The 232,182-nt window shown below is 44.0% G+C and overlaps 2 protein-coding genes across 6 annotated transcripts; one reads left to right on the top strand and one right to left on the bottom strand.

Annotated features, from left to right (window-relative positions):
- Positions 1–18,885: 18,885 nt before the first annotated feature.
- INTS9 (integrator complex subunit 9) lies at positions 18,886–93,162 on the bottom strand. The gene is made up of 17 exons (XM_054979003.1): positions 93,099–93,162; positions 87,199–87,326; positions 73,207–73,267; positions 68,479–68,541; positions 64,350–64,489; positions 62,848–62,934; positions 58,070–58,190; positions 57,452–57,586; positions 53,128–53,239; positions 47,673–47,853; positions 46,352–46,412; positions 41,356–41,527; positions 39,280–39,404; positions 37,962–38,129; positions 26,476–26,574; positions 24,076–24,213; positions 18,886–19,844 (listed from the first exon to the last, which is right to left on the bottom strand). Exons 1-17 carry the CDS (start codon positions 93,105–93,107, stop codon positions 19,668–19,670), a joined length of 1,977 nt encoding a protein of 658 aa, XP_054834978.1. The 5' UTR covers positions 93,108–93,162; the 3' UTR covers positions 18,886–19,667.
- A 287-nt stretch (positions 93,163–93,449) lies between these two features.
- On the top strand, positions 93,450–215,336 carry HMBOX1 (homeobox containing 1). 5 transcript variants are annotated; one of them, XM_054988346.1, is made up of 11 exons: positions 93,450–93,738; positions 151,253–151,336; positions 169,622–170,107; positions 172,633–172,718; positions 181,601–181,711; positions 189,105–189,258; positions 195,752–195,834; positions 198,094–198,189; positions 201,949–202,040; positions 202,276–202,377; positions 207,750–215,336. In XM_054988346.1, exons 2-11 carry the CDS (start codon positions 151,314–151,316, stop codon positions 207,885–207,887), a joined length of 1,371 nt encoding a protein of 456 aa, XP_054844321.1. In that variant the 5' UTR covers positions 93,450–93,738; positions 151,253–151,313; the 3' UTR covers positions 207,888–215,336. The 5 variants fall into 5 exon arrangements, with proteins under 5 accessions (XP_054844321.1, XP_054844295.1, XP_054844286.1 ...); XM_054988320.1 differs by lacking the exon at positions 202,276–202,377 and having other exon boundaries at positions 201,952–202,040; XM_054988311.1 differs by lacking the exon at positions 202,276–202,377.
- Positions 215,337–232,182: the final 16,846 nt, after the last annotated feature.

Below are 232,182 nucleotides of genomic sequence, written 5' to 3'. Positions count from 1 at the left end.
GCTGCTTGGTGATCTGCCAAGCCACCCCACCTGCAACAAAGCATGAAGAACAGAGTGGAGCCCAGTGTGGTGAATCTGTTCTCCCTTCTTTATTTGTGGGGGAAGAAAGGCAGAGTGACCCAGGCAGTGGCAGCAGGGCCAGGGCTGCTGCTTGAGGCTACTGCCTTCCCCAGAAAAATATCGGTGCCAGGGCTGCCAGGTCCCCTTACCCTCTCAGCAGGAGGGGGGAACCTGGCATTCACCATTCTAACATTCCAGTGTGGTGTGATGATGTCACTTCTGAGAGTTATGTCATTGCTCAGGCTGCAGGTGTTCTCCCGCACTTGGCTCCAGGCTGATTCTTAAAGAATCATTCCATTTTGGGGCTCGAATCGGACCAGTGCAAAGCTTGGGAGTGCTCTCGCGGCTACCGTGATGATGTCACTCCCGAAAGAGATGTCACTCCCAGGACTGACATCGTGCAGTGTCAGGAGGATGCCCCGGGAGGCCCATTCCCCCACCTTCCCCTCTGCCAGCCAGGGGACCAGCAACCTATTTGGTGCCCATAGCACCCTATTTTCCTCTAGTACTGTAGTACAGGGGTGCACAACCTTTTTCAGTTTAGAGACCCAGTTTGGTGTAGTGGTTAAGAGCGCGGGACTCAAATCTGGAGAACCAGGTTTGATTCCCCACTCCTCCATTTGAAGCCAGCTCGGTGACCTTGGGTCAGTCACAGCTTCTAGGAGCTTCTCAGCCCCACCCACCTCACAGGGTGTTTTGTTGTGGGGATAATAATGACACACTTTGTAAACTGCTCTGAGTGGGTGTTAAGTCGTCCTGAAGAGAGGTCTATAAATCAAATATTATGTTGTTATTATTTATTAAAAAAACTTGGCAGGTGCCAGGGAAGGTGGTGAAGGGCACTGTAGTGAGCTAGAGCATAGGCTTCACATTGGGGACCCCTGCTCTAGTCAATTGCCTAGACCCACTTAAGAGTGGGCCGCCCTTGAGTAAAAGGACCGCTGATTGACCTTCTTTGATCTTATGACTGCAGCAGAGTGTAAGCTGCTTCCTCCCTTCACTGCAACTTTCTGATTTAACGATTTCTGAAAGGTTTGCTTAAGTCTTGTGTTGTCTTGCTGCAAGATAGGGATCTCCATGGAGTGTATCTGATTGTTCTCTAGATGGATGGCAGGGTTTTTTAAGCCACGAGCCACATGCTGGATAAAGCATTTAAGTCTGAAAACAGTATTTTTAAGAGCTGTAAAGGAAGGTCAGTGAGTTAGTGGTCTTACGCTGTGACCCTCATCTAGTTTTCTGCAAGATAAGGTTTCCTTGCAATCTTCTTAGAAATTTCCTCTAGAAGTGGTATCTTTTTAAAAACATGAATCTGTATCACACTGCCAGTTTTCTTTATAGATTAAACAAAAATAAGAATGTAAACCAAGCCAGACCAAGGGCTTGAATGATACATTCCTAGAGCAGATTATAAAACTTTCCCAAAGAACGGATGGTAGTGGTAGGCTTGCCATACCCCCTCCCATCTACCACCCCCCAGTCTTGCTCATCTGGGTGGGGGCAAGACATGGTAGGGGTGGGGGAAGAATCACATACATGCACTCCTCCAGTACACTGGTGAAGGAAGAGCTGCTGGGCACCCGGAAGCTGAGCTCGGTAGTAGAGGTGGGCACGGACTGGGGAAAACCCACAGACCATTGGTCCATCAATTTTCACAGACCACGGACCACTCATGGACCCGCCCTGGTTCACGGACCGGTACATCAGTCCATGGTCTGTCACTTCTTGGGACCATGGGACCACCCCTTTCGCACTCACAGATGCCAAACTTGTAGCGAGTCTTCAGCAGGCTCTCCTCCAGCTACCCTCCAAGTTTGGCCAGGATTGCAGTTCAGACTTCTGAGTTACAGACCCCCAAAAGTGGCCACCCCAGTACATAGACTAGGAGCTACAAACACCAATTGACTTGCATTGGCTTGCAGCAATTGGCAGAGCCCTAGGCTAGCCCAACACCCCATAATCAAATAAGAATTGAAAGGGGGGGGGAAATGAGACAGAAGTGTGAGCCCTCAAGGAGACCAATAAGCTTGCACCCAGAGCCTGACTGCAGCTTTGAGACTGGGTTGGGGCACAGCCCTAGGCTATCCCACTGTCCCACAAGCAAATAAGGATTGAAAGGAAAAAAGGGAGAAACAAGAGTGAACCCTCAGCCGAGGAAACTCAATAAACTTGTACCCAGAGCCTGACTGCAGATATGAGATTGGGTTGTGGCACAGCCCTAGGCTAGCCCACTGTCCCACAAGCAAACCGCTCTGAGTGGGCATTAAGTTGTTTTGAAGGGTGGTATATAAATCGAATGTTGTTGTTGTTGTTGTTGTTGTTGTTATCAAGCCCCAAGCCTCCCTCTCGTGATGCACAATGCAAAAATAACTCATGCAGCAAGCAGTTCCTCACTTGGTAACTGCAGGCTGGAAAGTGAAACCACAGCTCCACGCTGCATCTTATATACTAAACACTCACATAGAGAATAACAGGAGCTCTCTAGTTGGCACCCAAAGCTGCCTATCAAGGTTTTCAGGGCTAAGATTGGTGCATTTTGAGGGCAGCAGATGGTCTGCAGGCAGCTCCTATGTTGCCTAGGGCATTGATTGCTTGGCACTAAGATGTCTGGTTTCATGGACCAACGGACCAACAGACTGGCCAAAGTTCATCACATCCGTGAAAAAAGGTGCATCCCACAACCCACTAGCTCGCAAATGCCGAACCGGGCCGGGTCTGTGCAAAATTTTGGTCCGTTTTCCAGTCCATGCCCACCTCTACTCAGTAGAAATCTCCCATTTGGAAGATGATTTCTTCTGAGCTTGGTTGCAGCACACTCCATGGCTCCTCCATCATGCTTATTTTCCAATGGGAAGGGGGAGTCATGGAGTGCTCTGAAGCCAATATTAGCAGAAAACATCTTTGAACGGGATTTCTACTGAGCTTGGCTTCAGTGCACCCAACTGATCCTCATTTTCTGGTGCAATAGGGGAGCATGTGTGCTCATGGGGAAGGTAAGTATCCCACTGTCTCCCCTGCTCTCCAGCCTCCTGCATCCCTGCTTTGGCTGCTGGGACCCCTGGCAACCCTACAGAGGGGTCATAGGAAATTTCAGCAACATTTGAATATAGTGGCACCTTAGAGACCCACAAGATTTTCACAGTATAAGCTTTTGAGAAGCAAAGCTCCCTTCAGAAAATCTGAAGAAGGGAGCTTTGACTCTTGAAAGCTGTACCTTGCAAATCTTGTTAGTTAAGGTGCCACTAGGCTCAAATCCTGCTGAAATCTTGTTGGTCTCTAAGGTATCGTTGGACTAAAATCCTGCTGTTCTTCTGCAGACCAACATAGCCACCCACCCAAAACTATCTTCATGGGAAATTTCAGTTACCTTCATATCTGTTAGAAGTCAAATTCTGCTAAAAACTAAAGGTCTAATGAATTCCTGACTTGTGTTCTGGACAATTTCATCTTACAGAAAGTGAAGGAGGAAACTAGGTGGTCTGCCATCTTGGCTTTGATTCTCACCAATGGGGAAGAACTGGTTGACAAGGTGAAGTTAGTGGGAACCGATGTATTGTCGAAGGCTTTCACGGCCGGAGAACGATGGTTGTTGGGGGTTTTCCGGGCTGTATTGCCGTGGTCTTGGCATTGTAGTTCCTGACGTTTCGCCAGCAGCTGTAGCTGGCATCTTCAGAGGTGTAGCACCAAAAGACAGAGATCTCTCAGTGTCACAGTGTGGAAAAGATGTAGGTCATTTGTATCTACTCAGGAGGGGTGGGGTTGAGCTGAGTCATTCTGTAAGAGTTTCCCAGGGTGTGGAATGCTAATGGCGGGAGGCTTCACTGTATCCTGAGGAGGTTCTTTTGCATATGGATTGGTGTTTGATGTGCTAATCTTCTCTGCAGGGCTATTGTCGGGTGTGGAGTGTTTTGTTGGCCTGGTGTTTTTCAGAACTGGAGCCCATGCTCTGTTCATTCTTAAGGTTTCTTCTTTCCTGTTGAAGTTTTGCTTATGCTTGTGAATTTCAATGGCTTCCCTGTGCAGTCTGACAAAGTAGTTGGAAGTGTTGTCCAGTATTTTGGTGTCCTGGAATAAGATACTGTGCCCTGTTTGAGTTAGGCTATGTTCAGCCACTGCTGATTTTTCAGGCTGTCCAAGTCTGCAGTGTCTTTCATGTTCTTTTATTCTTGTCTGGATGCTACGCTTTGTGGTCCCGATGTAAACTTGTCCACAGCTGCAGGGTATACGGTATACTCCTGCAGAGGTGAGGGGGTCTCTGCTGTCTTTTGCTGATCGTAGCATCTGTTGTATTTTTCGGGTGGGTCTGAATACTGCTTGAAGGTTATGCTTTTTCATAAGCTTTCCCATCTGATCAGTAATTCCTTTGATATATGGCAAAAACACTTTTCCTGTAGGTGACTGTTTTTCCTTGGTTGTTTGATTCATCCTGGGTTTGATTGCTCTTCGGATTTCATTTCTGGAGTAGCCATTTGCCTGAAGTGCGTGGTTTAGATGATTAATTTCCTCATTGAGAAAGCGCGGCTCACATATCCGTCTTGCACGATCCACTAATGTTTTCATTATGCCTCTTTTCTGTCGGGGGTGGTGATTGGAGTTTTTGTGTAACGTTTCGCCAGCCAGCTGCTGGCGAAACGTCAGGAACTACAATGCCAAGACCACGGCAATACAGCCCGGAAAACCCCCAACAACCATCGTTCTCTGGCCGTGAAAGCCTTCGACAATACATCGAACACCTCTACGGGGAGGAAACATTCCAACAGACCCGAAGATTGGAAACACTTCGGAACAAGAAAGCACATCTACTCTGTTCTTTGACCTTTCTTCTACGCTGCAGGGACACAAGAACCATTCCATCTTTTCTCACAACTAAAAGAATCTTCAAAACCACACAGGCGAACCGCATTTATGACCGTCTAGAACAGGCCCTCTTACGTGAGAGAATCCACACTACCCGCAGAGAACTTGCTGCCACAGACAAGGAGCTATTTTGCTTGCATATCAACACCAGCCATAAAATGAGAAGTCAGGATTGGGACAAGGTCGATAATCTCACCTACAGGAAGATGGAACAAGTGTTTACCAACCACACATCCAGACAGAAGCAGAAGTTTAACAAACTACAGGAAAAAAGACAGACAAGCCCAATGCTCGACAATGCACGCATTGTCATCAATCTGACAGACCGTCAACTCTCACCAGAAGAAACCTCCATCTTGGCAAAGGGAGGAAACTTTGCAGTCACCCCCACCAGAATTCCTGTGGAAGACATCATTGCAAATGTAGAAGCTGCCATCCGTCATCTACCTGAAGAGGAAGCTGAGGAAATAAGAGGAGAGACAGCCAGGATTCTACGAAAGGCAAAGCTTCCCACCAGCAATATAACACGCAAGGAGAGAAATGCCATCAAGACCCTCAATGCAGATCCAGACATCATCATTCTACCAGCTGATAAAGGCAATGCTACAGTGATCATGAAAACGGAGGAATACAAAAAGAAGATTAAGGAACTCCTGGACCCCTCCACCTACAAAAAACTAAAACGAGATCCCACTTGCAAAATCACCAGGCTAACAAATGTGCTGATCAAGAATTCCTCACTACATCCCGACACGCACAGCAAACTATGCAAGACTGAAGCACAGCCACCTAGACTATATGGACTCCCCAAAATACATAAAGATTCAGTCCCACTCCGACCCATTGTGAGTGCCATTGGTTCACCGACATATGAATTAGCTAGACATTTGGCAGATCTCCTGCAGGACCACATCGGGAAAACCTCGTCTTACATCAAAGATTCAGCAGATTTCATCAACAAAATCAGTTCTCTGAAACTCAATCCACAAGACATACTTGTCAGTTTTGATGTTGTATCCCTGTTTACCAAGGTTCCAGTAAAAGACACTATTGCACTGATTAATCAGATTTTCCCAGAGGATGTAACAGCCTTATTCCATCATTGTCTGACAACCAGTTACTTCCAATGGGACAACGAATTCTATGAACAGATGGACGGGGTGGCCATGGGGAGCCCACTCAGCCCAGTTATAGCAAACTTCTACATGGAACATTTTGAAAAAACAGCTCTAGAATCAGCACCCCACAAACCCAGTGTATGGTTCCGGTTTGTGGATGATACATTCATCATTTGGAGCCATGGGGAGGAAGAATTGATGGAGTTTTTGAATCATCTCAACAACATCCACCTGAACATACAATTCACAATGGAGAAAGAAAGTGAGGGAAAACTCTCATTCCTGGATACCTTGGTCATCCGCAAAGCAAACTTTCAGTTAGGTCACAAGGTCTACAGGAAACCAACTCACACTGATCGGACAGAAAAGAGGCATAATGAAAACATTAGTGGATCGTGCAAGACGGATATGTGAGCCGCGCTTTCTCAATGAGGAAATTAATCATCTAAACCACGCACTTCAGGCAAATGGCTACTCCAGAAATGAAATCCGAAGAGCAATCAAACCCAGGATGAATCAAACAACCAAGGAAAAACAGTCACCTACAGGAAAAGTGTTTTTGCCATATATCAAAGGAATTACTGATCAGATGGGAAAGCTTATGAAAAAGCATAACCTTCAAGCAGTATTCAGACCCACCCGAAAAATACAACAGATGCTACGATCAGCAAAAGACAGCAGAGACCCCCTCACCTCTGCAGGAGTATACCGTATACCCTGCAGCTGTGGACAAGTTTACATCGGGACCACAAAGCGTAGCATCCAGACAAGAATAAAAGAACATGAAAGACACTGCAGACTTGGACAGCCTGAAAAATCAGCAGTGGCTGAACATAGCCTAACTCAAACAGGGCACAGTATCTTATTCCAGGACACCAAAATACTGGACAACACTTCCAACTACTTTGTCAGACTGCACAGGGAAGCCATTGAAATTCACAAGCATAAGCAAAACTTCAACAGGAAAGAAGAAACCTTAAGAATGAACAGAGCATGGGCTCCAGTTCTGAAAAACACCAGGCCAACAAAACACTCCACACCCGACAATAGCCCTGCAGAGAAGATTAGCACATCAAACACCAATCCATATGCAAAAGAACCTCCTCAGGATACAGTGAAGCCTCCCGCCATTAGCATTCCACACCCTGGGAAACTCTTACAGAATGACTCAGCTCAACCCCACCCCTCCTGAGTAGATACAAATGACCTACATCTTTTCCACACTGTGACACTGAGAGATCTCTGTCTTTTGGTGCTACACCTCTGAAGATGCCAGCCACAGCTGCTGGCGAAACGTCAGGAACTACAATGCCAAGACCACGGCAATACAGCCCGGAAAACCCCCAACAACCATTAGTGGGAACCCTTTGGAATTTAAGACCTTGGGGGAAAGGGAAGCTGAACATAGTCAGACATATAGGCTGGACTTGTGAAAAGCTGCTTTCAGCAAGTTCGAAGTTATGATGGGTCGAATTCCATAGTTAGAAATACTCAAGCAGAAGGGAGTTCAAGATGGGTGGGAATGTCTTAAAAATGAGATATTGAAGATACAATTGCAAACAATACCAACAAGAAGGAAAAATGGAAGGTACTTAAAGAGGCTTGGGTGGCTCCAAAAACAGCTTTCTAATGAGCTGACTGAGAATTAAAAAGTACACATTTAGGAAATGGAAGGAAGGTCATATGATCAAGGATGACTATAAACAACTTGCCTGTGTTTGTAAACAGAGTGTCAGAAAGGCTAACAGTATGAGCTTAGGCTAGCGAGAGAGGCTAATGGCAACCAAAAAGGGTTATTTGGTTATGTTTGGAGCAAGAAAAGAAACAAGGAAATGAGGCCCACTGCAAGGAGAGGAAAGTGGAAATTTAACAGGTGATAGAGAAAGGGCAGGACTGCTCATTCATATTGTCCTCATCTTAAAGAAGAGGGGAAAGGGGGATCCAGGTAACTACCAACCTGTCAGCTCAAAGTCCATACTTGGAAAGGTGCTAGAAGAAATCATCAAGGCATCAGTCCTTGAGCATTTAGAAAAGAAGGCTGAGACTATTAAGAGCCAGCATGGATTCCTCAAGAACAAGTCGTGGCAGACTAACTTTATCTCCTTTTTTGATAGAGTTACTACTTGGTTGGGTCAGAGGAATGCTGTACACATAGTTCATCTTGATTTCAGTAAAACTTTTGATAAGGTTCTGCACGATATTCTTGTTGACAAGTTGGTAAAATGTGGTTTGGATGCTGCTACTGTTAGGTGGACTTGTACTTGGTTAGCACATCACACCCCAAAAGTGCTTGGAAATGGTTCCTCATCCTCTTGGAAAGGAGTGGCAAGTGGAGTACCTCAGGGATCTGTCCTGGGCCCTGTGCTGTTCAACATCTTTTTAAATTATTTCGATGAAGGAATGGAGGAGATGCTTATTAAATTTGCAGACAATTCTAAATTGAGAGGAGTGGCAAATACAGTAGAAGACAGAATCAAGATTCAGAATGAGACCTTGACAGGCTGGAAAACTGGGCTAAAACCAACAAAATGAATTTCAACAGAGATAAATTTAAAGTTCTGCATATAGACAGAAAAAAATCAAATGCATAGTTATAGGATGAGTGATACGTGTCTTGGCAGTAGTACATGTAAAAAGGATCTAGGAGCCATCATAGACCATACATTGAACGTGAGTCAGCAGTGTGATGCTGTAGCTAAAAAGGCAAATGCAATTTTGGGCTGCATCAATGGAAGTACTGTGTCCAGATCATGGGAAGTAATGGTTTCACTTTACTCTGTTCTGGTTAGATCCAATTTGGAGTACTGTGTTCAGTTTTGGGCACTGCAGTTTAAGAATGTGTCCAAAAGAGGACAACAAAGATGGTGAGGGGCCTGTAGACCAAATCTTATTAAAGGAGTTGGGTAAGTTTAGCTTGGAGAGGAGATAACTGAGAGGTGATATGAACTTCCTTATACTTAAGGGAGGTTTGTCAATGGAACAGACTTCCTCAGGAGGCGGTGAGTGTTGTTTCCTTGGAGGTTTTTAAGCAGAGGCTAGATGGCCACCTGTCAGCAATGCAGATTCTATGACTCAGTATGAACTTGGGCATATTGTGAGAGGGAGGGCAGGAAGGAATGAGTCAGTGCTCACCTCTTGTAGTCCTTTCTTATATGCCCAGGGCAATGCAACTTGGAGGTTAGGAAGGAATTTTCCTCCAGGCCAGATTGGCCAGGGATCCTGGAGATTTTTGGCTCTCCTCTGGTCATTGAGCAGGGGGTGTCACTGGGGGAGGGGATTCTGTGAATGTCCTGTATTGTGCAAGATATTAGACTAGATGACCCTTGGGATTCCTTCCAGCTCTATGTTTCTAATTGAACTTTGTGTTAAGTGGCTTGCACCCAGAGAAGTATGAGCACCCAGAGAAGTATGGGGGGGCGGGTTGCACCCAGAGAAGTATGGGGGGTACCTCTGCCCATTTTATCCTACTTCTGCCCCTTGCACCTTCTGAAAAGATAACAGGACCTCCTTGGAACAGCATATGATGTGGTGTTAGAGGGTGCTACGGGGGGAGGAGATTGGTGGAAGTGGGAAAGTCCCTCATTGCCTGAGCAGAAGTGCCTTCCGTTGGTTCTCAGAAGCTAGAATTGCCAACTGTAGCTTGGGAAATTCCTGGAGATGTGGCAGAGGTTCTTGGGAAGGGTGGAGTTTGAGAATGCCCTGCTCTTCGAAGCTGCCATTTCCTTCAGGGGAACTGAGTTCTGTAGTTTGGAAATTGGTTGTAATTCTGAGGGAACTCTAGGCCCTCTCTAGACGTTGGCAAAGCTATCAGGGGCTCTCTGTCAGGTTGGGCCTGGACTTCTCCCAGAATTACAACTTGTCTTTATACTACCAAGATCAGTTCCCCTGAAGGAAATGGCAGCTTCAGGGAGCAGACTCTATGGTACCACCTGCCCACTGAACTCCCTTCTTTCTACCCTCTCCATGCACTGCATTCAAATCTCCAGGAATTTCCCAAGCTGAAGGGAACCCTTAGCTCAATGGATCTAATTCATGAGGTGTAAAACGAGCACTACCTTGCGGTAAAAGTAGGACATGGGATAGATGTTCTGTTCTAGTTATTCAAAGGTGATGCCACACTTGATCACTGTTGAATGATCAAAACACTCCACATACGTTGTATTACAACAACTTGAAAGGTAGGTCAATGCTGCTGTCCTTACATTGTAGAGGTGTAGATTAGGGGAGTGGCTGGCTGGTTAGGTTGCCTGAAACTGTGAAAGGCAAAACTAAAAACAAGGTTTTCCTCATCTATAAGTTTCCCTGTTACAGGGCAATCTTATGTAGAGTTGCTCCAGTTTAATTTAATTTAAATAGTACGTTTATCCATCAGTATCAAAGGCAGGGGCTAACATCCAGACGAGTTAGCCATGTTAGTCTGTAGTAGGATTGCCAGGTCCCCTGGAGCCCAAACTGGGGGTATGCCAGATCCCTTTACTTCCCTGGTGGGAGACTGGGAGCCTGGCACTCACCTTGCTGCTCAGGGGATTTTCTTTTCTGCAAGCACGCGTGCATGCGTGCGCATAGCACGTGCGTGTGCTCCTGGCTTTGTGCGATGATGTCACTTCCAGAAGTGGTGTCATCGCACGGGGGTCAAAGGCTGGCTGGAAGAGCTCTCGCACTCACCAAGGGTCGCATTGGGCCTTGCGGGGCACGATTCTCTCCAAAACAGGCCTGCTGAGGGTGCAGGAGCGCATGGCACAGCTCGGTGGGACGCGCCACCACTCGGGGTGTGTGTCTGGGGAGCACGCCCCATGCCAGCCAAGTAAGTGGGCATGGGGGCAGGAGGGGATCCCCTGCCCCTGGCAGGGGAATGGTAACCCTAGTCTGTAGTTGAAAAATAGTAGAGTCCAGTAGCACCTTTAAGACTAACCAACTTTGTTGTAGCATAAGCTTTCAAGAACCACAGCTCTCTTCGTCAGATGCATGGAGGGTATGAAGAAACTGGCCAGAGATATATAGGTAGTGAGAGGAGGGGGGAGAGGGTACAGGGCCATGTAAATGTAAATCAGTTGCAAAGGGGCAGGGGCTGGGGTTCACTCGTAGAACATCTGCTGAGCATGCAGAATGTTTTAGCCTCCACCCCAGTATGAACACTTACAAGGCTCAGGTAGGAGAATTATATTGTTTTCTTTTAATATATTAAAAAAGAAGGAAGGGGATGTGAAAGATCTCTTACTGAAACCATGGAGCTCCACTGCCATAGTGGGCAGCATTAGCACTGGTAGACCAAGGGATTTGGTATCTCAGCTTCATATGTGTGTGTGTGTGTGTGTGCGCCTGCGAGCTGGATACATTCCCCTGCGAATTGGTATGTCTTCACACAGGGCCCACACTGAAGAATTCATTACATTTCTTCCTACTAGTTCTCCAACAGTGGTATATGTGGTTCTGCCTTCGCTCCACTTTATCTTCACAGCAACCCTATGAGGGAGGGTAGGCCAAGAGAATGACTGGCCCAAGGGCACTTCATGGTAGAAGAAAGATTTGAACGGAGACTTCCCAGCTCTGCTCTGATACTCTACCTGCTCCACGGCTTACTTTCTGGCATTCTTCTAGGAGTCTGTCGTGTGCAAGGCCAGAGTGGCCATTTAAATTACAGAGAAAATTCGTGGTGGGCTGCTGCTTGTGGGGAGGTACTGGGAGCCAGAGGCAAGCAGGGCCAAGCCCCAGAAGTTCTCCAGGAACTGCGTAGTTCAGGCCCTTCCACAGCAAACAACCAGTGTCAGCTGACCAGTTCCCTCCTTGTGTTACTATACAATGCTACGGGTGGGGGTGGGGAGGGGGATCACTCAGCTTGGCTTACTCTTGAGCCATTTTAACTTCCCAGGCTACTCCGCTTAGGCCCTGCTGTCATACAATCCACCATCTTCTGCCCTGGCTGCAAAAGAAACCCTAGGAGGTTTAGGTTTGAACCTGTTTTAATTTAAAAGCTGGTACAAAATTACATTTATAGAACAAAGCAGGAGTTTTTAATCCACAAGCTAATATTATCAGTTAACTTACTATTTGACAAACAGTGGGTATTTTACAATAAAAATAAATCCAGATGAGCAAAGCAGGCTGAGATTTTTGCTATGAGTTTTGCTATAGTGTTTAAGTAAAGAATTTTCTATGAATAGTTTTTGTTCTCACAAAGACCAGCTGATTCTAAATAAAGCTGACTTTGCCTCTATATTGGACAAGGAATGAATTGCCAGGGCCCCTTTCCCTAGAGTGACAATTAAATGGCAGGGGTGCTGTCCTGGTAGCAGGGGCCAAGTCTTCTGAGCTGAGCTTGCTGGAAGGTTCTGAGTTCAGCATCATACACATTCCCATTCCCCATGAGTGCATGTTCAATAGACCACTGGAAGAAAAGGTGTTGCAAGCACTGCCCTGTCTTGTGTGCAGCATTCGGCCCCAGATGGCTGAATCAGCCATTCTTCTTGAAATAGTAGCGTCCAGTTGAGATTATGAATGTGCACATCCAATTTAAAGGTAAAGGTAGTCCCCTGTGCAAGCACCGAGTCATTACTGACCCATGGGGGGATGTCACATCACAACATTTTCTTGGCAGACTTTTGTTATGGGGTGGTTTGCCATTGCCTTCCCCTGTCATCTACACTTTGCCCCCAGGAAACTGGGTGCTTATTTTACCGACCTCGGAAAGATGGAAGGCTGAGTCAACCTTGAGCCTGGCTACCTGAACCCGGCTTCCGCCAGGATCGAACTCAGGTCGTGAGCAGAGCTTGGGCTGCAATACTGCCGCTTACCACTCTGCACCACGGGGCATCCAATTTATTTAGATATTTATCTGTCACCTTTCTCCTCAGTGGGGATCCAAAGCAGCTTACATCGTTCTCCTCTCCCCCATTTTATCCTCACCACCACCTTGGGAGACAGGTTACATTGGGAGTGTGTGACTAGCTGAAGGTCTCCCAGGAAGCTTCCATGGCAGAACAAGGATATGAACCTGGTTCTCCCAGATCTCCCGAACCATGGTGACGGTTTAAATCCTCCAAGCTTATAATAGCATCTACTAAAAGGACTGGTAACTGTAGCTTAGAGAAGTCGGCGGGTTTTCCAACTTAATGCTCACAGCACCGTGAGCAGGAATCGCCAACTTCAGTATCCCTCACTCTGCTCATTATTTATTTTTTTAAAAAAACTTTTATTGAACTGTAATATAACACAAACTTGATTTTTTTAAAGATTAGTACAAATACAACAGTAATCCAGAAACAAGAATATAACAAGTACGTAAATATTGAGCATATGGAACAACTTAATAGACTACACTTTTCCATATTAAACCAAGAAAGTGGGAGGTGAGTAGAGCAGAAGTTTAGTAATATAATAGTATTTCATGAAGAATGTGGTTGTTATAGTACTTTGATTCAATTATATTAGACTAGAAAGAACGCCCATTGTGTGGGAAACGTATAATGGGCTTTAGAAAACTGATTCAGCGGGCCCCCTCCCAGTGGGAAGCGGGTGCTTCACAGCGGCCTCAAGGCCAGAGTTGTTGGCAGTGCACCTGCGTGAGGATAAAAAGTGAGTTGTTGTCAATATGGCTTGCCTTTTACATAGTAGGATGACATTTTCTCTATTAGAGACCACTTTTCAAAGAAATTTATGATTTTCTGTGTCTGTCAAGGTATCTGAGATTTTTTCCAGTGCCAGATATTCCCATAGGTTGTTGTACCATTTCGTTAGAGATGGTGATTTAGGTTTTTTCTCTCTCTGCTTATTAGATAGTGTGCTGGGACAGAGGAAGTAAAATTTTTGGTGCATAGCTCAACTCCCTCCTGAGACGTCTTGCTTTATAATGAAAGCTGGCTCCATCTAGCTTCACAGTTGAAGAAATACATGTGTGCAGGCATAGCATTACTTACAAAGTTGTAACGTTCTTTAAAACCTGCACATATCCCATGAGACAGCTTAAAATGACAATGATGGATAAGACATCCTTCATTAAGTCCCACAATGAACTGCGGAAAACCTGCAAGAACTCTTGCTATTGCAGATACAGGTTCCCTGCCCTTTCCCATGGACTCAGTGGCAGCCTTGTGGAACTCAGCCTCAGCTCTTCCTCTGCAAAATGGGTATAAAACCTCAAAGAGTTGTGAAAAAGATAAAATATTGTTGGCATTTTTGTCTGACCATGCCTCTATGGGAAGCCTATTTTGTAAATTATGTGATACCTACTCCCAAGGAAATATAAAAGCAAGAGTAATTTAACCTAACTTTTAAAAAATAATGACATAAAACACAACATTGTCTTAACAGTTATTCATTTTATTAATGCATCTTGGCCAGTTTGGCGTAGTGGTTAAGAGCGTCAGGATTCTAATCTGGAGAACCAGGTTTGACTCACCACACTTCTCCGCTTGAAGCCAGCTGGGTGACCTTGGGTCAGTCACAGCTCTCCCAGAGCTCTCTCAGCCCCATCATCTCACAGGGTGATTGTTGTGGGGATAATAACAACATACTTTGTAAACCACTCCGAGTAGGTGTTAAGTTGTCCTGAAGGGTGGTATATAAATTGAATGTTATTATTATAAATTACCTTAGTTGGTTCCTGTCCAAAGATGAGAAAATAAGTACCATTTAATAATAATAACTGCACTTATATATCTTCTAGACAGATTAGTGCCCCGGTCAGAGTGGAGAACTAAGTCAGTGCTATTATTATCCCCACAATACAGCTGGGGAGCTGAGGCCGAGAGGAGTGAATTACCCATGGCCGCCTACTGAGCTCCTGGCAGTAATGAGATTCAAACTGACAGAGTGCGGATTTTCAACCCAACCACTTAACCACTATGCTACAGCAGTTAAATTTCATATAGAGTGCTGCCAACCTCCAGGTGAGGCCTGGAAGTCTCCCAAAATATCATTTCCGGAGTACAGAGATCAGTTCCCCAGGAGAAAACAGCTGCTTTGGAGGGTGGACTTTATGGCATTATACTCTGCTGAGGTCTCTCCCCTGCCCAAACCCTGCCTCCCCCTGGCTCCCCCCCCTAATCTCCAGGAATTTCCCAACCTGCTATTGGCAAGCCTTCCACCTTGATGAACCATCACAGTAAGCAAAAAAATGAACACAGCCCCAGAATGAGATTTTTGAGCAGAATGTGAAAAAAAAAGTTAAGTGACTGGGGCTAGAAGATTAAGGCATTGTGGACGGATGCCTCTCCACTCCCTCCTGCTGCACTTCGGTTGTTCTGCATCACGCTTGCAAACATATTGATGCCACTTGCTGTGGGCCCCAGTGGGAAATTCATGCCTTATCTTAGACATCACTTTTTGTGTGTTGCTTCTCTGCAGGAAAGAGCTCTCACCCCTTGCTGTTCCAATTTGCTTGCATCTGTGTTATTTCAATGTAGCATAAATGTGACGGACAAGTAACCCCACTCGACAACTGTTACAAGGAATAATAGCCTTTCCTTCTTCCCTGCTGTAAAGCAATTGCCACCCCTGGGCTTCAGCCATTCAAACCTCTCTGTATTGTAAGGCGGTCTAATTGGGCCTGGACTGGCTGTTAGACTTTGGGTGATACTCCTCCAGATCTCTTGTGCCAATGGAACAGATAAGCAACTGGCATCCAAAGGGCCCAATCAAGCACATAGGACTTTCACTTTCTGGAGTCAGTACACCCCCCTTTGTAAGCCCTCTAATCCCTTTCTCCCAAGCTGAGACATGGGCAAAAGGCTGTGGAACTGGCAACAGAGACTTGAATTGAACAGAGGCCCTTATCCAAAATGAGCCCATTGGTCGCTCTAATATGGGAGTGGCCGTGGCTCAGTGGTAGACCATCTACTTTCAGTTCAGAAGGCCCAGGTGCAATCCTCAGCAACTTCAGGTAGTAGTAGGTGATATGAAAGACCACTTCCTGAGATCCTGGAGGGATGCTGCCGGTCAGAGCAGACGAGAACTGACTTTGATAGGCTAATGTTCTAATTCAGTATCTGGCAGCCTTACGTGTCTATGTAACTGTCGCAGGCTATGGTTGGAGGGTGCATGACACAGAAATCTTGCTAAAGCTGAGTCAGTCTGGGTTTAGGCTTGGAGGGAGAACTCTGGGGAATCCAGTGTGAACTGGCTTGAGGTGTTCAACTGAAGAAAGGCAGCAGTACACACACACGCAGACACACACGAAGTAATTTCCATGCAAAAGATTTGAAAGTTCAGTCTGTGGCATCTCCCATTAAAGGATTTCCGGCCACTAGTGTCGGGAAAGATTTTTTTCTGCCTGAGACTTCGAAGAGCCACTGCTGGTCAGAGTAGACACTATTGAACTAGACTGATCAGTGATCTGATTCCATATAAGAATGGAACAGACTGAATAGTAGCTCCTAGGCTATGACCTTTACATCCAGTGGATGGAGTTTTAACAGAAAATCTGGGGTGGTGGTTCTTCCTGGGAGGCCCTCAGAAAATTATATTCCGAATAGAGTAGCAAGATCAAGACATTCCCTTACTTCAGACAAAAGCCACTTTCGACACAGTTACTTGGCTGCTCCCTTGTTTGTCACACTAACAGGGAAAACAGAGCTGCACTTTCTCGCTCTGACATAACTCCTAGCATCTACAAGACTGAACTCTGCTGAATCAGACCAAAAGTCCACCAAGTTCAGAATCTTGTTTCCAGCTATGTGCAGATGTTTCTAGAACCTCATCTGCATGAAAGGATGCCAACAGCCCTCTCCCTGCTGTCTGGTCACCAGTATTTGGAAGTACAATGCCTCTGACCATAACTAATCACTTTTGATAAAGCAGTTCTCTATGAACTTCCTCAATCTTCTTTTTAAAGCCATCTAAGACAGTGGATAAAACTACAGTCCGGCCTTTGAGGCTTGTCGTCAAGATCCCATGACACACATGAAAGTCCTTTGAACACTCTAGAAGTGCTACATTAAAAAGCAAGGGGTTGTGCGGAGACGGTTTCAAGTGGGCTGTATACTATAGAAGTCTGTCACTGGCCTCCTCCACAGGAGATGTGGTGGCCCTCAGTAATCCTCTCGGCTTTGTAACAAGGTGAAATCTTGAAACCATATATTTTCTGTCTCTCTCTGCCTCATTTTTTTGCCCTACTGTTAGTAATGAATGGCATCTAGGAAGGAAAGAGGATATTGAAAAATGAAGCAATCAATTACTGATGGAGCCAAACTTCTGCAGCCTCCTCTCCACTGAGGGATTGCCGCAGCCTTGACAGCAACTGTTATAAATTATAGCCTAGAAATTGTAAGTATTAAAAGCAGGGAAAGGAAAACGAGTGGTTATTAGCCAAGCAATTAATAAAAGACATGTACACATGTCACTGCTGCATCTGCAAAACACCTTGGGAGAGGAAAGCTTGATGGATAAGAGCTTAAAGGAAGGATTCTCTTAGAGCCGTTCAGGCGCAGTTCATTTCGGTTTGATTTCTCATTTTCTGTCTTAACTCTTTTTTTTCCCCCCTAGAGAGCTGTACATTTTCAGCAACATGAGCACCTATTAGGGCCAAATATGTTAAGTGAGAGATGGACAAAAAAATCAAACTAATTTCTTTGTGAGTAGGACCAGGAATTTGCTGCTTCATGTAATTTACTCATGGCCAGACTGACGGGGGAAGTTGAGTGCATCTCTGCCACAAATGCATTTACGCACAGGCAGGCCCTCCTGCTTGCCATCTCAAATGTCAAGCTAAAAGAGAACAACGTTCCATGCAATATCTGTCCAGACGTTGAAAGGAGGAGGCATTCCCTTTACTATAAAGTGGTATGAGGTATATTTAATTTACATCTAGGGGTTCTGATCCCAAAGTGTGTTACGGATGCTTGTTTCCATCAGCTTAGCAGGATTGAAGCAACACAGTCATTATTAGCTATCTATAGTAAGAAAAACGACAACATTCGATTTATATACCGCTCTTCAAGACATATTAAAGCCCACTCAGAGCAGTTTACAAACTGTGTTATTAATATCCTCACGACAATCACCCTGTGAAGTGGGTGGGCCTAAGAGAGAGCTCTGAGAGAGCTGTGACTGACACAAATCACCCAGCTGGCTTTAAGAGGAGGAGTGGGGAATCAAACCCAGTTCTCCAGATTAGAGTCCTGCCACTCTTAACCTCTACACTAAATGGATTGAGTAGCCATCATTCATACATAGAAACAAACATATGGGCTTGATTGGAACTACAATAGCAGTTCTTCCCATAGTGGAGTGGCAGAAAACTATAGACGCTTCAGACTTTTTGGTAGAAGGGCAGACTAGAAACATGAAAGATAGAATCTAACTCTCATGCTAGGCGTGTCTTGACTACATTGCTAGCTAACTTCAACTCAAAATGAGACTGGGAATGGGCTGGGTAGGTGGGAAAGAGCTCAGGACTGGCTCCAGGTTTTTGTGGGCCCTGGGCAACAGAGTATAACGCCCCCGCCCATTCTTTGTCATCTCTTCTGTTTCCTACATTGGTTCTTGCCCTTTGGCTCTACCTTACCCCCTTTGACCACACCCCTTGCAGTCCAGGAGAAATGGAGCAGGCAGTCTGCTTTCCCCCTGACGTCTGTGTTCGTGGCGGCAGCAGTGTCCCCCCCCCCCACAGGCAACCCTTGAGCCCCACAAATTGCCTCACAAATTGCCCTGCCTCACTGACTGCCGTTGCCCGTCATGCTTTCTTTTCTGATAGCACAGCAATTCATTTTAAAAGCTGAAGTACTAAAATAGGGATTTTCATTCTGTCTGTAATACCCTCTCTGTACCGAGTGCTTCGAATCTGCAAAGCATCTTTCACAACCTCTGACTAATCCTTATTCCCTGAAGCTAAGCATAACATTCACACCGTGACATCATCTATTAAAATAGGTTATTTTATTTGATCAACTCTGAGCAGGCCTCCAGGTTTTTGTTTTTAAAAAGAAAAACAATGACCATTTAAAGGTTGAAAATGCAGAGGAAATGAAAAGAGAAACACAGCATGAATTAAAGCAAGATGCCTCTTTAAAAACATTATTGGCTATTCCCTGAGCGCAAGAGAAGAAAATGCCTTAAAATCTCTCCAGAAAGATAAAACAGGGAATGCAATTGATAGGTATTTCTTCTCACCACAGATTTTCCATCATGTCCCAACCAACTCAAGGATGACTCCTATGCTTTGTCTGAAAGATCTGGGGAGCATTCTGAAAATGTGTGCATGTTGCATTGGATGCACCTAAGAGAAGATGCTTTCGGAACAACATTTGAGAAGCTGCTTGTGAGCTGTGGGTCTTCTCTCCAGGCTGCAGCCATAAATGACAGCTTGGGGCCTGTGTTCTCCTCCTATTTTAACAGAGGCAAGGCTCCTGAGAAGGAGGAACCAAATTTTCCCAATCAAACTTCATTCACCTTTTATAGGAGGACAGTACAAAATCCAACTGGTGCAGCTTTTTCTGTCACTGTAGCTTCCTGATGGGGAAAGCAGCACTGGGCTGAATTATTCCTGGCTTAGAGGCAATTTCTTGCAAAAGAAGATGAACAACTGTACACGGTCTTTCCATGGCAGCTGCTGCTCTGCTTTCCCCACCTAGGCTAGGACCATTTCCATTCCTGCTGTTTCTTTTCCCTCTTTCAAGAGAAGAAACTCTGCAACAGAGAGACTCAGAATTTCTGCAGAAATTTGAGGACCAAGTCCTGCAGCTTAACCCTCAGCGCCTCATCGCTTTCACACATGATGTGCGTCGAATCCTCCTCGATCCGAATGAGCGTTTCCACATCTTGAAACAGCACGATGTGTCCTTTGGGGGTGTCTTCTACCTTTACGTCACTAAAGCCATGCTGTGGGAGCAGGAGAATGGGAAGGTTACTGGCATACAGGAGACCAAGTTAACTGGATACCCTAAATTGCTAAGCATAGAGTGAAGGAACAGACTCACAAGCCCTCTCAGTTCCTTCTGGTTAGTCCCCAGGAGACTGGAAAGCTTGGACTCTTGAAAGCTTATACTCTGAAAATCTTGTTGGTCTCTGAGGTGCTACTGGTGATGCGATGTTCCCCCATGGGTCAGTAATGACTCGGGGCTTGCACAAGGGACTACTTTTACCTTTACCTACTGGACTCAAAATCCAGCCACCCCAAATCTCTGCTTAGCAGGGCTGCCCCTTTCCTTTGCTCCGGGTAGCTTCCACTGCCATTAACAACTCTAAAAAGGATCTCCTGCTAAATGAAGTCATATATATGTCTGGCACTTCCTTACCTGTGTTGCCATTTGGAGGATCAACCTAGTTGCCACGCCTCCCAATTCACTCCTACCAGCTAGTACAGGGGAGATTTATTGCAACTTCACCCTTTTGAGCTATCATGCTCCATGGATGGTGAGTTTACCCACTGTCCTTCCCCAATGCCACACTTCAGATAGCAAGGCTGAATAGGTGTGGTATGGTTCCAGAGATCAAGCTTAGAGCATGCAAAATATAAGGAGGTTTAATAAATAAATAAATAAATAAACAATACACATAGTCTGTTCAAACATTCAAGCTGAGCAAGGGTAGAAAGAAAGGTGGAAACATGCATTTAAATATGTCCCTATAGGACAGGCTAGCTTTAGGTTGCTGTAGTTTAATATTCACCATTACCTAGGTCCTCTGGGTTGGGTCTTCTCCCCATTGTCCATAGTTAGGTGGACAAAACGGAGTCCCTAAGAAAAGTTTAGTCCTCCCTGGCTTGTACTCCCAAGTCAAGATGTAAGGGAGCCTCTTCTCTGCGTTCAGAGAATTTATAATCTACCCTGGGAAGAGTCTGTCCCACCTTGAGATCATTCGGATCTTCTCATCGGGCAAGGATAAGAATACATTCTAGCAATCTGTCTGTTTCCCTCTCTGTCCCTGGGTCACTCATCACCTTCCAGCAGAGTGTGGAGTGGTAAACTATAGTCCTGCCTGGCTTGAATTCTCCAAAAGCTTGAGTGTTCTATGCTTGGAGCTTGATGGCTCCTTCTGACAGCTTCCTTATTGACAGCTACACGTTTGAAGCTGGCTTCCGGAGGACAGAGTATAGTGACAGTCACTGAAATACTGGGGTGAATTCTTGGGTGGAAGGCATTTCTCCACACATTGGATACTTTTACATGATCCCAGAGGGATCACGTATGTGTGCGTACTTGTGTGCTTCCCTAAGCAGAGTTTCACCCTTCTAAATGAAGCCAATAGCCTTAGAAAGGTGTAACTTTGCTTGTGGTGGCACTGTGAGTGTTTTTCTGCAGGGTTGCAATGGTTACTTAATCAGCTGATTTTAAAAGGTGCTCTGGAGTGATCTAGCAGCAGTTTAAATATATATTTAAACAGGGCTTTTTTTCTGGGAAAAGAGGTGGTGGAACTCAGTGGGTTGCCCTCGGAGAAAATGGTCACATGGCTGGTGGCCCCGCCCCCTGATTTCCAGACAGAGGGGAGTTGAGATTGCCCTCCGCGGAGGGCAATCTCAACTCCGCTCTGTCTGGAGATCAGGGGGCGGGGCCGCCAGCCATGTGACCATTTTCAAGAGGTTCCGGAACTCCGTTCCACCGCGTTCCTGCTGAAAAAAAGCCCTGTATTTAAAGTTTATGTGCTGAGAAATCTTCTTGGTTTAGAGGAAACATTCCTCAAACAGTCGTACACACATAAGAATATAGTTTTTCTCTCAGTTACAATCCAGGAATTTGTACTACGGATTTCTCCTCCTCCTCCCCCTCCTGATTGCTCACTTTTTCTCTGTACTGTTATCCCTCTTCTATAGTAGTTTAAAATAGCTTCCTGATTTATTGTATAGTCTCTGTTGTGCTGTCCTAATCCTTGTTGATTTACAGTGCTTGTTATATACACTTTAAAAACCTTATAAATAAAAGGGGCTTAAAGAAAAAGAAGCAGGGCCATTCCTCCTCCTCTCTCACGTGGGAAAGGAGGCCACTTCTGCGTTGGTTCCTGCTGGTACACAGGCATGCATCATATATACGCAAAGGGAGAATGCTGCCCGTATTTGCACGCAAACGTAGGCATACTTTCTTGATAAGCCAATTGGTTGTTCAAAATGCTTGCTTTTGAACTAGAATTTCTTTAATGCCAATTCCTAACATTTTCAGCATCCTCTTCCTCACCCAAGAGCTTCATCATGCCAAGAAACAGATACCAGGGTATAGCTATAAAGATCAAAAGGAGGAGGGAGATGGAGATGGTTTAATCCACAGTGGCTCCCCTTAAGTTTTGTATGGCAAAGCAAATAGGCTGCATTTGAGAAAGGGTCACTGGGTGTATGTGTGCGGGGGAGGGGAGGGATTTGTGAATGTCCTGCACTGTGTAGGGGGTGGACTAGATGACCCTGGAGGTCCCTTCCGATTCTATGAAAGGACTTCCTCACACCAGATACTTGGACTTCCAGGGTCAGATTTAGCCCTACCCTAAATGTTGTCTGAGTTAATGGCTCTGTGTGTGTGTTTGTGTGTGTATGTACAGTTGCAATCAACTTATGGCAACCCCACAGGGTTTTCAAAGCAAGGGATTAACAGATGTAGTTTGCTATTGCCTGCCTCTTCATAGAGACCCTGGACTTCCCTGGTGGTTTCCCATCCAAATATTAACCAGGGTTGACCCTGCTTAGCTTCTGAGATCTGACAAGACCAGGTTAGTCTGGCCCATCCAGGTCAGGGCGAATGGTTGTACTTTTTCTTCTACAGATGAATGGATTCCATGCACCCCTGTGGGAAAAAAGAGAGGGCTGCATGTTGGGCCAGAACCTGTTACCCACTGCCTGGACTACATTGATAGGAATGCTGGGAAGGGGGCTGAGGAACAGCCCTTTTCCCCAGAAGTTTTGTACATGCACACACACACAATCTGAAGTTAGATCAAGATGGGTAGCAGTGTTAGTCTGTCTTTAGAAGACTTTGCTCTCTCATAGCAGAGAGTTGGCAGACTGTTGCCAACTTTGCTCTCATATAGATCCAAGCAACACCATCAGTGGACCCAACAACATCAGGCATACCATCCTGGGTTCACACTCCTGCTCATCTTTCAATGTGATTTATGCCACCATGTGTCAGCAATGCCCCTCCACCCTCTACATTGGACAAACTGGCCATTCCCTTCAACAAAGAATTAATGGACAGAAGTCCAACATCAGAAACCAAAACATTCAGAAACCAGTGGGGGAACATTTTATCCTTCCAGGACATTCAGTTGCTGACCTAAAAGTAGCAGTTCTCCTGCAGAGGAATTTCAAAGGGAGATTAGAAAGGGAGACTGCTGAATTGCAACTGATAACGAAGCTCAAGACAATGCATCTGCCTGGACTGAATCAAGACATTGGCTTCCTGTCTCATTACCAATGTTGATTTCTCCACATCCACCACCCCTCTGCATACCCCACCCTATTCAATCATGCCCGCCATTGTCATTCACTGGCTATTATCATTTGGCTTCTGCAAGCATTCCACTTTCCAAGATATAAGGACAGATGGGCTCCCATTCTAGATGTATCTGAAGAAGTGAGCTGTGGCTCATGAAAGGTCATACCCTACCACTAGTTTTGTTAGTCTTATAGGTGCTATGAGACTCTTGCTCTTTCCTACAATCTGAAATGTCTGCAATAGACAGTATCTCCCTGTGTGCGCGCACCCTACTGCTGACTGCCTGATAGCAGGCACCTTGTTATTTTTTTAATTTTGGGAACCACAATACAGAAAAAGGCCTCCTCCCAGTCTGGGTAGCAGTCCTGTTTCTGCTAAGAGCATGCTTAGAATCCCTGGCTAGTTCTACATCAATGTAATCAGAAAGCGCTGCATATTGTTTTACCAGCAGATGTGGAGAAGCCACTGTACTTTATTTTGCAATATGATTGTTTTTCTGTTCCGATATGGTACTTTTTGTCCCCTTTCCAATTTAAAGAAAGCTGCCAAGAACCCCAGATCTTCCAACCAGTGACCCATTGCTTGCCCAGCAAATGGAAATATGCATAGGTTCCTCCCTCCCCAGCCTCCTTGCGGAATCTGTAAAAGGAGCCATTGGGGAAGCGGACATGAGTGGTGATTAAGTGCTCTGTTACCTTCTCCAGAGTCTGCACCAACTGGTCCACAGGAACGGAGCCGCTAAGCAGAGGCTTGATGGCTCTCAGTTCCGGCACATCATCCGTCACCCTCTTTCGCTTCTTGCCCGGCTGGGGCTGTGGTGGCTTTGGAGGGAGCTGCCAGGCAACGTGGAATGGGAAGAGAGAAAGAAAGGAAGGGCTGTAGTTAGAAGATATTGGGACCTCTGTTATGGTTTGAAGGCACATCATACAGAAGCTGTGCAAGCCTGGATTAGGTCAGTGCCTAGAGGGGAGGCGGCCTGAAATCCCACATCTGCATCCTTAAGATTTCTCTCTCATGGTAGAATACCCTACCTGAGGAGGTAAAAAAGGCTTCCGCACTTCTATCGTTTTGCAGAATGTGTACAATCCAGCTGTTCAGAAGGGCCTTTTCATAAAGAGAACAGGGAAGTGACAGGGTGGAATTTAGGTAATAAGGTTTTGATTTAATTGCCTGTGAAATGTTAGGCAGCTTTCCTTCTCCTTTTATAATGCATTGTTTACTGGTATTACACTGTCTGCACTTCAGCATTCTCTAATGGTAGAATCTAGTTTTTAGCTCACTGTTCTCTACTTGTGCAGTGTGCAGATTATGCGACTGTATCATACTGTTGCTATTCCATTGTTCTTTAATTTGTGCAATTCAGCACTGTTATTCAGTTTTATTGCATTTTAACTGTATGAATCATATAGCCTTTGCAGTGTCTTTTATAACTCTGTCATCCTCCTCGAGTCTTGATGAAACAGATGAGAAAAGAAGTCAATAAATAAAAAACCCAAGTTCCATGGTGGAAGGAAATGTGATAGATCCTGAAACGGTCCCCAGGGTCTGCTACGCTTATTCACCTCTTGGGATGATCTGGCACAGGGGTGGCCTACCTTTTCATGGCTCACTCCATTCCATTCTGCTGCTACTAACCCAGGTCCTAGGGATGGCTAATAAAGTGATCGTCACAGACAGAAGGTATGCAAGTCATGGACTAGGGCGCTCTGGAAGGAGTGTGCTGCTTAGATAAATGATAAATCTCCTTCAATGGCAGATTGGCAGCAGCCTCAGAAACAAGTAATCTGGCCCATCTAGTCCAGTATCATCCGTTCTGACTTGAAGCAGCCTGCTGGGGTCTTCCCAAGCCCTGCTACTGGATAACCTTTCAAGCTGGATATTGACCCTGAAAACTTCTAGGTGCAGACCTTGTGCTCTGCCCACTGCCCTCAGTGCACAAGAGAACACTACTATTAAGAAATGTATCTAAATGACTTGGAACCGCATTCTTTTCCCATTCATCTCCTAGTGAAAATGGTGATATTTTTTTCCTTGTTTTAATCAAGTCTTGATTAAAATTTCAGAGGGCCACTCAGGACAGGGTTGCGTGGGGGGGGGGGGGCAGACCAAACTGGTTCAGGCAACAGTTCCTGCTTCCCGGTCAGTTATCTCTCACTTCCATGTCCTTTATGTGGGGATGTCTGTGAAAAGTTCTGAGGCTGCAGCTGTGCAGAATGCCACCACTCACCTCCTACACTCAGGAACTGTAGGGTGCTGCACTGGCTGCCATTTTGCTTATGGCCTCATGGGCGAAAGCCCCACCCACTTTCTAAAAACACTTGATAGGTACAAGGAAATGTGTCAGTGGGCACTATGTTGGCGACCCCTGAAAAGTTGTTCCTCCAGTTTAAATCACCCCTTAAGCTATTATTTGCCCTGTAAAGGAACAAAAAGTACCTGTATCTCCATCCCCACCCCAGTGAAGCAAAAAAGAACTTCAAATTGGACAAATAAAATAAAACATGGTGCAAGGGAAAAAATTAACTGTACACTTCGCCAACCCTCAAATTAGATTCTGGTCCTGCTGATCCTAAGGAAAGATCTCCTCCACTGCATCCTCAGGGTTCTTTGATTTTGTCAAATGCTTAAGTTTTAAGTTATTGGACAAATCTGGCTATTTAATGATGCTGGTTTTTACCTAAGTTATGGATTAATTTTCCATTTTTATTCATCTGTTTGAAAGCCAGGGTAGATTTTATGCATTTGGGAGGTTTGCTGGGCTCTTTTTCGGTGAACTTCTATCTTTGCTTAGTGCTTCGTTTGCTTTTCCTTTGTTCGTAAAAAAAAGCTGCCTAATAAACAAATTAGAACAACAGCCAGGCCTATAACCCAGTGAGAGAGCCTTAGGAATTTATCAGCAGCCTGCCAGTCACTGGAAGAGCCCCTGCCCGTCCCCCCATCTGAAGATCCTGCCCCCAAAAAGGACTGTAAACGGCATTTCACTGGAGTTCAGGGAGAAAGCTTGACAGCTCATCGGGAAACCACCGAGATCCATGAATGTCACCCCACCCCCAAACCCCACATCAGAACTTCACCCCTGAAAAACTGCATCCTACCTGCAGAACATGCTTGTTGTCTTTAGTATGCAAAACAGCAGTAACGGTTGCTAGGGAAATGCCTGGCTTCATCTCTGTGGGCACCAGCGAATCCGCAAGCTAAGACAAAACAGATGGTATAACTTTAAAAAAAAAACCAATAAGCAAATTTAGCAACTTTGTTGGGTTTCTGTCAGGAGGTTTTCAGAAAGACTGGTATAATGCACAATAACATATGCAATTGCGAAGCAACGTGCCCTTAAAGAGAACGGCACCAAAGAGCTTATTTGTACAAACTTAAGACTCAGAAGTTACTGTGCACAGTTAGCATATCAGCATTAGAAAAGAGCAAGAGTCCAGTAGCATCTATAAGACTAACACAATTTGTGGTAGGGTTGGTATAAGCTTTCGTGAGTCACAGCTCACTTCTTCAGAGGCGAACTCATGAAAGCTCATACCCTACCACAAATTTTGTTAGCCTTATAGGTGCTACTGGATTCTTGCTCTTTTCTACTGCTACAGACAGACTAACACAGCTACCCATCTTGATCCGTCACAGCATTGTTACCTGGGACACCCCCTCCCCCCCAACATACACACGTCCTTAACAAAGAACTCCATTTGTCAATATTGGGTTGTCCTTTAAAAAAAATATAAACCTGAGAATTTTATCCACTGGCAATAACATCCCTGCTGTTCAAAACAACAGAAGAGCCTTGTGGCATCTTAAAAACTAACAGATTTATTGCGCCCTTGGCCGCTGGAGACTACAGCACGCTTTGTCAATTACACGGGAGTAATATCCTCTGTTGACACATGTATAGTATATGAAATTCTAAACAGCAGCATCATATGTAGGAGGCTGTTGCTCTACAGAACTCCAAATACATATAAGGAAGAGAACGGAGACTCATCTGCAGCAGCGGTCACTGTTCTCCTGCACGCCCTGAGCTTACATCTAGAGAGCAACCCCAACACTATCCGGCAGCTCTAGGCTGCAGGAAAAGATTATTTTGTTTTTAGGCTGCCATTCCTCCAAGGAGCTGCGAACAGTATACTTGGCCTCTCCCCCTCATGTTAACCTAACAATAACCACGCACAGTGGGTTAGATTGGCCCATGGACACCCAGTAAACTTCGTGAAGGATTGGATTTGAACATGGGAATTGAACCTGAAACACCTCCTTCCCAGTCATTCTATTCGCTACATCACACTGACTCTCTTATTCATTCTGGGCAAGCAACTTTGCCAGTGATTCGTGGCTGCCATGTCTAACCTTTTCCCTGAGGACTACCCCAATAAGCTTCTACAAGCTCTCAAATTACCCTGGAACAGAGCTGGAAACTGGATTACACGGAGAACCAGTTGGGTGTAGTGATTAAGAGCGGCGGGACTCTAAATCTGGAGAACTGGGTTTGATTCCCCACTCCTGTTCTTAAAGCCAGCTGGGGGACCGTGGGTCAATCACAGCTTCTAGGAGCTCTCTCAATCCCACCCATCTCACATGGTGATTGTTGTGGGTGATTGTTGTACATACTTTGTAAACCTCTCTGAGCGAGTGTTAAGTTGTCCTGAAGGGCGGTATATAAATTGAATGTTGTTGTTGTTCTATAGCCCTACAAACGCTAAGAATTTTCTGCAGCTAACCTAAAGGCCTTTCCCAACTACAAGACTCTTGTGGCAATACTATGTTCTGGGCAGCCAAATCTAAATTCAGTTGGCATAGCAAGAAATCAACACCAGCTTCCTGGCACAGCGATAAAGAAAGAAGCCACTGAGGAATGGATGTGATGAGCGCCGTCAATAAAAAATGAGGTGCACCTCAAGGCCTCGCACATGCTTGCAGCCCTATAAATAAATCTATTAACAGCCAAGAAGGCTCTTCCCCAAGCAAGAGAGTAAAGCACATTTGGCTTTCTGGTATATTTCATTTCTGCGGAGGAGGAGATTTACTTAGGCCTTGTAACTCTCGGCTTGTTTCTCTCTCCTGCGCTGTTTTTTTTTTTAAAAAGAGAACTGGCAGCTCTGCTGATTGACTCATCCAAGATGTGTCACAGTGAACTGCCAAAGGGGGGGAAAGCGACGGAAAGCTTGGCCACAGATCTGTACCACCAAGGTCAAGACGTAACTGGCGTTTCTAATAGGCTCTGCACAGCTCCTTCAGGACTCCGCTTCCAGCAAACTCCTCCCCCAAACTCTGTACATTTAGCCTTGCAAGGGACAAAACCTTGTGAACATCGGAACTCTATGCCTGGACCAGACCACGGTCTACTTAGTCCAGCACACTGGTTCCCAACAGCAATTGGCCAGTTGCCTTTGGGAAGCCTGCAGGTAGGGCAGGAAGGTGATGGTCTCTCCGTTTTCTATCCCCAGTTACCACTGTTCAAAGAGCTAGTGTGGTGGATTAAGTTTTAGTGCTGGACTAGGACTTTGGAGATGCAGGCTCAAATCACCACTCAGCCACTGGGTGGTTGTGAGAATAGGATTGGAGAGGAAAGAAGCATGGATGCTACCCTTGGAAGGAGGAGATGATAAAAAGGGATTCAGGAAGACAAAGAGTGCTTCTGAGGATACGAAGTTCTACATCATCATCAGGGCTAACAACCATAAAGCCCTACTCTCCAGGAACTTGCCTCCCCCCCCAAGCCAGTATGGCATAGGGCAGAAGTCCCCAACTATGCTGAGCCCACGGGCATTCTTTTGCTCACGGTTAGTGAGAGATCACAAAATGGCTTCCATGGGGGTTGGAACCAGACACAAAATATTGGAAGGTTCCAAGCCACATTTCACTCTATGATGGAGGCACCTCTTTCTGAATGGGTGCTCCCTGCGATCACAAAGGATACTTCCTGGACTGCTTTAAGGCTACTCTCATGCCCCCGTGAGATGAAGGAAAGCTGGGATTACCTCTTTGCTTTGGAGAAGAAAGAAATGGTCATCAGGAACACACTGGGGGTGTCATGGTACCTATGGTAGCACAGTGACTAGTGTCGGACTAGGATGCTGGGGTGTGAATCCCCACTTTTGCCATGGAAACTTTCTGGGTGACCTTGGGCCTGTCACAAAACTCTCAGCCTGGCCCACCTCCCAAGGTTGTTGTTGTGGAAAAGTGGAGAAGGGCAGAACAACAATTCTAAGATGTTTCAAATTCCCAACTGAAGGGGAAAACATGATATAAATAAATAAATGCAAATGCATGGTACTCTCTGGTACCACACTGGATAGATTATTGTACACAGAGTATGGATTAGCTCTCTGTTGTTGCGAAGATTAAATGATGGTGGTGGTGTGGAGAACCTATATGACTAAGGAGTAGTACCAAGCTCATTAGACAATGAAAAGGATACTAATGTGATAAATGACAGATAATCTTGTGGCACCTAACAAAATTAACAGAATTATCATGGCAGAACTTTTGTTAGCAAGGTCTTTTTATCAGGTACATGAAGTACTACTCTGACCTAGATGGCCCTGGCTAGCCCAAACTCATCAGATTTTCAAAGCTAAGCAGGGTTGACCCTCGTTAGTACTTGGGTTGGAGACCACCAAGAAGTCCAGGGTTTCTCTGCAGAGGTAAGCAATGGCAAACCATTTCTGTTCATCTCTTGCCTTGAAAATATCGATGGGGTCGCTGTAAGTTGCCTGCGACTTAACAGCATTTTACACACATGAAATTTTACCCTGAATTAGCAAATGTACATATGTATGTGCGCGCATACACATTGGTGGAGGGATATTGTTACAAAATGCTGCCAGAAAGTCAAATATTCCAAGAGATCTGTGTAGAGAGGAAATGGCAAAGCAAAACAAAGACAACTTTTTCCTGCAGTGAACCAGTCCCTAGTCACAAGGCCAAGTCTAATACTGTCAAACCTGCATACAAATTCCATAAGAAAAAATAAATGCTAGTAGTGTACATATTCCGTTCAATTGTATCATTCGTCCTTGCATGTTGTCCTACCACTGTTGGAACAAAATGACTTCTTCAACAATATTGTTTCTGTATGTCTGAAATTGCTCCTACAGAAGGCACACAAGTGAACAGCCTTTCCCCCCTCAAACAAGGGACCCTTTTTAAAAATATCTGAGGCATGAAATTTTCAGACAACAGATTAGCAGAACAAAGTTGACCCCCCACCCCCGACACCCTTCCTCAACACTCTAAAGGCCTAACTCTGGGATACCAGAGATATAAGGCTCTTCTTTCATAGCAAAGAGATGCATTAACATCAGAGGAATGAAGAGACTTCCGGAGGCCGAATTAGACCTTTGGGCAAAGCCAAAGAAGTGTTACTGATTTCAATGGGTTTACCCCAGCGCACAGAATGGCAGAATCTGGCCTGCAGGAGATTAGCAAGGATAACTTCTTTCCTCCCCCCTTGAGGGAGGGGGTGGGAGTGTGGAGATTTTTTTATTATTAAAAAGCCTTTCATCACAGACATCATTAAAGTTATTTTGCTGCTACATGGAACATAATGAGTCTCAAGGGTTTCTTAAAAACGTTTATGGAATAAAGCGGCAAACCGCCTTCGCCTGTTTGTGGAGTTTTGATAAACCCATGAAAGTTAATTTCCCAAGGACACAGTGAACAGAACTGCTGTACGTGCGAGATGACAACAGGACAGATTGCCCAGTAACGAGGGCCAAGTTAGGAGGAGTTGAATGACCAGCAGCTGCTGAAGCGTGTGTGTTGGATTTTAGTCCTTGGGTAGATTCTGGGCTCCCTCGCCTTTGGCCTCTTCCCTCTCTCCACCCTAAGGATCCTCACTTGCGGGAAATGCTAGCATCCCAGACACAACCTGACACTGCTGTGCATGTCAACATGGGCACAGCATGCAAAATGGTGCCCAAAGGGATCTACTGGTTTTAGTCTTCGGTTTATTTTTTACATGGAGTAGCTACAGCCTCTGCCCCTTTTCTCTTCCTACAGGCCATTGACCCTCTTTCTGTTGATATGCTTTTGTATATCATAGCCCCTAGGTAAAATCCCGGACTCCACCAGTTATAAAGATTTCAGGAAGATTGTGCTTGGAGAGCCACAGCTAGCCAGGGAGCAAATGCAGTGTAGTGGTTAGCCTGTCAGACTTGGACCTGGGAGATTCAGGTCCAAATCTCCACTCAACCACAGAACTCACCCAGTGACACTCACACCCTGTCAGTCTACCCTAGGCTCTGATGGGGAGCCAGGAGATTTGTGGAGGGAGGGCGAGATCAGAATATATAGACAGACTAGTACTAAGCTGAACGAACCAATGGGCTGACTCGGTATCAAAGAGATCAGCCAATCGCTTCTAGAGGCTTCACCACGACTGCTACAAAATTCCTTCGCATATTACCAGACAGAGCTGCACTAAGGAACTTTCAGTGGGAATACTGGCTATTTCTCCAGATCTTAAGGTAGAAAGGAAGTTTCTGAGAAGAAATACATACACAAACAAGGGCTGTACTATTTTCTGGACCTAATTTTGTGGGCAAACTGAAATTCTTCCACTGGGAAATTAACAACTTGGGTTCAACCAACACCTAAGCGGCACCTATAAACCTGATGGGATCAATTCACAAGGAGGCAATTTGCCCTCTTCGATGTGCTGAACGCAAGAACACCACTGTTTGGCTTAACGGAACCTCATAAATACGTACATTTTAAGAACAATTAAGTACACAGGACCCAGCAAAGCTGTTCCAACAGAGAAATTCTTTTTCCAATTAAAAATGCACTCCTGGACTCCAGCTAGAAATCAGGCAAATGGGCTCTTTGGATGCAAATCGGAGCTTGATCCCAAAATGAATGGGGGAGATTCAGCGGCAGGGGCAGCCAGCCTTCATTAGGGAATGCTGGTTAATTGTACACAGGCTCCATGTTATAACTTTACATCCTGTATTAAATGAGACCCCTTCAAGCTTTTCTGCTATTAAACAGGCAGTTTCAGCTACCAAATTCTTTCCAAAGTGCTTCTGAAGGTTTTTTTTTTTTTTTTTTTGCAATAAAAGACTTTTGAGTGGGGGTTGCATTCAATTCCAGCTTATTCTTTGGAGATCCCCTAATGTATTGTTTGGCTGTGTGTGGAAAAGCATGCTATTTGCAGGCATATACACCTTACAAAGATTGTTGCACCTTACCAACATTGTCGTGGTTATGCTCTGCAAAGCAGAGAAATGGCTCTTCTTTAGGATTTGATGTGGGTCACTGAGGGGAGACAACAGCCAATGACAAGCACTTGAATGTTCCAAAGGTCTGGAATTCCAGTCACCACCTACCAGCTGAGATGGCAGCTGAAACCAATGAGGCGAGTAGAAATAAGCACCAGAAGAGCAAACTTGGGATGTGGACTCCGACAAACTATCCTGATGTCGTTGTGAATCTAGTATGAAGCATGTGCTCACCCGTGTTCCCCTGGGATATTTGCTTAATCCATGCATGGGTAAGATCAGCAACTGCCCATCCTCTGTGGCTGGCTCCTGCCCTGTGGAATGGCCTGCCCGAGGGGGTTGGGAAGGCCCCACGCTTAGTCATTTCACACCAGGTGCAAATCGGAAATGTCCAGGAGGTCACTTTTATAAGGGAATAGGATTGCAGTCTCTGTTACGATCTCTCTGCATTTTGGTGTGTCACATATTATGCCTTAGGCAGGTTTTTTCCCAGGTCTGTAATCCTAGCCCTACTGCATTTTTATTGAAGGTCTTTGCTGTTTGAATTATTATTATTATTATTATTATTATTATTACTACTACTACTACTACTACTACTACTACTACTACAACAACAATAATGACAACATTCGATTTATATACCGCCCTTCAGGGCAACTTAACACCCACTCAGAGTGGTTTACAAATTGTGTTATTATCTTCACAACAATCACCCTGTGAGGTGGGCTGGGCTGAGAGAGCTCTGGAAGAGCTGTGATGGGCCCAAGATCACTCAGCTAGCTTCAAGTGGAGGAGTGGGGAATCAAACCTGGTTCCCCAGATTAACGTCCCACCGCTCTTAACCACTACACCAAACTGGCTCTCTGTAAGTTTTATATTTTGTAATCTGCCTTTAGTCTCTGTGAGAAATAATAATTTATTGTTTATTTATGTTATTTATAGTCCACCTTTCTCGCTGAGACTCAGTGTGAGTCAACATGATCAATGGTTTGGACATTCAATAACAATGCAATAGGTTATGGACTGAAGAAATCTGGATACAAACAAAAATCCAAATACAGAGCTGAAACAATCGATGTTGACAAGCTGGAACATGCCAGAGGACAGCAACAGAGATGGTGAGGGGTCTGGAGAGGAAGTCCTATGAGGAGCTGTTTGGCCTGGAGACGAGAGGACTGAGTAGTGATAGGATAGCCATCTTCAAGGATCTGAAGCACTGTCACACAGAGGATGGAGTTGTTTTCAGTTGCTCCAGAGGGTCAGACAAGAAGCAATGGGTTACTAAACCAAAAGAGCTTTTGGATAAACATTAGGAAGAATTTCCTGACAGAGCAGTTCCTCAGTGGAACAGGCTTCCTCGGGAGGTGGTGGGCTCTCCTTCTTTGGAGGTTTTTAAAAAGAGGCAAGATGGTTGTCTGACAGCAGGGATGATTCTATGACTCAGTATGAATTTAGGCAGATTGTGAGAGGGAGGGCAGGAAAGGATGAGCTGGTGCGAGGCTCTCGCGGCCTTTTTTTATATGCCCAGGGCAATGCAGACTGCCACTCTGGAGTCAGGATGGAATTTTCCTCCAAGTCATATTGGCTAGGGATCCTGGAGGGTTTTTTTTGCCTTCCTCTGGGCATAGAGCAGGGGTCACTGGGGGAGGTGAGGGGGTAAGATAGCTATGAATTTCCTGCATTGTGCAGGGAGTTGGACTAGATGATTTTGGGATCTCTTCCAGTTCCATGTTTCTTAAGCACCTGCAATTAGATATGGCATCATTAAATGATGCAGAAGCGATCTAGTAGGCACAGTAGTAGAATCCCTAACGAAGGCATCTCTCTGTACTACCTTACAAGACAGCCTTCTTACCTGTGTGAAAAGCCCTCATGAATAATTCAGTTTTACAGAGTTTGTGGAGAGCCACCAAAGTGGGACCTTTCCTGATCTCTTCTGGCAGGAAGAGGTGGGCGTCAGGTGGGTACCACGACAGAGAATGCACATGTACGAGCAGTTGATGATTTTGCCCAAGTACAGGGTGGCACCTACAAAAGGCCCTGTTCAGATAAGAAATGCTACTGTGGCAGAGCATAGGGGGCGAGGTGGTGCTATAGATATGAAGGTCCGAGACCTTGAAGGGCTTTCTATGTAATAGCCCAAACTTTGAACTGAGCCTGATAACTGATGGGTAGCAAACGGAGTGACTAGAGAATGGGAATAATTGCCAGATTGGCCATCTCAAGGTAGAGGGGCCATTTTCCAGGCAAGACTGAGTTGGAAGAAAGCATTTTTTGCAGCTGCATTAACTTGCTTCTCTAACTGCAATGCTGGACACACTATAACTCCAAGGGTACATCACTGAATTTGCAAGGTTCAACTGTACCCTAGTGAAAGTGGGGAGCACAATGTCCTTCAATACTTCTGCTTCCCAACCTGCATCACTTTCATCTTGTCTGGGTTCAGTTTCATGTTTGCTTCCAACCATTTAAACACAGCTGTCAGGCAGCGACTCAAGACCTCTACTGCATCACCAGATTTGGATAAAGAAATAATAACTATACATTTGTAAATAGAGAGATTATTACAAAGGTAACATCCTGTATTCGTACTCTGTATCCTCCAGTGGAAACTAATGAAGGCTACACTGAACTTCCCAACACATGAGGGAACTGGGAAACAAGGCCCTGCTGACTGAACACGTCCTTGAAAATGCATCACCAATAATGTGGGTATTTTTTGTTTCTTTTTAAGTGGGTGAGCCTTACCATGATTTTAAATGGAACTGCATGCGACTCATGTCTGGTAGAGCCTATAACCCATTATGGAAAACTGGCTGACACATGCCAGCCCTTGCTACCCGCTGGCTGGACTGCTGTGAACTCATGGAATGCTCATGAACATTCCAGGGAAAGGTATCCAACTTCCGTAGCAGGAAGACTTCAGATAAAGCTTGGCTTGTCAGTGCTCCTCTACTTAAAAACAAATAAATAAAATTGGGGTCTGGCAACAGATATTGCACACCTTTAAGATAAGGCTGTTTGGAAGAATAAGAGCAGAACACACTTGCTTTATTTATTTGAGTGCATTGTTCCAAGGGCAGGTAGCAATCTTGTATTTCATTGCACTTATAGTGATAAAAAGTACTGAAAAGAGAGGCAGCAAATGCATCAGGGAAGAGAACAGGTGAGCAGGAATCAGTAACTGGTAATCTATCAAATATATTTTTATCCCTATGTTCTTCCAAGGAGCTTATGGGGGGGAATATGTGATCTCCCTTCCCCTTTTCATGCTCACAGCAACCTTGTAAGGTAGTTTATGCTGCGAATGTGTGACTGGACCAAAGTCATCTAACAAGGTTTAAGTGCAGTGCAGCAATTTGAACCCGGCTCCCCCAGATCCTAGTCTACATTACACCTCACTAGCAGGAATCGGTAAGTTTATGGGAGACGGAAGGGATGGGGTGGAAGGTGTTTTTTTTAGTGGCAATGGGACTGTCGTAACAGAAATAGAGAAAAGGGAAGAGCAAGAATCATGTGTGTGTAAGAGAGGCTACTGCCATCATGAAGGAAAAAGTCCCAAGTATGATGGGAGGGTGTGAAACCCTGACTTCAGATCTCTGGTATGCTAACTATTACATCCTTTTATTTTATTTTTCATTTATACCCTCATTTCCCCTCAATGTGAGCCTAAAGTGGCTTACAACGTTCTTCCCTTCCGCACTTTATCCTCACAACAACCCTGTGAGGTAGGTTAAGCTGAGATTGTGTGACTGGTCCAGGGTCACCCAGCAAGCTTCCATGGCAGATGGCGGTTTGAACCCAGATCCCGGACCATCACTCTAACCACTACACCACACCGGCTCTCATCTTTGAAGCAGGGGTTTAGGCTCCTGTGAGCAGAAGAGGGGAGGAAGAGAGCCAAAAATCTTCTAATTACAGACCTGCTGGTCTTTCTTCCCTTTACTATCAATAATTGTGCGGCACTCACAATTATGGTGGCAAAAGACTAAATGCTCCCCCCCCTTTCCTTAAAAAAAAAAACACTCTCAGCAATGCATACCAAGGGATGAACTTAGGTAGTCTCATCTCTGTACACAATTGTGTTCAGAAATGTCAACTGTTTCAAAATGTAGCCGCTAAGGTCTTCGCAGGCGCCTGCTGATTGTATTGCAACTCAACAGGGATCAAAGATCATCACAGGTTATCAGCACAAGTCCTACCTTCAAAGCCCTAGCTAGCCCAGGACTGGGGGCTGGTTACCTAAAAGATCTTCTGTTTCCATAGGCAACTGCCATGCCTTAAAATCTTCCACGGACGAGACGACCTGCTCAGTGTGCTCCCGCTTTCAGAAGTGAGGTGGGTGGCTGAGAACAGGGCTTTTATGGTTGCACCCAGACAGTGGAATATCCTCACTTTACTCTCCTTCAAATGACTAAAAATGCCATTATTCCTATAAGCCTTTGGGCAGCATCTACTGTTATTTAGATCTGTTTTAAAGGCGGAGACATCCAGTCTTCGGTGTAATAGGTTGCTTTGAATTATTTTTAATTGTAGTTGTAAAGCTGTCTTGGAAGCCAGGATTGGCTGGAACGATGTGAGGTAACAAACGTTACCTCACAAACAAACATTTATAAGGCTGCCTTTCTCCCAGATAACTAGGACCCCAAATGAAAAGGGTAATCAAGGATGCCAGGGTTTATGCTGGATTAATGCTGGATATCAACGTGCAGCTATTTGTTGGTAACTCAAGAGACCGAGAAGGGGGAAAGATGGGGAGAAACAGATGAGATTGGGGAAAGTGACAGTGACGTGGGCGACTCTGGGATGGAGAAAGGGGAAGCTGTCTTTAGCAGGGCTTTTTTTCTGGGAAAAGAGGTGGTGGAGCTCAGTGGGTTGCCTTCGGAGAAAATGGTCACATGGCTGGTGGCCCCGCCCCCTGATCTCCAGACAGAGGGGAGTTTAGATTGCCCTCCGTGCCGCTCCAGCAGCGTGGAGGGCAGTCTAAACTCCCCTCTGTCTGGAGATCAGGGGGCGGGGCCACCAGCCATGTGACCATTTTCAAGAGGTGCTGGAACTCCGTTCCACCGCGTTCCTGCTGAAAAAAAGCCCTGGTCTTTAGTTAATTTTTGGTTGTATCTTTAGGTTTGCTATTTTTTAACTTTTAGCTACCATTTAGTTAAAAAGGTGAGCTATATGCATATTTAAATAAAAATGTGAAATTAAAAACAAAAATGGGGATGTAGCTAGCCTTGCATGCACAAGTCATCAAGGAGAACCTGGAGGGTGCTCTGTTTGCCCACTGGGGCCACCTTCAAATGCTGAAACGGGATCTGCTAGATTCCACCTGGCTGCCTTGCCGATCTCTGGTCACTCACCTCTGGTGTAATTTCAATTTTCTCATAGCGGCGTTTGAATGGAAGGGTCAGGACCTCAGCTCGGCGGTAGGACATGGGTGGGGGCAGGCAATCAACCATCAAGTCTGTGCGATGGGACTGGGTTGGTGGAGGCTGGGTGTACTGCTCTGGGCAAACCACATGGAGAGGCTGCAAAAGGAAGTGGGAAAACGCACTCATTCAGATGCTGACCCAGAAGCTATCTAGAGGCAATAAAATAATATACAGCGCATGTCAATGGCTCGATGTGCTGCATCTCAGGCCTGGTCTACATATGCAGCATCAGGAGCAAGCTGAATTCCTACTGCAATGAAGGCATGTCGCTTTTTAGTACTCCCTCAACTCCTTAACAGTCTATGTAGTCCAAGTGAGTCCGATCTCGTCAGAGCTCAGAAAATAAGCAAGGTTGGCCGTGGTTAGCACTCAGATGGAAGACCACCAAGGAAGAATGGAGTTGCTTCATGGTGGAAGGCAATTACAAACCACCTTGCTCGTCTCTTGCACTGAAAACCCCTCCATGGGGTTGCATTGTTTGGTTGTAACTAGACAGCACTCCCCCTCCGACTTCTTGCAATTTAAAAAAAACAAAAATACCCTCATCCATCTGGGAGGAGATTTCTTGTCTAAACATCTTCCTGAGGTGCTCATTTTCTAGTTGCTTGGCTTTTAAAAACATATTGTATATGTGATCCCCAAGGTGCAGAATCAACTCAACTACCATTCAGATCTATTACAATTCTGTCTTACTGCTTTCCCAAGGAGCAGGGGACAGTGCACATGGCTCTCCCCTCCTCCCATTTTATCCTCACTACAAGGGAAGGTCCATTATACTGCAAAGTAGCGACTAGCTCAATGCCAAGTGAGTTTCCTGACTGTGGAGATCAAGCCCAAGTCCTATTCTGACATTCTAACCACTGCACCACACTAGCTCTCTGCCACCTCATTATCACTTCTCATCCTGCCATACGAGAAGACCAACCCTTAGTAGTCCTTCCAACAGTTGTGTACAGTAGGCTCATATTACTCCGAATGAATGACAGCACCACTCGTTCTTTACAACAATCTCATAACACTTAGTAAAACTTATCCTGTGTCGTGATGTATTTTCTAGACTCAGCTAGCCACAGATTGGAGCAGTGATGGGAAAACACACAACCACCGTGGAAGAAGCTATCATCTACGAGAGGTGATGGAGGCAGAGAAGGTATATGGCTGCCATTTTTTGAGTAACAGTCATACATTTATGCCCAGTTTGGTCCCATGTTAAGGACGGTATGAGAAAGACGCTTCCTCCGATTACCTGTACTTCCTTCAGTAACTTGGACACCTGAATGAAATTCAATCTGGTGTCTATGGGACAGTAAACACATTTCATAGCCAATGGCTGATAAGGTCCTAGAGCATCCAGGTAGGAGAAGTCAGGCTCTGCAGAGAGAAGGGAGGACAGGGAGAAAAAAGTCAAGTGGCATTTAAAAAAAAGTTTCATGCATGCATTTGGCTGTTGGATGACAAAGAAGAACCTCCTTTAGAACGTAAGGAGCCCCTCAAGTCCAGTATCTCCTTTCACACAGTGGCCAACTCGATGCTGCTGGATGAACTGCAAGCAGGCCAGAGTGTCCCCATTGTTGCCCCTGAGCTCTAGAATTCAGGAAGATTCTGCTGCTGAACGTGGAGATTCTATTTAGTCATTGCAGCTAATAGACACTGATGGCCCTTTGGTGCAAGCAGTGCCCTTAAGCAAGATTAAGACACAGATAACAAAACTTGGAATGAACCTTTTTTGTTCTCTTTTTAAAACCCTCTAGTTATTTTCAACGTGATGAAAATTGCACCCACAATTAAGTTTCATTACAATCAAGAGTGTGTGTGTGTGTGTGTGTGTGTGTGTGTGTGTGTGTGAGAGAGAGAGAGAGAGAGAGAGAGAGAGAGAGGGGGGGGGGGAGCGGCAATCCATTGGGTAAGATTTGTGCCCGATTTCTTTTTCCTATTGCAAATTTAATCAAGAGAGAGGGGGCAAAAATCCATTTCTTGTTTTTAATCAAATGCTTTATTCATTTTTTTAAAAAAATTATGGGATTATAAGCAGCCCAAATACGACCTAAAGCGAGAATCAGGTTTGGGATGCTTCATTTTGAAGGAGTAAAATTAAATTTTGACAAGCTAATAGACTTCAAATACATTTTTCTTTTAAAAGGGGGTTGGTATAAAGAGAGGGCATTTTTTTTTAAAAGGCTCAAAACAGATGAGGAAGCATAAGGTTTGGGTATAACAACAACAACAACAACAACTGCGCTTATATACTGCTCTTCTAGACAGATTCGTGCCTCATCCAGAGCACCTGGTGGGGTTTTCATGGCAAGAGACTAAAAAAGGTGGTTTGCCATTGCCTGCCTCTGCAACCCTGGTCTCCACTGGAGGTCTCCCATCCAATGACTAACCAAAGCTGACCCTGCTTAGCTTCTGAGATCTGAAGACATCAAGCTCACTTGGGCTACCCAGGTCAGGGCTGCTTCTCTATTACCGTTCTTTAAATCCCATCCTTCCTCTCAGCAGATCATGATGGCAAAGCTCCTCTCTTCCCAGCTGGCCCTTCACAAGATCTTGCTAAGCCGTTTAGGCTGAAAGGAAGCAACCTTCCCAAGATCACTTTCAAAGCAATCCTAAGCAGGTTTATCCAGAATCTTGTTCCAGTCAGAGGAGTTTACCCCGAGTGAAGTGTTCTTAGGATGGCAGTGAGAGTGAGTTTCATGGCTGAATGGGGGAGTTGAATCCTGGTTTACCCACTCCTAGCCCAACACTCTGACCACTACACCACACTAACTGCTTGTTGTTGGAAACAGGGGGGTACTGAAGTTGATATCCACTTGGTCATAGAAGTAATCAAGGGTAGAGGGGAACTGTGGTGGGTGACCAGGTGCCCAGCCCATGTATTGACAGAAAACTTCACTGTTGCAGACTCAGTGATAACCTCTTCAGTGTTTACCCAGATAATACACACAAAGCATAAACGGTGAGCAGGAAGCAACCGTTCATTTATTACATTTGGAAGTCAATCCCTTGGTCATAAATCAGGCAAATGAGAGGCAACGGCTTTTGGCATCCTCTCAAATATTGTGCAACTTCACAGTCCAAATACAGGTTTGTGGATGGTGAGTAGGCAAGAGAATTGTGACAGAGAGGTGAAAATAATACGGTCTGTAAACCTCGCCCCCTCCCCCCAGTCAAATTGATCTACACTTCTGTTGCCTCCACAGTTGTTTTCTTGAGAAACATTGTCTGAAACAGCAGATTAATTTCCCTTGGGAGCAAAAACCTAGGAAGCCCTCTGATCAGGAGTTCAATCTTTCTTCTCCATCCATTGCACAGAAACCCTTACCTGTAAATATAACCGTGTTGAGGCTGGATTTCCCCCACAGTTCCATGAAGTGCACCACATCCCCAAACCGAAGGGAAGGGTGGCCGGTGAATACCACGCAGGGCTGCTTGAAGTCATTGCTGAAGTCTCCATGGATGCTCGGGTAATGCTTCAACTTGTTTGTCTGAATAAGCTGGATAAAAGGAGGGCCGCTATCAATCTTTTCTTTAAGAAGCATTCCAAAGAGACTTACTTTAATGAGTATTCCAAAGATACCCCTTGTCCCACTACTGAAGCTGTACAATGCAGGACATGCTAACACCGATACATAAACGTGCATTCAAAAAACATATCCCCGATAAGCTTTCTGGATTTCTGTGCTATCCATAGCACAAATTTTGGTAATGCACAAAAAGACAATTTCCCCTAAAAACCAGTCATTTAGAAAACCTTCTGATTATTTATTAACTAGCCCAATGCCCATCATTATGACAAGGGGGCAGGGTGTGGGCTTGTATATTGAAAGGATGTGACGGGGGGAGACAGTTCCTCATTGTGTCACCATCTGGAGGTGCCTAGCAGTAGAGTACAGGAGTGTGTTTGTTTCCCTCTGCTTTACTTTTCCCCTGTAAGTGAAAAGGAGCAATTTATTTGTATGAGGAACAGTAGACTCCATTGCTGGAACAGAGGCAATACCCATTCCCTCTACTTCTACTCCTGGTGATCCCCTCAGGCCTATGGCAATACTTTGCTCCCTCTCTTCTGCATCCTTCTGCACCCTGCTTAGTTCATCTCACAGTACTGAATGGGCATCTGAGAGATCTAAGCCAGGCCCTTTGCATAGCTCACATCCTGTATTTACGCACACCAACCCTGGAGGGAGGTTTAGCTGTTATCTCTGTCTTTCTATGGCATTTCTAGAGCAGTAAACTCCTCTCTCATCCTGAGGATAACACTATGACATAGGCTACCAATATCCCCATTTTAAAGACAGGAGACTGAGGTTGTTAGTCTGACGATCAGCCAGAAATTTCAGCTCTCCACCTGCCTAATCCAGTTCAGATAGTTCTATCTATTGTACGTTGTGCTGTTAATCTTAACAATCACACCTGGGGCTCAGCTACTAGAAATCAGTAAGAAAGGCCACCATGCCTTCCCCTTTCTATAAGATAGTTTCTGTTGTGTAGCCATGTTAGACTGCAGTGGAACAACAGGATTTGAGTCCAGTGGCACCTTAGAGACCAACAAGATTTTCAGAGTGTAAGATTTTGAGAGTCAAAGCTGCCTTCTTCAGATACAGCTGTTCATAACCCTGACTCTAATTTCTAGTGCGGAATCTAAATATGCTCTGCAAGTTAATAAGCACCCACCCAGTCTTCCAAATTCTCCCATGATTCATCCTGGTAAAGATCTTTGATTGGAGCAACTGGAGAGCAGCTCTCATCATTTACGCATTACTTCCAGCAGCAACAGCTGGCTGTTTGGCAGGCAACACAACAGACAAATATTATTCTGCAAAATGGGAAATCCAGCCTCCAGAGGTGGAAGGTGAAGAGATGGAAATCAAAAGTGTTTGTAGGTCTTACCCAAATGAAGCGGAAGTGGCAGGACCTGTTCCCGTGGACTTTGATATAGCAAACAGGCTTTTTATAAGATGGAAGGATGCCAATGTAATTCATTGGCAAAGTAGTATGAAGTGAATGGCATTGCTGCAACTGGCTTTTATAACTACTCTCCCACCAAAGGATAGCGTTCCTGAGTTCTCCGAGTCTCTATCTAATTGTGTATATCAAAGGCAACGGTCCTGCTATTAGATTTGCCACTGGCTCAATTTCCATTCAATTCAAAGTTGACACACTTGGGATGCTTGAAACCAAGCTTGTGTGATGCAGCTGTAAGATCCCGGAACGTACCCAGACAGGCACACAGAGATGCCTCTGTGTAGCACTTGCCAATATTCACAAACTAGGGGGGGGGGGGGATTGTCTAAATCCACCTCATGTGTCAATTTTTAGAGAGCACACCACTCAAAGTCAGCTGTGGATCTGGTGTTGTGGACAGCTATAGCCGAAGGTCCCTAAGATCAATTTCTACAGCTAGAAGACGGAGTATGAAGTGTAGCAGACTGAGCATGCAAGATCCTAGAAACTACTTCAAACCTAAATTGCAGTGTGAAAACAAAAGACGGCCTTCCAACGGATTCCTCTCTCTTTAAAAAAAGACAAAATGAGACTTCGAAGGTCAATAAATCTATGCAGCCTTTTGTTCAGCGAGGCCAGAATAAACCACAATCTATTCTGAGTGGGACTGTGCATCCTCAATTTCTAAGCCAGCTATGCTTCAGTTTGTCAATCAATACGGAAGGCAGGTGCGGCATGGCTGGCCCTCCCCACCTTCGCCCGCTCAGCCTGCCATAAGCCAAACAAGCATCTCACTTTGGAATATGCTGTTCCGCCAACTCACATGAGTCTGTCTACTTATTGCTTTAGATATACTAGGCAGGAGGCAGTGCGTGATGGCAGGGGGCAGAGCTGAAGGGGGCTGGCTTTCATCACTTCAGCTGCTAAGGCTGCATTTCAGACAGCTTAAGAAGCTCCAATTAATCTGAGATAAGCACGAGTATGGCTTGTTGCTACACTTCCAAATGCTCTTCACACCTATCTCCTTGTGTGGAGCACTAAGACTTATAGTTGACAACAAACTTCAGTTCCCCACACCATACGACTGCAGGCACCCAGGGATCCTTCAGTACAATACAGCCAACTGGACAGGAATAAGGTGCGAACCCAGCAACAAGCGGTGTGTGAAGCGTGGCTGAAATAGGAGGTTGCTGTGGACGTAGCCCTGAAGATCTCCTGTCTCAGTGATTCAGAGCTGGTGAAAACAACAACTCAGTAATGAAATTTTAGTTGTTTCCCTCAGCATCTTGCTGGAAACTGCTTGGAGAAGGTTCAGTTTGGGCCCAGGAAGTTATAAAAACAACAACACAACCCCTTTAAATAATACAATGTGGTTGTGAACAATGGCTGAATATATTCTGCAATTAAGTGTAAATGTAAAATGAATGGGTTACTGGGTCCAGAATTCAGAACCTTGAGAGTCTCAGGTTCCCTTTAAAAGGAGGCAAAGAAAAAAATCTACTCCTCAAGGTTGCAAACAAAGGTGGAATTCAAGCTTTATGGATAATTCAGGACAACAGAGAGAAGCCGAAGATATTTTACTGTTGCTTTTGATCATTCTTGTGCAAGTTCAATAATTTTCCATTTGCCCTCCTCTGCTTATATGTCATCATTGTCAGTCAAGCAAGCCTTTATTGGCATATATAAAATATAAAATTTTAAATACAGAGACTCCATACAAAATGAGATTAAAATACAGATAGGAGCAGGGCAACAGTGCAGCAAAACCAGTACAGAATATTACTTGTCAGGGCGTATAGCCATGGCACTGTAGAGAAACTTAGCTACTATTTCAGTTATTTCCCCATCTGGGTTGTCAAGCAGGAACTGAACCTTAAAATCATCAGAAAACTCTGAAAGTTGGGCTAATATAGGATGTAGAAGTTCCCGGTGTGGCGCCAGATAAAAAGGGCACTGGAGAAGAACATGGGAAACAGTTTCAACACAGTCCATCAAACAAGGACAACACCTGCTATAATAAGGAATCCCATGTAATCTGCCAGATAAAATGGCTGAAGGAAGAACATTAAATCTGGCCAGAAAAAAGGCTCTACGTTAGATTAGTTAGATATGTCATTATTAAGACAGTGCTCAGAAGTTTAGCATATCCCCCTGTGCTTTCTATTGCTTTGAAGGTGTTCTCGTAGGCATGGTAAGGTGATGTCTTTTCCCATATGAGACCCCCATCTGCCACTCCAGCTAGAAAGCTTATCAGCTCCAACTGCTCTCTTGAGAAACTAGTGTGGAATAGCAGATAGAGTTCTGGGCTAAGATTTGGGAGACCCAGGTTCAAAGCCTCGCTCTATAGGGAAACTTGTTGGGTGACTTCGGTTAGTTATACTCTTTTAGCCTAATCTACCTCAGATGATAAAGTGAGGAAGGAAGAACACTGTATGCTACCCTGAACTGCTTAGAGGAAGGGTAAAAATGTAATAGGAATATTTATCAAAAATTATAATTATTACTTATGTAATCCCATCAATACACATGCTTTACAGAGTAACATAAGCAAGAAGGGGGATTGGAAGGTGGCATGGTATACCCTGATCTCATCCAATCTTGGAAGCTAAGCAGGGTCTACCTTGGTCAGTACTTGGATGGGAGACCACCAAGGAAGTCCAGAGTTGCTATGCAGAGGCAGGCAATAGCATACCACATCTGCACCTCACTTGCCATGAAAACCCCTTGACAGGGTCAACGTAAGTTGGCTGCAACTTTGTGGCACTCACATGCATATATAAAGCAAGAAGAGAAGTCCCTTCCCTAAAGAGATTACAGTCTAGACTTGGAAGAACGGGAAATAAAACACAAGAAGGGTGGGGTCATGAATGTGAGTACAAGTAGTTACATGTACTTAGCCTTTATTTTGTACAGGGTAGGAAGAAAAGCTGGTAGGGGGCATGGAGTAGCACATTCCCTGTGGTGGCAGCCGCATTCTGCATGTTCCTCTCATAGAAGACCCAAAACCTTGCTTATAGATGCCTAGGTTAGATGATATAGTTTAATTTTACAGTGCCTTTTAGGCTGCTGACGTCACTAAACTAGGCTAAATGGATTTGCTCTTGCTGTTGACTACTCTAGTTGTTATATCTGTATTTTAAATTTGTGTTTTAAAAAACCCTTGAGACAGTAGTTTTGTGGTAATCATTTGAATCTTTTGTGAGCTGCATTGAGGGTTCCATTTGAGACAGAGGTGGGTAGTTACGTAAATAAACAACACTGCTGTCTAAAACCTCAATTCTTTCTGGCAATGCCTTGACTGAAGCGGGTTTAGGTTTTTCTGTTCCGTGGGGCAAATAATGAGACAACAAATCAGGCATTTGGTAGCATTCTCTTACCTCAGCATGTGGAAATGGCGGTTCGGGCAGGTATACTTTTGTCTGCTTATTATGACACAGCCTTATACAAAAATTTTGGTGGAGTGGGAGAAGGGAAGAGAAAGAAAGCACAAAACAAACTTCAGTTACAAAACAAACTTGAATCACAAATAACAACACTGCAGTTCATTGCTGCCACCTAATGTTCAGATTTCTCATCCAAGCTGAGAAATTCTGTCAGTGGAGATAAAAAAACCATTATAGCCGATGCTGGGGCCTTACTTAAGGTCTAGGGCTCAAGTTGACCGGGACCCCCTGCAGAGGCCTTTTTTCTTGTGCCTTGTGCTGGAACCAGCTCCCTCCAAGTTCCCCCTCTGTCCAGCCCCTTCAGTATTTCACAGGTGCTCAAAGATATCCCTGGCTGTTAAAGGGATTTGATGTTTATTGTTCTTCTAGGGCAAAAAGTAGAAGTGATGCTTAAAAACAGAATTGCTTCTACTGTATACTGTTTTATCTGTTTTTAACTGTATTTATGTAATTTGAAATGTTGTACTCTGCCCTGAGCCCGCCTGGCGGGGAAAGAGGACCAAAAATTTAATATAATAAATAAATAATAAATAAATAAAAAATGACAACTAAGTTTTGAGTGGTCCCTCCCCCTAGTATGTAGGAGACTGACTCAATTGACAACATCAGAGGCTTCCTTGACCCATCTCAAGGGCAGGAAAACATGGTAAGCCCTACTAAATATTACAGAGAGAGAACATGACAGGGAGCGGCTATTTTCAAAAGCAGCCCTGCACTGAACATCATATCCAACAAATTTGTTTTGATATTCTCATATTTTCTTCATTATTCTACTAAAGATCTGGCAGATTGAGAAGGACAAACTTTTTTTATATATAAACAAAATAGTTATTGATGTTTCAGGAAAAAATTAAAAGAGATAAGAAGAAGGGAGAGGGAGCCAGAGACTCCTATCAACTGCACGCTGTGCTATTAATTTTAACAATTACGCCTGGCTTCCTCCATGAAGTTATCAAAAGCCACAGAAGCATCTTTATTCATAGTGGAGTAATACATCCCATAGTTTAGGCTTTGACTGAAGGAAAATGCTTCCATTTCTGCCAACCAGTTTGTGAGGATAATCAAGTGTTTTCTTTGTACTCACTATCTCCAGATACTCATTATAAACGTGTAACATACCAATGATCATTTCTAGCATTTATTTAGCAGTTTAACAGTGCAAAGCATTTCACATACATTATTTCGTTGCAATCTTATAAGAGCAGTTTAAGTTAGGTCAGTATTATTATCCTCATATTGTACTGGAGAGACCTACCATTCAGCAAAGATCTGGGAAAATTCAAGTGAGCTGTTGGCAACAGGAGAGATGAAGTAGAAAGGGACGTTGGAGAGGCCTGCAGAGTCGATATACTGGTACAGACATTCCAAAAGGTCATAAATCACTCCGGAAGGGTAGCAGGGAACCAGCACATTTCCCCCATTCCGAACGGTCATAGCTTAACGAAGATAAAAGGAGAAGGGAACTCAATAAGGGTATAGCAATGACTAGCAGTGCACAGACAAAGACACATGCAGGCCCCCAGTCCTTCCCTAATAGTGACCAACAAGATGCTCCCAGAAAGCTCTCAAGCAGGACACAATGGATGCAGCCAGTTCCTGTGCTTTGTCCCCACAGGTATATTGCCTCTGAACTTGGAAGTTCCAATTTCATATTTCATCACCCAGTGATGTGATCAGTAATTCTCATGTTACATTCAATGCATGTACAGCTGGATGCATAATTTAAGCCCCACATTTATCCACGTACTAGTTCCTTCCCAGCTTCATTTGTAAAATGAATGCACAGTTGCTCTTTTGTACAAATAGGTGTGCCTTCACTATAACATGTGAACAGGGCTACATACTCTTCTTTTTGCACCCCTCTCTCTGTTAACCTGTCTTCCTCCTCTCTCTCCACTCGCAAATGAACTTGTACTTGTAAATCTATTGCCAGTCAACTTAAGTGGATGTCCTCAAATGCTAAGATCAGGATTGAGAGAAAGTTGGCATCTGAACCAGGACAAGAACTCAATCAAGGGGCTGGAAAATCACCGATGACACAGAGCACAAATTTTCACAGCTGTGTTCTCCATCTTTAAACATCTGATCTGGGTTGCCATCTGACCAGCTGATTGCCCCCCCCCCCCCGCAACTTTCAGCTGGTCAGATGGCAACCCACTCATGCATACATCACAATCTGCAGAGAGTAAAGAAGAACAAGAGATATGGGGACGCCAGCCTGTTTGGTACCGTCTGCGTATCGTTCCGCCTAATCCCAGATGTCTATAGATTGACAGCAATCAACTCAGCTGTGTGGGGAATGCACTCCATTTCATGCAGGTAGGATTGTCACATGAGAAAATCTGCATACAGTTTACATGTAGGTTTCTTGTGCGTGCCTACATCTCGACAAGGTTTATTTCAATGTAGTTACGTCCTGATCCTGAAGAGGGCGGCACAGCTCCAGGACTTGAAAAAAAAATGGACTGGGAGAGGCAGACAGCAGCCATTGCTCTTCGAAGAGAAAAACACTTAAAAGGAGTGAAAGTGAGAAGATTATGGAAGCTTCTACATGTCAGCTTCCCTGCAAAAACCGTGCCAAACTTTGGAGTGATTCAGGAAGCATCTCATAGTGCTGGAAGTTTGCCACTCTCAAAATATAAAACTCGGGTATTTGGCCAGGGTCCAGATGATGAGGTCGTTGGGTCACAAGGAAGAGCATACAGAAGATGCTGTTTGAGCTCCTGCATGTGCTTACAAGTCCTCTGCCTGCAAGCCATACCCATCTACACATGGTCTTGAGCCACTACATAGCATCCATGCTATAAGCCTACCACATCAGAAAGTGGGAAACAGTTTAAGAGTAAAACAGATAACTCAATAAAGGAAGCCAAGCCACCAATTGCACTCAAACGCACCCAGGCATGATAAGGTCAAAGAATTAGGAAATGCCCCGTCTGGGACTGAGTTCCCCTGCCAGTCCAGGTTTGGATCAGTTCCTTCTCTGCCACTCTTTACTGAGATGATACCAAAGGGGTTCGTGCCTTTGCTGTATCCCCACAACCTTAACCCATTGTGTTCTGTTTTTGTTAATTGGTGGTGGGATATTTTTTGCATCTTTGTGTAGGAATGTTTAGGGATATGGCTGGTTGGTTATGGGAGAGAGAGCTCCTAGGTTGTGGCCTGTTCACCATCCATCCGTGAGATGTTTTTGAATTCCATCCCAAAGACAAGCCCAACACCACTGAATTAGTGCGCAGGTTTGGGAAGTATGACGGCAAGAGAGGTGTGGCTTTTGGGAGACGAGATGCTGTTTACCAATTATCCATTCGTGATCCTCATCTTAGGAAAAGCAGTGAAGAGCTCTCTGGTTCCCCACACTGACCATGAGATTGTCCAGCACAGAATCAGTTGGGAATACAATGCCCTTATAAGTGATTTGGTGGTAGTTGAAAAGCTTGGATCTGGCTTGCAGGCTTAAAACCTGGCCAGATGAAGCTGTAGTAGTTTGGCTGCAAATTACCAGAGAAGAGCCTGCAGTCCTCCATCAGTCCTAAACTAGGGGATGAGAAATGGGATCAGTGGGTCCTATGATTCTCCAAGACTGTGTCTCATTTTGCAGATTCCTGATGCAAACAATTACCAGTCTGGATTCTACGTACCTCATGCTGGGTGCCTAGGGCAGTCTGGGACCCTACCTTGGTCACTGACAGGTACCCTGACTGAATTTGCAAAGGTAGTCTCTGGCCTGATGTTGTTGACAGATTGTGCTTGAGCATGTCAACATGTACAGATATACAAGCAGAACGAGTGGAACGCAAGTAGGCACACCTCTAGAGGAAGTGTTATTTGTACAGCTACAGCATTCCTGCACATGTAACACCAAATCCTTACTGCCACCACCCACAAGGAGACTCTGAGCTAGCAAGCTACAGAATTTCAATCCGTTTCTCCTCTGGCTAAAAATTCAAGGCTTCTATTTTTTCTCCTCCTCAGATCTACGAACAAATCTGGCTTTCAGCTCACACTCAGGCATGTGGGTGTGACAATCCCCTCAGGCAGCCCTTTGATACCCCACAAAAGCCCTGCTTGGATGGCGCATCAGAGACCCGAGCGAACCAGATCCGTCTGCGGCGTAAGCATCAGGCGCCACATTTCAAACAGGCTGGGAAATGATGTCGTTCACACCCACTGCATCGCACAGCCAGACAATTATCAGCTTTTCCAACAGTGAAAATTAATTTGCTAGTTAATTCTAAATTTGTAATAGCAGCTGCTGCTGCTGCTCCCACCTACCTAGATTAAGAACATCGGAGCTAAATAAAATACACAAATTTTGTTGCCGTATTTCTAGGGAACTGTAACCCAGTTTATAATCTTAGCCAAAGGCTACAGCAATTAGCAGAGAATACAATTACTATACCCAAATAGAAGTGTCCAAAACACAGATTCAACAATGACCGTAAAAATCTTCCATAAGGCCATTGGAAAAATTTTTAAAAATTAAACATCTTGTACAGTATCAGCCAGACAAATTAGGCCACGATCCAATGAAAACTCGCACATGTTCAAGGCCCTTGAAAATCAATAGGCTTAAACTCTTCCTCTGTTTCCATCTCCGATTCCCTCCACCTGAGGCATCCTCATGTCAAATTTTAGATTTGCAAACTCCTCAGGATAGGGATCTATCATTTTGTGCTCAATTCTGCACTGGATTGTTTACAAAAGAAAAAGGTTATTAAATCAAGGCCACAGACGGTTGGATACCTCTACCATTCAAATCTCTTGTGAGGGGACAAACAACATTTTCTTGAACATTTACCCCCTCACAATGTCTGGATTTGAAATCTAGCATGGCATCTCTGCTGCTCCTGCCACCGAGCCTGACCTCTGCTAAAAGGTCGACAAACTCAGTCATTCCAGCAACCACCTCATCCCCTCTGGTGAGCGGCCATTCTCCAACTTCACGCTGTGATTCAGAAGCACTTCGTGGTGCAAAGTCAGGTAAGGGAAGAGCTTGTCTGACTTGTAGGTTTAGCAAAATGTAGGGTCTGTCTCCGATTTCATGGTGTCCCTTTGGAGGCATTCTGTAGTGCAACGTCAAAGATGAGACCCTTTAGCTCCTCTCTGAAGTCTAGACGGCCTGGGGGAGGGAAGGCGGAATGGTCTAGTGTGATCTTGTGAGATCTCAGGAGCTAAGCAGTGTTGGGCCTGGTCAGTACTTCAATGGGACACCACCGAGGAAGATGGCGGTTGCTCTGCAGAGGAAGGCAATGGCAAACCACGTCTGCTTTTCACTTTCCTTGAAAGCTCCTTGCAGAGGTTGCTGTAAGTAGGTCGCGACTTGATGGAACGGCCAGTTGTGATAACAAATAAGAGAGCAGGCAGGGCAGAAGCCAGAAGAATAAGAAGTGATTGGAGAAGTCACTTGTTCAGACCCATTTTAATAACAACAACATCTGATTGATATACCTCCTTTCAGGACAACTTAATGCCACACGCAAAGCAGTTTATGAAGTGTGTTATTATTATCCTCACAACAATCACCCTGTGAAGTGGTTGGGGCTGAGAGAGCTCTGAGAGAGCTCTGACTGCCATAAATCACCCAGCTGGCTTCAAGCAGAGGAGTGGGGAATCGAACCTGGTTCACTAGATTAGAGTCCTGCCACTCTTTTAACCACTACACCAAGCTGGTTCTCACCACAATTCACCAGGCTGCCTTAGGGAAACAGTTCTGAGCCTACCTTACAATGTTGTGAGGTTTACTGCAATGTTATACATGAAGCACTTTAAACATTGTACTATTTTATCCACCCGCCTTCATAATTTATTATTTTATTGCTGCTCTAAATTTGCTTTTGACTTGTTTCATTGTATTAAATGGAAATTGCCTCAAAAGCCAATTTGACTGAGAGATTCGTCATATAATTTTTTAAAAAATATACAAAAGGCTAAAAGTGAGGGTACATAGAAATCAAAGTGTTGAACTAGTATTTAGGGAGACCTGGGTTCAAATACAGCCAAGAAGCTTACGGGGTGATCTTGGGCCAGTCACTATCTCTCAGCTTATTTTACCTCATAAGTTTGTTGTAGGGATAAAATGGAGGAGCAGACAATAATGCATGCCACACTGAGCTTGTTGGAGGAAGGGGAAAATAAAAATTTGATTAGCTGAAATAGTATCTGATCGCTAAGACCGCTGCATCAGCCAGCTCCGGACCGTCCTCAGGTTGTTGGGTATAGAAAGACAGGTCAACAGCTCTTGCATCTCAGGAGGGAAAGGAAGAGGTTTTAACAAAGCATGCAGGAAGATTTTAAACTGGCTAAGAGACATGGACCGAATATGGCACCACTAACAAATGGGGATTACGCTCAGAGCCTTGTCAAAACACAACTTGCTGGCAGTGAAGTCGTTCACTTAGTGAATGAATGAACAGGAGCAGACGATTCAAAATTATGCCGGTTCCCTTCCAAAACTAATTTTTTTCCCCCCAAAAGGTACCACTCGCATCTTTCAAAAGCACTTACTGTATTAACGAGAGAGGCAAAGGCACATCGTAAAAAATCTCAACTGCTAGTTTTATGCCAGAAAGAGAGAGCGAGAGTCAAGCAGTTACTTCGGTTCCAGGAATCTCAGAAGCATTTCCCACACGGGGTTATGAGTCAGATTATAAAGCAAGGAAGAGCAAACGCCTCCCCCTCCTCATGCCTCCTTTGCCCTGGCTACTTACCAAGGTTACTGCAGAACTCCCCCACCATGCCATCCGGATTGGCTGTGGGAATCTGGGTTAGCCCAGTCAGGATGAGAACATCACTGTTTTTAAGAGAAGCTTGGTCCATGGGCTGAAAAACAAGGGTTGGAAAAACAAGGTCAGTTAGATTAACCATTCAGGCCCACCACTGTTAAGAGATCACAGACTCTCCTATGTTTCTTCACTACAGCCGCTTAAATGTACCTAGAATGGCTTTGGATGGTAACACCAGCATGTGTGGCTTCCCTCTCACAGAACAATCTCAGTGCCATTGTGGACACTAGTTAAGGTAGCGAGAGGCCAGGAAAACAGTGTGGTGTAGGAGTTAGAATGCAGAGAAGGAACTAAGAGACCTGGGTTCAAAGTCCTGCTGTGCTGTGATGCTCAAGACAGGCATTGTGTCCCAGCCTAGACCACATTGTTGATGTGAGGACAAAACGGGAGGAAGGGCAGAACCATGTACAGTGCTCCGAGATTCCTGGAGTAAGGCTGGGGTAAAAATCCAAAAGCCCCACATGAACCTGCCTTATACCAAGTCAGTCCATCGGTCTATCGAGGTCAGTATTGTCTACTCTGACTGGCAGCAGCCACCCAGAGTTGCAGGAAAAGGTCCTCCACATCACCTGATCCTGATCCTTTTAACTGAAGATGGAAAGACTGGGCCAGGGACCTTCTACATGTCATGCAGATGCTCTACCACTGAGCCACCACCCACCTGTGGAACTAGGTATTTGCACTAGAGCAATCCGAATCATAAAGTCATACTGAGTCAAATCATTAGTCTATCAAAAACAGAACTGTCTGTTCTGACTGGCAGCATCTCTCCAGGGTGTCAGGCAGAGGTCTTTCACAACACCTACTCCCATATCCTTTTTAATGGGGGATGCCACGGATTGAACCTCAGACCTTCTGCATGCAAAGGAGATGCCTTATCACTTAGCTACGGCCGTACTCCAACATATACTGTCTCTGTACACAGAGATTTACTTTGCCATCCTCGCTAGCAGCTGTTGATTGAGTATCCTTGATCACTTAAAATAATTCCATCTCAACAAGCGGCCATTGTCAAAGAGCTCTGCATCATTCTTTGCCTCTATCCCAGCAGCAAGCTTTTAACACACAGAGGACACAGAGGACAGAAACGGGCCCTTTAAATAAGGTTTTCACACTTGCCAAAAAAGAAAGAAAAAGAAATGTTTCTCACATGAAAATGCCAATAAAGTAGTAAAAGTAGTGCCGAATCTGCCTGTGAAAAATCTATGTAATGATTATGCACTATTTGATAGCCGTAATTTCATCTTTCACGGAGCTGAGAGGGTGAGCATTGATTCTAAGGGTTGCTGTACAGAAGATACTTTGAAAGACTTTTTGATGAACCCCTTAAAATTTCCCCCCTGCCCCTCCTGCAATGGTCCATTCACATTCCTGCCTTCTCTGCCAAGGGTCAATTGTTATAAGTTACAGGTGCTGCAGGGCAATGGGGTAAAGTATCTTTGTAGAAACTATTACGGGAACTTCCTATTCGACATCATAAAAAAGCTTCAGCTTCTTTCTGAACACAACATAAGAAGAGTCCTTCAGGATCAGGCTACATGTGCATCTGAGGAAGCATCCCACCTCTAACGGGGCCAGCCAAATGCTTCAGAAAGGCCACAAATAAGGCATGCAGGCAACAGTTCTCTTCTGCTATTTGTCCAGCTAAAATAGTCATAGGTATGCTGCCTCTGATCATGGAGGTTCTATTCAGCTATCATAGCTGAATAGGTTGATAAACCTATTCTCCACAAATTCATCGAATCAATATTTAAAGCTGTCTAAGCCAATGGCTAACACATCCCACAGCACATCTAGGGATGCTCATGGAACCCAACCCTGCCATTTTAAGAAGCAGGTTGGTGTAGTGGCCAAGATGGGCTTCTAACATATGCACCTGGTTCACCAACTCTGGCTACAGTGATCCACGTTTTTGTAACTCTGTGATTAGACTACTGTAATAGGCTTTTTCTTGGGCTGCCCTTGAAGACAACTCAGACTGCAGCTAGTTCAGAATGTGGCAGACCAATTAATGTCAGGGGATGGCTGATGGGAACATATTTCACCCATCTTAAAACAACCACATTGGCTTCCAGTTTGTTTTTGAGTCAAATTCAAGATGCTGGTTGTGACTTTTAAAGCCCTTCATGTCCTAGGACCGTCTCCTTCCATATTTCCCCACGTGCGATTAATGGTCCTCTGCCTGCCACCTACTGCCCCGCATTAAGGAAGCCCTTCTGGCATCAACCAGAACTCATGCCTTTATCACTGTAGCTCTCATTTTGTACCATTGGGTTCCTGCAGCATTGAGGGTACATCACCATTAGAAATCTTCAGGAGGTACAGCAAGGCCATTCTAAGGCCAAGGCTCTGATCAGGATATAGGCTGTAGGCGTCTTTTGTGGGGGAGGGCATATCTGGGGTTCTATTCTATTGGTTTTAAAATGTAATGTTTCAGCTATGACCCTTAAGCCATCTTGAGCCATGAGGAGGGGTGGGGGGAATATAAATATTTTAATTCATTGCAAGCTGCGTGAAAAAGTCCCTCCTCTGTCTGCTTGAAATCAGTTTCATTGGGGAACCCTCCACACAATGTTCCATAGAGAAAGAAAAATTCCTCTGTGTATTTTCTCTGCCTATGAAGACAGGAGAGAAATGAAAGCAGCGGAAAGTCCTTTCCCAGGCGCTCCTCCGTGGGGAGCTGGATGCCCTCTGCACTGGCAGATCTGTCACTGCTCAAAAGCCTATCCAGGACCACTCCAATGTTTCCTGCCCTCATTCAAATTTGGCTCAGTGACATCAAGACAGAGACAGATATGATTGGCTTTGTGATGCTATCACATTGGCTACACGATTCCTGATTGGCTGGGATTGCCTCTGGAAGATGCCTTTAAAAAAAAAACAGGTGTCAAAGCTGCAGTGGAAAATGAAGCATCTGCAAACAGGCAAAGAACAACATGCGAGAACAGCATGTAAAGAAGGCTGATGTGGGGAGGGGGGGGGTCACAAAACTCCTTCCCCCCCCCCGTCTCATCCTGCAAATATTCATGGGTGAAAATCTGGTGCATCCTCATTCAAACTACCAAGTGTCTGGATTGTAGCATACAAGTCTGCAGTGAATGGCAATGTTGTCTAGCTAGCCAATCAGCCCTCCAGATCTACAGCCACCTTTCTACAGAAAAAAAAATTATGGATCTTGTGAGAATTAATTTACTGGAAATTACATCTCTAGCACTACGAAGACTTTGCCCTTAGACGAGCAGGGTGGACGAGTTGGCAGCCAGTTAAACCATCATTCCTTCCAGGGAAGATAATTCAAAAGGGTGATATAGATGCTGTCTGGAAACGGTCTTCAAGGATTATATAGTGAAATATGCTGCATTTAATTTTTCAAAATGATAGGGGGAAAGGCAGAAAAATCTCTGGGGCTTCAAAACCCGTCAGCAGGAAACCTTATCCTTAGCATTTATTAATGATCATATTGAGCATCTATTTTGCAAACTGTGGTCAAGGCCTGTATTTTTTTTTTTTACCCTTTATCAAGTTTTTTGAAAGACTGCATAAGTAGCATAAAGTATAGCTCTTGAGAGAGTTCGTGATTATTATTTCGGGACTCCTTACAACCATCCTACGAGGAAGAGCAGTATTATTCTTCCTCTATTGTATTTGGGAAAGGCCAAGAAAGTGTGGCTTGACTAAGACCGCTTTGTATATTCATGGCCAAGGCAAGATTCCAAGGGGGGGGGGGGATTGTGCTTGTGGTCACTCTGCTAGGCAATTTCTAGGGACCCAAGAGCGGGCCTGCGGATCTGGACAGAACAGATGTAAGAAGCTCTTGGGCATTAGCTGATAAGACAGGAAGGCTGGAATGCTTAAGATGAATGAAGCTGCTTTGAGTGGCAGTGGTTCTCCAGGGTTTCAGGCAGAGTTCTGGGATTGAACCTTTTGCATGCCAGATGCTCTATCGCTGCCATTCCCAACTGCCCTTGGATGATCTGGTAGATGTCAGACACCCTATAGAGAGAAGGACTATCCCACCCAAAATGCCCACTGACGGGGAAGGCGCTAGAGGAGCCAGAAGGGTTGTAAAACTCAACTCTCCCTATGATTTCTGGAGTCAAGACAATTGCAAGCACATGCAGGTCGGGTTCCCCATTGCGTGCTTGAAACATTACCCCATGAATGAAAGAGAATCGGGCACAGCAGCTTGTGTAGAGCTTAAAATTGCTTTTGGGAAAGAATTTCATACACAGCTTCTAGATTCTGGTACCTGCGGATGCGTTGTGAGCAGTGAAGATCCCGAGACATAGGACACCTTCTCATAATGTGACTGGATGATCCAATTGGAACTGCCTAGCGCATATCCGGAACTGAGTGGAGACACCTGCACAGCACCAAAAAGTTCCTAGAAAAGGGATTAGAAGAAAAAGAAAAGTCTATGAACAGAAAACACTGATTTACCTCCAGTGAATTATTCTAACACTGGTATTACCTTTTGAGAGCTAAATGGAACTTCCATGTTCCAAGGCAGTATAGCAGTGAGTAGCAGATGCCAGAGACAAACTATAGGGAAGTGCTGTTGCTTTCGTGTTCTGCTTGTCAGAGTCCCCAAAACATCCCAAGGGTGAGGGATGGAAACAGAATACTGGGCAAGAGGGATTTTTGATAGGAGCCAACAAGGCAAGTTCTGCTTTATGCTTACAATTCTATTGAAAACTGCATCCTACATCCTATATCTAACTCATCCAGATTTTAAAACAGCCTCAAATAATATAGAAAATACCTATGACACCTCAAAAATAAGAGAAGAAAAGCCTGCTCTAGATTTCTCCTAGAAGACTCTAGGGTTTTTTTTTAAAAAAAGAACTCTTTTATTTGGGACACTCACTATTTTCTGGGAGTAACCAACCAGCTGGATTTTGCTGAGTGCAGAGTTCACTTCCTGCATGCTGTAGCACCTCCTCCATGTTGCCACTTCAACGGCATCCTTTAAAGGGGCAGGCAGCAGCCTGGAGAGAGCAGATTGGATTATGGTTATCCGCAGATCGAAATTATGAATGTACCAAATTTCGGACAATGTAGATGATGAAGGAGAAAGAATGGAGGCATGGCATTGAAAACAAGCTGATGATCTCTTGGGCTCAACTCATGGGTAAGGGCAGGAGTGTGAGAGTGGCATTCTTGTGGCTCTTTTCCAGCAATAGCCTGGAGAAGACGCAGCACAGTAGCTAAAGGACTTGGGTCCTGAGCAACGCAGATGGAGTAGAACTAGAGGAAGACAGCTTCCCCTCTGGATCCCCTTCCCTCCCTCCGCAGCCTCCTGTGCCCTCAGGAATTGTGCACTTGTGGATGGGTGCACTCCTAGGAAGAGTGTCAGGGGAAAAGCCAGGGTCTGCAGTGGCGGGAGATCTGCAGGAAGAAACTCCCCATCTCTGCAGCAGAAATGCTGTTCCATTGGCAGAACCATTTTTATACCAATGAAATAGGATCCAAGCCTAAGCTGTGATGTGGGAGACTGCCAGTCCAAATGCCAACTCATCTGCAGGTGGCTTTAGGCAAGACAAGCCATTTCTGCTCCCCCCATCCCCAGCCATATGGAGGTGGAAAGTGCCATCAAGTTGCAGCTGACTTATGGCGACTCTGTAAGGTTTAAGTCGCGACCTGATAGCGCATTATTATTCTTATCCCAGCTATACAAGGATAAGAACAATGGCCGTTACTGTGATATGTGTGGGTGTGGTGTTTTGAACACTGACAGCATGATAATGCTAAATATTATCATCATCTAGATCATTAATTCCCAAACTGTGCCAAAGGCACACATTGCAAAAGAGAACCAAGGAACTGATTAAAAGCTCCCCATAGCACCCAGCAGGAGAGGAGGAGAGGAGGATACCCACTGAACCTCTGCATGAGTTACTGCTCTGCCTTCATTCCTTCCAATTAGCCTCTGCTGGGGGTGGGATGAGACAGCAATTCCTCTGCCACTGTCCCATTGCTCTGCTAGCATAGGGGAAAAAACATGGAGATGCAGCTTCTGTGCTAAGCTGATAATGGTTAAATCTCAGTTGTGGGGGGGGGGGGTCAAACCGTGGCTACGTGGTATAGTGGTTAAGAGTATCTGATAGGACACTGGAGACCCATTTGGGAATTGCTGATCTTTATAATATTTAGCATTTGTAGCATGCTCTCACAGTGTACAACACTTATAGTCTCTTGGGTCCTAGTTAGGCATTCTAATCACTACACCACACTAGTTTGCTACACTGATTGAGTTGTAAAGTATTTTTGAGAATCTTTGAGAAGAGCGTAAAGACTTTTTTCGTAACTTCAATCGCCCATTGCATTTGACATGCTGCAGATTTTTTTCTAAATAAAGGAAGTCAGAAAGGGAGGTCTGAGAAACTGTGAATGGCAGTGTCACGGCACATAAAAAGAATGGTCGTCATCTCCTGCGAAATAAATCTCCATCAGTGCTGTGAATCCAGGCAGGAAAGCACGGTGAACTGCCAAAAAGTGTAAGAAGAATAGGACTGGGGGGGGGGGGGGAAATATATTAAACAGATGTTAAATCAAAAGCTAATTCCAATCCATTTCCAATGATTTATAGAAATCAGTCAAGTTTCGCTGATTGGTTTGTTTTTTTAAAAAAATCTTAATTTATTGGTCTCTCTGTTGGGTCAGTGAACCTCCCCCCATAATTTAAGACACTGAAGAAAGCATGAAGGAAGCCTTCTGCCAAGACTGCCCTGTGTACCTGGCGCACGGAAATGCCATTCCAACACATTCTGATGTAAAGCAAGCTATAATTCGTCCTCTTTCAGGAAAGAGAGGAAATCCTGTGGGAGCTCAAGGATAAAGATCTATTGCCTGCCTTCTTGTTGCCCATTCTCCCAATTGGAAGGGATGCTTTTGGAGCACTTCCTTGGGATTTCGTCACACTTTGGCATTGTCTGCCAATTGAACTGCCTTACAGATTGTTCCTGTCTCCGATCTATTTATAAACTGCTACATACATTAAGTTACTCAGTAAAGATCTTGCAGGACCCCGCTATTTACTTCCTCCATTACGAAAAGCAGCCTTGGCTTTCCTTTCCTTAATCGGTTACCAAACCATAAGAGGCCCTGACAATACCCTCATGTGACAGGCAAGACTGTATCTCCGACGTCATGGTGACAGGGCAACTGGTGCCCACTGTGGCACCTCTCCTCACTTTGTAGCCCTCCTCCAGCCTCGCCTTCAGGGTGATCCCCTTATACAAAACACCATTCTCAAGGAGTCCTTACAGACACTTCTCTAAACAGGAGACATTTGACTTTTACAGCCTCCATCCTGAAAACCGCATTGTTTAGAGGGAAGGAGGGAGTAGAAGGGAGGGGGGAAACAAAACAAACTATCAAGGCTCTATTTGATTAAAAAAACCCCTCAAAACCAACTGAGTTAGAAGCTGCTCAGCAATTAGCTCAGATTGCATGAAGTAATGGGAGGGGGGAAAAAACAACAGCTCTTAAGTTGCTCCGGTGCACTTAGTACATTCCCTGCAAACCATTTGGTTTAAAACGCTCCAGTGCTTTATATAATAAAGATAACAACTCTGTTGCACGCAACCTATTCTGATGAGAAGGAAAATGAGAGTGCGGTAGAGCAATCCTTCAGGCTGCCTTACGAAAGAGAGAGAGATCGTGAGAGCACAGTCAGTGGGCCGACGCAACGGCCGGCATTAACTAAAAATAAAAAGGCACAGCCAACGTCGCTTCAGTCTTCAGGCATGAGGATCTCCTTTTGGCATCAGACTTGCCTTTTAAAAATACCCCTCTCCAAAGAACACAAGGAGCAGCTTCCCACAATCATGAAACCAGCATAGTTCTGTCCATCACATTTTTATCCTGCCCTTCCTCTAAAGAGCTCAAGGTGCTGTACCTAGTCCTCCTCATTTCCACAACAACCTTGTGCGGAAGGTGAGGCTGAGTGGGAAACAGTGGGCGACTGGCCCCCATGGCAGAGTGAGGATTTGAACCTAGGTTTTCTGTTTCCACTTTGGCTCTCGGTTGAGGCTCAAAGGTCCTTTTTTGGTAACAATCAAAGAGAGTTAGCTTCACAGGAGGGTTCTTATGGTTGCCTATGGCACCACTGTTGCTAGCTGTGTCATACTCCCAAGCCACTGGTGCTACACATGGAGATAGGCAAAACCTGCTCTCAGAACCACACTGGAAGTCAACACAAGAGAGGCTCCATGAGCGACACTGGCCTGCGCACCGTTGTTTTCATGTGTGACAACAGCAACTAGAAGTCACCAGGGAAGAGTTGAGAATTGACCTTCATCCAGAGAACAGAACACCCTATTGCAGGGAATCATAGGAATGCGGAATGCACAGGCAAGACAGTTTAGCTGGCATCAGTCTTCTCCTGGTCTACCATGAGGGACCAGAAGCGGGATGGGAAGCGCTGGGAAATCAGCATAGCTAACTTTTGGCACAGGCAGCAGGGAGCGCTTCACTATTTCTCAAGGGGGAAAAAGGCACACCAGGAATGTGGTGAATCAGGAACATGCAAGAAGGTGGCAATTGGATAGACTCTGGACTGATTTCTCACGAGCGTTGCAAACAAATCTGCTATGGCACTCTTCACCCACTAATGGCTACAGAACCCAACTTCCATTCTTTTGTATATTTTTAATGTAAGCAAGTTTCTGGTCCTTAATATAAACTTGGAAGTGTGCCAGCAAATGCCTGTTAAAACTGCAGAAGATAGGGGAGAGGTGTTCGGCAGTTTTTCCAGTGGGAAGAAGCAGGGTTTCAGTGGCCTGCATGACTCTACCCTTGATTATTTATTTACTTTTATTTACTTCATGTATACCCCACCTTTCTCTCTAACGGAGACCCATTGTTTTCCTCCATTTTATTCTCACAACAACCCTACAAGGTAGGTTAGGCTGAGAGTTTTAGGGGGATAGCCATGTAGATCTGCAGTAGAACAGCAGGACTGGAGTCCAATGGCACCTCGGAGACTAACAGGATTATCAGGGAGTAAGCTTTCGAGAGTCAGAGCTCCCTTCTGAAGACTGGACTCAAATGAGGCTGAGGGTGTGTCACTGGCCCACGGTCGCCCAGCAAGATTCCATCACAGAGTTGGAATTTGAATCCCCATCTCCCAGATCCTCATCTGACACTCTAACCACTGCACCACATTTGCTGGCAAAAAGATAATGATAAGGAACAAACACATCCCAAAGGCATTCACTTCATGTACAAATGTACTCAGGTGCACGAATTCTGTTTTCTGGCACAGATTTTGGGCCTTCCTTTCATAATCACCCAGTTGATAATCTTCATCCCCCAAAGCATTGACAGGGTGATGTCTAGAGAAAAGGAATCAGAGACTCACAGGAGGCCACTACCTATTCTGCATTGCTCTTCAATTCCTGCTGCGGACACTTGCTCCACATCCATGCTTAGGATAGATGTAAAAAGTGAGCCATTCAAAGAGATGTGGAAGGCAGAGGTGGTGCAGTATGGGGAACATCAGTAAAATATATAGTAATATGGAGATCAGAGCACCTCCCATTTTTCTGGAGCAGAAATTCCCCCACGTTGAGAAACCATGCAGTGGCTATTGGCCTTTTGCAAAATGTCCCCAAGAGAAAATTACCTGGGCAAGGTTCTTACCTTTGCACTTCCTTATTCTTCCACAAGGAGGCAGACTGAGCCTTCGGCACCCGTTCGATAAAATTCACCAGCTCCTCCATAAGAAGTCTGAAAATAGAAATAGAAAATAGAAACAACATCAACAACCCCCCCCACACACACACACAACATCTTAAGGACAAAAGACAGGTGACTGCAATGTCACACCAGAATAAGCTTTAGAGACACAGTTTATACATTCCGTGAAATCAAGGGGCAAAACTGTTATTGGATTCTACAGTTTCTGGCTGCAGGTTTCTGGGGAGAGGATGTTTTCATTGTTGAATGTCTCCTCTTTATAAGAGACTCCTTGCATACAGAAAATTAGCATGTCAAGGGTTTACCCCCTCTTCTGTCATCATCTAATACTTGGCCATCCGGACCCATGGATTGCTGTTTGGGTTGTGCAATATGTGCGCTGCTGTCTTTTAGAATTTAATATATTTATTGATGTTTTTATCTGGTTTTAAAGTAATATGTTTATGCATTTTATATATGTTGTATTTTCCTCTAAGCCCATTCGTGGGGAGAGCGGATTAGAAATATAAATAATAATAATAAAGCTAGACCAAACCCTTCTTCTCCTAACATGATCGCTTTTTGAGTAAGGATCTTTTTCTTTCCTCCCCAGGGGTGAGAATTCATCCCCCTCCCCCCACAACTAATGTAGTATATCTCACAGTAGACCAAAATGAGCCATTCCCCACTTAATCCAGGAACTTTTACATCTACTAGCTCATGTCAGTGAGGTAGCATCAAAGAAGGGTTCCTTTGTGTGCCTTTCTTGTGGATATTCACACAGCCTTTTATGAGCATCCTCCTCTCACAAAAACCACACCGTTCAAGTAGATAGTTTCAGCCAGGGCTTTTCTTCTGGGGAAACAGGTGGTGGAACTCAGTGGGTTGCCCTCAGAGAAAATGGTCACATGGCTGGTGGCCCCGCCCCCTGATCTCCAGACAGAGGGGAGTTTAGATTGCCCTCTGCGCCGGCGCGGTGGGCAATCTAAACTCCCCTCTGTCTGGAGATCAGGGGGCGGGACCACCAGCCATGTGACCATTTTCAAGAGGTTCCGGAACTCCGTTCCCCTGCGTTCCCCCTAAAAAAAAGCCCTGGTTTCAGCTGGCTAGCCCATGTTGGTTTGTAGTAGAAGAGCAAGATTCAGGTTCAGTAGCACCTTAGAGACCAACTAGATTTCCAGGGTACGAGCTTTTGAGAGTTAAAGCTCCCTTCGTCAGATACAGTTCAAATACTCGCACCAATGTGCAAGATCGGGGCGCTCATAACATTCGGGAAACATAGTGTTAAACACACACTTAGAACTGCTCCAACTTGCTTGGCTGGCATTCAACTTCTCCTTAAAAGCCTTGCCAGAACATTAGAAGCGACGTGTCTCTTCCTGTGTCGTGCTTTATATCTTTTCCTTCTTCCTTTGGCAACGGATGGAAGGTGATGAGATCAATGACACTAAGTGGATTTTCCTTACCTGCCAATTTGAACAGTCGGCTCCGTGGCATACACCGTTCCAGTGAATCCAGTATGTTCTGTGATGTAGGGCAAAGCCATCATGCAATGGTAGTTGGAGATTAGGATCACGTCCACGGTAGACAGATCTATTAGTTCCATCTGAAAACAAGTGTGAAGATGCTCAAGCACAGTTCTTGAAAAACAGACTCTTAAAGGACTTGGACCTTTCTACTCCTGCACTACAAAACCTGGATTGACTATAACAGATGGATGTCACCCCATACTGCTGGCAATTAGCACTAGGCGGTTTACCTGAAAACTTGCCACTTTTTCTTGCTTATTAGCTTTGTACAATCAATGCATGTGGTGCTTTATAGGAGAGATTGCCAGACCACCGTCCATGCCAAGAAGAAGTTACAAAAATATTTCAGCGCAGGAGGAGGCAGCAGAGTTTAAGAGACTGCACAGTACATTTGGGGTGGGGAAGGTATTTCTTTATTACATATATTGATTCAGACCACTGGTCTGTCAAGATCAGTATTGTCTACTTTTGACTGGCAATGACTCTGTCTGCAGAGTTTCAGGCTTTCACGGGATCCTTTAAACTGGAGATGCCAGGGTATTCGGCCTGGGAACTTCTGCATGCAAAGCCAACTGAGTCATGCTCCCCCCTCCCCGCCCACTAGCAAACGTTTGCCTTGTAAGGAAGATACGCCAGCCAAACAGGGTTCCCAAGTAGCCAGAATTTTACTAACTTGATCACTAAAAGTGTGACCCATCCCAACATATGAGGTTCTGCCAATGCTTGATTCTATTCTGACCACAAACACGTCACGATTCCTCCAAGTTGTACCTCCCAGCTTGAGTGGCACCCGGAGGGGCTAGAACAGATATCCCAACAACCGTCTCTTGCCCAACCGTCTCTTGCTTATACTGGCCAAATTCAGACTCTGCTTGGATTGAAACTGCAACTACATTCAGAACCATTGCACCACTGGCAGTAAGATCCTATGACTTCAGTTTAACCTGTGGATTACAATGGACTTAGACTAGAGTACCTCTGCATAGGATTGCCTTGTAGGACAAACACTAGTTCTCTGCTGCTCCAAAGGGCAAGATGAGATCTAACGGGTTTATGTTCAGGTGAGTATTAGAAAGAATTTCCTAAGGGAAGAGCCATTTGAAAAGGGCACTGATTACTGAAGAAGGGGCAGGGGACTTTCCCTTGCTGGAAGTCTCCCAGCAGAGGTTGGACAGTCATCTGTTGGGAATGCACCAGTTTGGATTTCCCACACCGAACGGGCTGGGTTGGACAGGATGGCCTAGAAGATCCCCTTCCAACTCCACGGTTCTCTGGGCTGGGGCAAAGATAGAGGCAAGATGCACCAGGCTGCCTATGGCTTTTGCATCCCATTATAGGAACTGTAATTAGAAATATTTACTGGTAAGCCGTAAGACTGGTGATGTCAATCTGGATAACTTACCAGAAATTTAACCTCTAACTCACTTATAACGGAGCAGCTAATGGGATTCAATAATCATCAAGCAGGAAAATTATCTGCTGACGAGGCTTAGCCCATCGATTCAAAGGTAATGGCACAGAAACAGGTCAACTTGGTTGCTCAAAAGCTTAATGCTCCCAGTGACTGTATAGACCGAGGATGCTGAAGCCAGAGCACTGGTCCATCTCACCCAGTGCCCTCTACTCTGGCTGGCAATGGCTCTCTAAGGCAAAACAAGATCTGACCTGGCACCTGATACGAGATAATTTTTAATTGGAGATGAACTCGGGACCTCCTGCAGGCAAAGCACGTGCACCACCAATGGTCAAACTAACTTCTGACCTTAGGGTCTCCTTAGATTTTGGGGGGCCTTCCAAACCAGTCAATGCTGGATTTTGCAAGAAAAACGTTACTTTGAGACAGAAATACAGAACACCACAATACCCCTCAAAAGAGCTCCCTGCAAAGACGTACTTTTGTGCTTCCTTTAACTAATTAAGAAACGTACTACCACAGCACGTACAAACAGCCCATGGCATAGACAGCTCGATGCAAGTAAAATTCACAGACTACCCAAATTTGTGGAAAGAACTATTTCATCTGCTGTCAATGAATGGAACCTCCATGTGCAGGACCAGTGCACAAGAAGTTGGAGGGGAAAGCTACACGCCCTGCTTGGGAGCTCCCCGACGTATCCGGCTGGGCCAGATCTGGCAGTTCTGCTAACCGTGACAACGTTAAGTGAACAGCTATAGCTGGCATAAGGTGTACTTACTGTTGCTGTTTATAGCCCGCCTTTCTCACTGAGACCCAAGGCAGATTACATACTGCAATGTAATGTCATGGCTGCAATTCCACAGAAATACTGCTGGGCCTGGGAGTTCAAGAGGGAATACTGGGCTTGAAATCAAATGGGCAGCATCCTTAACCTCAACACATTCCCCTGAACCAGAGAAGGGTAATTCCACCTGGAGAACATAGATCGAATACATATGGACGTGTCTGGAGACATAGGGGTGCACCTGGATGGTCAAATACGTCCAGCATTCAGAGGCAAGCACGGATGCTCTTCAAGGGCTTGGCATCAATTAAAGGGTCTGATGCACGCTGCGGTGTATATGGACCACATTAAGAACTGATCTGCATGTGTAATGGAACTGCACAATACAGCCTTTTCTTGGATCAGGCCACACCAGATGGGGGTGGGGAGAAGAAAAGAGTGACGGGAGGAATGAAAAAAATGTCAGGTAGCAGATTAGGTGGACAACAGAAAAAGATACATTGGGGTCAAAAAGCGGAAGGGGTCTATAGGTTAGGAACCTCGCAGAGATCCTCCTGAGTATCACTGGACTTGGGTTGTCTTCATAGCTGGTGTTTTGTAGGAGATGAAAACATTTAACTGTGAGCCAGGACTGTCTGTTCAAGACTCACCACAGCTGCCAATTTCCTGGGTATTCTTGTGAGTCATTCTCTTTTTCAATTCCATATCAGGAGCATAAAAAGCCTAAGCTACCTTACAGGGTTGTACTGAAGATAAAATGGAGGAAAGGGGAAACATGTGTGCTACTCTGGGGAGAAAGCCAGGGTATAAATGAAGTAAATAAATAAATGCTGCTGTAAGGACTACCTAGACAACATGCTAGAAGGATCTATTATGGAAAACTGAAAGGCACAGGGCATTCTCCACTGTGTTGCCTCCATCATGGAATGCCCTTTGCCTGGGACTGAACCTAATTACTTTTTGACACCCAGTTGAGACCTTTATTTATCCAGGAAACTGGGGACTGTTAATTGTCTCACTTGGTATGGTTGAATTGCTGCATTACTTCATGCAACTACTTCTGCTTTCTCTGTTTGTTCTGCTCTATTACTGCTGCTAATTAAATTTATTTTAGATAAGCTTCAATTATTTATTATTGCTGCTAGTTTTTAATTTTTAGTTCAGTGTCAGTGTTGTACTAAATTTGATTTTATCATTAATTTTAATGGGAAGGAGTCTACTAAGCCATTCCTGATTGTGGAGCCTCTCACCGGTGCAAGGAGACTTCCTCCAGAGGAACACAAAGGCTCCTTGCTCCGGTGGCTGTCAGCAGTGGAGATTCATAGCATCCATAACTTTGCCTCCTGTAATTGTTGATGCTGGAAACCACCTTGGAAATATTTTTATTAAGATCATGGTATGCAAATATAAAAATCAAATAAATAAATAAAAAGTTATGTAAATGCCAAGTAGTGTTATTTCCTGGCATAATCTTATCCATAAGCTGCCATTTCTCTCTTATGAGGCTTGAAATGAAATAAATGGTTTAAAAACACTTGATGTTTGCAGTTCTGCTTTCCCTTAAATTGAAATGGGAACCGTAAGTGGTTTGAGAAATGGATCGGAAAGTCTTCTAACAACAGTATTATTTCAATAAGTACCATAGTATCCTCCTGTGAAACGTTAATTTTCTCTCAAGCGAGACAGATAGTCCAGGACTCCTGCAACTGGAAGACCCTTTGAAAAGAAAGCGGGGCTTACAACCAGTGGGGATACACCCCTCAGATATCCTATTATAGCTCCCTCCAAACACCAACAGTTCTACCGATTGCTAATCAAAGGCACTGTTATGAACATTCTGTATTACGGCTCCCAGAAAAACTCACCTCTGGCAAACAAAACTCAGGGACAGAATCCACAAATACATGACCTGAACAGTCCTTCAGCTCCTGAGGAGGGGAGGGGGAAGATGGAGAGAGAGAAAAAATCCAATGGTAACTAGATAGACAAGGAAAAGCAAACTGACATATAAGGCTATCTGAAAAGGAGGACAACACACCTTGCATTTTAACACCACAACCAAGACTGTGTGATAAGACAAAATTGTGGATTCGTTCTTAAATTGGATGGGGCCCACACCAGCTAGAGCGCTCCCATAAATCATCACATTGACCGTTTTTCTTCATTTAACCCCTTTCCTTAGTGCCTGAGGAGTTGGTTGCTGAGCATGCAAATAGACCCAAGAGGAGAGCAGGGACTGGAGCAGTGGCCACTGATATCATACAGGCTTTAATGCTTTCCTAAAGCAGGGGAGAATGCTGGGCTTTTCTGAACATGGTTCCCAGGGGAAAGGAGCCACGAAAGAGGGTTCTCTCCAAAGTTCTCCAGCTACAGTGTGGGCTCCCCCCTCCCTCTCGGCTGTACCCAGTAGAAGCCTGACATAGGGGTGAATCCAATCATCCATTAATTCTAGTAAATTTGCCAAGTTGTAAGAAATGAGCAATTACATCTAATGGCAAAAGGCTCTTAACCTCATCAAAAGAAGTTAAAAGGTGAATTACGGGTGAGCAGGGTGAATTTCAATGTCTCCCTTGGACTTAAAACAAGTGTAGCCAAAGTCGGCAGGCACGCAGGACAGTTTTCCTTACATGACAAAGCATCCACCTTTGACCCTAGACCTAGTCTTTGTGCAGCAATAGCCTACTCATTTGTCATTCTAAGCAGGTACAGCAGTCAATGTGGGGCCTAGATAGAGTGCATCTGGATTCATAATTAAATCTGGCTAGAACAGGCAGCCAGTAAAGAGAGGCTTTAGATGTTATCGACAAGCATGCAGCCACACCCACATTTCGTTGGCTACAGTTCTGCTCCTTCTTCTAATGTTCAAAGATTAACACACAGAGACAGTATCCAATGTCTGCAGCCTGCACATTTCCTTCGCACAAATCACCCTTCAAACTTTACACAGGGAGTGAAGCCAGTTGAATACAAGGGTCACGTCTGTATTCTCGCTGGAGGGTGCTTCAGAGAGAATATGAAAGATGCTTTTAGTTGTTGTTGTTGTTGTTGTTGTTGTTGTTATTATTATTAGATTTATAAACTGCCCATCCTCAGGGCTCTGGGCGGTGAACAAGTTAAAATCAATAAAAACAAGAAAACAATAATTCTAAAATCAACATACAATAAACAATAATAAAATAAATTAACCAAATACATTAAAGGTGCAATGGAGGGGAGAACCCCCACCCCACCCCAAAGGTGGGAGGCCGACATGGCACCGCCCCCTTCAACCACTGAACGCCTGGCGGAACAGCTCTATCTTACAGGCCCGGTAGAACGATAATATGTCCTGCTGGGCCCGGGTCTCCATTGACAGAGCGTTCCACCAGGCTGGGGCCAGGACGGAAAATGCCCTGGCCCTGGTTGAAGCAAGGCGGGCCTCCTTAGGGCCGGGGACCACCAGTAAACATTTATTCGTTGATCGAAGAGGTCTCCGGGGAACATACAGGGAGAGGCAGTCCCAAAGATATGCTCAGGGCTTTAAAGGTAAGAACCAACACCTTGAACCTGATTCGGAATAAGAAGGGGGCTCACAATCTTATGAACTGCTCATATCAAAAGTTAAAGAAACCCACTATTTCAGCTATGCTAGGAGTAGTTTCACACATTGCACAGAGGGGTGGGGGGAAAGGATCTGACAGCAAGTAAATATTCAACAGAGAGCTGTCAATAGTTCCGGGTATCTGTACAACAAATGGTCTTCTGTCAATAGGTATCTCTTACTTTCCAAAAGGCGTACATTAAGTGTATGCACACAGCCTCATAGCCTTGGCTAGTGATGTCCACTACCACCAATCAGCTGCTTGGCAGGGAGATGGAGGGAGGACATGTCTGCAGCTGGCCTTGCTGTTAGTCCAGTTGTTTCAGCTGGAGCTGAGCATGGAAGATTCCCCAACGCATTGATAAGGCGCTGCTTGGACAAATACCTTTGTAATGGATAAAGATACCAGAGGCAAGAAAAATCAGGGGTTTCGGGTAAAACTGCCGAAGCTGGGTACCAAAGAAGTCAAATGTTGCTTTGTAAACATTTCCAAAGGACCACTTTCTCTCATTGTGTCCCTCCACTGCCTTTGCTGGCCACTAGAGATGTCCATGTGCCACGTCAGATTATCAAGGATGAATGAGGTGTTGGAGCTTTGATATACTCCATATAGACAGCGCAAACCATCTTTGCTGCGATGGGCTTTTAGGAGCCAGCACTGAAGGGACAGAAATTATGATACTTCTATTTCAGATATGCAGATGACACCACATTACAGGCAGAAAGTAGTAAAGACTTGAAATAACTACTGATGCAAGTTAAAGGAGAAAGTGCCAAAGCAGGATTACAACTGAACATCAAGAAAACAAAACTAATGACTATGGAGGAAGTACATAGTTTTAAGGGTGATGATGCAAAAACTGATATTGTTAAAGATTTTCTTTTCTCAATCATCAACCAAAAGGGAGACTGCAACCAAGAAATCAGAAGGAGATTGAGCAACGGCAGCCATGAAGGAACTAAGAAAGATCCTTAAGTGTAAAAAAGTGTGCTGGAGACCAAGATCAAAATAATTCATACCCTGTTACTATGTATGGATGTGAAAGTTGGACAATGAAGAAAGCTGACAGGAAGAAAACTGATTCATTTGAAATATGATGTTGGAGGAGAGTTTTAGATACCACGGACCACCCTCCCCCCCCAAAAAACACCAAGAAAGTGGGTTCTAGATCAAATCAAGCCTGAATTCTCCTTAGAAGCTAAAAAGATGAAACTGAGGCTATTGTACTTTGGTCACATCATGAAGAGACAAGATTAACTGAAAAAGACAATAATGCTAGGAAAAGTTGAAGACAGTAGGAAAAGAGGAAGACCCAAAATGAGATGGATTAACTCAACAGAGGGAGCCACGGCCTTTAGCTTGCAAGGCCTGAGCAAGGCTGTCAATTATAGGACATTTTGGAGGACATTAATTCATATAGTCGCCATAGGCTGAAAACAACTTTTTGGCATGAAACACACAGAGATTTTGTGCAAATTGGGTTTCATAAGACTGGATCCTAGAAAGCCATGAACAGAGGGTTTTGTTTTTTCACTGTCTCCCCTTCTCACTGCAGCTGTGAAACCTCTGAAAAAGTCACTCCTGAGGGCTGAAAAATCCTAGTGAATGTGGGATGCAGTATGGTGAGCTGAAGCTTAAAGGAGGAATTGTCAGTAATTCCTAGGGGTGCCATTCCCCCAGCCAGGGTGGAGGATTCCCTGGTCCCACCCACAGGCGGCAGATCCAGCCCCTTGGTGAGTGCAGGAGTGCTCCCAGGCCGCCCTTTGACCTGCACGATGACATCACTTCCTCAAAGTGACATCATCGTGCAAGCCAGGAACATTTGTGCGCTGTGTGTGTGTGTGACACAAGGACCCAGAGCCACAACAGCTCTTTCTTTCTTGGATATTTCCATCTTGGGTTTCATTTCGTAGTATCATTCTCAACAGAACTCTGAGGACTGGGGTATGAGCGTGCATAAACCAGGGTTCTATCGTTTGACAGACAGACATCACCACAGCCACACAGAAAAAACCATGTGTGAAGAAATGGAAGCTGCAGTGCAGACTATCTCATGGCATTTCTTTGCCAAAAATTCTGTTTTGCCAAGGTGACTGAGCTTGAGAGTACATGAAGAATTGTGAGCAACTTTATCAGTGTATGCAAATCTTCACAAGAGTTATCTGTTGACATATTTGGCAGCCTTTATGTTGGTTTTTTGATACCACACACTAAATTCACTGCTCCTATTGTAACAAATCCATGATACAACAGTGGACTGCACTGGCCCTAGTGGTCCAGAGGTATCGAAGGGTTCCTTTTTAGAGACTTACCAGGAAAGAAGGCACCTCTGATCAGTGATAGATTAATGTGGGACATACTGCTAGAGGAAGAGAACTGACTAGATGATGCACTGGCCTTTTTTCTGTTCTGAGAAGGGGCTCTAAGGCAACATAATGCACATGTGACACTGCAGGCCATCCCGACACGCAGCTGTGCTTCTGGCTTAGGTTTCTCCATTGATGCTGTCATTATCCAACATCACTGCTGTTGCATATCCAACACATCCCACTTCTGGGCACAGATCACAAACAAGGGCATGGGGCAGGGGCACAGTGGACAGAAGTGGATATTGATGTGTACAGTTATGAAAAATACTATATAATACAAGTGATTCTATTTAGGATATACCAAATCAACAATTCAGTTTGTATGATAGCAAAAAGCAGTCTATTCTGCTGCCTGTCACTAGAGATTTATAACATCAGAAGTTTTGCAAACACACAGGCTATTACAAAAAGTTGCATCAAGGTTCATTGAAAAAGCACCAATTTGTTCAAGAAGCCATTTCATACTTCTCTCTCTCTCTCTCTCTCTTCTTTTGATATCCACAATTCAAGCATCTTAACCTGAAAATTCAGTGAATTTTTTAATGGGTGCCTCATTTATTTCTCTAGTTAAATAACGTTGGACTCCATTTGGCTGGCTAATTGGCTAGGTTCCTTTAGAGAGCCGATCACATCTGTACATTACCTTGTCTAGAAAAGTGCTTCCATCTTTTAAGACCCAGCCTGGGAGTTTGGATAGCCTGGGGCTGCATGAAAGAAAACAAACAAGATTAATGTACAGAATGACAGAATCAGCATCCCTTCTAAGAGAACTGTGTTTACATGTATTTCAAATACAGTGTGCCTGAACTAGGTAAAACCCTATTCCACTGGAGGCCTGTAGCCAAAGATTTGCTCAGTCAATTCCAACAGTTGTGATATTCTTTTTAAACCTTAACAGTCATACTGGCTAATGGCTACCATGGCATATGCCACACAGCCCCTCAGTTCCATGTGGGACTCCAGACTCCCTCCCCCAACAAAGCCCCTAGAGGCGCACCTCTGATTTTCACTGTTACATGATTTGACCCTACTCTTCTTCCCTCAGAAATTAGAATGTCTGTGAACATCGCATGATATCACAGAAGAAATCAATGGCTAAAGAAGACTCGCAGGCAACAAGGGGCAACATTGTTTAGGCAAAGTCTCCCTAATATGGAAACTTGAACAGTACTTATTGAGATTATTGCTGAAAGGAGTTTCAGTATCTCTGTCAACAGATATGAAGAGGAAATGATTACCTTAACCTTGCCCTTATGTTCAACATGAGGAATGCTGGACTACGCCAACCCTACAGTACTTGTCTGGGAACCTAAACTATTCAGGAAAAGATTCTGATGAATGTATTAATTCTGGTACATGGAAAAGGAAAGGAGAAAAGTTTTCTAAACACCCACCTTATCTCTGCAGTCCACCAAACAGGCTTATTACAGAAAATCTTAAAATTTCTTTAAAGTTAGGAACAGGCAACCAGCCAAGCCATTAGAAAGCAGAGATGGTGTCCCCATTTCTGGATCACCCCACAAGGCTTCAACCTCATTACTCAATATCATTAAATATATTCATGCAGTGTTCCAGGACCTTTCCTATAACACATTAAAGTCCGGCGCTAGACAATTGATGGGATGCTGCAAGTGACCTCTTATAAAACTTACCCAGCTCATTTTTATCAGTTTGCAGAAGGGCTGATGAAAATTAATTACAATAAAATATACCAATTTTTTTTTAAGTTTCTTAAATAGAATACAGGAGAACGAGGGAGAATACCAAGTAAAAAAGGAATCTGCAATGGATTCAGGTGACGGTTATAGTAAGAGAACCACTTATACAGTAAGAAGCCCAATTATCTATTAAAATGCAATACTGAGATCCGAAATGCTGGATTTGGAGGCTATACTACGAGATCAAAGCACAGTAGTTTGCTGTAACTGTGTCTTCCAATTAAGATAAGTATGATAAGCTTTATATCATGTTTATATTTTTATAGAGGCTTTATGCACTGTTTCTAGGAGAGCAGCTACTGCTTTACTGATTTTATGCTGTGAACTTTAAAAGAATTATGCTGCTTTTTCAGTCCTCACTGTTTTTTAAAAAAAACATGCTGCCTTTATATTAGTTTGTCTCATTAATGGGTTTTTACATTTTTATTTTTTTTTAAAAAAAATTTTTTATTGGGTTAGAACATTAATATTTTTACATTACATTCAATTTTCCCCTAATTTTTCGTTTCTAACCCCCTCCCTTTCCCCCCCTTTTGTTGACTTCCAACAGCTTTCCCCCCCTCTGTCCCTTTTCCCTTACTTCTATTAACTTCCTCTACCTAAAACAAATATATATTCTCCATTATATTAAGCAGTACATCTTTAACTCTTTTACTTATTATACATCCAAACTATACTTCTTTAGATAAACAATTTATCCCATTTTCCAGTTTTGAATATTTCTATATATCATAAACCATAAAAATTTCCCACATTTAAATCAAACAATTTGATTTGTTCTCTATATATTACTCATTTCTTCTTTTTATGGTATTTCTATATAACTCATCACATAATCAGTCGATTTAACTCTTCTATACATTCAGTTTGGTGCATATAAATCTTATCAAAGAAAGAAAATATTGTTAATTACTCAATCCTCATGTTTAAACCATTAATTATTCTCTATCAATATTCTATCAATTAACCTTTGCATATCTATATATATCTCAATCAATTAATCTAACTGCTTATAAATTCACATTTCTCTTCCTCCCCCGGTAAAGTCACCCCTCTCTTTTATACTTTTATTGTACTTCAGTAGTTCTCAAACTGCCACAGTTTTCCTCCCACCTCCCACTTCTTCTCCAGATATTGTTTCAGCTTCTCCCAGTCTGTGTTAAACTGCCCTGAGTCCAGATCTCTCAGTTTTCTTGTCATCTTGTCCATTTCAGCCATATACAGCAATTTGTAGATCCAATCTTCAATAGTTGGCACTTCTTGTACTTTCCATTTCTGCGCATACAAAAGTCTAGCTGCTGCAGTCATATAAAATATCAACGTCCTATGATGGGCTGAAATTCCCTCCATTCCCAAGTTTAGCAGCAGGAGTTCTGGGTTCTTATTTATTTGAAACTGTAAAATTTCACTCATTTCTCTTATTATTTCCCCCCAGAACTGCCTAGCTACCTCACACGACCACCACATATGATAGAGGGAGCCCTCATGCTTCCTACATTTCCAACATTTATTAGAAGTGTTCAAGTTCCCTAGCGCAATCTTCTTTGGTGTCATGTACCAACGATAGATCATTTTGTAAATGTTCTCTTTAATATTAATACATGTCGTTGTCTTCATTGTAGTTTTCCACAAGTATTCCCATGCCTCCATTGTTATTTCTTTATTGAAATTTATAGCCCATTTCACCATCTGTGTTTTAACTATCTCATCCTCTGTATACCATTTCAACAGTACTTGGTATACCTTGGATATTCTTTTCCTGTCTTCTTTGAGAAGGGTCTGCTCTAGTTCCGAGTTCTCTGTTCGTATGCCCCCTTTTGCAGAGTCCGAGTTATATAAGTCTCTAATCTGTCTATACTGGAACCAATCATAATTAGGTGATAGTTCCTCTTGCGTCTTTATTCTAAGTTTAGATACTTCAATTTTAGTTATATCTTTGTATGTTAAACATTGTTGTTCATTATCAACAGCTCTCGGATCTATCACCTCGTATGGAACTACCCACAAGGGGGATCCTTCTTGTAGGTAAATTCTATACTTCTTCCAGATTGTATATAAACTTCTCCTTACAAAGTGATGCAGGAACATCGAGTTGACCTTTACTTTTTCATGCCATAGGTATGCGTGCCATCCAAAATTTTTTTTATATCCCTCTAGGGCTAATAGTTTCTTATTCTTTAATGTCATCCACTCTTTTAACCAAACTAGGCAGATTGCATCATGATAAAGTCTCAGGTTGGGCAGTTGCATTCCGCCTCTTTCCTTTGCATCTTGTAGAACTTTTACTTTCACTCGAGGCTTCTTGCCTGCCCAAACAAAATCTGATATTTTCCTCTGCCATTTTTCAAATTGTTTAGAGTCTCTGATGATTGGTATTGTCTGTAGCAAAAACATTACTCTTGGTAACACATTCATCTTAACTGCTGCAATCCTGCCCAACCATGACAAGTTCAATCTATTCCATTTGATCAAGTCTCTCTCTATCTGAGTCCATAATTTTTCATAATTATTCTTGAACAAATCTATGTTTTTTGCAGTCAGCTCAACTCCCAAGTATTTCACCTTACTAGTTACCTCACAATCCGTTGTTTCCATTAACAATTGTTGTTTCTGCTTAGTCATGTTTTTGCATAATATCTTTGACTTCTTTTTGTTAATGAAGAAACCTGCCAAGTCACCAAACTCCTTGATCTTATCTATCACTTTTGGCATGTTCTCCGATGGATCTTCTACAATTAACATTATGTCATCTGCAAATGCTCTAACCTTATATGAATAGTCCTTTATTTTTATTCCTCGTATTTCCTCATCTTGTCGTATTTGTATCATCAGAATCTCCAATACTAAAATGAACAACAATGGAGATAACGGGCAACCTTGTCTTGTTCCTTTACTAATCGTCAATTTCTTGGTCAGTTCATCATTCACTACAATTGCTGCAGTCTGGTCTCTATAAATTTCTTTAATTGCTCTGATGAATCTTTCTCCCAGTTGTAGCTTTTCCATAGTGGCAAACAAAAAATCCCAGTTTAAATTGTCAAACGCTTTTTCAGCGTCTACAAAGAAGAAACCAACCTCTTTATCACAACGCTTGTCATAGTATTCGATAGCATTGATCACTGTCCTTAAATTGTCTCTTATTTGTCTGTCTGGCAAAAAGCCTGCTTGTTCTTCCTCTATGACTTCTGAGAGCCACCCCTTCAGTCTCTCCGCCAATATCTTCGCAAAAATTTTATAATCATTGTTAAGTAATGATATAGGCCTGTAATTTTTCACGTTAGTTAGATCTTGGCCCTCTTTTGGGATCAATGATATATTCGCTTCGCTCCAAGTGTCTGGAATCCTTTGATCCCTAAAAACTCCGTTCATCACCTCTTTTAGGAATGGTGCCAGTTCATTGGCCATTGTCTTATAAAATTTAGCCGTAAGTCCATCTGGCCCTGGCGCCTTTCCTAGATTTGCGGATTGTATTGCCTTACTTATTTCCTCATCAGTTACTTCACTGTTCAACTTATTTCTCCAAGCTTCCGAGATCTCTGGAAGTTTGGTTTTCTCCAAATATGATGCTATTGATTCTTTGTTTACTTCTTTTTTATTATACAGCTTAGCATAGAGTTTATAAAAGGCTCTACTAATGGTAGTCTGCTCCAGGTACGTTTTATTTTCTTCACAGATTTTATTTATTATTTTCTTTTCCCTTTTCTTCTTCAATTGCCATGCCAAATATTTCCCAGGTTTATTAGCACCCTCAAACGCTTTTTGATTCAGTCTTTTAAGGTTCCATTCCAATTCTTTGTTACTCATTGCTGTTAGCTGTTCTTGAAGAATTTTGATTTCCTGATGTATTTTCTTTTTCCCTGGTCTCTTTTTTAACTGTGCTTCTTTGGCCTTTATTTTCTCCTCAATCTCTTGTCTTTTCTCCTCTTTCTTTTTCCTTGCTCTACCATTTAAGTCCATTAGTATGCCCCTTACAACCGCCTTGTACGCGTCCCAAACTTTACTGGTTGGTACTTCTTTATTCACGTTGTATTGTATAAAAAACTTTGTCTCTCTTCTCAATATTTCCATATTCTCACTTTCCTGTAACAAGTCCTCATTTATTCTCCAGGCTTTCCTTTTTCTCCTTTTTCCAAATTTCCACATAATTGGGTTGTGATCTGAGCCTACCATCGGCATTATTTCTACCTCCTTAGTCCATAACGCTAAGTCCTTTGAGGCCCAGATCATATCAATTCTTGATAATGTAAAATGCCTTGCAGAATAAAAAGTAAACTGTCTGGTTTTAGGATGTTCTCTCCTCCATACGTCTTCGAGAGTCTCTTGTTGAATCAACTCAAAAAAAAGCTTTGGCAATAGTCCTCTTTTCTTTTGTGCTGTTGTAGTCTTTTTATCTAGTTCCAAATCTGTCACTCCATTGAAATCTCCAGCAAGAATTATCTGGTCATATACAAGATCGTCTAAATGCTTCCTTAAATCCTCAAAGAAGCTTTCCTTTGCACCGTTAGGTGCATAAAGTCCGACTACCAACACTCTCTTTAAATTCCAATTACATTCCACTGCTACAAATCTAGCTTCCACATCTCTCATAACAAATTTTGGCTGCAGCTCCTCTTTTATGTACAACACCACTCCTCTTTTTTTCTTGTTGGAAGCCGCTACAAATTCTTTGCCCAATTTTCCAGATTTTAAATATTTTACATCCTGTTTTCTAATATGGGTCTCCTGCAAACAAACAATATCACATTTTTGTTTTAGTAGCCAATGAAAAATATTTTTCCTCTTATTCGGTGAGTTTAGTCCATTTACATTCCAAGATAATACTTTACACTCCATATTCAAGGTTTTGTTGGTAAGTCTTTTTCATTGTCCTTAATAAATCTCTCCATCTCCCGCTCAGATCTGATGCGTTTTTTTGCCCCTCCAAACTCAAAGGACACTCCTTCCGGTAACTCCCATCTGTACCTGATATTCATGTCCTTCAAAGTCTGAATTAGCACTCTATATTTTTTCCTGTCCAGTAACACTGATCTGGGCAGTTCCTTCATTATGATAATCGTCTTGCCATCAATCTCCAATGGATCTTGAAATTGTTTTGTCACAATCCTCTCTTTCATGTTTCTAGTTGTAAACTGCACAATCACATCCCTTGGTAGTTTCCTCTGGGTTGCAATTCTCGAGTTCACACGGTACGCCACATCTAGGATAGCCACAATTTCCTCCTCCTCCTTCCCCAGGTATTCAGCCAACACCTCAGTCATCTGTTCTTGCGCTGACTTCCCTTCCACTTCTGGCAGACCACGAAAACGAAGCTGCTTCTCCATATGTTTAGTTTCTGCAACTGACATCCTCCCCTTCACCAGTCTCATCTCTGTTTGTTGCGTGTCTATTAAATTCTCCATCGCGTCTTCTACTGTTTTAACTCTCTGCTGCGTTCCTTGTAATTCACTACTAATCGTTTCCACGCCTTTTTTCACTTCTGACAGCTCCGACTTTACTGTCTGTGTAACTTCTTTGACCTCTTTAATAAGCTCCAATTTCGTGTCCTTAAGTTCTTTCATCATGTCTATAAGTTTTTTATCCAAATTTTCTATTGCCGATTGCCACTCTTTTTTCGACATCGTGGGGCTTGCTTTAGCTCGCTCCCACGAATCTGCTCTCTTCCTTAGCTCCGTGGCGTATAATTAAACGTTTTCCTTTTTTTTCAAATGTCCCAATCTTTGCCAAAATTAATTTTTTTGTATCCAAAATGTCAGGCGTCTTTTCTCTATGGTTTCTCTATGTTATTGTAATCCAAGATGGCCTACTTCCTCTTCCGCTGAAGCCGCGACCCTTCCCCTTTCAAAAATGGCGATTCCCTACTTCCTGTCCGTCGGCAAGGGCCGCTTCCCTCCAGCCACTCTATTGTTATTACGCACTTCCTGTCTCCCGTCTTCCCACAGCAGGTCTCGCGATGGTGTCTTTTTCCCACAGCTCCGAAACCACAGGTATTCAAAACAATAGTCCGATTTTGTAATAACTTCTTTAAACTTAGTCTCTTTTAAAATACAACTCCTGCCGAGTCTTCACCTCCTTTTCACTAGTCTGTTGCAGTTTAAAAATCTACTTTCTTTCCTCTCTGTTTTTATCAATCTGTCCCGTTTCAAGAGATAGCGATCTTTACCTTCTCTTCAACTTTCTCGGGTTGTAATCGCTGTTTCGATCTTAAATTCTCCTCTCGACTTCCCTCCCCGATCGAAGCTTGGGTATGTAGGTCTTATGCCAGCCGAATTGGCCCCAAAACTGCCGCAGAGATTATAGCCGACCCGTCGCAAGGTGGGACCTCAAGGATCGGGGGGGAGACTCCTTGAGTAGAGCCCCCCCTCGTCCGAGATCTAGCTCACCCTAGGGTCTTGAGCGTTCTTTGCCTGCTCCCCGCCTGAGAGCAGTCGGCCGCGGGTTATTTTCACCCCTCCGGCCGGTTAAAACGGCAGTCCGGTCAGCTCCACAAATGGAGCTGCGTTAGACCTCCATGAATCCCAAACCGGAAGTTTTTACATTTTTAAACTGCTAGCTGATCAGTCTTTAGTTACTGACAGTTTTCACTTCGTTGGCTGGAATCCTGCAATAAATTTCCACTAACAGCAAGGGGAGGGTGATTTGCATTCACTTTTGCCATCTTCTGAGTATGGAGCAAGGGTCACTGGGGGTGCGGGAGGTAGTTGTGAATTTCCGGCATTGTGCAGGGGGTTGGACTAGATGACCCTAGAGTTCCCTTCCAACCCTACGATTCTATGATTCTACAAACTCCCTCCTTCCGCTGCAGATTTACTCCACATGCTGTTCCTGTCCCTGGTAGTAGGGTTGCCAAGTGGTGGCTAAAGGTCGCCAGAATTACAACTGATCTCCAGGCCAAAGAGATCCATTCCCTAGAGAAAATGCTTGTTTTGGAGGGTGGACTCTATGGTATTATACCCTGCTTAGGTCCCTCCCCTCCCCAAACCCTGCCCTCTCGAGGATCCACCCCCAAAATCTCCAGGAATTTTCTAACCTGGACCTGGCAACCCTGCCCAGTAGCAGCATTTCCGAGAGAATTTCCAAGAGAATTCTGGGCTGCAGCAGAGGCGAGGGAGTCCCATTCCACTGCTGGAAACAATTTCTGTTAGTGCTAATTTAGCCTGATTTAGCCTGGGATCCAAGCAATCCCTGCAAGTTGTTTTAATATCCAAGCATTTTATGTAGCGGCTTCCAATACATGGACTGGCCAGCCTGAGGTCAGGATGGCTCCCACACTTCTACCATTCCACGGAGGTGGATAATGGAATTGTTCAGAAAGGCATTTCTATAAGGGGAATGGGACTGTAATTGCTCAGGAGAATGCTTCTGCAAAGGGACAAGGGCAGTAATTTATGGCACTGTTTATGGTAAGCATTCTCTTGTTCTTACTGCATTTTTCTTCTGGTCTCTGTAATCCTGTTTTCCATTGCATATGTATGGCATGTCTAACACTGTTTTTATTGCACCGTTTTCTAATTTTGTGATACAATCTCAATGCATTGTTTCTTGCACATCTTAAACCGTTCCTATCACACTGTTTTTAAATTCTGTAATCTGCCTTGAGTCTCAGTGAAAAGGTAGACTATAAATAAAGGAAATAAATAAGTTCCCTTTTATTCCATGGGGCTTACTCCCAAGAAAGTGTTCTTGGGATTACAGTGACAATCTCCTAAAAGTACCAAGGGGAGAAAAAAAATTGACATTATTAGAGGCCTTCTAAAGGTGAGAATGGAAGAACAATTACAGCTATCTGGAGCACAGTGGGTTGGATCTAGACATTTTTCCACTAACAGAAGGAGTGGGCTAATTCCCCACCAATTCCCCCTTCCAGTTTGGTGTAGTGGTTAAGAGTGGCAGGAGTCTAATCGGGAGAACCAGGTTTGATTCCCCACACCTCCACTTGAAGCTAGCTGGGTGACCTTGGGTCGGTCACAGCTTCTAGGAGCTCTCTCAGCCCCACCCACCTCATAGGGTGATTATTGTTGTGGGGATAATAATCAGCAAGCAACAAGAAAGCAGCTTTGTGTTTGGTGGGGATAATAATGACATACTTTGTAAACCAGGGGTCATTTTGTAGAAAAAGAGCTGGAGGAACTCATTAGCATAACTCATCAGCATATGCTACACCCCTTGCCATCACCGGAAGTGTAACATTAGCACAACTGATTTGCATATGCCACACCCCCTGACATCACCTATCCTGGCTGTTTTGGACCCAATCCTGGTCATTCAGGGCTGAAATTGGGCCCAAAATGGCACAGAGGGGCTGAAAATGGCTGAAAAGGGGCCCAAAATGGTCAGGATCAGGCCGCTGCTGAGTGGGAGAGTGATCCACCACCTGTCAGAGGCCCGATCCAGGCCATTTTGGCCCCAATCCAGGCTGAAAGGGGACCAAAATGGCCGAGAGTCAGGTGGGCGGGACCACCTGGCATGTGACCTCTTTGGGGAACTGCCGGAACTCCGTTCCTGCGCGTTCCCCCTTGAAATGAGCCCTGTTGTAAACCACTCTGAGTGGGTCTTAAGTTGTCCTGAAGGGTGGTATATAAATCAAATATTATTAGTAATAAATACTACGGTGGATCCCTGATTTGCCTCTCAAGCTGTCCTAAGGATCCTCTGTCTCCTCACCCCGGAGAGCAGCATTTCAAGGAGATAAGTGGGCTACAGCAAGGGGGAAGAGGCAGGAACGTTCTGTTCCACTGACAGAAATGTTGCATGAATGGAAAATTTGGAATGGATCCAACCCAGTAGTTCAGCACAGACAGGGTTCCAGGCCCAAACCTGTCATACTCAGTGTCTATACTAATGAAGGCAAAATTTGAAACCCTGTGGAAGACAATGACAATACTGCCATGACTGGTAGCAGTACAAGGGAGAAGGCCCACATCAAGCACCTCATATAAAAGGAGAATTAATTGGAACGAAAGTTTCAGATGCTATGAGGCAAGTGGGAGCAGACAGAGCCTGCCTTTTCTGACTTATACGTGCAAGAAGCCAAGAAAAGGCAGCATGAGGCATCTCACAATAGCCACAATTCTCTCCGTGTGAAGTAGGTACACTATTATCCTCTGGTGGTACAAGTTAGTGTAACACCGTAATGGACTTGGCTTTGAAGCCCCTCTAACCCTCTATGATCTGAGGAAATATACTCTGAATTACCACTGCTGAAGAGACAGACGGGGGGTGGGGGGGCTGTCAGCTTCATTTGCTGCCTGTAGATGTCTTGGAGGCCTCTGGCTGGTTTTTGCTGGAAACTGGATGATAGGCCAGCAAAGCTCTTGATATTTATTTTATTTAAAACATTTCTATGCTGCTTTCTCACCTAAATGGAGTTCCCAAGGCAGCGAACATCAAAACATTAAACCAAGGACATGACTTTGGGCCGTTCTCCCTGCGGCTATTCTACAAAAATCAGATTAGTCTTCCAGGTGCCTCAGGACTACTTGTTCCTGGCCAGTCATTGTCCCTCAACCTAACCTACCTTACAGGGATGTTTTGAGGTGCAGGAAGAATGTCACTGTGAATACCTTGTGAGAAAGGCTGTGAAGCAACGGAATTATAAAAATATAATTTAAGGGAGGATGGTTGAGCTGCTTGTCTATGAACTTAATTCACTGAGTGAAGAAGGACAAGATGTTCCGTTTGGAAGATGCAAATGAAGGAAGAACAGCGGGAGGGGAAGACGCTTCCCCCCCTCAATTTTCAGACTCTTTACCAGAAATCACCCAAATAAAACAATTCTCTCTGATGGGCTTCTGACACCGTAATGAAGTGATTGATTAATTCTAAATAGTTCAAACCGACACATAAATAAAACAAGTGGACGTGTCGCTCCTCCAGACAAGAAAGGTTAACAGCCTCCTTGTGACTTCATTTTAGCCGTTTTGCATTCGGCTTCATTACAGGCGAGGAAGTGCCAATTGATCAACCTGTTCCCCCAGGACATTCGGGCCTCTACGAAGGTGCAGTTGCACTCTTTGGAGAAGAGCAATCACCCTCCACAGTCTCTGGGCTGGCGTATCCACACATTCTTCCCTCCCCTCTAAGAGCAGTAGTTTAACTGGATGCAAAAGTAGCTTAACTTTACTCTGGTCTGCATATCCCCAAATCAGGGTTCTATTTCCCGAGAACTACTTTAGAGCCCACTCCTCCTCCTGATCAAGAGAAAAATAAGAGATAACAGATTAATATTTTTGGTGCAGAAAACAAATTCAGTTTCATCTCATTTGGGGCCCTAGATAACTGCACAGTTGCCTGCATGGTCACGCCAGCCCTATTGGGGGGGCAGAAACAGAGATCTATGTGGAGCAAGTGTTACCAGCCCCCCCTGGTAGTGGCAAAGAATCCCCTGCTCCCAGCCTCTGCCTCCACCACCTCTCCTGGCTGATGGAGGGGAGCTTGGGGGTGGACCTAGGGACCCCACAGTCCTCTTGTTAGCCCCCTCACCAGTAGAGGGGTGCTTGGAAGGCTGAAGGGGGTACTCTGGGCCCTCCTTGGTAGAATTTCCAGAACAGGGTGGAGGCTGGCAGACAGGCCTTCCCTACTTCACGGTTGAAGGGGGCAGGAGGGAAAGGAGTGTTTGTGGGGCTAGAGGGCTTCCGGGAGGGGATGCCTTTATTAGACAGAAAGCCCCCCTGACCCGTGACAACTAGACAGAGATGCTGTGTGTTCAGTGATCGTAGCCAGAATTCACCAAATCTCTCATGCCAGCTCAATCTCCACACTCATTTGGTGCCGATGTGTTCGTTGTGTGTGTGTGTGCATGTGTGTGTGTCCCTCAGCATAACGAATACTTTTTACTGAGGGGCTGCTAAAGATCTGTCATCCTTTTACTTGGGAAAAGGCTGTGCCTTACGTGGTTGAACACAGCGAAAGGATCTCAGCAGAAGAGAGGGTGGCTCAGAGGCCTACTTTGCACGCTGAAGGTCCCAGGTTGTCCCCAACAGCTCCAGATAAAAGGATCAGGAGGTGATACGAAAGACCCCCACCAGAGACCCTGCGGAGTTGCAGCCCGTCATAGCCCCATGGTCCTCACTCCACAGCTCAGGCAGAGCCACATTCGTATTCACCATCCACCAAAAGAGCCACATGAGTACTCCATGCCCTGTATTCCATCCCACTGAACAAATACCCACGCAGAGAACAACACGTTATAAACTACTAGTATTAAATATAAAACCATAACGATAACCTTTTTAATTACCAGATTCGCTCTGAGCATGTAGGGCTGATTTCCCCTACCATTGCTGAACCTTTCTACCATTTATTTTTCCCTTACTGTCCTCTCACTCCATCCCAGCTTGAGGCACAGCAGCTCAGGTCAGAAAGAGAGAGACTGCTAAGGAGCCTGGAAGAGGGCAAGCTGGAGAAAGGGGAATAAAATCGCCAGCTACCCCACAATGTGGCCAGTCTGCCCTTTTCCTGGGTGGCTGCCATAGTGGTAGTGATAGTACTGTTAATTTTCTGTGGCCAGCTTGCTTTTCTCCCAGAAGCTGCCCATGTGACAGAGAGGAGAGCACAGAGGCTTCAGAGATGGGTGGGGGAGGTTGCTGGAGAGAGCAGGCCTTTTATTTCCATCCTTGGCAAAAGGCCCACACCTCGGGGAGGTTCACAGCTTACCTATCCTCCAGTGGTGGCGGTTTCAATTTGGGAACCACCTGACAACCACCAGCCCCACCAGCCAAGGGCCTTGCATGCTTTCCTGAAACATGGAATTGTGCCATATTGGGAACAGTGCTCAAAAGAGCCACAGGTGGCATATCAAGGAGCCACACACGGCTCCTGAGCCACTGAGACAGTTTCACTGGAGTAAACAATACTGATCTTGATAGACCAATAATCTGAGTGCAAGGCTGCCTCATATATGTATATGTACTTTTGTACATGCCGTCAAGTCACAATTTGCAGCTGCAAATCCCACCAATTAATTATGCTGTGTGGGAAGAAGTACTTCCTTTTGCCCGTCCTGAATTTACTGGCAATCAATTTCATTAGGCGACCCCTTCGAGCTCCAATATTACGAGAGAAGGAGAATTCCTCTGTTTATTATCTCTGATACATTCATACTTCTAACATGTCCCCCCTTAGTCACCTTTTGTTGTACACGAAAAGGCCACGAACACTTTAGCCTTTCCTCATGCGGAAAGCTCTGCCACATACTGCTCGTTCCCAGTGTCCCTTGCTGCCCCTCTCCCAGCTCTACAAAATCATTTTTGAGATGGAGAGACCAGAACTGCATAGAGTATTCCAAGCGCAGCTGCACGACGGAATGCACAGTGGCCTCTGTGTGCGCGCACACACAGAGCAGCCTGTTATATACAGACCCTCCCCCCAGCCCACAGCCCATTTAAATGATGGACATTTCAATTGTTTTGCATAAACAGGAGCAAATCTTACCCAGTGCATATTTAACGTGCCTTGTTTCTGACTAGGTAGAAAGCCAGCCCCAGAGGTGGTTAACTTGGGGTGGGGGTGGATGACTGGCATGCCTGCACTTTAGAACTGCCTCCCATTTATCTCCCCTTGCGTGAAGAAGCCAGAAAGATGACAGATCCGTGACCTCACTTGCGCTAGGCTGCTGCTGTGATACTTTACTGAAGCTTAGAATAAATTATCTGGAAAACCAAATCGATAAATCCATAAAATGTTTTCCGTCTACTGAGCCAAAGGACGTTATTTTGATAAAGGGAATTTTTAAGTGGACTCAGTCTATTTATGCTATCGGATGATACTCCTGCCTCTCCTGTAACCCACCCCCAACTTCCAGCCCTAGCCCTCTAACATCACCCATCATTTTATGCCACTCTAAATTTCTCTCCCCGAATACAGCTCTTGAAGCAGGAAGCGAAAACAGCGAGAAGTGCTTATTAAGTGCTGAGGCATACCTCTGGACCAGTGGCAGGGGGAGAAAGTTGAGTGTGGACGTCATGTCCAGCCCACAGTCTAGCATGATGGTGGTAGATTTGAACTTGAGCACGTTGCATGGTAAAGTCGGATGCCCGGACAAGCAGTACTGAAAGAATGAGATCAGATTTAATGAACAACCAAACTGTGTGTCAGGAAAGGATGGGAGCAGAGCCAGACTCCTGTGCAACAACCTGCACTCGGGTTTTTTTTTTTATCATCTTTGAACTCGATGACCTCCTACCCTTTCCCAGTACAAACACATTAAAATAATCTTAATGTTGCTCCAGACATTTCAAGCTTGCACTACACTGCTTGCTACTAAACTCTGTTTAGCATCCATCTGCAGTTTTTCCTGAGCAATTACCACCTCATCGCAGGGTGGTCTGCACTACAGTTAATGGAAATGCAATATGGGGCACCAGGGGTCATTTCGTAGAAAAAGAGCTGGAGGAACTCATCAGCATAACTGATTTGCACATGCCACACCCCCTGACTTCACCAGAAGTGTGTCATTAGCATAACTGATTTGCACATGCCACACCCCCTGACTTCACCAGAAGTGTGTCATTAGCATAACTGATTTGCACATGCCACACCCCCTGACTTCACCAGAAGTGTGTCATTAGCATAACTGATTTGCACATGCCACACCCCCTGACTTCACCAGAAGTGTGTCATTAGCATAACTGATTTGCACATGCCACACCCCGACTTCACCAGAAGTGTGTCATTAGCATAACTGATTTGCACATGCCACACCCCCTGACTTCACCAGAAGTGTGTCATTAGCATAACTGATTTGCACATGCCACACCCCCTGACTTCACCAGAAGTGTCATTAGCATAACTGATTTGCATATGCCACACCCCCTGACATCACCTATCCTGGCTGTTTTGGACCCATTCCTGGCCATTCAGGGCTGAAATTGGGCCCAAAATGGCAAAAGGGGCTGAAAATGGCTCCAAAGGGGCCCAAAATAGTCAGAATTGGGCCACTGTTGAGCGGGAGAGTGATCCACCACCCGTCAGAGGCCCAATCCGGGCTGTTTCAGCCCCAATCCAGGCCAAAACGGGCCGAAAATGGCTGAGAGTCAGGTGGGCGGCACCAGCTGTCATGTGACCTCTTTGGGGAACTGCCGGAACTGTGTTCCTGCGCGTTCCTCCTCAAAATGAGCCCTGTGGGGCACTGAGGTACATCGGTCAGCAAAATGCGTCACATGTCAAACTGTTACTGTAGCTCTTGTTTACACATTACAATGAATGCATGTGCAATCTGCACATAGGTGTGTATAACTGTTTGTAAGGAAGAACCCACACAGGTTCACTTTACAAATGAAACCTGGATAAACATGGGATTTAAATCACACATTCAGCCATGTGTGTTGAATGTAACATAAGAATCACTCAACACACACATAAATAAAAATCAAATATATGTTGTACATTCATTTTGTGTGCGGTCACTGTAACTTTATTTTACTTTGTTTATAACCCACCTTTCTCCCCAATGGGGAACCAAAACAGCTTACATCTTTCTTCTCACCTCCTCGCATTTTTTCCTCACAAAAAACCCTGTAAAGTAGGTCAGGCTACAAGTGTATGACTGGCCCAAGGTCACCCAATGAGCTTCTGTGCCTGTGTGGAGAACTGAACCGGGGACACCCAGATCCTAGTCCATCACTCTAGTTACTACACAATGCTGGCTTTTAATCATGGCATTGCAAGTCTCAAGCCTGGATGCCATTAATGGGTCAGCCTAAAATGGCATTTGGGGGAGAGGGAGAAGTCAAAATTAATAACAAAAGGAATAGTAATGTTCCTTAAGGACTATAGGTCTCATCAATGGGCTTTAACAGCTCTGTCCTAGTACCCCTCAGCCGAGGGGAGAGCGTGGACCATGTCCATCCATATATGAAGAAAAAGATTCTGGAAAAGACTGAGACACAAGTGAGTTGGTGGTGTGAATCGGCCTGACTTGTGTTACAGGATCTCTGTCAAAGGATCTGATGTGGGGTAGATCAACTGCCATGCGGGAGAGCCTCTTTGCCTCCATCTGTAGATTTGTAAATAAAGTAAATGCTACAAAACCCTCAAGTCTCCAGTGTTCTGTCTTCCAAAGGTAACCAGGGAAAGTCTATCCCCAGAACTTCTTGCTGCTTGAAAAAGTGGGGAATGAGAAACAACAAATTACACAGGTGTATCTATTCAGGGTTGGGTCACCTTGACCTGGCAGGGGTATCACAAATGTTGAAGTACTTCCATGTAAGATAGAAAGTCAAAATTTTGTACATGCAAAATCCAAAACACCCAGATGACTAAAGAAAAAGAAAAGGCAGGCATTTTCACACCTATTACATAAAACTCATACTTTTAGAACACACCCTGCTGCATTTACTATTTATCTTGAATTGTACTTTTGGTGGTGAAGCTACCAACACTGACTGAATGAAGTGGCGGGATGGCTCAGAATATTCAGTCGCTCAGGTATAACTACATTGGAGTTTCCTCTGGTCCTCATCATTAAGCATAATCTGTGAGTTCCATAATCCCAGGCACACACCACCCTCATTCAGATCTTGACCACAGTGTATGAGGATAAGTGGCTTAAGCCTTCCCCGTGTCATTTTACCACCTTGAAAACACTGCAAGGGTGGGTGTTCTACTCGCCCATTCAGAAAAACAAATGTGGTACATCAGAACATGTGGAGTCCTCTACAGAACAACACCGCCCCCCCCCCTTGAGCCATTCAGGTTAGAAAAACGGCATAGAAGGAAGACTGAATATCCCTCTCCCTGTAGTTCTGATCCAAATCAGGCCTTCATATCCCTCGGATTAAGCTCCTAGCAGAGAAGCTGCAATGCACGTTTTCGTGGATCCAGGGGAAAACCTAACATGTTAATTAGGTATGCAGGGATTGAAGAGGTTTGCAATCCAACTTCCGTGACGGAAGGAAAATGTGTCAGTTTGGCTCATACTGAAGCCTCACAAAGAGGAAAGTGGAAGATTTCTTGGAAAAGATTTCTTGTGATAAAGGAAAGTTAAGGGGCAGGTAAGCCAGGAGGTAGTGTGCAGAAGAAAGGGTGCAGAATAGGTAATAGGCTAAGAAAGAGTAGCTTAAAGGAAGAGTGGGTGGAGAATGAGGCTTGGAGAAATAAAGGGTAGAGAAGAAATGAAAGAGGGTATTAAGCAGAGGACTTTGAAGCAACTTCACAGCAATCACAAAGAAGAGTACAGTACAGGGGCAGGAGACAAGGGCCAGAGAGATTTTATTTACAGGATAGCTACCAAAAAGTATGACAAAGAAGCCACTGGCCCCAAAAGCAAGAACCTATGGAAACAAATTAGTGGCAAAGAATGTGAAGTTGAGGAAGAGGCAGGGAGAAATCAGGACTCTGGCAAAATCATACAGAGGGCCTGTTGACACAAGGGTTGCTCCCTACTGGCACAGAGAAGACGTGGGGTTGCTAGATCTGGATTCTAGACTTCAAGAAGGGGATTCTGCCAGTTACAGCAGCATTATAAGCTGGCAGCTCCAAAGGGGCTCTGAAGACCATTAAGCAGTGGGTGATGTAGCATGGCTGAATTTCACATAGTATTTAAAGCTATCCAAGTTTCAAGTATTTATGTATATATTTGGAAGGGTGCGGGGGAGAAGAATCTTTTTGGAGTAGAGCTGTCCACTGTCATGGCAGAAACGGCTGGGTCTCAAGAGGCGCCATGCTGGAAGAGAAACAGGAGGCAGAGCAATTGTTCACTTCCAGCTTTGGCCCAGTTCCAGTTTGGATTCCATTATTCACTTCCGGTTTCAGTCAGATGCTTGGGGACACCCTTAAGAAGGAGTTCATGCAGCCACCTGTGAGTTACTGATGCAGGTATGTTGACATGCTAAAGGTTAAGACCATAATCTGTCTTCCAACTGGCAAGAGAAGGAATCTAACGTCAAAGTGAGCAAATCTGATATACCCCATTCTTTTTACAGAGATTTCCGCCATGTCAACATATTAAATTGTAATCAATAGATGTGAATGGGTGTGTGCAAGATACAAACTGAAAGGCAAATGAGCTGAGAATAAAGATAAAGCCGTGGCCTATGCCAGAGTTTAGTTAGATCAAGATTTAACACAAGGGTAAAGCTACACAGCTTAGCATCTAGATTTAAATCAACTCTCCTCCTCTTCCTATAAAAGCACATACAAATGTGGCACAAATAATAGGAGAGATTCAACAGTGCTTTTTAATGTCACGTGTGAAATCAAAGGGACAGCTTAACTATAATGTACAGTTGACTTTAAAATAGCTTTCTTCCGCTTATTCTCCTCCATTAGCATTAATATAAGAACATAAAAAGAGCTGTGCGGGATGGATCAGACCAAGGTAATAGAATCATAGAGTTGGAAGGGACCTCCTCTAGTCCAACTCCCTGCACAATGCAGGAAATTTACAACTACCTCCCCTTTGCCCCTCCCACACCCAGTGACCCCTGCTCTATGCCCAGAAGATGGTAAAACACTGTCAGGATCCCTAGCTGAACTGACTTGGGGAAAATTGCTACTTGACCCCAAGGTGCCAATTGGCATTATCCTGGGCATGTTACAAGGGGCCACAAGAACTAAGCACTTAGGTCAAGCTAAGACAATCTATTTCCAGCAGTGGGCCAGCCAGGTGCTTCCAAGAAGGCCACATACATGAAAACAGCTAGGAACTGTGCTATACTACCTCCAAACATGGAGTTTCCATTTCACTATCATGGCATCTCTGATAGAACTGGCCTCTAACAATTTTGCTAGTCCCTTTTCTAAGCCATCAAAGCAGGGGGCATCACCATATCTGGTAGTAGGGAATGTCATACACTAATCATATGAAGTAGTACTTTCTTTACTCTGATCTGAACTTTCAGCCAATCAACAGAATATACACATCACAAACATCATGTGAGAAAGACAGAAAAGCTGGTTATGCAGCTATCCCAGCCTAAATCCATTAAAATCAGTAAGTTTAGACTAGAATAACTCTGCATAGGATTGCACAGTAAACAAACCAAACTGCGTAAGACCAGACCCCCAATGCAGCTAATGTAGTTAAAGATATACATACACATACATAATAAGGTGAGATACAATTCTGTAAAATTCAAATACAATCAGGAAAAGAGTACAGAGACGATTGAGAAAAGCAGTAATTGATAATCTCCTTTGTTTTGTTAAACTGAGGAACCCCCTTGGAGTGAGAACATTTCCACTCTGGAGTCTTTAAAGCTCTTTTGCTGCTGAACAGTGACTTTTAGATCAGCCACAGTATATCTTTGGAGACTAAAATGTTCTTCCTGCATTTCGTGGTCCTTTGACTTCCACTTATATCTGTCTTACTACATGCATTTGACAAAAGGGCTCTAGTCCACAAAAAGTTATGCTAGGATAAAAAACTGTTAGTCTTTAAGGTGCCAGGAGACTCCTGATCTGTGGTGGGCTAGCACGGGTGCGCCATGCTGCAGATGGTGCGTGTGTGTATCTGCTTGAAAACAGGAGAGCGTGACAAAAGGAAGGTGTAAACTTTTTGCTGCGATTTCTGGAAACAGTACCTTAGTTTCAAAGTCTCAAGACTGAGTACAGTTTTGAAAACCTATTATGAAGCTCAACCCTGGCTCAAACTGAGTTTTAGCATGACTGTGTGGTTAAATCATTCTTTCATCACCTTCAAAAAGAGACCATCATAAACATTTTGAAACTAAATTCTTATTCAATTGAAACCCCCACCCTAACAGTCAAGGAAAGAGTGACGCCCCTCACTCGCCCACCGCCACAGCGTACAGTATTGGGGGTCGGATTCCCCTGCATAACGTCCCCCCCCCCCATCTAATTAAGCTAACTCCCAACTCACCAGCTTCATGCTTTACCCGGCTCTATTTACTGTGACCATCCTGGTTCTCTTTCTTGACCTAAACCTCTCCCACAGCATCCTGGGACATGTAGTCCGCTAATTTCCCCAACCCCCTCCATCTCAGAATGAAGTCACGGGCGCTCATTCTCAGAGCATGCTGGGGAGTGTAGTCTCTTGACCCGTTTCGCTCTCCCTTATTCTGTCGTCCATTGGCGCGGTGATGGTCGCGGAGCATGTCGGGAGAGGTAGTTCTGAGCTTGTAGTCCTTCCCCTTCACCCTTGGGAAGTGGGAACTACAAGTCCCAGAGTCTCATAGCGGCAGCAGGTGGGAGCTTGGATGTTGATATCAACATGGCGCTTGTCAGACAGACAAAGACAGTCAGTCTGGTCTGATTAAGCCCCAAAGAGATCAAGAAGAAGCGGGAAGTGAGGGGAGGGCGATTTTTTCCCCTTGGGAGCTGGGAGAAGCAGGTGCTGGGAGTCTGAAGCATTTTTCACGTTTTGGAGCTCCCCCTCATTTTATTTTGTAGCCCCCACCCCCAAATCTTTTTTGCTTTTCACATTGGGACGGGGGGATCCGCGCCCCCTCAACTTCTACTGTTAAATGGTCAAGTGGAGAGGCAGTAACCACGACCCAAAGGTGAGTGTTATTTGGCCAAGGAAGGGCATGATCTAGGTAGCTCTGAGGGGTGGCTGATCTTGCAGAAGAGAGGAGGAAGAGACTGTGCTCCCCCATTCCTCCTTGATGTTTGGTTTGGTTACGGCTGGAAAAATTCATTCTATTATTTGGAAGGGGGATTAAGAAAAAGTGGTTTAATATACCTCAGATGACTTTGGCGAGTGTTGAGGTAGAGGGTGAAAGAGGAATGCTTTTCCTCTGATCATTGGGTCGCAAAACCTTTTGAACTACCTCTTTTTTATTTTGGGGGGTTGGGTGCAGTGGAGAAGTTTTAAAACTTAGGGGTATGGGTGCCCTCTCTTTTCCCCTTGAAACGGATGTGGCGGGCAAAGACACAGAGAAGAGTATCTTACTTGCTCAAGATCATTTAGTGTAGATTGGTTACCTTTTAATTCACTTTGCATCCCTTTGGTGCGTAAGCAGGATGATAACTAGATTGGACCTCCCCCATATATTTAGGTATGTGATAGTTCTAATCTGGGCTAGGTTGTTGTGACAGAACCAAGTGATGATTCTGGATTACTTAATCCAAAGGGAAGAGGCAGTGTCCGGGTTTTAGTTTTGGATTTTTCCAAATATTTGAGCAAGGTATGGCTACTGTGAAAGAATTCAATTAATCTCAGCCTTCCATTTATCAATAAAACTGCCTTGTTAGTTTCCCAACAAATACATTATTGCATAGGTCACAATCCCTCAGATTGTGAAAAAGTCCAGTAGGGAACAATTGTGCATCAGATCTACTGATTACCCATGTTCTGAGCAAAGAATATAGACAAGTACATCCTGGTTTGTTAAACATGTGGGGCTTAATGTGCAAGTGTGTGAGATGATGGGTTGTGTTTGCTACTTTATGATTGGGGTTTGCTAGGCAAATGCAATTACATCTGTTGGGACGTTAGTAAAGAGGCAGATGAAGGATTCCTTTTTTGATGATTTTGTGGGTGGTTCCTTTGGGTAGTCTTTTTCAGACTGTCACAAATGGAGTATGTTTAAAGGGGTGGGGGGAGGGGGAGGCTTGCTCTTTTCAGGACACCAGTGAAAGATCTGGCTTCATTTATGCTAAGTTTTGTTGGGAAATTAAACTGAGTCTTGAATGAGACAACTAATGCTTAGATAATAGTTAACGATTCAATTAAATCGAGACAAATAGTTGAAACTTCACTTGAATAGTCCTGTTATCTAAAGTGCACTCAAACTGGCTTCAGTTGTACTATTTTGGCATCTCTGAGTTGTGAAGTAGACTGTCGGTTGCCTTTTTACACACTTATTAGCTGTTATCTATCTTTTTTTAATGTGGGGTGTGTGTGAATTTTAGCATGCAAAATGTGTGCAGAAAATGAGTTGCAATGGAAGAAGATACTGCCTTGGGAGGAGAGAGAGGCTGCTGATGGGTCTGTGGCACAGGGAATAGTCATACCGCTGACACACTGGGGTGTGCCATGCTGCGGGTGGGGGGGGGGGAGATCTACTTGCAAAAGGAGAGTGTGACCAAAGGAAGGTGTGAACTGTTGCTGGGTGCATGTCTTTGGAAGGGTGGGTTCTGCTGTGGGAATGTGGTTTCATCTGGAGTAGATGATGCTTAGAGGACTCGAGGTGGTTTGTGGAAGTTAGATAGCATAAGCTATTTTTTAAAACATGCTGATTCAGACCTGCTCTGAGTATGGGCAGTGGCTGCATATTAAATTTTCCATTTTGGATGGTAGGAAGAATGTCCTGGGCACCTAAAAATTTGGTGCAAGTACCATGGGATTTTGAAAGCCCTTCTCCTCCCATTTGTCAGGTTAGTGTTCAAAAATCCAATGTTATGAATTTGAAATATCTTTTAAGACCTACGTTTGACTTCTGTAAAAGCTGCTATGATACTTTTAGGGAGAGGGTGGAGTTTAGATCTCAGAGACTTGGTTTCAAATCTAGAGCAGCCTTGGACTCCTGGGTTGGCTAGTGGGGGACAGTTTTGGGCAGGTCACTGAGATGTAGCTTAGTGATTAGGCAATCAAACTGAATCAGAAAGTCTCTGGTTCAAATCCCATTTGAAACATTAAATCACTAGATAAGCCATTGTTTTTGAGAACTGCCCTCCTTTCTGCAGTGCATGGATAGTGATTTTGACCCCTTTTACAGGGTTCTTGTAAAGATTCCCAAAATAATACACATGAAACACCTTGAATACTCCAAAGCATTATACATGTTAAGAAGTAGCCTTGTTATTTCCTAGACTTAGATCCCGTCAGCTTTTCTGAAGCTCAAAGAGAAAGGATAGACCCCTTTTGATCCCTGGGAAAGGTATGCTGGGGATCATGGAACATGAATGGAGAAAAGCTGCATGGACCGGGGACTATAGTTAAGAACTGAATCGGGTAAAACAGGGTGGGGAAATTGATAGCTCCAACCCCTAACAGTGTGATCCTAAGCAGATTTACGGCCTTATAAGTCCAATGAATTCAATGGAGTTTAGAAGGATGTATCCGTGCTGAAGTTGCCAGTTCCAGATTGAAAAAATCCTGGGGATTTGGCCGTGTGTGTGTGTGTGGGTGGAACCTAGAGATGGTGGCATTTGGGGAGGGCAGGGACCTCATTAAGGTATAATGTCATAGAATTGACCCTCCAAATCAAACATTTTCTCCAGGGGAACTAATCTATATGGCCTGGAGATCAGTTGCAATTCCAGGAGATCTCCAGCCACCACCTGGAGCCTGGCAACCCTCTCTGAGTAGGACTGCACTCTCGCTGGGTTCCCCATCTCTAAAATGAGTTGATTAAAAAAAAGAGAGTGAAACTATGGCACTGTTCTGACTTCTGTTGATCATTGGAATGAATGAAATATATGATCTCCTTCCTCCGTGTGTCTTGGTGAGAAAAAATTAAGTGTAGTTGAGAAGACTGGAGAGGCCGCTTCCTTCCTTGAATTAAAACAATGTTATGCCTGAATAGTGCAGTTTTCTTCGATGGTGCTTGAAAGGACACCTCACAAGATTTTCTTCTGGTTGCTCCCAGGTATGAAAAAAGCTACGATACCAGGACTTTTGAAATTAGCTGGAAAGAAGAAAATGGTTTCAAATAGGGGGAGGGATTCATTTCTGGTATGCTGTGTGGTTGTAACAAACTAGATTGGCATCATTTTTCGACATGAACATATGAAACTGCCTGAGACAGTCAGAACATTGCAAAACAGACCAATCTCTTCTGATGGCAGTGACTCTCCAGAGTTTTAGAGATCTTTATCAGAAACTGAACCCAGGACCTTGTACAGGCAGACTTTTGGCTGTGCCCACACAATGAACATTAGGAGAAGCCTAACAGGAAATCAGGCCATTGATCCATCTATATTGTATACTCAATACTGTCCACTTTGACTGGCGGTTGCTCTACAGGATCTCCGGCAGAAGAAAGGATAGAACTTTTTGATTTCTGGAAAGGTAACACTGGGGATCATGGGATCCGCATGGACAGAAGCCAGGGGCTTTAATCAGGATTTGAATTGGGCAAGATAGAGTGGGATAGCTGAAAGGATCCAACCCAAAACAGAATTACAGAAATCTTTTGGAACACCTGCAGTGCCAAAGCTTAAGTTTAGGGTTTGCAAAGTATACATTTTCCCACTGAGCTGCAGCCTCTCCTCCAATGGTGTAAGCATCAATGGTCACTTTATGGCATAAGCATCAGTGAGCATATTAAATAACACTGGTATGGTTGACATCCACTTACACGAGCTGCCGATTATTGGTTTGCTAGTGAAAGCTTGCTCAGAGCTGTTAGGCTGACAAGCTGCAAACTGAAGTTTGTTTGGGCTCTTCTCTTCCCATCCCAGTAAGTTAATGTGTGGAGATGTTTTCTCAACCTTGAGAGCTGTCCCTAAAGACCATTGTTCTCCATGCTGCCTTGAAACTCGCTTCTTTGCTGACATTTGTGGGAAAGATCAAATATTTGTGACGTGTTCCAAGCTAATGTATAACCATGAAGAGCCAGTTCCTAACGCTGACTTTTGTCAATCGTGGCAGTATAAATATCTGTGAGCTTTTATCACCCTGGTCTAAATATCATTCTTGGGCTAAACCCTGACTTCTCTGAAAGTCTGCATCTTTTTTTTCTTTGGTAGGGAAGAAGGTTGAAGTCAGTGCCGTAAGATCTTGATTTACCTGATGCCTTGGAGAACCACTACTGGAGTAGACAGTATTGAATTAGATGGACCAATGATCTGACTTGATGTAAGGCTCATAAGAAACTTTAGAGCGAGTTAACATTCTCCAATGGGAGGAGCTGGAATGCAGTGGTAGAGCAGCTGCGTTGCAGGCAGAAGGTCCCAGGTTCAATCCTGGGCATCTCGGTTAAAAAGATCAGGTAGTAGGTAATGTGAAGGACTTCTACCTGAGCTTCTGGGGAGCTGCTGCCAGCGTTAGTAGACAGGGCTGATTTTTAAAGACCAGTGCTTGAACTCGGAATAAGTCATTATATGTTCAAGTGTTTAATGCAGACGAGGAGGAGTGAAGTCAATTTTTCCCATGCCTGTGAAGCCTTGTTGGACTTGGGACAGGAGCTTACCCTTAACTCTTTATTACATTTCATAGATTTTCAGTCTGCTTTTGCCCCATTTTTGGGCCTCAAGATGGCTTACAAAATTCATCAAAAAATATCACGGGTAAGCAGTGTGAGCTAGAGAACAGTTTGGTGTAGTGGTTAGGAGCAGCAGGACTCTAATCTGGAGAACCAGGTTTGATTCCCCACTCCTCCACTTGAACCCATCTGGGTGACCTTGGGTCAGTCACAGCTCTCTCAGCCCCACCCACCTCACAGGGTAATTGTTACGGGGATAATAATAACATACTTTGTAAACCTCTCTGAGTGGGTGTTACGTTGTCCTGAAGGGTGGTATATAAATGGAATGTCGTCGTCGTCGTCGTCGTCATCATCATCATCATCATCATCATCATCATCATCAGACATTTCAGTGTCCTCCCTCATCCCAATCCTCATGGACTTCCTGCCACTGGTGTTCCTGCTGTTCCTGCTGTTCCTTCTTCCTATCTCCCCAGCCTTAGAAATAGGTTGCCACATTCCTACTCAGCAGCTGCACATTGTCAGTCCCTACAGCGATGTGGCATGGTCATCTTCTGTACAAACACAATGGAGTGACCTGTCTGGCTGCTGCCTCCACACGTTCCAGCAATCTCATTAGTGGTGGTTGGAAGCAGGAGGGAGGGGTCATTCATGTGAACTGGCTCCAAGCAGGAGAGAGGGGTGCATGGCTGCTTGCTGCTTTCCCCCTGATGGCCCCATGGATAGCGGTTGGAAGGAAGGGGTTCTTCCCTGGAGTTTGAAACCATTCAAATCCCTTCTTAAAACCACACTTCATTTTCTTCCAGTCCTTTTCCTGTCCAAAACAAAGCATGGGGAGATGGCCTTCCATCACAATATTCTTGTACTGAAGATCTCTTAAATTCATAACACTCTGTGGCCAGGTTTTCTTGCACAGTGTGATGGAAGGGATGCCACCTGGGGAGGTTAGTAGAGCATCTGCTTTTCGTGCTGAAGGTCAGAGGTTCAGTTCCCAGCACCTCCCAACTATCAAGTGGCAGGTGATGTGAAAGATCTCTGCCTGAGACTATGGAGAGCTGCTGCTGGTCAGAGCAGACAATGCTGATCTTGATAGACCAATGGCTAGACTCAGTAAAAGGTAGCTGCAGGTGTTCATAGGTCAATGCAGGCTGGAAGGACAAGCTAAATGAATTATCAGGCACATTGTGAAAGAGTGGCAAATTGTAGGATAAGGATAAAGCCAAAGTATAAATTCAAAGCAGGGGGTGGGGGCTAGATTGTGATGTATGGACAGTCCCTGGTCTATATGGAATGCTGCAAGTACACCTTGGTAAAAAAGAAAATAGTCAATTCCTATAAGAAGGATGTCCTGTCCTGTGTTCTGCTAGGATAATTGTGCCAAAATGTGCCTCTCCGTTTAATTATGAGGTATTTGATGTCACCAGTGTATTTTGAAGGGATAGGGTATAAATATATTACGCAAAGGGTATAAGATTGATAAAAGAGGGTAAATAACCAAGTAGAAATTAAGGAACAAACCTGTTAGATAGATTGGGGCTGATGTAGTCGAGAATCCAAACTCAGACTACTTGTCCAGTTACCATATCAGAGCTTTGAGAGTCCAACAGAGATGTACTAAAAGGCCTGAATTTCAGGGAAGATAGAGAGAAGACTGTTCCGGGGCAAAGGGCTGGCAGTTTGATGGTGTGGGGTAAGTGTATATCCACAAGAATGATCAGTGGAGGTTCTGTCTTGCTGTGACCAACTTGGACCTCTATAGAAGTACATGGTAATATTATGTTGGTAGGTTTAGATGAGGACCTTAGGTATGCTGCAGAAATGTGTTGTAACATTGTGGTGTCATCAGTAAAGTGTGTACTGCCTCCTCTGGCCTAGTTTTGTTCCAAGTGTAATAAAGTACAACCCACCACAGGGAAAAAGATTCCCCGAGTAGAGTTTCTCCAGAAGTGGGGGCACTGTGTTGTAAGGGCAAACTGGGTTGGGGAAAAGTCACTTGAACCCTGCCAGTGTAAATTTGTAGGAGAATGGGAGATTGTAGTGCCTTTTAGTGGAACCTGCTTATAGTAATCACTGTGGGGTTAATTAATGCAGAATATGCAGATGTAGTTTTGGTGCATGAGATTATCAGAACCTGGCCTCCTTGAATCAAGTGGGGAAACTTTTAACCACTCCCTCCACTAACAAGGTGGTCTTGAAAGCGAAGCCTTGATCCCATTTTGAGGGAGAAGCAGGTTCTCTGAGATGCTTCTCTGTGCGTGGATGTGGCTGCACGCAATTAAGTGGTTTCTGTGAGTAAGAGAGAAGAGGAAAAGGAGGGAGACAAACTGCTGGTTCACGGGCTCGCATCATTGTGGAAGGCTGGTCCAAGTCCTGTGATATGAGGAGCTCACTGCTGCAGTGCTTATCAGGTGCCGGGGCTGAGTGCTGCTTCCTTCCTGGCATGGCTAGAGCCAGCACACTGGCTTGTCTGCCTCCCATGGAGGCTTAGAAGCTGTCCAGAATGTCCCCAGCAATGTGCTGGTTTGTGGGCAAGGAACTGGAGAACGCATAGCTACAGGACCTCTGGTTAGGGTTCTCCCACTTGCTAACTCAACATTGGACTGAGGCGGGGTTTGGTGTAAGGGTGCTGCCCTGCAGCTCTCCCGCTGTGATGGAGGGTGTGCCCTGCACAGTCTGCTTCTTGGCTACGGCTGCTTTCATCTGAGTGTTCTTGGAGTACGGATGTGACAAGAAGGATTTTGCAGGCTGTGTGCGATTTTATCACACTCATGCATGCTACCTCTGAATTCTATGTCCAGAAAAACAGAATTCTGCAACCCATATAATCAGGCACATTTGCATATATTTGCTTATTGTGTATAATTCGTTCTCTTCCTCCTAAGACGTTGGGGAGAAGAGGCAAAGAGCTACTCGCAGCACCAAAATTCACTTCCTGACTATGGGAAGACCTTGGCCCACCTTCTAGTTTCTCAGATCTCACCAGGTATTGTCCATATACTTTTAAGCCTGTCTTTTTAGGTGAAATAAAGCTGAAATATATACCCAGTAATGAATTCTGTTTGCTCCACAGCGCAATCCTAAACAGAGTTGTACCATTTTAAGCCCATTCAGTAAAAATAAAAAGGTGTAACTTTGTTTAGGATTGCACAGGTAGTTGAAGTTCACTGTTTCTAAAATGTCCTTTCCAGTCTGGATTTTTCTTGGAAACTTAAAGCGTACTGTCCCAGCACTAAAATAATGGTCGCTTCCACACGTCCTTAATGAGATGGCCTGCTAACGGAACTTTGGCAGGTTATCTCACTTATTACATACGTCATCATTTCCCATGTGTGAGCGGGTTGTGATGATACTGGTTTTTAAGCATTTCTTGTGAAACTTGTTTTGTTCTGCTTTTATTTTTTATGCTGCTTTTTTGCGCGATTATCTACTGTATCAATGCATCTGGAGCAGGGCCGGAGCCAGAGGTTTTAGCGCCTGCGGCGGCGGGCGCGCACGCGCCCCACGGGAGGCGTGATGACGTCTGCGATGACATCATCACGCACCACAGGGGGGCTGGGCTGCGCGCGGACCGCCAAGCGCAGAAGCTGCGGGCTGCTGCTGGAGCAGCGCGTGGAGGCTGCTCCGTGCACTGCCCCAGCAACAGCTCACAGCTTCTGCTCTCGGCTGGGGCGGAGGAGTGCGCAGCGGAGCTGAGGTGGCTGGCTGCAGCAGTAGCTGTAACCAGCCAGGCAGCCCCGTGCCGCCGCCGCCACATGCCCCAGCCGAGCGCAGAAGCTGCGGGCTGCTGCTGGAGCGGCGCGCGGAGGCTGCTCCGTGCGCCACCCCAGCAGCAGCTCACGGCTTCTGCGCCCGGTTGGGGCGGAGGAGCGCGCAGCTGAGCTGGTGTGGCTGGCTACAGCTGCTGCTGCAGCCAGCCAGCCAGCTCTGTGCTGCCGCCGCCACGCGCCCCAGCTGGGCGCAGAAGCCGCGAGCCGCTGCTCGAGCGGCGCACAGAGGCTGCGCCCAGCTGAGGTGTGTGGCGCGACGGCAGCAAGGGGCTGGCTGGCTGGCTGCAGCAGTAGCTACAGGCGGCCCTGTCATGCCAGCTTCGCTGTGCGCGCCTCTGCCCCCAACACCCCCTCCAGCGCCCCTCCAGTGCCCGTGCGCCCGAGGCCACCGCCTACCTGGCCTCCATGGGCGCGCCGGCCCTGATCTGGAGGCTCTTTTTGCACTTTTGAAGTGCCCTCCCACATATCTCCAACCCCTCCTCCTGCCATTAACCCTCCCACACAAACATCTGGCTCGCATGCACAATTGTATAATTCTTCCCCCCTTTTAAAAAACTTTTTAAAACGGTCCTTGCGCTATTACAATGCAGTGCTTGCTACATTGGATCACTTAGCAATCCCACTACCAGTCTAGGAACAACATTGGGAACGGAATGCCATTTCTGATTTTATTTCAAACTAGCATTAAAGCTTGTTTAGGAAAATACAACAGCCCCTAGCAGAGCTTGCCCCCATCCCCGCGCCTCTCCCCACAGCATCAGTCAAGGGGGGGATCGGGGAAAACAGCAGGGGCTCCCTCCTCTGACCCCTCAGCTGCCACTTGGCTTCTGCATGGCCCTCCCACGGTCCTGTGGAGGTGGCGGGGAGCACCACCCCTGCTGCTGTGGGATTTTGGGAGGGCCTCGCTGTCTCACTGAGCCTTCCCACAGCCCATGCCGAGCTCTTCTGGGCCTCTGGAGGCCCCAAGGAGGCAGCAGAGAGGCAAGCCATTTTGCCCCTCATTCACTTCTTATCCCTGTGAAGGTGCAGTATGCAGGGATAAGGAGTGAGTGCTAGGGCACATGGTTTGCCTTTTATATAGTAGGATATGAAATTGTGTGATTGCGCTATTGTACTGTTAGCATATTTATTAAACACGTTTGCATTTAAAACTTTGAGTGGGAAATCAACAGTAGAGAATGGAGTACTACGCATGCCCAGTTTCTACAGAAGCTGAAAGACAGGACAGTGATATAGCGCAATCCCACATGCGCTCAAAACAACAACAACAGGAAAGTTAAGAACATAAGCAAAGCCATGTTGGATCAGGCCAGTGGCCCATCCAGTCCAACATTCTGTCACACACAGTGGCTAGAAATCCAGTGCCATCTAAAGGACTGTCAGTGAGGCCAGGACACCAGAAGCCCTCCCACTGCCTTCCTTCCAGCACCAAGACAACAGAGCACCACCTCCCCACAAAGAGAATACCATCTATCTCCTGTGGCTAATAGCCACTGATGGACCTCTGCTCCATATATTTGTCCAGTCCCCTCTTGAAGCTGGCAATGCTTGTAGCTGCCACCACCTCCTGTGGCAACGAATTCCATGTGTTTATCAGTTAAAGTTGGATGGGAATGCACCAACGTTATTTGTGATGAGGTGCAGAAAGAATGCGCTTTCTGTTTTGGGACCTTCCCCCCCGCCCCCACTACAAACACACACAAGATACACATGAGGATGCTGAGTGTGGAAGGTGAGTTCCAAAAATGGGTTGGGAAGTCTCAGCTTCTGGGCAGAGAGAGCCTGAAAAAAAAAAGGAACATGTGGAAGCAACCAATAATGTTGAACTGTTGCTAATACAACTTCTGCATGACATTTTATTTAGTGATGGCCGTGTGTTGCGTAGCACACAAGTTGCTCAGTTCTTCTCTTGGGAGATCTTAGATGGAAATTATAGGGATAGGAGAGAGACCTGAAGCTGACACATGGATTGTGCAGACGTGGTCAAAGAGAGTTGGGGTAAAGTAGTGTTGGAGCACCATTGTTTCAAGGAAAAAGACTAAAGCATTAGCATGTTTTAGTTTAGAAACAGAGATGACTAATGGTGTGTGTGTGGAGGACCCCCCCCCCCAGTGTTGCTTGAGAGGTGACATGGAGTGAGATGGGAGTGGGGGGAGTTTACGTACTTCTCCAGGCTGACTGGTTTGTTTGCATGGCCCGTGTCTGTAATCTCTCCAAATGCATGCTATAAACTAGTGGCTGCAACCCTTCTGTGCGGGGGTGGAGTTGCATGGAGTGGCACAGTGTGCATGTGTCTGCATCCACTCCACAGTGTATACTGCGCTTCCCATACAGTCACCAACCCCATGTGAGACCCATGTACATTAATAGTGAAAACTGCTCAGCTGAAACTCCTTACGTTTTGCCTCCTCCATTTCTGGCATTCTGGGTTGTTGGCAACCTTGGCCATATACTCTTGTGATGCTCAGGTGTGTTTGCTTTGTATGTTCTGGACAGTCGTGATTGTCAGTTCCTGTTCAGAGATATCTGCAGTTACAATGCATGGCCAGTAGAAAAAGTTGGGCCGTGTGGTTTCTTGTGAGAGGGAGAGAGTTGCCAAAGGGGGCTATTCTTAAATAAGGGGGCTCTTCAACAAGAGGTTGTCTTTCTCATCATCTGTAATCTAATGACCTTTTGATGCAGTTAAGAAGGCTGGCTGTCATTTACAAAAAGGGCATTCTCGACTTTACAGAATGTTTGATAATTATTGGGCCACATACAATGAAAGACGATCAGTTGATGATATTTGATTGGTTAATCAACTTGCATCCCAACCCTCTGTCTGTTCTAGGTTGTCTTTTGAATGAAGAAGTGTCAGAAGCTTTGACGCACATGCTATGAACCTCACCCAGCCCTTTGGATCAGGGCCAAAGGGGAAGCATGGCAGATGTTAGAGAGTGGAATACCTTTATTTCCCTTTGGGCTGCTCTTTGCTCCATGCTGTGTAGTAACTTTTATTTACCAGCGTGGAAGTGCGTAGGCATGTGTGTTTCTCCATTCATAATCCTGAATCACAAATGGTTTTCGTTCTTCCAATCATTGCCAAGTCATGCTGGGACAGAATTCTGTAACAGCAGGCTGGGAACTTTCTATGAATTGGGGTCTCTTTCTCTCTGGCTGGTTTAAGTACTTATATTCTGAAAATTGGTGAGAAGCATTTCATAAGATGGGCAGGCACTTTAAAATATATATCATCATCCAATGCATGTTTGAGAAAGAACAAATAAAGTGCAGGAGAAAAGAACTTTGCAAGAAAAATGGTGGCATGTGTTGAAAAAAATATTTACATGTAAAATAACAGGAGGAAATTATCCTCCCTCGCAATAGTTGAGGGTGCTTTTTTCTGGTCTGTTTCACAGGTGGCTGAATTACATTAAATTGCAAGTTGATAAAGGGGAGTGAAGTAAGATGTTCTGGAAAGTTTTGAACTGGAAACATTTCCAGTTCTGTAAACTGGCAACTGATTTAGCACATTTAACTTAAATTTAGTAAGCAAAACTTTTAAAAAGTATGCTGTATTAAATTCATTTGCTATAAAAAAACCCTCTCATTTTTATCCACCAAGAGCCCAAGCTAGTTGAACTGAAATACTTGCTTAGGAAAAAAATTCAATAAAGCAAACTTAATATGGTTTAAATGTTTCAGGTGTGCATGTATACCTATTTATTTATCTGAGATAGTTGCTGTTGTGGGTGGACGACTACAACTTTTAAACTGCCTGATTTGACTGGTGCGGTATACTTTCTGTATGTTTCTAATTAATATTATAGAACAATGCATTTTTAGAAATGGCATGAATGTGTATAAGCCTCCTTTTCCCAGTACTATCAGATTAGAAAAATCATATCTAATTTATTTTGAACCTGTAACAGCTGCTGTAATAGGACAAAGTTTGAAACCACATATGTGATGGTACTGTGCAGGGAAGCTTAGCAATCTTTTGTGCTCTGCTTTTAGGTAGAGAAATATCATGTTTGCATTTCGTCTCAAAGTGGAATTAAGTGCTGAATATGGTCGTTCTGTTGGATATATGGAAATGGATTTGGCCTAAAATTCCCCAAAATTTGATTTTACTGGATTTGAAAGGAAGTTTTACGAAGATCTTGTACCACTGGTATAGAACGCATAAGGAAGCTTGAGAATATTTACCCTACTTGTTCCAATACTTGCTAAAATTATATTTGTTGCATAATTTTTGGTTTTGTCCTCTGATTCAGCCTTATTAGAGCCAAATCTTAGATATGATATGTAAAATATCTGATGTCATATCCCCTATAATCCGATGAGTACTCTCTTGTGTTGTTTGATTGGGCTTGTTGATGATCAGTTTGATTGGAGTAACTAGACAATGTATAGCTGTTCATTGGAAAACAAAGCATTTCATCAGTATTGGAGTGAACTGCATGTGTCTGGTACATAGCTTGTCTTACAAAATTAACTTAAGTGTGTAAAAGTAGAAGTTGCTTAAATGACAAGTCTGATAAAAGTATTTTAAAAAGTGATTCTTTTGTTTTTGGAATGATCCATATCAAGATGTCTTTTAAAACTTGCTGTAAATTCTTCAGTCTACTTACTACTTTTGTAAATTTTATTTATATTAAATAAAGAATATTTGAATAGAAATTATTTTTCCCCCCTCTGGAAATATATAGCTCAGGAAATTTTGCCGTTACAGAAAAATCTCTTGGTGGAAAATTTTCTACCTCATTGTACTTTGAAGAGGTATAATATATATAGAACAAAAAGCTTTGGTTTGATCAGGTCTTTGGAGAGATGGCTTTGGAACGGATTTAGCTTTTTAAAAATTTACTGTGTTCTTTAGATTATCTTTTTAGACTGCTATTTTAGCTTGTTGTTTAGACTGGTTTCTCGGCATCGCAGCTTTTTAGTGTGTCCTTGTTTTACAAAATGTTGTGTGTCTCCTTGGGTACTACTGATAATACAAAGGTGGACTCAGACTTTGTTAAATGAGTCAATTTGGTGGGTGACTGTTGTTCTTAGAACCCAGTCCCGAATCTGCAGGGGGCAAGCCTCAGTGGTTTAGAGTTCGTGGATAATTTGTAGTCACTGACCTTGTCAAATGTGTATATATTGAAATAAGCATTTTCTGGTATTCGATGTTTTAAGAACATTGTGAAGTGATAGCATGATAATTTGTCAGCCTGGGAACTGTTTGTTTGCTTTATTTATATCCTGCCTTTCTTCTCAGTGGGAACCCAAAGTGGTTCTCCTCCGTTTTCTCTTCACAACAATCCTGGGAGGTAGGTTAGGCTAACAGTGTTTGGCCCAAAGTTACCCAGCACGTTTCCATGGCAGAGTGGGGATTTGAACCTGGGTCTCCCAGATCCTAGTCTGACTACATTACGCTGGCTATGCAGTCATTTCCCTGCATTTCACTGTTGAGGAAATCACTGAGCACAATCCACTGTTGCTTTGAGGCCTCCATTTTTTCAATGGGACTGCCAGAGATCTTGTATGACAGCCCCATGACAATTCCTGCCTAGTCTGCCGGGGATAAAAGCATGGAGATTCTGGCCGGCAACCAAGATCAAGCTGAGCTGGAGCAGGATTTGCACAGCTTTGCTGCAAGGAAGTCTCCAGGACTTGGCATGAGTGTGGTTGGACAGCTGATGACCCCGTCCCTTCCTGTAACCAGAGTTGGGCCCCAATCATGCCAAGATTTAGGAGTAGCCTCTTCATCCTGTGTGCAACTCAAGAAAGAGGGCCTCTGGGCTGCCAAGTATGTACTCCTCTGTCCTGTCCAGGCTTCAGCTATGGCTGTCTGCCTCTTTTGCTCCTGGAAGGGGCTGTGGGGGGGGGGAACTAGTGAAAGGTAACATTCAGGGGACTCCTGATCTGCCCATGGCTTAGTTTTTGGGTGGGTGCCAGTTCCTGATCTACCTGGACCTTTTTGTGACTGAGCCAGCAGGAGTTCTTTTCTAGAGATGGGCACGAACCAAAATATGAACCAAAGTTTGTGACGAACCAGGTCAGTTTGTGGTTTGCGAACCAGTGGTTCATCAGAGCCCATTTCTAACGAACAGCTATGAACGTTAGGCTGGTTCATTTGGTTGTTTTTTTGGTTCGTCACTGCAGACAGCCTGGCACTGATCATTCAGTGCCCTAGGTAACAGGGGATGGACTTCCTGCAGACCTTCTGCTGGCCCAGAAGTGACCTTCTGCTGACCTGGAAGTGACAATTTGCTGACCTGGATGTGACGTTTTCATGAACCAAACGAACCGGTTCGTGAACTGGGGCAGGTTCGTGAAAGTTCGTGGTTCATGAAATGTGATGAACCATGAACCACACAGTTCGGTTTTTTTCCAGTTTGTGCCCATTTCTGGTCTTTTCTTGAAGGAGAAGGAGCCAGAGGTGTAATAGAGAGGAACCATAGGGGGTCTCTTCTTCCCATCATGGAATCTCTTGAGGAGTCCTCCTCGTCCCATGGGCCAGGGAGGATTATCTTCACTTCATTCTCACCCTGCTTTCCTGCTTGTGGGGGAGGGGTGTGTCATTTAAAAAAATGAATCTAGTAAACCAGTGTATTTTGCACAGCACTCTTTTTAATGTGCTAGCTTACTCTATCCAGGAAGCATTTTCATGGGTGAGTACTAAGATTAAAAAATATGCAAATCTCTTTACAATCTGAAGAGGCCCAATCCAGAATACTACCATTTCATTGTGCCATGCACATAGACATCTGAGGCAGCCATTTACAGATTGCCACATTGCTTCCACCCTAGGGGTAGTTTTTAAGTTGTATGTCTGGTCTAAAAGATATGCAGTGCAATCTTCTGTATGTATAATAGGAAGTCATCTCATTGTTCGATGTGCTTTGCGATCCACCAGGTAAATGCTTATAGGCTTGTAGCCATTGCTGTTCATAAAGGCAGCTGAAGGCTCCCGTTCCTAGTTGCATCTAATTGTCTTCCCAAGCCATCTTCTTTTCTTTAGAGCACCATTTCTTAATTTAATACAATCCCAAAATAGTTTCTTTGTGAGTAAGACATGGTGTGTTTTGGTTCCCTCCCGCCTTTAGAGGTGTGAGAAGCTTTTTTTTAATTAAACACTAAAAGGGAAGATTGGAAAGAGTTGCAAATAGATGTCTTTAAGTTTTAAGATTAGCACATCAAAGTCTCTTTCCCTTTGTAAATCAGCCATCGAGCCCACAAAAGTGGGAAATAATTTCTCTCGTAGTTGGCCAACTGAAGATTTCACTATGTAACTGTGAAATGCACACTTTATTTTTGTCTTGTGTCTGTTTTTTTTTTTAAACCAACAGAACAACAAACTTGCGAATGTGAAATTCTAAGATCTGGGTTACAGAAAATCTGCTCACTCTTTGATATGGTTCCTACTGCATATTGCAGTAGAATGTTTCATCTTAATTTTTTTTTTAAATTCAAAATAAGTTTCCAGTCCTTATGATAGCAAAGAACAGCATGGAATAATGTGGGAAGAACGCATAGAAAGTTTAGAGTAGGATGTGAGAGGCTTCCAGTGGTCAAGGAGAAGAAGGTTTCACTGCCTGATTTAGTCTTAGGCAGTCAGTAGATGGGTGAAGAAACTAGTTTCTTGACTTCCGGTCGCACTCGGAACTTGGTGGGAAATTAGGGAAGGGCAGTGGCTGAATGGCAGAGTGCCTGCTTTGCATAGAGTAGATCCCCCCAGGTTCAGTCCCCGGTCTGTTCAGTTAAAAAAATTGTAGTAGTAGGTGCTGTGAAAGACCTTTGCCTGAAACCCTGGAGGCAGAATAGTCAATGCTGACCTTGATAGACTAATGGTCTGATCAGGGCAGGATCGAGGGGGGGCAGGGGGGTAGTCTGCCCCCGGTGCCGCCAAAGAGGGGGCGACAGGCGCAGCTGCCAGCCGCCGGGAGTGCGCCAGCGGTAGCGCAGGCAGCTGAGCGGGTATCCATGCAATTCGCCTGCCCTGCAGGACAAGGAGTGCGTGGCAAGCTGGCTGCTCTCTCAGCCGGGCAGGTGAATGACACGGAGGGCTGGGAGGCCGCCCACGCCACTTGCCTGCCCCGCTGAGGGGGCGGCCGGTTTGCCATGCGCTCCCTGTCCTGCTGGGCAAGCAAGTGGCACGGAGGGCTGGGAGGCTGCCCGTGCCATTCATCTGCCCCGCAGGACAGGGAGCGCGTGGCAAGCTGGCCGCCCCCTCAGCAGGGCAGGCGAGTGGTGTGGGCAGCTTCCCAGACACCTGCGCTGCTGCCGCTCCACAGGTGGCACGCCCACCCTGCATGATGACATCACGGAAGTGACATCATCACGCAGCGCTGGGAGCGTGCGCGCGCACAAGGGCAGCCAGACTTGGGTTGTCCGGGGCGCCGACAACCCTAGATCTGGCCCTGGGTCTGATTCCTTATAAGGCAGCTTCATGTGTTCAGTTATATGGAAATTACATTATGGGAGAATACTGGACCTGGAAAAAATATTTCAGACTCCAGTGTCTGAAATATTTTGTTTTAAGAGAGAAAAATTTTTTGGCGCTAAACCCTGAAGAGAGTTTGGGTAGTTAAGTTGTTTTAAAGTACTTAACAGTAGAGGGGTGTGCTTCGCGTAGCCAATTCGGGTAAAATACCCAAATCGGACCCGGTTCGGAAATCCCGAATCAAAGCTTCTGGAAACATTCGTAATGCTTCAGGAAGCTTCGAAGCCCTAGGGTTTAAGTTTAAAGGGCCCTTTAGCAAGCGGCAGGGCCCTTTAAACTTCAGCTGGCAGGCGGGGTGTCTGACCCGCTTCTTCCCAGTGGTTGTGATCCTAGATATAAAGCCAAGTGTGCTTGGGAGCAGTGAGTCTATTCCCCAGTGTGCTTTAATTGTAAGAAGCAACATTTGATTTACGGGGCGGGGAGGGGGGCATAAGTATCTTCTTTTTGCATCTCTGAAATCATCACTTCCAAAGATGCTGTCTTTGCAGGGCTACCAATGACTTTTCTGAATGTTATGGATGCGGATTTCATTTAGATCGGATGCCAGGAGCAAATGCATCCTTGTGAGTCACTCTCTGGATGGAAACTGTGTCAGGTCTCAGAGGGGCTGGTCAGGTCCATTTCCAGTGCAAAGGGGAAAAGCAGTAAGCTGAATCTCACAGTCCTTGGCCTTCCCAATTTGAATAAGAGAGAGGGTTAAATAGCTTGGGTTTTTCTAGCTTGTGTCGAAATTTAGTCTCTCTCTGATAAATGCCAAAAACCAAGGTCGCAAGCAGGCATTTGAGGCAAACGAAGCTGTTTCACTCCATGGTTTTGCATTCACCGTGACTGAGTCATGGTGCTCTGAAGGTTTCAAGTACACTTAGAGCAGGGTGTCGCTGGCTGCTGGCAAGAATGGCCGGAAGGATTGCTGTACCTCGGTGCATGTGGGGTTGTGGTTAGAGTGTCCGATTGTGATCTGGAAGACCTGGGTTCCAATCAGCAATGGAAAACTTATTGGGTGGCCTCGAGCCAGTCATTCTCTATCATCCTAACCTAGCCCGCTGGATTGTTGTTGGGAAGATAAAATGGAGGAGGGGAGAACTGTGAAGTAAACTGCTTTGAATCCCCAGAAGGGAGAAAAGCAGAGAATAAATATCTAAATTTAAAAAAAAAATATGTGGTGTTCTGCCAAGTAACATGAGCAGAAAAGCCAAGTACCAGTTCCAAGGAGCTTATAATATACATTTTGACAGTGTAGGGGGAGACAACTGAGGCAAGGAAGAAAGATGGGGAAAATGGATCTACGGAACTAAGCAAAATTTAGAGGTGCTGTCTTTGGTAGCGACTATATATCTGTGCTGGGGACTCTCTACCAGGGCAGGTACTATTATTGTGACTCACTTGTGATCTTCTCTGGGACATCTGGCTGGTCAGTGTTAGAGAATAGATTGCTAAGCTAGAAGGACCTCTGCTTTGACCCTCTAGGGCAACCCTTATGGCCAAGTTATCAAGAAGATTGCCATCACCCAAGAAGACAATAATAAGGGATAGTCGGCAGTGAGTATCTTGTACGTTTGTGTCTCTTGACAAGGATGCTACAGTGCTGGAGTTGGCTGAATATGTAGGAGTTGAGCTGTCCCTTTCTCCTCCACCCGCGATCCCAGCCTCCGTCATGGCTACATTAGTCCTGTCTTCTTGGGTGATGGCAATCTTCAGCCCCAGCACCCCCAGCTATATTGTGAGGGATAATAATAACACTGACTGTGCTCACTGCTCGGAGTGTGCCAGCAATTTGTCCAGAAGGGCGTATATTAACACACTGTTGTTCCTGTTCTTGATTTCCCAGGCACTGATAATAACACTCCCCTGCTTTTTCTTTGCTTTTTCAAAAATAAGTGAAACTCATTGATTGAGCTTTTATCTGTGACCTTGAAACGCTCTTGAAACATAGCTGCAAAAGCTCAGTGTTGTGCCTATAAATGCAATGAGTCCAGTGACTTAATTTGGTGCCTTCGTCCAGCAAGGCCCCAAATGGAGGGAGAGGCCTATAGGGATATAGACAGGCAGTACCAGCAGCCCTTTGCAGTTTCAATCACGGTCTGTTTCTTAACCCTGGAGAAATTCCTAAAGGTACAGTCAAACCTGAGATCTTTGTTTCTACTCGTATCTGATGAAGGGAGCTTGACTCTCAAAAGCTTACACCCTGGAATCGCTTGTTGGACTTTAAAGGTGCTACTGGATTAATTAACTTGCAGAGCTAACCCCTGATTCCAGTAAGCATGTATCAAGAGACACAAAGATATACTTGTCACCTTGTAAGTTGGGGGAGGCCTAACTGCATGTTATGTTTTCCCATGTGTGCTTGTGAGTTCCCTGATGGATACTCAAGTCTGTGGTTTATGGGGCCTGATTCAGATAGGACGGAGTGCGCTAGGAGAAGCAGCTTCAGCCTTCCTCCTCTGCCATTTTTCTGACCTGGAATGGCCTCAGGAGCCCTGTTTGTCCCATTGGGAGCTCCGTGAATATTCATGGAGTACAGAAAGGTTGAGCAGACAGTTTTCCCCCAGAGCCACTTCAGGTTGGGATAAAGGTAAAGGCATAAGCACCATCTCCCCGGGGCTGTAGTCACAATCTGAAACAGGCCCCACATAACTGGCAATTTAGTTCCCAGCAGGAAGCTTACAAACACACAGTTTATAGTCCTTGTGGAGGGTACGGGGTCCCTGACCTGAAAACTGCATGTTGGGTCTGCTCATTGCAGGTATAACAACCTGTGATTTCCAAACCCATTTCAAACCAGGGTTTCAAATTTTGGTTTGCACTTGCAACTTGAGCTATAGCTTAGGTATAATTGTGGATTAGGAAATTGAAACCATGGTTAATTGTTATGTCTGTATAGTGAAGATTGTCGCACACTGGGGAAGAAAGAGGCATCTGTTGGCTGTCTGTAGTTGCCCTGTATGAGCAGGGACTTTGGTATTGGGGGTAAGAGTCAGCATTCTGAAAAGCCAGACAAGTTTCTAGTCCTTACAGTGGCCAAGAGACGTTTGAGTATATTTTTGTAATGCCTGGTGGAATCTCAGAATGCAGAGCCAGGATCTGCGAGATTTTCATTGGGGGAGCTCTTTATTGTCCTGTCTACCTCCATGTCCTCCCTAATCTAAAGCAGAATGATTTATGGAAAATAAGCCAGTGTATACAGATCATATAGCTTGGGCTATCTTGGTACAAAATATTTTTAAGAGGAGAAGATACACATTCCTGGTAGCTGGTCACTGAATCCAACCCACTACCAGCAGGGAGAAACCTACAAATACTCACTGCCAGTGGTGAACACAGTTGGGTATTGGGCTGGAAAGGACCTTAAGGACTTCTTCAGCTACTTGTTTCTTCAAGGTATGGGAATGACTACTTGTTTAGATGCTTTAAGGGGGGTATGTTGTGTTCATGGAGGAGGAAGAGTACAGATCTATCAGTGGTTATTAGTCATGACAGCTAAATAGGAACTTTAGAGTCAGAGGCAGACCAGAAGGGCTCTGTTGCCTTAGTCCTCTGCTTTTTCTCTACCTCCGTTTTATCCTCACAACAATTCTGTGACGTAGGTTAGATTGACAGAGAGTGACTGGGCCAAAGTCACCCAGCTGGCTTCTATGTTAGAGAGATTTGAACCTGGGCTTCATAGCACTCTAAACTGTGCTGTAAGTATGGTGTATATGTGCGTTAAATTTAAATAAAATAAAACAACCCAGTCCTTTCACTGGAGCCAGTTTATCCACGCAGCAGCAAATAGTTCGGTAATCAAATGATGCCCACGCGCGGGCATTAACAAGCCCATTATATGCCTTCCCCTTTCGTTTTTTCCTATCTGCTGTTGGCATGCCGTTGCCCTTTCAAATTTGTCCCTTACAAGGGCAGTATTTCTATGTAGGCATCAGGATGTAACTCACAGATCACTATCATGAATTAATCACATATGTTTGTGAAGTTCCTCTGGTACAGGATTTGTGTGTGAGTGTGTATGTGAAAAGGATACAATGAGTCCGGGTGCCTTTCTGATATTGACTCTGTCTCCTCCCAGGCGGGTCTTGAAACTATGATCATGGTGCAGACCAATTTTCATAGGTTGCTGCTGCTAAGGTTGCTCATGAATTTCCCTTTGGTTCGTTTCTCAGAGATAATTCTGATAAATTTTGGTGTCACTCCTTGGTCACACTCAAGTACATTCAGTTGTCTCTGTTGCTGTCCTCCGTTTTGCTTCCAGTCTCCTAGTGCAGTTCCTGGATGTTGCTGCTGTGACTTATCGTCCCATTTCTTTCCTTCTCCTGCCTCCAAGCCACTTGATCCTTAAATTGCTCCACTGAGTAACTCCAGTGGTAGGAGCACACGCACACATCTTTTCCTGCTGAAGTCTGCCAGACTGGCCTCAAACTCCAAGCAAGAGTGTAGGGCAGCACTGTTGCTGAAGCAGCAGCCAGAAATTGTTGTTTTTCCCAGTGTTTCTTCCCAGTATGTGCATCTTAGGTCTGGAGGTGGGCATCTTTGGAGGGTCCAGGGCTTCAAGCAGCATCCAGAGAGGCAAGCAAAAGTTTCTGTATGCTGTGGGTATGTAAGAAAAGGAACAGCTGGAGGAGTAGTTTATTATTTATTTGATTTTTTTATCTGCTCTCCCCATAAACAGGCTCAGAGCAGATTACAACATGTTGCTGCAGGAATTTGCAAGGGAATGGAAAGTTGGTTTGGGTTTGGAGCTCAGGCAGGGAAGAGGGGTAAGGGGGTGAACTGTGCTCCACTTCTTCATGGCAAATAGGTAACTGGTTGAACTGTGGAGAGGAAGATCCTCCTTTGCCTTACAGTCCCTTGCCCTTACGAGCTGCGCCTCAAAGACCTCCGCTTTATACTTCATGCCTAGTTCTCTGGCGCACTTGGAGCACATGTCTCCATCCCTGGGCAAATGGGGTTGGCATTTCTCTGATGTCGTCCTCTATGGCAGATGGAGCCATGCCTCGCGTGCCCATCAGAATCTGTGGAACAAACTTAGTAAGAGACCATACAGATGTGGAGGCTATTTTATATCACACTCCTTAGCAGGCTGTTGACAAAGGTGCAGGAACTTGCTGTGTGGATCTGGTGACTTCCTCTAGGCTGCCACAAATGGCCTGCCCTCCTCTCACAAAGCCCTGCTCAACACCTCCACTTTCCCCATGAACCTCTTTGACTTAAGCCCGTAGGCCTCATTTCTAACCAAAACAAGAAGACATGTCATGGTTCGTGTGATTGCTTTGTTTCTTGGTTGGGGGCTCGGTTGCATTGTAAGCCATTTTGAGTGCCCGGTGAAAAGAAAGAAAGGGATATAAATTAATAATAATATAATAATTGCATCTGCTTGCTCGTTAATCCCTCTTTTGTTTTCCTCCGTTGTTCAATTTTAGATTGAATGTTCTGTGTGGCTGGGATTGAATGGTAAATACGTATTTCATGTCTGATCGTACGTCCACTTTTCTGCCATTAAAATGGTATACAAGGCAGTTCAACACAAAGACATAAAAATAACATTAAATTATTAAGTCGAGACTGTGAAAATCTAAGACCAGCAGCCAACAACAGAGTACAACAAGCATAAACAAAACAAAACAGAAGAACAATGGCAATAGAATCTACAATTGTCAATTAAATTCACTGATAAAACAACTTTTGGGAAAACATACTCTAGGAAAATACCTTTTTTCACAAGTTTCCACAAGGCCAAAGAGAAGAGGGACTGAGGGCGAAGCTACAAGTGACGAATGACACTTGAACGGCAAGTGCATTTCTCCCTGTTCACTTGCACTCCACTCAATCCACTTGCTGTTCAAGTGTCATTCGTCACTTGTAGCTTGGGCCTCAGGCTCCTCTTGGGACAAGGAGTTCCACAGTCTAAGGGGCCACACTGGCAAGTAATGTGGGGCAGGGCTTTTTCCAAGCCTTGCAGGCACACAAGGCATCAGTAGCCAATCATAGATTTCTTTTTAATAACTAAAAATAATAGCCTCTCTCATAAATGGCTATTGTATTTTGCAGTACGTTGACCAATTTGTATGATGAGCTGCTCCAATGAACAGGTTTTCATAGTGCTGACAGGTGTAGTGTTGAGTACCTTCTATGCACCCTGGTAGCTATACGTGAGGGCACGTAGGGAGAGGGTGGGAAGGAGCTTTCATGGATGTTTCTAGCTGTACGTTTATGGGAATAATTACAATAGTGTCCCCTAGCAAAGTACAGTTCTACAGACAGCAGGGCAATGTTGAATGGGTGAAGTCCAGAATTTGCTGCAACGTGGGTAGAAGAAGAAGCTCATCTTACTTGCAAAGATTGGCCTTGCAGTGCCTTGTTGGAGAGCTTGGCTGAAAATCAGTGTTTTGAAGAATTGTCTCTTTCAACTCCTGGCCCCTCAAACACTACACTTCCCACTCGCTTGAAGGGTGAGGGCCAAGCTTCAAGTGACGAATGACACTTGAACGGCAAGTGGATTGAGTGGAGGGCAAGTGAACAGGGAGAAATACACTTGTCGTTCAAGTGTCATTCGTCATGTGTAGCTTGGCCCTGAGACTTCCAAAATACTATTGAACTCTACTTAGAAATACAGCTGGAACCCTTCGAAGGGACCCTAAGGCCATCTAGCCCAACTCTGTTTTCAGTCTCAGGATATCTTGGATTTAAAAGCATCTGAAACGGAACAAAGGCATTTTCTGCTGAACGTTATGCATATGCATCTAGGAAGTGAATGCTTCTTTACGGCCTGAATGTATTATCTGATATTTCTTTGGGATGTGACTATTATGAGTTTTCTGTAACTGACATGAATCCTCTAGCATGCTGCCTGTTGGCAACCCTTTCTGCTGGGAGGTATTGGTTAAGATCCTATCAAGTGCAAGCCGAGCAGCATACGTGGATACCACTTTCCCCTCTCCCCTTTCCTTCTACAGCCTGAGCCACTTAGAGGTTGGAGGATCTGCAGGAATAGTGTGAGATGTGCATGAAATGGGGGGGGGGGCTACTGTGGAAGATGAAATGGGCAGAAAATCCCTTTAACCTAGCAGAAGTTCATTCTATTAATAAAAAATATGGTTAGGATCTAACCTGTTCATGTGATATGATTATAAATACAACAGTTAACACCAAAGTTTTCAAACTATAAGAAATGCAGATTCATTTGTGATGCAAAGTGGAATGACCATTCTCTGTCTGTCTAACTCTCTGTTGTGTGTTCTTTTCATTTTATTTACACTTGCTCATAATTGCTCTGAGACAAATGATTGGTTGTTTCCTAACATCAGACTGTGGGCTCCAGGTTAGCTTTGTATGTCTTTAGAGCAATGCAGCATCCCACTAACTTTACTGCGACTTGCCGGAAGAAGGGGAGAACAAGAAAAGGAATTGTACGGCACCTGGTATTATATATAATCAGAAGCATCCCTATACAAGAAAATTGGACGACAATTTATCTATGGTAAATGTGTGTGCTCAGTTTTTTTTAAAAAGGATCAAGGCTTTGATAAGGGAGGAAGTGGGTGGAACAGTGACTTGGCAAGTTCTTTGTCCATTGAGGCAAGGTTGAAACCTCTTTAGCACAACCATGCAAATAAGTCCACAAACATTATTAGCCCATGGAAACATTTACTTACTTTACTTGCTTTCCCTTTTATATCAATATTAGATGTTTCGTGCAATGATCTGAAAGGCAAAAGTGTGAGAGAGCGCAAACACACTCTTTTGCAAAATACAAGAGATTCCCTAAATGCAACTAGAGGAAATCGTTACTCGCCATAGGTAACTCGCCATAAGGGCAGCTGGTTGCAAGCCTGTTTAACAAATTAGAAACTTGTGCAATAAAAACAACAAAAGAGGGCAGGGGCATCAATTTGGAATCCTGAGTACTGTGCTTGTGTAAATCAAGGATGACTGTACCTCCACCTTGTACTGACATTGGTACCGTTTTTCATGCAATCTGGCAAGCAGAAATAATACGTCAAATAAAAGCTTTCTCTAAGACATGGTTTATGAGGGACTCTTTGTTCACAGGCTTCTCTGTTCTGATAAATGCATAGCCTTGCTTGGTGCAATGGTCCTTTTCCATGTCTGCTGCACCTGCGCAATGTCCTTGGTGTTCTGGTGCACCGAGCAGCATTGAGATTCTCAGCTTTGCACAGATATGATGTCCCTTGTATTTTGTTCTGTCCACCCTTTGCATTGCAGAGGTGACTATAACACTGGGTTGCAAATAGCCCTAGTAGAGAAATCAGACAGATGGTGTCCTATTCTGTACCTGGCCAGGTGGGGATAAAAGTACAGGGTCTCAGGCAGGCAGCCAAGATCAAATCAAGCTGGAGCTGCCCTTCAGTTCTAGAAACTGAACCTAGAGATCAAAGGAGATCTGCAGAACTGGAGCCCTTGCAGTAGGGAGCAGTCCAGGGTAAGGCATGAGCTGGTTGCTACTGGTACAAGACGTTCAACCAGGAAAAGTCAAATCTCAGATGGAGAGTTATGAAGGATGGCCCCATCCCTTTCTATAGCCAGAGTTTGGTCCCTGATTGTGCCAAGACCCAGAGAGGTGGGTCTTCCTCACAAGTGGGGCTACCAGGTGTGAGCTTCTCTGCTTGGTCCAGGCTTCAGCTCTGGTTTTCTCTCTCCAGGGGAGGGGAATAAGAGATGGAGGGGACCACTGGAGGGATCCTGATCTACTTGTACCTCTGGATCTTGAACTGGAGTCAGCTGCGGCAGAGAGGGTGGGGGGGTCTTCTCCTGGTGATCCTTGGATGCAAGGAGATTGAGGTGTTACAAGGACCAAAGAAGACTCCTCTTCCCTTGAGGACTCTTCCGCTGATGTTGGGGCCAAGTCAGAATAGGTCCTAACAGCCCATTTTCCTCAAGGACAGCTGGAGAGCCCTGTTGGATCAGACCAAAGGTTCATTTAGTTTCCAAAATCATCTTTCCAGCAGTAATTATCTTTCTTTGCTGTTCGATCCTCCCAGCAACTGGTATTCAGCAGTTCTATCTGTTCTATCATTATAGCTGTTGATAGATCTACCCTCTAGGAATTTGTCTAATCCTTTTTCAAAAAAATATTAACTAGGCTGGTAGCCATCTGTGCGTTCTGTAGCTGTGAATTCCATTAGTTAAATATGCATTGTGTGAAGGAAGAATTCTTTGTCTGTCCTGAATCTGCTGCTGTTTACTTCATTGTGTGTCCCTGAGTCCTGTTATTACTAGAAGCCTGCAAAACAAAGATCTGGCCTGTTAGTTTGAATCCATATGTGAAATTCTTCCTCTTCCCTTTCTTGGCATTCCTTGTCCTCTTGGGGTTACCAAGTTACAATGCTGTAGTGACAGGGGAAGCCACACTTGGCAGATTTCTCCTTCTGAGCGAATGTTAGAAGTACCCACAGCCCTCATGCTCCATCTAAACCCAGAAGTCTTGTACCCTCTTGGCTTCTTTGCCCATAGTTCCCAGCTCTTCAGACCTCACTTTCTTCCCTCCTGTTCACAGTTTATGGACTCTCTTGTCCCAAGTTCCTATGTAAGGATTTACCGCAGACCTGTCCCCCCCCCCATGTTTTCTCCATGGTTCCTCCTTTCCTCTGCTCCATGTCTTTTCTTCAGGTTTCTGCTTTTCAAGCCACTGTCTAATTTGTCCCACCTCTTTAGCCACTACTTGCTTTGGTGTACCTTGCTAAGCACTCCTTCCCATCTTTCCATAATTCATAGCAAACAACTCTTTTTGGTCTTGTGCTGTGAGCCCTCATTCTCTTTTTAATCCCTTCATTCTTCTGCTTTCTTCTTCTGCAAGCTTCCTCCACTCTTGTCTTGACATTTCCCTCCGCTTCCTTTCTTTCTGTCAACTGCCTACTATCTGCAATCCCTTCAGCTCCTATAGTTTCTTACTTCCAGGAAGCCTTGCTCGGTTCTTAGGCCTGTTCCACAAAGCTACTGCTGTGGCTAGTCTTGTGTGAAGTTTAAATTCTGGCTAAAACATTCCATGTGCTTTGTTTCCTGAGAAGTTGAAATATTCATGAATGTTCTGTACTGTTTCATCGCTTCAGCCAATCAGTCCCAGAGGTTTCACTGCCACAGTTATAACACAGTCTAGATGGAAGAGGCAAAGGAATGCCTGTCTATTCTAAACCTCTATCATTCTGCATACATTTCCAGGAGTGTGTTAATTCTGCCAGATGCACAGTAGCAAAATTACTGTGGGCAGTATATTTTCTCTGACAATTGGGTTGTGTATGCATTCTTTGTGTAGCTGTGGCTGTAAGTACTGGGCACAGGCTATAATTGTTGCTGTTTGCCATATGCCTTCTTTAATACTGGCCCTTGTGTGAATGACCAAGGCTCGAGGTGTCATAGGAAACTTTAAAAGATTTTTTTTTACAAGACAATGAATTTTCGCTATGAGCTGTTCCCATAATATTTTTCTGCTAAATGGAGTTAGCATAAGCTGGTTACTCTTTGTAGCTGCTGCTTAGACCTTTTATCGAAGGAATGACTTGGGTAAACAGGATTGCTTTCTCGATAGTGGTTTAAGCTTTTTCTCTTTTGCAAATGTTCCCGGATATTTGTGACTTAATGTATAACCGCAAATGCTTGGGTCGCAAGGCTGACCTCTGAGATTTTTAACAGGGACATGTTCTATAAATACTTTGCTTTGAATCTGTCTTCTTGCTGCAGACCCACTCTGCCACCCGATGCCCTCTGCTCTGAATTCAGGCTTCAGCAGGGCTATAGCTCAGTGGCAGAACATCTGTCTTGCATATGGAAGGTCCCTGCCTCATGTACCCTGGTATCTACAGTTAAAACAATTCAAATATGAGATGATGTTCAAAGGCTTGTGCCTGAGACCTTGAAGAGCCACTCCGGCCCAGCAGACAATGCTGACCTTGATAGACGAATAGCCTAACTTGGCATAAGGCAGCTTCATGCGTGTTTAGCTCCTCTGCAGTTAGTGCTGAAGTCACAGCCGAGTTGTTAGCTGAGAGTTGCCAGCTTCAGTTCATGTATATCTTTCCAGCTGGTCTTAACACTACTGGTATGTTGACCAGCAGTGTTAATCTTGTATCTCAAGATCGGGCTGGTTCTCTCAAACGTGTAGGTGTTAAACCTTAATTTTGCATATCACTTGCCTTTGTTCTTTCTCAATTTTTCTTCTGCTTGATCTCTGGCCTATTTCTCCTTTTCTTCATCCCTTTGGGCCTTTCCTGCTTTCAGCACCCCCTTCCTTCGCTTGCCTCCTTTTCCTCTGCTTTTTTCTCCCATTCCTTTCTAGTTTTTTTCCCTGTGGTCTGTCAAGGTCAGTATTTAAGAGGAAGGATGGTTGGAACGTACTTTTTAGTGCCAACTTTCCTAGCTAGAGAATCTCTGCTTGCCAAAGATGGCTGGCTCATTTGGGACTGGGTGCTTCCAGGTTGAGCTTGAAACCTTGGCTAGGAAGTAGGGGTGGCTTGCAATTAAGGATAGAAGCATCATATCCCAATTCCCAGCCAGTGACATGTAGATATTCCTAGGGATCTCTCTCCTTGGCAGAGAGCCGCTTTCCTGCAGAGGTGATCCTTCGAAGTCAGCTAGGAATCATTATCCCATTTTGCTGCTGGTTACATCCAGTTAAGCATAGAAGTGTCTAACCTTTGATAGCCACGTGTACAAAAATCAGCAAGCAGCAATGTTTTGGCCACCACTGCCAATGGAGATTCCCACAGAATACTGAACATTCCCACGGAATATTAAAATAAGAGGAAACTCAGAATGATGTGGAATCCACTCCTGGAAACGAGGGGAAGCTATTTTGCATAAGACTAATTGTTAGTGAAGATTTAGCTTTTCAGCTCAACCATTGGGTTTCCTGCCTCCTATCTCCTTTTTTATTTTATTTATTTTCCTTTCTGCTACTCTGTTTTCCCTCCAGGACTTGCTTATTGACTAAAATTGTTTCCATATGGCTGCGACGTAGAGCTTGATTGTATTAAGGCTGGCCCGTTTTCCTGTAATATCGCTATAAGAGGGAAAGATTTGACGCCACTCACATTGTGCTTGGTGTCCTTTGCAAAATGTTCTACATATTTAGACAACACTTTAGGCAGGACAGCTGGCAAAGCGACTGCAGCATCCTTTAAAGGCAGATGGGATCCCCAATTGGATTGTCTGTTTAAGTCTTAGGTGGGTCTGGTTTTCTGTCCCTGCCAGTTTGATGTGGCATTTGGCCATTCTTTGGGGATCTTGTCTTCTGCTTCCTGGATGACTGAGACTCTCTATAAGGGATAGATATCATCGGAGAAGAAAATCAATCTTTATTGATCTTGTATGCTCTTCCAGATGAGTAAATGAGTGGGCGTGATCCTCCACCTGATGTAGGAATGTAAGACTCTCTGTAGAGATGTCAAGCTGCCTGTGATCATTGGAGGCACAGCACACGTCATGATCAGGTTTCAACACTAGAAGAGGGATCACACGTGACACATGTGGCTGTGTATAACATTTTATCAGTAGTGCAGCAATTTCCAAACGGTATGCCAGAAGAGATTGTTTATGAGAAGCTGAAGAATCAAAGGCTCATGTGAACTGAAAGGTGAGGCTGACTGCTGCATCCCTGCATGATTTGCTGTTCTGGTTTTCTTCCCTTCTAATCAGCCTCTGCTGGTGGTGGGTAACTCTAGTTTGTCTCTGCCTCAGATGCTGCTGGACCATTCTTTGTATCCTTATGTGGTCACCCAACATAATTGCCTGTCCTTGGAGAATGTATGCCCAAGACTGTGACATGGACAAGGGTCCACAGATGTTGGCTTAGCTTACTCTTCAGCTAAAGTTTATGATTATCACCAAGTATCCCCCCCCCCACTGCCCAGGCATGTTTTCCCTCCCCTGGGCTTTTGCAGGATGCACTAGTAATAAAGGGTTGCAGTCACCTCGTATAAGAAGCCAGTGAGGAGGGAGAGAAGCCACTCTCCTCCCTTTGTTTGCTGTGGAAGAAAAGAGCTGTTGTGCTTTCTCTCTTTTTCCCTCTGGGATTAGGAGGCACTGGAAACCACTTGCTGCGGCAGTCGCCTCTGCTAATGCTCAGCAGGAGGGTTGTGGTGGGGTCTTTGTGCTGGATATGTGAGGCTGGGGTTCCTCAGCAGAGGCCCACCAGTGCCAAACAGCTGAGCACTTTTCTAGAACCCTGCGCATGCTGAAACACAAGGAGTGGGGCACTTGTGACTGCAGCCTTGCCTGACTTGCGCCTTAAGCTTAAGACCAAATTCACCTGAGCCTCTTAAAAGTGCTTTTCATCCCCTTTCCCGCTGTGGGTGTACCTGTATGAAGAACAGGCAGTTTTAGATGTGCTCGTGGGGTTTCAAAATTGATGCAGGCCATGCAGGAAGGTTGCATTTTAATTTTTTTTACAGCAGCAGCAATTCAGTCTTCCTGTGCATGATGCACATGTGTTTTTTGTCAACTTTAATTCCGAATATGTGACTTTCAGGTATCATAACTCTGGGAAATACGGATTCGAGTCCTCTAATGTGCAATATAAATGATACCTGCGGCTGTGTTTGTTTACATATGAAGCCTGGTGTTAGTTGACATCTGTGGTGTGCAACCTGGAACAATAATAATCAAGTTCAACATTATCAAGACAATTATCATAGTTCTAACATTTTTCTGTTTCCCTGGGGAGCACTAGGAATTGTATTCTTGCAAAGCAGATTGCTAGGGCTCACCAGTCAAATTTTCAGCACCTTTCATCACACTACATTTTCCAGGATTCTTTGAGGAAAGCAATGCTGTATGTGGGGAAAAGATAGACCAGTTTTTACTTACTAAGTATTGGGGAAGAATTAACATTCTGTTCTTCCAAATTGGCTTGTCCATTGAGCAGATCGTAATGAGACTATATGTTAATTGTGTTTAAAATGTAGTGGCTTAGTCTAAGATCTGTGAACATATAATAATTATATTACCTGAGGTTATTCTTCAGCTTTCTTGGGTTGGGGAATTACAGCTCCGCCACGCACGACTGCTGATCTGTTATTTAAATGTGTCTTTATTATCTCTTCTTACCCTGGAGTTCCTTCATTTGAAATAGACAAGGGCGAATATGGTGTGGCACTCTCAGTAAATGCTGGGACACACAGCGATTTCAGAAGAGCCAGTCCTAACTATGAAAACTAGTTCCAGGTGGTGGACTCTTAGCTGATAGCCCTTGTGATTGGATTCTAAACATTAACTAGATGGTGAATTAACTTTACAATGAGGCACAGGCTGGAAAAAATCCCAAGCACTGGGAAAGTTTACATGTTTTTGTCCCCAGCCCTAAAATTAGAGCATGCTGACTGGCAGGCCTCAGAAAATTGCTCCTACTTCATCCACTGAATGGAATAAACATGTTCTCTCCATGACCTTGTGTGGCACGGTGCTGCTGTGCAATGTGGGAGGGGTTAAAAGCTAGAGGGACTACATCGAACATTTTTTGCACCTCTGCTATGATGTAATTGTGTTGGTGTAACATGGTGGGTGGAGCCCACAGCCAAGTCCTGGATTGCCTGCATTGGATGATCTTCGCCCCTTTCAAAATAGCAAGATGTTCTAGTGGCTGTTCTGACTGGTTACTAATAGATGCTGCTGCCTTTCACTCATTCAGACTATAGGTCAATCTAGTTCAGTATTGTCCACTCGGCTAGTAGAGATATTGCCTTCTCACATTCTTATCTTCTTATTTGATGAGCTTCCAGGTACTAATCTTCATCATTTATTTATTTCTTTGTTTACACTCCGCCTTTCTCTCCAGTGGGAACCCAAAGTGGCTTACATCATTCTCCTCTCCTCCCCTCCATTTTATCTGCAGAATAACCCTGTGAGGTAGGTTAATCTAAGAGTGTGTGACTGGCCCAAAGTCACCCAGCGAACTTCTGCGGCAGAGCCGAGATTCGAACCTGGGTCTCTCAGATACCTAGTATGACACTCTAGTAACTGTACCACATTGGCTCTCCTATGATTTTTCTTCTGAATAAGTTAAAATTAGACTTTAAGACTATGGTCCTAATCAGGGCTTTTTTCTGGGAAAAGAGGTGGTGGAACTCAGTGGGTTGCCCTTGGAGAAAATGATCACATGGTTGGTGGCCCCGCCCCCTGATCTCCAGATAGAGGTGAGTTGAGATTGCCCTCTGCACAGCTCAACTCCCCTCAATCTCAACTCCCCTCTGTCTGGAGATCAGGGGGCGGGGCCACCAGCCATGTGACCATTTTCAAGAGGTTCCGGAACTCCATTCCCCCGCGTTCCTGCTGAAAAAAAGCCCTGGTCCTAATCATATTTCATTGCGAGTAAGTTCTGTGGAAACTAATGACACCCTGCTAATGGTATGCACAAAACAGCAGCCCTACTTCAGCTGATACTGTGGACTTTCTGTTTCTATGGACATTAAATGTTGCAAACTAAGTGTGTGTGTGTGTGCTTAAGTAGTTATGCATCAAGCATTCAAAACCGAAGAGAGAAGTAAACAAGAAGCAACATGGCAGCTTCTCTTTGTGCATTGACTAATGGAAGCAGAGCCGTGCACTGCTTGAGTAACAAAATCTGGCTATGTGATGTCATTGGAAAACATATTCAGAGTTAGGGCAATGCTTCTTGCCTTCATTTGATTTTGGTTTTGTGTTGTTCTTGTGGTGCCTACATAATCCCTAATTGATTAGGTTCATTTCATGAAGTACCCCTTTAAAAAATAAATTTAAAAAGATGGACAAGCTGAAAATTGGACGAAGAAGCTGATATGAACAGGTTGTGAATTTCTTGCAAAAAAAATTAAACTATGAAGGATTTCAGAACAATTTCCAGCCCCCCCCCCAACCTTCTCTGTCTGAATTTTTTTTGTGTAGGCAAAAATTCTGTGCAACCATCGTAATCGTGCCGAATTCAGCTTCTGAAAGAAGTAGTTTCTCATCCTTCTTGCTGTACCAGTAGGCTGGAAATTTTGAGGAAGGTGACGGATGAATATGACAGGGGAGGAACTAGAGTAGATCTTGCTAGTTAGCAGCAGCCAAATTACATCTGGCTGAGTTGACTCTCCTCTCTGCACACAGGTATTTATGGCCCGGGCACCACCAGCCCTTTGGCTCTTAGCCTAGAGCCGGGCAGAAGATCATCTAGTGGAGCAAGAAGATTCGCTTGGTAGTTGGAAGCCTCCACTTCCTTGCTTGTTTGTTTGTTTTTTTCTCAGAGTATTACATGCTTTGAGACCCCATTGGGAAGAAAAGTGGAAGACAAATCTACCAACTAAATAAATATGGCCTGCTGGACTAGAGTGTGTTTGTACTCAAGGTTTCTGTTGGTTGGGGGCCTGGCTTCGGTGCCCTTATGCTACTTTTTGCTTCCCAGACCCTAATGAGTGGAAGTTGTGAATAAATTATACAAAATAGGACAGTGTGTTCAGTTTTGCTGGCTTTGCATGAATGTTATGCAGGGTGCTAAATTCAGCTCAACTCATGGCACAATTTTGGTGACCTTCCTCAGTGCTTTATTTTTGCTTTATTTATTTTTGAGGAGAAAGACCCACGCAGCCCCCTGCTGCCTCATCACAACCTTCAGTCTGATTAATTTGTTGGTTCAAAAAAAAAATGCTACCCCCCCCCCCAATCTATTCCTCCATGAGGAAGAAGAGAAAAGTTTCCTCTCGTGGCACTGTACGTTGTCCTCTGTTCAGTAATGATGCAACCTATCTCTGCAAAATCCATATTGACATTGGCAGCTTTCCCGGCTATTTAAGATGTTTAAAAAAAAAAATGGAGCCGCCCAAAGCTGCCTTAAGCTACTTCCAGACACGTTTGTTCCATTTCATGTGTCTCTTCAGGAAAGGAGTTCAGAAGTATCTTGTAATTTTGCAGTTAAGTTGTTTGCCACCCCAGGAAGTTGCTGCTCCCCTGGTGTTATCCCTGAATGCATTTATTCTCCATGGCTCGTAGAAAGGATTGGCAAGTTTGGCTGCAGCTTCTTGATTGCTTGGAGGGCAGGAAGCAGGAAACATTCCTAAATTAATGAAAAAAAAAGAAGCAGCTCAGATCTACATGTACCTAATGGTTGTAATGGCATTGGAGGAAATGAGGCAAAGAGATGTAGATGGTTTGTAGGTAAAGTACCACTAAATGGGCATAACATCTGTGCAGATGGTTTCACAAAAAACTGCAGGGAGGCTAAACGAACAGCCAGCCCTTGGTGCCTCATCCTCAGTGGCTCTCTTCGACTTCCTTTGTTTGGTTCATAAGTAGTACATAGTGTCTCCTATCACTGAATTTGCATGAATTTTTGTTGGGGAAGGGGACTCTTGCTGTTAATAGCATATGGAAAAGAAGTGAGATTGTACAAGTTTGTAGAATTGACATGGCATTGGCCTTTTTTGATGCAGAAGTCTGTTTGCCTTGTCCTGGAAACTGTGCTGGCTTCCCCCGCCTCCAGTTTTGTAATTTAACTGCATTGCACTTTTTTTTAACCATTTAGCATGCCAATACACTCAGTCCTGGCATTCAGAGAAGCCAGGAAGGCTGGCTCACCAGGTGCTTATGGGCATGCTTTGCATTCAGTCAGTTTCAGGCTCATTCCGTGAGAATCTCCCCTGAACACATCTGAGGTAGCTGGGTTGGGAAAGACCATTCCCTGCCTGAGATTTAGGAGAGCCACTGCTCATCCAGATATGCAGTCTGGTAGACCCATCGCTCTAACTTGCTGCCAAGCAGTTTCACATATTCAAAGTGTTTCTTCAAATGGTGGTAATTAATTTACCACCACAAGATAATATCTGCTAATAAACGTACCTAATCCACTTAAAACCATTCTAGCAAATGGCCATTACCGTCAAAAGATGTGGTTACAGTAATAATAATAGTTCTTCTGGACAGATTAGTGACCACTCAGCGCAATGAACAAAGTCAATGTTATTGTCCCCGCCATGCCACTGAGCTGAGGCTGAGAGGAGCTGAGGCTGAGAGGAGTGGCTCACCCTAGGCCACCTGGTGATTCCATGGCAGTGGTGGGAATCAAACCAGCAAAGTACTGCATACCATCCCAACTACTTAACCACTACACTATGTCAGTTACTTAGCCACCATGCTACACCAGCTTTAGCAAAATGTGGTGACAAGCACTTAATAAAATGGTTTTAAATGGAGGATGAGATACACTCATGGAATGTATGTTTCTCAGTGGCTATTATTCTTTGTGTCCTGACCTGGATAGCCTGGGTGAGCCTGATCTCATCAGAACTCAGAAACTAAGCAGGGTAAGTGTTGGTTAGGACTTGGATGGGAGACTTCCAATGAAAACCAGGGTTGCAGAGGCAGGCCATAAAAACCCCACCAGAGTTGCCATAAGTCAGTTATGACTTGAGGGTGCCACACACACATTATTCTTCATAGAGCCAGCAGAATCTTCATATTCAAAGGCAGCGTAACTCTAAAATAGCGGATGACTTTTTGTTCATGAATGTTTGTGGCCCTCTCTCCCCTCCTGATCTCCCCCCACCCACCCACAGCAACCCAGTGAAGTAGGCATGGCTAAAAGACTGTGACTGGCCCAAGGTCACCCAGTGAGCTTCATTAACAGAGCAGAGACTTACACCTGTGTCTCTTAGGTCCTAGTCCAGCACTCTCACCACTACATCACACTGCTCCCTGCTGGGGGCCTATAAAAGTCTCCAGGTCCTTCTTCTGGGTACCCACTGGCATCTGACCGGCTGTTTTGGAGACAGAATGCTGGGCTAGATGGTCCACATGATCTGATCTAGGATGGCTGCAACTGAGACCTTGTGTTCTTAAAGCTCTGCATTAGAGGACAGACTGAACACAGGCTAGCCAGAGCTGCGCCTGCTTCTTAAGCAATATTACGCACATCCACTTTATGCAGCCAGATATGGTATCTTTGGAAAAGGCAGGTGCAGGTGTCTAGAAGCAGTCACTGGCAGCTCCTTGAATATATTTTGGGTTTTTTAAAATCTAGCCGAGTTGGGATAAACTGGAGCAAATTGGGGCTGGGTTAATCAGGACGAATAAAAATTGATTGAGTTTTTAATTTCAAATTGGGTCTTGATTTTTTAATACTTAACACTTCCCCAAATTAAGGGTTAAATATAGCTGTTAAATCACCATTTTAAATGTAAAAATATACTGACTCAATTAGAGTTCATCAGACTTTAATGAGCGAGAGAGCCTGTTGGTTGCATCCTTTTTTTAAAAAAATATATTTTAAATTAAACAGTCTCGTTGGAGGGTGAAAAAAGAGAGCTCCTAATTTGATGTCCAGTTGTATGGCATAAAAGAGGGCTCCAAATTGTTTTTGGAGTGGACCATTCAGAAATGAGAGCACAGCTGTCTTTTAAAAAACTATCTTATTTTTGTTGCCTCTTTGCAGAGGGGCACGTGAAGCCAGGGAAACTGTTTGCTCTGGGATTGTTCTATGGATCCCAGTTTAAAGAGCATTTTCGTTCTCTTGGAACCACCTGGGCTCTCTAACGGAGCTACCACCAAGACTAGAAGGTTGCCAGATATAATCTCCTCTGGGCTGATCAAGCAAGTACGCTGAAAGCGTTCAGCCTTTTCATTTGGCCAAACCGGCAGCTGTTACTGGCTGTGATTGTTTGTTCCCTTAAAGGGGATGCCTTCCAGGAAGCGGGAATTTAGTTTTACCGGTAATAATCTGTTCCCGCTGACTTCCTTCTCAGTCCTGCTCCACAGCACTGGCCCTGTTGATCTTCCGTTGGTACAGCTCTGGATGACACTTGGCTTTCTAGCACTGAGCGCAAGGCAAGATAACTGCTTTCTCTTCAACACAAGTAAAAGTCTTTCTCAAAAGACTATCAAAAGTTGGCTGAGCCCCAGTGGCCTGCCGTCACTTGGTGAGAGCACGGAGCCTTCACTTTCAGATTTCCCATTGGGAGGCCAAAGGTTCAGCCTTCCTTTTTCTCCACTGTCGGTACTGATGCTTCCACCTACAGCAGAAAGTGCTTCCTAGGAGAGAGACTCCTTGCTGCGGGGATTTCAGTGGCTTGTTCCCAAGAACAGGTAGCCCTTTTGCCTCCTGTTCCCACCATGTCATTCAGTCAGTGTTGGCAATGCTCATAATGGGGATCGCTAAATTGCTGCCAGTTGTGTCTGCAATCTGCTTAGTTCATGCTGTTTGTTTGTCTTGATGGCCACCAGCCAATGTGGTGTAATGAACAGAGCGTTGCATTTTAGACATAGATTGGAATCCCTGCTTATCCATAAAGCCGACTGGTTATCCCTGAGCCACATCTTTGGGAGCCTGAATAGCGTAATGGTTGGACTAGGATCTGGGAGACCTGGTGTTGGGTTCAAATCCCCATGGAAGCCAGTCAGCCTAACCCACCTCACTGGGTTGTTGTGAGGATAAAATGAAAGAGAGGAGACAATGTTTTCTCTATTTTGGATCCCCATTTGGGAGAAAGGCAGAGTGTAAATGAAGTGAAAATAAATAAATCTCTTTGCCTGGGATTTTGTGAGGAGAAAATGGGCAGGATAAACATGCAATTATTATTATGAATTAAGATTGTAATTGCCTGCAGGGAAAGCTGGGATTGCCCACAGGTATAATCTTTTGTAAACCAGCCCTTGGAGGAGTCTTGCACAACCAGTAAGCCACCAGCTATATGTGGTAGCCTGCCAAATGTTTCTCAACACACACACACACCTCGTATGGTTTTTGTGGTCCCAAGCAGGCAACTGAAACAGGAGGCAACCACACATGGCTGTGGTCTGCAGTGAATTACCGGGAGTCGAAGGTTTATAAATTGCATTGGCCTGCCTTGAAAGTTCCAGCACAGAGGGGCAACTTTTCAAACTTGCAAGATCAAACAAAGTCTTTCAAGTACAGCGCAGCCTTTTAAAACTAGAATCAATACACAGAACTCTTGCTGTATGCATTTGGGCTGTTTGTTTTGTTTTGTTGCTCTCCAGTTGGGGGTGTTCTGTTTCCCCTCTTTCTAGGAAAAGACCTACAAAGATGCTCTTAAAGTAGTTAATTATTTAGATAGTCAAAATAGCATCAGAAGCGGCTCTTTGGAACATGAAGTACCTGCCGGGTGCTGCAGCCGCTATCCCTGCGCAAAGCTTTTATGCAGCTATATTTTCAAATGCCCTCTTCCGTTGTTCTTTGGCAGAAGCATTCAGTTTCCCACCTGCCAGAGGATCTGCAGAGGATTTACCTCATTGTTGCCATGTATTGCTGATGAGTCTCTGAGAGGCCAAAGAATGGATTTCTATCCATGAGGCATTAAGGATGGAATTTTTACCCTTGCCTCAGACACGAAATATTACAAATGGTGAGCCCTACCCCCTGTGCAATTCATTTGTGTTTACCAAGTCCAGATGTTCAGAAAATGCCCGATTTTTATTTTCAGTTATCTTGTCTATCATGTCAACAGATGCACATTGACAGTGGTTGACACGTGCACATTATTTCATTTCTCTTTTGCATTTCTTAATGGAAGCAGAGCTTTAGATCTGCTATCTAAACAGAGCAGTATTTGAGAGGGAACATTGGGACGGGGCATTCGGATTTGCTGAAACTCAACTGAAATAGAATGCAATTGTAGTGAGTTCTGGTGAATTCTAAAAAGCTCTCTCTCTAGGGGGTAGATTAAATTTTAAGAAGGTTGTAATATGCTGTGCACTTACTTGAGAGTAATCCCCACTGAGCACAGTGGTTCCCAGAGTAAACATGCCGAGGATCAGAATGCTGAGTTCTAGTATCTGAGTACATCCTCGCTTCAGAAGTAATTCTCAATTTTTCCTGTGCCTCTTCGAAAATGCCTGACATGAGACAGTGAGGAGGTATTAGAGCTATATATAAAGCAGAATGCCCTAATACAGGTTACTGTCTTTTGAAACTGAGTGAAGTGGAATGCTGTGGCATGCCCCACAGCATAGGAACATTGTTGCAGTGTATCTTAATTGTGTGTGTCTCTTGCTTTAGCACATGTGCATTATTGCATTTCCCTTTAGGAATTGTGGTTTGGATTGCAGCCCATGCGTTTCAGCGCCCTGCATTTTGATGATGCACTGATTTTATGTCGTTTCTTCTTTGTACTTGACAACATTATGATGGCTATGGTGGTAATGCAAACTGGCCAAGCAAGTTGTGAAACTGATTAGAAAGTTTATCACAGTTGGAGCATCTCAGTAAATAGCCTTGACCTCTGCTGTGTGATGTGATGATTGTTATCCTATGCGGACTAAAGCCCTGTGCAGACTGGAACCAGCGTATCTGCAAGACCACCTCTCCCCATACGTGCCCCAGAGGATGCTCCAATCAGGAGAGAAACATCTATTGGTGGCCCCTGGCCCCAAGGAGGCCAGCCTGACCTCAACCAGAGCCAGGGCATTCTCGGTCCTGGCTCCAGCCTGGTGGAACTCTCTATCCACTGAGACCAGGGCCCGGCAGGATGTGTTATTGTTTTGCCGGGCCTGTAAGACAGAGATGTTCCACCAGGCATATGGTTAAGGTCAGGCTTGGCCTCCACCGGCTGAAAAAATGGAGAAGAATAAAATCTGAATCCCTCCCTACTAGGGTTGTCCACCGCCTTCTCTTGTCGAGCTGTGACTGCTGCTATTGATTGCTGCCATCTTGAGTGTATATTTTTACGTGTGACATTTTAAAAAATCTATTTATGGTTTTATTTGTATAAATTAATTTTACATGTGTTTTAAAATGCTGTAATCTGCCCTGAGCAGATTACATGAAATGCTGTAATCTGCCCTGGGTAGGGCGGAATAGAAATCCAAAGAAAATAAATAAATAAATAAAATCGTGTTCCTTAAAATGAGCAGCTAACAGACAGCAGAAAGAGGCAAAAGTTGAAGTGTGGGAATGTTTGTAATCTTACCCAGCTTGGAACATCACCATTTATTTATTTCATTTATAAGCAGCCTTTCTCACTAAGACTCAAGGTAGATTACAAAATAGATTAAAAAGTGTGTGTGTGTGTGTGGGGGAATACATGTAATAAACATTGCGGTATAACACAGTGCTTTCCATTATAGAAGCAACCTCTTGAACTGATCTATTATACCATTCGAGTTCAGTAGCACCTTGAAGACCAATAAAATTTCCAGGGTCTAAGCTTTCATGAATCAAAACTCACTCTCAAAAGCTTATACTTTGAAAACCTTGTTGGTCTTTAAGGAGCTACTGGACTCAATTGTTGCTCTTCTACTGCCGACCAGCATGGCCACCCAACCTGAAGTTGTGATCCATTTAGAAGAATGCCTTCTATTTCTGTCGTGGCTTAGCACTCCATCTTTGATTTGAATACTTCTGACCTGACCAAAGAATATCCATGGGTAAAAGAAAAAACTTTCATCTGGATATGTGGCCCATACTGTACTTTAAGCTGCTTCATAAGAGGAATAGAACGCATTTACTCCACGGCTGTTTTATACAACATCTTTGTGTTCATTTTGTGCACTGTCAGGTATTTTGGATTTATTAGCTATATTGATGGAGTACTTTGTATAAATATATACCACTGAGGGAAGGCCCTTGGGATGAAATGCTTCTGGTTCTATACCTATGGAGATAAAATGTACTAACGTCCCTATATATGTCTGAGTTTACTACGGGTATATATACAAGGGGGAGACTGCAATGAAGAAATCAGAAGAAGATAGAGACTTGGAAGAACAGCTGTGAGGGAGCTACATAAGATCCTTAGAGTTAAAGATGTCTCTCTAGGAACCAAGATCAAGATAATCCAAACTGTGGTATTCTCCATTGCCATATATGGATGTGAAAATTGGATAGTGAAGAAAGCTGACAGGAAGAAAATAGATTCATTTGAAATGTGGTGCTGGAGGAGGGTTTTGCGGATACCATGGACAGCCAAAAAGACAAATAAGTGGGTACTAGATCAAATCAAGCTTGAATTCTCCTTAGAAGCTAAAATGACAAGAATAAGGCTATCGTACTTTGGTTACATCATGAGAAGACAAGATTCTCTGGAAAAGTCAATAATGCTAGGAAAAGTGGAAGGCAGTAGGAAAAGAGGAAGACCCAAAACGAGATGGCTTGACTCAATAAAAGAAGCCACGTCCTCCAGTTTGCAGGATCTGAGCAAGTCTGTCAATGTTAGGACATTTTGGAGGTCTTACATTCATAGGGTCACCATAGGTCGGAGGCGACTTGATGGCACATGACACACAAACACACACATGGAACTTATGATGATGAAGTACACTGTTGATGTTTTTAATCATATGTTTGCACTTTCATTTGTTGAATTAAATTATAGACTGGTGTTTTATTCTTTTGTATCATGTTTGGAGTTACATTTAATTCACGTTTTTGTTCCAACCTCTTTGGTTACCCATTTAGAAGAATGTCTTTCTGAATTTTTTTGTTTTGCACATGTTGCAAAATGATAGACATGTGGGGCCTTCCCATTAGCCTCAGGCAATGAGTGCAATTGAATCTTGTGTCGCTTGGTGTGCATCTGGTCAACCCGTGCCCAATCTGGTTGTCTTTCAGGGTTTCAGAAAAGTTGCCTAATTGTTTGCCATCACTATCTTTGTGTCTTTTCTGCCTGTCCTTCAGCAATGAGGTGAGGGAGGTGGATTTGCAAAGATGCCTCATCCTAAGCAGGGGCAACTTTTTTTGCCTTGCATCTAGATCTGATTCCATTGATGCCGCTGGCTATAGCAGGACACTCCCCCTGCCCCTACTGTCGCTGAGGTATCTGTTAATGAAACAAATATGTTACTTGCCCACTTCTTAACATTCCTAAAATTATTCATCCCACAGATATGTCAAATTTTGATCCCGTTGACCCAGAGAAATTGTGGAGTGAGGATAAGAAAAGGAATGTAAAGGGAGAGAGGTCATTGAGCAAACCTTGGAAGCCCCCTTAGATCAAGAGGGATCTAGTTGCCTGTGCCCTGACTTCAAGCATAACTCAAAGCAACGTTACTTCTTAGTCCTGTTCTTAGTCCTAACACTATGTGCATCATGGAAGGGAGGCAAGTTTCCAACCCCAGTCGTGAAAGGCAAATCCAACTTTGCATCTGATCAGCTGGCGCGAAGGTTTAGCTTCGGAAGCGTGGCGTGCTTCTCTGTTTAAAGCGTAGCTTGTCTGAAGAGCTGTCTCTGTTTCTTTGACAGCATCATTCCCACCTTGCACTGTCTGTGGCTGTTTAGCCACCTTAGGCAGGCTCTTGAGTGCAGCAACATCTCTGGTAACTGGGCAACTTGCTTTCATGGAGGGGAGTACCGTTGGTGAGTTTATTTATTTTGACCTTTCTACCTGATGGGGACCCACAGCATCTTGCAGCAGTGTCTTCCCCGCCTCTCAACAACTGCCTTGTGAGGTAGATGAGGCTGAGAGAGCAGCTGGCCCAAGGCCACCCAGCAAACTTCTATGACAGAATGGTGACGGGTCTTCCAAATGTTTGCCCGACCCTCTTTGTATCGCCCCACACTGGCCCAATAGGGTGCTTTGCAGGAAGCTTCTGATCCACCAGCTCCTGCACAGACTTTTGCTGCAGTGGCCTGCCATACGGTTTTGGTTTGGTTTTAGCCACCACCTCTCATAGTTGTGGCTGCACTCCTCTCCCCGAGCCTTGTGCAGTTCCAGGTGGTGTGGCAGAGGAGAATCTTAGGACTCTGGAGCTGTCGCATATGTTCTCCTGCTCTTTGCAATATCATTTGTTCGGTGATGTAATCCCTTCTGCAAACATTTCAAGATCGTGTCCTTGTGGTTAAATCTCCTGCTCCCCCCTCCCTTTGCCAGCTATCTGACAGTGCCATCCTAAGCAGAGTTACCCTCTTCTAAGCCCACTGGCTTCTCTGGACATAGACATGTGTTACTCTGCATGAGATGGCACTGTAAACCACATTATGAACTGCCTTGCCTATCGGATTCAGTTTTAGCCAACAGATGCCGTATGAGAACTTTCGTGTGACTTAGTTAAGAGCTAATTTGGGGTCTTTGCAGCAGTATAGCAAGAACGTGCTTGTTTGCCTGATGCCCCCTCGCTGTTAAGCAGCAGCAAGAAGGGCAGGCAATGTTTAACTTTTCAGAGCTGCAGGCTAGTTTTCAGGGGAGACGGCAGCCAGATTGTTCAGAAAGCAATATTGTGCACACTGGCTCAGATTGAGCTGGAACTTGACAACATGCATACTTAGGCTCCAAATGTCAACTGGTCGCAAGACTGCCCTATACTTTCCCAAATGAAGCCAACAGAACACTAACTTTGGGAGTTAAATGTAGCCTATGCTAACTTCAAGAGTCATGTGGCCAAACTGAATGTGATGAGGCCAGCCATGTTCATAGTTTACGTATATTTCGCTTGTTCATTTTAAACAATTACATCTAATTTTTTCCACTTAGGCTCGAGGCGGCTAACAATAAAACCTGCCCTTGTGGCTTTGCATGAGTTGCTGGTATGGATGACGGCAAGGATCATTACCAGAGCAGTGACTCACAAAGAGACACAGTGGTCAGCCTCTTCTGGGGACAATTGATTCTGCTACACGTTTGCATTGGGAGGAATTGAATGAACCAGCCACAACTGATGCAAAAACATGGCAGAATTATCTGCCTCCCACTAGAGAATGACTTAAGGAGGCAAGGCCAGAGTATGCAGATAGGCAACAGGCAGCCTCTTCTGAGAGTGGGTGCCTGCATGAAGCTTGGACTCTTTCATTTTATTGATTTCTCATGTTGCACTAATGTCCCTCTGGACAGCTTTGGAATTATTGGTTTAACCCTGAGTTACACAGATGCCATTCAAACGCAGGCTGAAAACCAAAGCCTGCGATTATGCATGAGCCTTTGGGCATGGTTCCTGCCCACAGACCGTGCTGAGTGACTTGCTGTAGTTTTGTCCGTGGCTTGCGGATGATCTGAGAAGCTTCTGCAATTGAGCCCATTAATCCAAATTCTCCCCTTGCCAATCCTGTGTATAATGGTTAGTTATCATTCTGCCTCCATGAGGGCATCCCCGCTAGGGAGCTTGAGGAGAAGGCTATACCCAAAGGGCAGCGAAACAGCGAGGGAAATTCAACACAGGCATTAGTACTCTAGATTTTAATGGAGTACTTAGTGCTAATTTATGGGTCTGTCGGTAGCACTGACTGGAAATCATGTTTACTCTTGTAATGTGGTAAACAACTGTTAGATTCCTCTTATTTCAACTTCTCTTTCAGTGGAAAATGGGGTATGTATACTCTTCTTAAATTGGCTCCCACCCACATGTTCAAAAGTCAGAATGACTTCATTGGCTTGCAGATTGCTGTTAATGGTATTTATTGCATCAGCAAACTGGAAAGAATTACTTGAAAAAAGGAGGGGGGAAAGTTGCCATAGTTGAATTGTATCCGATTGGAAACAGGCTCGAACAGGCTCTGGGTTCCTCCAGTTCCCTTTCCTTGCCACAGCCACCTGCTCCTTCCAGTCGCTTGCTGCTGCCACTCTTCTTCTTTTCCACTGCCTGCCATTGTGGCCAGTGAGGGCAAATGGGTGGTGATGAGGAGGAAGAGAAATTTCTGGCATCGCTCCCCACAGGGCTGCTACGAGGGTCTGTGTGGGGGTGGGTCAGCCTTGGGAAGTAGCGCCGAAAGGTCTGTTTCCGGGGCCCACCAATACTTGGAGCTGGTCCTGTTTGAGAGGAGTTTCTTAAAAATCCGTCCAGGTCTGTTGCAGCTTGGAACTTGTAAATGCTCCATGATAAGGAGAGGAATTTCTTCCACCTGTACATTTTCCAAAAGTGCTATATAAACATCTGGCAAAAAGAGCTGTGGTTCTTGAAAGCTTATGCTACAAATAAGTTGGTTAGTCTTAAAGGTGCTTGTTATGATCTTCACTTTCTTTGGGGTAGATTTTTCTTTTAATCTTCCCCTTACACCCTCTGGGTAGTTTGCTGCCACCAGGAATGTATTATTCCAAAATATTTTATTCAAATTTCCCCTTTGGTAACGTGTTTAAGCATCAGGCTCCTTCGTGGTTCTATGTGGCCCTGAGGATATGAATGGGATATAGCAATGACAGCTACACGGGGATATAATAAAACAAAATAAATGTTTATTTTTCAAGAAGCGTATTGGTTTCATAAAAGTAGTTCTTAGTTCTTAAAGTTACTTCATTTACTCTCATTCACACAGCTGGCCTCTCTTTCCCTGACTGAGTGTCCTTTCACAAACATGCTCAGTTCAGGTTCCACACAGGTTATACTTCTGTCATAAATACTTCAGTATACTCAGGCAGCACACAGCTAGCCTGCTTTCTTCTGACTGAAACCTTTCTCCCTGCACTCTCAGTCTCAACTGCATTCACTCCGCCCACAATCTCAGTCAACCAATCATATTGCTCACTCATTCCTCTCTTTCACCCCCACTCTTCACCTAGCTCAAACCAAGCATTTAAAGACACATGCACACATTTACCTGGAATCATTACAGTGCTACTGGACTCTTTACTATTTTGAAACTACAGACTAACATGGCTAACTCCTCTGGAGCTATAAACACATGAACACCTCATACCATCTCAGATCATTGGTCTCTCTAGCTCTACATTGTCCACTCTGACTGGGTGTGGCTGTCCAAGGAAGAAGTTGTTCAGCGGAGTGGCTGTCCAGCAGAGAAGCATCATTACTGACCTCTGGGATCCTTTAATGAACTCAGGGGCCTGGGACTGATCCGAAGGCTTTCAGCATGGAAAACATGCTGTACCACTGAGCGATTCCTCCCCTAAGCTAGATCCAGAGGAGTTAGCCGTGTTAGTCTGTAGTTGCAAAATAGTAAAAAGTCCAGTAGCACCTTTAAGACTAACCAACTTTATTGAGGCATAAGCTTTCGAGAATCACAGTTCTCTTCATCAGCTACTGTCACAAGTCTGTCTCCTCAACCTGGCTTTTGGTAGCCAGAGGTCGTTACTTCATTCATCTGAGCAAAGCCTCCTAGCTTATGGGTAAGATCAGCACCTGCCTATTCATGTGCATTCTCTGTGGTGGCTCCCACCTTGTGGAACAGAAGAGGCTGGGGCGGGGGGCTCCCACAGTTTTATCATTCAGCAAAGGTTGCAAAACAGAATTCTTCAGGAGGAAACAGAACTGTATTAAGGTGGAACAGTCAGAAGCACACCTTCATATGGGAATACGTCTGTAGTCCACTTTAATTATTATTATTGGCATCATCTGTTATTACAAGTATCATCCGGCTTTTATTGTATTGGCTTTTATCTTGTAATCCCACATTCTGCATTGTTCACACAATACCTTGCCTTAGGCAGTTTGCTGTTGTCCTTGTTGCTTGCATTGTTTTGCATTTTTGTATTCTTAGTCCTACTGCGTTTTCATTGGAGGTTTTATGTCAGGTTTCCCCAACATGGTGCCCATGGGTGCCATGGTGCCCACCAAGTGTTTTTAGAAAGTGGGCAGGCCAGGTGGGGCTTTTGCCCAGCAGGGCTTCTGATTGGCCCTTGGAGTTCTAATTGACTGTGCAGATTTTTAAGAAGTTGGTTCAGCAGAAGCTGCCACCGCCGCGTAAGGATATTCATTGTATGACTGATGATAAGCTGTGTATATGCAAGAAAATATTTTAAACAGAGTTTCTGCTTGAAAAGTTGAAGAGTTGCTAGATTCAAATTATGCATGACCTCATTCACTGAGATTTTGAGGCTGGCTCTGCCTCTTGTGGTAGCCATTTTCTGTCTCAAAAAGCTTAGGACCCAGTCCTGTGCTGCATGACAACATTTTTTCTCTTTTATTACTTTTTATTCTGCCATTAATCTCAATGAGAAAGTTGGTCTGTAAATAAGCTAAATAAAAACTTCGGATGGTTTGAATTTTAGCATGTATGTCACACCTGGATCTACTAGGCATGCAATGGAATGAAGTAGTAGGACATGAAATGGTAGAGCAGACTGCACCCCTTCACCGTGCACATGGCAGAATTACAGTTTTGATTGCTTCCCTTTGTAAAACCTCCCCGCATGTAGCAAATGAGCCTGTCAGTCAATGGTCCACTTCCTTCTTGCTGTACCAGTTTCTATTTGCAGACAGTATTTTTCTTAAATGAGGGAGCATTGAAAAGCAGTATCTTTCACCTTTATCCTTATATAGCCCATTCTACCTCTGCATGACTCCAGCATCTCATTTTGCTGTGTAGTGTCTGCCTTTTATGCACTGAGTTTGTGTTGAGTCATCTCAGATAGCCTTCCTCCAAGTCACTGGAAGTGACTCATAGGCTTTCATGCTCCCTCTTTCCTTCTCCCTCCCCTTGATGCCGCAATTCCTCTCCTTCCTGTTATCAACAAACTGTGGTTCAGCATTACATACAAACTGGGCAAAATGTGGTTTCTACAAATCATAATTTTCCTGGAAACAAAAATCACAAAGCATGACGGAACAGTAGAGATCTACCCCCGTCAGTCCTTCGTAGGGACATGCCACTCTTAATATATTAATCGTAGAGGCGATGGGAGTAATATTACTAAAAATGGGAGTAATCTGCATGATTTTCCTGGGTCCTAATGGGGGATTATTGGGCCCTGTTTGTACCTTGTAATATGTACCAATGCCACAGTATGGAAGAGCTACATTTAGATGGTTTGTTTTAAAGGAGGATATGTCCACCCAGCACTTCTGAGGATTACAAATTATTTTATCCAAATCAAAATTTGGGTACATTTCTCTTGGAACAGTGGGAAGAGAATGTCTTGTCCTAAAGGATCGTCTTTGTTGGCAGTGAACTTGTTTCTCAATTGGTAGGACTTTGGGAAAATGTATTTTAAGTAATTGCCTGTTGCAAGGACCTTTTCTTTCCCTCTCTGTTTTCCAAAAGTTGAACCAAAGTGGTATATGTTTATAGTCAAAGCAGATTGGTGGCTTATCTTTTATGACTCACTTAATCTAAAAAGCTGTCTTTCCCCAATATAATGCATTTTTATATTTAAAAAGTGGATGTCTGCTTCTAGCCGACCTTTTTGATTGCCTCCTTCCTTTGACTGAGGCCATCAACTTGAGGGTACATTCTTTGAAGGTGCATGTGGAAGTGTTCATTCCGCCAGTTCCCCACTGCCTTCCTCTAGAAGTAAAGCTGGGAAGGGTGCTTGCCTTTACCCCACCACTCCCCCTGCTTCCAAATTGCACTCTCATCAGCTTTTCCACCAAAAGATTTTTGCCCTTACAAACTACTCAGAGATCTTCAGTCCATTCTCTAGACAAGGCCTTTCTGGCTGTTATGTGGTAGACGAGAACCCTACCCTTGGGGCTGTATCAGTTACGGAAACTGGATTTTGCCCATAGTTGATCTCAGAGGTCAACTAACTGTATCAGAGGCTGTGATCAAGACAATAGTGTGAGTCTACTGAGCTGGCTGTTCATTCCTTTTTTTAATGTGTTAGGCTGCTGGGAAGATTGCAAATAAAAACAAAAAGGAGTGAAAATCAGTAACCCTGCAAACTGAGGGTAACCAAGGAGGTTGGCACAACAGAAATAAATATACAACAAATAGTTGAAAATAACTACAAATATAGATTAAAAACACTGGTATAAAGTTTAATAGAAATACATAGATTAGATTAAAAGCATCATGTGGATGTACATATACATATTAAAACCTTGTATATACCTAAATAGAAAATCATTAATATACAGTAATAATAGTACAACTCATATGTATAAAACCAAATGCGTTTTGGCCCAAAGGCCTTCCTCAGTGGTATGTAAGTATCAAAGACAGCACCCCATCAATGAAACGCTTAAATAAAACATACATGGCCTAGCACATACTGAACGCTGATGAAATTAAAATAACATGGAGTGAATTCCTTAGAATTCTACCCTACAGCAGCATGAAAAGAAGTCAGGGTACTGATACATAATAGGAGATCTGCTTCCTTTGCCCATAAATCTTATAGCTAGGTCGAGAATGTAAAATTCAAGATGGACTGCCGAATAACCATCGAAGATGAAATAGAAATGTCCTGTATAATGTTGGGAGAGACGAAGGGGTATCTTTTGTTGTGTTCCACATGTATTCGTCTATGATAGGAAAAATAAACAGAAGTCTTGTGGCACCTTAAAGAATACAAAAATGTTATTCTGGTATGAGCATCAGAGGGCAAACTCGATAGTATACCATAGATGTCAGGTGAAACCCTCCCCAGATTCCCCCCATCCACAGGTATTGCCCCCAAATATCCAGGAATTCTTCAGGTTGGAGTTGGCAACTAATGCAAAGCATGGCTCATGATAAAACCTTCTATTCAGAAACAAGCACAGTAAGTAAAACTGGTAGCTATAACAGAAAAGCAGATTCACCAGCTTCAGCATAATCAGCTACTAAGTGAAACATAACTACAGATTCATTTAGACACATTCAAATGGAGACTAGGCTTTTTTCATACTTGCTATAAAATGTCTGCATAGTAAGGATCCACTTATAGCATCTGTAAAAATGGGCTCTAGCCCACAAGCTTATGTTGGAATGAAATTTTGTTACTCTTTGCGTGTCGAATCCCAAATTTCTGTCCCCTTGCACCAGCATAGGGTTGCCAGCCTCCAGGTGGTGGCTGGAGATCTCCCAGAATTACAACTGGTCTCCAGGCCACAGAGATCAGTTCACCTGGAGAAAATGGCTACTTTTGGGGTGAACTCTATGGAATTATGCCATGCCAAGGTCCTTTCCCTCCCCAAACCCCACTTTCTCCAGGTTTCACCCCCAAGATCTCCAGGAATTTCCCAACTTGGAGCTGGCAACCCTACACCAGCATTATTTCTCTAATCATTGCTTTCTGCTTTCCAGAGCTTTGCAGAAATTAATTTTCAGTCATTTGAAAACTTTGGAAAGAACCTATGCAAGTAAAGATTTGGAAATGTAGTTAATTTTCATTGTTTTCTACCCTGCTTAAAATATATGGGTACAAAATTTGTGCATCTTTTGAACGAATGGTGGTAATTCTGATTTTTCGCTGCTATTTGTCAGGAGAATCTGTTCCGTCAGAGACTGAGCTCTTCCAGCTACTCAGCCCCACCTCTTGGCTGCTGCTTCTATTGTATGATTGTATTGTGATTTTTAGATTATTGTTTATATTTTGGCTTTTGTAAGCTGTTTTGTGTCTTGCTTTGTGGAAGAAAAGTGAGATAAAATTCAAACAAATGCATAAATTTTACTGTCTCCATTGTATTTTCTTTCCTAAAGAAACATAAATTTCTCCCAATCTTTGGAACAGAATGTAGAGTATTTTTTATAAATTATATTTTTAAAATTAATTTATAACTACAATACCAGGATTTGGTTCTGATTTGTAATGCTGAAGACCGAACTGTAACTTGCCATGCTTCTATTAGGCCCCGTGGGGGAAGGGAGGCCTGCAGAAGTAGGACGTCTCTCTCACACTGTTCATTTTTTCTTATAGTGGTTAATGTCAGTGCAGTTACATATCTATTTCCACTGAATTGATTATTATTGTCTTCTGTAATTCTAGAAGAAGGGACTGTCTTTTTTTTTTTAATCCATTGTTTCCAAGTTTACAGCATTCTTTCCCTTGCATAGTTTCCTTCCTGAGCGGAGCGCCGGGACCTAGCCTCTGTTTGCAGCCAGTAGTTCAGAGGGGTGTGTGTATGTGTTTTAAACTCTCCTCATAGTCCTTTATAACATAACATGATAAACAAATGACAAGCTGACCTTTTATTCCCCACGCCCCACCACTGTGTTCCAAACAGCTTCCTCTCCCCAACACCCTTCCCTTCTTCTTCTCCACCATCGTTGCTTAATCCATTTATGCCTCTTCTTCCCCCTCTGCCAAGTGCAACGCTTTATGACTTTGTAAATCAGCCTGAGCGGCACCAAATCAAATGCTTTTTCCCGAAGACCCTGATAACGTACGTCCGCCGTTTCGTTCTTGTCTATCCTAACGATTTGGTCGTATAATAAAACAGGATTTCAGCAGATTTGTCAGCCATGACCTTCCCTTTCTATTTTTTTTATGAATCCAGGCTGCTGTCCTCTGTTAAATTATGCATTTCAAAGTGCCTCTGCCATCTTTGGGGCTTTTTATTAGACTTACCCCATTTTGTAATGCAATTTTACAACTCCAAGGGACCTTCCCAAATTGAGGGGGCACTTACATAAGTTTAGCTGGCGAGCCAGAGTGCAGTGAAGGTAATGGGGAAGCTAGATTTTTCAGTATGGTTTTTTCTCCGTCTTGTGTTGATTTCTGTCAGTTTCATTAGGGATTGGACTGTAAACCTTTTTATGGCAAGGAGTTATTTGATATGCAGCCCATTGTTTGCTGCATGCATAGTCAAATCCAACACACACACCTCAATTTTATCTCCCCTCTTTCCTATCCCCAGAGAGCCCTTTTGACCAAAATCTAGTAAAAGGTTTTCCTGTCATTTCACTCCTAAAGCAGCATGAAAATTCTGTATTGATTGAATGATTGATTCTATTGATTGATCAATTATATTGGCCAGTCCTGGTATACATGCAAGGATCTTAGCTTTCTGCCCTTGCCTGGGCTGCAGAGTAGAACCTCTTACATGTCTAGCTCTTGAGCAAGATCCAGATCAAGCATGAACCTGGATCTTGTCCTTTGATTGCAGACCAACACAGCTACCCACCTGAAAATGTCTAGCTCTTGTTTCTGATGCGAAGGGACCCCAAGTGGGAGACTACTTGGTCCAGGAGCGTTTCCTAGCTCAGTAGGGGGAGAACCACGAACACCTTCCTGATCTTCTTGAGGAAACTGAATGCATAGATCGATAAGGTAGTTTTAAATGTTTAAAGGACTCTGCAGGCATTTCCTTGTTGTACTGCTTTTACAACAACAACCCCTTTGTCAACAGACAGCACCTGCATCTCCTTCTAGCCCCTCCACATGGACGAAAGATGCTGGATCATATCACCTGCCAGGGCCAGAAGAGATTGTCTTTCAGTAAGATATTAGGGGTATGTGGTTGTGTGTATCTTTGTGATGGTTTTTAGTTGGTGCAAGCCATCTTAGCTGAAAAGCAAGTTGTAAATATGTATTGATTGATTTAGTACATGATGGTATCAGACTTCCTGATGGATTCTAATTCAGTGTTTTTACACTGAACTCTCCCTTTGACATTCTTTTTTCTTCTGGGGAACAGGGACTTTTAGATCAACAGCAGCATCCTAGGCATCTGAAAAGTTCTGTGACTGGTTTCTGAATATTGTCATTTTTAATTTTGGTTTTGTGTCAGTTTAGTCTTTTGAGTAGGGACTGATCCATTTGTCCTACTTAAAGAGCAGAAGGGCATTGGTGGCCTTCAATGCCATCTGTCATGCTGGAGGCCCAGCAGGTAGATGAGCCCAAAATAGTGTTACCAATGTCCTTGGGTCCTATAATAGTGGTGTCTGTCATCTAGATTTCTCAAGGGTCTGGCCCCCGGATCTGTGACTGCTGATTGCCTAATTGTTGTTGGTAAGAAGCTAGTTGAAGTTGTGGAGTAGTCCATAAACAAAGGCCTACTATCACCTAAGGCCTGTGAGAAAGAAATATCATTGTTCAGATGGGCTGTAGGTTATTGATGATGCTTTAAGGTGGTTTGAAGTGGAAATTGCAGGTCACAACTTGTCATGTTCCATTTTTGCTTTAGGGGCCTATTTTTGGTTACCAGTCTAACTGTGCCATTCTTCATTTCCTCATGTGAGTATTATAATCCCACCAATGCCTGATGTATCATAATGAACCAAAATTTCCTCAGCCATTAAAAGAGATAACTTGCTTATCAAACCTAAGGAGGCTGCCAATTACTACTACTGTGAGTGGTATCTGTACTTTTCTTTAATGCATTTGTCTTTTATATGAATAGATTCTCTCTGTATTCCTTGGTCCTTTGATCCTGCTATTTATACCTACCTCGGTTCTCTCTCCAATAGGGACCCAAAACTGTCTTCTCCCTTTCATCCTCCCAATAGCCCTGTGAGGATAGATGCGGTGGAAAGAAAATGACTAGCTTAAGGTTACCCAGCAAGTTTCTATGGCAAGGTGGAATTCAAACCCAGGTCTCCTAGATCCCAGTTGGACTCCCTGAACTCTGCACCACACTGGTCTTCTCAACCTTCCCCCTCTCCCAATAACTTGAGGACTCATTCCATGCATCTGATGAACTGGATTCTCTAGTTCATGGAACCTGATGCTACAGTGAATAACTTGTTGGCCTTTAATGTGTCACAAGACACTTGATTATTTGTGCTGGTACAAACGAATACAGGTACCCCTCTAGTGATTGCTGTAATATAGTTGTAAGGGAGAAGGTGAGCTGAGTATATAATTTAAAGAAGGGAACTCACGTTTTGCCCAAAAGAAAGCTCAGTTCTTTTTGAGAATGTACAAAGAGATTTCTGGCTCATTCCGAAGGTCCATCTAGACCACCATCCTGATACTTACAGTGTCCCAACAGGTAACTCTGGGAAACCCACCATCGGGGCACGGAGGCCATCTCCCTCCCCTGCTGTAGCACCCCCCCCCCCCTTAGAAACTGGCATTCAGGAATGCAGTGCTTCTGAACATGCAGGTTTCATTAGCTACTGGTAACCTTATACGCCATGGAATTTGTATAGTTCCCTTCTCAAGCCCTCTAACCAAAAGGCCATCGCTGCATAACATGGTAGTGATTTCCACAAGTTAATTCTGCATGATTTTAAGAAAAGCTGCTGACTTTTGCCCTGAATCTAGTGTGTATACAAGGGAAATCCTGAATTCTAGCAATGTGGGAAGAGAAAAGGTTTTCCCTATCCAGTTTCTCAACACAAGTCATAAGTGTTATATATTCAGGACCTTTTAGAAGATGGTATGCAAAATGAGAGACCTGGGTCTCCTCAGCCTTCCTTCTGGTTTCTGTAATTTTACTTGGCATTGTCCACATGTATACAAGCCTGACTTTCACCACAGAGGGCTAGAATTTTGCTCTTGTAAAATCGGAGTCTTCAGGCTGCTGAAATTCAGTACTCCTAGTGAATTTACACATTTCCTATTATGGAATGTACCCAGCTGTTGATCTAAACTAGATACCCATGCATTTGCAGCCACCAAATAAGTAAAAATTCCCATGTTAGTGTTTTTCAGCAACAAAGAAACAGGAATGGTGTGGCATCTTAAAGACTAGCCGAATTTTGTTCCACCAGAAGCTTTCTTGGACTAGAGCCACTTCTTCAGATGTCACAACTGGATGATCACGATGCAGTCATTTGATGTATCGGTGTGAAAAAAACAAACAAACAGCAATGTCAAGGGCCCATGAAAGAATTAAGTGGTCACAGATCTCATTAAAAATTGCAGCAATTAGAAACCAGTTGGAAATCGTTGCAGTCTCCCTGGACATCCTGTTTCTGGTCTGAAAGCCACAGTTCTTCAACTAAAGAACTTCAAAGGGGGAGTTCAGCATGAAACTGCTGAACTGGGTTTCATTAAGAAGTTTCACACACTCTCTTTTGTGGCTTGGAACAAAGATTTGGGATTTCTCAGTCTTAACAGATGTTAATTTATTGTAGCAAAACATGGGATTACTCACTCATGACTAAGTTAACATAACTAGTTTAGCTAAATCTGGCATTGACTGAGGGGTTGGAACATTGTTGCTGGGGAATGTGAAATTCAGAAACAGTAAAAATGCTTATTAAATTGTGCTTTTTAAAATCCAATTAAATTGCCATTTTGATCCTAGCCAGTCTTAATGTTTTGTTCCTTACTACTTCCAGCCCTTATAGATGAGATTTTAACAACAGCCTGATGAGCAGAAATCTGACAGGTGCACCTTAATGGGAAGATGGCACCTGATGACTTTCCACCTGCCACAAAGCCAATCAAAACCCAAAGCATTGGTAGAGGGTGGGGATGAGGGAAAGGTGGCAATGCTAGGGCAGGCTCTACTCGAGCGTCTTAATTGCAGCCGGAGAGAAATGAAGAAAACTCAAGTGGCTCCCAAGGAGACATTAGAAAATCCGAGCTGAAAATGAGAATGATTTAATGTCAAATGAGACAAATGCCGAGTTGATACTCCAATGCCTCACACATCCACTTGTCCTTGGCACTGAGAAAATGAGATTTTTAATATCGGAAAAACAGATTGCCACGAAGGCTCATCCATTGTAAATTTGAGCTGCCTTTTAAGACGGGGGATTGGATTGCTCATTCCAGCCCATGGTTTGCTGCCACGATTTTCATACTAATATGTAATTCTCTCCCCACACACACATTTTTTTTTTACAATTTACAGCAGCAATGGGGGAAGAACTTTTTGGCCTCTTCTTTCTCATGCTTCTCATCACCCCCCACCCCAAGCCAGTTAATCTCATTAATGGATAATGCAGACAGGACAAAGGTTTGTCTGCTTTAACCACTGCATTAATGTTATAGATTAATAATAGCACCTCTTGCTGGTTAGTGTTAGGAAGACAGGCTCTTGTCCAGTATGCCAGGTCTGAAGGACTGACGCCTGCCTTTTGAAATTCCATGGTGCAAATGTGTGTCTAGAAATTCTAATTGATACTGCAGTTGTGGGGGAACCATAGCTGAGTGGTAAGCATCTGCCTGGTGTGTAGGATGCCCGAAGACAGTACTGACCTTGAGAGACCAGTGGTCTGTCTTAGAGTAAGGTAACTTCATGTGTTCATGTAGCAAGGTGTTTTGAAATCGTATGGTACTAGAGACCTGTAACCGAAGGTTTAGTGGGCTGAGTCAAATCCATATTATGAAAGTTGCCCCCAATGCTTAGCTGTTTGGCTCACAGCTTCCTGCTTCCTCCAAAGTTCATTTTCCTATTTCCTGCCAAGATTGTACAGCCCTGGCTGGCTGCCTTGCAAACTATTTTCTACAGCTTAACTGAGTTTTCTTAACCTGTACGGTTATGCCAGCAGCCTGTTCCTGATAGTTGCTCTCTGAGTCTTAGAAGCCTTTGGGAACATTGCCTGACACCACAGCCTGTGGGAGGCCTAGAGAGATTGTCATTACTGTGATATATAGTTCAGAAAGCTTCCCCTACAACTGTGGCCATTGAATTCTGAAGGAGGCGATGGATGTTTGTGTTGAGTGAGAGTCACCTGTTATGTAAAATTGGGTATCCTGTATGTAAGAGATCCATAGAAAATCCTTATTTTTTTTTTAAAAAAAGCAAGGAATATGGTTCTTAAGTTCCTTTTGCCGTTGCCGAATAGCCCTTAGGAGCCTTTGCTGAATGTTTAATTTGACTCTATATTCTTTTAACTTTGAAGTGTTCCTTGTTAACTTCTTCTCGGGGGATCAAATCCGCCTGTCTTTCCTGTTCTTCTGTTCAAGGTCCTTTCTTAAAAATGTTTGAAAATGGTAAAATGTCTTTCTGTGACGTTCTTTTCTCTACATTCAAGTCCAGTTCCTTGAGCCATCCCTTGCAATGCTTTCTTCTCTATATTTTACAATCCTTGTAGCTCTCTACTGTGAATCCTTTCTTACTTTGCCCACATTCCCAAGTTGTGGTCTCCAAAACCAAGCACAGAATATTAAACAAACTCTCAACAGCACCCAGTCAAGAGATACCAATAGGGATGCCTGCCTTTGGCTGGCAATCCCTGGGAGCATTGGGGCGGGGGGGGGACTTCTTGAAAGTCACTTTCTGTTTTGACACTTTGTCAAAACCAGAGATTTCTGAAATTCCTAGAATGTCATGACATCATCACTTCCTGTTCCAATCAAGAAGTGACTTCCATATGCTGCCCTCCCATTTCCCTTCTGTAACTCCACTAGTTGGGGGACAAGGAGCATCACTGAGAGATCCCCTGTATAAGTACAACTCTAGATACCGAGAGTACATCCGGGTATTTCTGATCTGTTTGAAATTCCTTACTTTCAAATCTGAAACTAAATGAGGAATTTCAGGCACTGTTTCAGATCAGAAATATCCAAATGTACACCTCTTAACCGATGAACCAAAATGGCATTTGCCTCATGGGCTTACAGCATCACATAATTGGCTCAGATTCATTCAAACAAAATAATATTTTAATAATTTTTATTAATAAATTACAGATTTTAAACCTTGATGTCCTTGAAAATCCAGGGCAGATAAGAACAAAAACAGTGTCCATACAATACTTCGGTACATTATTTTATTAGATTTATTAAAAATCCCTCCCTTCCTTAGAGCAGCACACATAACCTCTGCCCCCAGTTTTATTCACACAGTTGTCCTGTAAGGTAAGTAATGCTACTAAGGTGTTGTCTACAACTACCAAGTGAGAACAAAACTAAATGCACGGGTTTTTAACAAGTTGGATCTGGGAACTCTGTCCCAACTACTTAAAAACCTGCACGTCTAGTTTGGCCTTGAGCTTCAAAGCAGAGAGGGGATTTCACTCAGACTCTCCCCCAGTCTTAGTCCAACACCCTAACCAATACACTGTCCTCTGTACATTTATGTTATGTAAATAGCTTGTTAATATGTTGTTAAAATTTAACTTTTACAAATTAAAGACACTCCTGCTCAATCCCAACAACAATCTTTTTTGTCTAAATTAAAACAAAAACCCACCCACCTCTCCCCATTTTCAGAAAATGCTCGGGGTTTGTGGTATTCCGGTACAGCCAAAGAAAATAAAAGTGACTTACCTCACAAGGTAGTGGGAGTTTGTATGAGATGAGAACTGCATATTATCTTTCATGTTAAGACATATTCCACTTATCCATTTCAGAATGGTAACTAGTGCCGAAGACCTCCAAGAGGCTTTTTGATTTCCTCTCCCCATGTAAAGTATGCTGAGAACCTTTCCAGTAGTGTAAGTACAGTAGCTGCTTTTTTCCCTCTATCTGTTAAAAAATTGAATTTATGTAATCCATTTTAAAGAGACCAGAAGGGGCGAGAGGGGCAAAGAGTCAACAGATTGTTCCGGTTGTGAGCGAAGCTGCTTTGAATTCTGTTTCGCGCTTATTCTTTACTTCATGGAAGTCTTGTTGCTAATTTAGCAAAACATGATGGTGATGGTCAACGATAGCTGTCCCTTTGGCTATTCGGGTTTTTAACTTGGGGTTAATTATTTGAGATCTGTTTGTTTCCATTGGGCTTCTAATATAAAGTGTGTTTTTTAAAATGTGTGGTGAGAACAAGCCTCTAATTTTTTTTGAAATGAGGCAAGGCGTTTAAAAAAGTTTAAATTTGCTGATCTCAGCTGTTCCTATGTACAGTGGTTTAGGAGTTAGTGTGTTGCCCCAGAAAACCATTACTCAGTGAACCCATGGTGTCTTCCACACAGGGATAGGATTTTGTGATTTCCCTGTTGCTGGTGCAGCTTCAGGTTAAGCACACAGTGGCAATGGGGCTTCCACAAGGCAGGTTTTCCCCGTTTTCCTTCCCGAATCCCCGGGAAGTGGCCTCCCACCCCTCCCCTGGGCCAATAGGGCTTTTGCGATTTTAAAAAAATTGGCACTAGAATATCGTTATACCATTACAACAATAGGTGCAGAAGGTTCTTGGAATTTCTAGCTTTCATTTTTTGTAAGTTTCTAGCCCCCTTCCCTTGTAAAGATATGCCCTTTCCCATGTATCTTCACAAGGGAAGGACTAATGACTTTTTAAAAAAAAAATGAAAGCTGGGAATTCAGAGAACTTGCTGTACCTATCACTACAACATTGTATGGAGATGATATTCTAGTGCTGATTTTTTTTTAAAAAAATAAAAAGTCCCTTAGTGGTGGGGCGAGGAAATGGCTGCTGTGCAGACAGGGTCAGGGGAAATAGATGACACGTGAGCTGGAAAATCCAAGTTTCCCCACATAACACAGCAACCATCCTCACTTTACTGCTATATTTCCCAAAGCAGTTTTGAGAATGATCAGAGAAAAGCCGGGAAAATCCCCATAGATGCACAAATTCACCACAGTACTGTGGGGAAGCAGGGAAAAAACCTGCTCTAGGCCACTCTGACTGCAGAACAAACTGAATCCTAAGACCAACATGTAGAGAGAGAGAGATGGGCCTGCAGTTCCCTGAGTTCAAAGTTTCTCTAAGCCATAGATTCTTCAAGTTCAGTTCTCCCTTTGCTATAGCTAGGCCTTTCTGAAGGACTGAAAAGCATTCACGTGTGCTATTGAAATTTAATAATAACTAGAGATCTGTTGCCAACATTTGTATCAATGGGTCAAATACATGACACAGAGCTCCATCTGTCTCTTCGAATCAGCTTCTTTTCCAGGTTACACTTGGGATGTAGACAGCTGTACTGGGAGGACGTGGTGGTCAGCTCACTGTCCCTGTAGCTGGCTGCTGGAGCAAAGCAGGCAGGAGTTACTCACCACTCTGATCAGGTCAGGGGGCAAAGGCCAAACTCTTATTTATGCCATGCCTGGGCTGGTCAATCATTCCCTGTTGCCTGGAAATCAAGCGGCCAACCTCAGATCCCTTTTGAGCCTCTGAGGCTCTGTGATCTGAGTACACATTGGATCCCATTTCTCAGTCACCCGTAAGAGTCACTGGCATCCCCAGAAGAAAGAAATGTATTTCTAGGTACACGAGTCTGTCTTGCTATCCAAACCAGGGGAAGAGACCAGATGGGTGATACACTATGAGAGAAGTAAAAAAGCAAGAGGCGATTTCCGTGAGAACAAAGATAATCATTTTTGCTCAAATCAAAATTGAGCAATTATTTCTTCCTCCTTCATCTCATTGTTGGGTTATTTAAAAAGTAATTGGGACGTCTATCTCTGTGCTGTTTAAAAAAAACTGGTGTTAGAGGTGGAGGACATGACGAAGTTATAAAATTATGAGTGGCTGGAGAGACTTCCCCCCCACCCTCTCCCACAGCGCAAGAACTTGTGTTCACCCTATGAGACTGATTGACAGTAGATTAAAGATAGACAAAAGAAAGTACTTCACTTCACACAATGCGTAATTAGCTTTTATTTATTCAGAAGATTCAAATACCATCTCCTAACCAAAATTTTTATGGAGATTCACAGAAATCTTAACCAAGATTTACAATGAGACCAATAAAACTATAAAGACAACAGCAATATCAACAGCACTATCAACAAGTTCTAAACATATAATACTGCCAATATCTGAACAACACAGCAGCTAATAAGCATAATGTATATATTAAAATGATCAGCAAACAATAACAAACAGGGCTGATTCCGCACATGTTGGATAATGCACTTTCAATGCACTTTATCAATCGTTTGAGGTGGATTTTTTGTTCCGTACATGAAAAAATTTGTTCCAAATGATCTATAAAGAGGATTGGAAGTGCATTATCCAACGTGTGCGGAATCACTCCTGGTCAAAAGTGCTCATTTTTGCCAAATGCCTGGAGGAAATGGCATCAGCATGTATCCTGTCGCCCCACTGAGCAAAGTTTGTAGCTTTCCTTCAGTTTAAGAAGCCTTGAGAAGTGCCTCCAACAGACAAGCCCCTTAAGTTAGAGAGAGATTTTTAACGTTGGCTTGAAAAGGGGATCAGGCAAGTTCTTCTGCAGTAGGCTTATCCATAGTGATTAACCAAGATAGCTAAATGGGCCCTCCTGGTTCAGAAGCGGATGCCCACATTCAAATCCCCTCTCAAGCTATGAAGTCCATGGGGGTGGGTTCCATCACTCTCTCAGCTCAGCCTCCTTTGTAGGAATGTTGTGAGGATAAAACGGAGCGGGGAGAGCCAGATACACCATTCGCAGTTCCTTGTAAGAAGGGCAGGATAATACTATGCTGTCTGGATAGCATATCTCTCAATGCTAGTTGCTGAAAGGAAAGCGTTAAGGGAGAGAGGCTGCCCTTCAGGCCTTGCTTGAGCACCCCTCCCCAAGCATCTGGCTGGCCAACTGTGGGGAGACAGGATGTTTGACTATGCAGACTTTTGGTCTGCTCAAGCACGGCTCTTGTGCTTTTATTATGTTGGGTTACACCCCTATAAACTGACAGCAGGCCTCTTGACAGTTCACCCTCAAAAATGTCCCAGAGGGCGGGTGAACAGACAGATAAAAGGGGAAATGGTTTCCCAAGTGTAAAGAGCTTGTTAGCTGCTGATCTATGTCAAACATAATCTGTCATATTCATGCAGCTTTTCATGCTTTAAAATGAGCAGTGTATGTACCCTTTCTGTTAGGTCTGTCTGTTTTTAGTTTTTTAAGCCTACTCTTTTCCTGGAGTTCAGCCAGCATTTTGGGGGAGGGGGTGTGGTTTAAATAAACTCTAAAAATGTGCAATATGAAATATGTTGCGAGTATCAAGTAGATTAAATTTCCACCAGACACAGGCATCCAGGTACCTGTATGTTCATCTTCGTTCTTCTGTGCCTCCACACATGGGACTGCGCAGGCGCAGGCCAGCCGCCGGAGAATTTTCTAGAGCTTCCATGGCTCCGAAGGGGCCGTTTGTCGCGCGCCTCAGCGACCGTTTTCCCGCCCAAACGGTCACGTGATCCTCCAGCGACCAACGGCCCCTTCCCTCAGTTCTCTTCTTGCCGCCGCTTGGAGAGAACGTGAGCTTCGTTGCTCTGTGCTTTTTTGTGCTTCGTGCTTTATTCTGACTGATTGCTTGGCTTTTGACTTCGGACTTCGTGACCTCGACTATTCTTCGGATCTCGTTTTGGACTTTGTTGTGGACTCGGTAATTTGACTCGGACTGTTTTTGACCTTCCTTTCGCGTGCCCCTGAAGATGGCCTCAAAGGCTCTCTTCAAGCATTGCCTCCAATGCCACACGAAAATGGCCAAGACCGATGGCCATGAACTGTGCCTGTTTTGTTTGGGGGAGACCCATAATGTGTCGGCCTGTAAGATTTGCCAGGGCTTCACCAGCAAGGCCCGGCAGGAGCGCAAGGCCCGACTGAACTCCTCCCTGTGGCAGAAGGTCATGTCCGGAGGCGCTCCGTTGCCCTCCCCCAAGGCCGGCCCTAGCCCCTCTGCCGAACGGCATTCAAGAGCTGGCTCAGTGGCCTCCGCGAGGTCGGGGTCGAAACCGCGTCCCCCGAGTACCTCGGCGTCGAGAGCGGCCTCTCCAGCGCAGGGACCGGTGCGGCCGCCCCGTAGCGCGTCATCTACCAGGTCGGATCCAAGACCTACGTCGGAACCGAGGATCCTGGTGCCGAGTCCCCGGTCGGAACCGACGTCCGGATCGGTTCCGATGAAGCCTAAGAGGTCGAAGCCGAGGTCCCCTTCGAAGGCGAGGAGCGCGTCGGTTCCGAGGTCTTCTTCGGAACCGGCGAAGAAGAAGAAGAAGACCAAGCATCATCGGTCGCCGCGTCCCGCTCCTCAGGAGGAGGTCATCGTGCTTCCTCACACGCCTTCCCCTCATCTGGGCTCCCCTGAGCCAGAAGGCATCTCCGTGCCGGTGCCGGATCCGATGGCCTTCGAGACGGTGCCCGCAGAATTCTCGTCGGGGCCGGAGCCAAGCCCGCACCGTCGGAGCCGACCATCGCTTGCCCTTCGGTCGCCGAGGCTGGAACCGAGCCCGTCTCCTCGTCGGAGCCGTCCGTCGCCTGTCCATCCGTCTCCACCTCCGGTCGGTCGTGAGCGGCATGGTTCCGGGGACAGTGTCCGATCAGTCCGGTCCACTGCGTCCCGGCATCGACAGGCTTCCTACCTCCCCTCGCCATACCGTTGCCAATGGGAGGGGGCACCTGCGGGCTTCTCCGTGTCGGAACCGAGGCCTTCGACATCGAGGTCGGCGTGGGCTCCCCCTCCACTCCGGGCTCAGGAATCCGAGCTCGGTTCCGATGAGGAGGAAGTGGGGAGTTTTGGCTACCAGTCGGAGTCCTGGTCCGAACCATCGCCAGCTGAGGAGCTAGTGCCATCTGCGGACTCGCCATTCGAGGACCTCCGCATCTACGCCGACCAGATGGCAAGGATGGCCAAGGCTCTCGAGATGGATATCTCTTCAGCAGTCCCCCAGACCAAGGACAAGCTCCTCAAGCGTATCTATGGGGATAATCCGGCGTACGTTGGCTTCCCTATGCTCGAGGGTATTGAGGAGATTGTGGAGAAGGTGTGGCAGGTGCCCTGTGATCAACCTCCAACTTCCAAGCGCATTGAGCAGCTTTACAAGATCAAGCAGGGCACCTGGCCGGCGTTGATGAAGCACCCTCCACCTTCCTCCTTGGTCACAGAGGAGTTCAACCCCCGACGATCGGGTCACTCCTCGGTGCCTGCCGATAAAGAGGGCAAGAAGCTTGATGCCATGGGCAGGCGCCAGTACATTGTAGCTTCGCTGGGTCTGAGGATTGCCAACTACCAGACCATCATGGCAGGGTACCAACTGTACCTCTGGGAGAAGTTGGCATCCTATACCCGAGACCTCCCTCCTGAGCAGAAGGCTGTGGTGTCCCTGCTGCAAACAGAGGCTGTCCGGCTGTCTAAACAGCAAATGAACGCTGGGAGCCACGCTGCTGACACTGCTGCTAGAGGGATGGCGTCGGCGGTGGTCCTCAGGCGCCACTCTTGGTTGCGGTCGACGGCCCTGTCCCAAGAGGTGCGTTCCAGGGTGGAGAGCATGCCCTTTGAAGGGGACTCGCTGTTCTCCAAGTCCACCGACGAGACCCTGAAGAAGAAAAAGGAGGACAGGCAGACGGCGCGGTCTTTGGGTCTGGCTCCAGCGGACAAGCCCTCCTCCAGGTCACGGTACGCTCCCCGGTCTGGCCCTTACCATTACCTGGGCAGATACCAACAACAGCGGCCGGGCTACCAGCAGTATCCTGCCTACCAGCAGCGGCCTTACCCTCCCGCACAACAGCAGAGGAGGCGTCGGCCCTTCAAGCCTCGTCCGGCACAGCAACCGGCCCAGCAGAAAGATCAGCAGGGCGCCGGGAGGCAGTACTGACGGGTCGCGCCAGCCGTATCCCCGAACTTTTCGGACAGACTGAGTCCACTCCTCTCTGAGTGGGAGTCAATAACATCTGACTCATGGGTCTTAACGATTGTTGAACTGGGATACGGGCTGGAGTTTGTTGAGCTGCCTAGATGCAGTTCACCCCTGACAGCTGTCAATAACACTATGGCCGAGCTGGATGCGGAGATCGTGTCGCTCTTGGCCAAGGGTGCTGTGGAAGAATTGCCCTATGAGGACTCTGTAAAGAGTTTCTTCTCTAGGTTCTTCCTGGTCCCTAAGAAGGATGGGGGCTTACGTCCCATTTTAGATCTGAGGGGCCTTAATGCCTTCCTCAAGGTGACCAAATTCAAAATGGTTACGTTGGCGGCTGTGATCGCCTTGCTGAAACAGGGAGATTGGTTTGCGGTTCTTGACTTAAAAGACGCATACTTTCACGTGGGCATACGGGAGGAGCACAGGAAATACCTGAGCTTTGTTTACCGGCATAGGGTTTTCCGGTATAAGGTGCTCCCCTTTGGCCTGTCCACTGCCCCACGAGTGTTCACTAAATGTGTGGCCCCTGTGGTTTCCTTCCTACGGGAAGAAGGCTGTACCATCTTTCCGTACCTCGATGACTGGTTCATCGTGGCTGAATCGGAGTCTAGGCTGGTGCAGGACATTGCCTTGGTACTTAGCACTTGCCAATGCCTGGGGCTCCTGGTGAACTTGGAGAAATCCAAGCTGGTGCCCAACTGCAAGGTGTCCTACATTGGTGCACTTTTAGACTCTGTGGAGGGTAAGGCCTTGCTCCCCTTGGAGAGGGCTCGGTCCCTAAGGGGTCTAGTGTCCATGTTTAAAAGGAACAGATTCCAGTCTGTGCGCACTATCCAGTGCTTACTAGGGCATATGGCAGCGGCCACCTCTGTGGTGCCTTTTGCTAGGCTGCGTATGCGCCCTCTCCAGAACTGGTTTGTGCGGAGGTACGATGCTCTGCTGCACCCTCCGTCCCTCAAATTCTCTATCCCGAGGGTCATCCTCTCCTCCTTGGACTGGTGGCTGTCTGATGACAACTTGTTTAAAGGGACCCCTTTTGGGTATCAACACCATGACATCACGGTTACCACTGATGCCTCTCTGTTGGGATGGGGGGCTTACTGTGGTGATGTGTCTGTGCAGGATGTCTGGTCTGACAGGGAAAAGACCCTCCATATCAATGTGCTTGAACTAAGGGCCATTCGTTTCGCACTTGTGTCTCTTACAGCACTGCTGAGAAATCGTCAGGTGTTGGTGCAGACGGACAACACGACTGCCATGTACTACGTGAATCAGCAGGGGGGCACAGTGTCCATGGCCCTGTGCCGGGAAGCCACACTCACTTGGCAGTGGGCTATCGAGAACGGCGTGTCGCTCCGTGCTATACACGTGGCTGGGTCAGACAATGCCCGGGCAGATGCCCTCAGCAGGGTCCCTTTACTGGACCACGAGTGGGAACTGAACGTAGAGTGCGTTGGGCCGATCTTCCAGATGTGGGGTCATCCAGTGATAGACGTGTTCGCCACTGCGGCGACCACCAAGGCCCACACGTTCTGTTCCAGGGCAGGAAGCGACCCCCTCTCTATTGGGGATGCCTTCCAGTTTACGTGGACGCAGGGCTTGCACTACATGTTTCCTCCGTTCCCCTTGATTCCCAGGGTCCTGTGCAAGATAGAGGAGGACGGGACGGACTGCATCCTAGTGGCCCCCTTCTGGCCACGGCAGGTTTGGTTCCCGAAGCTCCTGCGGATGTCCCAACGGACCTATGTGAGTCTGCCCCCTCGGCAAGACCTTCTCCTAAATGGGAGCCTAGTCCACCACGATCCCAGGAAGCTGCATCTAACGGCTTGGCGGATCGTTCCTCCCCGATAGGCTTTACTGACGAGGTACAGAGGGTCCTCCTGAATGCTCGTCGGCCATCCACTAGGCGCGCTTATGCGGCCAAGTGGCGCAGGTTTGAGCTCTGGGCACTTGCTAAAGGAGTGGTGCCTGACAGCAGTCCCTTGGGGGTTGTATTCGAGTATTTGTGCCACTTGCGTGGCCTGGGCTTGAAGGTGTCCTCCCTCAAGGTACACTTGGCAGCGATATCAGCTGCTCACGCCCGAGTTGAGGGTGCTACGGTGTTTTCTCACCCACAATCCCGCCAGTTCCTTAAGGGCATGTACAATCTTTACCCACCTGTGTCGGCGCCAGTGCCTCAGTGGTCGCTGTCCTTGGTGCTCTCACGTCTCATGTTGCCTCCATTTGAACCTATGGCTACATGCCCCTTGGATATGCTATCCTACAAGGTAGCATTCTTGGTGGCCGTCACATCGGCCAGAAGGGTCAGTGAGCTGTCTGCACTGCGGTCTGACCCTCCCTTTCTTGTGTTTCATCCCAACAAGGTGGTCCTGCGTCCCTGCCTCGGGTTCCTGCCCAAGGTGGTGTCCGCCTTCCACCTCTCGCAGGATATCTCACTGCCTGCATTCTTTCCTGAACCTTCCTCTAAGGGGGAAAAGGCCCTCCATTCCCTAGACTTGAAGAGGGCCCTAGCCTATTACCTGGATAGGACGAAGGGATTCCGTTCCAGTCCTCACCTGTTTGTATGTTTTGGGGCCAAGGACAAGGGTAGCAGGGCTTCCTCACAGACCCTGTCTAGGTGGATTGTGACGGCCATTAGCAAGGCCTATTCCCTGGCAGGGGTGGCTTGCCCGCTTCATGTCAGAGCCCACTCCACGCGGTCCCAAGCATCCTCTTCGGCACTCCTCAGGGGGGTGCCCCTGGTTAACATTTGTAAAGCAGCCACATGGTCCTCTGCAGACACCTTTGTCAGGCATTACGCCGTTGATGTCAATGCGGAGCAGGATGTATCTGTGGCCAAGGCTGTCTTACACTCCCTTTTTTCCTGAGGGAGTTTTGGAATGACTTTCTTGGCGTACCTGCTGGGTACCCTTGAGTGGAAGAGTGTATATATGTACCTGGGGGTGTGTATATATGTAAATATTGAGTATTTATGTGTCCTTACACAGTATTTTTACATAGATGTATATATGCATATCTATTTATTGTTGTTCTTGTTTGCTTAATAAAATTGTGTTGGACTTCACCCCCGCCTTCCTTATTGTGTGAAGCTTGGTACACTCCCATGTGTGGAGGCACAGAAGAACGAAGATGAAAACAGGGTTAACATACCTGTAACTTATGTTCATCGAGTTCTTCTGTGCTGACACACAACCCTCCCTCCTACCCCGCTGTGAACTCCAATGCACGATATTGTGATGGCTGTAACGGAAATTGGTGTTTTTAAGGTGTTATGGCTGAAGTGTGTTGGTCAAGCGGCGGCAAGGGAGAACTGAGGGAAGGGGCCGTTGGTCGCTGGAGGATCACGTGACCGTTTGGGCGGGAAAACGGTCGCTGAGGCGCGCGACAAACGGCCCCTTCGGAGCCATGGAAGCTCTAGAAAATTCTCCGGCGGCTGGCCTGCGCCTGCGCAGTCCCATGTGTGTCAGCACAGAAGAACTCGATGAACATAAGTTACAGGTATGTTAACCCTGTTTTCCTCATTGGTGTACAATTAACCAGTGTGTAAAGCAGTGTTTGTATCTGGGCTTTTGAAGTTTTTTTAAACACAAAGCAAGGTTCTAGTTCTCATGATAGTGGGGGGAAGGGGAGCTTGAAAGAGTGCATAACTGCCTTGCCAGAAACATATTTGGAAAGAAGCTAAATATAGTTAATGACTAGGAGACCAGGCACTCTGGTATCACCTTATCTTCCTTATGACTACCAGAAACAAAGTATGTTATGCAAAATAGGTAAAGAGATTCAGATATCTGCAGTTTGCATAATTTATGCAACTCACAGAAGTTCGGGTTGGTCCCACATTTTGCACACGCACATTCACCCATCATTTAGAAAAGATTGCTGCAGAAGTGCTGGGTGAGACTCCTGTCTTGAGGCATGGCAGTGCTGCTGCCCACTCACATAGATGGTTCCAAACTGGATGAACCAATGGTCTGACATGATATGAGGCAGCTTTAAACGTTCAGAGCAGCTGCAGAAGCAGTGTGCAGTTCGCCACAGCACATCTGTGGCTCCAAACATGAGGGAAATATGGAGGATTGTTACTTCTATGGAATGCTGTAGCTAATGAGGAATCCCAAGGATGGGTAAAATAAGGCTGGATTCTGCTGCTAGCATAAGAATGTTTAAACATTAGGTTAGATCCCGTTAACTTTTCTTCTCAGTCTCTTCCCATTCCCTTTGTTACTAGAGCCCCCATCACACATGGCATTTGTTCAAGCAGATCCTATGATCCTCTGGCCAGCCCTTTTTATGGTCAAAGGGAACCCCTCCTTTCCTCTCCACCCCCAGCAGAAAAGCTGACTGGATCCACAGGCTGATACCTGTGGGAAGCACCTCATGTAGTCATGGCAGCAAAAACCCCACATTCTCTACTGAGGCAGTTTGAGGGGTGGTGTTCTTTTTCGTCCTTGCTGTAGTCCCGTGCTGACTGCAAGTTGGGCATGAAGACTAGAGAACTCTTGAAATTAGCTAGAAACTGTACTTTTATTTTCTAAATTCTGTATTACCCTTCCCAAGGGTTCTCCTCATTTGATGATCTTTTTGTGTGCTTGGAATGAAGTTTTAAAAATTAGATCTGAGCCCACAGAGACTTTTTATGATAAGCTTCCCCCAGTGGGCCAAGAGCTCACAGTACTTAATATACAGGAAAGGGTAAGGAGGGGGAGGCAGTTGCCTTGCTAGAGACGAGGTAACTCAGTTTTCATTGGTGGAGGAAAGGATGGTTTATTTCTTACTCTCTACTCACCCTTTGGCTTCTGAGACTCAGGACTGTTCTGGGGCAGTCAAAGCCCCCACCCATGGTGACAATTCTGCCTGTGAGCAGAAGATCAGAAGGGACATAAAGCTTCCTTGAATGCATGCCTACAACCAGTCCTGTACTCCTTGACATTACCAAATCGTGGTTAAAGAAGAATCACTATGGTTTCCTGGTGATGTCTGAATTGTAGTATGTGATCAGCCTGCAAACCACAATCAGAAATCACTATCTAAGGAGACATTGGCAAGCTCTGGTTTGCACTCTGGTTTGCTGTGTGATGTGTGAATTGATGGATCAGACCTTCAGCTGTTCTCTACCTCTGGAGTACTAAGCAGATGGGGGAATGAAAGCAGACAAGCAGCCCCTAATTCATGGTTCAACTGTTCGTGCATTTAGAAACTCAGACCCTGGCCTGAGTTTGAAGGCCATGGTTAGTTCATGCAAACCCTGGTTTTGTGTGATGTCTGATGAGCCTCCTGCAGGTGCATTGGCATTACTCGTTGGCATTAGGAAGCCGAAGGACTTGAGGACGCTCGCAAGAATGATGTGCTGCTATTCCATTCTTGGCCCGGGTTGTATAAGTCGTGTGGCGGCGAGCGTTTGATTATGCTGGATTTATTTTCAGACGTCTCGGGCTGTTCTTATTAACTGTCATCGCTTTGATCGAAAGCGCACAGCGGATTTCTGCATTTGTGGAGTCCCGTTTTGCATTTCTAAACAAAACTCCGAGTTGCAGCTTGGCAGACCTAACGTGTCTGCTTTTAACAATTGTAGCCTGAACAGTGCTAGACCTGGATAATGGTGAGAAGAGGTTTTTGTTTTTAGATGTAGCAAAGTTGAATAAGAAGGGGAGGGGAAGTTGTGGTGACGGTGCAGATATTTCTTCTCTGGACCCTTTGGGGAGTGGATATTGTGACTCAGTCCTGATATCTCCTTGACAGTGGCTCCTCTGATAAGGACTTCAAAGCCAGGATATCTGTCTTGAAGGTTCTCATCACCTCTGTGTCCCTGGTGGCTGACATTAAAGAGAGATTATGACATCTTTTGAGTTGGATGCTCTGAACCGGGGAGGGGCACTTCAGGTTGCCTGTGCGGAAAGTCCAAGCCTCTCAGCCTCTAAGCCTGTTGGTTCTACTAGTGCTCCCCACTGGAGTCATAATCAGAAGCCATTCAGTGGAACTGCTGTGAGCACTTACTAAGGAATGGAATCCACTGTGAGTCTGTTGCATCTTTAGGATTGCACTGAACGTCCAGTTGGGAAAAAATAGAGAGCACCCCATTTCTCCCAAACAAAATAAATTAACACGCATTTAAAGGAATTGGGGAAAGTTTTATAAGGTCTTACAAACATTATCCAGTGATAAACCGCTAATTGGAATGTGAGCCCCTTAATTAACTAGGAGTAACACATTATTCTTAAATGTCTGATTAGAGAATTGCTTTCTAAATTGCCCTGTTAGAACTGTGGATGCAATTTCAAGAGGAATTTGACCTGGTTTATCACTGGAGTTGCTGCTGGGCTTGGCTCAGCCGCTATAATGGTCACATTTTCCCAGTCTTCCATGGTAATCATTCCAGAAGGGAATATTTGTGGATTTAATATTGTAAACTACTTTGAGTCCACATGAAAGGGAGGAGAGCTGGTTAAAAGTACCTAAACCAATTTTTTACAAATGTAAAATATTAGTCAGTGGCAGCAAAAAAGTCTTGTTTTGTTTACTGTATTCATATCTTGCCTTTCTCACTGAGACTCAAGGCAGATCATATAGTGTAAATCGATGTGATCAATAGGATGAGACATCAAATAAGCAATGTAATAAGACTACAATTACAAAGATTTGAAACAAAGCATGAAATGTTAGAAATTATATGTTAAACAATACAGAAAATGGCATTTCATAAGAATAAAATAAAGCAGTGAGAGTAGGATAATAGATACAGCAAACAGATAACATATCTTAAACAGTCTCTGTTGTGACCCCCACCTTGTGAAATGCCCTGCCTGAGGTCAGGGTGGCTCCCATGTGTTTCACAAACTATATATTACAAAGGCATTTCACAAACTATATATTATGGAGTTGTTCAGGAAGGCATTTCTATAAAGGTAACAGGGCTATATTATAATGGAATGGTTCAGGAAAGCGCTTTGTAAAGTGGAAGGGACCGTGGACTATGCCCCGTACCCCTGAAGGCTCAGCTCCAGGCAATGCTGCCAACATGCCAGAATCCACAGCAACCAGTCCCTGGCCTTGTAGGACCAGGCCATGGACTACAAGTCCCCCAAGTTCTTCCCCCACCCGGTGAGAGTGAGAGTGATGGCGGGCCCACAAGGAGGCAATGCAGCAATGGAGAAACACCAGGCTGGCAGCCAGTATTCTAGCTACTGAGCCTTATCACTACTATGCAGGATCAGGGGTCAAGCCAGCCCTGGTCAGATGAAGCCCAGAACAGGTGGGGTCTCTTGCCCTCCGGGAATGCTTAAGTCTTGGGCTAAGCAGTGAACCGTGCTTGTTCCACCAGTTCACAAGGCCACAGCCCTTGGGGTCTAGAACCAACTCCAGACCCTTGCCTGTTCCTCTGTTCCAGACCCTGCTAGTCTAGCAGGGTAAATCCTGGCTCTCGAGGAGACTGTCAGTCCAGGAAGCCTGAAAGCGACTGACTAATGGCGACCCCATAAGTTTTTTTAGGGCAAGAGACAAATAGAGGTGGTTTGCCATTGCCTACCTCTACGTAGCAACCCTCGACTTCCTTGGTGGTCTCCCATCCAAGTACTAACCAGGGCCAACCCCGCTTAGCTTCCAAGATCTGATGAGAGTGGGCTATGTTACATCTTGCCAAGAATAGTTCAAGAGAGCATGTATAAGATCTTTTACAGGGGCCTTTGTATGTCCTCACAGGGGCAACCAGAAATGGGGCCTCTTCTGTTTTGACCTCTTGCTGGTGGACCACTCTACCTTTCAGCTGTTCTTCTGGCATCAAACTTCTGGAGTTTTAGCTACCAGGTAAAAATGTTGCATTTTCATGACATTTTCTTGGGGCCTGTAATGCCTTGCCCATGTAAATAAGTTTGTGTGTTTTATTTCTGTGTATTGATGTGGGGTTTTGAATATATTTTTACTGTAGTGCAGGCCTCTAAAGGTTAGAAGGAGAGGGGCTGGATGAGTGAGTGAAGTATGCTGTGATTGGACAGTATCTGTATCCGAGGGCACAAAGTGAACTGCACTGAGGGAAAGTGTTCATTCTGGCATAATCAGGCAAACTGTATGGAAGCCTGGGTCTGTGTGTATTCTGTCTAGGTCAGGCAAGCTGTGTGGAAAAGTCAGAGTGAATCTGTGTGTGTGTGTGTGTGGATAAGAGGAGTGTTTATTCTTTTAGTGAAGTGTGTGGAAAATTAGTCTTTGTGACTGGGTCTGTGAATACACCTTTAAGAATATATAAATATTTTTGAAACCATGAACTATTTCAAAACCAGTATATTTATCAGTACTCTGCAGCCATCATGGATGTGTACTTTAAATAAATTCTACTTCTGGTTAGCAAAATGCCTGTTTCATCTGGAATATAGGGTCCCTTTTTAACCTCTCAGCCACCCCCAACCACTGGCCATTCTGTCATACTACTGTCTATAACTAAGCCTTCCTGTAATACCAGTTACTGATGAGATCTAAGGCGAAAACTTTTGGTGGCAGCAAAAATCTTTTGGGAACACTGACGAGTCAGGGAGGCAGCAATATATAGGTCACACCAAGGCAGCAAAATGCCACAGGTGGTGTTAGCAGTGGGATTCGAACCCCAGAGGGAAGCTGGTCTTGAAGTATAATCTTGGGTAAAGTAGAGAACACCTGAAGCTCTGTATATGTGGGGAGAGGGGGAAGAGTGCTGGTGACCAGGGCCCTCCTGAGGTAAAAGTTTAAGGTAATGTAATGAAGAGTTGAAATCAGGATCCAAGGCAGGTTAAACAAAAAAGCTACAGGACCCGCCCCCCCTTTTCTCTTGACTCCTGTTGCTATTTATGTTTTTACCATCGTTTGAATACATTATGTTGTACTAGTTTGGTTTTTTTTTAATTCTCTGTTTTCTTATCTGCCGCTGTTTAAATGGTTCCATCTTTCTATGCTGAGTATATTATATTTTATTGAAATGTGTTTACTAATGGCTTTGTCGTGAGCCGCCTCAAGAGAGTGGCATAAACAGATTCATCTAAACACAAGATGGCTTTGCATGAGCAAGGATGTGTGTGTGAGAGAGAGAAATGAAAATGTAAGCAATTTGGGTAATGGTGACATTTAATACTAAGTCTTTCATATTTTAACAGGCTCAGAGAGGCATGTCAGAAAATTTTGAGATTTACCAGTAAATGCCAGAGCTAACTGTGCTTCTTAAATGCCATTTTACCTTCCATCAATTCCTAGTAAAGGACATTTTCCATGTAAGCATCAGATAACACTAGCCTCATAACCTGGATGTTCAACCTTTTCTGCTGCGTCTCCTAAAATCTTGAGAATTCCCAGTAATAATCAATATTCACCAAGTTACTGATGTGCAAATTCTTTTTAAAAGTTGTGGATTTTTGAAGCAACAAAAATTAATATATAAAAAATCTACTGACTGGTACATTCAAACATCTTTTTTCTTTGTTTACCCAAATCAGTATATCTTACTCCAATAAGTAATCAACACAATCATTTTTCCTGCAAATGATTTCTACCTCTGTCTTCCTTTTGCTGTTCATAAAATGTTTAATTTAAACACCACAAAAAGAAACAGCCGTGAAAGAATAAGTACAATGTATATTTTTAACAATCAAGTGCTAAATACAATATATAAATTCAATTTCTATATTTGTTTTTTCCAATAACACACCATGTAATCATTGCAATTTATACTGAGGGCAACTGATATATTAAAATCTTACAGTACATTTCATTCTTTAGTTTTTTTCTGTGTGCAACCACTTCAAACTTCTGTTTGCGACCACAGCGGGCAAGCTAGCAAATACTCTTCCCGTTTCAAATTGCCTTCCTCATGGCAGTCGCAAACACAATATAAAGAGAAGTCATGTCAGTTTCATACAGCAGCCGGGGTAGTCTCAAAAACCTCCTGCAGGGCAATTTGAAACCAAGAATATTTGTGAGCTTGCCCATTGTGGTTGCAAACAGAAGTTTGAAGTGGTTGCACACAGAAGAAATTTAAAGAAACATCCCTACTTTTGAACTTTTGGAATCACAGCCACATCTTGAAATTCATATACATTGTATTGTTGAGAGACTTTAACTGATCTATATATTCAAGTGTTCATGAAAACTTTACTTGTTTTGTATTTATTCAAATGTTTGGACTGATCTAGATCTGAAATGTTATGTATTGCATATGTTTAAAAGCACTGAAAGGCACTGTCACTTTAGTGTATTGATAAGGCACTGGCACTTTTGTATCATTTCCCCAAGTATTAGGTACTGGGACCAAATAAATACTGAACATTTTAGTAATAAGCACTATGTACTTTGATCCTTAGAAATCTCTGAATGGTACTTTGACTCATATTTCCTGTTGCCTTGCTGTGAGATTTCAGTATATCAGTTGCCCTCAGTATAAATTGCAATGATTACATGGTGCGTTGTTGAGAAAAAACAAATACAGAAACTGAGTTTATATATTGTATTTAGTACTTTATTGTTAAAATATACATTATACTTAGTCTTTCATGGCTGTTTGTTTCTTTTTGAGGTCTTTCTTCCATGATACTCTCCTTTTTGTTAATTTAAACACCATACTAGACGTTTCTCTCAAATTCTGGAAGTTATTTCAATTTCCAGTTACTGATGATTTCTACTTTTGGCAGTTGTAAACAAAGCAGCAATAACTTTCATGAGCAGGCTCCAAGGGTCAGCACAAGGAGGGAACTGTTTTTCTGCATACCTGCTCAATTCTTCTACCTTTCTGTTCCCGAGGCGTTCTTTCTCCTAGGGAGAGCATTTCAGGAAGCACGGTACATTGAAGAGGGAGGTGCAGAGTGACCCACCTTCTCTCATGAAAGTGGCTTTGGATTCAACCTCATCTTTTTGTCTGGGATGTTCCTTTTTAGATATCCTAATGACATCATAATTGAATTCAATGAAAATGATTAACCCATATTTTCTTCTATAATTGGAAGCATGTTAGTTAAGAAAAAAAATCTTACCTGGCCTCCACCTGTGGATATAATTTGTGCTATACTTGTGGGTCTTTACTGTTTTATCTGAACAGAGCATCTTGTTCCATTTCTGCATGGATAAGCAGCCACTAGTATAGGATTTAAAACATATTTTTCTTTTGAATTTGGAAGTCTGAATGTCTGACTGGGAAAGCAGGCCTGCCTTATTTGCAGTTGCCATCCTGGATACGGGGCTTGCAGCATAAACCCGGGTCTCTCCCAGCACCACTTTTTTTTATTATCCACCACATCAGCTTTTCTTTATACCTCATCTTTAAACCAGGGTTCAGAGCTTTTGACCAGTGCTTTTGGTGCAGTATTCTGCACCTCACATCAAAGCTTTAAAAGTTGTATTATTACCTTTTGAGCCCCACCCCCAACTGTTCTGGCCTATTACATGCATTTCCCAAGATGTTTTTGGCAAGAAATTCTAGATAGAAAAATAACACAGCATAGTCTTCTACTTAATCTGGAAATGGTACGGTGAAAATCCCAGACAGGGGGATCAGATTTGCCTTCTTTGATAAACTTTGGTTAAGTGCTGTTAAGTTTATTTTGATAAACTCTTTAAAAATTAAGAAGAAATGAATCAGCTGACGTACTTACAGAAAACATGATTTCATTTATTAACTATTGGAATATTAGATTTCAGGAAAATATTCAACAAAGTTTTATAATTTATTATAAAGAATTCTATATATGATGGGGAGAACCCTTAACAATAGAATCTACAAGAATTATTTTATAGACTATTTTTATTTATCATTAATTCGATATGACTTAATTTTCATGTTTATAATTTTTTTAAAGCTGTTTGGACATACATGAAGGCTCCTTATAGCAAATCAGGCCATTGGTTTATCAAGATCTGTACTGGCCACTCTGATTGGCAGAAGCTCTCCAAGATTCTCTAAGAGGAGGTCTTTTACTTCACCTGCTAATGATGCTTTTAACTGGAGATTCTGGGGACTGAACCTCAGACCTTCTGCTTGCCAAGCAGATGATGTAGTACTGATCCACATCCCATTCCAGAAAATCAGGGGGCTTTCCAGAGTGGCACAAAATGCCTTCTACCTACATTTGAGGCTGTTTGAATCTCAGCCGTTGTCTCCCATAGAAGTGCAATGGCTGAAGGAGGAATAGATTGAGAATGGGAACTTTCTGTGTACTGGAGGCAGCTGAAGAAAAAAAGTGAATTGTATCTCTTCTCTTAATCTCTTTTCCAGCCTGCTGGAAACCATGTTTCACTACACAGATGAACCCAGATTCACCATAGAGCAGATAGACCTGCTTCAGCGGCTGAGACGTACAGGAATGACACGGCACGAAATCCTCCATGCCCTGGAAACTTTTGACCGCCTCGACCAGGAGCATAGTGACAAGTTCGGGAGGCGATCCACTTACGGGGGCAGTGGCGGGTCCTGTAGCAACAGCACCAACAACGTCCCAGCGTCTTCCTCCACAGCCACAGCTTCCACGCAGACCCAACACTCTGGGATGTCTCCATCGCCTAGCAACAGTTACGACACCTCCCCACAGCCTTGCACTACTAATCAGAATGGGAGGGAGAGTAACGAGAGGTTGTCCGCCTTCAATGGGAAGATGTCACCCACCCGCTACCCGCTAGCAAACAGCATGGCTCAACGATCGTACAGCTTTGAAGCCTCTGAGGAGGACTTGGATGTAGATGACAAAGTGGAGGAGCTGATGAGGTGAGCAAATCAGTTTTGTGTAGACTTAAAGGTTTCCAAAGCAAGCTATTCTGTTCCCCCCACCCCACTCCGCCCAGGACCACTTGGGGTTCTCTGAGAGAACCTCTGTGCTCTTATTCCCAAGTTGTAGAATTCCACCTTTGTAACCTGTGTTGAAGCTACCCAGTTTCCAAGGGTGTACTTCTAACATTGGCTGGAGACCCTGTTTGGTTTGTTAATTGGTTTATTTGCTTCATTTTTACCCCTCCTTTTTCCACAATGGGGACCAAAAGCAGTTTGCATAGTCTCCTCTCATCCATTTTATTCTCACAACAACAACCCTGTGAGGTACGTTAGGCTGAGAGTGTGTGGCTGGCTGAAAGTCATCTAGTAAGCTTCCATGGCAGAGCAGGGAGTCAAATCTGGGTCTCCCAGATCCTAGTCTGAAAACTAAATCACACAGGCTTGATGACTCATATAGTGATGCCACCACGGAGTGACACTTCCACTACAATGGGCCATTTTAATATTATTACACAATACTGATCAGCAGCAAGATTAAGCGTTACAAGCTATTAGGGTGCTTTTATGATTTTGAAAGGTTTGTTTCCTTCAGAGTTTGGAGGCTGGTCATTTACTGCATGGTCTAGTTGTAAAACAGGATAGGATTGATAAAGCCACAGAAATCCAACATCTTGTCCCGGTCGGAACTTCTATTTTTGAAGCTTTTTAAAAAATTCCATTTCACTGTCATACATCAAATGGTATTAGCTGTGGTAACTGGAGCCAAGAACAGGGCAGTGCATAAGAAAACTTGCATGATTTGGATGAAGAAGGTTGGTGGGAAGTGATGATCAGGACTATTTGCACTTAGCCTGTAAAAAAAAAATTAAAATTCTGTTCCTGGGCAACTCAAATTTGCTCCCAGAAAATCTGAATGCAACAACCTTATACATTATCCAAACTGAGCATGTTTGCATTTGTGTGTTATGTGCAGTCAAGTCGCTTCTCAGTTATGGTAACCATATGAATTAACAACCTCTGACATGTCCTATCACTAACACCATTGCTTAGGTTTTGCAAACTGAAGGGTATGGCTTCCCTTATTGAGTCTTACTCTTTTCTTGCTGCTTGGAGATGAGCGGGAAGTTATGAGAAGGCACTGAAATCCAACCTCTAGAGTTCTTCTGAGAGCATAGCCAGCATAGCCCACTCAGCTTTGACCATAACTTTGTGGTCATAAGGATTATGGCTTGATTACTGTGCAGGTGCAACAGAGCATTCGATACAGCAAGAAGCAAACCAGCCAAAAAAATCCTGCAGCATGGTAACCTTTCTACATCAGTTACTATGCTGGAATTTAAGAGCTGCACTGCCACCATTGGCCACTAAGCACCCTCTTCTGTGGCTCTGTCCATTCTGCTAGTTACCCATCCTCCACTCTAGTAGCTTCTCTTCCAAATGAAAGATGTGAGGCTGCAGCAGTGAGCAGAGTAGATGTGGAAGTCCTGTTATAAGAGACATTCTCACCTTCCTCGTTGGGTAGAACCCATTTGTCCTATCAAGTTTCTCCCTACTCCATACAGCCACAAATATGCCACTCTTTTCTTTCTCTCTTGGTCTGACGCACATAACCATCAGTCTATCTCCTATCTTGTCTTGATTTGCCCCCAGTAGTAGTAGTAACAACAACAACATTCAATTTATATACCGCCCTTCAGGACAACTTAATGCCCACTCAGAGTGGTTTACAAAGTATGTCATTATTATCACCACAACAAACACCCTGTGAGATCGGTGGGGCTGAGAAAGCTCCAGAGAACTGTGACTAGCCCAAGGTCACCCAACTGGCTTCAAGTGGAGGAGTGGGGAATCAAACCTGGCTCTCCAGATTAGAGTCCCATGCTCTTAACCACTACACCAAACTGGCTCTCTTGGTGTAAGGCCCGCAGCATGACTCCCCAAAATGCCTTCCTCAATAACCAGAGATTGGGGGATGACATAGGATTTGGGTTCGTAAGCAGGGCCAGGAGAGCTCTTTTTGGCACTGCCTAGACACAGACACAGCTAGTGAGCCACCTCTGGTCTACTGTCTTGGCTTGCACAGCTGTGGGAAGAGGTTGTAGAGGTAATGCAAGATGTTTTATCCTTGGTCTCAACCCATGGCTGACATGGATGATCATTTGTGCTGTTCTTTCTGCATGCATGAGCCTTGTTTTATGATTGAGGCGGTGGCTGCTGCTGCCACTTTCTCCTTTTTCTTTATTTAAGTGCTAGTGGGAAAGATTTATTCATTCCCCTGTAATGAAACTTTGTGCATTCCATATGGCTTACATGAATTTATATAGGCCGTGAGTCATCCATTCTCCTTCTTGTATGCTTTGATCAGCTGAGGACACTGATTAAAAGAAATGTCTGTCGGCAAGGGAAGGATCTCAGCACAGCCCCTTCCAATGCCCCCCCAATAAACAAATCTCCTTGGGTCCAGTGTCTGTCTTTATTTTTCCTCTCTTCTCTCCCTTCTCCCCACCCCCAAATTTCGGCAGGAGAGACAGCAGCGTGATAAAAGAGGAAATCAAAGCCTTCCTGGCCAACCGAAGGATCTCTCAAGCAGTCGTTGCACAGGTAACAGGTAAGCATGCCAGTGCCCCTTTTCCATTTTAAGACATTTCTATGACATTTCACCAGCTTTGCTTCCTGGCGCAGATGTTGGGGATATTGCTTGGTTTTCTGCATTGCAGTGCAGATCTGTCAGCTTAGTCATGATAATGTATGCCTTTGATTTAAGACCCATTGTCCCGCACGTCATGAAACTTCCCCAGTGAATCAGTGTCTCTTCTCCCCCTCACCTCTTTTTTTCTGTATGGCTCAGGCTAGCAGTTTTTTTATTACATTGCAAAAAGCATCAAGTGCTTCCCTTAGAGCTGAAATGCCTTTTATTTTTAATTCTGAAATCGCAAATGGTGAGTATCATCCACAGCCTACCTTTGAGTGAAAGAGGTTGAGGCTCATCCTTTAGATTAGGTACCTTTTTAGGAAGACATTCAGTCCTTAGGGTACTTAGCAGGAAAGAATTTTTAATTATACTGTGTCTTTAAGTGTTTTGGTTTTGCTTTATTAACTCTACAAGTCCCAACACGGCCTGTGAGGAAGCTCAGTTAAATGACTGGAAATTTCCTCCTGACCCAATTGTTTCCCCTTCAGGATACTCTAAAGCTCATGCACAGGCTAATGCCCCTCTTTTTCTGTATTCTGGGGTGTTTTGTCCTGGAACCAACACTCAGTTGCCCTCAACATTCCATGCCTCCTATTGAGCATGCTGGTGGGATATTTTCCTCTTCCCCGGTTTGCAGAAACTTCTATCTTGGTACCCCCATCTGCCCTCATAAGAGGTGTTTACCATCAAACTTGCTATTAGAGGGGAAAACTGCGAACTATGAGGAGTTGTGGGGGAATAAGAGGAAAATTGGTTTGCTCAAGCCTATAAATACCCTGGAAAGGTGGGGGGATTTAGGGTGGAGAGGATGGAACACACACCCCTATCTCCCCCATGTGGGACATTCTAAGTTCCTAGGAGTTTGAGCAAGTTAATTTCCCTCTTTTGTTTTCTGTTGTTCCTTTAAATGACTCTCAACATACCAAGGCCCATTGAACATGCTCAGTTCTCATCAAGTTGTTTTTGTGGGAAACAGAAGGGAGTCATCACTTTAATTTACAAATTAAGATTTTTTTTACTGCATAATACATAGCAACTTCCAACCATGTCTGCGAGTGGGCCCTTTTTACTGCTTTTGTAACAGGAACTCAGCCATGAAGTTTGATATTAGAGAGAATGCTAATCTACAGTTCCTTCCTAAGCTGTTTGTGTGACAGCTATTATATGTCTAATTCTGAACCAGGCCATAGAGAGTAGATCAAAAAATCCACAAACCAGAACAAACAGAGAATTTCCCTACAAACCTGAGGGTAGATGCAGGTTTACAGAAAAATATGAAATCTAAAACAAAACACTGTGGGATTAAAACTCCCCAAAATAACAGAAACATCTGTACTTTAAAAAATGAATGACTGCTGTGCTCTCCATGGAGATAGATCGAGATGGGTACCTGTATTAGTCTGTCTGTTGCAGTGGAAAAGAGCAAGAGTCCAGTAGCACCTATAAGACTAACAAAACTAGTGGTAGGGTATGAGCTTTCATGAGCCACAGCTCACTTCTTCAGACACCCTACCAGCTCATAAAAGGTAAAGGTAAAGGTAGTCCCCTGTGCAAGCACCAAGTCATTGCTGACCCATGGGGGACGTCGCATCACAACGTTTTCTTGGCAGACTTTTTACGGGGTGGTTTGCCATTGCCTTCCCCAGTCATCTACACTTTACCCCCAGGAAACTGGGTACTCATTTTACCAACCTTGGAAGGATGGACGGCTGAGTCAACCTTGAGCCGGCTACCTGAACCCGGCTTCCGCCAGGATCGAACTGAGGTCGTGAGAAGAGCTTGGGCTGCAGTACTGCAGCTTACCACTCTGCGCTACGGGGCTCATGGGGCTTTACCAGCTCATACCCTACCACTAATTTTGTTAGTCTTATAGGTGCTACTGGACTCTTTTGTACTGCTGTGCTCTCATGACACTACAATCTAAGATCTTGGGAGCCATTTGGGGGGTTGGTAGGCAACCATAACAGCATCGCCAAGCCTTCCAAACTTCAGTTTCTGTAAATCAAAAGTGTGTGTATGGGTGGGGGGGGGGTGAGTGCACTGGGAAGCCAAAATGACACTGGAGAAGCCCCAACCACCCCCAGTGAAGGAAAAACTTGCTGGCAGTGGGATAAGTTTGTGCCCTGTGGAACCCTGCAAGATAATTCCCACTCTGGAGATGGCTCATCTCCAACAGCAATCCTTTGAGTCTGTTCCATGAGAAACGATTAAACCAGTCCAAGGCACATCCCTTGATACCCACTTTTGCCTCCAGATGCCTCAGCAAGATGGCATGGTCTACTGTATTGAAGGCTGCAGACAAATCCAGGAGGAGCAGTAAAGAAGCATGGCCTTTGTCTACATTCAGACAGAGATCATCAACTAAAGCCATTAGACCCATCTCTGTCCCATAGCCTGGTTTAATTCAAAGTCAAAAGGGTTCAAAGCACCAGAGTTATCTAAGGAGACCTGAGGTTGGTCAGCTACTGCTTTCTCAATCTCTTTGCCCAGAAAGGGCAGATTATAGACTGAGTGATAATTGGCCACATCACTTTTATCTAGGAATGTTTTTTACTTAGTGGGTGGATAACTGCCTGTTTGAGTGGCTGCAGGAAAGTCTCCTGAGTTTGTGACTGACTTATGATGGACCTCAAGGGCTCATTTATGTGGTCCTTACATGATTTTATCAGCCAAGATGAGCAAGGATCCAGTGGACAAGTAGTGGCATCACAGATGCCAGAATCCTGTCAGTATCCATCATTGTAACTGGGTCAAAGTGTTCCATAAGCAAATCATACAGTATGTTAAGCATTTCTTCCACCTTGTCTGTATTACAGCTGGCATCCTGATCAGAATGTATTTGAGCTATTTTATTGGAAAAAAACTTTGCAAAGGTGTCCCAGCTAATTGCCTGTTCTTGAGACTGTAAAAGTTCAGATTTAGGAGTTAGAATATGTCAAGATACCTTGAATAGTTGAGATAGTTGTGAGCTAGCTGATGCAGTAGTTGCAGAGTAATAACCATTCTTCTCTGCTTCATAGGTCTTCCAATGGACTCTATAAGCACGCTCTATCAGATTCAGCTTGAGTTTTCTGCCAGCATTTTTCTAGACATCTTCCGGCCCTCTTTAGGTCACTAGTCATAAGTGTGAGGTGCCTGGTTGGCCACTGTTGGAGTAAAAGCTGGATTCAAACTACTTTCATATAATCCAGCATGATGTTTCTCAATTGTCAAAGCTTTGAGAAAAAGGCTGCCCCAAGTGGGTATTGTCTGAAACCTAAAGGCTGCCCATATCTTATGTCATGCCAGACCCTAGTGTGATGGCTGCAAAAATACATTGTGTACTCAAGTGCTTAAGACTGAACCACACTTACAGGAGCAGTACCTTTCCCTGGAACCTTTATGACTGAACTCTTCCAGCTTAAATAAACAGCTTTGTGAGCACTCCCTTCAATTTGTAATTTCAGCGTTAGCTGATTAATTCTGAGCATAACCCCCTTTTCCTGTATAAGTAGAAATAGGATTGTTTCAAGTCAGATCATAGGCATTCTCATCACCTCCAGTCTCTCTCCACCCCATACAAACATTTAACTAAGTTTCAGGCAGCTTGTTTGAAAAGTCAAGCTATAAATGGCATGTTCAGAATTAACATGCGCGTGCACACATGCGCCACTGGTTGGAACCTAGTGGAAAATATTAACTTCCTTCCTTTGCGCTGGGGTTGAGCAAGAAGTCATGTGGACAGGCACCAGAGAAAGATGGCTTATTGAGTTTAGTTAGAATAAAATTCTTCTCTCTGTCAAGGGATTGTGGCATTCTTGCATAAGTGTGAGTTAATATAAAATGATCAAGGCGTGAGAACAGGATGTAGAAGCCCAAAGCGACACATACTATTGCAGGTAGAGATCATTGTTTCCTGGTTTCAGGATTAGTTCATAACATACCTAATATGCGAGGTACTCCTAATCCAAGAGAAAGCTAAGGGCTGGACAAGATGCTTTGAAAGACACATGGCTACCAGTGAAAATGGCAGCTCTGTGTTATCTCCTTCCCATACCTTGACATGAAATACAATTTACCCCAGGTCATGCTTTAGAGAGTTTCCCATCTCCCACCAGAGGAAGTCGACCATGTGGAGCAGGGACAATGAAATGCCACAGCATGAGGGTATTTGGAGTAAGATAAACAACACATTAAAGAGGGGGAGGCAGGTACCTGACATGTGGTTGCTGGTTTGGGTGGTAGCCCTGTATTTTTAAATTGTGTTCCTATATTTCATTGTAAGATTTCTACTCTGCCTTTCTGCAAATAATCTAGTAAGGGCAGAATTTAAAATACAAAATATCACACTAAATTTAAACAAGCAGCTGTAAGGCAATATGAAACAATAGCAGAAGAAACAGTAAAGAATCCTAAGCCAAAATAAAATGGTCAAATCAGCGAAAACAGAAAGTAAAACTAGAAGTGAAACCAACAGTCACAGAAGTCAGGAAACTACATTGGGGTACAATTTAGTTCACAGTACGGTCCTCTCAAATATCTAAGAGTCTAAGATGTGATTCTTGGAGCAAAGTTCCAAATCCTAGGCTCTGAAAAAGTCTATTTCCTAAGTGGCCACTTATTTCTTCTCAGTCAATGCAGGCCTGTGGAGCAGGGTAACCATTGCCAGTTTTAAGTTCTGGACAGGTTTCCATGTTTCTGACTCAAGTTATAAGGGAGTTCTCACCATGTATTGCTTCCCTTTGCACAAAGGAGGATAGGGTAATACCACTGAGGAAGTAAAAGAAAGGACACCATTTGAGAACTGCTGTGGTGGAGTGGTTAGTGTTGAACTAGAAAGTTCTGGGACAGCCATGTTTATATCCTTTTTCGGCCTTGAAGCTCTCTGGGCAATGTTTGACGAACCTTTCTCAGCCTCACCTTCTTCATAGGGTTGTTATAAGGATAAAATGGAGGGCGTGAGAATTGTGTGTGTGGGGCTCTGAGTTCCTTGGAGGAAGGTGGAGAGATTAATTATTTGAATACTAATACCCTGCTTTTCTCCATAGTGGTACCCAAAGAGACTTCAATGTCATTCTCTCCGCTTCCATTTTACCCTTATAACAACAGTGCTATAGGTTAAGCTGAGTGTATGTGCCTGGCCCACGGTTGCCTAGCAAACTGCCATGGCAAAGTGGGGATTTGAACCCGGGTCTCCCAAATCCTTGTCTGACACTCTAACCTTTGCATCACACTGGCTTTTTATATACAAGACCTTTCCATTCCCCCAGCGATTAATGACGGCAAGGATTTTGACAGTTTCCCAAGCATGTGCAAAGACTGTCTCTTGGGACTGAGTAAACTCCTCTTGCCTCAGCACCAGTGATTATACTGTCCTAAATGTTTTCCCCCATTTGAATCGTGGAATGCTATTACAAAATCTGGAAGAAAATAACCCTGCTTTTGGTGACTGTCTGTGACCTACTACGTTTTTATCTTATCGTTCTTCAAAGGAGTTCAAGGCAAAGTAAATGTTCTTCCTTTCCTTCTTCCATTTGATCCTCCCAACAACCCTGTGAGGTAGACGAGGCTGAGAGAGAGTGACTGAGCTTTAGTGCTGATCCCACTGAGCTTTAGTGCTGGGTAGAGCCTTGAGTCCAGGTCTGCCTGATCCTATTTTGACACCCTCAATACGCCATCGTGTTGGCTCTCTCTTACAACTGATATGGAGATATATGTTTTCCCCTAAAACGACACAATGCAGTGAAATATGACCAAAAAACTGAAAAAGGCCGGAGATGCTGCTGTTAATTATATATAATCTCCTAAATCTATTGTATTGTGTATAGTCTAAATTATTCTAGAAAAAGCAGCTGCTGATAAGCACTAGCCCAAAATATGGAAGCTGCTTTTTATAGAAACTAAAGGTTTCCGCAGAAAGATAAATAAGATGCTGATGGGCTGGGCGGGGTATAAATAATATAGAGATAAGGAGACTAACCAGAGCTAAGAATAGTTTGTGCTGAGCAGCCTGCCTTAATTTGACTCTTCCTTTTAAATCCTCACTCCCTCTAGAGGTGAGATTGGAGAAAAGCACAGGCGCAGAAGGAATGCGAAGGGAGTAGGAAATCTCGGTGACCGACCCTGAAAGTTTTCTGGAGGCTAAAAAGTATTTTAGAGGAAATCTTTTAAAAATCTTCAGCTGGCCAGATGGAATTTTAAAACTGACTTTGAGATCCAGAGAGGCAATTTAGGACTTAAAAAGTTTTAGATTCTCCCTCACCATAAACTTAGTAGGTTGGGTCTCATAGATCTGTTCTGCTAACAGTGGCACTTTCTTCCCACCCGAGGAGCCTTCCCCTGATGCAAGAAGAAGGCTCCTGTGGGAAATCACTGCCATGAGCAGAATGAATCCATAGAATCTAGCCCTCTATCATAATCCGAAGCTCTCACCCATTGAAATAGTCATCCACTTTAATCTGGATCTTAAAAATGCACAGGGGTTTATTAAAGTGATTGTAACTACCTCCCCTTTTGAAAATCAAGCTGAGTTCCTCCTATAGATATGCCCTTGCTTAAACCCCCTTTCTCCCTCGCCTCAAAAACACTATCAGCGTCTAGGAAAATGATTTCCTGTTTCTTTTTTTAACATGAGAGAGACTTAAGATCCTGTTAAAGATATCACCATTTCTCCCTCTGCTCCTGGGTAGCATTTCCAATCTATTCAGAGCTGAATAGTGACTGTTTACTATTAGGCACTGCGCATGTGTGCCCAGCTCATTTTGACCAGCACAAAATGAATGGCCGAGTGAGTCATCCCATTTCCTGGTTGGACGTGTTTATAATGTCTTATAAGCCGTTATTCTGCTCTACGTCCCGTCCCCCCCTCCCAAGCACCATCATTGTCTGTCTTTGCAGGCGGTCAGAGCAATTAATCACAATAATGTCATCTGAAAATTAGGTCTCTTCAACTCAAGAACTCAAAGCCTTTTATGAAAATGGCTGGAATTTTTGTAATATAGTCTATATGAGCATTCTGTGCCACCACCGCCCCCAACTTTGCGATCAGGAGAAAATATGTTATAATCAGCAAATGTCATCAATTGATCTGCATCTTCAAGCTGTCACCCATAGTGCAATGCCATTGGCTAGGGATTTAGTTCCATGTTGGATGTTTATGGATATTAGAATTCTTGTTAATTCTCAAAGCTTGGATGGGTCTGGGCCAATGCAGTGCAGCATCTCTGTGACATCAGAGCAGGTAGAATAAGGGCAGCCAGAGTGGTGGTGATTATTCTGCTGAGCCCACTGTGACGTTGTAGCAAGGCATCCAGTGGTACTGAGGGAGAGAGTGAGAAAGGGAGAGGCAAAGAGAAGAAAGCAAAAATTAGAAGTGAATTTCACGTTGGTTGAGAAGGAGGCTCACAGTGAAATCCTAAGCAGAGTTACTCCAGTCTATGCCCATTGGTTTCAATGAGCTTAGATGGAGAAACTCTGCTTAGGATTTCACTGCCAGTAACCTAGTCGTGCTGGCAGGCCTTTAGTTAGCACAATGTCACCTGCCATATCCTGCAGAACTAGGTCAAAGAAATAACCCCAAACAATCAGTTAATTCTAACAACATTGACATTAAATTGTTAAACACAATTTAAACATGATTGTGAATGCAAATTGTCCTTATGAAAAACTGGCCCAAACAAGGAGGGCTTTTTGCACTGGTTACAGAAAAATGTTCAGGTTCCTCCAGGGGCGTGCCAGAAGGGGGCGGCGTGCAAGAATGAGGCTCTGGCCCAGTTGAGACATCAAAAGCAGATCTTTTTATGGTTGGCGCAAACTGGCCTTCTTGTCGTGCTTGTGCAGGCACTCTGTTTCCCATCCTCCGCTGCTGCACAGTTGGCTGAACATGGAAATCTTCAGCCTTAACTCCCGTTTGTTGTGATGTCTGAATGCAGCTGCCTCCACTGAGCTGAGCTTGCTTTCTATCACACTGGGATTCTTGAACTTCTTAAATGATTTTTCAGCGGAAAAGCCAGGAATTGAGCCTGGGAATTTTGCGTGCAAAGCAGGGGTTCTACCACTAACCCACAGCCGTGTCCCTGACAGCATACTAACTACAGTGGAACAAGTGGGAAAAGGGAAAGTGTATAAAAATAATAACAACAATGTCAACATTAGATTTATATACTATCCTTCAGGATAACTTCACACCCACTCAGAGTGGTTTACAAAGTATGTTATTAGTATCCCCACAACAGCAATCACCCTGTGAGGTGGGTGGGGCTGAGAGTGCTCCTAGAAGTGCTCCTGTGACTGACCCAAGGTCACCCAGCTGGCTTCAAGTGGAGGAGTGGGAAATCAAACCCAGTTCTCCAGATTAGAGTCCCGTCACTCTTAACCACTACACCAAACTGGTATGTTGGATTGGCCATGTGTGTTTGTGCAGAAGGAAGCACAAAGTTCCCATTGGGCAAAAACAAGGATCCTTGCAGGCCGCTGCATGACATCATTTGTTTTATGAATTGCTGGGGTGGGGGGGGGGGTCCTCTCTTCTGGGCTGGCTTTGGGTCCCTTCCGACTTCACGTTCCTAGGAAGATCTGCCAAGGCTGAGTTAGCTCCCTTTTTCTTTTGAGTTGGCCTCAGAAACTGCCAACGCTCATTTTTAAGCTAAAAATTATATTGCTTATTGGTTTGAATTAACAGTGGGTATTTTCAGGCTGCCATATCCAGCGTGTGTGATTCAACCAGCCCTGGCAAAATGGGCTCCTTGCCAGCATTTTCAGCATCTCAGCCCAGGGTCTTTGTTCGTGCTGTTGCATCTCTCTCTGTGTCTTGCCCACAGGTATTAGCCAGAGCCGGATCTCCCACTGGCTGCTGCAGCAGGGATCAGACCTGAGCGAACAAAAGAAAAGGGCCTTTTACCGATGGTACCAGCTTGAGAAGACAAACCCTGGTAAACAAACCAAAGTCAAGATACTCCTGCCATTCCCATTGAACCAAACCTTTTGCCTGGCAGCTGTGATGAGTTGTGTTGGCTCACTTCATCGTGCTTCGGTTGGTGTAGGAACCTAGCCAGACCTTATCCTTGGGAAAGGATGGTTGGGGAAGCATGGATAGATTCCGGCAGGCCCTGGAAAGATTGAGGCCTTTTCTACAAACAGAACTGCATAATTGCTTTGAAACAGGAAATGTAGTAGTGTTGGTGGGGCAGTAGTTGATTGAGGAGCTTAAATGCTCATTCACATTGAGCAATGCAGAGTTCCTTTCAGTGCTGTGTATGTGCATGCGTTCGAAAGAAGCAGGGTTCACTGGACAACGTAGAAGTACATGGAACAGCATCTTGGGGTAACTTGTTCAATAATCAGCAGGTGGCGCTATTTCTTTTTCATTGTCATAACGAAGTGGTTTAAAGAATATCACTCCTAACTGGAGAAGGGAAGGAGGTTGGGTACTTCTCCGGGTATCTTCTGTGGATCGTATGGTTCTGCCCAGAGGGCGGCTACAGCTGTTTCATAGCTGTTTTGGAAAGGATGAATCCTTTAAAGCAATCGTGTGTGGACTTGTATGTGTTTTATTTTTATTTGTTTTTTTTTACCCAACTTTCCTACCTCAATGGAGACTCAGAGCAGCTCGCAGAATATAATGTCCTTTAAAAAAGTTTTAAAAATATACAACCCCATGTCACCGCCCCCCCCCCAAACAATCCTAAAGCAAATGATGACTCACAAGCATGCTTTAAGCTGGTGCTGGTTCCGCCAATCCCACTTGCACAGAGCCCCAGACTACAAGTCACTGGCTAAGAGCTGAGTCCTTTGGCCCTTGCCCTTTGGCTTGTGCCTCTGGCCAAGCCCAGCCTTCCCATACCTGCAAAAAGGGGGAAAGCAACTGCTCTGTCCCTGTCTCATTCATGTGGATCAGAGGTTCCCAAGTCCCTCGCCTCCTCCCAGCGTGACTGAGAGAAAAGTGGAGATCTTAATATTGAAGACGTGATTGAAATGGGAAGGAATTTTGCATCTGTGGCAAGTTACTCTTTAATGTGAAGGCTTGAGATAATTTTTGGGAAAGCTTCTTGTGTGAACTTATCAGTTTCCTCTTGGATAGCATGTGGTGCAGACTTCTACATTCTGTTGACCTTGAGTAAGTTTTAAACAAAACAGGATGCTGTGGAGCCTGTGCTTTGGATATCTGTGAATCTGGCACATTAGGTGAGGTTCCAAGTTGTGCCTGCGCATAAGTCCAGGCAAGATCTTTCTCCCCCATTGTTACCCTTTATTTTTGTCCCTCCCCCCTGTCCTTGGAAAAACAAAAAAACACGATTGTAATTAATGCTGTTATTGGTATGTGTTTATTCAGAGGCTTCATCCTTGTATTTTCTTGGTGGAATATAGTTGTACAATTTATCATCAGCAGACTTACAGCTGAAAAGGTATGGTGCATTATGTCTTCCCAGAAAAATAAAGTAGGAAAACTTCAAGCAGTGCAAATGATAGCTTTTTAACTTGTGTGTACATTCTCTCCTTTCTTCCAGTCCAGGAAGGAGTTGGCTTTTTTTTTTTTGATGTGGGGCAATTGAAAGATGAATGCGTGTTTTCTCATTACAGTGTTAACTTAAGTCTTGCCAAAACCACTCAAGAGATCTTTTCTTGTTCAGGGGACTGAATAATCCTGAAGTGCATGCCTGGCATTGTAGTTTAATGTGGGTTTTGTGAGACAACTTTCTTCTCAAAACGTTTATCACTCCTATACCTTATATATAGGAGTACTCTGATGAGCATATAGTGTGTGCGTGTGCGTGTGCGCGTGCGCATTTGTAAATTAAGAAGAGCCTTGCTGAGACAGGCCAAGATCCGGCAATCTCTCTAGTTCATTTCTTTTGCCTTTCTTCCTGGGAGCTCAGAGAGGCACACATGGTTCTCCTCAGGGCTTTTTTTCTGGGAAAAGAGGTGGTGGAACTCAGTGGGTTGCCCTTGGAGAAAATGGTCACATGGCTGGTGGCCCCACCCCCTGATCTTCAGACGGAGGGGAGTTTAGATTGCCCTCCACACTGCCAAGCGGCACGGAGGGCAATCTAAACTCCCCTCTGTCTGGAGATCAGGGGGGCGGGGCCACCAGCCATGTGACCATTTTCAAGAGGTGCCGGAACTCCGTTCCACTGCGTTCCCGCTGAAAAAAGCCCTGGTTCTCCTGTCCTCATTTTACCCTCACAACAACCCCGTAAGATTGGTCCAAGGTTACCCAGCAAGTTCCATGGCAGATTGAGATGTGAGGCCTGGTCTTCCAAATCCAGTGCAGCACTCTGACCGCTATACTGCAGTAGCATTCTGCCTCCGGGAGCTGATAGCCTATTTTACCTCACAAGCAAGGTGTGGAAGTGTTGGATCTTCCTGTTTGATTGTCCTCAGTACAGTCTACTTTCACCAGTGGTGGATTTGTGACTTGAAATTTCACTTATTTGTGGTCTGGCTACATGACATGGTCTCCAGCTATTTTAATTCCCGCTATTATATTTTATGGAAAGGATTAGTTGTTTTGCTACTGGGAGAGCAACCTGGAGATTTCATCATTCATGGTGATCTCTGGTATGGATCGGCTATGAATAGTCTCTCTACTGTGTATGTTATTCAGAGGTACATGGAGGCTTCTTTTAAATCTCCTGGCTATAATAGCCATCGACAGCCTGAAATGTGATGAATTTCAATGTGTTTTTATACACATGTCCACCCATTTTATATCTCAAGTGAGGGGTGGGGGGAGCTCTTTTTAAAACAAAAATAGAGTGTGAGGGAGAGGAGAGCTAGGTCCTGTCCCTTCTCTCTCCTTCTCTCACTGCATGTTGTTGCTGTAAAGATTTTCACTCCCAACCTGGCACCAATGCCAGAAGGGAGCCAGATAGGGTTGCCATTTCCAAGGTGGGAAATTTCTAGAGATTTTGGGGTAGAGCCTGAAGAAGGATCTCAGGAGGGTAGAATGCCAAAGAGTCAACCCTCTAAAGCTACCATTTCCTCCAGGGAAACTGATCTCCATAGTCTCCGGAGAACAGTTGCAATTCCAGAATATCTCCAGATCCTACCTGGAGATTGGCAACCATGGATCCAGGCTAGAAGTAAAGTACTGCAAGACCTGGAGTACAGAAAGATGGGGAGAGGAGAGAGGCAGCATTTAGCTCCTCTCACCTCCAAGCTCTGTTTTTGGTAAAAAATAAATAAATAAACCTCTCTGCACCCTCTTCTTTAAGCTTGAACAGGTACACACTTTTATAAATGCATATGGACCCCCCCTCCTTCTTCCTCCCCATCATATATATATTTGTGACTTCTCCTTTAGGAAGTTGTCTAATCTTCATTTTAGGGCATCTGTAAAACACCCAGAAGCTGTTCTGAGTAATGTAAGCTTTGGACTTGGACCTGAGTGTTGATGCATTGCTAGACCCTCGGGTCACCCTGAGAAATGTCGGCCTGCCCACGCTTTGACATCAGAAATATTAATTCATTAGGGGGTGGCTTGATTAGTCTGGTTGGCAAAAAGGTTGCCAGCCAGCATGAGAGGAGTGAGAGGAGGAGTAAGTAACCTTGGCAGGACTCACTGTCTCTTTCTTAGGGCTATCACAGATTCAAGGGAGATGCCTTTGGCTTGAAATGTGGGGCACCCACTCTGTGGGTTTGGGGTTTTTTCCACAGAAATGATGGAGTGCTCTCTTGTTGCAAGAAAGGCCACACCCAGGCCTGCTTGACACATGGAAGAGAACAAGGAGGGTGGATGCTGAGGCAGTAAAATGGACCACATCACATTTGACTGTGGGTGGAGGATTACTGTTTGGAATGCTCTTACATGCTTTTAAGCTCCATGGAGATGGAAAGCCAGCACAGCAAGCAAAGAGAGGGGGTAGAAGCTTTCTCCCTGCCATGCTGGTTTTCTAGTTGCATGGGGATTTTTAAAAAATGCAAACAGGAATTCAAAGCTAGAACCAGCCACTGGCAATCCAGAGCGGTGCAGTCCATTCTGCCACCTCAGCATTCTATGAACTTATTCTCCTGCACGTGTCTGCCCCACTTGGAAGTGTTCTTCCCAAAGCTTTTGGGGGGGGGGAATCAAAACTGCTAATACTTGCTGTTACTCAACCCACATACGTTGTGTATGTAAGATTATTTTATTTAATGTACAGCATATTCCCAACTAAAGCCCTTTGAATTTAAGAGTGTTCATGTTTACCCAGGCTTCTGAGAATTCACTATGCATTGTCCATTCGCTTTCATCCATAAAGACTAGAAACATACCTTTTTAAAAAACAAAATTTTTAGGCTGTTGAATTATGTGCCCCAGTCTTAGATCTGCCATTCCCTTTAGCACTATATTTTTACTGCTGCTTTTATTATGATGGGAGATTGCATTCAGTTGGTTGTATTGATGGCTTTGTCATTGATTTCACTGTTGGTTGCAGGGTTGGTTTTTTGGTATCTGTTTTTACTGATAAGTGGCTTGCTGTTGTAACTAGAGTTGTAGGAAACTTCCTTGAAAGCAAAAGTGTTCTGACTAGTGGGGGACATGAATCTCTTTAAATAAATATGGCAGCCCTTCAGGGTGATTCCCTTCCCGGAAGGCAACAGGGAACCAATCGCATGGTTGTCTCAGCACCAAGTAAATTGATCTCCCCTCTGAATAATCGTTGGGAGGTGAGATGTGCCGGAGTGTCTAGACCTTTAATGGTCCAGGTCACTTGTCCAAAGAGTCTGCTGCTTCCCGGCCAAGATGGGCAGTGTAACCGCCCCCCCGCCCCACTCCAAGGAACCAGTGGGAAATTCTTCCTCAGGAACAAAGCTCTGAGGCTTCCTGGGCAGACAATCCTGCCTTAGAGTAATTACCAGAAAGATCTGGGTGGTCACACGTCACAACAATTTATGTTTGCACCTCTGCCTTGAAAGTTCAGGAGCATAACGTGGGCAATAGAGTGGGCCTCAAATGCCACTCCAGGCAGAATTGATTGCCATAGGCCCTGGGAAACACTCTGGCAAACCTCCAGGAGAAAGGCGTTTCATGGTAATGGGGTAGCCACTGAGAGCTCGGCTGTGTTTGCCTGCACACTTCAAACATGGGCGGTAACGTCAGCTGGGCATGCCTGACATCACTTTAAAATGGATTTGCCTAAGATAGTCATCAAGCATTGGACCCAAGTAAGATTTTGACCAAGACTTCAGGGGAAGTAGCCAAGCGACCTAACTACTGTGCCTTGCTGTTCTTCGCAAGGACACCGATGGCACTGAGCGGAGGCTGGGGTGGGGAAGAGTCTTTTATATTCTGAAAACATTCCTGTCAATAAATGATTTACATGAAAACCGACTCACGGTAGAATAAATGTATAGATTCCCCACCACCACCCCTTTAACTAAAAATGCATCTATTACGGAATTGCTTTGCATCTGCTACATGGCTGCTAAGCAGTGCAGAAATGTATTCTCTCTGCAGACTCTCTTGAAGTTGAATGCGAAGGGCTCTCCCGAGAGTTGGTTGCTTGGCTGGGCATTGGTTGGTAGCTTCCCTCTCTGCAAGAGTATCCCTTCTTCCTCCAGCCTCACCAAAGACAATGAGGACAGCAGCCCAGTCTCTCCTTTAATAGTATAAATGACTAACAAAAAGTCTCTGGGCTTAATAGTCTCTTTAAACACTCCATCCACCTGGGTTTTGGCCTCCAGTCTGGGCTGCAGATTCACAAGCCCAGGTTCCATGGCCAAAGCCCTTCAACAGCTGCATACAGTTGCTGTAGCCTTACCACAGGGTAAAGCTGTAAGGCCAGGGCTGGCACAAGGATTTTTGTCACCCTAAACACCAAAGCCACCACCCACTGTCCTTGCCCCCCACCCATGCCTCAAGAAGGCAGGAAGCTGTCACCTACCAGTTTTCCCCCATGGCAAGGAGGGCCTTTCAATTCCCCTTTGTGTTCCCATCTTGGAGTGCTGCATGGTGTGATGCTGGGGCACTGCTCAAATTATTTGGAAATTTCTTCCTCGGTCTTGCTTTGAAGTATACCCTGAATCTACTCCAGGGGAACCTTCAAAGTTAACTCCTTCATTTCTGTAAAACCCCAAGTGCAATTAGAAGATATTAAACTGCCTTAGCCTGACTCAGATCATTAACCCATCTGTGTAGTGGGAATTTATACATGAAAAGCATGTGCTCTGCAAGTATCAAATTATAGTTCAGAACACATTATTTGCAAAAATAGCGGTTTTGCAAAATATGCCCCTCCAATCAGATTGTCTGAGGGTTTTTTTTCCTGTTGTTGAGTTTTAATGCAGATTGCAGTCTTTGACCTTTGAAACGTTTTTAGTTATTGGTTGTCAGAACTCCAGCTTAACAATGCTGAAATGATACCTTCCTCGCCATTGGTTCAGCAGCCAAGGTATTGTGGAATGTTTAAGAATATTCCAACTGCTCAGAAAATAAAACATAAGCAAACTGCTTGCCTAACTGAGGGATCATGAAAGACTGGCAGTGGGAAGGAGTGGAGAAGTGGGAAAGGCATTCTTCCTAACTATTTGTGTTAATGGGTTGTGTGTTTATGAGAGACACATGACTGGAGTGCAAGTGTAGCATGAATGAATATGTGGGAGTGAATAAATGGATTATGGACGCAGGAAATTTTCACAGGGCTCACTTTGTAAGATTATGAGAGGGAGAGAATGCATGTGTAAAATATGCGTATAGTACATCCCCCTGCCGTTTAGGAGGTAGTTGCATGTCAAAATGCTTGTGTAAACAAGAATGGGGGAAACAATACACACCTAAAGTACTGTTGGCACAGTGAAAAATCCCAGCCTTAGTTTCCCTTCATGCCTAATACACCACCAGCCTGATTATATATGCTTCCTGCTGAGAAGAGTGACTGGGCCATACTGTGCCAAGGACAATGCCTTTTTGCACCAAAGCATTGGCGCCCTGGGGAGCTTTGCTTCCCCTTTCTCTTGATGTCTGTCATATGGATTGGCAGTTAGCTGGTCCCTAATATCTGTGAGCACAATGCCGAAACATAACCTGCACTCAGTTCTGCGTCAGGGCCTTCCATTTTGAAATTTTGTATTGTTTGAAGTGGCCCTAGATTTGGGGGGTATTGGGAGTCCTGATAAACTTATAGAAAGGTAGCTCTCCTCAGTGAGGGGAGCTGACTTGATGATGGCAACTGGAGCGTCTCTCCTGTGAGAGTGAGAACTTTTGTCTACTGCAAATTATCTCAATCTTAATTACAGTTTAGCTGAATGTTTTTTCTATTGGGAAAAGTTTCTGTGTCGTCAGCAAGGCTAAAAAGAGGAGCTGCTTAATTAAGAACTGCTTTGTCATCTGTTTTGCTTTTCCAGGGGCCACGTTAAGCATGAGACCAGCCCCCATCCCAGTAGAAGAACCAGAATGGAGGCAGACACCTCCTCCAGTCACGGCTACCTCTGGGACCTTCCGACTACGGCGGGGCAGCCGATTCACCTGGCGGAAAGAGTGCTTGGCTGTCATGGAAAGGTATGTGACTGCTTGACGAATTGAGTCTGTGGGTAGCTCTACGTTTGCCTGTCTTCTAGAGTGTGAGAGGCATGTTCACCCTTGTTCTTAATATTGTTCAAGCCAGTGGTTATCCTTCCCTTGTGAACCGTGGCAATACATTGTCGGAAGGTGATTGCATAGATCATACTGGAATGCAGTGCCTTGGAATGAGCCCTCCATGACATCGTTCTATCCAGTATTGTTGTCTGTGTAGATGTGGAGACCAAATTAATCTGGGCTCGTTTCAGTGCCTGGGTCCAGGTTTACCAGCTCTCAGTTGTGACAAAGGAGCCCTTAAGGCAGTGCTTCCCGCTTTTTTCCCTTGGAGTAACCCCTAAGTTAATTTTTCAAATCCCAATGAATCCCTACCTACCCCTACATTTAGAGGCCAGAAAAAGTTGGTGGTGAGGAGTGCAATTCCATTACTGTTAAATGTTGTCAAGAAAATTTGGAGAGTACATATACCTACATATTAGTCAGCTTACATAACCTTAATAACTGTGATATTTTTTTTAAAAAAATGGAATTTTTTGTGCCATTTCAAAATTGTCATTTATTTATTCAACAATTTCTTGTGGAACTCCTGACAGTGTCCTGTAGACCCGTGTTCTGTGGAATCCTGGTTGGGAAACACTGCCTTAAGGGGCCATTGGAAAGAGATTTTAGCTGAAGATTGTAAATAACAGTCATGGGTTAATTCGGTTCTGCTAATGGCGGCGTGGCATCCAACCCAATAGATGTTTTGTAACTTACTCGACTGGACTATCCAGAAGTGGGTCTCTCCTGGGACCCGTTTATTCAGCTCACTGGATGAATGTTGTAGGTTGAAGAATCTGTATCCATTTGTAATTCAATCTTCCTTTCTCTCTCTTTTTTTTCTTTTTTTTTTTGGAGTTTGTCCCAGTACACTTTGTTGGTTGAGAAGGTATTTGGTTTTGGATAATAGCTTCAGTAGCTCTCCTCTCCTCCTGCCTCCTCCCTCCTTTTTAAAATTTCTCTTGGAATATTTACGACCTGAAGGTTAAAGAGGAGCAGCAGCAGCAGCGCTCCCAATTCAATGTCTATATTTGAACTGCAGACTGGGTGTAGTCCAGATCACTGCAATGCAAGCCCCTTCATCCCTCTGGGGTGTAGCAGCCTTCCCTTTGACCTGCAGGTGCTTCTCTTGCCCTGCCATGTCTCCCCTCCTTTGCAAAGCAGGCGAACTCCCCCTGCTCCGTGTGGTTGTCTTCTGGAGGGGCTTAGAAATAGAGAACGGGCTGCAGCTGTAAGCCGACTGACAGGCTCAGAAGCCAGTTCCGTTGTTCGTGTTTCTAGCCTGTCTGATGCTAAAGTCTTGGAGTGAGTAACGAAAGACGGGAAAGAAAGAGAAAATAATTATATCTAGAACTACCAGAGCTCCTTATAAGCATCCACAGTGCTTCACGTCTGCATCGCCTCAATCATCTGATCTTAGTGCGTTGAATTACTTGCTGAGGAAGCCCTGCCTGTCTGCTGTGGAATCTCTGTATGTTGCCAGAGGGTGGCGAGAAGAGTTGTTGGGCACCTGCTTTGTTCACACAGGGCTCTGTTGAGTCTTATTGTTGTTCCACATGAACAGTGACTGTCCCCTAAAATCACACCTCACACTCCTCTGCAGCCATATATTTTGGGTGATGTTCAGTCATGGTTGGGGAGCTTTCTTTTCAAGCAAGCTAGTCCATTACCAGTCTTTCCTTTTGAGAAGCCCCAACCAAACTTTCACACACACACACAAAAAAGCCGTAAACTGAGTTTGAAAACCATAACTTTACAACAGGTCACTTTTTAAAATTCCCATATTGTTGTTAGCAGAACTGAGACAGAGAGAACAGAGGTTTGGCCTAAGAGCACTGCAGTGAGATTTGATCTCACATTCTTTTTCTTGTTCATCTTTATCCAACAATATAATCTCAGTGGGTTATGATGGGTAATTATTTACATGATCCAGATCTTGAAAGAGAATATGGTGGGAAATGGTCATTATCTGCCTAGCATTTAATTACAGCATTCTGTTGCTTTTCTGGTTCGAGAGCAACCAGGCTTAAACTTAAACTTGCATTCTTGGCCGGTGTGAACAATGCGGCTTAAAAAGCATTTCCTAAACTCTCTCTTCCGTTTTGCATGTCCAGACTGTTAGCTGATTTGCCACTATTTCCAGTCTGCTTGAATTTGCAAGGCAGTAGTAATGAAGATGTGCCAGCTGGGCACAATCTCTTTATTTGCAGTGTGTGTTTCTTGTGTGTTAATTAAACCTGCAGCTATGTCCACTGCACACAACCAACAACTATACATTGCTGAAGCAAGGATGTTTTTGAACATTGCATTTATGACAAGCCATCTTGCAAGTTTCACCTCAGAGAAATTTTATTGCTGGCAGCCACTGCCTTTGCTTCCAAATGATCAGGAACAACTCTTTTTGTGGATTGAAATTCAGTCGAGATAGCACAGCTGAATGATGCAACAGCCAGGTGATGTGTGAGCATGGACACCCCATTGTAAAGCATGCCAGTGAGGCTGATGGGAAGTCAGGATGTGCATGCCTGGAAGCCAGGAAGAAGGAACAGGAAGCCACTAAAATTCTGCCCCAACTGCCTGAGTCACTCATCAGTGTTTCAGCAAAGTCTGCACTACTAGTCTTCCACTGAGACCCCCAGCTGCATACAGAGAATCATAAGGGACATTATAAATAGTTTGCTTTTGTTGCATGCAGGTGTGTGTGTGTGTGTGTGTGTGTGTGAGAGAGAGAGAGAGAGAGAGAGAGAGGCATTTGGCAGGCTACCAAACGTGTTAAGTGAGCTATGATCACATGTAATGCAGGCCAGACTTAAGTCCGAATCTCTCCAATAGACACAATTATTTTCTGTCTCCTGTTTTCCCTAGTAGATGGATTTCAAGAGAGGAGGGGTGAAGAGCAGATACCCCACTCCTAAATCACTTGCCCAAATGAATGTTGCCACTGCTCCACTACTTCTCTGAATTACTCTGTTCTCCCCTAGAATGTCCCTAGGAAGTGAAAAGCATTCTGGGATATGAATTGCTTGGAGAGGAGCTTTGCAGTGCTCTTTCATCCTGGTTTAGATGAACAAAGATTTAAGGAAGAGTCTGACGTGAACAGTAATAACAATACTGAGAGCCAGTTTGGTGTAGTGGTTAAGAGCGCAGGACTCTAATCTGGAGAGCCGGGTTTGATTCCCCACTCCTCCACTTGAAGCCAGCTGGGTGACCTTGAGTCAGTCACAGCTTCTCGGAGCTCTCTCAGCCCCACCCACCTCGCAGTGTGTTTGTTGTGGGGATATTAATAACATACTTTGTAAACCACTCTGAGTGGCTGTTGTTGTCCTGAAGGGTGGTTTATAAATCGAATGTTGTTATTATTGCTATTATTATTACTTGACATTTATGTAGCACTCAAATACGTCCACATCCATTAGCTTGTGGTAATCCTTACAGTCACCTTTAAGGTTTGTCAGTCTTGCTGCATGGGGTGGGAGGTCTGATGTTCAGAGAGAGAGAGTCCTGCCTAAAGCTGCCTGCAGAGTCCATGGCAGAGCTATTATCTATCAGATTTTTTTCCTGCCTTTCCCCTATCTTCCATTTTATTTTCAAAAAAAGCCTGTGATATAGGTTAAGCTGAGAGAGCAGGCTTATGGTCAGCCATGGCGCAACTGTAAGCAGAGTTAGATTATGCTAAGCCCCACTGACTTCCTTGGATTTAGGAGGGTGTAATTCTGTTTAGGACTGCACCGCCAATGGGTTTCGTGGCAGAGGAGAAATTTGAGCCCAAGCCTTCTCAGCCCTAGTTCATCACTCATCATCACATTGCACCCTGGAAGTTAAGGTTTGGGCTTCCACTTGACGTAAGGAGATGGGGTACAGTAAGGTCTGGTGTCTAACGCTCTTCTTTAATTTAATTCATGTCAACATTACAAAATCAAGATCCACTTACCTCCATTCCCTACATTCTTTCACTGCCCTAGAGAGAGACATGACTTCCTCTCAGAAGAGGCTGGCTTAACTTCAGTAATGTTCCTTCTGAGAAGAGTACTCTGAAACAAAAAAACTGTATGGAGTAGTACTACAGCAGTAAGGGACATCACAGTGAGTCTTTTTTTAGCCTTAGTTCCAGTGAACCAGCTTTATGCCAGCACTATTCTACAGTGCAGAAATTGTACAGTCCCTATCCAAAGGACTACAGGAGGAATCAGAAGCAGAGCTGCTCAAATGTGTCTCTTTATATTCAGTGTGCTTATTCTCCAGAAAGAGTTCTTAGGATCGCAGCCTATGTTAGGCAACACAGTGGTAGAAGAGTGAGGGAGAAGATGTGGGGGAAGCATTGGGGGGACAAGTGGAACAAGACTAGAAATACTGATAAATTATATTGCTAAAGAAAAGGGCCAGTAGAGTTACTGGCTGCCTGTGATCAAGAATGCCTCCCTATGAACTAGAAACATGTGTGTTTTAACAAAAAAAGATAAAAAAAAAATATTCTGCCGAATCTGTATGGAATTTTGCACATGCAGAATCGATGCTGATGCATCCTCCTTGGCATGGGGCACAACTTGTTCTATCCGATATAAATGAAGCTTTACTCAGCAGCAACTTTTTGTCCAGAGACAGAAGATTATCGCTCCAGGGCCATAACCCAAGATGCATTTTCTTGCTGCTCTGCTCACATTATCCCTGATGGTGCAGATTTTTCTGAGTCTGCAATATTTCTAGGCCTCGGCAGCATCATTGCAATGAAACTGCTTCAAGGATATTTCAATCTTTTTACCATCCCTGCGTATTCTTTTTTCCCCGACCACTTTTCATTTTAATCCTTTACTGTCACTCTGCACAAAAGAGATCATTTGATTCCCTCCCTGATCAGCCATTTCTATGCTGACGACTGCCTTTTGTCTAGAAGGCACAATTGCGTCTGCTGGAGGTTTATCCCAGGGCCTTCACGATGATTCACTTTTGTTCTTCATTTCCTTGCTTTGTGCTTTTTCAAATCATTTTGAGCACAGCCATTATTGAAACAGTGTTGGGGGTGAGGATATCTTGTGCCTTCATATATATGGTGAGACCTGTCCAATTGATGCAGAACCTATGGCTTGTGAGCCCCATTCCCCCCTGCCATTCCTGGTTCAGCTGTGATGTGGGGAAGTACTGACCGGTCCAGTGGAATGTTTTCAAACAGTGCAATTTCTGTGAGGGATCTGAAAAGTCAGTTTGGTAGCAAAAAGCTGCACACGGTATAGAGGCTGTGGCACTTTTGGCTGAATAGAGGTGATGGTGCCAGTCAGGAAGAAGGGCCAGCAAGCCAAGGAACTGCCGTGTGGCCGAAGGGAAGGAGACAGTCAGCAGTGAGCCAAGAAGTAAGCGCCTGAGGGGAAAATGGGTAGAGGGAAAGTACAGAGAAGGCGTGAAACAGGAATAGGAGAGAGGGTGGGAGAAACCTCACACAGAGCTAAAGGGCAAGAAAGGATGTATGGTTTTGGATACCATAGAGGGTTTCAATGGATGCATGAGGGCCAATTTTTGCCAATACGTCTTATTGCTGCAGACTTCCCTTCCCCTTCAAGATGTTCCTGTCCCCCAGGATCAGCATTTGGGGGGGATATTTGGAGCTGCGGCAGGAGAGAGAAGTGGGAAGGCCCCACCCCGCAGATAGAAATCCCTTCTGTCCAGTGGGTACAAGCCATGCTTGTAGAAAGGCAAGGGGGGCTGGAGGCCACACCTTTGGCTGCAGGTCTTGAGCGTATTCTACACCACCAACAGTCCATACAGGTGCCACTGTGTACCCAACAAAACAGCTGCCCTTGCTGCCGGCCCCAGGAATTTGCATTCATCGTGCTGCATCAGGCATGATCAGGATCTCAAGATACGTCATTTAGGACCCTCCATCAGCCTATTTATTTGTCTGGGTCAGCTTTTGCCAGCATTGATTTAATTGGTCTGTGGGCTTGCCTGCTTTTCCCTTCCAGCTTTCCTGCACGGGGTATTTCCAGAGCTAACCTCTAGGTTTGCATCGGTGTTTTCACTGGCTATATTTTAGGACCATTCCACATTTTGCAGCCTTGGTTAGAAGCATGTCTGCTATCTGGGCTAACAATCATTTGGGTTACCGACAGCTAAGGTTTAGGTTTGGCGAAGCTGTCATGCTCAGCATAGTTAGCTCTGCAGCTGAAGTGAGGAGGAGTGGGGGGTTATCTGCAGGGCAGAGAGAAGCAGACGAACCCACCCAGAGCTCTTCCTTTTCAAACCCTAGTCAGAAAAATGGACAACTATATCTCCTCTGGGCTTCAGTAGAACACATCTATTCCTCTCTTCCGGCCAAAGAAAGTAGGATGTGTCATACGTTCCAAGGTGATGCATTTGTCCTCCAGAGTTTCCCATTAGGTTTTGTTTTGTGGAGGGAAGGGGCAGGTTTGGATTTCTTCAAATATTTTTGTTTTGTTTTCTGCAGCTACTTTAACGAGAATCAATATCCAGATGAGGCCAAGAGGGAAGAAATTGCAAATGCCTGTAATGCAGTGATTCAAAAGCCAGGTATGGAAGCAGGCCTTTTTGGAAGGGCTTGCAAATGGGTCTGTCCCATCCATTTAACCATCTCTTGTGTTCATGTGGCCAATTGGCTGCATTTTCCTTGCATGGATTCCCTTGGGAGGCGCAAGAGATCTACACTGATCTGTGACTAAAATAAAAGCAAAATATCCAAAAGTGTTGTGGGAAGGCTGGTTTGACTTGAGAAAATGGCAGCAAATATTCTGAGTGTTTACACCTCATGCAAAGCTATGTACAAGAACCTTGCTGGTAGAGGCCATGCTCTGTGCCAAAAGTAACCATGTTCAATCACTGCTGCCTCTATGTATCAGGTAGAGGGAGCTGCATAGGATTGCCCGCGTCCTTCATGCACCACTGGCAGTCAGAGTCAGTAGTAACCAGACAAGACAGAAGTGATGCAGGTTGGGAAGGTGGAGGTTTTGAAGGACATTGTGCTTCCCATTTTTGATGGGGTTCAGCTGACCTTGCTAATTTAGTTAAGAGCCCAGGGATTACTGGATCCACCACTGCTGTTAGAGAATCAAGTTAATGCAATTGCAAAAGAACCCTTTCTATAAAGTAAGTCTAGCCCCGATGGCCCCCCTACCTTGACATGGCTGATTTGTCCACCTGGATCCATGCCATGTTAACATCAAGGTTAGACTACTGCAATGCACTCTACATAGGTCTCCCCTCAGAGTCGCCTCAAATTCGGAGACTCCAGTTGGTGCAGAACGCTGCAGCTCATTATCAGGAGCTAGGCAGAACATGCATATTACTCCCATTCTATAGTCACTCAGTTGGCTGCCCATCAATTACCAGGCTCAATTCAAGGTGTCATATACAAGCCCTTCATGGCCTTGGTCCCTCATATTTGCAGGACCACCACTCTCACTGTGCTCTGCCATGTCATCTTTGGAAATCTGAGCAGGCCCTTCTGTAGGTGCCTATACGTCCACATTCTCTGTTATGTCCCCTACCTTATGGAATGACTTCCCAGTCTCCCCCACTCTCTTGGCTTTTCATAGGAGAGAGCATGTACTCTCCTGGCTTTCCGCAAACTGTGTAAAACTGAATTTTCAGGAGGGCTTTTTTTATACAGAAGTTAAATGGCTATACTGTAAGGAAATGGTTCAGAAAGAGGCTTTGGTAAAGGGATATGGACTATATACTATACTGCTGCATACTGTGTGCTGGTGCAACTATGCTCTTACTGTGTTACTTCTTCATTTTTAATGTTTCATGTTTAAATATGCTTATGCTTGGTTTTTAGCTCTATTTTCATATTTCTGCTTGTTTTCAGAATTCTGATATCCAAAACTTATTGCATTGTTCATTGGATATCATATTTGTCTTACAATGTGTAATGCACCTTCTCACTGAGAAAGGCAGATTATAAATAATGTAAATTAAAATTAAATTAAAATAACTTCCAAAAGATCCTGCCTTTGTAAACCTCTCTGAGTGGGCATTGTTGTCCTGAAGGGCGGTATATAAATCGAATGTTGTTGTTGTTGTTGTTGTTATTAACAGCCTTGTTCAGTTCTTGCAAACTGAAGGCAGTGGCTTCCTTTAATTAGCCAATCCATGTCGTATTGGGTCTTCTGTTTTCCTGCTGCCTTCATCTTTTCCTAGAATTACTGTCGGCTCATTCTGTGACCAAAGTGCTATAACCTCAGTTTCATTTTAGCTTCTAGAGAGGATTCAGGCTGGATTTCATCTAGAACCCCGGGCCAAACTACAAGTGACGAATGACACAGGTTGGACACTTGTCAGCTTCCCTCAAGTTTTGATGGGAAATGTAGGCGTCCTGGTCTTGCAGCTTGGTGCTACTGGACTCCTTACAATGGCAGAATGGAACTTTCCTGCCTCCACCCTCCCACTGCAGCCCATTGATCTCCAAGAAATGCTGGTTGTGGAGGAATGACATGAGGCATGTCTGCAGTGGGAAGGGGGAATCGCTGTAAATTGCCAGTTTAGTCTGATTCCAACCCATGATTCTCTCCTTCACTGTTTATCCTCCCCATGTCAGGTAAGTTCGACTGAGACCAACTAAGTAAGTCTGGCCCAAGGTCACAGAGTGAGCTTCCTGGTTCAGTGTGGGTTTAACATCCTAACCACTACATTGTCCCTGGTTTATATGTGCAAAAAGAATACCAGATGTGCATTTTCAGGGACACGCGAGATGCTAGAGCCTTGCATTTCACCATCCTGTAGCACAGCAAAATATTCATTGATGTGCAAGGTTGTTTTTACTTTATTCAGGAAAGAAGCTGTCTGATTTGGAACGAGTGACCTCCCTCAAAGTGTACAACTGGTTTGCTAACAGAAGGAAGGAAATCAAGAGGCGAGCCAATATTGGTAATGTATCAGACAGCCTTGAAGAGCTGTTCAGGAGGGATGGGCTTTATTTGCATTAACAGGAATATTCATAAATGGATAAAACGGAGAAGAGAACGATGTAAGCCACTTTGGGTCCCCATTGGGGAGAGAGATGGGGTATAAATGAAGTAAATAACAATTCAGTGACTTGATGGCATTTTTAAATGGGAGCCTAGAAGGCTTGGCGGAAACAGATCTTGCACCTTCCTCTCCGTAAGACCATGCTGAAAGTATATATGCAGACAGGATAGTGTTCAAATGTCACACCAAAAGGACTAATTTCTTAATATGGCTTTTGAACTGTGTTCTGGAAATCCCAAGGTTCCTTTTGAAGCTTCCTTGGAAGCTTTATTAATTAAAAAGATGGGTAATATGGATAACTTCTTTGAAAGACAGGCTGTCCACTACAAACACCTGCAGTGCATAGCTGCAGAGGACTGTTGCTGCATTGTTGAGCAATCTCTCTGTTCATGCAGGACAGCAGCGAGGTTCACTAGGACTAATCAGTGTTGCATTGAGCTGACTGTACCTCCTAGGACTTACTGTGATCCTTCTGTAACATACAGGGACTTCTTAGCAGACACGTTCCAGTGGAAAATTTCCCCTTAAGATAGAAGACTTTAAAGAAAAAAAACCACCAGTGCTCTCGGGAAAAATACTTTCTTTCATCCTAACGTATCTTGGGGAGACTCTTCCAGACATTATTTGCACCAGGCACGTTTGCCTGAGATACCACACAACTTCACATTTTGCTGATATGAGCTTGTCCTTAGACATCAGTGTACTGTGAAGAGTACCTTGATTTTGAGTCCTCCACTTGGTGTCTCCCTGTTTAGTTCTTCCTTCATGCTTCTGTTCCTCTTTATCCCATTGCTCCCACCATTGACTCCAGTTATACCAAACACTGCAGCATCTAACATACTGCTGAAGCAAAATAAATTAAGAAATACTCACTGTCAAATTTTCACTCTGGGCATGCTGTACAAACTAATAACATTAATATTAATAAGCATGTATACAGTGCTTTTGAGTGTCCAGAATAGTATGTCCTTGCATCGAGGGGGAAAATACTTGACTCATTCAAATATAATAAACAATAGGATGCATCATATGTAAACAGACCGTGTTATTAATTTCAGAAATCAGTAACATTGAGTTAAAATTGTTATGTAGGATAAGTTTTCCCAGTGAGTGTATTCTTCTTTCTCTGTATTTAATTGTACATTCCAACTTAGCCATTGCTGCTGTGTCCCAAACATTCTCCAACCACCATTTAGCAGATTAAATATCTACTACTTAGCTTTTGCGTACCTCTGTAGAGCATTCAAAGGGCCTCCACGTTCCAAAGAATTTCATATTCAAAGGCAGTAGCTCTCTCAAGACCATTTGCTTACAATCAATATAAAGGGAAAGCTTTGGTCTCCATGCTTGACTTGAAGCCTTTTGAAAAGGCTTTGCATTGGGCACTGGAGGAAAGAGGATGCTGGACTAGATCAGCGAGGCTTTTTATGTTTTCATAGCCCGATTAGGTATGACACGGGGTCTGTGAATGGATCTTCCCAGTGTTTTTTATAGTTGACTAGCAGTTGTGCAATGTTTTGGTTTGAACCGGGGCCATGGCTCAAGATGGGAGGTGAGGTTTAACCCTTTGAGCGCTGCATGGTTTCATTAAAAGAGATCACCCTCCTCACCACATCTGTTGTTACACCTGGAAAGGAAGAAAGACAAATACTCTCTCGTCTCTTTTTTTTCCTTTCTAAGGATAATAACCATGTAGGGGATTTGTTTTGGTTTGTAGAAGGGTTAAACTCTTTCTCTCCCTACCCCACTCTGTAGTCCCGTGCAGCTGCTGGCTGACTTTGAAAAGGTTAGGACGATCCAGTATTTCCCCTAGGTAAGCCCACAATAGTTCTGCTGGACGTGTAGGAAGCCTATTTCCCAGAAATCCAGGGCTTTTGCAAGGGAAAAGGGGAGGAAACTTCCCATTAAGGAAACTTGACAGTTGGTCCCTTAAATGCACCTAGGGAATCATGCCTTCCAATACTTTTCAAGGGGGTGGGACGATGCATGGTTAGGGGGAGGTGGAGGACCCGTTTTCCTGTAGAAAATAGCAACCCAAGCAATCAAGGGGTTGGAGTTCCTTCCTTCCTTCCCACTCCTCCACTTGAAGCCAGCTGGGTGACCTTGGCTAATCAACGCTCTCTGGAGCTTTCTCAGCCCCGCCCACCTCACAGGGTGTTTTGTTGTGGGGATAATGAAAACATACTTTGTAAACCGCTCTGAGTGGGCATTAAGTTGTCCTGAAGGGCGGTATATAAACCAAATGTTGTTATTATTATTATTATTCTGCTATTATTAAAAGGCAAACATGTTTGTTACATTTCACTTTAGGAAAAAAAATATTGTGATTCAGGTAGAGAGGGAATCATTTTCCTACTTCTAGAACTCTGGGCTACCCAGTGAAATTGACGAGCAATAGATCCTGGACCAACCCTCCCCCCAAAGTTCTTTTTCTCATGATATAACACTCTTTTCTGGAGTTTACTGCACTGAAACTCACCAAAAGAAGTTTCAGCAGATTTGGTCTAACCTATGTAAGCAAGCCAAGTGGTTACTGGGATAAAAATATTTGAGGTGCAAGCAAAGCAATGTGTGACCAGGAAGTATCCCAAGTTCCAACACAGGACAGAACAATGGCTTTCACGCAGCTGCACATGCCACCTGCGTTGCACCTCAGCATCCAATTGAGAGATTCTGGGGCATTTCTTTTAGGTAGTGTAGCTGCGTGGCTATTCTTATGATCAAAATCTCCTAGGCTGGCCCCAAGATCCTGAATCTAGAAAAGGCTATAAATATCGTCATAATGTCTGAACAACGGATGTCAGCTAACAATTGATATTGCTTCTGCAACTTTTTAAAAATCGGCATTCGTGCTCCTCCAACCAAATTAATTTTCCTTTTTTAACAGTGCAACAACACACACAAAAAGGGCTTGCACCATATTGAAATGAGGATGAAAATGGGACCCCACACAGAGCACATTTTTATTGTAAGAACCAACAAGAACCACACACGTGTGCAAATACCCAGAGAGATGCACAGGAATACTCATTAAACAAAAAAAACACTGTTGATGTTAACATTTTCACTGTTAAGTCTGGCATTTTTTTAACCCTCTTGTAAAAGAGCCTTTTGAGCTTGGAACACATTTGACAGTAAAGATGGTGTATGTGCCACAATTTCCTAGCAGTGCAAAACATGACACTGTGTGCAGAATTTGGCTTCTTGAGAAGTTCAGCTTTCATTTGGAGGAGGGGACTTTCTACCTCCCCCCCCCATGACAGCAGTGATAACTGTTGAAATCTCAGATGTGTCTGAATAAGATTTCCAGTGGTGAGGGGTCCCAGACTTCAGAGCACTGCATAAAATCCTTGTCTCTGCCTGTAATGTGAGGAAACCAGAATAAATTAGGACATGCAGATTTGCTTAATTTGCATACCCACAATTCTTGCAGATTGAGCAAATTTGCATAAATGATGTTTCAGAACATAGGTTTTTTTCCCCTCTGATCAGATTTTTTTTTTTAAAATTGCAAAGTCCACACAACCTCGGGTATTATTTCTGGTTCTTACAAGAAATAGTGTGCCCCATTGGTGAGGATTCCCATTTTTCATCTCCATCCATATCGGTAACCCTGCAGCAGATAATTCAGGGATCCATTTGCTTTTTTCGAAGAAGCAGCAATCCTGGAGAGTCATGGGATAGATGTACAAAGTCCTGGAGGCCACTCCAACAGTGACGACGTAGACGGGAATGACTATTCAGAGCAAGTAAGTATTGGAGGGAAACCAAGAAGCCCTGGATGGCTGTGTCCCTCCCACAAGCCACCCAATCCTCGTTTGTTGGAGGGAGGGAACATTAGGTGGGTGGTGGCTCTTGCATTCCTCTGTATCCTGGAATAACTTGACTTTTTACACAGTCACCTAAAGGAGTGGGGTGGGGGGGGAAGCGGAACGGCCAGCTCCCCCCATCCTTGACGCACATGGATTTGTTGTCATACAACAGGACACTTGGCAAGTACGCAATGGGGAGGAGGAGGGACGATGTACAGAGGGAGGCAGAGAAGCAGAGAAGTTAGAAGAAGACAGGAGGATCTGCTCAAAACAAGCAAGTTGACACTCTGTTCGCACAAGTTTGAAAAAATGTCAGGGCATGATCCACTTGCCAGACTGCATCACTGTGCATAGTAATCCTGTGTCTGTTTATCCTGTGTAACCAGAGCTGTGTGTATCCTTATAACTACCCTTCCTTGTGTGTAAAAAAAAAAAAATACTTCTGGTCCTGACAGTTCTGGAAGGAGCAGTAAGCGTTAGCATTTTTGGACAGCATCTTGAGAGCCACAGAGAGAATTTATGCAGGCAGCTGTAGCGCTAACCTTCATTAAACAACTTTCGGAGCAATAGGAACTATAGGACAGGTGATGGCCCCTGGGGATGCTAGCCAGGGAACAAGCCAGTTATCCCACCCCAATTTAATTCAATTAATGTGCCTCTAGCTGCTCTCATTTAGAACAGCTGACCCACATCTTCTGATTTCATTGGCTCAATAGCCTGGATCACCATCCCCTTCTCCATCACTCGAACTGCCTGCCATAGAATAACAGATTGAAATTTGGGAAACAAAACTCAGTGATGCTGAACAATGTGGCTGTACTTAAGGTACATTCTATCTGCTGACCTTCCTTGGCAGACAAATTTGAATCCTGTTTAACATACGGAACACACAGCCCTGCTTACTGCACAAAGATATACAGGTGTTTGGTTCCCTCTTCCCCCAGTGCAACGCATGCAAAGATGCATGCTCCCATTCCCTAGCACCTCTCCCAGAAATGCATTCATGGTGACTTAGTAAATATGGCAGCTTTATGCCTAACAAGGGAATCCCTTCCAACCCCTTGTTGTGGTATTCTGTGGGGCAGCCAAATAATGTAGGCTACACATTGACATGCAAGTCCCACCTGTATAGGTTAGTCTCTTCCTTCCATATATTTTTACTTTGACACTCAGGTGTGCATTTTATTCACTCCCACATTTCCTCACTCCCACAAACTCACACACCAGGTCTGTATTAAAGTCACCATGTGAGATCTCTTTTTGAAAGTTCTCCCACTAACAAAGAGAAGATGCAAAGGGATTAGAAACTGAATGCATAAGAAGGAGCCATTGTATGTTCTTTCTCTATTATCTGTTTTTGTTCTCTTACCACTCTCTTTTTTAGCTTTTAATTTTTTCCTACACTTTTTGCTCCCAACTCCTAGGGAAAATTAGCCGCTAAGGAGAGTCATAGGAACTGAGAGAGCAGCAGCTAGTGTTTCTTTCTTTGTAGCCTGTGTCGTTTGCCTCCCTTTCAACTTTCTCTGCCTATTTGTGGAGCTTTTAGAATTCTTAACAGACTAAGGCCTCACCACATGGAAAGGCTACAATGCCACAGGCAATGTTGCTTATAGCTAAGCTTTCACTGAGCAATGAAAGTTGTTGGGTGTCAGTTGGACAAAACTGGTTTTTAAGATGGAACACTGACCATGCACAGGAATTGTCATAACCACAGTAAATGTTGATGAAGGGCCCACCGCATTGCCATCTTACCTCTGGCTAAAGAGGTCATTCTTTGATGGGCTTCTCACATGCTGACCAATGATTTGGCCATATTTCAAAGTTAGCCCCCTGACTGTATATCTTTACTATGTGAATTGCCCTTCGGTATAGCAGGAGTTGCTTTTGTGGTCTTCATGGAAGGGGGGACAATAGTCCGCTCACATTTTTTATATCCCCCACCATTCCACAATGACCCTTGAGTTTGATAGTTCGTGGACAGTGGAGTTTATCGCTCCATTGAAATAAGTAAAAGGTACCTTTGTATGATGTCTATCCGAACCACTACCTCTGTAAGAAGAAGAAAAAGGAACAGTACTAAAGCCCTGAAATCTGTTACATATATCTCCATGAGCTCTTTCAGCTAGAAACATTATCTCAGACTTTTTATAAGTAAAATAAGCAAATGTTGGATCCCAGCGATTGTTTTAAATTATTATTATTCTTTGCCGTGAGCCTTTGGAATGGGGGTATTCTAGATATTGAATCTTTGATGACTGATTGGTAGTGGGCTCTTCCATCTATGCAAATTGTGAGTTAGCTTAGCTTCTGGTCTACCAAATCAGCTGTTGTTTCCATTAGGAGGGAGAGCATGCAAATATACATATATGTATGTGTGTGTCATCAAGTCTCAACTAATTTATGGCAACCCCAACAAGGGGCTTTCAAAGCAAGTTAGGCGCAGGAGTGGTTTGCCATTGCTTTCCTCTGCAGAGCAACCCCCGTCTTCCTTGGTGGTCTCCCATCCAAGAACTGACCAGGCCCAACACTGCTTAGCTTCCAAAATATGAGGAGATCTGGCTATACTGTGCTGCCTTCCCCTGAACTTCTATATAATTTTGAGCTATTTGGTGCGATTCATAACATTTAGGGGTGGGGGGATGTTCCTCCAAACTGCATAAAGTATTCTGACTGGGAAATGTGGATCCATGTTGCACTCTAATATGAAGGACAATCAAAGGGTGGTACAATTATTGCTGCATAAAGTATACTGGACAATGGCTAAGGAAATGCCAAGAAAGCAAAATGTTCCCTGTTACCCGTCAAAATTTTGAACTCATATACAACTTTATATTATATGGTGTTATGGATCTTGCTATGATTAAATTAAGAGAGATTAAAGGCTGCCACATTGTTAAAAACAAATTCGTACAGCACATGCCCTATCTGGCCTTCTTAAACTTATCAAACATAAATCAGCATTCTTAGGAAAACCTGGAGACTCTTCCTGCCATTTTTGCTAGAGCATTGTTGCATTTATAAAGTCATTGTGATGCATGGCACCTGACTGACGCAATAGTGTGGTGCTTGGAGATGTGTTTGGTTACATAGTTAAAGCAATGAGCACACTGGGGAACTTGTTTTATATTGCATACAAAGCAGTGGAAACCGGAAGTAGGAAATGAGAGCTGGAGGACATGTGTCATTCCCCTTCAGAGTAACACTCACATGGAAGTGACAGAACTGGTTTTAATGGTTAAAACCTACTTGTGCTTGTATTCCATGAGTCTGTTTGGATTGTTTTTCTTTTCACAAAGTGTTGGAAAACATTAGCTAGCACATTGTTTCAGGGGAAGGTGGAGTTAGCGGTGTGAGTAATATTACTGCCATCAAAGTGATAGCACGAAGAGTCTCTTTTGGCCTAATGTCATTGAAAGATGCTTGTTAAAAGCTGGCATTTCCATGCTCTTAATCCTCATTACTCTGCTTAGATTGCAACAGCTCAAAAGTATTCCCTTTGCTGTGTATTATTGCTCTCCTGCCCACCTTACAGATTTCAGAACCCTTTTTGCCTTGTCCTTGATAGCCAGTTGTCCTTTGGACTTTACATGCCCTTTAAATTCAGTCTTTTCACTGCCCATGTTATTAAGAGGCACACTTTTTGGAGGACTGAATAGCTGGCACAGGTAGAGGGGAGAATCTTAGTGGATGGAAGCCCATCATTGGGTGCAGCTTCCCTGTTGCTGCCTGCCATCTTTCCCTGTTATCCTTAGGTGTGCCCTTAGGAACTTAAGAGAGACTGCATCCTCTCTGTTCTTGGCTGTGATTTTTAAGATCAGCTGAGATGTCTCCTTGAGTGTACCATCCAGCACTATGTGGTATATAGAACAAAATGATGGATGATGACTGGGTAGACCCAAGTTCAAATCTCTACTCAGTGAAAAAGCTCATTGGGTGGTCTTAAGTTAAATGATCTGTTTCTCAGCCACACCTTATCACCACATCATTGTTATGAAGTTTACTGGATAACAGTGTACACTGCCCTGAGATGCCTGGGAGAATCACAGTTTATAAATTTATTAGTTAAAATAATATGGTTGGTCTATTTAATGAAGACTGACAGTGGTGGCATCACTTTTACATCATGACCTCCCTCCATGGAGCTCAGCATGATATAAATGAAGTTATCCAGTATTTTTCTGCTTCACAACAAGCCAGTGAAGTAAATTAAGTGGGTAGACAATGACATGTCTCAGTTCAACTAGTGTGCTCCATGGATTTAATGGGGATTTAAACTCAGGATTTCCATATCAAAATCCACTGAGTGGGGCCATTACACAAGGGTTTCTGCTACCTGCTCTCAGCCTGCTCGATGGAACTGACTTGTCTAAATTTCTAAGTCCGCTCCCTCCCCACACAGCTATTTGATTCAATACATTACAAAATAGAAAATCTATTGACAGTGTGTTCGGCACAAAAACAGGACAATACCTTAGCAATTTTTTTTCCAGATGAACTGTCCTCATCAGCACATCTTGCCCATATTCATTGTCCTGTTTCCTTCATGGGATGGGACTTAAAGCATGATCTCTTTTTATTTTGTAGATACCAAACCTACAGTATACTTTAGGCTAGAGGTAGGTAATAATAACATATTTTTAAAAAATCTAATGGTATAAAATATACTCGAATGGCAGGTAAAATGTACTATAATTATGTATGTGCACATACACATACATTTCCCAGTGAAATATCTCCCCATCTCTCTTCTCCAACCACTGAAATAAAAACGCTTTCCAAAATTTCCAGGACACATATAGAGGCTTCATTTTCAAAAACGCCATGTCTACTAATTTCTTAGCCTGTTTTTCTCTAGCTGAAATATTAAACCAGTTCTGAGGTATTGCAGGTCCCTGTACAGTCATGATGCTGCACGTTGGGCAGTTCTTGGTTTGCACGGATATTGAGATCTCACAGGATCTGATCATGATCTCTGGTTCCGTGCTGAAAATCAGAGGACGTTGAACACTAGGGTCCAACAATTGCCATTTGCTGAGATGTTTCCCCAGGTCATTCTCTCCCAAATGCCCCCACAAAACCCTTCATCATGTGACCAGGTGGCACTCATGTCTTTGTACAAATAAATACCCCATTTTTAAAAATGAGGCAACTTCTCAATTTGGGATTGTGTAAATTGTGCACATCCACATATTTAATTTGTATAATGTATTCTGGTGGCAGAATCTCGGGTTTCAACTTGCAGAAGTTGGTTTCCGTTAATGTAAAATTGGAAGGGATGGAGGGAGTGTAGCATTCACGGAAGCCTGCCCATGCGTGGGTAATGTCTGACCCAGAACCTTCTGTGTAACTTGAAACAAAGGCAGTTATATTGGGGTTTCTTCCTTTCATCCTCCTTTTTATTTTCGAGGGTGTGGTTAACTCCAAAACCTTCCCCACTTTTCCTTTCCTCAGCCAATGCCTGATCAGCATGTGATGATCAGCTTTTAAAATAAGACTCCTTGTGTTTCCAAACATTGAATGATGATGTTTGCTGCCTCTCTGTTCCTAGTACAAGGTTCTTTTGATCTCCAGTAGAATAAAGGTATTAACAGTGCTTGCTTTTGTTTTGCCCCTTTCATCTTCCTGCCTCCTTTTCTGCTTACACAGGATGACAGCACTAGCCATAGCGACCACCAAGACCCTATCTCACTAGCCGTGGAGATGGCAGCAGTAAACCACACCATCCTGGCACTGGCCCGGCAAGGAACCAACGAGATCAAAACAGAGGCCCTAGAGGACGACTGATGAATCGGCGGAGGGGGAGGGCTGAGACCGAGAAAGTAACTTAGTTTTAGACGTAGCACCTTAGCAGCCTTTCCTGGTCTTTACTATGTGTTTTTCTTGCAGTATAACTTTGCAGTCTCTTGTACGTCAAATTAGCCGTTTAGGGTCTTGTCCTGTGAAGATGGCATGGTGCCCTCTGACTCCGCATATAAACTCTCAGTATTAATTCCCAGTCAAATAATTAACCAAACTGGCTGACCTCCCTCTCCCAGCCCCCCACCTGTCTCCCCCATGGCTAGACAAAAACCTTTGCTGCTCTGTCTTAGCATTCCATGAATGTGCTTCCAGGTGTCGTAGGCAGCCCTCAATTCCAAGCTGTAGGCTAAACCTGTAACGTGAAAAAAAAATCCTTGGATTACCTTTCGAATGTAGTGTGTTAATGCTTTTCCTTTCTGAGATAGAAAGAGGATAAAAGGAGGTTGCGTGGTTCCAAGGAGAACAGTGGCTGCCGTATTGGGAGTGTTGGACTGAGAATGGGGAGATGATGGACTTCAATTCCATTTCAGTGTCTGGTCTCCAGGTGCCAATAAGTTGTGCCTCTCTTGATCATACAGTGACATGTCCTGTTTTTCTTTGCAGTTGGTGCTACTGTGTGAATGTTCTGGGTGGGATAGAATAAGATGGGAGAGTGTCTGTTGGTGTATTTTGGTTGATTCTCATTGCCTTGTTTCTTTCTTGTAAGCTCTGCAGCAAGAGACACACAACTTGCTAAAGGTTCTCATGTGAGCTCAGAGGAAGCTGCCTGTTGCAGCTCTGCCTTGGGCTTGACTCATTCCGGTCAGCCTCTGGTGCCTAGGCGAGTAAATCTGCTGCCTCTCTGCACCAGGGAATGATTGGGTCATTTGAGTACTTCCCATACAGGAAGACAGCAGAATTACCTGCATCCAGAGGAGGCACAACCAGAACAGTGGCCCACTTGGAAAAACAATATGGGTCTTCCTTACTTTTCCTTTCCAAGTACATCTTTTCAGTTGCAAGGGTAGTGTGTGCCTCCAGTTTTCAACCTCAGCTTTTGGAAGTTTGGAACATACTGCTCAAAACTCTTGTAACTGTTTACCTCTTCTTTCCCCCACTCCTTCCCATGTTCTTGAGGGAAATGTTATTAAGCTGAGGTGTGTGCCTATAGCTGCAAAGTTGCCTCACAGCAGGGCCATATTCAAGTTACGGGGGACACACATGAGCCAGCATAATGATTCCTGATACACATCAGAGGGCATGCAGAGTGGTTGTGCATTTTCTGTGCCATTGGTTCCCCATGGTATGCAATTGGCCCATAAGGAATAGTCATTCTCCTTCTTGAGAAATCTGGGTGAAAATACCTCGTGTGTGTGTTTTTGTGTTTTCCTACTTCTGTTTTTGTTCAGGAGCCAGAAAGCTGTACCATTTTGAGCAGGTTAACTAAAAATTGGAAGCCATACTTAAACAGGATACTTACTGGATGTTGCCATGATGCAGGGATTTGGCAGCAGGGGTGCAGTTACTGTTCTCCCACACCTGCGGTGGAAGCCTGGTTATTTCTCCCCCCTACTGATTTTTGCGGGTTGCCATGTCCAATGTGAGGTTGTATTCAGACAAGGTAGGGTGCTTATTGAAAACAGCACTGGGTGGACAAAACTAACTGTATGTTAAGTGAATCTACCTTTAAATAGCAAAAACTAATTGATTTCTTTTCCTTGATCAAATGTAGCACTTTGGTTACCTTTTTTTCTTAAATAAATAAATATATATATTTGTATTTGATAATTTCTTTTTTTTTTAATGTCACTGGGAAAAGTCCAAAATAAAATACTGTAAATTCATGTAAGGGCCTAATCCCATGATATGCCTCGAGCATTGGGAGTACTTCCCACGGGAAGGAACTGGGCACTAAAACACCAGGGAGGGACTTCTCCTTCGTAAATGGGATTGTTGCAAAAACATCATTTTTGCACAGGAGATGTCTTTGGAAGGTTGTCCCTGGTGTGCCTTTTTGTGTGTCACTCTTCATTGGAACTTGTGCAGAAGATCTTCCTAGTGGATTGGGCCCTTCCTACCCTAAGCAATCAGTATCTCTGTGATGAACTCCATGTGCAGCTTTATGTAAATAATAGATGTTGTGCATGGTGCTCAGACTGACAGCTGTCCCACAAAAATGTTCTCAGGTTCTGATGTTAGCTGACTCTAATGTTTATCTTGCCCAGCTCACTTCTTTGAGACATGTAGAAAAAATTAAGAAAGCGGAAAAGACTTGAAGCCCTTGTAATGTTGAAGTGGGACAGTTTTAAGACTGACGCATTGAATTGGTGACCATCTTGGAAGCAGTAAGCCAATTCTCTGTACCAATCTTCCATCTGATGATACCCCCATTCCAAAGAGTTCTATGTGCAGCTGGCTGCTCACCATTTCCCTCTATACAGTTTGAATGCTGTGAGATGGAGAAAAACATGGGGGAAGCAACCAACACTTTCCATAGTGGTCCAGTTGCAGCCTTGCCTGCAATCTCCCAAGGTGCAAGTCCATTTCATGATGTGGTTTGTTTCCATAACAGTAGAGCCATATTTATATTGAGGGCTCAACCTTTTGAAAAGTTGTCAATGCAAATACATATTCAGACAAACAGCAAAGGATGATGAAATGTTTCCTTTTGGAGTCTATGAAGTTGGCATCTCTTTGGGTGCTTACGGTTGAACAGCTGAGGTGGTGATGCTTGGAAGTTTTCTGTCCAGAGGCTCAGATGGCAGGTCATTGCTTCTAAACTGATAATCCAGAAGAACAAAATTTTTGAGTAGATGAGCTGCAATTACCCCTCCTGGAGAGCATTCATAACTAGTCTCTCTCATCTTGTGATGACTTCCCCATTTCAATTGGTTGTCTCAATGCTGCTGTACCATAGTGGTTAAGTGGTTGGGCCGCAAACCAGCACTGGTTCGAGTCCCACTACTGCCATGAGCTCAGCAGGTGGCCTTGAGAAAGCCACTCCTCTCAGCCCCAGCTCCCCAGCTGTATTGAGAGGATAATAATAACATTGACTTCGTTCACTGCTCTGAATGGGGCACTAATCTCTCTAGAGAAGAGTATGTAAGTGTAGATGTTGTTGTTATTATTATTAATCTCTGCTATTTGAGTGATATACTGTATGTCTAAGACACATCCTTCCTTTGTGGATTTTTCCTGCCCCAAAAGTATTTGATTCATTGCAACCATTTGATCACCAAAGTAAAAATGAAACAGTAGCCTTCTACCTGGCTTGTCTGTCTGAAGCAGGCAAATTCACACGGTGCTTCAGCCATAGACTCAGGGATGTGAACTGGTTCAGTGGCTGCAGAGAAACCTTTTTGGGGTGGGGGGTGGGGGTAATGCACATGAGCAAGTGTGTATCTTTTAGTGTAGGGTAAGCAAAGAGTGTGGGAATTTGGGTGTGCTAGTATGGGGGAGTTATCCAGCAAAGCTGTAGTAGCTCCAGTGGAATTTTACCTCCTTTGTATGATAGTCACACACTGATCTGACAAGCAAACAGCCAGAATTTATGACTCTGAGAACATTTAAATAATCAGTGCCTTCTCTTCATTGGGCTTGCCACTGCTATTTACTTCTGCTGTTCCATTAATGGTATTTTAATTTTTTTTTTACTTTGTTTCCTCAGCAGGAAGCTTTAGCAAAAGAATATGTTCTTGCAAGGGGGTTACTCATAAACAGTGGATAATCAGAGCAAGATCCCCCTCCTCTTCTGTGATTTGGAAAAATGCAGCTTGCTGGTTTTCCAGTTCAGAAAACAGAAGTTGTAATGCCAGGCAAGTTCAAACCTCTGGTGTTGCATTGCTCATGTGAGGAAACCACAGGATTTTTGCATCAGGTTTCAGAATTAACAGCGCAATCCTAAGCAAAATTATTCCAGTCTAAGCCCATTCATTTCAATGGGCTTAGACTGGAGTAACCGTGTTTAGGATTGTACTGTAAGAAAGTCTTACACCAGGGTCAAATCTTGAGCTTGATGGGTTGTGCTGAGATAGTTTAAAGCAACTTCTCCTGTTAAATGACTGGACCCCATCCAGAGAAAACAGCATCTGAATAATGAACAACTGTCCTGTTGGTTTCATTGGGAATTTAGATGCTTCTAAGTAGGTAAGATCTATACCACACTAAAGGGTGACTCTCATAATCACATTTTTCACAGGGAAGAGACTTTATACCATGATTGGGGAGAACAATACACATGGAACCCAGTTTTACTTAGAGGTTTGACGCGGTTCTGTGACTGAAACTCAATTCCTCCCGCATTATTACAGCATTTCATGTTACTGAGTGGTTTGGCCATGGGAAGATGACCCCTCTTGTCCATTCAAATTAGCAAAATAAGGAATAGTTGATGGTTTTTCTTTTGCTATCAGAATTGTTGGATCAGTGGGTTTCACATTCCAGATTCTTTTGCTTTGAAATGACGTTGATTTCTCCCCCCACCTCCACCTCTCTTTTGGTTTGCCTTTGCATTCTGGAACTGCAGTAAACACTTTTATTTGTATTTCCAAGAGGAGGTATCCAGTTCTTGATCTATTATCTGGATCCATTTAACCATCCTGAGGATGGTTGAAATTTTTGGAAATGTTAATGGAAGGTCTGGTGTGCAGGAGGTATATTGTGTGAATTATCTCAAGCTGTTTAATCGTTAGGTATCCTTCTGTGTAGGCTCATGTCTTGTGGTGCACAGAGGTCCAGATTATTGACGACTTGGCTTTGCAGAATCTCCCGTCGTTCTTTGATGTCGTTGGCCTTGTTGTTTTGGGAATAACTGAAGAGCAGCCTTTCTCCCATCCAAATTTTTTAAAAAATCATTTCCTTACCAACAATGATTGCAAATACAATCTTGGTTTTTGTTGAATAATATTTCATTTATTTTAGTGGAGGGCAGAAGAGAAGTTTGTTGGAAGATGACCAGCCAGAGGAATTTCTATATTCATATTTAGAAAAAGGGCTTCCTATTAAAATAGTTGTTTGCACTGTGTACTACAGTTCTTTTCAGTGATCAGAATTGGAAAGACTTTTAGGCAATAAGTGTTGGTTTGTGTGTCTGCTATTGATATAGACCTACATGGGTAGTCCTCACCTTGATAAAATTCCAACAGGAGTCACAGCTTCTGTCACTGATGTTCAACTTTCTTTCAATACTGTTCACATTTCAGGTTGGTGTCCCTCTCTCCCCCCCCCCCCCCCCAGTATGCTGTGTTAACTGGAGTTACACCAAGAATGACTTCTTAAGTGATTGCTGCATAATTGACTTCTGAGAGCAGGTTATGAGTTTTCTTGGGATGGGATTTGGCTCCTCTTTGTGTTGAATATAGATTGGTGTTAGGGAAAAATCTGCCATTGGTGTTTGTGGCTACTCTGTGATACTGTGCTTTAAGAAATTAAAGCATAAGGACCGGATGAAATTGTAGAGGCAATTACAAATGGGAGGGTAGAGTTGGTCTCAAGTGCCCCAGATGTGCTAGTGAACTTCAAAGGACATACAAATATCCCTTTCTGATTGTTGGAGACATTAGTTTTCTCATTCTCTGTCCTCCTTGAAAGCAAATGGATGTATTTTTGCAGTAACTTTCATTCAAATTTTTCTTGGTGGATTGCCATAAGAAAAGGTTATTTGGAGGGTCCGATGGATGGATGGCAATGGCAATGCCATTTGTTTGATCGGTGACTGGCGGTCCTGTATGCATGTGGTTGGTTCAAAGAAAAGTGTTGCCGTTTTTGCAATTCAGTCTTAGTAACTGAAAGCAGATTCCCCGATTCCTTCTCCCTATATCCTAATGCCTTTCGTATGCCAGTCTTCAGAGAGCCTATTTGGCCTCATTAGTTCATGTTCTCAGTAGTGGTATGCACTTCAAAAATATTCATATTAATTTTGGATCTGGATTTGAGGAAGGATTGTCCTGGTTTGGGGGGATTCTTATCAATTCTTAATTTTTTTCAGGTTTTTTTGTGGAGGAGTCCCAAAAATTTAGGACCAGTTTTCCCCCATTCCCCATCCAGAGGCAGCAGGAAAGGGGAGAGAGAAAGAGGAAGCTGACTCTGCCAAACAACTGTTTAGTGGTGCCTTCATCCCTTTACATTTTACTGTGCTAGTAGTTTCTATGGGACAACCTTGCCTCCAAACACAAGTCAGGCCTATCCCCAAAGAAAATAATGACCCTTTAAAATTTAAAGTTACTGGAGAGAGCCCTCCCTTGACTAATAGGTGATTGGGTAGACGTGGCCCAGGGGACTAGATCTATCATCCATAGGAAATAATAGGACCATTATTTCCTGTGGGCACTAAACTGGCTGGGTCTACTGCTAGTGGGAAATAATGGCCCCATTATTTCCTAAGAGTGTTAGTTAGGCCAGATGATCTACCCACAAGAAATAATGGGACCATTATTTCCTGTGGGTGGTAGGCCTAGCTTCTGAGGCCATGTCTACTTGATCAAATGTTAGTTAACATCTCCTGATTTCAGCGGTTTAAAGAGAATAGAGATAAAAACAGATATTTTCCAGGGCCGACTTTCTCTCTCTCCTTGTAATGGTCAGCTGCACCTTCCCTTCGGAGTATGTGGACATCTGAAAACTTGAAATGCTTCCAAAATTCCAGGAGATAAATTTTTGCTACTCCTAGAATTTCAGGAGTGTTTGGATCATTTCAGATATCCCTAAATTGAACAGAAACAGCTAACTTGGGGTTTATTTTTGGCTTGGTATATCTGAATGCACATCCCTCCATCTCAGGAGTTTTTTTAAAAAACATTTCTTTTTGCTTATAAAATGAGGACAAATTTTGCATACATACTTCCTTTCTGTAAACATCCCAGGAGAATCGAACTAGTTTTCTGGATCTACGATTAGGGAGGGAGTGTCTTTTAAATTGAATGAATTGTACTCTTTCATTGTATGTAAAAAAATAATTTTACTGCTTTCCAAATAGCTTGTGGAGAATCCAAGAACTATCTGGTGTATGGTAATAGGACTTTAGCAGCTAGCCTTGAGGGAGGTGGATGATCTGGTAATGGTCAGCTGCACCTTCCCTTCGGAGTATGTGGACATATTAAACTGCCTTATAGGGAGTGTCCTTTAGTCCATCTAGCCACTATTGTCTAGTCAGATTGGCGGCAGCTTTTCAGGATCCACAGACAACATTTCTTCCCAGGCCTGCCTTGATATCTGAAATAATATTTTTCACTGGAGATTGAACCTGGGAACTTCTACATGCTTTCCCAAGTGATGGCCCTGGTTCTGTTACTCTGCTATGAGTAATTTACTTTTGGAGAACTCATTAATACATTTTCCTGTCTTTCCTTTTACCCCAGAAAAGCAATCTGGAACAGGTGGTTGTGCCCTACCTTCTGAGATTTGTTTTAGGTGGGTAGCCATGTTGATCTGCAGTAGAACAGCAGGATTTGAGTCTAGCAGTGCCTTAGAGACCAACAAGGTTTTCCAAGATGTAAGCTTTTGAGAGTCAGAGCTCCCTTCTTCAGACTCAGGTGTCTGAAGAAGGGAACTCTGACTCTTAAAAGCTTACACTCTGAAAATCTTGTTGGTCTCTAAGATGCCACTGGACTCTAATTTGACTGTTTTGAGATTTGTGTCTTACACGGTTTGACTACATCTGTTTTGAGATTGGGAATGCTGATTAAATGGATGTCTTTCCTAAAGACATGAAAGACATCCACTTATGATCAAAGAGCATTCGGAAAGAATTCCCAATTTCCAGTCGCAGAGGATGTATCCTTGATGGGCCACCATGAAAACACCATGGAGTGCTTAAGTGTTACAGGCAATCTTCAGCACATGTCTGCCATTGCAGGCATGTTCCCATCTTCATCTAAGAAACTATGGTCTCTGTCCTTACTTTAGTTTGTGACTTTTTGTAAATATAATTTCCTCTAGATATTAGCTCATAGTTGTGGGGGAGGAGCAGTCTAAAAGTGCCTACATAATTAACCCATCTTGAAAGTGAGCTGGAAGCACTAGCATAGTATATGTTTTTTCCTCTTGAGAAAAATATTTTCTCTTCCCTGCCCGCCTTCCATTTGCGGGATTTAGAGTGGAAAGTATGGAAATTAACTGCCGAAACAAGCTGGACAGAAGCCATTGCTCCTTTTCCCACTGCCTATCCCTTTCCCCCTCCTGACCTGAATTTTGTTTCCAAACGACTTCATAAGAATTTATGGTTGTTCAGTCCGGTCATCTTGGTCTCCCTGGACCCTGACTTTGGGGGGAGTGGGAGGAAAAGGGGAATACAGAACCCCAGTCCTATAGAGAAGCTGGCACCTGTGCATGACCTCCTGTGCGAGGCAAGGCTGTCCTGATGGGCAACTATTTAGGTGCCTCAATTCCATTTCTAGTAGAAGAAACTCCCTGCTCTGTTCTTAACCAGGTTTCCAAAAATGCCATATTGTCAATGTTTTGCAGGTTGCTATTAGTTTATGGATGTGCTTGAGAAATGTTTTATTTAACTTTTAAATGGGTATTTTTTTTAAAAAAAATCTTTTGAACTGTGTAAAAAAAGTGAGGGTTATTTCGGCTGGTTTATTAAATGCTCTGGTACTGATTTTCAGAATGGTCAAGATTCCATCCCAGTGATTGCAGAGCAAAAGAAAAAAGCAAAACCCCAACAGAAAGTAAAGTTGAAGGATATTATTTACAAAGGCCCAACTTGGCAGAAAGTTTGACACTTATACTGTATCAGGCCATTGGTTCCCCTTGCCCAATAGCTCAACAGGGTCTTACCTGATCCTTTTAACTCGAGGTGACAGGGTTTGAACCTGTTGCCTTTGGCAATGGATGCATGTTCTCTGTCACTGAGCTACTGCCTCACCCTTCTGAGATATGAGTTAAATTATAGGAATAAATGGGGCAATTTAGTTATGACTGACTGAAGCACCATTGAATTCAGTGAGTCCGAAGCACAACTAACTTTCCCTAGGTCTGAATGAAAGACTACAAGAAGAGCGTTTAATTTGCTCTTCAGCAGGGAAGCTGTGTAGATTCCTCACCACTCTAAAAACCTGCATTCCAGAGAATATTGAGTGAGCCAAAGCGCATAGAAACCAGCGGAAGCAAGGTGTATGTTTGAATGACTAAGTACTGCTGGACTCACTTTGTGACTCATGGACCATTTTCTGAGTGCAGAGTACATATAGCATTAATTTTAATATGCGGGTTTATTAATTGCTGGTCAAGATGGCGTACTCTGCTTGTTTGTGCTTTGAGGGCAAAATCTGCATTTTAGACATGTGTGCACTGTTCCTTACTGATGTTGCTTATGTCCGTTTTGCAGTAAATAATGGGTCCCTGGTGACAAAATGATGCATATCAAGGCTTGCTGACTATGTTCTGTTTGCACCTTTTAACTGGGAGGGGTTTTTATCTCCTTGGTATTGGTAAGCTATCTGGCTGCCTTTTCCTTGAAATACAAACAGGCATACCAGCTGCTCTGAATGGCCAAGATAGAAGGGATGGCATTCATGTAGCACAACGCTGTACCAACTTCATACTTCCATCTTCTTGCCAAGGTACCACTTTGGCAAAAGGGCCACACTCAGTGCGTTCCACCAGCTATTCAGTGGAGGATGTTGCATTTTTATTGGATGGGAAATGACGGAATCCTACTTTGGCTGGATTCCTAAATTAGTAATGTGTATACATGTGGCAGAGAGCTGCGTCTTCCATTTCAGATTTCGTTCATTTTAATATGACATCATCATGAGAGGGAGGAAGCATTAAACCTTGTAAGTGTAAGGCAAGAGGAAGCTATTGTGACTTGTATACTGGGGTGAGAGGGACAGTACCCGCCTACCATTTATGTCCTCTTCTATCACGTGTATGTGTGAGCGGAACCATTTCCTCATTGTATCCAGCCGTGTTTTACTATAATCTGTTGAGAAGCTGGGTGTGTTCGTTTTTTAAGTTGAAGTCCCAGGTGTGCCTGGGCCCTTGCTAACCGTGTTCCCTCTTCAGTTCATGGTGGCAACCTGTCTGTTGTTCTGTCTGCCGTACTGTGTTCAGCCTACCTCAAGAGGTAAATCTGTGTCTCGCTATCCCTGCAGCCACAATCTCTCTCTCTTTTTTATTTTCTTATTTTCCAAAATGCTCAACACTGGAATGTATATCTCCTTCCCAGCCACCTACCCTTCCATCTGTCTTCAATCCCCCTTGCTGTTGCCACCAACTCCTATTGCAGATTGGATGCTGCTTTAAATGTGAAAAAAAAACAATTGTTTTAAAAAGCTATATAAGGAAGAAAAAAAATAAAAAACCTGAATGAAAAGCTAAAGCTGAATTTATAAGCCTTGTTGCATATGAGCCAAAAGTGCAAAAAGCTCCGTATAATAAACTAACCTGCCACTCATATAAATATAAATATATATAAATATATTAAAATCAGACTGTTCTACAAAATTGTGTATTTGTATTTTTGTGTACGTACAATTTTCTGCTAAGCAGAAGGAGGATGTAGTATAGGATGATGTGAGAGAATTTTTTTTAATCAAATTTCTTTTGCTACTTATTTTTGTTAACATCCATATGCCTGTCTTTGTCTTCTATATGTATGACACTGTTCTCAAAAAAGCTGCAGTCTCTCTCTTTCCCCCTTTCTTTAGTTCAACACTTCAGTTCCAGAGTAAGCGCCACCATACTTGATGGTGAAATCTGTGGCCTCGGCAGCTTTACAGACCTCACATAATATCAAAAGGTACAGTTTAAGGAAACTAACAGTGCAATCCTAAGCGGAGTTACCCCAGTCTAAGCCCACTGATTTCAGTGGGCTTAGACTAGAGTAATTTTTCTTAGGATTGCATTGTAAATGCAAGAGAAAATGAGCAGATTAGCAAATTTGGCATTGATGACAATAAATCCAGGCCTGAGATTCTTTTCCCCAGAAGTGGATCGTTCCTTATTTACTGCCACATTAAAAAGGATGAACCAAACACTCCTGCATCCCAGTGGTTAGATTTTCAGTGGTGTTGGTTGGAGTTCCTAAATATCCTGGCCAAGCCATTCTCAAGAAGTGCTGTCGATATATCCACGGAGACATTTGGGAATTGCCAAATCATGACAGGAGTTGAAGAAAGAGGGATCGATCCAAGTTGGGTTTACTGCCACTGTTGAAAACAAAATGGCAGTTTCACGTAGTCATATTTGAGGGAATGGGGGGATTGGTTGCACTCTATAAATGCTCAGTGCCCTCAGCAGCTCTTGAACATTGTCAGTAATGCTTACAACCGCCTTATAATATTGGCAATGGCAAGTATGCTTAACTAGGATCCAGGACATTTCTTAGAAAACTGCTCACAATATACAATATACAATTAAGGCAATATATGCTGCCTTGTGAGACAGATCCATCTACTCAGATCTATTCTGTATAGGGATCCTCTCTTTAATTTTTTTCTTTCCCAATAAACTTTCCAATTCCACTGAGAATTGGGACCATTCTGGTTGAACCTTAAAGTATGTTTTATTACAGAGAGGTCAGTGCCTTGAATTCCTTACAAATATATACAGAAATACATGCACATTGGATGCTCCTTTTAAAACAACTGCTTGAAATCTTTTAAGATTTCCCCTCTAGCAGGGGGAAATCAGCAGAAGAGCACCCATTATGCATGCACAATGTCCCAGGTATAATCGCAGCATCTCCAGTAAAAGGATCTCAGGTCACAGATGTTGAGAAACCTCACCTGAGAGCCAGTCAGGTTAGATGATGTGACTTGGTATAAAACAGCTTCCTATGTTCATATAGATCTAAGTCCATTGTAAAACTGTTCCTGGATTGTACCATTTTCAGGTGGCAGGCAGGGATTAAATTATTGACTCCCTCATAGGAAACCCTGCCATGAACATTAAAAAAAAAAGGATTCTATCCTAGTCAGTTCCCCGCAGTGGTAATTTTCTATGTTGGAACTCTTAGAATGGGGGGTGGGAGGGGAGGAGATTAATCAATCATTGTCTCACCAGCGTTCTGCGGATTTTAAAAGTCCATGAAGTTTTACTGTGAGATGAACAGTTTGCTGTGAGATCTTCTTTAGCCTCACTAAAGCTATAAGGAAGTTAAGGGCAGGCTCATATCTAAGAGTTGGATGGTGGTGTTAGGTGTTCTCTGCCCCAAAACCAACCCTCTCGTAGGTCAGTTTCATGGGCCTCATATGGGTGAATAGAATACCCATTTGGAAAAAAGAAAAACAAGGAAGATCACAGTCATGCACTAGTCTCTCTCTACGTATTTGGTGAAATGTCTAGGTTTTTGTCCCAATTTAAACCTCCTCCTGACCTGTTTGCTTGGGGGAGGGGGGGAGTGACACTGCAGCTTTCCATGTAGGGCTCATATTTATACCAATGTGTACTGACTGTGGCGGAAGGTTCTTGTTTCTGTACGTGAATGGAGAAAGAGAGAAACAAGTGCTTTGTTGTATTGATTAAAAACTAGTTTAAAAAAACAAATGAGTCCTGTATCATTGTATCTCCTATTCTGGATTATTAGTGCCTTTTTGGACAGTAGACTGTTCTGTAATTAAATTGTAGTATAACTGCTTTTTTGTACAGTTTTGTTTTAATAAAACTTTTTTTAATTTGTGTTTATTTTAGTATTGTACCTACTAGAAAATTAAAATGTATAACTGAAAAACTAATTGTTATAGTCTTTTTTCATATGGAAAAAACGTCATTGTCATTATATGTTACAGAGGTCTACAAATACAAGGTCACATGAGAATATAAGAGAAACTTCGCATTTGTCAAACCTTTTAAACCAAGCGTTGCCAGGTTTGTTGAACCTATGTGGATAGTTCTGTAGTTAATTCGATACCATCAAAAATGGCTGCCCTGCTGCTAATCAGAAAATAGATGCTATTGGGCAGGAGACACAAGATAATGGGTGGTTCCAAGCCAAACATCTTTCCTATGATAGAGGCAGCTGTTTACAGGTAGGTATTCCCTGCAGACACAAAGGAGATGCCTTCTGGACTGGTCCAAGGAAGCAAAAGAAAGCTGAGATTCTTTGCTGTGGTGAAGGGATTTATTTGGTTTCATTTTCAGCATAAAAGGGAGGGTTGGTCCGTGTATCCACAGGGATAAGCTGACAAACCTAGAGACATGAGAAAGTCCTCCGCTGTGGCTATGCTGGGATGCACCTGCCTGGGAGGAGTTCAGCACTAAACAGTCAACAGGTAAGGAGCAACAAGAAGCTCCCTGTTTGTCTGTTTCATTCAAGATTTAGTCTTTTATGTTCCAAGACTCAAGATACATGGCAGCAAAGCAAAGCCTCAAAGGATTTATAAGAAAATCCAATGTCTTAGAAACTGTAGAGGTCACCTTTATGCATTGTCAAGCTGGAAGTGGCTGGGATGCTCCACCAACTACTGACGGTGCTGAAAATTGCAGCTTAAGTAAGTCATGTTCTTCTTTGAGGTCTCCATAAGGTTTAGGTATTCTTATGTCATGACAATATCATATGCATTTTCCCTTTTCATATCACTACCTCACAGGGGGAAGGAAACAACCTGGATATGTGGCAGGTTAAGTAGTCACTATAGACACTGATCAGTTGTACAAAATTTGGTCTTGTAGTTTGACCTGGTGTACTTTTCCAGGGAGCACTTCTGCCCCTAAAGATGTTGTAATGTGAGCATGTGGCCACATTCAGGCAGTCAGGCTAGAAAAATTAGCTGGAAGTCTTGTATAGCCCATATAATTGGTTTGAAGGGGAAGATATTACCCTCTGTGGGTTGAAACCAGCCAAACTTTTCACTCTTAACCTCTGTACAACCAGCCTGTCCCATATGACTTTTTTCTGTGAAGATCCTACAGTGCTCAGTATACCCTTTTTGTTGTTTAGCATGCACACACTTTTTTTTCCACCAGAGGAAAAAGCTTGCTGGATCCAATATGGAGCTTTTCATAGACGTCAATCAATGAAAAATGCAAAGTTAGCTTGCCAATGAATTCCCATTCTATAAGGTGGCAGGGGCAATCATTAATTACAAATGGGAAAGCACTTACTGGCTATAGGAAATACCAAGTTCACTTTTCCCTCAAAGTGACTTATGATACTGTTCTATTCCATTTTGTCTTTTTTCTTGTGTTCTCTCCTATTCCATTTTGTCTTCCTAACAACCAATAGATGAGGTAGGTTAGGCCACTCAGTGAGCTTCTATGGCAGAGTGGGGATTCAAAACGGTCTCACTAATTGGACATTTTAACCACTGACTATACCATATCTATGGGAGGGACTACTTACTTTCTCATGTCTCCTATAGCTCAGAGTTGAGTTGCATGGTTAAGCCAGGTGACTGGGGAAACTACCTTCTCCACTCAGTTCCTAGAATGGGAATACACAGATAAGCAACATTTCCTTTTATCCTGAGAAGCCAGAGCAAGGCAGTCATTACATTTGGGTTGTACAAAACCTCTGGGTCCCATCATGAGCGGCTTGCAGATGCTGCCATATCCTTTGCCAAATGTAGCTATGGCCAAGAAGTAATTGCCTACTTTATGATGTTGTAAAAAAGGCATGGGTAGATACCCACCTAAGTTCGCTAAATATGTCCTCCATGCTAGTGGTAACTATGCACTTGGAACTTCAGAGGCTGCCACTTTTACAAAAAGTGGCCAGTGGTCCCCTGAATATCAATGACTAGTAAGCAAGATCTGCACACCATTAAGTCAGCGGGAAATGGTGGATTTTGTTGCACACCATCTCTGGGATGAAGGGTTAATGAAATTCAAAATTGTTTAGAAGGATTCAGATAGAAAGGCACCAAATGCATTACTTTCCCCTTGACCATGGGAAGAAATGGGTTAAGAACTGAACCACCTCCTATAACCTGTGGAATATTTTTACATTGAGGATGAAGCAAAGATCAAGGCCTTGCCAGACATTTGCTGGGATATTATTGGCTGACCAAGCCCCAAACTCTACAGGCAGAAGAAATCCACCTGTTTGAAAGTTAGCACTATTCATGGTATATAGTATCTAAGGGCTTCAAAGGAAACTTATCTATCAAAGCAAATAAGTCTTTTTTTAAAAAATGAGAACCTACAATGAAAAGGCAGCAAAATTGCTCTCAGTATGGATTAGACCCTTATGGAAACACTCCTCTTTTGGGGTACCAGTAATGGCTGACATTTGGTATTTTGAGATGTTGATGTGGATTTTTTTTAAAGCACTGATTGAATAATTTCAAGTCTTGGAGTCACTCCTTACACTTCATAGCAATCTTCATGATAAAAGCAGTCCCTTTCTGACCCAGAAGTAGGAGCAGCCACAAAATGGAGATTTATTAATTGGCAAAAAGTTTTGGGTTTTTTTCTTCTTTGTGTATTCTGTTAGAATACATGAGATCCACTCTGATCTGTGCATGCTGAGCAATTCCTTATGCCAGTTGGTTGAAAGATAGCTAGATGTTTGCCATGACTATGACCATTATGGCTTCCTGATGGAGAAGGAAAGAGCTTGTACCTCTGTTGAATTATGTTGTTTATTACATATATGTTGCCAGATGATTAAGAATGGTTAGCCCTTCAAAAAATTCTGGAAAAACAGAAATCTTTAATGCTGCTGCCCTAGTGCCAGTTCATTGGTGCTTTCTTGCTTATGCTTATACATCATATCCTTCATATCCTTTTTCTTCAGAGTTGTATATTTTAGGGTGAGTTTATCTTTGAAGGTGGGGTTGTTACCTAGAAAGACTGATACCCTCATAAGCAAGAGTCTCTGCAGCTCTCTAATGGCTGAATCTGGGAGGGAACAGTTAATATAGCGATAACCTAAACATCTACAATGACTTTACTCTGCAGGCATGAATGCCCTGTGTTCCCCAGTGGAAAGGCAAAAGGGAATATGCAGAATCCAGACCAATCACAACATGTCAGAAAACCTGGTATGAGATAGCACCATAAATCTCCCTTTGCCTATAGTCCCAGTGTCCTTATCTTTGCAATAATCATTTTGTTATGAGTCTAGCAACTCTAATCTGTCTAGGAGAACTCTTAGGCAGATAAATAATGTAGAATATTCTCTGAGGTAGATGAGATAGTTCTAAATATCTGTCTTTTATTCCCTGAACCAGACCTGACAGACATAATCTTTAAATAAAGAAGGGAAAAAACTCCATACTTGCAAACCGAGAAGGCACTGCTAATAATAGCAGCATGCTTGCATATAGTTTTGTAGACAGTTCAGTGTCCACTCAGAGTGATGAAAGAAGTCAGTGTTGGTGGGAGCTGGGGCTGAGAGGTGTGGCTTACCCAAGGCAACGCCTGCTAAACTAATGGCAGTAGTTAAATTTGAACCAGCAGAGGGCTGATTTACAGCCCAACCTCTTATTCACTATGCTATAGCCGCTGTGGCTAGGAACAGTTAGTGTAGTGATAAGAATCTCCAACAACTTTACTCAAGAACCTTTACAAACAACCTCAGGGATGAAGAGACATTGTCCTGGAAACATTTATGGAATAAGGTGGGCTCAAATATTTCTGGAGTGTTCAGCTAGGGCTGGTGGGCTCAGCTGAATATCGATATGCTGTGGAAAGCTCTATAGCTGGCACAACCGTTGTGATGAAGTCACTACTACTGCTTCAGGATGAATGCTCTGCAATCACTAAGGGCTCATACAACAATTCAGCTGTAACATATTGAAGCCAGTCTTTCACCCATATTGAAGTGACTGGCCTCAAGCAGAGAAAGAGCTTTCCTAACACTTGCTATTTGAGAGCTTTTAACTGGTGGTGCTGGAGCCAGAGCTAGAATCTTCCACCTAAGAAGTATGCGCTCTACCTCTAAGGCATAGCCCTTCTTGTGGTCATTGTGGTGCAAAGTGCTGAAAATATTCCCAAGTCAGGAATCAGCTTGAGTGCCTGAGCAGTCTTTCCTTCCATGAAGGATGAGGAGGGAATTTGCTGATGTATGGATAGTGAACAGACTTACGGTCAGCATTCTTACAATGGGGAACGCCTTCTCTGTCAAGTTTCCTCACGGGCTTTATCTTAATATAAAACAACTCTGACAAAAATTTAAAAAGTGTGTGTGTGTGGGGGGGGGAGATAAAATAAGAGACATCTACAATAACTAGTACTATAGCTACAGTTCCTAAGCCTTTTAAGAGAGAAAATAAGTTTTATAGCATTTCTGAAAGCTGCTCTGCTATGAAATAAGTATGTTGCTGCTAGCTAGTGCAGCATATGTAATGGCAATATTGAAGATCAATTTTTATTGTAGAAATTAGGTTATCCTGTGCTCCTAATAGGTCCTCAGTTAAGTTAATTTGGGAATATCCCATTTCATCATTACAACTCAAGAGTAGTTTGGGTGAGAGATTTGCTCACCAGAGCACCTAGTCAAAAATGGATCTGAACTTTCTCTTTCTAAATCATGTAAAACATCATGTAAAATGTAACTCGGCCAGGACCAGTGAAGTTTCAGGAATGTAGTTTTGAACATGGTAATTACAGAAAATGAGTGCCTACCGTTTATCCAAAATTAGTGCCTCAAGTTTGTTTTCTGTCAAAGGTTACCTTTAAAAAGGAAATTATTTGAAAGCTGGAAATTGTGTCTGGTTATACAGTCCTAAGGTTTGAATAATGTCTCCCATTAACCTGTCAAATATTTCCCCTCAGGAACTGCCTCTAGGCCTGAGAATCTAAGGACACACTCGCAAAATGTTCTCATAATGTGCCTTGGAAATTTCACAAAGTTTTCTCAGACCTCTGTATTTCGGGAGTTACCTTAGCGCTTGATTTGGGCCCTACTTAACAGAAGGGTCATTCAAACACTAACGGGGAGGGAAGGAAGCGCCTGGTGTAGGAAGGGGAACCCTGAATTTAATCGTGTCTATGAGATTGTCAGGCCCATTTCCAACATGCTGTTCAGAGGCAGCTTTCTCAGGGTAGGGATGGCGGGGCTTTCCAGTGTTGTCAGTACTACAAGGCTGCTGCCCTTTGCCTTGCACCACATAAGGGGAAGGGAAATTGTTAGTTTGGCTCTGGAAAGATGGAATGGCAACTGTCTCCTCCAGTGGACTTGCATTGTGGCTGTGTGAGGAGAAAAACTGGCAGGAGCCACCACACTGCTGGTAATAACATACATAAGAATAGCAGGACAAAAGGAAGGGTCTTGTGAGGGCTCTTCAGTGCCTCAGCATTTTATTAACGCTCCTGGATTGTCATCAAGCATCTACAGCACCTCAAGACATGGAAGCTGGGCCATGCAACTTACCTTCTCGGCCTGCTGCTTCTTTGCCTAGTACAGTGGTGGGAAAGTAACCTGGTGTGCCTGTCTGAATGAAGACTAGCTTCTTTTCTGTCGGGTGGGGAAGAAAGTTACCATGACATTAATGATTTGTGCCTCAGGAATTCAACTGCCTCAGCCTAGGGACAGGGAGTGAAGAGGCTTGTTCCTCACCAGAGGAAAAAGAATTAAGCTATGAACTGTTTGTGCCTCCACACTGCACTTGGGGGAGGGGGGAGGAGACAGTGTAGCTCCGACTCAGAAGAGGTGCTTTGTCAGATATGACCGCCAACAGCTCAAGAAAATATAACATATTCAGGGTACAATTTGGTCAAGCCGTATGGGTACAAACCTTACCCCTTTCACAATAGTAGAGCCCAGCTCCTGTCAATTCTCCTCTTGCTATTTTTTTAATGAGCAAGTTTCTAGCCCTTATGCTATGAAATTAAGCTTGAAAAGCACATGAGCAACGCTGGTTGAAATTGTAGAAACTTGGAGAACTGCTAGCTAAAGGAATCAAGGTTGCCATTTAGCCCCGGTCTAATTATTCGTTGTTGCTTCTATTTGGGCTGCATACACACAGTATTTTTTTAAGACACAGCCTTGCCTGTGGTGGTTGTGTTTGAGGGGGCTTTTGAAGCAAATTTGAGTTAAATACGGCTTTGCAGAATTGCTGTGTTCAATCTGCAAACAGGAAACAGGCATCAGGAATGAAAGGAGGTTTAGCCTAAAGAATTTATTTAGATAACATACATCATGTCACAGGTATGATACAATATTACAGTTAAGTATAATACAAGAGATCGTTAAAAACTTTACAGTTCATTACAAGAATCTTTGGATCTCAGCACATTTAAAAAGGTATGATCAACAATACTATTTTAATTCCACAGTCTAAACTGCCATCCTTTATATACAATCTCTCTACATTTACAAAACGAATCACAAAAATCAAACACAAAATCAACAGAAAAGCCAAAATCCAAAAGATTTTCTGAAGAAATTGGTGTCATTAGTGTCAGACAGTAACTAATAAAAAGATAGTTTAATTAACCATGTCTGGTGCTGTATTTGCAAGCCCCTCTTTTCAGTTGTTTTTTTTTTAGTTTGAAGGATGGGCGGGAATGGAATGGGCCCTCAACACTAAATTTTGCCTCAACACTAAATTTTGCCTCAACACTAAATTTTGGTTGAATTTGCAAGTTAGGGTCCAACCCATCTGCTCACAGATCCTGCAAATTTTCTTCACAAGAGTCAAGCTGATGGAGTGAGTACCTTACTAGACATGTCCAGTCACACCCAAAAGGGTAGTGCTGCTTCCAACACCATCTTGGATATGGCATTCTGGACTTGGCTCTCAGCTTCCATGGGAAACTAGAGATCTCTCAAGGATGCTGAAATGAACAATAATGGAAAAATGTAGATGCAACAATTGCATCTAATATTTTGTATTATCAAAATATTAACCATACCAGGGAGCCAAGGAACCCTCAAGAGTTGCACTACTTATCAGCTCATTAGTTTTACACGCTGACAAGCCAAAATAATCAGCATAACCATTTAAAACTGATTTATGGACTAGGTATGTATGCCAAAGTCACAAATCCCTTTCCTTTTTATTTTAAAAAAAGTGACTGAAGTTATTAGGCTTGAAAAAGTAGCAGTTTTTAAATACTTTTCCAATTTCATCTTCAATGTGACAAACAATGGGCTTCAGAACTTTGTTTCCCCTGAAAAATCCCCTTTTTACTGAAATGGCATCCCTACTTTGCTAGCCAACCTGCTTCCGCTACACACACTTCACTTGCCCCAACACATGGTGAGTATGCAAAGGTAGCATGTCAACACAGAGATTAATCCACAGTCTGGCTGAAAGATTGTAGTTGCTAGTTTAAATATGTGGAACAAGAAACAAAGTCCATGCCATTTGTTTTATTAGGGCCAACCAAAATGACATAAAAACACTCTGCAAGCTTTTGGGCTCATTAGAACTCAATGTAATAATAACTGGGCTTATATACCCCTTTTCTAGACAGATTACTGCCCCATTCAATGGTGACCAAAGTCAACATCATTATCTCCACTATACAACTGGGGAGCTGGGGCTGTGAGGAGAGACTTAACCAAGGCCACCCTGCTAAGCTCATGGCAATAGCAGGAGTTGAACCAGCAGAGTGCTGACTCAGACCCCAACCACTTAACCATTAAGCTATAGCAACTCAACAGGCTAGCTATTACAAAAATTAAAAAATGGAAGAAAAAAGCAGATTTTCCAAGTCAAGAACTTAAATTTTGTGTTTTTCGGTTGGCCCTAATAAAAAGTATTACATCTATTTTGTTTCTTGTTCTAAATATAGGGGGGCTGCTTTATATTGCTGTGTGTAGCCACTGATGACGATGTGTTAAATTGCAACATTTCACTACATGGTCATAGTTTTTCCCCCCTACAGCTATTTTTTTATATATTCTGAAAAAGACGGCAGATAGAAAATCTACCAAGCTGCAAGGTGAAATTCTGTGCAAAACAGCTTACCATGTACTAACAACTGGTACTTGATGTGATTTAAAATGGCGGCCATCCAGAAGACATAATGGGAAAACTGCACGGAGCAAGAAGGCACTCTTGAAGGAATAGTGGCTTCACTGAAAGAAACCGTGATGATAGCTGACAGAAGAAGTTGTCATCAGTTCCTAGGGAAGACCGCACCCAACTGAGCCATAAAAGCTTTATAAATTTTTTTGATGCAAAATGGTGTAAAAAAGAGCAACTTCCTGTTGTAATCCAAAAGAGAAAGGTTCCCATTATATACGGTATTTTTAAAAATGTGAATTTTAAGATAAACAGTTAAGAATGTGAGTGATAGCATTTTAGTAAGTTGAAAACAAGAAGATATGCTGAAAGTGGAAAGTAGGCCGGGGGCGGAGCAACGCTTGGAAATGGTGGCTGCTCCTTTCTAGAGCTCTGGGCCCGGCCTGCTTCCAGCCTCAAAACAAAGCCATAAAAGCATCCTGATACGATGGGAAAGACAGGGGCAGGTAAGCCAAAGCCTCCCCACGCGCAGTCAGCCACAGTTAAAGCTTTTTTTGCCCCTGAAGAAGCCAAAAACTGCAATAAATCTTCAGCAGAAAACGGAGCTAAAATGGCCGACGGGGAAAGCAGTGTGGTGGGGTTAACAAAACAAGAGTTCTCAAAAGCTATCCAAATATTGGAAAGCAATATTATTGCCACCATTTCTGAAAAAATAGATGAAAAGATAAACAGCAGCCTAGAGCCCATTACAAAGCAACTCAAGGACATTAGTGAAACTATAGCTGCTGTTACTCAAACAGCTGAAAAAGCCCTTGAACTAGGGATTAATCTGCAAAAAGATTTAAATCAAACCCAGCAAATAGAAGAAGCACTATCAGTGAAAATAATCGACTTGGAGATGAAAATTAAAGCTAGAAATCTGAAGATGAGGGGTCTCCCTGAAAATGAGGAAGAACATACAGAGCTTCCTATTTTTATAATGTCCTGGCTTGCAGAAGTACTCCAACTGGAAGAAGGGGTTGCTCCCAACATCGAAGCTGCTTTTAGATTGGGATCTAGGGCAGCAAATAAATCACGCCTGCCAAGAGATATTTTGGTAATCTTTAGAGACCTACGATCAAAAGAAAAGATTCTAAGAGAGGCGCGCAGACGTGGATATTTGCTCTACAAGAACAAAGAAATTCAAGTGTTCCCTGATCTGCCATCAGAAATATTAAAAATGCGCAGAGACCTAAAGCCAATTACCAATGCACTTGCAAAAGCTAACTTGAAATACAGGTGGATTGGATCGACTTCCAAGCTCTCAGTGCTTCATGATGGAAATCTGATTGTTGCTAAGGATTTGGAAGAAGGACATGCTCTATTAAATACTTTGAACCTCACTGCTGAGCATAACCCACCTTTGAAAGATCTACAGGAAGAATCCAAGATACCAAGAAAGACTGAGAGTTGGAAGAGAGTCAGCTCTGCTTTGCAAGACAAACGTTGAAAACTAATCGCATGCAGTCAGCAGACCCAGGGTGCCTTTGTTACAAGACAAACTTTATGATCACAAAGAGGTTGGAGTGGAGGCTGGGATTCAGACTCTAGGCAATCTCCCCCCTATTTTCCTTTTTTGTCTCCTGGTTTAGGGCTGTAAAGCTCTTTTGTTTTCACCTTGTTGTAAGGTGGAAATCAGGGTGGCATATGTTATTTCAGTCAGCCGTTGCTGACTTTTCTTTTTTCTTTTGTCTTATCTTTTTCATTTTCAATCTAGTAAAAATTGTTGCTGTAAAGGATAGAAAAGGGGAGAGAGGGGGGGAATTAACAGAGGGAGGGAATGGAATTAGGGAGGGGGTGGAAGGAATTGGAAAATTGTCCTGGGGATTTGAGGTTTTGACTTGGTTGGAATGTATTGGTGTGTTAATGGATTTGATTTATGAAATCATAGTTCAAAACTGGCCATTGAACATACAAGTGGTGTTCTCTTTGTTTAGACTAACAAAAGCACAGGGAGATCTGATGGCAGATTTAGCTACATTTTTTGCTATGCACTATAAGATGATGGGGCCAAAATTAAGAGGGTCTAAAAGAACTTTGTTATATTTTCACCCTAGCCAAAATAATATTGATCTATCGCTAGACTTCTTACATAGATAATGGGTGACCAGAAATATAAAATTATTTCGGTGAATTGTAGGGGTCTAAACAATAAAATCAAACTTAAAAGAATATCAACTGCCCTTACAAGACAGAAACCTTCAATATTATTTCTTCAAGAAACACATCTGAAAACCTCTAATCTGCCAGTTTTTAAGACTTGCTGGTTTAACCAGCAGTTTCAATCCCCTGGGTCATCAAAATCCAGAGGGGTGGCTATACTATTCTCAAAAGAAACTAATTTTTCTTTAAAGGAATCAAAAATAGATCCACAAGGCAGATTTTTATTTTTAAAGGGCAGTTTAGATCATATGCTGCTAACATTGGCTGTAATTTATGCACCAAATCAAGACCAAATAAGCTTTATAGACAACACCCTAACACTTTTAAACTCTTTTGCAGAAGGAGAAATAGTTCTTGCTGGGGACTTCAACTTTATTATGAATTATGATTTGGACAAAACCCGAAAACACCACTGCCATCAAGTTAGGAGGACAGGTATCTCTGAACTATCAGGTATAATAAATAAGGCAGGCTTACAAGACATTTGGCGTATCCAACACCCAAGCACAAGGGATTATACTTACTACTCATCTGTTCATAACGTATATACACGAATAGACTATATTTTTTTGACACCTAAACTCTGTGATCTAGTTTGTTCAACTGATATAGGTGAGAAACTATGGTCTGATCATGCTTGGACAGAATGTGTTTTCAGTTTAGGGTGTAAAATGCAAAGGAAAACAAATTGGAAATTAAATACTTCACTTTTATTCAACAAACAAATCTATTCAAAAATATCCTCAGATATAAAGCAATATTTTGAACTAAATGCAGCTTGCGGTGTCTCCCAAGAACTGGTGTGGGACGCTATGAAAGCTGTTCTTCGGGGGCAAATTATATCAGCAGCCTCCTATCACAAAAAACAAAGAGAGAAAACTAGAAACGAGATAGTTGCCAAAATTAAAAGCTTGGAGCAGGAACATAAGAAATCTTGTAGCAAACTGATTTATAAACAGTTAACGTTAGAAAGGAAAGCCCTAGAAAGCTTAGAAACTGCTCAGATTCAGAAAAAATTACTTTATGTTAAGCAAAAATATTGGGTCAGGTCACCTAAATCCACTAAACTCCTTATTAAAAAAGTTAAAGAGAAAACCATGACATACGCCATAAAGGCTATCAAAGATAAAGCAGGACAAATGCATTCAAAATCTGAAGAAATAGTAAATATTTTTGCAGATTTTTATCAGACTTTATATACCTCAGACTCGCCAGAGCCTGCTAGGTTAATAGATTATATATCTAATAGAAACCTAGTTAGTAGCATTTCAGATGAACACAAATCAATCATGGAA

Source organism: Eublepharis macularius, chromosome 1 (assembly GCF_028583425.1).
Source record: "Eublepharis macularius isolate TG4126 chromosome 1, MPM_Emac_v1.0, whole genome shotgun sequence".
Lineage (NCBI taxonomy): Eukaryota > Metazoa > Chordata > Lepidosauria > Squamata > Eublepharidae > Eublepharis > Eublepharis macularius.
This window is presented reverse-complemented; position numbering and strand designations above follow the sequence as displayed.

Coding starts and splice junctions, on each gene's coding strand:
- INTS9 (XM_054979003.1), bottom strand. Junction 47,854..53,127: donor GGAGTTCTGCAGTAACCTTG/GTAAGTAGCCAG, acceptor ATCTTCGTTAAG/CTATGACCGTTCGGAATGGG. Junction 39,405..41,355: donor CAACACGGTTATATTTACAG/GTAAGGGTTTCT, acceptor TTCTCTCTGCAG/AGCCTGACTTCTCCTACCTG.
- HMBOX1 (XM_054988346.1), top strand. CDS start 151,314: ATGCTGAGAACCTTTCCAGTAGT. Junction 151,337..169,621: donor CTGAGAACCTTTCCAGTAGT/GTAAGTACAGTA, acceptor TCTCTTTTCCAG/CCTGCTGGAAACCATGTTTC. Junction 181,712..189,104: donor GCTTGAGAAGACAAACCCTG/GTAAACAAACCA, acceptor TTGCTTTTCCAG/GGGCCACGTTAAGCATGAGA.